Raw genomic sequence first — 248,420 nt, 5'->3', positions numbered from 1 at the left:
AAAAAATATCATTTATGTGGAAAAACAGCTTGTTTTAATCATACACACCATCTTACAAATAAGAGATGCTGCTGAACAAGCAGATTGCATCTTCCTAGATTTCTATAAGACATTTGACACTGCACCACATGCCAGTTACTAGCCAAAGTACCATTATATGGAGTATCTCCATAAATATGAGTTTTGTTTGAGAAAAAGTTGACTAATAGAACCCAGTATGCTATACAGGATGGCAAGTGTTCCACAGAAATAATGCCTAAAAAAAAAAAAAAAAAAAAAAAACAGCAGCATTGTATCTGATTACAAGATTGGTGGTGACTAACTTGACCTCACCACATTGTGTAAGTATTTAGGGGTAATTCTAACAAACGATATAAAATGGTGGTATCATGTAAAGAAACAAAGTTAGCAAAGGCAAATGGAAGACTGATTTCTTGGAAGGTCTCTGGAAAGGTGCTGTGCATATATAAGGTGGTACCAGCAATCTTGGAATATTATTCCAGTGTTAGGAAGTCTTTGTCAGGTAGGCATGACAGCAGACAATGAAAGAATTCAAAAATTTCCAGGTAGAGCCATAACAGGTCAGTATAGCACATACGGGAATAGAAATGGGAATCCTTTGAAGAGAGATGATGTAGTTCTTATGAAACCATGTTGGATAAATGTAGACAAACTGTATTTGGAAATGACTGTATGGCCATTATTCTGCTAGCAAAATATATTTTTTGAGTGGTTAGTGAACATAGAGGTCTTTTCTAAATAATTATTTTTCTCTTGCTCACTATACAAATGAAATAGGAAAGAAAATTGTTAATATTGATACAGTGAACCCTTCATCACGGATGGAACAGTGGCTTGCAGAGTATTTATGTAGATGTAGTAAACAAAGGCAGTATACACACTTCTTTGGCAATATATACACTTCTTTTGCAGTATACAGGGTGTTACAAAAAGGTACGGCCAAAATTTCAGGAATCATTCCTCACACACAAATAAAGAAAAGAAATGCTTAATTTCCATGTTAGAGCTCATTTTAGTTTCGTCAGTATGTACGCTCAATGGAACACGTTATCATAATTTCATATGAGATACTCTACCTGTGCTGCTAGAACATGTGTCTTACAAGTATGACACATGTGGTTCATGCACGATGGAGCTCCTATACATTTCAGTCGAATTGTTCGTACGTTCTCAACAACAGATTCGGTGACCAATGGATTGGTAGAGGCAGACCAATTCCATGGCCTCCACGCTCTCCTGACCTCAACCCTCTTGACTTTCATTTATGGGGGCATTTGAAAACTCTTGTCTACGCAACCCTGGTACCAAATGTAGACTCTCTTCGTGCTCGTATTGTGGACGGCTGTGATACAATACGCCATTCTTGAGGGCTGCATCAGGGATTCCATGCGAAGGAGGGTGGATGCATGTATCCTCGCTAACAGAGGACATTTTGAACATTTCCTGTAACAAAGTGTTTGAAGTCGCGCTGGTACGTTCTGTTGCTGTGTGTTTCCATTCCATTATTAGTGTGATTTGAAGAGAAGTGATAACATGAGCTCTAACATGGAAAATAAGCGTTTCCAGACACATGTCCACATAACACATTTTCTTTCTTTGTGTGTGAGGAATGTTTCCTGAAAGTTTGGCCGTACCGTTTTGTAACACCCTGTATAGACTTCTTTTTCTTGTGTCTACTTCCTGCTTTTACACAGCCAGTGTTATTTTTAAAGGATCTGGCACAGTTAATTTAAGGGGTGGATGAATGCCCTTCCTGTTGCCACACTGTTACCCCAAGGCCAGAGTACTCAAACTGTCTACATATAGTGTTATTCATGTGAAAGTTTTTGAAATGTTTGCCAATAATGTAACTGAGGAGAGACTTGGATACCAACTCAGTATTCGCCTACTAGGATGTGGGAAACTGCCCGAAAACCACATCTCGACCTCCAGTACATTAACCCTTGTTAATCTTTTGGGCAGGGCCAGTGCACCTCCCCATCCCAGAAGCAGTACTTTAACATGCACGGTTATATGGGAGGGTTAAAAGGCCATATAAACACTAATAAGCAAAAAGATTATGTCCACTGCCGCACCCGGGTTCGATTCCCAGCGGGGTCAGGGATTTTCTCTGCCTCGTGATGACTGGGTGTTGTGTGATGTCCCTAGGTTAGTTAGGTTTAAGTAGTCCTAAGTTCTAGAGGACTGATGACCATAGATGTCAAGTCTCATAGTGCTCAGAGCCATTTTATGACCACTGCCAACTGTGAGATTGCCATCTGTCGTTTTCAATGTGATATGGTCTGCAACTGCTAAAGAATTTTTTGGATGTTTTCATGATGTCCGCATCTGCCACTCTATTTCATTTATGATTGAACAATTTCGGCCTTACGCCATTTTCAAGTATTTTATGGATGATTGTTTAGTAGTATAGCTTTGCAACAACTGCTCAAAAGTAATGTTCTCCTAAAATAGTGTAAAACCTCTCTAATTTATTTTATGAGCATAACATTGAGTTGTAGGAGCAATGACACACATGGTGTAATTTACTACTAAAATAAACCTTAAAATACTTGAAAATGGCCTAAGGCTTAAATTGTACAATTGTAGATGAAATAGAGAGGCAGTTGAAGGCATCATGGAATCATTCAAAAAAAGGCATCTGTAGTGTTGGGGGCAGGTGACGGCGTAAGAATTGGCTTTAAATGATAACACACACAGGCATTCAAAGAATTGTTCTTTCCACGTTCCATACGTGAATTGAACAGGAAGAAACCATAGTAACTGGTACAGTGGTATGTAACCTTTGCCATAGTGTAGTTGCGATGAAAGTATGTAAGTAGAGAACAGATGAATGGGGACTCATTCTAGCAATGATACAGGCCATAAATGGGGATATCCACTGATATAAGTGACTTTAACAAAGGACTGCCTGGTGCCAGGGAACCAGCATCTCAGAAATGGCAAAGCTGGTCAGCGGTGTACATGCTAGTGTCATCAGTGTCTATGGAAAGTCATTGAAGGATGGTGAACCCATGAGAAGGCAACAAAGACTTCACACCTCATCACAGAATGTGGAGGTTGGAGACTTTCCCATTCTGTAAATGAGGATAGACAGCAATCTGTGGCAGATCTGACAACAGAGTGAAATGCTGGTGCAGGCATAAGTGTTTTGGCGCACACCATTCAATACATATTGTTGGACATGGGGTTTTGTAGCAAAGGACCTCTACATTTTCCCATTTTGACCCAGTGACTTTGGCAATTACAGTTGCAGTGGATATGAGCTCACGGGGACTGAACTGTGGATCAATGGAAACGGACTTGCTCAGATGAATCATATCTCTTGTTACGTAAGGTTGAGTCACCTCCAGATAGGCCATCATCCAGTTTGAATGGCTGCTCAAAATGTGCTGTGCCACAGATGCTCGTCACTGGGGTAGTTTTCTGCTATGGGGGACATTCAATTGGGGTTCCATGGGACCTGTGGTAGTAATCAAAGGATTTGTGGCAGCTATGGACTATGTGAACATAATTGTGAATCACCTACATTCCTTCATGCCTGATGTCTTCAATGACCACAGTAGCATCTCATAAAATAAATGATTACATCATAAAGCCAAAATCTTGCTCCAGTGGTCTGAAGTGCATGATAGTGATCTCACATTAATGTCTTCAGCACCAAATTCGTCTGATCTGAACCTGATGGAATGCATCTGGGATGCCAGCTCCACAGCCACAAAGCACTAGCCCTATTTATGGACCTGTGCATAGATATATGGTGCCACATACCTCCAGAAATCTACTGACAATTTGTGGAATCGACACCATGCAGAATTGCTGCTTTCCAAAGATGGACCATCATTTTATTTATGCTATATCATATTGTGTTGGCTCATTAGCACTGTTTCTTCTAGTTCTGTGCACATGTGTAACATTCCTGTCATAAATATACAATAAGGAGACTGGAAGAGTGATACCATTAATGGAATATACATTAGATATTTTGGACAATGAATCTCAGAACAGTGAAAACAAAGAAGCGAAACAGGAATGCATAAATAGCATAGGTAGAAAAGCTCTTGATACATAAATATATGTTCAAGTTGACCATACATCAAAACTAACAAGACAAAGTTTCAAACCAAACTGTTAAAAAGCAAGGGCAGAGAAAATTACTTTTTGGCCATGAAGTCATACCTGCTGCGGACTGAACACACAAGTGAGATAATGAATTGCAACGTGATGGCATAAGGATGTAGCCTTCACACTTTAGATTAAAATAAGATAGAAGAAAAAATAGCTTCAGAAGGATGTGGCAAAATATTTTCATAACGTAGTGCACAACGTTTACTGACTTGGTTGCAAAACAGCAATTAAAAAGAAAAGGACTGCATAAAGCAACTTCCTCTGTAAGATAAGAAAACATTTATTTTATCTTGGGTTTCTCAATTGAACATTGTTCATGAGACTATGTGATGTCAAAAAAATCACAACTTACTGAAAGGGAATAAATTAAAGAATGAAATAAACATTGAAAATGTAGTAATTTGATTTTATTAATAACAATATTGCATAAAATATTACGTGTAGAGAGCAAGGACATCCATAAAAAGGCAGTCTGTTGATAACTGGCAAGTATATCACAGGTAAATGAAATCATGATGTGCTGTTTGTGAAGAATGAGACCTTATGAATTAACTTCACTGTGACCTAACCTGAGCCATGCAGATTCTTACATTTGAGTGTTGAAAACTGTGAGAATGGGAAGAAAGGTGTAGTTTAAAATTACTGTGTTAGCTTACAATTGATCAGATGGTTCAGATATTTAGTCACAGGTAGGCACAACAAAAATGAGTTTGGTTTTTTTAAAAAAATCTGTGACTCAGCATCTCCACCATATGGTGAGCAGCAACTTTTCCATAATATTGTTACATTCCATCGTGGATTTCCCATTGTTTGGTTTAGATATTTCTGTTACATAGATTAAGTTTCCATCATCACTGAAAGATTAGAGGCAACTGACAATGAGTGAATGTGAGTTGGAACTAAGATTGGAAATGCAAGAGGGGCATAATGCTCAACACATCCTTGGTATTTTCAATAAAGCCACACGTGCTTCCACCAGGTTGTTTTAAATGACAAACACGTCAGGGAGCTCAGCCTTCATTTGATGAGTATGAGCACAGCAAATCAGGGTTTTGAGAGTTGAGGACTAGTAAGTGCCATCAGTCTTGTGTAACTACGATCTGGGCATGCTTCAGTGACCACTGTGCAGTGCTGTGGTGGAAGATTGTGTGCCACAGGGAACAGGAATCTTGGCTTAACCATCCTCAGTATCATCGAGGTGTGTTGTGTGCTGATGAGATTCAAGGCTTTTGAGGCAAAACCTCTGGATCACCTGCTGCATCTCAGTTGTATAAGGGACAAACGGGTCTCAGTCTGAGTGAATATTTCCCTAGATGCTCATGGACCCAGACGAAGCCATTGAACTTTTGCTAACCATTTCCCAGTGGAGTGGGTGTATTGCTGATGGATATCAATGCCCAGACAAACAAAAGGGGTCATGTAGCCTGTCCTGATACAGGAATTATCCCAAATAGTTCAGTTTATAGTAATAGAACACATGCTGCTAAATAGAATTTGTTTTTGATAGTTAAAGGAAAATGAGGGCAGCTTTGAGACAGTTTTAGCTCTTTACATTCAAAAGGATTTAGAAGGTAATTAAAACTAAAAACCACTCGAATAGGCCATGAAGGCCCAACCATACTGACCGGCCACTGAGTCGTTCTCAGCCCACAGACTTAACTGGATGCAGATATGGAGGAGCATGTGGTCAACACACCACACTCCCGGCCGTATGTCAGTGTATGAGACTGGAGCCACTACTTCTCAGTCAAGTAGCTGCTCACAAGGGCTGAGTGCACCCCATTTGCCAACAGGACTCCAGACCAGATGGTCACCCATCCAAGTACTGGCCCAGCCCAACAGCACTTAAATTTGGTTATCTGATGGGAACTGGTGTTAGCACTGCAGCAAGGCTGTTCGGCTTTAGAGGGCAATGCTGGCACCATAAAATCTATAAAGTGGTTGAGAAAGAGGAAACTGTTGGTTGAAACATCTAGTTCCCAAAAAACATCCATGCAACTAAATGCCTTGGATAATATGCCATTGAAACAGAGCTGCACAACTCACTGAACTATAGCAAAAGCTGTGTCATGCAGGGATATTATAGATATTCCCAAAACGGTAGTTGGCAGTCTGGTGGAATGAGATTCCTTTATTCTTATGTTCAGCAGCACAATGTCAGTAAGACAGTGGTACCTGGACTGACATTTTATTGTCAAGATGAATACATTGACCAATGTGGGTAGAATTTGTTTTTCATAGTTAAAAGAAACAGAGGGCAGCTTTGAGAAGGCCCGCAGGCCTCAGGTGTGTGTGCTGGAGAGAACCACTGACACACCTAGTGTGTCGATGGTTGGCATGAGGGCTGCAGCAGGGAAGATGAGTAGGTGTTTTCCCTTACTGGTCATTTTGCAGCACAGTACAGCTCTACACCTCAGCATTCTCGTTGATGGCCAGTTGTATGAGTGTAGCCAATCGCACAGCCCAAGATGACGGCTGTGTTGAAATAAAAGACCCAATTTCCCACCATCAAATGACGAAGACTGCATCAGATGATCACAAAATGCCCACAGGGTGCACGGATGTGCCATGCTGGATGGTGTAGGGATGACAGCTTGCAGATCATCCACAAATTACCCTCCATAGATGGAAGGCTGGCAGCACACCAGCCTTCTCCTCATCTGAATGTCCAAGTAGGCTGCAGCGGCAGACCACAGCTGTGGGTTGCATCAGAATAGCTACATCTTGGAATCAAATTCAGTGAGCGGGCAGACCATCACTGAAACTCAATAGACCATCATTCTCTCCAAAACTGGTGACATGGTTGGAATGACAGGATGACTGAATGTGTCTGGGAGCTTCGAAAAATTGGCTATTTAAGTAGCAAAGCTGTCACCTTTGATGCAGTGGCTAAAGGTGGGTGAGTGAATTTTCCCTGGTTTATTGGATGTGTCAGTGGTCTTTGCCTCCATTGTTGGTTGTCGAACTCAGGTCTTCCTGCAACATTTGACCATTAGTGTGGTGGTCTGGTGCTTGGAGTTACAGAGTGTTACTTCATAATGCCGTGTTATGATGTATTATGGTGTTTGCTCTTTTGCTTCCCTTGCTTGGAGGTTGTATGGCAACACTTCACTAGTGCTTTGCCTTCTGCTACATTTGCAGTATGCCATGTTGACATACTGATTGACACACCGATTCCAAGCTGGCCTGGTTGGCTCTGAGCTAGCCAAGCAAAAAAAAATAAAAAAATAAAATGTAAGTGTGCACACTGAATTCATTCTGGAGTGCAACACTCATCCCTTCTTCAAAACATTTATCCCAAATATCCTCTGAAACACACTCATACATATACATACCTAACTGAGAGGTCCTACTTTTGTTTTTTTTTTAATTCTTTAACATTATTTCTAAGTTTTGGTTCACTGAATCCCTTTTATGTTTACATTATGCTACCTGTTTCAGTGCTTATATGCAATTACAAGTTTCACAGTTTTTGTCCTATTCTATACTTTCTTATTTATATTAGTTAACCACTTGACAGGTATCTGGTGTATTGGTAGGTTGGGAAGAAGGATATTTTTACATCTGAGCCAAAAGCAAAGTATGCAATTTGCTATCAGAAACACGATAAGACAGGTGGTTGTAACGCTTAAAGTTATGGCGATTTGATACTGCTGAAGGTATTGGAATATTTGTCCCATGGAAATTTTTCCTTGCTGGGGTGCAATGAATTTGTCTAGAGTGTGCATTAGGTTAGGATTTAGTGTGTTATTAAGGTACGTTTAGTTTTGTGCTGGTAGCATATCTGATAGCTTCTCTAGCCTATAACATGCAGAGTGGGTTAGTTTGAGTACAGTCATGCCAGTGGCTGTAGCTGGGAGACGAAAGTTCATCCTGATTATCTCGCAAGTTGTGTCATTTACCAAAACATCACTATTGTGTAACATAAGCTTTACCATGCCCTTAGGTTTTCCATTCCTATAGCAATTCAGGATTACAGTTTCCAATACAAAAATTGAGTAGATACAGTGTGCCCCTTCTTCTGAAAATGAGGTTGTGAGGCCAATATTTCCTTTTGGCATCCTGTTGCTTTCATTTTCGACAGAAATTGTTGCATTTTGCATATCCATGTGTCAGTCTGTACTCCTCTTGCCGGGCATCACTCCTGTAGGTCCCCTAGTAACATAATCAGTGTGAGCCTCTACATATTCAGAAATTATTAACATCTCTTGTGTCTTCACTTGTATCCCCCTACCCACTGTTCTGCACCTTACTGGGTGATGGTAAATTGTATAATGTTGGTACCTTGCATTCATTCGTACTACCAGTAATTGGACTTATATGTACAATCTTTCTGTCTCCGTATTCACTTCTGCCATTGCTATGTGGTAAAAAAATGCAAAGTTATTTTCCATCACTTCTATCACATGTTGCACTTTTGCATGAATCTGTTTTCCCACTAGGCACAATCCTGCCCCCAAAATTGTTGTGACAGCAGAATTGCAAAACTCAGTTGCCTGTTTACCGCATGGTAAACTGCTTCTCATAATAACACTATACCCATTCTTGCATCATCAAGTCTATTGCAAATGCTTGTAACAATCTAGCTACCATTATTTTGCTGTCTAGTATGCACAACGAACTCTGTATTTTTTCCCAAATCGCTCTTTACTGTTTTCACTGTATCCTAAGTGTACTGTGCCAATTCTGTGGTTAATTCATGAACTATGTTGGTACTGTTTAGAATGCTCTGCTGTAAATTCGACTGTTGCATAGTATACCACTATGCTGTGGTTTTGATGGTGCACATAATCAGTTGCACTTGCCCAATTTTATCATTCAACTTCTGTATATCCTCATAATCTGCTATTTCGAATATTGTCTTCAGTATCTTTCCTCCCGCATCCAAATCATCATCTTTTTCTTACAAACTAGCATCCATAGTACAATGTCAGTTATTTGCATCAGTTGAGCTCTCAATTTGCCATATGGTAGCCTCAATTTTTGGAGTTCACCCTGTATCTCAGTGGGCAGTTTGTAAAGTTACACAGAGAAGTGCAAAAGAACAAATGCATCTTGCAACCTGTAAACTTTTTTCTTTATATCCCATACATCAAAAGTCAACCTCCTGGTAAACAACACACCTGAATAATGGCCGATTGTGAACTGTATGCGTCATTCCTCCCTCGTAACATATAACAATATCAGGACATCATCAACCCATCCAGAACTTTCGACATTCTCTCCCTCCCTTGAAAATGGGTATACAAAACAAATCAACTATGAAATAACCTGTATTTGAAACATAGACTATAACAACCCACATAACTAATATAAATATTTAATAATAATAAGACTTGAACAAGAATAGGAAATGAAACATGTATTGAATGCCAACAGCCTTGCCGCAGTGGAAATGCCAGGTTAATACTGGGGTATGCCAAGCACTGTTGGCAAGCAAGGCGTACTTAGCCATTGTGAGGCCAGTTGAGGAGCTACTTGACTGAGTAGTCTGGTCACAAAAACTGATAACAGCAGAAAGCATGGTGTGCTGCCCATATGCCCCTCCATATCTGCATCTGGTGATGCCTCTCAGCTGAGGATGACACTGTGGTTGGTTGGTACCATAGGCCCCTCTGAGGTGTGTTCAGACAGGGTTTATTTTTTTTGGTTTATATTGCATAGCTCCAGAAATAACATAACAAAAGCCGAATATTACTCATTGTCGTGTGACCTCAATGCATGAGGTACTGTATGTATATCATGTTTATCTGTGAGTAAATGCTTCTTGATTTTCTTAGTTGTTTTTCTGTGCAGTGACTCAGAACTCTGTCAACATGGACAGAAGATGTTTTAATGAGGAACTGCACTTTAACATTAACTGATGAAGTCATGTCAGCGACTTGGTAAGGACTCTGATACTTAGTCAAGAACTACTTCATCTTCCGTTTAGGTGTATAAGGATTAGTGAGGAACATCCGATGACACACTTGATATTGAAGTAGCTTTTCTACATGCTGTCCCAACTGTTCTTGTCATTCCAAGGCTTTAGTGTTGTCTTGCTTCACTTTCTGCCACATCTCTCGGATCCCCTTCGCAAATCTTTTGACTGATTCACAGTTAGGTCCTAATTTAGGAACCGCAACATCAAAGGGGACAGCATTTTCCTGCCATACACCACTTTGAATGGTGAAAGACCAGTTTGAAAATGTACTTTAGAATTAAACGCAGAACTTACTTATTGGAGATATGTATCTATGCAATAGCTTAACAGTTTAGAAATGGTGCTATGCACTTGCTCTGTTCTGCCATTAGTCTGTGGATGGAACGAGTTTGTTTGTAACTTCTGAATCTGAAGTACGGGACATAATTGCTTCGTCAAGTCTGATGCAAAATGTGTACCCTGATCCATAATTAAGATGTCAGGCACACCAAATTTAAGTAGCTGTTAATATATCATGATGGCTACCATTGCCATAAACCTTGAAAAGTGACCTGTAATTGTCAGTATGTATTTATTTCCTGCGGATGTTCTACTGAACAGTCCCAGGATATAGAACCCAATTATCTGAAAACGTTTAGACACACCCGATAATCTTTGCAAAGGAATTTTCTGATGACTAAGATCTGGCTTCTGTGCACAGTCTTTTAGCCTCTGAACTGCTCAACATCACACTTGCTTGTCTTCCACCTGAATCTTTCTGAGACTTGTCTGCCTGGCATTCTGCATCCTCCATGACCTGACAACATATGGTCATGTGCTTGTTGTAACACAAAATCCTTAAATGCTACTGGAACCACTACGTGTGGTTTGCATTCAGTCATTCTGCAGAGTAAGCCATCATGTGTCACAAATTGTTGTTGTGATCAGATTGCCTGACAGTCTTTGTCAGATGCCTGTGCTCTCAGCCACTCCATTACACTTTTCCTTAGTGTGTTCAATACTTCAACCTTTATGTTCAACATACCCACACCTGTATGTTTCCTACTTGATTTATGAATAATGTTGTAATGAAACTCACTGACTGAGTGCCCACCTTGCTAATCTACTCGAAGGATCTTTCAGCCCTAACAGCCATTTCAACGATGTGTGATTAATCATCTTATATATCCAGCCATATAAATTGCAATGAAAATATGTGACCTGTTATGTAACCACTAGCATTTCTTTTTCTGTGGTGGAGTAAGTATGCCCCAGTTTGTTTAGCTGTCTTGTAGCATATACTACTGGAAGTTCCTTTCCAACAAAATTCTGGATCAGAATAAAACCAGTGATTGCTGGTGTTGCATGAAAGGATAAATTCCTTCTCAAAATCAGGAAAGATCAGTACTGGATCAGTCTTCAATGTTTCAAACACCATTTGACATTCTGCTGACCACTGGAATTTCACAGCCATCTTTAATAACTGATTCAACGGTTGTGTGATCAATGAATTTTTTACAACTGTACGGTAATAATTACATAAGCCCAGAAATGATTGTAGTTGCTTCATGGTCTGTGGCACTGTGAAGTTCCAGATTGCTTATGGTAGACAAGGATCGGTTTGAACACCTTTCACACTAATCACATGTCCAAGGTAGTTCACCTGCGCCTGCACAAAATGACATTTATCTGTGCTAAGTGTCAGAAGCACTGATTGTAGTCTAGTGAACACACCTTCTGACATTTCACATGTTCCTGCATATCTTTTGACAATACAATGATATCATCCACATATAGCATGATAGGCTTCAGTCCACATAGAATTCCATCTAATGACATCTGGAATTTGGTTGGTGGGTCTTTGAGTAATGGTAATGGCCCCATGGTACCATGAAAGCTGTCTTTGTTCTGTTCTCTGGGATTACCTCTAGCTGGTGATATTTGTTTCTTAGATCTGTAGTTGTAAAGTCCTGGCACTGTCCTAAGTTACCCAACATTTCCATAATGTTTGGGATTGGATATTCATCAGTCACTGTCTTAGCATTGAGATATCTGTAGTTGCAGCAAAATCTGTATTTGTTTGTACTACCCAGCTATTTCTTTGGTACGATGGCCATACAATGACCACTGCTATGCCCCATGGACTATCAGTATGCTCTTTTTTTCACTTCTGACAACAGCTGCCTTTGAACACCTCTGTTAAGTGTTGGAGACGCTTCAGTACGCAGTATGGCTTTCTGTAGACTGGCACATTGTTACCTGTAGGTATACGGTGCTGGGTAAGAGGTATTACCGGTAAAAGACCATCCACTTTAAATAAATCCATAAACCATAGTAGCAAAGTCTCCATTGTTTGCTGAACACTGCCTCGCAAGGGACCCAACTGTCTTCTGTAATGCTGATGTGTTGATGGCTTGCTTGGGACCCTGATCATCAAATGACCTATCAAGAGCCTCTTTGCCTAATACATCTAATGTAGCCATCGTTACGCTTGATGAAGTCCACAACGTAAATACTGATGAGGTAACAGCATACTAAGAAAATAAACAGCCTGAAAGAACAGTTTACATAAATTCTGCTTCAGTTATCTCACCTATAAAAGGAGAAACTGAAAGAAACTTGAAAATAAGTGTACAATACCCCAAGTCCGTGAATTTGTTTAATAAAAAGAAGCAACTTCTGGCAAGTTCCCTAACATAACATGAGATTTCTACTAGTGATACTAGGCGTTTAGTCCAGAAACTATAACACATACCCTATCACTTACAACCTGTAGTAGAGAAAAATTACTCGGATTTGCTACAAGCAGAATTAATCCAACATTCTTTCAGTCCCAGGGTGCCACGTATAGTGGTAGTCCCCAAGACAACCAGTAATGAAGACAACACTTACTGCATTTGTGTAGACAGGTGGGCAGTCAATAAGGTCATGAAATCAGTTACTTATCCCCTTCCAAGGACTGATGAGACTCTGGATCACTTTGGCAAATACCTATTTCCCCACCTTAAAAATGCATTCTGGTTACTATTAAATTTTTATAGCTATGAAAAATCAGGAAAAAGACAGTTTTACTTGTGCCCGCGACACATTACTAATATCTAAGGACGTCCTTTGGCCTCTGAAGTGCCCCTGCTACAGTTCAGCAAAATGCTGATTTACTTTCATGACATTTAAAGCTGACCACGTGTATAGTATATTTAAACGGTATAACTGTCTTTTCGAGCAGGATGAGGGAACATGCAGAGTATCTAAGAAATGTACTAACTAATGTTAGTGACGCTAATGTAAATTTGAAATTAGATGAACGTAGTTTCGTGCAATCACAAGTGCACTATCTAGGTCATATAATTTCTGCAGAAGATGTAATACCAGATCGCAATTAACGGGCACAGTGAACAATTTTCTAGTGCTGAGGAACATAAAAAATTGCAATCATTTCTCACATTAACAAATTGCTATTGTGATTTTGTGGGGAAATAGGCAGCCACCCTGAAATCTCTCACAAAATTGCTGAATAAAGGAATTTCTTTTGTCTGGACAGCGGACTGTGAGTGCTATGTTAAAACTGAAAGAAATTCTTAGTTCATCCACTTTGGCTTATGCAGAATTTACCCTACTACTTATTCTATCATGTGATGCCAACAGTGTCACTGTCAACTGTATTCCGAGTCAAATACAAGATGGGGAAAAAATGATTATGCATCACTTTAGGTGAGTGAAGCTTAGCAAAACTACAGCGCCACAGTAAAATAACTTCTGGCACTTCGTTTTGGCTCTCATTACTTTCACTGTTACCTACATGGATGACAATACCTAGTAATTGCAGATCAAGTGGCTTTACAATGACTTTTGAGTTGAAAAGATGGGCCTTAAAACTCAGTGAACATAACTACATAGTCAAACAAAAGCCTGGGAAGTTTAATTAGAATGCAGATGCTTTGAGTAGGAAAATTAAGATCCTGCAAGTAGACAACTTGCTTATTGAATAATTGAAAAAGGCACAAGATTCTGAAACAGAGTTTAAAAAATGCACTACCTTACTGGATTTTATTACAAGAGATGACATTTTATATAAGAAAACATGTCTCGGAGAATGGATTCCAAAGACTATCTGCAAGTGCATACTACTACAATGCCACGATAGCATAAGGCATGTCATAATGGGAAAAATGCCTCGCCAGTGTGCATAGCAGGCTATTACTATTAGTGGCAACAACAAAAGAAAGATGTAGCAGATTACATTCAAAATTGTCTCCTTGTGCCAAAAGCAGAAATATGAAGACCAAATATACCTCTTCAGACACCCTCTGAAGCAGCGTGGCCTTTTAAAATCTGAAATTGCAGCACTCTGTTGTCGTAGGACCATTTTCCATAATGGCCCAAAATAAGAGATATATTTTATCTGCCATTAACCATTTCTCTCGCTATATTATAAAACGGATTGAATACTTAACTTCTGAGACAGTTGCAAAAGCGTTCATCACCCATTCAGTACTAACATATGGGAGTCCAGAGGCCATTATAACAGATCTAGGCACAAACTTTGTGTCTAATCCTATGGTACAAGTCGAGGAGAACTACACCACTTCACCATTGAATAGAGACAGGTTTGAATGTGTTCGTAACTTGTTATTTAAAATATTGTCTTATTATGAGAACAGCTTGCACTCTGACTGGAATAATCTGTTACCATATGCAATTCCATTGTATGCCAGACTACATGAAACAACAGGACTCTGACCAGTTTAGGTCGTTTACGGTCACAAAATGCGTTCCACTTTCGAGTTTGAGAAGTTGCCGCCTTAAATAAGTTTCAGTCAACTGAAGCACGTAACTAGAAGATTGAAGCCTGCTGACCATATTGCATCACTCCACCACCGTGATATCTGTCGCCACAGTGACTTCCACCCAGCTTGCTATTCCGAAATCTAGTGTGACTGTACACTGCTATTTCACATGCGTGTTATATAATAAAATGCATACAGCCACTCCAACTGATTACATGATCTGGCCAGTGGACTGTACCATGGTGATCAACAAAAATTAATGATGGCTTTTCTGTTTCTACTGTCATGAACTGTAATTTTGTAATCTCAACTAGGATTGTTTTCTTTAATTAAACCATTATTTTTTATTTGTTCTAAACAACAGTCTTATTGTGCTTGTCTGTTCATTTGACGTTTTATTGTTGTCAGTTATTTTTACAAACTTTCTATTCACTTTAACTGAACTTAAATTACCTTGCTGTTGTGATATATAAATTTGGATCCAAGGAGTCAGTCTTCAAGTGTTTATTATTCGTTTATAAGAAGCATTAATGCAATGGGAAGTGTCATATTTTGTAGTTGTCATTTTATACTTTCGTTAGCTAAATCTATTTCATTTCATTGGTCATTCTGGTTTATGCTCAGAAAGACTTAATTAGTTGCTTTGTTGATTTCCAATTTTGCAACCTTCCTTTGCTCAATTAAATAGTCACAATGGTACTTAGAGGACATAATTGGTGATGCTAACAAATCTGAAATAAAGTTGACTTACAATGCTTCCATCCTCCCTGATTACAGTTAAAACAAACTTGTGTTTCGAAATTCTGTTTAGTGATTTTGAGTTGCCCTATCAGGCTGACAACAAAATGGTGCCACCCCGGAGGTTTTCTGGTCGCTGTAAGGATGTTGGACACTGCGCAACCATGTAATCTTAAAAAAACTGACTGCAGTCTGACAAGGAAGGCTTTCAATGTCATGTGGCCCCTATCCTATTGCTAAACACACTGGGTCCAATACTTCCTCTAGTAATGCTGTAAATCAATCATTCACTTCCTTTACTCATCTTAAAAACTGACCTCTAAACATGTATTAGTTAGTTTTATGTTATGTCCTCATCCTTGTTATAGGAATGTTTCAGCTGGTTGTATTCCTTGAAAACTGTATCTGAAACTAGCTTTGGCTACCTTTGTAAAGCTGCAGCCCTCACTTTTCTGTGAAGACTGTAGTCACCACACAGTGATGGAACAAATTTACTCACATTCCTAGATTTTATTTGTGAATTAAATTAAAATATTGTAACCCTAAATTTAAGTACCCCATTGAGATTGTTGAATTCACACATAATGAATTCGTTTAGGGAGAGGGGAGGAGATGTACAAAGTGCCCCCAGCCACAAACTTGAAAAAGTTTTTATTATTTGTATTCTACAAAGACCTTCCTACTGATGTGACAACAACCAACCACTTCACATCAGAATAGGCCGAATCATCATCCACAAAATGCTCGCCTACCAACCAAATCATGCTGCAGGATAACCTAACTTGTAAGATTGAGGGTTCTCGGAGCCACAACCGAAAAATCTCTCTTCTCCTACCCCCCCCCCCCCCCAATCCTGTTCTGAGGTGCCACCTAGAGCTAGAGCAGACACTAAATGGGTTATTTTCATTTTCTTTACCTTTGCATTTCCCTTGTCCTTCAAGATGGCTCTGGGGCTGCTGCAGTTATCTTCTCTTATGCCCCTGACAATCCTCACTGTGTAATCTTAAAGAGCAAATAACCCAATAACATTTCTTTTCTAAACTTAAGAACCTTATACAAGCCCATATCAATTTCCAATCCTTACTACATCCCCATGTGGGGTGTACAGAGTGTAGCAAAGTTATCCAAAAAGCATACAACAGTCTGGGGAGCAATCCAAATCACAATGTACTATAGGCAAGGTCACAACTGTAGTGTTCCATGGCTCATAAATAAAGGTCTCAAAGATTAGGCAGTCTCTTGTCAGTATGTCTTCACATGACATGCTTGCTTCAGCAGTGCCTTGCGTGGGAGCAAGCTGCGGCTGGAGAATGCAGTGGGGAATCCAAATCACTTTCAGATAATAAGGAAACATTGATAGATTCATCGATTTTAAGTTATATCTCTCACTGAAAATGAAATGGGAATGACTCGTGTCAGGCAGGTGCTGGTGCAATGAAAACGAATACATGTATAACAGTTACAGAATACCATGAAACTCATGTTGCCCTCTATGCATATAACCCTTGAAGATACTAAAAATGCACATATCCTTGCCAAGACACTAGAGCAGTCAAACCAATATAGAGTAACTCCACTAAGTAGAGTCTAAACCGAGTTTTGCCCACATCCTTGGTTTTTCTGATCTATTTGAATAATTATAAAAAGTACAAATAAGGCATGTTGAATCTTTCAGACAGGCACGAGGTGTGCCTGGACAACTAACTTGGTAAAACTTTGCCCATGAAAATCAAGGATCAAAATTCTAGTCCCAACATGACAGTTTCAAGGCTATTAATAAGTTTCAAAAGTAAACACGCTTTCAACTACAGGTACAAACAGAAGCTTATTGTGACAATTAGGTCACGAAGTCACAAACACTTGTTCAGATGCATCTTTGAATAGCCGGCCGGTGTGGCCGAAATGGTCGCAGGTTCGAATCTTGCCTTGTGCACGGATGTGTGTGATGTCCTTAGGTTAGATAGGTTTAAGTAGTTCTAAGTTCTAGGGGACTGATGAGCACAGATGTTAAGTCCCATAGTGCTCAGAGCCATTTGAACCACCTTTGAATATAGTGTAACAGGGAGAGTTTAGGCAACATCTGAAATAAAATAAATGCAGAGAACTGAAAATTTAAAATTTCTTTACTGCTCTGTAATGCTGTGCATTATATCAGCATCTATAAAAACAACATACACATATAATGCAACATACTGTATTCATTATTTTCTCAATAAGCTGCTCTATTATTCAATGCAATGTTATTGTCTTTTTGAGGGGGGAGTTACAAATAGGTTGTGTGCTAGGATGATAAATGATTCAGTCAATTGTTTCTTTGAGGATGACTATTCAATAGTACTACAGTTCATCATTTTGAGCCATTGTTGTACTTACACAAACATATATAATACTACAATATGAACTAAAAATATACACTTTGTCTATTTAAAGCTCACTAAAATATGGTTTGCTATATATACTATCACATTTATGTACTAAACTTACACATGATACTATGTATCACAGATATGGAAGACATTGTTTATGGAAGACTGTTGTGGAAGACGGCTGCACAAATTACATGAACTGCGCATAAGAAACATCTCAACTGGGTAATTAATATTTTACAAATAGTTTCTCCAAAAGTGGAATGTACAGTAATAAAATGTAATACCCATGGCATTTACATTTGAGATTAACAAACCAGATTGTTTTAAAGTTAAAACAAAATAGCAACTGGAAGCTGATACACAATAAAAGAACTAGTTAGTTTAAAAAAGAACAAATGAATCATAAGATCCATATAAATTGGCACACACTGCACACAAGACTTTGATTTGCCCGATAACTGCGTTTTTCATTATTTTGCAACCAGGAAGGTATACAAATACACAATAAATGGGCAAAGCCCACTTTTTTTAAAAGCAGAAACCTATGTTACTATGTAAAAACCCAAAATGAAATACAGACTGCTACAAATCTAAGACTAAAATAGTTTGCGTAGCACATTCAATTATTTTACAAGAAGTTACAAAAAAGTTTGCTTGTTAACCAACAAAACATGAAAATTAGCTAAGTATAAACATTATGAAGTGCCAAACTGAGATGTAATATACGTATGTATGGGTGCTACAGTACAAATCTGCAAAGTAATGAGCTTATTTATTTTCTAAAAAAATGTAACATTCAGTGGTCGCCATTATTGGTTATGAAGTTTATCCAGTTATTTGTATGAGTCCTGTTCCTGTCAGCTGTTTATGACAAAGTAGTTATTCTGTTTACTAAACTAACACTTCACAAAATTATGATTGCAAATCACTCATTTCTAATTAATATTTCTAAATCTGTCACCAGGAACAAGTTAACAAAAGATAGTAATTAAAAATTTACATACTGGCTAAATCAATATGCATCATTTACGTTAAAGTGATTACTTGAGCTATGGAAGAGTGATGGGTTCTGGACCATACTGCATATGAAACAATACCTTACTTCCCAAAACAAGAACTGAATATGAAGATTAACGATTATTACACTGCAAAGTTAACTGTGATTCCAGCCAGATTGGTGCGTGCCCACAAGTACACAAATTTAAATTTCTCCTCTGCTGTTCACAATGTTCCATTGGAAATAGCTGTGGAACTATTTTCTGTTGCAATGTGAAAATCTTCATCACCTGTATTCACCAGGATTTCTTCCCATGCAGCAGTGTACAACAACAACAACAACAACAACAACAACAACTACTACTACTACTACTACTACTACAATAATGATAATTTGGTTGGGTACATGGCATTTGACATTGCTGAATTTTATATTTCACTGGCTGTTAAATAATTATGTCACACATTAATAGTCGCACACATTTTTAACCTGATTTACTGTTTTCAATCTAACATAACAATAGCAAAAGCCTGCACCTATACTACAATAACAAAAACATTATTTACAAGACTAATTCTCCTGAAATTCAATCTGCAAGATACTGGAGTTGTATGAGACTACTAAAATATTTTTCCTGCAAATTGAATATATAGGGAAAGCACAACAATTAGTCATTAACTCCAATAAAACTTCATACTATTGATTTGTTAGCACCAATTCACAACATAATGTGCAAAAGCATATTGTATCGAAAGTAATCAACTACTGTTTCTAATTCATCAATTTCATTTAGTGTAAAAGTTCTGTTTGGTCATAAGCTTATTCAGACATTGTCTAAAACAGAATTTCATTGCAAATTAATTTTTCTGTGTGCTCCTTCATTCTCACAATATCCAGCTTTGTGTGACAAAAACTAAAATTTTACACAGTTGGTATAGCATTTTACTGTTCACAGTATGAAAAACACAGCAACATTATGTAAATTACTTACATAAGATGAAAATTTAGTGCTTTTAGTCTTCTTTTACCTTTTGGGTGAGAAATTCATCCTCCCACCACCATTCCTCTATTTCATATTTTATACAAAATAATGTCACAATATTTCAATTACCCTCTTCCAATTAGCACCCCCCCCCTCTCTCTCTCTCTCTCTCTCTCTCTCTCTCTCTCTCTCTCTCTCTAACTCTCTCTCTCTGCGATACTTCAAGTTGTTGCATTTATCTGTAATGACCAAGTCTACAGTTGGCTTTGCTGTACAACACAAATTAACTCATTTACAAAAACAAAATTGTTTACAACAGCAGCTTTTTATATAATGTCACTCTTTAACAGTGGATGTATTTTAAATTTATTTGGCACAGGTAACACCTTGGGCAAGTGATAATAATAATAATAATAATAATAATAATAATAATAACAACAACAACAACAACACATACAATTTAAGCAGAAGGCTCATAGTTATTAATAAAATATTTCCTTATTTTTACAATTTTCTCATATCATTTTTTCGTTTTTCCAGGCAACACATGATAATGGTAATGAAAAAATTAATTCTTTCAGAAAAACAGGGAAAATATTTCACAGATTACCCACACACAGATATTTTATGAAAGTATATTCATCAATACCGTGATGAGAACCTTCCCGACCAATTCCAGATTCTTTGACACCTCCAAATGGAGCTTCAGCTGTTGAAATAATGCCCTCATTTATTCCAACCATACCAACACACAGCTGTTTTGCTACTCTTCGTACCTGGGCCATGTTACTACTGTAAAAGTATCCTGCCAGTCCTGAATTTGTGTTATTAGCTATGTCCAAGGCTTCTTCCTCACTTTTGAATCTGAAATAGAGATTAGAAAAATAATTTCATGTGTCTCATATATGCCTCCAACTTAACGAACATGATGATGATGATGATGATGAGGAGGAGGAGGAGGAGGATGAGGAGGAAAATACCAACGTACTTTAATAAAATTCTGAAGTTATGGAGACATGAACAAATATTCCAGAATCTTGAGTCTCATTCACTAGCACCCTATATTTTGATGCCTATATACATTTGTTAATGCTATAGCTGAAGTTTTTAACTCCTGATGGCATATACAGAGTTGGTTATATGTAGGGACCAGAAAAATTCACACTTTACGGTAAAAGCGAAACAGACGTGAATTCAGCCTCAAAATACGAATACTCGAAATTACATAACAGGCACTTTTTCATTGCAAACTGTGTCCAGATGATCTATTTTATCAGAGAGAGTTTGAAATAGATTAATTTTCTGCATATAAATATCAAAAAGTCAACCAATTTTCAGTTACTGGTATAGTAAATCATCTGGCGAAGCCCAATTTGGAAAGATAATGTGTGTAAGAATCTGTTTGCAAAATAAAGGGTGTATGAATGCAACATAGTTGTTAATGCACTCAATGATCTGGCGCCATGCAACTGTGGACAGTTGGTCTATCTAAGATACACACCACGTAATGCAACGTAGCAGTACTCAGTCGTGGGACGTACCGTTTTACAACACAAAAACGCGCTACTTTGTTAGCTAAAACTCAAAAGATGTCTTGAACTGTGCTCACATCAAATACAGCTAGAGGTTGGACCTGAACTACGTCGTTAACAATACTCTGCTACCCTCAAAAGCAATTGTGCAGCAGCCGTCCCCGAATCCTTGTGCTGTGTGTTACTCACTGTTTTCCTTACTTATACTGAAATAAGTGAAGCGACTAATCCATGTCCTTTATGAAGACAGTAACTGTTCTCAAAAGAACAGAATGCTGTTGATGACCGTGCAGATTTTCCCTGGAATGAATTATGATTAACTGAAACCCTCAGTTAGTCATCATTCATTCCAGGGAAAAGCTGCAATTAGTGAATGGGCAAATGTTTATGTGTTACATTACATATGCAGAATTGTGGACAGTTGGGAATGTGAGTCTCACGGGAAGCATGCAAGGGATAAGTCCCTGCAGTCGCACTATTCATCTGTGTCCTCGGTGTCTCAGATGGATAGAGCGTCTGCCATGTAAACAGGAGATCCCGGTTTCGAGTCCCGGTCGGTGTACACATTTTCAGCTGTCCACATTGAGGTATATCAACAACACTTGTCGGCAGCTGAGGGTTTCAGTTAGTCATCATTTAATCCATGTCCATCGCAGATTTCAATAACCATCCTTACAATACCAGAAGACATCGGCGATCCTTGTAACAATATCACTACCGTACGTTTACATGCGACACATCTTCCAAAAAACGAGAACCGAATTTCAGAAAGAGTGTGTTGCTGTCATGTTTAGATGTTAAGATCTGAAGAGGTTTTGCTGGCCCAGTTAAATCTGGCACCTGGAAAACCGATGCAATTTATGATTTAGTCAGCACAATCGCTATTTCTCTTCAATTAGACAAGATGTAAATAGCTTCAGTCTCATATTTCTACTCATCCTTCACTGTGCAAAAAGTCACTCTGTCTATACTAGCAGTATTGCAAAATCAGTTTAGAAATCCAATTTTGGGATCCCCATGTAAACGGTGTGTGCGTCAGCTCTGCTGTAGGCTGCAGCCCTGCTTAAGGAAGGCGGCGCTTGTTTACCTGCACCGCTCCTCCACCATCTGGTGGCCACAACTCTAGTTTGGTTACGCTCGCTGCTATCTGCTATCATACCTACACCACAGTCTAACATATTATGTTAGACTGTGCCTACACTACCCGCATTCTGCACTATGGTGACTGGAAAACAAAGTGAACTTTTTCCAACTGTGCCAAAATCCTTACCCTAACGTAAGAATAGAGTTACTGTACATTCGGTTCTACTTCTATGCTTGTCAGTTCAATCTGTAGCATTGTTAAATGTGGATCGCTCAGCTATGAATGCCCATGAATGGTCAAAATTCATGTTGTTGTTGGGGTCTTCAGTCCTGAGACTGGTTTGATGCAGCTCTCCATGCTACTCTATCCTGTGCAAGCTTCTTCATCTCCCAGTACCTACTGCAACCTACATCCTTCTCAGACTGCTTAGTGTATTCATCTCTTGGTCTCCCTCTACGATTTTTACCCTCGACGCTGCCCTCCAATACTAAATTGGTGATCCCTTGATGCCTCAGAACATGTCCTACCAACCGATCCCTTCTTCTGGTCAAGTCGTGCCACAAACTTCTCTTCTCCCCAATCCTATTCAATACTTCCTCATTAGTTATGTGATCTACCCATCTAATCTTAAGCATTCTTCTGTAGCACCATATTTCAAAGGCTTTTATTCTCTTCTTGTCCAAACTATTTATCGTCCATGTTTCACTTCCATACATGGCTACACTCCATACTAATACTTTCATAAACGACTTCCTGACACTTAAATCTATACTCGATGTTAACAAATTTCTCTTCTTCACAGACTGTTTCCTTGCAATTGCCAGTCTACCTTTTATATCCTCTCTACTTCGACCATCATCAGTTATTTTGCTCCCCAAATAGCAAAACTCATTTACTAGTTTAAGTGTCTCATTTCCTAATCAAGTTTCCTCAGCATCACTTGACTTAATTCGACTACATTCCATTATCCGCGTTTTGCTTTTGTTGATGTTCATCTTATATCCTCCTTTCAAGACACTGTCCATTCCGTTCAACTGCTCTTCCAAGTCCTTTGCTGTCTCGGACAGAATTACAATGTGATCGGCGAACCTCAAAGTTTTTATTTCTTATCCATGGATTTTAATGCCTACTCCAAATTTTTCTTTTGTTTCCTTCACTGCTTGCTCAATATACAGATTAAATAACATCGGCGAGAGACTACACCCATGTCTCACTCCCTTCGCTACCGCTGCTTCCTTTCATGCCGCTCGACTCTTATACCTGCCATCTGGTTTCTGTACAAATTGTAAATAGCGTTTCGCTCCCTGTGTTTTACCCCTGCCACCTTCAGAATTTGAAAGAGAGTATTCCAGTCAATATTGTCAAAAGCTTTCTCCAAGTCTACAAATGCTAGAAACGTAGGTTTGCCTTTCCTTAATCTAGCTTCTAAAATAAGTCGTAGGGTCAGTATTGCCTCTCGTGTTCCAATATTTCTACGGAATCCAAACTGATCTCCCCGAGGTCAGCTTCTACCAATTTTTCCATTCGTCTGTAAAGAATTCGCGTTAGTATTTTGCAGCTGTGACTTATTAAACTGATATTTCAGTAATTTTCACATCTGTCAATACCTGCTTTCTTTGGGATTGGAACTATTATATTCTTCTTGAAGTCTGAGGGTATTTCACCTGTTTCATACATCTTGCTCACCAGATGGTAGAGTTTTGTCAGGACTGGCTCTACCAAAGCCGACAGTAGTTCCAATGGAATGTCGTCTACACCGGGGGCCTTGTTTCGACTCTGGTCTTTCAGTGCTCTGTCAAACTCCTTACGTAGTATCAGATCTCCCATTTCATCTTCATCTACATCCTCTTCCATTTCCATAATATTGTCCTCAAGTACATCGCCCTTGTATAGACCCTCTATATACTCCTTCCACCTTTCTGCTTTCCCTTCTTTGCTTAGAACTGGGCTTCCATCTGAGCTCTTGATGTTCATACCAGTGGTTCTCTTATCTCCAAAGGTCTCTTTAATTTTCTTGTAGGCAGTGTCTATCTTACCCCTAGTGAGATAAGCCTCTACATCCTTACATTTGTCTTCTAGCCATCCCTGCTTGGCCATTTTACACTTCCTGTCGATCTCATTTTTGAGATGTTTGTATTCCTTTTTGCCTGCTTCATTTACTGCATTTTTATATTTTCTCCTTTCATCAATTAAATTCAATATTTCTTCTGTTACCCAAGGATTTCTACTAGCCCCCGTCTTTTTACCTACTTGATCCTCTGCTGCCTTCACTACTTCATCCCTCAAAGTTACCCATTCTTCTTCTACTGTATTTCTTTCCCCCATTCCTGTCAATTGCTCCCTTATGCTCTCCCTAAAACTTTGTACAACCTCTGGTTCTTTCAGTTTATCCAGGTCCCATCTCCTTAAATTCCCACCTTTTTGCAGTTTCTTCAGTTTTAATCTACAGGTCATTTCCAACTATGCCAAAATCGTTACCCTAACGTAAAAATAGAGTTACTGTACATTCGGTTCTACTTCTACGCTTGTCAGTTCAATCTGTAGCATTGTTAAATGTGGACTGCTCAGCTATGAATGCCCATGAATGGTCAAAATTCATAGTTACAGATTTGTAATCATAAAATGGGGCAGAAAAAGCCAAGCAACGTCCTAAAATACCTTATTCAGTGATGCATTCATTTCACTGGCGGGAAAATGCTGCTACTTTTCAACAGAACAATCATTCTTGAAAGCTTAAATACTGGCAAATGTCAAAAACAAAGGACTTTTGCAACAAAAATGTATTGTAGTTTTTGCAAAAGCAAACAGTCCCGCCAAAAAGTTCCCAGTCAGCACTTTTTAAAGTCAATTTTTAAGAAGGCTTTGTTCGTCTTCAATCGTGTAGCATGACAACATTTTATATTAGTGCATCTAACCATTTACAAACAAAAATTTAAAAAAGATGAGAATTTTGCCAAAAATTGACGCCACATTTTCCGGTTTCTAGTTATATGTGACAATTCGAAAACATGTGTGCCAAGTTTGTACTCTGAAGAGTACTGTCCATAAAAGGATGGTGTCAGAAGTTTAGTCCAAGTTTGACACAAAGTTGTAACTTTGCAGAATATAAAGTGTGGGCTTACATTATAACCAGCATAGATTAATTAATAATGATTGATGGTTATAATCTATGATGAACTTGGTCTAATACACCACATAGTTTTACATCTTAGCCGAAATCTCTACTCTTGGCACATTACCTCTGCTTGTTAATAAAGTGATTATAATTCAAGACATACTGTTTTTGTAAAGTAACCTCAGGACTTATCTGATTCAGCCATCCTGATGAGAGTAGGCTATTTGACAATGATTCCAAGCAAATGTTGGGGTGGTTACTAACCATAAAAGGTGTTCATAATATCCGCCATTTTATACTTATTAACAGCAATTTGAAATAACATCATGATACAGTCACACCACCACCACCACCACCACCACCACCACCACCACCACCATTTAATTATTTTTTACTTAATGTAATTACATGTTTCACTATTCTGTGATAATGCTAAACTAATGCTGTGGAATGAAAATGTCTCCTCACAGTATGACTGTCATTACACAGCCTCTATTGGCTGGTAGAATTTTAACAGTCCTCTCTTACTTCCTGTAGGGCAATTCTCTTACAATAAGATTTGTAGTTCCACTCATACGAGGGCATGCAACAACACCTCATCAACTTCTGAGTGAAGTCTTGTTGTTGCCTCCTTTATTGTACATATGCAGGCAGCTTTAGGTGTGTGTGTGGGGGGGGGGGGGGGGGGGGGGTTGTTCGCACGCACACAGGCAGAATAAATTTCACTAGGTTATGGCACTGAATCTAGGGGACTGGGAGAAGTCATTGTCCTGCTTTGAACACAAGCTTCTCCTTCTTTTCTGGTTTTCCTACCTCTGCCTGTCAGTACTCTGGCCCAGTCTTCTCTCTTCTGGGTGCTTTCTTCCAGTCCTTTTATCCTCTTAACCCTTGGCCTTCCCTTTGGTACTGTGCCCTCTATATTCATCTCATGTATCTTCCTGAACATCATGTACTTCACTCTCCTCAAATGCCCATACTGTTTAATCTTTTTACCTCAATGTTCTCTTGTAGGGGTTTCTCATGTGTTCTATAACTAATCTTCATTATCCATCTTTACAATTTTTGTTACACCTACTCAAAACATTCACGTCGCTTTCATGCACCTTATTTTTTTTCCCCTTCCCTTCATGACACACATTTCTCCACTGTACAACAGAAATAGTATATATTATGTTTGGTGCACCACCATCTTACTCTTCAAAGGACTTCTTTGTTCCGCATCATTCATCTCACAGTTCTCAGAAGGCCTATACATACACTGAACTCTTCGCTATTTCTTAATTTTCCTGTACTATACTCCCCAGTGCTTGAAACTACCCATCATTTTCAGCTGCTTCCCAGCCAGCACCATGTTTACTATAGGTTACCCTTCTTTATTATTGTGGCCACAAGTCCACACTACTTTGAATTAAATTTTAGGCCATATTCTTGTACAACTTCTTCTCAAATATCAAATTAATTCTGTTCTCCTTCCTTGTTGTTTCCCTTATACCATTAAATAATCAAGAAAGAACATTGCTGTTATCCTGTCCCCAATCTCTCTTGCCACTTATGTCATCATATCATTCATCAGCACCATGATAAGCAATGGAGATTGTGCATTTCCTTGTCTCAGCCCATAGCTCTGTGTTAATCATCCCATTCTCTCTTCCCACTTACAACAATCCACATCCCGATGCAATTCTTTTATCCTCAGTACAGTTTGCTTCTCTATTCCTTTCATTGTTAGTGCCTCCCAAACTTTACTTGTGGGTACAGTGTCATACGATTTCCCTAAATCCAAGAAGACCATCAGCAGATCTCTCCCATACGCACAGTTGTGTTTGTGCATCTTTATCACTGTAAATATGAGACCTACTGTCGATCTTTCTGGCCTGAAGCCATACTGTTCTTGCAGTTACTTTTCTATTGTTCTCCAAATTTGTTTCTCCGAGATATTGTCAAATTTTTGCACAATGGCACACGAGGATAAAGCCCCTAAAGTCTTTAAAAATATTTTTGACTTCCCTTCTTCAAGACAGGTACAATTATACTACCTCTTCATCTCTTCTGGAGTTCTCACTTTCTTCCATACAGCTCTTACAACTCTACACGGCCACTGCAGCTCCATCTCTTTTGTTGCTCTGATCGTTTGCAAACTTAGTTAATCCAACCCTGGATTCTTCCCTCCTTTCAAATTATTTAGTAACACATCCACTTCTCCACAGTTTGCAGCTCAATCAGTGGGCTTTTGTTTTTTACTCTGCTATAATATTTTTCCGCCGCCTCTGCTGAACTTGGCTTCCATGTTCTTAATTGTCTTTCTTGGTTTTCTGCTCCTTTTCTCTCCTTCGGTTCTCTGATATTCATTACTAACATCTGATGGTCACCATCTAAGGACCCTGGTGGCATTAAATTGATGTCTGTTATGTTTGTCAGTCCATCATCTACAAAAACATAATCAACTACTCAAGTTTCAGACCAATCACTCCTTTACCATGTTACTTTATGGTTTTCTTTCTTATCTAACAACGAATTTCCAAACTTTTACCCATTCCTTTTGCAAAAAGTTCAATAATCTTTCATGTTCCTTGCTTCTCTTTCCACAGCCATTTCCTCAAAGCACGTTTTCATATCTTTCTCTCTCTACATCAACATGTACGTTTAGATCTCCCATAACAGTTGTGTTTTGTTCAGTCATCCGATTCTGTAATTCTTCTTGAAACTTCTTTTTTTCCCCCCTCTGATATGCATCTCACGTTGAGGGGGGGGGGGGGGGGGGGGCGCTTACAATATCATCACTGTTTTCCCATACAATGATAGTTTTGTTTGTATCATTCTCTCTGTTATTCAAATTACTTCCTCTTTCTGTCCATCTTTCATAACTATACCCACTCGATATTTGTCATCTTCCTCACTGCCTATCCAGTATAGATCAAATCCATTTCTCAGTTTACACATTCTGCCTCCACCTTTTTTGTATTGTCCCTAATACATCCACACTTAAGTTTTTCCATCATATCAACAAGTCCTTCCATTCTCCCTTTCTACGTTCATACAGCTAATATTCCAAATGGTAATTCATTTTCATGTCTCTCAATAGATTTTTGTTCCAAGGCTTGTTCCACTTCCACTTTCTGCTTGCTGGACCTATCGCGGTTTTGGCAGAACCCCAATTTTATGGCACATTCTTCTAACCCTTCACACAGTTACCACAGTGGTCATGGAACATATGAAGCCCCCACTGTACCTCACCCCTACATGCAGTCCCTTAGCTCATACTATTGCACACCTCCCACAAATTGGATGAAAAGTTTGAGTTAATCAACTTGATTCTACTGACTGCAAAAGAGTGATGTACATAAAGATGAGCAATTTCATCAAGATGGTTTAGAAAGTGCCCTTCTTAAGAGTTGTCTAGTTCCTTAATTTGGTGGCACATCTCCATCACTAAAGAAAATACACAAGTGGTTCATCAGCTATTCCAAAGCATTACACAGTTGGAAAGTTCAAAGGTAAGCAGCAACACCATTGTTGCAGACATCAAAAGAGCAAAGGATCAAGTGCAACAACAAACAGGTGCATGGAGACAGGGACGCCTTCTACGTATCATACAATGAAGGCTTTCACGGCCTTATGTCATAGTTGCTGGTGAGTCTTCTGTGTTGAAAGACTACGATCAGAGTAACTTTTAGGTTCCTAAGGTTTCATCCAGAGCTGTGCTGGACATTCCTGGCAATGCTGAGTCTTCTAGACTAACAACCCAGATCTCTGAGAGTACAATGAGTGTATTTTAGATTATACATGATTAGTAGAGAGAATCCCTGTCAGAGATAAAATTTAACAATCAATGCAATTCAAATCGAAACCACCAGAATACTGTGCCACAGTAAACCTTTGAAAAGTAATTCAACAAAAGGTAAAAGGCTCTCAAAAATTTACATGCAGATGAAGAGAGAGTGGTTCTTCCTGCTGACAAAAGCAACACTACTTTGTTACAACTAAAGAGGATTATAAAAGGAAAATTTTGGGTCTTTTAACTTCAGAAAAGTACAAAACACTTGAGGAAGACCCTACAGATAGCATGCTGAAGATAACACATACTCTGATCAAGTCATGTTCTATGATTCAAGAAGAGGATAGAAAGGCCTTATTAAAGACAATAAATGTAGCCCAGCATTAATGGCCTACCCATTATTCATAAATCTGATCTTCCTCAGTGAGCAACTGTTGGTGCTATTAATTCCACAATATATCAAATAGCAAGATATCTGGCAACTCGTTTACAACTATATGGTAGAACTGACTCTTGTATGAAATACTCATGTCACTGTATTGAGAAACTTTAAGAACTAACTTTGACTCCTGAAGACATTCTTTTAAGATTCAACACAGTTCCAGTTAACAAAGTTATGATTTATAAAACAGAAGTTTTCCCCGTGGATTAGACTGTCTTTTTTTAGACAATGCCTTACACCTAGTCGGTTCCAATGGGACAATGAGTTTTATAAGCAAGTTGATGGTGCCCCAATGGGTCCTCCGATCACTAATTTTTAGATGGAAAAATCTGAACAGAGAGCTCTAGAAAATGCAAATAAGAAACCATCTCAGTGGTATCAATTTGTTGATGATACATTAAAGATTTGGTCACACGATAAAGGTTTAGAAGAATTATTTTGTTATCTAAAACATATAAATTCAAATATCCCATTTACCTTGGAAATTTGAAATCAAAACATAATATCCTTCTTGCATGTTTTCGTTATGAGACAGATTGACGGAAGTTTGAGACATAAGGTCTTTTGGAAAGTCATGTATACAGACAGATATTTTCATAAGAACTCCACAACAAAAGAGAGATGTCATTACAAGTCTTGTGGATGTAGCCAAAAGAATCTGCACACCGAAACACCTGCATGCTGAATTAAAAAATTAGAAGCAGGCTTTTGAGAAAAATGTCTATTCAAGGAAAAGAAGTAAATAGGGTTTTAAGAAAGAAGCAGCCATGAAATTTAGTGATATAAGGACAGTGGCTTTACACAAACAATAGGCAAGTTTTTAGCCTCAAGACGTGACAATCAATTGTGAAGCTTTATATCTGCCAAGGATTATCTGAGCTGATCACTTGTAAACTAGACCGCACTCATTTTCACAGTATTTAACTCACTTTCCTATGTCTTACTCACCAGTTGGCAAGACTCGACGTCACCAGGAGCACCTCCTATGTTGTCCAGCACAGCTCTGGATGAAATGTCAGGAACAGTAAAGTTTCTTCGACCACAACCATACAACCCAGAGGACTCGTCAGCAAATATGACATACTATAACTTTCCCCTCGGGCTTAGTCCAGAAATCTGCAGTATCTGACATTCCATAATAAGATCAACTTCCAGAACAAGACCCTACTTACTACTTTTGAAGAATCTGTTTTTGGACAAGCATACTCTATGCATCTCACTTTGAGGGTATTTTACATGCACGAACCTCTGTCTCAGTGGGTAGTATGCCATAGTGCAAGCTGGCACAATTGTGCAGGTGCATTTTGTGGCTTTAGATTTATGACTCAAAATTGATTGAATAAAATGTACTAAAGAAGCAAACGATATTTTATTTTCACAACATTAAAGAATTTTTTGAAACATTTCAAAGGATGATGCTGCACGTGAACTTCACATTCTGCACGCCAATAAGATATGTCTTTTGTTCAAAAGCCTCTCCTCATGCATACTCTACACCACCTTATTGGTCTTGTCTTCACTGTGCTAGGAAAAAAAAGTCCAGAAAATTACTGGCTATAAGGCAAATCATTTTTTGTCCTTGCAGTCTGTGTCCAATTGACGACTCCTGCACCAGAGAGGATACAACGAACTGTACACCAAGACTAATCGTGAATTGCACTCTCCTCCTTTTCCACCAACATGTTTTTAAACTCAATTAGAGCCACATAAATTTCACCCAGGTAGCACTAAGTACCTACAGTCATATGACTTGTCTGACATAGTGGTAATGTCGATTATGGTCCAATGCGCAGAGTTCTGATTAAACTTTGGAGAACAATGTTAGGTAACTGAGTATCATCACCTCCATGCTATAACTTAAATGATTTAAGCAGTCCATATCAGGAATGTTCTCATGGGGGCATGAACACCGTTTCATATTTAATTGTTGTTCGGAGTGACATCTCATGGAAATGTAGGAGCTGTAAGCTAATACACTGACTAGTCCAATTAACTACAGCACCAGCTCGCTGCAAGCTAAAGCCATTTACCAGCCGTCTGACCACAGCTTCAGTATGGTGTCATCCACCCAACTGCAATGGGAGTTTGGTATGAGCTACAGCCAGTTGCCGGCCACACAATTCCACTGCCAGCCAACACAAACAGTATATATGTGACCTTTCCCCTCTTTTCCCAACGTACCACTGGCATGCAGCAGCCAGTGTCACCCACCATCTGCGCACAGCACCCGCTGCTGCCCGATACTGGCCCGCAGAGTGCGCCAACACCTTAAACCGGCACGCAAACTGCACTGACAGCCGAAACCGGTACAAAGCACCCTCCATGGTGCAACATCAGTATGAAGCAATTTCTGCTGCACAAAATTTGTTACAGGCACACTTGGCCACACAACACTGGTTTGGAACACCCTCTGCCATGCATCAATAATATGTATGTATGTATGTATGTATGTATGTATGAATGATTACAAGGAGTTCACCTATTCACTGCTAGATGGCCGTAGATGTATACACTGAAGCATGCTGCTTCCAGGAAGTGTCAAAAATGTTTGAGATAACAGATTTTCAGTCTGCTCCAACCACTTGTATCTGGGAATCACTATAATCTTATTGCAATACATAGGTTTTGCACAATTTTACTTTTGAAATTATATGCATAATTATGAAACATGTTTAACATTACATCATCACTTTCCCTTTAATTTCAAAAATATCTGCTTGTTCCTGTGTGCTGTTACACATTTTCCCTTACTCTGTTTTACATTTTTCATGAGATCAGGGAACGCCTTTCTGTCTTGCTGCATGGTGCTGATGACATCTATGTTATAACTAGGGCCCAGATTTTAATGACAAATGACTGGAAGCTGTTGGCACTCTACTATGTCAGGCCCTGAGTATTGTGCAACATGTGCAGAGTGAGTTGGGTCGAGCTCGTGGTCATGAGGCTGACAAAGTGAAAACCAAATTGCAAAGTGTTCTCCAACGGAATCCTGGATATTCTACACTGTGCAAAATTAGTTACACTCTTTCAGGGAATGCCGCAACATTTGAAGATACTTAAACAAAGCTGAACTCCAGTGACGTCTTGCGAAGTGGAGAGGAGCTTTTCCAGGTACAAAATTATCCTCATCGGCAACCGTAGATCTTTGACAATGGAAAACCTGAAAATGTACCTTGTGATTCAGTGCAACTTTGCAGATACTGAAGATTGACATACGGTATTAAATAATGTGAAACACTTTAAATACTACGTAGAAATAAAAAAATTGTTTTACTGTTTCGATAGATGATCTTTTCACTGTACTTTGTGCTTAGAAAATAAAACATTCAGACATTCAAAAAATAGGTGCAAATTAGCCACAAACCCTACAGAAGGATGGGGGGGGGGAGGTGATGGGTGGGAGGTGATGGGGGGGGAGGTGATGGGGGGGGAGGTGATGGGGGGGGAGGTGATGGGTTGGAGGTAAGGGGGGAGGTGAGGGGGGGGGGAGGTGTGGGGGTTAGGTGAGGGGGTGAGGTGAGGGGGGACGTCAAAGTGGACCGGAAGAAAATGTGAGAGTCAACCCTTCACACAGTTACCACAGTGGTCATGGAACATATGAAGCCCCCACTGTACCTCACCCCTACATGCAGTCCCTTAGCTCATACTATTGCACACCTCCCACAAATTGGATGAAAAGTTTGAGTTAATCAACTTGATTCTACTGACTGCAAAAGAGTGATGTACATAAAGATGAGCAATTTCATCAAGATGGTTTAGAAAGTGCCCTTCTTAAGAGTTGTCTAGTTCCTTAATTTGGTGGCACATCTCCATCACTAAAGAAAATACACAAGTGGTTCATCAGCTATTCCAAAGCATTACACAGTTGGAAAGTTCAAAGGTAAGCAGCAACACCATTGTTGCAGACATCAAAAGAGCAAAGGATCAAGTGCAACAACAAACAGGTGCATGGAGACAGGGACGCCTTCTACGTATCATACAATGAAGGCTTTCACGGCCTTATGTCATAGTTGCTGGTGAGTCTTCTGTGTTGAAAGACTACGATCAGAGTAACTTTTAGGTTCCTAAGGTTTCATCCAGAGCTGTGCTGGACATTCCTGGCAATGCTGAGTCTTCTAGACTAACAACCCAGATCTCTGAGAGTACAATGAGTGTATTTTAGATTATACATGATTAGTAGAGAGAATCCCTGTCAGAGATAAAATTTAACAATCAATGCAATTCAAATCGAAACCACCAGAATACTGTGCCACAGTAAACCTTTGAAAAGTAATTCAACAAAAGGTAAAAGGCTCTCAAAAATTTACATGCAGATGAAGAGAGAGTGGTTCTTCCTGCTGACAAAAGCAACACTACTTTGTTACAACTAAAGAGGATTATAAAAGGAAAATTTTGGGTCTTTTAACTTCAGAAAAGTACAAAACACTTGAGGAAGACCCTACAGATAGCATGCTGAAGATAACACATACTCTGATCAAGTCATGTTCTATGATTCAAGAAGAGGATAGAAAGGCCTTATTAAAGACAATAAATGTAGCCCAGCATTAATGGCCTACCCATTATTCATAAATCTGATCTTCCTCAGTGAGCAACTGTTGGTGCTATTAATTCCACAATATATCAAATAGCAAGATATCTGGCAACTCGTTTACAACTATATGGTAGAACTGACTCTTGTATGAAATACTCATGTCACTGTATTGAGAAACTTTAAGAACTAACTTTGACTCCTGAAGACATTCTTTTAAGATTCAACACAGTTCCAGTTAACAAAGTTATGATTTATAAAACAGAAGTTTTCCCCGTGGATTAGACTGTCTTTTTTTAGACAATGCCTTACACCTAGTCGGTTCCAATGGGACAATGAGTTTTATAAGCAAGTTGATGGTGCCCCAATGGGTCCTCCGATCACTAATTTTTAGATGGAAAAATCTGAACAGAGAGCTCTAGAAAATGCAAATAAGAAACCATCTCAGTGGTATCAATTTGTTGATGATACATTAAAGATTTGGTCACACGATAAAGGTTTAGAAGAATTATTTTGTTATCTAAAACATATAAATTCAAATATCCCATTTACCTTGGAAATTTGAAATCAAAACATAATATCCTTCTTGCATGTTTTCGTTATGAGACAGATTGACGGAAGTTTGAGACATAAGGTCTTTTGGAAAGTCATGTATACAGACAGATATTTTCATAAGAACTCCACAACAAAAGAGAGATGTCATTACAAGTCTTGTGGATGTAGCCAAAAGAATCTGCACACCGAAACACCTGCATGCTGAATTAAAAAATTAGAAGCAGGCTTTTGAGAAAAATGTCTATTCAAGGAAAAGAAGTAAATAGGGTTTTAAGAAAGAAGCAGCCATGAAATTTAGTGATATAAGGACAGTGGCTTTACACAAACAATAGGCAAGTTTTTAGCCTCAAGACGTGACAATCAATTGTGAAGCTTTATATCTGCCAAGGATTATCTGAGCTGATCACTTGTAAACTAGACCGCACTCATTTTCACAGTATTTAACTCACTTTCCTATGTCTTACTCACCAGTTGGCAAGACTCGACGTCACCAGGAGCACCTCCTATGTTGTCCAGCACAGCTCTGGATGAAATGTCAGGAACAGTAAAGTTTCTTCGACCACAACCATACAACCCAGAGGACTCGTCAGCAAATATGACATACTATAACTTTCCCCTCGGGCTTAGTCCAGAAATCTGCAGTATCTGACATTCCATAATAAGATCAACTTCCAGAACAAGACCCTACTTACTACTTTTGAAGAATCTGTTTTTGGACAAGCATACTCTATGCATCTCACTTTGAGGGTATTTTACATGCACGAACCTCTGTCTCAGTGGGTAGTATGCCATAGTGCAAGCTGGCACAATTGTGCAGGTGCATTTTGTGGCTTTAGATTTATGACTCAAAATTGATTGAATAAAATGTACTAAAGAAGCAAACGATATTTTATTTTCACAACATTAAAGAATTTTTTGAAACATTTCAAAGGATGATGCTGCACGTGAACTTCACATTCTGCACGCCAATAAGATATGTCTTTTGTTCAAAAGCCTCTCCTCATGCATACTCTACACCACCTTATTGGTCTTGTCTTCACTGTGCTAGGAAAAAAAAGTCCAGAAAATTACTGGCTATAAGGCAAATCATTTTTTGTCCTTGCAGTCTGTGTCCAATTGACGACTCCTGCACCAGAGAGGATACAACGAACTGTACACCAAGACTAATCGTGAATTGCACTCTCCTCCTTTTCCACCAACATGTTTTTAAACTCAATTAGAGCCACATAAATTTCACCCAGGTAGCACTAAGTACCTACAGTCATATGACTTGTCTGACATAGTGGTAATGTCGATTATGGTCCAATGCGCAGAGTTCTGATTAAACTTTGGAGAACAATGTTAGGTAACTGAGTATCATCACCTCCATGCTATAACTTAAATGATTTAAGCAGTCCATATCAGGAATGTTCTCATGGGGGCATGAACACCGTTTCATATTTAATTGTTGTTCGGAGTGACATCTCATGGAAATGTAGGAGCTGTAAGCTAATACACTGACTAGTCCAATTAACTACAGCACCAGCTCGCTGCAAGCTAAAGCCATTTACCAGCTGTCTGACCACAGCTTCAGTATGGTGTCATCCACCCAACTGCAATGGGAGTTTGGTATGAGCTACAGCCAGTTGCCGGCCACACAATTCCACTGCCAGCCAACACAAACAGTATATATGTGACCTTTCCCCTCTTTTCCCAACGTACCACTGGCATGCAGCAGCCAGTGTCACCCACCATCTGCGCACAGCACCCGCTGCTGCCCGATACTGGCCCGCAGAGTGCGCCAACACCTTAAACCGGCACGCAAACTGCACTGACAGCCGAAACCGGTACAAAGCACCCTCCATGGTGCAACATCAGTATGAAGCAATTTCTGCTGCACAAAATTTGTTACAGGCACACTTGGCCACACAACACTGGTTTGGAACACCCTCTGCCATGCATCAATAATATGTATGTATGTATGTATGTATGTATGTATGAATGATTACAAGGAGTTCACCTATTCACTGCTAGATGGCCGTAGATGTATACACTGAAGCATGCTGCTTCCAGGAAGTGTCAAAAATGTTTGAGATAACAGATTTTCAGTCTGCTCCAACCACTTGTATCTGGGAATCACTATAATCTTATTGCAATACATAGGTTTTGCACAATTTTACTTTTGAAATTATATGCATAATTATGAAACATGTTTAACATTACATCATCACTTTCCCTTTAATTTCAAAAATATCTGCTTGTTCCTGTGTGCTGTTACACATTTTCCCTTACTCTGTTTTACATTTTTCATGAGATCAGGGAACGCCTTTCTGTCTTGCTGCATGGTGCTGATGACATCTATGTTATAACTAGGGCCCAGATTTTAATGACAAATGACTGGAAGCTGTTGGCACTCTACTATGTCAGGCCCTGAGTATTGTGCAACATGTGCAGAGTGAGTTGGGTCGAGCTCGTGGTCATGAGGCTGACAAAGTGAAAACCAAATTGCAAAGTGTTCTCCAACGGAATCCTGGATATTCTACACTGTGCAAAATTAGTTACACTCTTTCAGGGAATGCCGCAACATTTGAAGATACTTAAACAAAGCTGAACTCCAGTGACGTCTTGCGAAGTGGAGAGGAGCTTTTCCAGGTACAAAATTATCCTCATCGGCAACCGTAGATCTTTGACAATGGAAAACCTGAAAATGTACCTTGTGATTCAGTGCAACTTTGCAGATACTGAAGATTGACATACGGTATTAAATAATGTGAAACACTTTAAATACTACGTAGAAATAAAAAAATTGTTTTACTGTTTCGATAGATGATCTTTTCACTGTACTTTGTGCTTAGAAAATAAAACATTCAGACATTCAAAAAATAGGTGCAAATTAGCCACAAACCCTACAGAAGGATGGGGGGGGGAGGTGATGGGTGGGAGGTGATGGGGGGGGAGGTGATGGGGGGGGAGGTGATGGGGGGGGAGGTGATGGGTTGGAGGTAAGGGGGGAGGTGAGGGGGGGGGAGGTGTGGGGGTTAGGTGAGGGGGTGAGGTGAGGGGGGACGTCAAAGTGGACCGGAAGAAAATGTGAGAGTCAAAGTGGTCATGAGGCCAATTTGGATTCTTTGAGGCAGAAAACAAATGGACACTGCAATTCCAAGAGCAGCCGTAATTCCTCCTTGTTGGATGTAATGCCATGAACAAGACATTTGTTGGCTGGAGTGATGTAAAAAGTCTTCACAGCAGTATTCCTTTTGTTATTTCCGACCTCCCGGTTGTGTAGCAGGTGATTTTGCCGTCAAAGGGGAAAATTTGGTGCCTTGTTGTGCAGCTGTGGGAGAAGGAGACAGGAATGCTACCATGATACTGGACCATTTCACAACTGCAGTACTGAATTAGATGTAGCAAGCCTGTGTGATGTGTCCTTCTTAGAGCGAGAACTGTATTAAAAATGACACACAGTAAAATGCAGGGTTTACAACTAGCCAACAACTTGTGAGTGACTTTTTCCTTCACCTCGGATCTCCAGAATGGCCCACTCATCGAGATACATGGGACACTCATCCTCATGAGCATGTATAACACAAGTAACACATTTGGCCAAGTTTTGACAGGACATGTGAGTGCGGTTACAACGTTGGCTCTAGTAACAACACATTGGGTATGGAATGTTTGGTTGTACCATAATAACTTCATAGCCTGTCTTCATCTTCGATGGAAGCACTACCTGATCAAATGTGAGAAAATGAGTGTTTGCACCAATCTTTTTCATTACCCATTGGACCACAGTGATGCCCCAATCAGAGAGAGAATGCTGGATTTCCCTCTTGGTCGGACTGCCAAGCAGCCAAGTATAAATAACACCAAGTGTAGAATTCAGCATACAATGGGCCTTGACATGAACAGAATAGCCATGGAGAACCTAAGCTGTAGACAGATGTAGGGTTTGAAAATCACAAATGGTCTCCAGAAGCAAAGTCCCATTACCAAGCAAGAGCAGGATTTCACGGGGCCTGCAATTGCATCAACACCTTTCTGAACATTAAAGGCATTAACTGTAGCAGAAGACTGACCTCCTTTGGTACATGACACCACGAGGAACCGAGGTGCAGCTGGACGAGACATTGAAGCTTTAGCTTCATTCCACTTACCTTTAGTAGGTATAGACCGAGATGAAGATGATTGGCTTATTGGGACAAAATCTCCCGTGACTGCCAGCATCTCCAATGGCGTGCTCCTTCCCCCCCACCCCCCACCCCACCCTCCCCCCCCACCCCTCCCCCTTATTCGCCTTAGACAATTGTTCACACCTCAGGTTCCACCTTCTGAGCTCCAGACAGAGGGACCAATTGGCAACTCGGAAAGTAACAGCTCAAGCAATCATCCCTCTCCCCCTAGACCTGGCATGTACCTGGGGGTACGTGCGAACCCTATTTGTCGACCCGAGGCTGGGAATTCTGAACTACCCAGACATCTGTTGTGAGTCAAATGTGTGCAAAAGCCTTCAGGAACACAAAGGGAAGAAGAAGAAGAAGAGATATCTCAAATGCCAAACTGGAGGAAGGGGGAGCAGATAGAGAATGAAGGAAGGAGGGCTGGTTCCTATGCTGGGCTACTGAATCTTCAGAACACATTCCTGGAAACACCCAAGACATGTTCCCCAAGGGAGGGGGAAAAATAATAGCAAGAGGATAGACATGCAGTACAGAAAGGGAAAAGGCACTGCAAAAGTTGGGGGAGTATGGTAGCCAAGCATGAGCTCAGAAAGAGTTTTCAGCACCATCTGGAACCTGTTGTCTTGCTAGTGTGAATCCCAGATCCTGTTGCTGAATTGAGCTATTGTTTTGCTCATAGTCACCTACAAAACACTGACAACTTACCAAATAATTTTGTATGAGTGGTTCATTTACGTCACTCTCACAGCGAACAAAAAGTGACAGTGCACTGACAAAAGCATGTTGAAGCATCTGATGCAGTGCTATCAGATGATTCTAAGGGTGCCTCTTTCATTTTCTTCACCTCCATGTTTTGCAAACATTGGGAAATAAATGATCACGGCAGTATTCAATTAATCTGGTTCTTTCATTAGTCACATCAGTACAAAACAAGGGTTACTGAACAGAAGACTTTCTACTGCATTTGCTCAGAGCTATTTTGAAGTTTAATGGGTCTGAAACTTGGTGGATAATATGTAATGAACAAGACACTTTTCCAAAACTTCCTGGCAGATTAAAAATGTGTGCCGGACTGAGACTCAAACTCGGTGGAAGTGAAGCTGTGACGACAGGGCGTGAGTCGCACTTGGGTAGCTCAGATGGTAGAGCGCTTGCCCGCAAAAGGCAAAGGTCCCGAATTTGAGTCTTGGTCCGGCACACAGTTTTAATCTGCCAATTCTCAGGTATTAATTTCGCAAGTGCCTGTCTAAGGTAAAACACACACACACACACACACACACACACACACACACACACACACACACACACACACACACACACACTCCCCCTCAACCTTTGTTAAGTTCTTGTCTACATTCTATAAGTGACTGGGAAGGAAACCCACTTTAGAGTGATAATCAATATCTTTGCTAAACACTGGTCAGTGATTTTTTACGAGTGGCTATATGTTAATTACAGATGACAGTAATATGGCTCTGTCTTTACAGAACCTGCTCTCTACAGATCTTGTATCACAATAAATTCAACTTATGTATCTTTTTTACACTTATATTAAGTAATATATACTTCAGTACATCCACAACTTATTTAAAAATGTGAATACTTACTTTATTACAGTGACCACAGGGCCAAAAATTTCTTCATTGTAGCACCTCATATCAGGAGTAATACCAGTTAAAAGCGTTGGTTCATAAAATAATGGCCCAACTGAAGAGGCACGATTACCACCCACATGAAGGTTAGCACCTTTTTGCAGTGCATCTTTCACTATTGACTCAACCTGGCAAAAAAAAAAAAAAGAAGAGGTTTATAATAACCAACCAAACAGCCAACACACACACTAATACCTGTAATGCCTGGTGGACCAAACAGCTCTTTCAGCATTTGAAACCTTTTTCCTGCTATATCACTGCTATTTTAACCTGTGCTGCCTGTCGCCTCTGACAGTCTGAGGAGCATTGTAATGCCACAAATATCATTCATATAAAGAAAGAAAAGGCCCGACAGCTGGCAGCATAGTTGCCAGCTTTCAAGTGTGAAGTCTAAAAGGCTCAGTATCAACACTATGTGGCTGAAAACAATAGTCTTTCGTTCCACTGCAGAAACTATGAGGCATCATCATAGAGACACACCAAACTGCATGTGTGATTCGTTTCGGTAGACACATGACACAACTGTATTGTGCCAACTTCAACTGTAAGGGCTCTTCTTTTGCCATCATGACTATAAACAACTATTCACAAAGAAAGAGTACACTAATGTTGTTTCACATTGTTTGACATCAGTAGCATATATACTGAGAATAATGAATAGACAAGTTGAATCTACAGTGAGAATGTAATTTTTTCCCATAATCTAACAGTCAGATAAAATAAGAAAACTTTTCATTTCCCACAAGACAAAACGAAAAGTCTGACTCAAAATTCAGTGAGTATTAAATTAATGGAACAACCTTTGGCATGAAATACAATTTTACGTACAAAATAAAAAATGAAAATATGGAGACTTGTGCAGATATCTTCCATAAGCGAATTTTGATTTCAGATTTAGACTAAGACAAGGTATGGGTACAGTTGATAATATATGCACAAAAAGTTCAAGCCTACACTATTTTGTAACATTAAATAATTAAGAACATAAATTTTGTGTTTTTTATGGCTGCTCATAAGAAAAAATAGCATTTTGACACAGATTTAATACCTTTCAGGTAAGAACCATTAAAATCCTGGAGTAATTTTCATTTCTGCATCGTGAATCTGCAGTGAAAGATGCATTATTATTGAGATGAAAAAGAGTTACTATTAACTGCAGTATTCTACTTGATACTTAATTGAATGAGGGAAGACTTACAAAATGAAAGGCTTTGAGTTATAAGCAAAGCTGCAGCTTAACACTGGTTAGTTCATCAGATATTTTTACCATCTAAGCAAAACCTGTTTTTATCAGAGAAAAACAAATATGTTTGCACATGCTGTAAACTAGAGACTTAATTTTAGTTTTGCCATATTATACATTATGTTATTTGACTCACAGAAACAAATTCTGCAGTTTAGAAAAAGCATTATGTTTAGTGTGTGTATGAACAGGTTATAACAGGAAAAGAAATGACTATAAAATTCAGGGAAAAGGAAGGATGTGTAAGCACCTTCCTCTGAAGGCACCTACAACTGCCGTACAGATCAATTTTTCCTCCAGCAGTGTAGAACAGCATGCAGAGGTTTACATATAAGGTCTACAACTTTACTTCCACCGTTTCTTCTCTAAGCTTGGGGCTTTATTGTGAAAAACTTACAAAAAAATTATGACTCATAGTATTGCCCATCGCTGGCCACTACATACTCCCATCTTTCGGATAGCATACGAATCCTGTGGCGGACGAACTGGGAGTCTTTTGTGGGGATCCACGAATCGATTCAATTTTGCACTTGTTCATATGATTGGAAGTGCTGGTCAGTGAGACTGTATGTCACTGATCGAAAAATGAGGTAGTCAGAGAGAGCAAACGTATGGACAATATGGTGGGAGGGATAGGACTTCTCATTTCAACATTTCCATGTATATTTTGACGGGTTTTGCAACATGGGGTCGAGCACTAACTTGCTGCAAAATTACCTTTACGTGTCTATCACTGTATTGTAGTCATTTAAATTTCACTGCTGGGCTTGAACGCATCAATTCCTTTCGATGATGATTTCCTGTGACTGTCTTCGTGCGTTTCAGTAGCTACGAAAACGTTCTGTCTTCCATCGCCATGCCGATCTTCGACATCAAAATCACCATTCTTAAGGCAATGAAAACATTCTCTGCACGTTCTTCCATTAATAGTTCCCTCGGGTCTTCCTCAGCATTTTAATTTAAGGGCCACAGCCACAGATTTCTTCATGTTAAAGCAGAAAATTAAAATTTCCCACAAATGGCAAGAAATGAATACGTAAATTGACGTACCTAATCGAGAATAACCTTATGAAGCAATCACAAATGGACTAATATTTTTATGGCATTATGTTTGCAGATGCCCTACCTTATTGTATTACACCTATGACCAACCACCCGAACCCCACTTGCTATTACTGCTGTCTATTGCAAAACGGCGGAAGCAAAGTTGTAGAACTAATAGAATCTGCCCATATGCATTTCCTGCATTAGTGTTCGTAGTAACTCATATATGTATTATATGAAGTGTCAAAGCACTTTGTCAAGAGAGGAAGACTAAAAAGGAAACTGCCACTCAGGTGTGTGGAGGAGACGCAAGGCACATGACAAAAGGGTCAGTATAAATTTGTGAAACGCCATGTTGTTGCTTATTATGATATAGAGGGGTAGAGAGATTGGGGATTTGCCTGCTTGCTCTTCGGTATGCTGACCTAGGAATGAGGGAACTGCATGACCACAATCCGTCGACCTAGCTTCCCTTACACATCTATACCCTCCATCAGCCACTCCCCTTCAGCCTGTCACAGCCCCAGAATAAAATTTAGCCCTTAATATGGTTCTGTTGTACTTAGATGAGACACACACATTTTATATTTGTTCTTAACCCATTTCGCTAAACTATAAGCATTAATTTTATACCATCAAAACATTTTAAGTAATCTACAATTTTCCACCCCCCGCAACGCATAAACTATTACTCCGAAAGAAAAAATGAATAGAACAATTTTTGTAGGAAATTTAACGTAGTAGAAGCTGCAGTCTTCTATTTACTCAAGAAATTTAACGTAGTAGAAGCTGCAGTCTTCTATTTACTCAAGAAAAATCTAAAAAGTGATCTTTAAGTGAACCCCCACACCATCCACACACTCACATACCACTGGAAAGGATTTGTAGTGTGTTGTTCATGGCCGTTCCCCCTTCCGCTCTACAAAAATTTGTGACAACATAACTTTTTCCCCTATCTGACCTTTTTTGGTGTTCTTTGACTGGGCTACAAAGCTGGAAAAGGTAGTGGTGTTAGCATCTACAGGAAATCTACTTGCACAGAGACAAGAGGACAAGTGGGGTGGGGATAAAGGAAGGAGCTTTGAAGAACCGACAGGCAGCATGCAAGTTGTCTGACCAAGTGAGATGCTGCAGTGATTAGCACACTGGATTTGCATTCGAGAGGATAACGGATCAAACCCATTGCCAGCCAAACCTGATTTCGGTTTCCACGATTTCCCTAAACCGTTTTAGGCAAATGCTGGGATGGTGCCTTTGAGAAGGCACAGCTGATTTCCTTCCACTTCCTTCCCTCAGACAATGGTACTGATTACCTTGCAGTTTGGTCCTTCCCCCAAATCACACCAACCAACCAAATTATCTGGGTGATACACGAAATCAAATTGTCAGTAAAATGCAACATTTTTGGATGCTGCGATTGAAATATATGGATTTCACATGGGTAATGAAACCACACATGCTTATTAGAGTGTTTTAAGGGCTCACAATGCTGTTCCACCTTATCTGGTTGAATGGATTTTAATTCAAATTAATACTTTTGTTAATAAATATTTCCTGGGGTAATGTTACACAAACAAACACTAAACTACGAAACTACTAAACTAAATAGCAACTTGTGAGAAATGCTATATTCTACAAAATAAAAGTTGTTTCACCACTTAAGTCATTACCATTCTTTTGAACACTTTTCTGCAAACAGTGTTTCAGAGTTTTAACATATTGAAAGAACGGCAATATAGAATCATCAAAAGCTGCTTTAGCACTTATTTACTCACCGACAACCAGTTCCAGTCAAGCGACCATCTTCAAGTCTCAGAGTAATGTTGACATGTTAAAGAAAGCTTTCTTGGTGTCCAACATATAATTTTTTCAGTTGCAGTATTGTCACATACACATGCATCCATTACCTTACACAATGATCAGCTGGAATATTATGGCTATCAACTTACTACCGATATAAACACATGAAGGTGATGGTAGTGTCACCCGGAGAGAAATGACTGTTGTTCAGATGCACACTCGGTGCATGTAGTATCAGTGAGCATGCTGTCCGTGTGTAGAACGGGGAAGACGTGAGCTATATCTGAGTTTGACCAAAGGCAGATAGTGATGGCCCGGAGGCTTTGCATGAGCATTTCGGAAACTGCATGACTTGTTGGGTGTTCGAGGAGTGCTGTGGTGATAATCTTCAACATGTGGCGAAACCACATCCAGATGCTGTAGGGTTGGGCTGCCACCTGTCATTACAGACATCAGATGTCATAGGCTGGGCAGACTGGTAAAACACGAGAGGCAGCAAAATGTGGTGGAACTAACACCAGACTTCAATGCTGGGCAGAGTACAAGTGTGTGTGAACAGACTGTGCACCGAACACTCCTAACGACAGGTCTCCGCAGCAGACAGCCCATGCATGTGCCGATGTTAACACATCGACAATGGCAACTATGACTGAAATGGACACTGGACTATCAGCACTGGACGTCGGCGCAGTGGCAGTGTGTTGCATGGTCTGATGAAACCCATTACTTTCTTCATGATGTCAATGGGAGGGAGTGAATCTGTCTTCTTCCAGGGGAACAGCTCCTTGACACCTGTACTGTGGGATGGAGACAAGCAAGTGGAGGCTACATTATGCTCTGGGGAACATTCACATGGGCATCAGTGCAGCTTGTGAAAGTCACCATGATGATCATGTTTCCTGAAGGCACTGGCATTTTTCAACAAGATAATGTGCAATGTCAGAGAGCCACGAGTGCGATGGAGTGGTTCAGGGAACACAGTGGCAAGTTCCAATTTATGTGCTGGTCCCTCCAGCTCACCAGATCTGAACCCGATTGAACATATCTGGGATGTGCTGATGTCGATGTGGTGCTAACTCTCTCCTGTAACAAACCAAGGCCTCACTGCTTCCATGCCACGACACATCACCGTTGTTATCTGTGCCAAAGGTGTACACACTGGCTATTAGGTAGGTGATGTTCTGGCTGATCAGTGTATATTTCTCATTGGTCACACAGTGCAAAACCTAACAGTCCATTGCAGTATTCAGCATAATGTCTGGCTGAGGTCTTATTATATGATTAACTTGAGTGTTTGTTTGTTCAGAGGCCTTATTGAATAGATCACAAACATTATTCAGATGAGAGATTTATTCCACTATTCTGATCAAAAATTCAGAAATTGATTGCAAAGTTGAAATTCAATTTAAACATGAAATTACAGGAAAAGTATGCGTACCTTTTCTAGTTGAGGCTGGTTGATTAGTGGACCAAGATTGTTTTCTGGTTTGGTGGTGTCACCCAGACGAAGTTGCTGTACCATCTCTTGCTTCAGCATTGACACAAATTGATCAAATACGTTTTCTTGCACTAAGAAACGATTTGCACTGACACACGTCTGAAAATACCATCAATTAACATGTTGGGTAATTTGTTGTTTAGTACAATGGAAATTTCAGATATGGAAAAATAAAAATTTAACAAAAACGCAAAAATGTTTAGCCAATTCGATTACACAGCTTTATATCACACAACAAGGCCACATCTATTACTACATAATAATGTCAAAACAGAATAAATAGTGTTAACCACAGATAATCCAAAAAGGAAGAGTTACAATTTATTCTTTTGAAGTGTATCAAAACTCTTAATTGCCCCAGATAACAAAATGGTCAGGTGAGTATATATATATATATAAAGAGACTAAAAACTGTAACAAAAGTAATATATTGTAGATGGTAAATACACCGAAGAGCCAAAGAAACTGGTACACCTTCTTAATATCGTGTAGGGCCCCCGTGAGCATGCAGAAGTGGTGCAAAACAACGGGCCATGGACTCGACTTATGTCTGAAGTAGTGATGGAGGGAACTGACACAAAGAATCCTGCAGGGCTGTCCATAAATTCGTAGGAGTACAAGAGGGTGGAGATCTCTTCTGAACAGTATGTTGCAAGGCAACCCAGATCTGCTCAATAATGTTCATGTTTGGTAAGTTTGGTCGTCAGCAGAAGTGTTTAAAGTCAGAAGTGTGTTCCTGGACCCACTCTATATCAATTCTGGATGTTTGGGGGTTTCACATCATCCTGCTGGAATTGCCCACAACCGTCAGAATGCACAATGGACATGTGTGGACGCATGTGATCAGACAGGATGCTTACGTACATGTCATCTGTCAGAGTCATATCTAGACATAGCAGGGGTCCCGTATCACTCCAACTTCACACGCCCTCCACCATTACAGAGCTTCCACCAGCTAGAACAGTCCCCTGCTGACATGCAGAGTCCATGGATTCATGAGGTTGTGTCCATTCCCGTATACATACAATTTGAAATGAAACTCATCCAACCAGGCAATATGTTTCCAGTAGCCAACAGTTCAATGTCGGTGTTGACGGGTTCATGCAAGGCGTAAAGCTTTGTGTTGTGCAATCATCAAGCATACACGAGTGGGCCTTCAGCTCCAAAAGCCCATATTGATGATATTTCGTTGAATGGTTCGCACCCTGACAGTTGTTGATGGCCCAGCATTGAAATCTGCACCAATTTGCGGAAGGGTTGCACTTCCACCATGTTGAAGCATTCTCTTCAGTCGCCGTTGGACCCGTTCTTGCAGGACCTTTTCCCGGCTGCAGCAATGTCAGAGATTTGATGTTTTGCCGGATTCCTGATACTCAGGGTACACTCGTGAAATGGTCGTATGGGAAAATCCCCACTTCATTACTACCTCAGAGATGCAGTGGCCCATCGCTCGTGTGCCAACTACAATACCACATTCCTAATCACTTAGCTCTTGATAACCTGATATTGTAGCAGCAGTAACCCATTTAACAACTCAACTGCGGCAGACACTTGTTGTCTTATGTAGGCGATGACTGCTGCAGCGTCGTATTCTGCCTGTTTACGTATCTCTGTATTTGAACACTCGTGCCTATGCCAGTTTTTTTGGTGCTTCAGTGTAGTTTCAAACTAGCTTTTCATGTGACAATGTGACGTAAGTTGTAATCACTCTTGACATTAAAATACACCTGACTTATTTAAACACAGACAAATAGTGGAAATCCAGGTTGGAATATCAACAATATTATGGGAAGGATAGACTGCCCCTTACTCTAAAGATGACATGCTGAGTTGCAGACAGACACAATGAAAAGACAAACACATTCAGCTTTTGGCCAAATAACCCAGTAGAGACAGGTCTGAAAGAGACGTAGGGTAGCAAACGGTGGCATTAATTTTATTTTCAGGTATGTTTTACAGATTACCCTTCTCGTGGGGGAAAAAAAATTAAGTTTTAGACCTTCTCCCACTTTTGCATTATCCACCATCTTGAAAAATCCACTATGAAATGTCACTTTTTTCAGTTGTCCCTCAGTAACTTGCATCCAGCGCATTTCAGGTAAAAAAATTTATCAATTTAAAAGAGCGTTAATTTCCTGCAAGTTTCATGTATAATAGGGTCATTCCACATCAATTCAACCAATTTGAGAAAATGTTCCAGCTGATAGTCTCAGATTTGGCTGAAATTTTGCACACCAATGCTACCAAGCGTGGAACACTCATGTACAAAATTTCAATTCCCCTGCCAATTAGTTCCAGAATTATGGCTTGTGAAAGAAGGTGGTGTGACACAGAAATTGCAACCCACATCCGGCAGTCTACCTTCAGACCCAACTTCAGGTCTTAATAACTTAGGAACTATTCCACACAGTCCAGTGAAATTTTTGCAACCCAGTGACACCCATTTAGAGGACACACTCTATGAATCAAAACACCAACAACATATTTCTGAGGGAAAATAAAAAATTCTAAAGTGCGATTTAAAAAATGTAATACGTTAAAAGAAGATGTATATTGTAGGTGCCCTCTATGCCAAATGTAATTCACTCAAAAAGGGTATACATTTTTTTGTGGTAAGCTTAATGTGGCCTGAACGCACACAAAACTCATCTTGCCCATATCAGTCACATGAACAGAATTACATGCTCACGAAAATACAAAAATTTGAAAAATTACCTGAAAAACATGGATTTTCTAAAGAGACAAGTGATATCCAAGCCAAATTTCAAACACTGCATAAGTAGACCATAATATTATATGTGGCTAAATTTCAACTTGCTATTGCATGGCATTTGTGCACAATAAAGGTTGACAGAGATGTATTTGGTTAGGTTTCTTTTAACACGATTTAGGAAGTAATAGTGATGATGCAGACAGCTTGTTTCAGATAAAGCTGCAGTAATTGTTGGGAACCATTACGCAACAGAAAGTTAAACAATGGTAGTTTTCAGGGACAGAATCAGTCATTGTTAGGCAGGAACAACAAAGGAAACAATCAACAATTACAGGTTACCCCTGTTTTTAATTCTAGTTCAGACTGGTCAGTACTGTTGTGGAAAGTCAGTATGGAGGCAGAAGAGTGGTGCTTTTGTTCAAACAAGTTGCAGTATTGGTAGAGCACAAGTATCTGAATGTCATAAAACAACATATGGAACAAAATGTGGCATTTGCTTTGTACTGTACGATCTGGATGAATCAGACCAAGATTTGTTGCTATGGAGATTCGGGATACATCCTGTGGGCACAAGTAGTACAGGTACAGGAAACATTAGTGTTTGTTATCATCATATGAAAGTTTTTCTGGATAAGTATTCTTTCCTAGAAAGAAATTGTTTTCATCCATTTTGGATTCATAAGAAGACTGAAGTGTATCCTCAGAGAAATTGATATAAAATCAGTATTGGAAGTGAATCAGTGCATGGGACTTAACATGAAACCAGGACAAAAATTATGTTACAGGTATGTTACACTGCTAAAACATGAAGAATATTCTGATAATTTACATGACAGTGACGAAGAGTATCAGCCACCTACAACCACAGCGGATGAGCAATTAAAAACTTCAGTGACTGCTCTTGGTTTGTCTCCCATGAAGACACACAAAGTTCCGGAAAGAGACAGGCCCAGTTATGGTAGAAGAAAACTACAAGAAGCTCAAATAGAATTAAAACACAAATGGTGGAAGAGGAAGAACTATCTGCCCCAAAGGAACAGAAATCATGCCAGAAGTGCTCCGATTCAGACAAAATTGTGTATGATTTGAAAGAAAAATGTGCCGTATCCACACGCCAGAAAAAAGTAGCTATTCTTACCCTTGCACCTTCCAGCTGGTCTATTGACTACACTGCAAAGGAACTCAATGTTTCTACATATATGGTAAAGCAAGCTAGGAAAATAAAAGCAACCCAAGGAGTGCTTCCACAACTGCAGCAGGCTCAGGGTAAGCAACTGAGTTCAGAAATAAAGGTGCTAGTGTCGGAGTTTTATGAAAATAATGACTAAAGCCAAATAATGCCTGGGAAAAAAAGACTATGTAACGATGAAAAAAAAAACTGTTGCTATACAACATATCAGCACAACATGTAGAATTCAAGGAAAAGTATTCCAATACCAAAGTAGGTTTATCATCTTTTTTCAATCTTCAGCCAAAATGAGTTGTGCCTGTAAGTGCAAGGGGCACACACAATGTTTGTGTATGTGAGACCCATCAAAATGCTAAACTGATGTTTGCTGCTATAAAGGATTCTGGTCTGGATTACAAAGGTGCAATGAAGCTGCTAGTGTGTGACATCAGTTCCTACCACTGCATGATACACAAGTGTGAAAAATGTCCTGATAAAGCAAATCTTGCAGAACACATGAATAACAAACTGTATGGTGAACTCCTTATGAATGACGATGAACTTGTTTGTTATAAACAATGGACACACATGGATCACACAAGCCTTGAAACAAAGCAAATTACAGTGGAAGATTCTGTTGATGTGTGTTGTCAAAATATGGACAAACTGACCACACACAGCTTCACAGCAACAGCACAATCGGCTTTTCTCCAGTTTTGTAAGGATAATTTGAAACAAGATGAAATTATAGTAATACTAGACTTTTCTGAAAATTATGCATTTATAGTTCCAGATGCCATCCAAGGATATCATTGGGACAACAGTCAAGCAACTCTCCAGCCATTTGCGATTTACTATAGAGGTGAATCAGGTGATGTGTCTGTCATGAACCTGTGCATTTTTAGTGACACTTTAATTCATGATGCCATTGCAGTTCATGCCCACATTCGCACGGTCATGGCATATGTGAAAAACAAGCTGCCTCACATACATTTTGCAAAATACTTCAGTGATGGGGCAGCTACTCAGTACAAAAACTGTAAAAATATCAAAAATTTATAAACGCATTACCACGATTTTCAGATTCACGCAGAATGGAATTTTTTCGCAACAAGTCATGGTAAAAATGTATGTGATGGTACTTGTGCTACCATTAAGCACATGGCATCACGAGCTAGTCTGCAGCACCCTACAGAAGGCCACATTCTAACACCTCTTCAATTATTTACCTGGATACAGAAAAATATCTCTGGAATACAATCATTCTAGGTTTCGAAAGATGAGGTGATTCAGTCTAAGAGTTGCTAAAAAGCAGACTAAAACACGTTAAAACTATTCAGGCACAAGGAGCCATCATAACTTCTCTCCAGCGGACTCTGACAATGTGCAGATGAGCAGACTGTCCAATTATAACTATAGGTTCATGCACAACATGTGTCTTCACAGTGAGTGTGACTCAGGATTCAGAAGCAAAAGCAGCAACATACAACCAGGTTGCTATGTTATTGCTGTTTATGATGACAAATGGTACTTAGGATGTGTTGCAGAGTGCTGTGAAGCAGAAGGTGATGTATTTGTGAACTTCATGGCACCAGCAGGACCAGCAAGATCATTTCATTGGCCACATTTGGCAGACAGGTGTTGGATTCCTTTTGGACATATTCTTATGACAGTTCCAGTTCCTACCACAGTGTCAGGAAGACAGTACAATTTGCCACTCAATGTACAGAGTACAGTAGCTAAAGTGTGGGAGAACTTCTATTCGAAGCACAATCAACTGGTTTTTAGCAGTTAAGGAGCAGTAAACATTAATGATAGGTTGTGGTTAATCTGTCTATATGTTGTTGCTTAGTGATTAAACAATTGTGGGAGAGGATAAGAAGAGGCAGAACAGTTTACGATATGTTTTTACAAAATTGTGTTGTGGAACAATGGCTAAATCACCAAATACATCTGTCAACTTCCATTGTACACAAATGTCTTGCAAATAAAATGCTGAAATTTTGAGATATATATCATTATGGTCTACAGAGTGTGAAATTTGGCTTGGATATCACTTGTTCCTTTTGTGCTACCACACTTCAAAAATCCATGTTTTTCAGGTAATTTTTCAAATTTTTGTATTTTTGTGTGCATGTAACTCAGTTTTTGTGACTGATATGGGCATGATGAGTTCTGTGTGTGTTTAGGCCACATTAAGCTTACCACAAAAATTTATACCCTTTTTGAGTGAATTATATTTGGCATAGAGGGCACCTACAATATGTACCTTTTAACATATTACATTTTTTAAATCACATTTTGGAATTTTTTATTTTCCCTCAGAAATATGTTGTTGGTGTTTTGACTCATGGAGTGTGTTCTCTAAATGGATCTTACTGGGTTGTAAAAATTTCACTGGACTGTGTGGAATAGTTCCTAAGTTATTAAGACCTGAATTTGCGTCTGAAGATAGATTGCCAAATGCGGGTTGCAATTTCCGGATCACGCCACCTTCTTTCACAAGTCATAATTCTGGAACTAATTGGCAGGGGAAACTAATACTTTGTACACGAGTGTTCCACACATGATAGAATTAGTGTACTGAATTTCAGTCAAATCTGAGACTATGAGCTGGAGCCCCTGGTTGAACTGACATGACCCTATAACATGTCATGTCGGAACAGCTATTGATATATGAGATTGTGAAAATCTGTAAAAATGTCAAGAAATCGAAAAATGTTAAAAATGTCAGTGGGTTCACCTTAATAACTTTTCATTAGTCCAGAATTCACAATTACCAGTCTAGCAGAGGATTTAATTTCCTTCAAGATTCAGACAAAATATTTTTAATTACTCCCTATACATGCCGAGAAATGTCGCATTGACAATTATAGTGAAAGTGGACTCTAAACTGAAAATACCATCCTAGGTCAAAACTAGTACTCCTGGATGTAATGTCATCTTTAAGCCATTACGTATAATATCTACATGAAGTTCACAGATTCACATAGTTTCTACGGAACACATTCACTAAGGGACAGAAAAAAGATGTGGAGGATTGTAAGGGTCACTTTGCAAATTTCTAGTTTTCAGACATCAAGAAAGCCATTCATTCTAGAAGCTTGTAGTGTCATCAGTTGGTTGTGTTGAAAGGATTGGTACAAAGTACCCTCTAGGTATCTGACTGGGAAATAATGTCTGTTGATAATTCACAGTTTCTCTCTTGCCTGGGAATCTGTTAAATGTGCCTTCGTTGAAATGATGTATTCTCCCAACTATCCTGCTTCTATTGCTTTATTTTATATAAATGAGTATTAGCAGACACATTATTTAAGCAGATTATTGGTGGAGAGATGTCTCCTCCATTTATTTCTGATAGTCTCAGTTGTCTCTCGAGACCACCACTGTACACAGACTTGTGTTCATATTATCCAGAAGAGAAAGGTATCACACTATGTGCTGCGTGGATAGTAACATTCACTGTTTCTTGCACTATCTTGTCCTTTTCTCAGGCTATCGTGACTTAGGCTTCAGAGGAGTATGTATCTCAGAAGGAGCTGCTCTACTAGTTGACCTCTACTATTTATATTCTCACTGCCCCACAGATAATTGTGGCCATTGAAATCACACAGCAGGATAAAATGGGAGGGGTAACTCATGTAATCGTTCTTTCAGTTCCTGACATAATATACCTCTGCTTGGGGAGAGGTACAAGTTGCAAATCATCATCAAGGCAGACAGTTGGGTTGTAATGGCTACAGCCTGAAGTTTGGTGTCCAGTAGTACCTTATCAGTGAAAGTGTAAAATTGTACCAATGTGAATTGGAAGGTCTTTTGAGCTTGCACAACATTAGTTACATTGTTACAACTGCTCGACTTCAACTGGGTAGCAATAACAGCTGCTACAATTCCATCATTACAGTCATTAAAAGTGTCTGGCAGTTAGGTTAATTCATTGTTTCTTCCCCAGTTTCCTGTATGAATGGTATAATAGCTCACTCTACTTGGAGGAGGAGCGAGAGACATAGAAGGGGGGGGGGGGAAGAGAGAGGTAGGTGTGTGTGTGTGTGTGTGTGTGTGTGTGTGTGTGTGAAAGAGAGAGAGAGAGAGAGAGAGAGAGAGAGAGAGAGAGATATGCAGGGTCACAGAGGGACGGGGGGGGCGGCGAGACGTGCAGAGTCACAGAGGGGCGGGGGGGGGGGGGGGGGGCGAGACGTGCAGAGTCACAGAGGGGCCGCAGGGGGGGTGGCGCGATACGTACAGAGTCACAGAGGGGGGGGGGGAGACGTGCAGTCAGAGAGGGGGGGAGATGTAGAGAGAGGGGGGGAGATGTAGAGAGAGAGGGGGGAGACGTGGAGAGAGAGGGGGGAGACGTGGAGAGAGAGAGAGAGGGGGGAGGGGGGGAGACGTGGAGAGAGAGAGAGAGGGGGGAGGGGGGGAGACGTGGAGAGAGAGGGGGGAGGGGGGGAGACGTGGAGAGAGAGGGGGGAGGGGGGGAGACGTGGAGAGAGAGGGGGGAGGGGGGGAGACGTGGAGAGAGAGAGGGGGGAGGGTGAGAGACGTGGAGAGGGAGGGGGAGACGTGGAGAGAGAGAGAGAGAGAGAGGGGGGGGAGACGTGGAGAGAGAGAGAGAGGGGGGAGAGACGTGGAGAGAGAGAGAGGGGAGAGACGTGGAGAGGGAGAGGGGGGAGACGTGGAGAGGGAGAGGGGGGAGACGTGGAGAGAGGTGGGAGACGTGGAGAGAGGTGGGAGACGTGGAGAGAGGTGGGAGACGTGGAGAGAGGGGGGAGACGTGGAGAGAGGGGGGAGACGTGGAGAGAGGGGGGAGACGTGGAGAGAGGGGGGAGACGTGGAGAGAGGGGGGAGACGTGGAGAGAGAGGGGGGAGACGTGGAGAGAGAGGGGGGAGACGTGGAGAGAGGGGGGAGACGTGGAGAGAGAGGGGGGAGACGTGGAGAGAGGGGAAGACATGGAGAGAGAGAGAGAGGGGAAGACATGGAGAGAGAGAGAGAGAGAGGGGAAGACATGGAGAGAGAGAGGGGGGACATGGAGAGAGAGGGTGGACATGGAGAGAGAGGGGGGGACATGGAGAGAGAGGGGGGGACATGGAGAGAGAGAGGGGGGACATGGAGAGAGAGGGGGGGACATGGAGAGAGAGGGGGGGACATGGAGAGAGAGGGGGGGGACATGGAGAGAGAGAGAGAGAGAGAGAGAGAGGGGGGGGGGGACATGGAGAGAGGGGGGTGAGACATGGAGGATGATCCACCTCTCCAGCAATGCCAGGAAGGGGTAGGAGGGCATCTGCTTGCATCTACTGATGTAGTATATGAGGCATATAATGGAGATGGTAACTTTTCCCTCAAATAGTTTACTGATTTAGGACTTTGTTAATGATTTTGAACAGATTACGTGCTAGCTGTAACCTTTGCTAAATTTGTGGTTACAACAGCTGGATAAATCCTTTTCTTTTTTTTCTCCACTCTGAAGTACGACAGACAATCTGTTGTCTTTATGCCATTATCTCCTTTTAATTCTTAAAAAATCAGACAGAATTGGTGACAGAGGTGGGTGATGGGCCAGGCATTTAGTGCACAGTTAAGGGCAATTATCATGTGGTGTTCTGCCATAGTTTTGAAACATGGGTTCTGAAGTACAGCAAGATTATAACTGATAAAAACTGAAACAACTTACACATCTCACGGGTGGTGGGACGGAGGGCTTAATGTCAAATCTATGTACCATAACTTCTATCTTCCCTGTAAGGTGTGTTGTTCTCATGCCAATACGAAAGCATCCATGTTAAGTCTGCTTTCCTTTGGCCTCCACTGCAAAATGAATGCCACAATAATTCACAGTTTGCATTGAGTTCTTCATGCGACTGGAGCACTCTATCTGCGAGAGAGAGGTGCCATATGTCATATTAAGGCTTTCGTGTGGAGTAATAGTGCCCAAGCAGTTCTATAGTGAAACTACATTTTACTCCTAGATGACAGTGGTTAACATGTTCAACACTTAATGTGTCTACAGTTGCATTCTGTAGCTCCACATTTGAAACACTGTTCAAGTTACAAACTCAGAAAGTGCTCAGTGTGTTTTATGGAAGCAACATATTAAGTAGCACATTGTTGGTTTGTCATGTCACACATTCAGAGTTCTGTGTGTCCATTTGACTGTGAGGCTAATCGGTTGTTAATAATAATAGTTATAGTAGTAGTAGTAGTAGTAGTAGTAGTAGTAGTAGTAGCAGCAGCAGCAGTAGAAATAAAATGCTGCTGTGCCCTAGTATCTGGATAAACAACAATACCCATTATCTCTCTCTCTCTCTCTCTCTCTCTCTCTCTCTCTCTCTCTCTCTCTCTCTCTCTCTCTCCGTCTCCGTCTCCATCTCTGTCTCTGTCTTTCCTCCTCCCCCTCCCCCCCCATGATATGACATTTTGATTGGTGTCACTCCCAGTATCTCCTGGTGAAGTGAATGTTGGCAACGGCACTCACAGGGTGTATACGAGGGCAAGGGAAAACATATTCCTGCATTTCCAGGTTGAAAATAAACTTTTTCCATGTTAAGTGACATTATACTTTCCGATGGAACTCTAAAACTTGTCAATCCTTTGAATGGTTAACTTTTTACATGTCATCGGCGTAGAACTTCCCACCGCACTTTAGAAAAGAAAATCCAACAAAAAAGTGATCTTGGAAAGTTCTTGGATGATGTGCCGTAATGTGTACGCTACGTATTTTAATAATTACGAAAGTGTAAATTAGAATTCCACCAAAGACGGCACATTAGTTTCCAAAGCATTGAAATAGAGATTGTGATGTCCCTTTGTAGGCTAATCATAGCTCGTGTCACGTGATTTCGCCAGTCGATATTCAAAGCATAGGACACATGATGTAGTGAGCCAATATCAACATCACTGTAAGTGGCGCTAACACACAAATAGGGAAAGTTGATGGTTTAGATTAATATACATACTGTAACTAAAAGAAAAGATAAGCTTTCCACTGATAATATTGATCTCGAAAATTAGTAAGCTACAAGAAAAGCTCAGCATTGATATATATATATATATATATATATATATATATATATATATGGAAACATCACACAAAGGTGCCAGTAAAATTTAAAATATGACACAAATTACTGATATTCTGGGCTCGAAATTCTTCTAAGTGGCCGGTCCTCAAAATGAGCTGTAAACGAGTGTCAAACAGCCCTGTAAGTAAAGAAATTCATAGCACATTGTCACATGTAAAGCCTAGCTTACACGACGACATTGGGTTGCGCCACTCGTTGCATGGAATCAGTTGCATGCAAATGGTTTCATATTTGATTGTAGACAAGGCAAAACCAGTGTATACTTCAGTTTTGTCGTTTTGTGGGTCCCAGAGTCATGTCTGAAATGAAAGTTTTGGCAGCTGCACGTCGCACGAGATGTGATGGAGTTAAAGTTTGTTGCATGGAATCGGTGCATAAGAAGAAAATAAGAAATGTGTTTCAATTCATGATTGGATGAAGAAAAGACGTACACTCGGTTGCTCAGCAACCTTGCTGAAATAATTTATAACGGAAGATCCCAGAAGTTCTTTTAATTATCTTAGAATGTCACCAGAACTGTTAACGTTTCTTCTAAGTAGAGTTAATTATGCAATAAGGGATAAAGGTACTGTAATGCATGAATCACTGTGCCAGAACTGAAATTATATATATCATATTGCGTGCATTACAATCGAGAACACTCTGCATGCTACAAGATACGGTTTTAGTTGGTGATGACCCTATTTCATTAACACCAATAATTATTAACATCAACAGTAATAATTAGTCACTTCAGCAACAATAATTATTCAAAGCACGCCACATTAAGAAGAGAATGGTTTGCAAACTACTCTCTTGAAGACAGATCTGTACAGTGTAAAAAAAAAAAAAAAAAAAAAAAAAAAAAAAAAAAAAAATGTGGAGCACTGCAGTGACGTTTTAAATAGATGAATATTGAATAAAGAATGCAGCTTCTGGAATTTGTGTAGCCTTCCCTCCTGCTAACAATATTCCTTAACAAAAACTTGGCCAACTCAAACGATGGTATTTTAGTCTTGTAGACGAGAGCACTGCCACAGCCAGAATTACACTTGCTTCTATTTTTCTTAATTCAGGGGTATATGTACTCCTAATTCAATAAGTTTTACCCTGCAGCTCAGATATTGTCAAACCATCTATGTTATGACTGCACATGACAGTCTCCACGGCAGCAATATGTTGCTTATTTTTGTAATTGGCATCACTTAAATCCCACAAACACCTATGCAAAGCACAGATATCCAAAAAGCGAACATTACTCTCCGTTCCCCACTTCATATTTCAGTTTGTCTACACTCTAAGAACATACATAACCTCAAAACTTGTGCAACTAGTGTCGCCAAAGTCAGAAGAGACTGAAAGTGTTTAGTCTCACCAGCGAGTTGCACAAACGTGCGGCGTGCGTGCACAGTAGACGGTAGCGTAGTTGCCTGCAACCTAGAGTCATCATGTAAACTAGGCTTACCGTAATTCACCTTCTGCAAAAGGGAATTTACTTTGAAAGTAACACTTTTAAAAACACCGTTCGCAATATTTACCCCGAGACCTGTTAGAAATAGGTATGTTTCAGCACTTGCCAGAGTGTGCCAGAAAAGAGGCATTACTGCGCTTGCACAGCTACGATGACATAGGAAACCCCCATGTTCGTACATATAATGCATTAAGATATCTTACACTATGTCATAACAGAAACAGGGCATCAGGGGATGCTACAAGAGCATCAAAAGTTAGTAAACCATACTAAAATGTATAATTCGGCTTGAAGTGCACATTTGTATACTGTATTTACTCGAATCTAAGCCAAACTTTAGTCCTGTTTTTGTAATCCAAAAACCCGCGTGCGGCTTAGAATCGAGTACAAAGTAAGCGGAAGTTCTGAAAAATCTGGTAGGTACCGCCACAACTAACTTCTGCCGTCGAATTATGTAGCGCTACACAGGCATGCTTTGCAGGCACAAGGATAAATACTGGCGACAAAAGCTCTGCATCAGTAAAAAAAAAAAAGTGGAAGATGAGCTTTTTTTCACCGCCCCGAGTTTTGACCACTGCATTTTCGTACATTATCCAACGAAGTAAATACAAATTCCGTATTGTTCATCTTCGAATGTAGCAGCATTTCAACGTACTACAAAAATCCGACTGGCAAGATTGTGTGGGATGTTTGTCAATATGGCTAAATCTACGTTCTGAATTTTTTCCTACCTGTGACAAAAAATCGTTGCTAATAAGAACTTTTATGAATTGTGAATCACATGCAGTATTCTTTTCACCATAAGAATAATACCACACGAATATAAACATTTTGCCATGTATTCTTTCGTGTTTGCTGCCATCTCATTTAAATCCTATCTGCCTAATAAACTACGAAACTAGAGTAGGACAACAGCAAACGCGAAATAATATACATATCATGCCATGTTTATATTCGTATTGTTCTTATGCCTAATAGTGATACAGTCAGAAATGAAGCACGACAATTGACAAGATTTTTAAATCTAAGATGACTAATTTCTGTGCAGAATGTAATGTACTACAGAGGCGTCTGCAAAGATTTTCAACCAGAGAAAATTTTTCGCTAAACTCTCGTTCAGAACATCTTCTATCATACGCAGTCTATTATTTGGTTCTTATTGATCATTATCAAAGAAAGCAGCAGTGTAAGTAACAGCAAATACCAAGCAGTCTCTTGCCATTGTTTTGCTAATGAGACGTTTCCTTTTTTTGTCTTTTTTTATTGTAAGTGGCGGTAGCGCGCACAAAAGCAAGCCATGCCACGAGCGGCGACAGGTCGTAATCACTCACTATCAGAACGCGACAAACAATGCATCACACAGTACAGTAATGCATTTTCAGCTTAGAGTGACGTAAACATCTATAACAAAGAGAATGGCACTTACCAGATCAAAGAAAAATAAACAATCAATTCAAACCAGACGAAGCGCATGAGAAAGGAATGGTACCCGTATAAATACGGACGGAGCACCTGACGCATAGCAGTGGCTACATGGTAAAGCTTAACTGCTAAGCTCGAGACTCGAACCAAACTACTGTAGCTGTATAGTCATTCATTCAACCTAAATTGTGTCTCATATTACAGTGGACCAACTTTGTTTCGATTTGGATGTGCGGCCTAAAACTTTTATCTCCCTTGGAATTTCGAGTCTCAAATTTCAGGTGCGGCTTAGACTCGGGAAATTTCTTTTTTTTTTTTCCCTTGATTTCGAGTCTCATTTTTCAGGTGCGGTTTAGATTTGAGTAAATACGGTATCCAGATTCACAAAGTAGTAGGACCCAACCACATATTACACTATCCTATGTGGTTATCAGGATGTGTATTTTTTTCAGAGTACCAGTACTGTACCATCTCATGTTTGGTTCTTTATTATGGCAAAATGCCATACATGCCAGAAGATGAAAATGTGCACTGGAAATTTAACGAACTAGCCTATACTGTGGAATAAAATTCTTTGTTTCAAATAAATTGACTGCCTCAGCAGAAAACATCAATAAAAGGCAAATTTCTCAAGCAAAGCGACAAAAATAACTTCATTGTTCTTGCTTGACTGCCAAAAACATGGAAATGAAATAAAATCAGAAAACTGAAACTGGTAATATATTTTAGCCTCCCGTAACTCTGTGAATGTAATTTAATTCACTTGATAGCTCCCGGCCACATAAATCCATTTTGTTTTCATTTGATGTGGGGAGCTGTGCCCTAAGAGGAAACAGATAAATCACTAAATGTACACAGGTCATGTGGAGAGTACCCACCTCCCCAGTACAACTCACACTGCTCCATGTATGGGCGACTCTGGCAGCTTGGGCGTGGCAGAAAAAGTATTTCTGGTTAGCATCAACCTTCAAGTAGCCTGAGAAGCTCTTGTGCGACAGAACTGGGCATGCACATGAGCCCTATGGCAAGCTCATCGGAAGCAGTCTGTTGTTACAAAGTATTGCATAGTCTTTGTCCTAAGGCCTTCGATACATTTTGCTGTTGGCAGACACTTGTGTGTGCGCTGTGTTTTGTTGTTAACGGCGCATTTCCTTAGTAACTTAAGTTTCATTTTGGTATTTTTCTCTCATTTATGTTTTACTGTTGCAGTGGTGGGTTATAGTAATATTCTCTGCTAGATAATATTCTCTTACTAGTCAAAATTACAAAAATTTAACTGAAAATTAAAACCATGAAAAATTTCGAAAAATTCCTGGGTTTTTCCTGGATGAAAAAATTCCCGGTTGTCCTGGAGCGAATACACCCTCCACTCATAAAAAGAAGTCATACCATTATGATGAATTTGCCTGGCTGGAAACTAAATTCAAGACCTTTATACCAGATATTTGTTTGCAAAACCTTCAGTGTGTTGAATGGTACTCACTGACCCACACACAATGACAACTGTGGCCGCTCTTCAACTCTGATAACTGTAGGTCCACCAAACATGAACCCAGACACTATTGAGATGCCTTGGGAGCTCATCATTTAGCATCATCCTGCAGGACTGGTATAAATTAGGAATGCTCAAGACCTAGTAAGCATTGTCTCCTTCTCTTCCCAGTCTCCTCCTCCAGTACAATGTAATGAACCCCGTCATAAGCTTTCACAAGCTACAGCCTCTATGCACAAATACAATTACCAACTGGAAAGTCAATGTGCACTCCACGTGCATATCGGGGGGTGTCATCCAAGATATGGAAAGGGTCCTTCTGGATGTCATGAAGGGTACAGGGTGCAGCCAACTGCAGGTGGTGGCTCATGTCGGCACTAATGACGTGTGTCGCTATGGATCGGAAGAGATTCTCTCTGGTTTCCGGCAGCTATCCGAGTTGGTGAAGACTGCCAGCCTTGCTAGTGAGATGAAGGCAGAGCTCACCATCTACAGCATCGTTGACAGGACCGTTTAGGGACCTTTGGTACAGAGCCGAGTGGAGGGTCTGAATCAGAGGCTCAGACGGTTCTGCAACCGTGTAGGTTGCAGATTCCTCTACATCTACATCTATACTCTGCAAGCCACCTGACGGTGTGTGGCGGAGGGCACCTTGAGTACCGCTATCAGTTCTCCCTTCTATTCCAGTCTCGTATTGTTCATGGAAAGAAGGATTGTCGGTACGCCTCTGTGTGGGCTCTAATCTCTCTGATTTTATCCTCAGGGTCTCTTCGCAAGATATACGTAGGAGGGAGCAGTATACTGCTTGACCCCTCGGTGAAGGTATGTCCTCGACTTGCGCTATAGCATGGTGGTGTTTCGGGTTCGGCTAAATAAGTCCGTTGTGCACTACACACAGGAGGCGGTTACACGAGTAGCAGGGGCTGTGTGGCGTCGACTTGGCGGTCTTTTAGGTTAGACAGTCTCGGGAAAGATCAAAAAGGCCTCGAGTCTCAAAGGGTGCAGGGCAAAGAAACGACAAGAATTGCCCAAGCAACAGTCGGTATTGTAGTTGTAAATTGTCATAGCTGTGTTGAAAAAGTACCAGAGCTTCAAGAGCTGATAGAAAGCACTGAAGCTGAAACTGTTATAGGTACAGAAAGCTGGCAAAAGCCGGAAATAAATTCTGTCGAAATTTTTACAGAGGCACAAACAGTGTTCAGAAAGGATAGATTAAATAAAGTAGGTGGTGGTGTGTTTGTGTCTGTTGGTAGTAGTTTATGTTGTAGTGAAGTTGAAATAGATAGTTCCTGCGAATTACTATGGGCAGAGGTTATACTCAAAAGCCGTACTAAAATAATAATAATTGGCTCCTCCTACCAACCCCTCAACTCAGATGATATAATAGCTGAATGCTTCAAAGAAAACTTGAATCTCATTAAAAATAAGTACCCCACTCATACATTTATAATTGGCGGAGACTTCAACCTACCCTCGATTCGTTGATGAAAATACATGTTCAAAGCCGGTGGTAGACAGAGAACATCTTCCAAAATTGTACTAGATGTTTTCTCTGAGAATTACTTTGAACAATTAGTTCATGACCCCACACGAATTGTAAATGGTTGCAAAAACACACTTGATCTCTTAGCCACAAATAATCCTGATCTAATAGAGAGCATCATGACGGATACAGGGATTAGTGAACACAAGGTCATTGTAGTGAGGCTCAAAACCATATCAACCAAAACCACTAAAAATAAACTCAAAATATATATATCTAAAACAGCAGATAAAAATTCTGCTTGATACCTTCGTAAGAGTGAGTCTCCATTCCTTCAAAGCTAATATGTAAGTGTAGATAAGATATGGCTCAAATTCAAAGATCAGTATTGACAGCAATGGATAGATTCACACCGCATAAGTTAACAGAGATGGGACTGATCCACCATGGTACACAAAACACGTCAGAACACTGTTGCAGAAGCAACGAAAAAGCACGCCAAATTCATGTGAACGCAAAATCCCCAAGACTGGCTAAGTTTCACGGAAGCTTGAAATTTAGTGTGGACATCAATGTGAGATGCTTTTAATAGCTTACAAACTGAAACATTGTCTCAAAATATGGTAGAAAACGCAAAGAGATTCTGGTTGTATGTAAAGTACACCAGTGGCAAAAAACAGTCAATACCGTCACTGCATGATAGCAATGGAAATGTTACCGATGATGGTGCCACTAAAGTGGAGTTACTAAATACAGTTTTCCGTAATTCCTTCGCGAAAGAAGATGAAGTAAATATTCCAGGATTCAAAACTGGAACAGCTGATAGCATGAGAGACATAAAAGTAGATATCTTAGGTGTTGCGAAACAACTCAAATCACTTAAGAAAGGCAAGTGTTCCGGTCCAGATGGTATACAAATCAGGTTCCTTTCAGAGTATGCAGACACAATAGCGCCTTTCTTAGCGATCACACACAACTGCTCACTTGACAGAAAGTCTGTTCCTAAAGACTGGAAACTAGCACAGGTCACACCAATACTCAAGAAAGGAAATAGGAGTAACCCATTGAATTATAGACCCCTATCACTGACCTCAATTTGCAGTAGGACTGTGGAGCATATACTTTACTCAAACATTATGAACTGCCTTGAAGAAAATGACGTATTGATACATAACCAACGGGGAGTCAGAAATATCATTTCAGATCGATTCTGTATTCCTAGATTTCCAGAAGGCTTTTGATACTGTTCCTCACAAGTGACTATTAAATCAAATTGCGTGCATACGGAGTATCGTCTCAGTTGTGAGACTGGATTCATGATTTCCTGTCAGAGAGGTCACAGTTCATAGTGATAGACGGTAAATTATTGAGTAGAACAGAAGTGATATCTGGCGTACTGCAAGGCAGTGTCATAGGCCCTCTGTTCCTGATTTACATACATGATCTAGGTAATAATCTGAGCAGCCCCCTTAGATAGTTTGCACATGACACTGTATTTTACTGTCTAGTAAAATCATCAGATGATCAATTCCAATTACAGAATGATCTACAGAGAATTTCTGTATAGTGCGAAAAGTGGTAAATGGCACTAAACAAAGAAAAGTGCGAGGTCATCCACATGGGTACTAAAAGAAATCCAATAAATTTTGGGTATACGATAAATCACACGAATCTACGAAATTTCAATCACCAACTTTCTCTTCCGAATGCGAAAACATTTTGTTGACAGCCACCTACGTAGGGAGAAGTGATCATCATAATAAAATAAGAGAAATCAGAGCTCTAACAGAAAGATTTAGGTGTTCTTTTTTCCCCACGCACCATTTGAGAGTGTAATGGTTGAGAAGTAGTATGAAAATGGTTCGATGAACCCTCTGCCAGGCCCTAAAGTGTGAACTGGAGAGTAATGATGTAGATGTAGATGGAAAGGGCAATAGTTAGCTTTGTCACTGATGACACTTATTTCCACATTACCCTTCTCAGTGATCACACAGTGGCAGAAGGACTTGAGTGGCAGTGGCCCTGGTAAAATGTCTTTCCACTGGCTGTGCTACATGTATCAAGTTAGGCTGGAGGCTGAACTTCTGTATTGCAACACTAAATGAGTTCCACAGAAATTTAGAGCTAATGGAACAGTTTACAATATTCAGGAATACTCATAACATCCCTTCTTGCTTATTTTCATAATTTTCCAAATGATTGTGGGTTGCTCAAGACTACAGCTTGTGCTGTAGTTCTCTGAGCACCAATATCTTTTACGACTATTTTAATAGTGCCTTGTTTTTCAGATTGTTCCTACTCATTGACTCCCAGGTAATTGTTAATGTAATCATATAGTTAATGGATAGTCATTATCCTCGATATTACCAATTTTTGCTTTCTCCGATAGTGCTTGACTTTTACTCAGGCAGTTCAAAGCGTTAAAAGGATATCTGCAGATGGGATGTGATGGAACTTTCATAACAGTACTCACCTACTCGTCCCTGATACCAAAATGGCATTCCACACTCCATCATGGGACTGGCTGTCTGTCAGGATTAACACATGAACTCTGTATAGACTACAACAACCCAATGGGAGATGTTCCTGACATGTTCTACAATTCTCCAGCTGCTACTTTGGTGTTTGTATACAACAAAAGGGCACTTCAGTTCTTTTTTAAAAACTGACAGTAATGTTTGTCTACAGTTATCACACCAACACCAATCAGTGTTTTCTCCTTTCTCGCATTGAGACCTCTATACTGAATCTTTAAGCACATTTGACAAAACAAAGGGCACAGTGACACTGAGGTAGGTCCTCGCAACAACCATCTGTTAGCCACTTATGGCCAATGCGGAGCCGGCAAAGGACAACTGATTCCCTGCAAGAGGCCCTGGAAGACTTCCACACATTCATAGTCTCCTTAATGAGACTTAGTTCGTTGTGCGTGCTGCTATGCCATTCCGTCTCCCAAAGCTGGAAAACCCTGTGGTGTAAGGCAGAATGCAGGTAAGCTTCAGAGATGCCTATCTCCAGAAGTGGTTTCTGCATAGCCTGTTTGGCCAGTCTGTCAGCAAGTTCATTGCTGGGGATTCCGACGTGTTCTGAGGTCCACACAAACACCACAGAACAGTGGGACTGTTCTAGGGCATAAATGGGCTCCTGAATGGAAGCTACCAGAGGGTGGTGAGGGTAGCACTCATCGATAGCTTTTAGGCTGCTCAATGAGTCAGTTCACAGGAGAAATGACTCGCCAGGGCATGAGCGGATGTACTCAAAAGCGCGAGATATGGCCGCCACCTCTGTAGTGAAAACACTGCAGCCAATTGGCAAGGAGTGCTGCTCAATATGTCATCCATAAACATATGCAAAGCCTATGTGACCATCAGCCATTGAGCCGTTGGTATGAACCACTTCAGAGACCTGGAACACGACAAGAATCGAGAGGAAGTGACAGCGGAGAGCGGCGGGGTTAACAGAGTCCTTAGAGCCATGCAAAAGGTCCAGATGAAGCTGTGACCGAGGTGTACACCATGGAGGTGTACGTGAACGGACTATGGATGTGTGCAGTGTAACTGGCAAGCAGTTGCGCATGTCTGATCTGCAGTGGAGGGACACCAGCCTCCACCAGTACGCTGGATATCGGACTCGTCCTAAAAGCACCTGTTGCTAATCTAACCCCACAGTGGTGCACAGGGTAGAGTAAATGGAATGATGGAGATGCAGCCATAGTCAATTCAGGATTGGACAAGGGCTCTGTAGAGCTGCAGCAGTGTACAGCGATCTGTACCCCAATTGGTGTTGCTCAGGCAATGGAGGGCTCTGAGTGCTGCCAGCACTTCTGATTTAGCTAATGAAGATGAGGAAGCCAAGTCAATCGAGCGTCAAAAACCAGTCCTAGGAATTGATATGTCTCCACTGCAGTGAGTGTATCATCATTAAAGTAATGTGAGGGTTCCGTATGAACAGTACCACACTGACGGAAGTGCAAGACACATGACTTTGCGGCAGAAAACTGGGAGCCGTGGGGGTAGAGCCCATGACTGAGCCTTGTGGATGGCTCCCTGGAGGCACCGCTCAGCAACAATAGTACTGGAGCAGCAGTAAGAAATGCATAAGTCGTCTGCATACAGAGAAGGTGAGACGGAGGGCCCGACAGCTGCTGCTAGACTGTTAATGGCCACTAAAAATAGAGAGGCACTCAATGCAGAGCCCTGCGGGACTCCATTCTCCTGGATATAGATGGAACTATGGGAGTCACCAACTAGGACATGGAAAGTACAGAGCGACAGGAAGTTTTGGATAAAAATCGGGAGTTGTCCCCGGAGACCCCACTCATACAACATGGCAAGAATATGACGTCTCCAAGTCATGTCGTGTGCTTTACACAAGTCAAATAAGACAGCAATCAGGTGTTGCCATCTGGAAAAGGCAGTTCAGATGGCAGACTCGATGGACACAAGATTATCAGTGGTAGAGCGACCCTGGCGGAAGCCGGCCTGACATGGAGTCAGCAAACCACATGACTCCAGGACCCAACCCAACTGCCGACATAGCATATGTTCCAGCAGCTTACACAGAACATTGGTGAGAGTGATGGGCCAATAGCTATCCACATAAAGCGGGTTTTTACCGGGTTTAAGCACCGGAACGATAGTGCTCTCCCGACATTGCGACTGAAAGACACCATCACACCAAATCCAGTTGAAGATGACGCTTGTAGTCAGATGAGAGATGTTTAATCATCTGACAGTGGATGCAATCAGGCCCAGGAGCTGTGTGGGGGCAATGTCCAAGGGCACTGAGGAACTCCCACTCTGTAAATGGGGCGTTATCGTATTCACTGCAGTGTGTAATGAATGAGAGGATGTTCCCTCCCAGTCGTCGTTTGGATGTGCAAAAGTCTGGGGTGGGGGGTAATTCTCTCTGATGCAGAGACTCGACCAAAGTGATCAACAATCACGTTTGCGTCACTACATAACTCGCCATTTATGGTAACACCAGGGACAGCTGTTGTGGCCTGGTACCCGAAAAGGACATCTGATCTTTGCCCAGACTTGGGAAGTTGACATGTGACACCCAATGGTTGAGACGTATCTCTCCCAACACTACTTCTTCCCTTGTCTAATAAGGTAGCGAACACGGGCACGGAGCCGTTTAAAGGCTATGAGGTGCTCCATGGAAGGGTGACGCTTACGCCGCTGTAGAGCTCACCGACGCTCCTTAATTGCTTCAGCGACTTCCGGCAACCACCAATGGACTGCCTTACGTCTCAGGCACCCTAAAGAGCAAGGGATCGCGTATTCTGCCACTGAAACAATTGTGCTAGTCACCTGCTCAACCATCACATCGATGTTACCATGTGGGGGAAATTCAGCGAAGACAGCAGAGGTGAAAGTTCCCAAGTCTGCCTTGTTCAAAGCCCATCTGGGCAGGCATCTGTGTGACTGATGCTGGGGCAGTGACAGGAAGATGAGGAACTGGTCACTACCACACAGATCATCATGTGCTCTCCAATAGATAGATGGGAGACTTCCTGGGCTGAAAATTGATAAATCAATGGCTGAGTAACTAACATGAGCCACACTGAAATTTGTGGTGGCCCCAGTATTTAAGAAGCAGATGTCGAATTGCGACAGCAAAGTTTTGATATCTGCCTCGGCCAGTAAGTGTGGTACCTCCCCACAAGGGGTTATGGGCATTAAAATCTCCCAGAAGAAGGAAACGTTTAGGGAGTTGATCAGTCAGTGCAGCCAATACGTTCAGGAGTACCGCACCATCTGGAGGGAGATATACGTTGCAGACAGTTATTTCCTGCATCGTCCATACCCTGACAGCCACAGCTTCAAGAGGAGTTTGAAGGGGCACACATTCACTATATACCGAGTTCAGGACATAAACACAAACTCTACCTGACACTCGATTATAGTCTCTATGGTTCCTGTAATATCCCTTATAGCCACTGAGGTCAGGGGTCCGTATTGCTGGGGAACAGGTTTCCTGGAAGGCAATGTAGATAGCAAATGTAAAGCTTAACAGTTGCCGTAGCTCAGCCAGGCGGTAGAAAAAACCGCCACAATTCCACTGGAGGACGACATCGTGATACCAGGAAGGCATGGAACATTCAATGAGGCAGTTTATGCCTCAGTCACCTGCTGCCACCAATTTATTACCTGAGCAGTCTATATCCATTGTGTCTGAAGGTCTGACAAAATCTAGGCCCTCAGCGGACGCCAAAATCTCCACCTCATCCTCAGCCGCAGAGCTTGTAGGTAGCGGTGGTGCGGGTGCAACTGCAATTTCCTTGGTCTTAAGGGTTTTCTTTTTGGATTTCTCTTGCTGCTCCTTGGGTTTCCCTGGCTGGGATTACTTCACTGGCTCAGTCTCCGGCACTGAGGATGAGCATGAAGCCCTCGACCAGCTACTTTTGGCTCTTCAGCCACTGGCAGGTGTCGTCTTTCCCACCAGAAGAAACCTGGGAAGGGAGTGACCCAAGGGACCCCTTCCTAGTGAGAGAAGCTGAAGAAGACTTAAGCTTCTCCGGCTTAAAGTGGGGGCGAATGTCCCCGATGGTTGGGGGGGGAGGGTGTTGCTGCTGAAGTAGGTGGTGCAGGAGCAACAGGGAGGGAAACGCCACCCACCATCAAGGGGACTGGTGTAGTCTTCCAGCTCTGAGAGGTGACCTGGGTTGGCGGAGCTGATTGTGCCAGAACTGTTGTAGCGGCGGCGCAAGACTATGTCAGACGCACAGTCTATCCAGGGTCTTGTACTCCATAATTTTTCCTTTCTTTCTGGAGAATCCTGCTGTCAGGCGAGCAAGGTGAATGGTGCTCTCCCCAGTTGACAAAGATGGGAGGTGGGGCACATGGAGTACTGGGATGTAATGGGCGTCTGCAATCTCGGCATGTGGTGCTGGAAGTACAGCGGGAAGACAGCACTTAAAGCACCGCATCGAGGGAGGGATATAGGGCTTTACATCACATCACACTAGTAGACCATCCCCATGACCTTCTCGGGCAATGTACAGGTATCACCCTCAAAGGCCAAGATGAAAGCACTGGTGGCAACCTGATTATCCTTCGGACCCCGGTGGACACGCCAGACGAAATGTACACCTCGCCGCTCTAAATTGGCGTGCATCTCATCGTTGGACTGTGAAATAAGGTCTCTGTGAAATATGATGCCCTGGACCATGTTTAAGCTCTTATGGGGCGTGATGGTTGCAGAAACATCCCCCAGCTTGACACAAGCGAGTAACTCCCGTGACTGGGCAGAGGATGCTCTTTTGATCAAGACTGATGCAGATCTCATTTTGGACAAGCCCTCCACCTCCCTGAACTTGTCCTCTAAATGCTCAACAAAACATTGAGATTTCATACTCATGACAGATTTCCCATCAGCTCTCGAACATATAAGGTACTGGGGTGGATAAGATCCACTGCCACCCTTAGCCTGACGTTCTTCCCACGGTGTGGCCAGGGTGGGAAAATATTTGGGGTCATTCTTCTGTGTGTTTAATTGAGCTACTGATCGCTTAGAGACTGCTGGTGTTTCACCACCAGCCAGAGATGATGGACTATGTTTCATTGTGTGTCATCCACCATGATGCCACCCACTCCGACCAGGGGACCTCTCCACAGGGGCCACCAAGCTGCAGCAAAGGCCACCTGGCAGGATGGCCATTGCCAGGAGTCCCGATGCCCCAGGGGGACGGCCATCTACCCCTTGGCATACGCGGGGAGTTAATGGCACAGGCATCAGCAGAGCGATCCCTGTTTGGTCAACCAACAGGGTACATGGTGGTCCCATCACAACAGACTGGCGACCGTGCTGGATATCAGGTGCAAAGAAGTCCATGGTCATCATCAATGCAGAAATTGACACTGCACAGTGCATGGTGGGAAACGCACCCAGGAAGGCGTCTTCGCCCAAGAGATGGAGAATGAGCAGGACTGCAAAGTGACGATGAGATAGTGGGCTAAGGACCTCAATGCATGATGGAAACGATGTACCTTGTAAGGCACCCTTCCCCAATTAGCTGACTCTTCCCGAAAATTTTGAAGAATGGGGATCAAACCCTACAAGGGACCATCACATAAAGGCCGAAACGTGTGAAACTCCTTTTAGTCATCTCGTACGACAGGCAGGAATACCTCAGGCCTATTCAAAACCCTGGACCCACAGGGGGTTGGGAGGGGGTGAGAGAGAGAGAGAGAGAGAGAGAGAGAGAGAGAGAGAGAGAGAGAGAGAGAGAGAGAGAGAGTAGATGAACTAATAGAAGATTGGAATAAATATATACACAAGCAACACCAGGTTTAAGCTAGTAAACAATGTAACACAGGAATTTGCTTAATTTCTTTCCAGAAACTCAGAGAATAGAAAGCGTGAGCCAAGAAGTTATTCTTCAGTTTGAACTTTAAACTGTGATGATTAATGCTAAATGGATACAACAGGATATTGCATGTCTCTCTGCACAAGAGTGTCAAGGAGATGCGATCCAAACGCAAATTGGATTGCAGCCTAGTATTAACTGAGGGAAAGCTGTTAATTCTTGGGAATAAGCTCATAATGTTAACAACAAACAACACTAAAGAAAATACAGGGTGTACATAAAGTCCGGGAACACGTGCAATTATTTATTGCACAAGAACTAAAAATTGTACAGATGTCATACATATTGCATTTTGAAGAGAAATGCTGAAAGTTTCTTTCTCTTTTTTTAAATTTTTTTTACAAGCATTTGATGTGTGAACCACGAGTGACCTGGCACACGTGAATACGGTAATCGAATTGTTGCCATACCCACCCCAGCATGGCATTGTCGACTGTGGCAATCGCTTCCCATATTCTCTCCCGGAGCCCTGCTACATCACGTGGTAGAGGCGGTACATACTCCACATCTTTAATGTATCCCGATAGAAAAAAGTCAAACGAAGTGAGATCTGGTGATCGGGGAGGCCATTTCATGAAATAGCTGTCCTCTTCTGTAACACAGCTGTTCCATCGATGTGACAGCTCCATGTACAGGTATCCACGAACTTCATGATGAAAATGGGGTGGAGCCCCATCCTGCTGAAAGATGAACGGAAAGTCCGATTGCATTTGAGGCATCAACCATTGCTGCAATGTGTCCAAGTAGTAATACCTAGTGACAGTGCTCTTGGCAAAGAAGAATGGCCCGTACAGTTTTCGACATGAGAAGGCACAAAAAACATTTCCCTTTGGGGAATCGCATTTAAATTCAGTGCATTCGTGCAGATGCTTTGTATCCTAGATTCGACAATTATGACTGTTCACTTTCCCATTAGTGCAAAAAGTGGCTTTGTCACTAAATGCCGGCCAGGGTGGCTGAGCGATTCTATGCGTTACAGTCTGGAACCGCGCGACTGCTAGGGTCGCAGGTTTGAATCCTGCCTTGGGCATGGATGTGTGTGATGTCCTTAGGTTAGTTAGGTTTAAGCAGTTCTAAGTTCTAGGGGACTGATGACCTCAGCAGTTCAGTTCCATAGTGCTCAGAGCCATTTGAACCATTTGTCACTAAAAATTAAGTGATCAACAATGCCATCCCCATCCTCATTCAATTGTTGCAACTGTGAACAAATCTCAAAATGCTTGTCTTTGTCGTCATCACTGAGCTTCAGCACTAGCTCCAATTTGAATGGTTTCACAGACAGCTTCTGTCGCACGACTTTCCACACTGTCATTGGAGCCATTTTGAGTTCACTGGATGCACAATGCACCGATTTCTTTGGACTCCTTACGAATGTATGTCATACATGCTCCACATTCACTTCACTCACACTGGGACGTCCAATTCTCTTTGTTGGGCACAAGCAACCCGTCGTAACAAATTTGTTGTGCCAGTGGTAAATGGCCTTCTTTGTTGGTGGCTTCTTACCGTACTTGGTTCTAACCATCCACTGAACAGCTGTAGCACACTTGTTTTTGTCAAACTCCAACACACAGAAAGCTCGCTCTGCACCTGAACTCACCAACTTTGTGATTACCAAACTACCCTGTGGCGGTATACGTTAAAAAAAAAAAAAAAAAAACTTTTAAGGTTTCTCTTCAAACTGACATATGTACGATATCTATACAATGTTTGGTTCTTGTGCAATAAATAACTGAAAGTGTTCCCAGACTTTATGAACACCCTTTATATACTGAGAGGCCAATGTCAGAATTCCCAGGTTACTGAACAGTGATCGACAAGTGGACCGAACAGTGATCGACAAGTGGTTCATGAACTTACACTATATGTTGCTCGAACTGCCCCTTCAGAGTCATTTTAAAAATACCCTTTGTGAATGTGAAGAGTTATCCCAGAAAAATAATACTGTGTGTAACCATCAAATGAAAATACGCATAGTAGACTAATTTTCATGTTAGTCTATCACTTATTGTAGATATTGTACAAATGGTAAATATAGCAGCATTCAGGTTTTGAACAAGATCCTGAACATAGGCTTTCCTTGACAGCTAACCATCTATCTGAACACCTAGGAATTTGAATTGTTCTGACTCACTAATCATATGTCCACTCTGTGCAATCAGAGGTGAGTTTTAGTTGAATTATGTGCTAGAAACTGCAAAAACTGAGTCTTACTGTGATTTATAATCAATATATTTTCTACTAGACATGAAACTGAACTGCACTATTTGATGTATTGCCTATATTGCACTCAATATCCTTCCCTACCAAGTTCGTGTCATCAGCAAACAAATATTTTAGTGGACATTAATACGGGGTGTGTGTACCCTTCACTTTTATGGCAGCTTGAATTCTGCTGGGGGCACTTTCAATAAGGTTCTGAATGTCTGTGGTTGATTGACAGTCCATTCCTCTTGAAGAGCTGAGACCACTGACAGCAATGACATTGGATGCTGGAGTATAGTGTTTCATTGGGTTTATATCAGGACTCTGGAGGACAGACCAATACATTTCACTTAGTTTCCAAACTATTCCTCCATTGTATTCAATACACAATACTGTAAAAGGTGGTCAGTAAGGAGACCACACAACAGAAAAAAAACGCCACCCTCATTCCATACCACCACATCCTCCATACTTCATTGTTGGCTCTACAAATAACGACAGTAATGCTCTCCAGGCATTTGCCAAACCCAAATCCTTCCACCATTCTTCCACAGGGTGTAGCACGAGTCACCCCTCAACATCACTCATTTCTAGTCATTCACAGTGCAGCGGTGTACTGTTTACACCACCTCATTGTGGTAGCTGTACTACTGATACATTTTGGAACTCACAAGTTATTCCTTCCACTGACTTCATGCTAGTTTTTACAACCACTCTCTACAATGCTCAATGGTCCATATCCATCAGTACATGAGGTCTGCCTGGTCTTAATTTAGTTATGGTTGCTCCTTCGTGTTTCCACTTTACAAGCATATGACCAACAGTCGACTTTGGCAGCTTTAGAAGGGTTAAAATGCCCCTGATGGATTTGGTACACAAAACACATCCAACAACTAGTACATATTCAAAGTTGGTGAGCTCTCCTGACTGACACATTCTGCTATTACTGCTTCTCTGCTGACAACACAATACTCCCCAATTCCTTTTATACAGGCAGGCCTGCTTCAAATAACATCTAGCAATCAATTCAACATTACGTCATAGGCATGTCTGGAACTTTTTAATCAGATAGTGTGGGTGGTGAAAAATATCAGAGAACACTGTTAGGTAACTGAATATCATCACTTTCATGTAACAAACGAATTAAGCAGCACATACAAGGTATGTTCTCAGGCGCACGTGGAAGCACGATATACTGGATATGTCTTAATTTGTAGCATTTGAGGTATCGGAGGCTGACTGAGTGCTGAGCAGATTATGTTTGAAGACCAGAAAAAAAGTAAAATGAAAACAAGAATGGCCTGATGTAAATGTGTTGGCCATCACAGCAATCCCCTTGTAAAGCTAGTATCACAAAGGTTGCACTAAATGCACCAATTCATTGTACAGACTCATTGTCACAGTTTTTTGTCATGGGCTATGTGGCAGAATTTTCCATTTTGCCACACAAAGAATCATGTCTGCATCTAGATTTAATTGAAGGAAAGCAGGAAGTTGTAAGCTTAGTCCTATGCTGTGCTGCTGAAAAAAAATGTACTTAATGTAAACTCAGCAAAGATGCATCCCTTGCTGCTGTGCTTCCACAGAGTCCTCTCATTCACTAATACATGGCAATGACCTCATTTTCACAGTGTCAGTGGACTTTCATTCATCATTGTTCAGTCAATTTGCACAAAATGTTTATAAATTATATCCAGTGTATCCATTAAGGCAAACCGTATCAAAATTCCTACATAGTTTCTGATATTTGCCTGAACATACCAGTAGAACAGAGGCAGTTGACACAAAAGGCACATACATTTTGTTCAATGTGGCCTTCCTGAATTTAATTGGTCGTATCTTTTAATTCTTCAGCTGCTCCCAGTGTAATTCGAAGTCAAAATAGTTCACAAGTGAACTGTCAGATGTTGGTTTCCAATGGGCACAATATTTTGGCAAACAACCACATTGTCATATACAGGCGCGGTGATGAACTGTCTGACGGGGGTCTGGCACAATGCTTTTCTCTCCTCCCACTCTCCCTCTCCCTCTTATCTGCCACGCCACCGGCCGTCCGGCCCAGCATCCCTACCCCCACTGCTCACCACTGTCCCCCCCCCCCCATCCCCCACCACCACCAGTCAACTCATCGTGTGCACCTAATGATGGAAACATGGTCACTTGCTGAAATATTGTGCCTGTTGGACACCAACATCTGGCAGTTCACCTGTGAACTATTTTGAAATGCTCAAGTCTCTTTAAAAAGGCACCAACCTGGCATTTGCATTACATGATTTAGGGAAACCATAGATGCATTCTTTATATTGCAAACACATTCTTACCCGCATTCTCTTTCTAAATTGGGGTTTGCCAGAGGTTTTATGATACCAGTAACCAAAAATTAGTTCCTTTTTCGATATTTATATGCAGAAATAGCTATTTCAAACAATTTCTCAAAAAATAGTTCATCTGGGTACAACCTGCTATGAAATATCATTTACTGCTTAAGTTCGCATTTACCCATTTTGATGCTGAATTCAAAGGAAGGAAGGAAGATTAGCGTATAACATCTTATCAGCATTGAGGTCATTAGATATGGAGCATGAGCACATGGAAATCAGCTGTGTCATTTCAAAGGGACCATTCTGCTATTTGCCTGGAGAGATTTAGGGAAACCACACAAAACCTAAATCCGGATGATCAGATGAGGATTTGAACTCTTGGCTCCCAAATGAGAGTTCAGCATGCTAACCACTGCATGACCTCACTTAATGCCGAATCTGCATCTATATTCACTTTTATCACAAATAAAATTTTTCAGGTCCCTAATTATAAGCAAAATGATCAGGTTTATGATGCACTGTGTTGGTAAATGAGTAGCACTGTTATGTGATGCCAACAGATAGGCAGGCCAACACAGTGTCAAGCACGGGAAGGCCACAGCTATAGGTCATCTGCAGTGAGTCTATAGGGTGAAGCACTCCCTCCATGCCCACATAAGAGAAAAATAGCTAGAGATTGGTAGTGATATGAAGCGGGGGTTGGAGGAGAGGGGGGGGGGGGGGGGGCGTGAGGAGCGGCTTGAGGATTAAACACTAAGATGATTGGAGCATGAAGAAGACTGGAAGTTCCCAGGGAGTGCCAGTGCAGGGAGAAATCCAAGATTTTTCTGGCAGATATTTAATCTTCTGAGTGGACAAGATGCAGGACAATATCCAACTTCAGTTCTATCTTCATGTTCGCCACAGTGGCACACGTTCAGTAAGTGTGTAGTCCACTGTGAAGCAGACACTGCATTACACTGGGTTGGAAGTTCTCATTTTAGAAATTTTATGTCAGCAGCAGGAATTCAATGGTCTAGTAGTAATTTTGTGGTAGGTTCCTTGGCACCAAAATGAACATGATTGAGATGCTGGCATCAAGTAGCTTAGCAGCACATCTTGAATGTTAGTATTCACAGAGTTACAGAACAAAAGAAAGTTCTTGCCCTCCCTAGTTCACAGTTATGCAGGAGCTAGGTAATAGCAGTAAGTTCAATAGTGAAGATACTACATACATTCACTAGAGATCTTTCTCAACAGTATAATTTCCTGCAAGAGTTGGAAAAGCTATGTACTGGGTGTCTCCCCTACATGTAACATTTTCTCTGACCTTTGTGATTTACTTTTTATTCTATGCAGATATAGTCAACCCAAAAAATTGTTGTTCATTGCATATTTAACATAATGTCCAATACCAACAAAAATATTTGTGTCTCACTACAAACAATAAGTTTTTAAAGTGAGCTTTTATCTGCCCATTTGATAAAGCAACTCCAGGACAGTCTAGTGTGATACACATTAACGGGGACAACAAAACACGATTCATAATTAGCACTTCAGCAGTGACTGAGCAGCACTCTTATGTGATGCCAACAGACAGGCCAACACATGAGACAGAAGTCCAGTACTGGTGATTCTTTACATTTTCTTTCCCATGTTAATACATATAATTAAACCACACTTCACTAATTTAGGACTGCTGTGTAAATGAATATACCACATTTAAGATTAAAACATCTGTATTTACACACATACTCTGCAAGCCACCATAGGGAATCCCAAACATTTGAGCAGTACTCAATGACGAGTCGCGCTGTGTCCTATATGCGGTGTACAAATGAACCACACTTTCCTAAAATTCTCTCAATAAACCAAAGTCAATCATTTGTCTCTCCTACTACCGAACTTACATGCTCATTCCATTTCATATCGCTTTGTAATGTTATGCCTAGACATTTAACTCATATTACCACTAATACTGTATTTAAAAATTACATTTTTTTTCAGTGCATTTGCACTTTCTTAAAGTTTTCTACATTTAGAGCAAACTGCCATTCATCATACCAAAGACAAATTCTGCCTAAGTCTGTTAAGTCCCATAGTGCTCAGAGCCATATGAACCTAAGTCATCCTGTATCCTCTACAGCCACTGAATGATGACACCTTCCCCTCACACTTAGGTGGTGTCTGCAAATAGTTGCAGATTGCAGCTCACCCTATGCATAAGATCATTTATGAATACAGAAAACAAATGCAGTTCTATCATACTTCCCTACTTTGCTGGGGGCACTCCTGACGACGCCCTTGTTTCTGGTGAACACCCAGAACCATGTACTGGGTTGTTGAAGCCACTTGTGTATCTGGGAACCTATTCTGTATGCTTGGACTTTAGTTTACAGGAGGGGGAGCAGAGGGGAGGCACCGAGTCAAATACTTTCTGGAGAAATCCCTTGATCTGTGGTTTGCAGGATATCTTGTGAGAAAAGGGCAAGCTGACTTATGCATGAGCAACGTTTTCTAAATCCATGCTGATTTGGAGACAAGCTTACCTGTCTCAATGTAATTTATTTCAATCAAACTTAGAAAACGCTAAACAATTCTGCAACTAACCAATATTATAGACAATGATTTGTAATTTTGTGGGTCCATTCTTTTACCCTTCTTACATAAAGGAGTCACTTGCACTTTTTCCAGTCACCTGGGACTGGAGATTTGCAGTAAAAGCAAGTTAAGTAAGGAACCAATGGCAAGGACTACGCTATGTAAAACAGAATTGGGATTCCATCCAAACCTGGAGTCCACTTCGTTTTCCACTCTTTCAGTTGCTTCTTAATGCCAGGGGGGCCTACTTCTATGTCATCCTTAAGGAGCGTGTGCAACAGTCAGATGGTATTTGTCTGTCTGATCCTCCTATATGAATACTGTGGATGTATTGTAATAAGAAATTAATTGATGTATTCCACTGAGACTGAGTATCACATGAAACATATGATCAGCACTATTAATTTGTGTTAAATCCATCCATATAATGCTATAATGAAATGGCAAATATGTACCAAACACCAGAGAAAATGTACCTGCTGACTCTTGAAGGGTCACCTGGTATCATGAACAATTTTCGCAGAAACTGAACATAACACTCATTATTTCCATAACTCGAGATGACATTAGAGGACTTTATGCATTTGCTCTCCATACTGCTAGGTATTTCATTTCATTTATTTAGCCCTCTACTGCACCACATTGATAAGATTCTAAACCTGGTTGCAATTTTTGTCTTACACTCTTTTCAGTCGGGATCACTGTTGCGGTGTTTCAGTGTGCACTTACAATGCGCTCTTAATGCAAAAAGTTAATTAAAATCTGAATAGTATTATTATTTGCATTACAGATTCCCCTATTGCCCATTTCTGCAATCCATTCTGTGATATACTGTGTATAATATATACTACTATACGACTACAAGATGATGATAAAAGCTGTTACCAAAAGTCTTGAAAAACTCCTCACCAATTTACTTCCATTTCTAACACGATACTCAAACAAACATTCAGACAGATATAAGCTACATATTCTTTTTAAAAAAAAGATGTGCAGACTTTTTTGTTACAATCAACTCCAAGAAAGAAAATGCTGTGCTGTTGAAATGCATGGTTTAGTTGTCTTTCTCGCAGTCAGTTTTAATTATGATATGAGAGCATTAAACTATTACACAAACAGTTTCTCCCATATATATTCTCTCTCATTCTATATAATTTTAAACAAAACTTGTATACACAACACTGTGCTGTTTTCTTTTCTCCCTCACAGTTGGTTTTAACAGAAAACAGGAAAGTTTTATTTTTTGGCTTATCGGCTTATGACTACAATACATCTTCAGAATCTGAATCACCTGAAACTTTGTGATCCTACTACCCAATTTCAGATTAAAACTGTGCAAGATATTGTCGTTGAAGCTACTATTTTCACAGATTTAGCGGCTGGAGAGGTTTCTCTAACACCAAATACATCAATGATCCAAACTGATTTACCAACTTATTTTAAGTAACTTCAGTTCTCAATCAAGGTTTTGTTTGCAACAACAATAAACAAGGCTTAACTTCAGAGAGCAGAGAAGAGAATATCGGCAGGGTGAGAGGGAGGGGGGACGATAGAGGGAGGGGGGAGGAAGAGGAGGAGGAGGACAGAAGAAGGGGGGAGAAGGGGGACATGGACAGAGGGAGGGGGGAGGAGGAGGAGATTGACAGAGAAGGATGTGGAGGAGGAGATGGGCAGAGAAGGATGTGGAGGAGGAGATGGACAGAAGAGGATGTGGAGGAGGAGATGGACAGAGGAGGATGTGGAGGAGGAGATGGACAGAGGAGGATGTGGAGGAGGAGACGGGCAGAAAGAGGGGGAGGAGGAGATTAGGACATGTATCAAATTTCAGTACATATTTAGCAATTACAAAGCATTGCCTGGTTCGTAAATGTATTGTAGAAACTAGCACGATTTAAAAAGATACACTACGATAACAAGGATAAACTATTAGCCACTATAATTTGTTTTGGGAATGATTTTCCGAGTGACAAGGCTAGATGGTTGACACTGGTTGAATTGCAACACAACGAAGACAATATGCTACAAATGTCAAACTGGGTATACGGAGTGCCTCGATATGCAAATAACTAGCATTTCAGCACATTTGCATAAAATAGATAGGAGTAACAGCATCTACATTATGTATTTAAGGAAAGATTATGCAGCAGGTTTCTCATTCAGAAATCTCATTTGAATGTTGCTGGTGGATCTTGTTAAGCCTCATGCAAAAAGAAGAAACTTCTACCAACACGTTTGAATTCAACAGCAACAGGATCGTAACCAATCAATAATGTGTTTATCATTCCATGATATTACTGCTCTTGACAGTTGAGATCCTGTGACTGTCACTTGAATATGGAATTGATGGGTTCGGGTGGGCCAGATACAATGCCATGAAGAATCCATATGTGGGGGGTACCGAGGAGAACGAACATTGCCAGACTGCATTTGTCATCATTATATGGGCACAGCATCTAGTGTGATGGTATAGGGCCTGCAAACGAATACACAACGAAACACCTCTGGTTGGGATAGCCAGTAATTTGGACATCAGCTTCCTTTTAACAAGATAACGCTGTGGCATAGAGTCGAAGAAGCTTGGAATGAAATATCTGTCTCAGTTATCCAGGCTCAGTTCAATTCTATGCCCTGCCAGGTTAGACCCATTGTTGCCAATACAGGTTAGCTTAACCCACATTCTACTCTAGCTCCTGTGGAATACATTCAGTATCTTTAAGATCAGTTGAATACAGATTCTCCATGATAAACATTTCAATTCTCGACCCCCCATAACCCCCCCCCCCCCTCTCTCTCTCTCTCTCTCTCTCTCTCTCTCTTTCCCCCTCCCATTTACTACTCACATTTAGATGGAATATATAACAATTTCCCCCCACTGTCATACATAAACAGTTTCAAAAGTTCTGTAACCTAACACTTTCTTTTTATTTTCTGTCTATCCAACTCATGAAATTTTACAATACTGAACAAATAAGACAAACATATCCAACTACTCCCAATGTTTATCAGTCATGCACTAACACTATTAGACAGAAGTATCAACAGAAGCTTAACACACAGCATTTCAATCAAACTTTTACCTGGCCACAGTTCCTGAATTTTGATGCCATTGCACCACCAACAGCTTTCTGAATGTCAGCACTGTCAAAGACAATGAATGGTGCATTTCCACCCAGTTCAAGTCCAATTCTTTTCACTCCTTGTGCACACTGTTTGTAGAGCAACTTTCCCACATTGGTGGATCCTTTAAATAAAAATAATTGGAACAACTAATGAAAAAAATCACTTAAAACGTTACTCAAGTACCCTAGTTTGGCTTGATAAATGCTTCCATCTAGATGTGCACACTCCTTAAACAAAATTTCATTACAAACTGACAAAATCTTGACACTGTACAGAATAAATATATTGGTAACAAAAATGATACATAATATATAATCTTATTCAAGACATATTGAGGTAGTTAAATGACAACTTGTGACATTCTACAGTTGAGGAAATACTGTATTAATATGAAAACAGTTTTAACAGGATATTATAAAACAGTTTTGATATTACAATACAAATATTATTTAAAATCTCATTATTTAAGAGAAACATGAAATACTCTATGTATTAAATTTGCCAAGATATAGGAGTAGCTTTGGTTTAGCAACAGTCACATTTCTTCATAGGTCTGAAACGTCAGTCGTCAAGATCAATCAAACTTTCCTGCTGCAAAGCCTTAGCAGCTGAAGCTTATAAATTTCTCCAAACTTTCTATTTTATTTTCCACTAATTACTTACTGAAACAATGAACTTGACTACACTGGGGTACCTGCCTTCCGTAGCAGCTGTGGTTAATGGTTACTACAACAGAGTGTCTATCAAATAGCCTCCAGGTAGCTGATTCAAACCCTTGTGATACAAGAAGTAGGTTATACACTGGCAGTAAACTTTGCCAACACATGGCACCCTCCCCCCATACTCCAGGTTGTCCGCAGTTCATGGTCGTGCGGTGGCGTTCTCGCTTCCCGCGCCCGGGTTCCCGAGTTCGATTCCTGGCAGGGTCAGGGATTTTTTCTGCCTCATGATGACTGGGTGTTGTGTGATGTCCTTAGGTTAGTTAGGTTTAAGTAATTCTAAGTTCTAGGGGACTGATGACCATAGATGTTAAGTCCCATAATGCTCAGAGCCATTTGAACCATACCCCACTGACCCCCAAACATAGACGACAAGATTTTTACAGGTAGGGGGGGGGGGGGGGGGGGGAGGGGGGCAACAGTACATGCATGTACAAATGGAAACATTCTTGCTAAGCAACTGAACAAACCCTCAAGGCTCTCTCTGTGTGCGTGCGTGTATGTGTGAAAACACATTCCTCACATAAAATTAAGTGCAATTTATTTTCCACACTAGAGGAGACACAAATTGGCTATAAACCAATGGGGCAACATAGAAATGAACTGTCACAACAATAGTGATATAGTGATAATGACAAACTGCCTGTTGGCTTCTGTTTCAGGTTCTTCAGCTAACATTTCTTTGATGATTTTCTTGATGTTTTGCCAGCACGAGTGGCTGGCACTGTCAAAGCTTCGTCCTCCATTGCTGGTTGTAGACTGGAGCCCAGCTCGCAGCCACAGATTATATGTACCTGGAGCGCCCACATCCAAGTGCTTTTCCATAGTCGTTTCAATGCAGTTCTCCTCTTGCTATCTTTAACAGTCATTTGCTGCAGCACACGAATCCAGGATCTGTTCATCTTGTGGCTTTCTCATTTCTTGTTGAAGCTATTCTCACATTTGCATATTTCTATAGCTTCTCTGAACAGGCAGCAAAGGAGATCTAACAGTGTCTCACATCGGCAAAATGGAAAAGGGACCCACTTGCAGTGTCCAGCATTCCTAATTGTTGAGGAGAAAGTCATGGTGGAAGGACAGTGGTAGTTCAGCTGCTTCTGCATACAGACTCAACTGGGCCAGTGTAAAAGGCTCCAGTGGCCAAATGGATGCCACGATGGTGGATAATATTGAGACAGTGTAAGAGGGACAGATGTGTAGATGCATGAACAAAACACCCACATTCTAATTTCAAATGATCAAGGGACCAGTACAAACAGAGGAGGGTGGTTAGATCTGCTCCCCAGAAACTACCACTGAGGACACGGACACTGAGGGACTGCATACAACGGGCTGCCACGTGAGACACACGAGAAGACCAAGAAAGTTTCCTTTTGAACAAGAACCCCAAGAATTTTGTAGTTTCAATGAATGGAAGAGCAACAGGCCCAAGGTGTAACGATGGTGGAAGAAGCCAGAAATTCGTGCAAATGGTTTTGTCAGTGGAGAAGTGAAAGCCACTGTCGATGCGCCACGGGTAAAGACTATCGAGACATCGTTGAAGATGCCACTCAATGAGACAGGTCTGTGGAGAACTGCAGTAGATGGCAAAATTGTGAATGAAAAGAGAGCCGGAGATGCCCGGTGGGAGACAGGCCACTGTAGGGTTAATGGTGATAGCAAAGAGGACGACACTCAGGACGGAACCCTGAGGCACACTATTTCCCTGGATAAAGGTGTCCGACAAGGCAGAACCCACACATACCTTGAAAACTCTGTCTTTTAAAAATTCCTGAAGGAAACTGGGTAGGCGCCCACGGAAGCCCCACGTGTAGATAGTACAGAGGATACCAGTCCCCCAGCAAGTGTCATAGGCTTTCTCCAAATTGAAAAACAAGGCCACAGTCTGAGATTTCCACAGAAAACCATTCACGACATGGGTCAAGATCATCAGCTGCAGAATGGCATTCTCAATCCACACTATGCAGTGGTTAGTAAACTGTGATAATCGAGCCACCGTACCACCTGGGCACGAATTGTACGTTCCATCATCTTGCAAACACAGCTGGTGAGAGAAATGAGGTGGTAGCTAGAAGGAAGGTGTTTGTCCTTCCTGGGCTTAGGTGTGGGTATGACAGTGGCTTCATGCCAGCATTTGGGACACACGCCCTCTGCCCAGATGCGGTCAATGTACGAATCAGAAAGTGCTTGCCCACAAGAGAAAGATGCTGCAACATTTGAATGTGAACAGTCTCTGGACCTGGGACAGAGGAAAGGGACGAAGTGACAGCATGAGCCAGCTCCCTCATAGTAAAGGCAGCATTGTAGCACTCACGATTCTGAGAAGAGAAGGGTATTGCCCTTTCTGATGGAATAGGACAGGGTGATAGTGGGAGAAGCTCGAAATCTCTGCAAAATGGTGGCCCAAGGTGTTGGATATAGCAATAGGGTCCGTGATGACATCATCTGTTAATGTCAGGCCGGAAATTGGGGAATGGAACTCGGTTCCAGAGAGCTGTCACTGGTTGGCCCACATGACTGAAGAGGGAGTGGAACTTCACTCCTGGAAATTGAAATAAGAACACCGTGAATTCATTGTCCCAGGAAGGGGAAACTTTATTGACACATTCCTGGGGTCAGATACATCACATGATCACACTGACAGAACCACAGGCACATAGACACAGGCAACAGAGCATGCACAATGTCGGCACTAGTACAGTGTATATCCACCTTTCGCAGCAATGCAGGCTGCTATTCTCCCATGGAGACGATCGTAGAGATGCTGGATGTAGTCCTGTGGAACGGCTTGCCATGCCATTTCCACCTGGCGCCTCAGTTGGACCAGCGTTCGTGCTGGACATGCAGACCGCGTGAGACGACGCTTCATCCAGTCCCAAACATGCTCAATGGGGGACAGATCCGGAGATCTTGCTGGCCAGGGTAGTCGACTTACACCTTCTAGAGCACGTTGGGTGGCACGGGATACATGCGGACGTGCATTGTCCTGTTGGAAGAGCATGTTCCCTTGCCGGTCTAGGAATGGTAGAACGATGGGTTTGATGACGGTTTGGATGTACCGTGCACTATTCAGTGTCCCCTCGACAATCACCAGAGGTGTACGGCCAGTGTAGGAGATCGCGCCCCACACCATGATGCCGGGTGTTGGCCCTGTGTGCCTCGGTCGTATGCAGTCCTGATTGTGGCGCTCACCTGCACGGTGCCAAACACGCATACGACCATCATTGGCACCAAGGCAGAAGCGACTCTCATCGCTGAAGACGACACCTCTCCATTCGTCCCTCCATTCACGCCTGTCGCGACACCACTGGAGGCGGGCTGCACGATGTTGGGGCGTGAGCGGAAGACGGCCTAACGGTGTGCGGGACCGTAGCCCAGCTTCATGGAGACGGTTGCGAATGGTCCTCGCCGATACCCCAGGAGCAACAGTGTCCCTAATTTGCTGGGAAGTGGCGGTGCGGTCCCCTACGGCACTGCGTAGGATCCTACGGTCTTGGCATGCATCCGTGCGTCGCTGTGGTCCGGTCCCAGGTTGACGGGCACGTGCACCTTCCGCCGACCACTGGCGACAACATCGATGTACTGTGGAGACCTCATGCCCCACGTGTTGAGCAATTCGGCGGTATGTCCACCCGGCCTCCCGCATGCCCACTATACGCCCTCGCTCAAAGTCCGTCAACTGCACATACGGTTCACGTCCACACTGTCGCGGCATGCTACCAGTGTTAAAGACTGCGATGGAGCTCCGTATGCCATGGCAAACTGGCTGACACTGACGGCGGCGGTGCACAAATACTGCGCAGCTAGCGCCATTCAATGGCCAACACCGCGGTTCCTGGTGTGTCCGCTGTGCCGCGCGTGTGATCATTGCTTGTACAGCCCTCTCGCAGTGTCCGGAGCAAGTATGGTGGGTCTGACACACCAGTGTCAATGTGTTCTTTTTTCCATTTCCAGAAGTGTATTAAAAGAATTAGTGAATGAAATCCAGCTAGCTTTTTTGCTATCTCGAAGAACGCGACAACACTGTTCACGCAACTGTTCATATTGAATGCAGTTTGCCATCGTAAGATGATGGTTAAAAACACTGAGAGCACGTCTCCGCACGGGAATTGCATCGCAGCATGCAGCAAGGGACCAGGACACAGCATCGTAAAGAGGAAGTGCGACGAATGGAATGTACGGCGGTGGTAAGGATAATGTTTGTAAGACATATTCTACCTGGCCATCACAACTGGGGAAATATTGTTCATCGAAGGTCACCAGGGAGGAGTAAAGCCTCCAGTCAGCCTTAGTAAGCTGCCATTTGGGTGTGCACATAGGTGGGGTAGGAGTCAGCAAACAAATAGTGCAAAGGAAATAGTCACTCGAGTACATGTAAGAGAGAATGGAGCACTCAAGACAATGGGCAATCTGGACAGTGCAGAAGGATAGGTCCTAATGGGAACAGGTGTGTGTGGAATCTGAAAGGAGGGTGGGGTGCTCCAATATTAAGGCACATGAGGTTAAGTTGATGGAGAAGGTCAGCCAAGAGGGCACCCCTCTGACAAGTTCTGGGAGAACCCCACAGGGGATGGCGCGCTTTAAAGTCACAGAGCAGCAGAAAGGGGTGAGGTAGCTGCCCAATAAGGTTGAGGAAGTTGCCCTGGTGACATCAAATGATGGAGAGAGGTAAACAGTACAAAGGGAAATGGTCAAGTGAGGAAGGAAAAGGTGAACTGAAACAGCTTGAAGACAGGTAGTCAGAGAGACGGGTTGACTAGGAACGTCATCCTGTACGAGCAGCACTACTCCCCCGTGAGACTGAATGCCGTATTTTTGGGGAGGGGTGCACACCGGTGACACGGAGGTCGGATGGGCGAGGGTATCACGTGGCGACACCATCTAAGAGGATCTTCAAGTTGGTGAAGGAGAAGACCATTTGCCTTTGACTTCTTGGAGCCTTTCCGGTTGGCAGAGAGAGACTCAGATGTTGGCTGGCTGGAGGGACATAGGAAGTGTTCACAGGAGTATTCCTTCTGTCCTTTCCAGCCTGTCGGTTGTGTAGCTGGTGGCTTCACCCCACGAGGCGAAAGTATAGTGCCATATTGCACAGCTGGAGGAGGAGATGGGGACGCTACTATGACGCTGGGCGATTCCACAACTGCGATGCTAAATTTGAGGTCTTATGACTGCATGGCCACGTCCTCCGTGGAACGAGATGCAGCAAGAACAGTACTGTAGGTGCAAGATGATAGAACACAGGGTTTCCAACTAGCCAACAACTTGCGAGCGACCGGGTGATGCACTTTTTCCTTCCCAGATCCCCTGAATAGCCTACTCATCAAGATACATGGGACAATCGCAGGAGGAGGAGGCATGGTCACCATTGCAGTTGATACAGCAGTGAGGAGGAGGTGGACAATTGCCCTCATGAGCATCCCGCCCACAGCTTACACATTTGGCTGGGTGTTGACAACACTCTAAAGTGTCACTGTAACGATGACAGTTTGTAGCAGTGCATAGGGTTTGGAATATACGGTCTGACTGTGATAAATTCATAACCTGCTTTGATGGAAGAACCACTCTATCAAAAGTGAGAAAGAGAGTGCATGTGGGCACTAAGGAGGCATCCACTTTTTTTTTTATCACCTGATGGACTGCAATGACACCCTGATCAGAGAGGTATGTTTGGATTTCTGCCTCAGTCAGACCATTGCGCAGTCTAGTGTAAATAACACCTCGGGAAGAGTTCAGCATTTGATGGGCCTCAACACGAACTGGATAGCTGTGGAGGAGCGAAGCTGCAAGCAGTGGTGTTTGAGAATCAGAAGTAGTCTCCAAAAGTGAAGTGTCATTGTGTACACCAGAGCAGGATTTCTCAGGGCCAGCAACTGCATGAACACCTCTCTGGATAATAAACAGATTTACCATAGTGACAGACTGTCTTCAATGCATGAAACCATGAGGAGTCACGGTGCAACTGGGAGGGTCATTCAATCGTTAGCCTCGTTCCATTTATGTTTTGTAGCCGTTGACTGTGAAGGTGATCGACTCATTGCGAGAAAATCCCCCATTACTGCCAGCGTCTCCGATAGCGCGCTCCTTCCAAGTGTGGGCTCCCTTCAGTAGGGGTGCACCTGCCTTAGGTGATCGTTCACACCTCCTGAACACTTGACAAAGGGGCTAATTGGCAATTTGGGAAAGTAGCAGCTCAGGCAATCACCACTCCCTGGGCCTGGCCTGTACCAGGGGGTATGAGCTAACCCTACCTGTTGGCCCGGGGCTGGGAACTATGCATTACCTAGTCACCTGTGGGCCAGCCTTCTGGAGCACGAAGGGAGGAAGAAGAAATAAGAGGAACATCAAACGCCAAAATGGAGGAAAGACAGGAGAAGGCGAACAAATAAAGAAAAAAGTAATGACAAACAGTGGAGAGTATTCCGATACTGACTACTGAAAATGCAGACTCTATTTCCAAAAACAGCCTTGACATGTTCCCCAAGGGAGGGGAAGAAGAACAGCAAGAGGATAGACATGCAGCATGGAAGAGAAAAGATACTGCAAAGGCTGGGGCCCTGTGGTAGCCAAGCACAAACCCTCCACAGAGCAGTGAGCCCCCTGGGTGGGGGGAGGGGGGGGGGGGATCAGTGCTGTACAACAGAAATAAGAAGACAATGTTGTTGCAAAACACTGCTTTAACAGTGCTTAAGCGGGACAACTCTTATAATAAAAGATGAGAGCATTGTAACTTGCATGTAGAACAACTTACCTGCAGTAAAAAAATAAATTTACAAACTTTGCATCACACCATATGGAAGGTTTCTGTTAGTTCTGACCATGAACATGGTCTGAAAGCTCAGCAATGTTCTCATTCCTGATGTATGCATTTCACCTGCCTATGTCTTGACTGTACAGATGATTACAATGATGGGTTTGTGGGGCACTCAACAATGTGGTTATCAGCACCTTTACAAATTCCCAATCTTTTCACAGTCCAGTCTTGCCATTTTCCCGGATGATGATGATGAAGACAACATGAACAACCAGACCGCATGCGTAGAAAATTCCTGACCCGGCTGTAAATTGAACCCAGGACCATGTGATCCAGAGGCGGCAATGCTAACCATTAGACCATAAGCTGCGCTCTCAATTATATAGTTCTTATTTACTGTACTCCTTCCATTATTTGTATTCCATCTACAACTTTTCAATTGTCACATTTTACTTGTCAACAAATCAGAATATTTGATCAAGTTGACAACAGTACATCAAATGAATATAGCTGGACAATTTAGCACGACAACAGAAAATAGGTGGGTGGTAACAAAGTAGTTGTGACTTGAAAACATCATGAGAAATGTTTGATAACTGAGAGAAGGAAGAGCTGTTATAGTGGCTTAAGTGTTTCTTGAGTGGACCCAAATGTTTTGTGGTGAAGCAACAAGATTACCACAATACAGTAAGATACCCAGCCACCCATTGTCTGCTGCCCCAACTTGAGTTTTATTCCTATTTTCGTAATTTACATCATATTTTCGTAATTTACATAATGGACCATAAGGTAATTAATAGTGTTTAATCCAGTTCTTGACAGTTTCACTGTCTTTTAAGATACCCAAATATTAACAAAGATTTAAGATAGATCTGTCGTCAACCCGAAGGCTAATTTGAACACCACAGTGCTTTATTAGGCATTGTCCTATTGGAGATTGTATGCGATGAAGTGAGTTACCCAGCCAGTTACAGGAGGCCTACAGCTTAATGTAGACTTTGAGCCATGACACAACTCAGTGTTTTTCACATTAATATTACCACAAGTGAAAGAAGTGGCAAGTGACAGGACTGACCGAGAATTGGAAACAAATCCTTTGGATCCATAGTCTGGCATTTCAAAACTCGAGCCACATACCAAGAGAATTATTGAGATGTGACTGCTAGAACAGACATATATCTTAAGTTGTGCTCTATCTACAATTGAATAGGATTCACTGGGTAATGATACTGTTGATTCCAGTCCCTCCACCGATGAGATACTAAATAAATACAAACTGATCTGAATGTCAACAAACTCATGGCGTTCGCCAACGGTTGAGTCAGCTAACTATTGGATGAATGCAGAGCTCTTGACTATTATAGTTTGTGGAATCAAATTATCTTTGTTGCACGTTATTTGTTATTACTTAACTACATAATTACTTTACCAGCTGACTGCCCAATGTAGCATCCAAATTTCAATATTATTCATGAGGTTTTTGGTGATATTAACTCAATACCCAACAGGAACATTCCTGTGGGTCCTGTATAATCAGGAAACTGCTTTAAAAGAACTCTGGAAAGGTACTATCAATTACAGAAATTTTGGTCAATTAGGAATTAAACAATACGAGAAAAAAATTACTGAATCAATGTGCAGACTAAGTGGTATCATTTCTCTGTGGTAGATCTTGAGATAATAAACCAACTTGCATAATTATTATGTTGCTCATATCACTATTTTTTCGAACTGCCGAAACAATTTCCAGCTTTTTCTCTTTTGTATGGTTTTAAATAATATATTAATTACGTTTCTTTATATATCCTCATCTATCTGCATCTACATGATGACTCTGCAATTCATAATTAAGTGCCTGGCAGAGGGTTCATTCAACCACTTTCAACCACATTTCTCTACTGTTCCGCTCTCAAATGGCATGCAGAAGAAACGAGCACTCGTTCCCACAGTTCTTGTGCTACACATGTGCTCTGCACACCTTTCCTGTATCATCCGGACCATCTGACCTACATGATAAGCTGATAAATAAAGACACTCATTTACAACCAAGGTTTTCAACTAAGGAGGGTTTGGGCCGAATCTTAAGCATTTACAAAGCACAAGGCCAGTATGTGGTAAGATCAATTCACGTCATGGCAACTGAAGACCTTATATCAAACCATGCAGACACACCTAATTCACATCAGCAGTGTCCTGGTTCCTGTTATGGTGTCACACAGACTGAGTATCATTAATCATGTTCCAGCTGCACACTTCCCTCTCCAACTTGCTAGTGGAGTTGCGCCAGGGTACAGTTCTAAGGCTCAATGGATAGGTTTCACAACTGGCTCAGGGGTAGGCATGCAATTTAAATGCTTGGACATTGAGCAGAGGCCCCAATGAAGAACATTGTCTACCAGCTACAAACTGTTGTAGTCAAAGTCAAATCTTAATGGCTGAAACTTTTTTCCTCAGAAATTGGCATTTTACTCAGCAAACAATTGCAGTGGTCTTGTGTGTGTAATGCTTTATAGGATAGACAATCTGGTTGAAGCTGTACAATCTAGTAATATTATGAATAATATCCTGTGCCCATAAGTACAACAATAAAAACTGGAGGAGTAAACTGATACCAGAAGGATCAAATCAGTGATGGCACAGGGATGCTTTACAGAACAGAATGAGACAATTCTTCTTGACTGTATTCTTCCTACACTTAATGTTAACCTTGTTTTGGAAATGAAATGGATGATGTGAGAAAACTGACCAGATACCATATCAAGAACTTGATATGACCTTTGGAATGTAATCCTACATGCCTGGGAGGAGGCGATACCAAATGAGAGCTTTACCGTCGATCATATAGGTTTCCTTCCTTGCAGAATGCTGTAATCACTGAAATCAAAGTATTTTGGATGTGAATAAGTGATGGTGACATCATTTGCTCTGTTGTTTTCAATTTAGTAAGAACTATAATCTTTCCACTGTTAATTCTGTATTCTCTATAGGTACTACATAGTAGCATTATAACTGTGAAAGGAGTCAAAAGACACTTTTCAACTTTTATTTCTGCAACAACAAATCCAGTTTTTAAACATTTTACCACCAAACTATCTGACTTTTCCTTATTTCTTCCGCTTTTGACAATGATGTACTGCAACTTGCTATGATTTCATGGGGACAATGGCAAGGGTCAAATGAAGACGGGCATAATTCCTTGTAGAAGAATTACCATTTCCATAATTAGATTGTGCTCTATTTTTCTTCAGGCGACAATAAATGCTTCGAATGATGACATATGCACTGTTCTAAAGCTTTGGATTCGAGGCATTATACGTAACTTTTCAGCGCTATTTTGGGTGTTGCTGCTGTTATTTACCTGCTCAGTTTATTTGCCTGTAACAGGCATTTTCAATGTCATGTTAGTGTGATCTTATTAATGAAGAAACTTTGCAAATTTTCAAAAACTCTGAAAAAGAATCAGAAAGTGACGTACTAGATTCAGATGCCACTTTGCTGCCAGAGACAACCGATGAATATAGTGAAACAGAACAAGAGTTACAATATGTAAGTGTCTCAGTTCTCTTGACAGTTGTCTTAGGAGTCAGCTGATCCAACAGTGGGGATGGGAGCTAAGGACATAACAGAACAGAAGGCTAACAGACAATCGCCTAAAAAAGGGCTGCTCTGAACATCCTGAAGGAGAGAAGGGCCCATTGCATATGCCTGCCACTGAGTGGATGACACAGTCATCAGTGCCTTCAGACCTCTTTCTGATGAGCTGATGTAGCATACCATACAAAAACCTGCAGAATCAAATACTCAGTATGAAATAAGACACCATTGGGACAGTGTCGCAGGAGGAACTGGAGACAATAATTGTTGTCATGCATGCCAGAGGTTATTAAAGATAATGCGAACAGGCACATGCCATAAATTTATAAGATTCTTCCACTTCAATGAGAAGGCATTCTGAGCTTAATGTATCTGTGCTAAAAAGTTTGGTCTTATTTCTGAAATACGGAACAAGTTAATGGAGAACTTGCCTTTGCTGTTGCCACCCCGACAAAAATATTACAACTGATGGGCAGTTAGTTAGAAGCAATGCAAGGTGCAGGTTTACCTAAATTATTGCAAAAAACCCAACAATATGGACTCAACTTTTGGATAGTTGCAGACATGATTTCAAAGTATATTTAAAATGCCTTCCCACACCTCGGTGAGCACAAAGTCCCACCAGACAACACCACTGGGAGATTATGTCATTCTCTGCTTCATGGATACATTTCTAAATGAAGGAAGGAACCAGACAATTTGTTCATATCCCTTGAGCTCGTGAAAAAATTGAAAAAATTTTAACAGAGGAAAACATTATTACTGGTACTAACGAACAAGTTTTACTGATAACGTCCAAGTTGTATGAAAAAGATTATTTCTGACATCCATACCATCTTGGAAAGCATAAATATGCCAGAATGGGCCTTTATAGTGTACCAAGGGATGAAGAATAAGAATGTAATTATTCTCACCACATTACATCCTGAAGTAGCAGCAAGTGAAGCAGCAGAGAAGAAAAAACAAAACAACTTATCTTCTGTAACACCACAAAGTATGGTGTGGACGACATAGATCCAATTATTTGTAAATACTCAACTAGAGTTGCTTACAGGACATGGCTGGTGCATGTTTTTTACACTATCCTAGAAGCAGCAGCAATGACTGCATGGATCAAAAGCATTCATTCTTTAATTTGTAAATGAATGCAAAAGTGGACAACAGAGAGCAGCACAACAGCAAGAAAGTCAATTAAACAAAGCAGCAGCTTTAGGGACCAGACAAATAAAAAGGCAAAATAAGGGTCAAATTGGTATGTACATAGGTAACCAGACCAATGATATAAGTAAGGAATCTAAAAGCACTATCTGCAGGAAATATTTATGAAAATCTGCTCAAAGGGTGATTTCATTGCTTAGGAAAAAATGACACACACGAATAAACGTTAGAAAACGTAAAAATACTTCACATTACTGTATAGACAAGCAATTACTTTGTATTCAAAACATTAAGCAAAATGTGTCATAATGTAAAGCATTCATTGGAAAGTGTACATGGCATATAAATAAATGGAAGAAATGTCTTGCTTGAACCACAAAATACATTTTTAATGCAAATTAAATTAAGAGTCTTGAATATCACAATTTCCCCTGTTCTAGTATTGAGTATCAATAAAAGTTCATCTTGCTGGTTGAGGGAGTGGGAAAGTGGTGGTGGGCAGCTGATTCCAACCACACACGCAATAGTTTTTGCACAGCCTTTTGAGGAAGCAGCTGCACCACTATTACACACGATGATGGTTTTACCAGTATCAAGTTATTTCTTATTACTGTCCCACCTGACTCGGCATCACCACAATGTTTACATGTATGTAATACTGGAAATTAGATGACACAGGTCTCCTCCTGTATTTTTTCACTCAATTTTTTTAACTAATCAAAGGGGATTTTGGTATAAGATAGTATTTCAAAGAACATTATACTACAACCACTAAAATTCTGCATCATAAGGCACTGTGCTACTCAGACCTATCTTCTTTTTCATAATTGGTTTATTTGTTGATATCAGTTGGTTATGCTAAACTGGGAGAGAAGTTAGGAAGATTTTTATTATGACTGCTAAGAAGTACTGCAAGTACACAAATTACTGTTCTTACAAAGAAATCCCACATACTGTCCTCAATGAAATTTGCATTATTTGTAATACTTGAGTATGTACTTGAATAGCACCATTTTTAATTCAAAGTGACCAAAGAATTTGTAAATGCATTGAACGATCCAGCTTCTGAAAATTTAAAGAAAATAGATTTTTTTATTAGTGAAATCCCCTCTCAAATGACATTCGAGTTCACACTTAAGGGAAAACCTATGAAAGGTATTAAGTATTTTACTTTATTTTTAAATTATTATTTTGCCATCATGCAATGATTCAAATCAAACCATTCTGCTCAGATGTGAGCATTGCACTCGTTGCATGTGCTTATCACATTTCCCGATTAGTCGGGAGGTAAACCATTCGTCAAACAAATGTTTTAACATCAGAGTATACTATTTCTACACACTGTCGATAATATGTCCTCGTCTTCCTCTCTGTACACAATGTATTGCCAAAACTCATTTTCAGTGTCAGGAAAATTTAATCCTAAGAGCAACTGGGAATTGTATTGGATTTTCCAGGCACCTCATCTTGCACTTAAGCACCTAAATTACCAAGTTACACACCACATATAACACAAGAAAATTGTACACAGTAGTGCCTGTCCGATACAACTTTACCAGGGGCAAATACTAGATCTAACCACATTACCTGTCAAGGATTAAGCAGTGGGAGAAATGTGCCCTGCTGCAAGCTGAAGACAGGGACCAGATATACTATTTTCGCATACAGATTGACACTAATATGAGCAGAGCATTTTATATTCACATGCGTTGCAGAATCTTTACTATATGCTTTTATTAAGTAGAATGGTGACATCTTCAAAGAAATTGCCACAAGTGATACAATCTCAAAGAAGAAAAAAGTTACTGCTTTCTTGAGTTCTAGAAAGGAGGAGAACAGAAATGTCTCGCTATTTCTTCACAGAACACTAATGATACAAACTGTTCTACCTATGGTTGGTGGTTGTTGGAATTAGTCTTTCCAAACCTCCATGAAAGATCTATCATTGTACTTGACAATCCCCTGTACCACACAGTTTAAGGGAATAAAGACAACACTCTCATTTGCACTAAATATGATAATAGTAACCTATACAAAGTTGTATAATAGAAGTACCTGTAGACAATTTTGCAAATGCAACAGTCAATGTCAAATTATTGACAAGAATCATTGGCACTGTGATGATTTAATGGAAAGGTAGTTGAAGTCAAAACACAGATTGCAGTAGTGGCAAAGAAAGTGACCAGGACACTGGTGTTATCTTATCCAGATAATTAGGATGACACTGTAGCACTATAACAGTTTACTTCTAAAAGCAATAAATGTACAATTTAAAGACTTAATTTTACAACAGAATTAATGACTGCATACAGAAATCACAAAGTAGCATTATTGTTACACAATGTTTGTAGGTTCTCCTTTGAAGTATATGAATACTTTCTTACAATAAACATGATTACACACAGTACCAGGTGTTCTGAAGCTATACACAGACAGATAATTGTATTGCAGGATAAAAAGTGTATATGTTACTCACTATAAATCTATAAAATACTGAGATTAAAGTTAGCAAATAAACATAACACAATTCCTTGAAAGTCGGGTAAAATGATTTAGTAATTAAGTATAGCATTGACAATATTAGACTTTTGTACCTGTAAACGATATTCCAGCTACTTTTGGACTTTCACATATTAATTTTCCAACAGCTGGTGCATTGTCACGACTGCATGTAACAACATTGAAAAGCCCTTTTGGGAAGCCTGCATCCTCCGTCAGCTTAGCTAATGCAAGGGCTGTCAGTGGCGTATCTTCTGCAGGTTTAACTACACAGGTGCAGCCAGCAGCAAGTGCAGCTCCAGCTTTTCTGGTTATCATTGCAATTGGAAAATTCCACTGCAAAAATTAATATAACATGATTTTACTATAAAAATATACTCACGGAATATTATCCTAGAGTGCAAAATAGAAAATACTAAATAAATAAATCAGAATTCCAAATCACGATATGTATTGGTAGATACTGTTGCAAGTCTAATGCACAATTCTTAGAAATATACTGGAATTACAATCCTCTGACTATTACACACAAGGCACTGCTACAATAAATAACACCAAGTAGCTATATAAAATCTTCCTAAAATCATTAACTTAACTCTTCACTAACAGAAGTTGTTCGGTAGATCTGAATTACCGAACACCAGTATTTATGTATTCAAATAAGACTAATGACTAGCCTTTTGTCATAACTTGATATTACGAGGGCCAATAACATATAAAACAGGTTTTTTTTCCGAAGTTAAATTAAGCTTCAAAAAAATTCACACACATGAACTTATTTTTGCTATATAGTCTCCTGAATGGGAAAAACACTTTTCCCAGCAGATGGGCAGTTTCTTGACACTGTTTTCATAAAATGAATGTGGCTATGACAGCAGCCATTTGCACACGAACACTTTGACAGTACCATCATCGTCACATTTGTGTTGTCCAGCTGCTTCCTTTAGTGGTCCAAACAAATGAAAATCAAAGGTGTTACGTCAGAACTGTAGGGATGAGGTTCTAATATGGTCCAGAACAGTCCCTGAATATTTTATTGAGTTTGGGCAGCTGTGTAGGGTCGAGCATTATCATGAAGCATGAGCACATCACAGATTGGACACGGACTCCTCCTCTGATGTTACGCAGGTTTTGTTTAGTTCAAAAGTTGGCAATAGTATGCAGCATCCACAGTACGACATTCATGGAGAAATCTATGAGAACTCCTTTACAAGCAAAAAAGATCATGCTGGTTCTTGCGCAATGACAGGAAGCTGCATTCTCAACCGTTCCTCATCCTCGTAAAAACTGACTGAGCCATGCGTACACTTGGGAGTCTTTCTCAGGTTGTTATCCCTGAACCTTCACACATGCCTTTTCGAACTTTTGGATGGTTTTACACCTTCAGTTATCAGAAACTTTATTATAACGCATTGTGCAGCAGATAACAGTATCTCCTCCTCTGACATTCCAATTCTGACTACAGAAACAATGTAACAACATTCTGGCTGTGGGGAACAATCACTGGAAACAAAAGCAACAATGGTTGGGTGATTGGTTGGTTGTGGGGTTTAAAGGGACCCGACGGCTATGGTCATCAGCCCCTTTTTCCAAAAACTAAAAACACCCACAGAGAATAAAAAATGAACAACAGAAAAGACAGCAGATGATACAAAACAAGAAAGACTCAGACAGAAATCAGACAAAACAAATGAAAGTCACACAGAGTGCGACAGTGGTTGGCCGACCATAGAGATAAAAAAAGGAAAGACAACCACCTAGAAACACACTAAAACTCACTCTAAAATTGTAGGCCAAAGGTCAGACTCAAAACAAAAAAACATAACAAACAGTCAGATTAAGTTATAAAAGCCCCCTGCCCGAATAAAATGCAAAACTAAGCCTGCCATAGCAGAGTCATCAGTTAAAAGTGTAGGGAGCGTATCAGGCAGTGCAAACGTCTGCCTAAGCACACTTAAAAGTGGAGAGGCCAACAAAATGTGGACCACCGTCAAAGCCGACCCGCATCGACAGAGAGGCGAGTCCATACGCCGGAGTAAATTGCTGTGTGTCAAGCGGGTGTGGCCAATGCGGAGCCAGCAAAGGACTACTGAGTCCCTGCGAGTGGCTCGCAGGGATGACCGCCACACATCCGTTGTCTCCTTGATATGACGGAGTTTGCTTGGTGTGGTCAGATTGCGCCTTTCAGCGTCCCACAGCGTGAAAACTTTGTGGCGTAAGACTGCTCGCAAATCAGTCTCTGGGAGGCCAACATCCAGAGTTGGTGTACTGGTGGCCTGTTTGGCCAGGCAGTCAACATGTTCATTGTCCGGGATACTGACAGGACCAAGGGTCCACATAAAGACAACAGAGTGGCTGCAACGGGCAAAAGTATGAAGGGACTCCTGGACAGCCATTACCAGATGAGAGCGAGTGAAGCACTGGTCGATAGCGCGTAAACTGCTCTGGGAGTCGCTACAGATAACGAAGGGCTCACCTGAGCAGGAGTGGATATACTCTAGGGCACGAAAGATGGCGAGCAGCTCAGCAGTAAAAACGCTGCAGCCAGCCGGCAATGAAAGTTGTTTGTAATGGTCACCTAGAGTTAGAGCATAACCATCGAACTGTCAGTGTAAAAAATGCCAGAGCCCTGATACATGGCGAGGATGGAATAAAAGCAGCGGCAGAAGGCCTCCGGAGGGACTGAGTCCTTCGGGCCTTGTGCCAATTCGAGCCGAAGGCAAGTGCGGGGCACACACCACGGGGGTGTATGTAGAGGGGCCCGGAAAGGGGGTGGAAGAGGGAAAACCCCAAACCCGGAGAGAAGCTGTCGGATGCGGACCGCAATCGTACAACCCGACTGGGGCTGACATTCTGGGAAACGGACGACCGACTGCGGGAACAGGAGACGATAATTAGGATGCCTGGAAAAGCTACAAACATGCGTAGCATAAGTGGCCAGTAAACGTTGGCGCCGTAACCGCAGTGGAGGGGCACCTGCCTCCACAAGGACGCTGTCCACAGGGCTGGTCCAGAGAGCGCCAGTCGCAAGTCAGATCCTGCTGTGAAGATTGGTTCTAGCACATGCAACGCAGATGGGGATGCTGAACCATAAGCCAGGCTCCCATAATACAGACAGGACTGGATTAACGCCTGGTAGAGTCTTAAGAGAGTAGAGCGATCAGCGCCCCAACTGGTGTGGCTCAAGCATCGCAGAGCATTAAGATGCCGCCAACACATCTGTTTAAGCTGCCGAATATGTGGGAGCCGAGTCTACCAGGCATAAAAAACCACACCCAAAATACAATGGGTCTCCACTAGAGCAAGAAGTTCGACAGCAAGACAAAACCGCGGCTCAGGGTGAGATGTTCGTCACCGGCAGAAATGCATAATGCAGGTCTTGGTAGCCGAAAACTGGAAGCCATGCGCTACAGCCCAAGACTGCATCTTGTGGATCGCACCCTGCAGCTGACGTTCAGCAGCTGCAATGCCAATGGAGCTACGGTAGAGGCAGAAGTCAGCATATAAGGAAGTTGAGACAGACGTTCCCACCGCTGCAGCGAGCCCGTTTATTGCAATTAAAAACAGGCAGACACTGAGGACAGATCCCTGTGGTACCCCCTGACTCCAGACTCACCAGATTGTTGGCAGCAGAGCGGCCTTTACAGAGCCCACCCTGAGACAGAGCCAGGAGGCCCCGAGACTCGAGTACCCAACTCAATCGCCGGCTCACCAGCCATTCAAGCAACTTGCAAAGAATGCTGGTGAGGCTAATGGGGCAGTAGCTGTCCACCTCCAAAGGGTTCTTGCCAGGTCTCAAAACGGGGATAACAATGCTTTCCTGCCATTATGACGGAAACACCCTCGAACCACAGACGGTTGTAAAGGTCGAGGAGGCGTCGCTGGCAGTCCACTGAAAGGTGTTTCAGCATCTGATGATGGATGCGACCTGGCCCAGGCGCTGTATCAGGGCAAGCAGCTAGGGCACTATAACATTCCCACTCACTGAATGGAACATTGTAGGATTCAGGATGGTGAGTGCGGAATGAAAGGCTCTGACGTTCCATCCACTCTTTAATGGAGTGGAAGGCCAGTGGGTAATTCACAGATGCGGAAGAGAGAGCAAAATGATCTGCTAAGTGGTCGGTAGTTATGTCGGAGTCAGTACAAATTGCCCATTCAGTGAAAGCTCAGGGAAACCGACGGGCCCGCGCATCCAGCTGTTTGAAGGCGATGAGGTTTTCTATGGAGGGATGCTGCTTGTGACGCTGGGCCCGCCTGCGATCTTTAATCGCCTCAGTGATCTCAAGCGACCACCAAGGCACAGACCTCCGCCGAGGGGACCCAGAAGAACGGGGAATGGCAGCTAGGGCTGCAGATCGAAAGGTTGATGGCGGAGTACGTGCCGTGTGCCACACTGAAATGTGTGAAGGCACCATCATTTAAAATGGAAAGGTTGAGCTGTGTCAAGACATTCTCAATGGTGGCGCCTTGACCTGTTGCCACTGACCCACCCCACAGAGGGTTATGGGCATTGAAGTCGCCCAGTAACAGGAAAGGCGGTAGCAATTGGGCTATCAGAGCAGCCAGGACATGCTGCGGGACATCACCATCCAGTGGCAGACAAAGACTGCAGACAGCATCCACACCCGAACAGCGACAGCCTCTAAAGGTGTTTGTAGAGGGACAGACTCGGTGTGAAAATAGTGAAGGACATAGATGCAGACGCCACCAGATACCCTTTCATAAGCTTCCCGGTTCTTATAATAACCCTGACAGCCATGGAGGGTCGGGGTTTGCATCGCTGGAAACCAAGTTTCCTGAAGAGCAATGCAGAAGAAAGGGTGAAGGCTGATAAGTTGTTGGAGCTCAGCTAGATGGTGGAAGAAAGGCGTGAAGGGACTGGGGAGGCAGATTATGCCGCTGGGTCACCTGCTGCCTTTGATGGAGCACCTGTGCAAGTGCTATCCATTGTGTCTGAGGGACCGGCAAGATCGAGGTCCTCAGCAGATGCAAGAATCTCCATCTCTCCCTCAGACGCAGAGCTTGTAGGTAGCGGCGGAGTAGGTGCCACCGCCGGTGCCTTGGTCTTATGGGTCTTCAATGTAGTTTTCTCTCGCTGTTCCTTTGGTTGCTGTTACTGGGAGGGCTTATTGGATTCAGTCTACGGGAATGAAGACGATCGCGAAGCTCAACAACCAGTGACCTGTGGCTTCTTCAGCCACTGGTGGGTGTCTGCTGTGCCGCTGGTAGGAACCTCGGAAGGGAGTGACCCAAGGGATCCCTTCCTAGCGAGAGAAGCTGCAGAAGACTTGCGCTTCTCTGGCTTAGAAGTGGGGACTGGAGTCCCCAGTGGTTGAGGGGGTGCTACTCCTGAGGTAGGTGGTGTTGGAGCAACAGCGAGAGAAGTGGCCCCCAACGTCAAGGGGGCAGGTGAGGTCCTTTGACTCTGAGAGCTGACTGTATGTGGTGCAGCTGATGGAGCTGCAACAGGAGTGACAGTGGAGGCATAAGATGGCATTTGTGCACGGGATGAAGCCGTTCAAATTTCCGCTTAGCCCCAGTGTAGATCAGTCTATCCAGGGTCTTGTATTCCATTATTTTCCGTTCCTTGTGTAGGATCTTACAGTCCGGCGTGCATGGGGAATGGTGCTCTCCACAGTTGACACAGATGGGAGGTGGGGCACATGGAGTATCTGGATGGGATGGTCGACCACAATCGCGACATATGAGGCTGGAAGCACAGCGGAAAGGCATATGGCGGAACTTCCAACACTTGAAGCACCGCATCGGGGAAGGGATATATGGCTTGACATCACAATGGTAGACCCATCACCTTGACCTTCTCAGGTAATCTGTCACCCTCAAAGGCCAAGATGAAGGCACCAGTGGCAACTTGATGACCCCTCGGACCCCGGAGGACGCGCCGGACGAAATGGGCACCGCGTTGCTCTACGTTGGCGCGAAGCTCATCATCAGACAGTAAAAGAAGATCTCTGTGGACCATATTTAAGCTTTTACGTGGGGTGATAGTAACAGAAACATCCCCCAGCTTCATACAAGCGAGCAAGGCTCGTGATTGGACAGAGGATGCTGTTTTGATTACGACTGACCCTGACCGTGTTTTGGACAAGCCCTCCACCTCCCCGAACTTGTCCTCTAAATGTTCTAGAAGGAACTGAGGATTCACAGACACAAAGGAGTCCCCATCAGCTCTGGTACAGACAAGAAACCGCGGCGAATACCTTTCGCTGTCATTCATAGCCTGTCGTCCCTCCCATGGTGTGGCCAGGGAGGGGAACGATTTGGGGTCATACACATTAGCCTTAAAGTGAGATTTTGAACGCTTAGAGACTGCTGGTGTCTGGCCACCAACAAGAGACGATGTGCCACGCTTCATTGTGTGTCATCCACCCTGATGCCACCTACTCCGACCAAGAGCCCTCCCCATGGGCACCACCCAGCCACAGCAAAGGCCACATGGCAGGATGGCCATTGCCGGGAGTCCCGAAGCCCCAGGGAGATGTGCATCTACTCCTTGGCACATGTGGGGAGTTAACAGCACAGATATCAGTAGAGAGATCCCTGTGTTGTCAGGGGCCTACAACCAACAGGGTAAATGGCATCCCCACCACAACAGACTGGCTACCGTGCTGGATATTAGGTGCCAAAAAGCCCATGGTCATCGTCTCCGCAAAAAGCAACACTATACAGTGCATAGTGAAAATTGCACCAAGGAACACATCTTCGCCCAAGAGATGGAGAACGAGCGGGACAGCAATGCGAAGATGAGAAAGCTGGCTAGAGGTCTTAATGCATGATGGACAAAATGCACCACGTAAGGCGCCCTTCCCCAATTGGCTCGCTCTGCGGAAGAATTTGGAAAGATGGAGGTCAAACCCAACAGGGGACCATCACATAAAGACCGAAACGTTTGAGATTCCTTTTAGTGGCGTCTTACGACAGGCAGGAATACCGCGGGCCTATTCTTACCCCCGGACCCGCAGGGGGGAAGCAACAATAAGCAGAGATCACACCACTGTTACAAAGACACGAGGAAAAAAAAATCAAGTTTTTATTTGATACACCGTCATAACTTACATCAAACTACAGTACATATGACTATATTGCAAAAGCATTGGAGATATCTGTCATACTAAAGACACAAAGACCGTAGGAATAAAGAAACAATTTTTTGAGTTTAGTTTGGAATATGTTATTCTGGATAGAAAAGACTAAGAATACAATACTTTTACTGGCAGAAAAAAAATGTTTCGAAAGCTTGAATCTTCCGAGTTATTATTTAATAATGGTGATAATGTGAGATACTGGAAAACAATGACAGTGACACACTAATCTAGTCTGTGCTGTAAGTCTACAGTAACTGAGCTGTGTACATATGAAATACATTTTTATAGCTGCCTATTAACTACATTTATTCTACTCTGCATAAAGAAACACTTTTGCTATTGAAATAGAGGTATCAGATGCTCTTACACGTGGAGCTGATAAATTCATACTGGCATTAAGAAAGTATTATATTGTAGTGTCACAATAAAATAATAATGTAAGAAAATATCAACACTTATGTAACACTCACGATTTTTGTTTGTGACAAGCCCCTATCTTACCCAATACATTCTAGGCTCCCTGTTTTAGTTCTCTATTAGTCATCTCCAGTCCTTTTCCACATTAATAGATAAAAAGCTAGAGCATAAGAGCAATACTTTTGTATATGATCTGGATAAATAACTAATTAGCATTAAGAATGTTATGAAAAGGATAGACTGTTACGTGCCATACAGGCAGAAAGAAATGACTGCTAAGCTTTCAGCTGAAAGGCATTTTTCTAAAGTAAACACACACACACACACACACACACACACACACACACACACACAAACAAACAAACAAAAATCATCGCAACAGCATGAGCTGTGCTTGCACAAATGTGTGCGCATGCTTGCGTTACGTTTTGCCTACTTTAGAAGAAAGCCTTTTGACTGAAAGCTCATATGTTATCAGTCTTTTTGTTGTGCCTGTCTGCAACACCTCATCGGCTCCAAAAGGCTGTGTGCGCGGGCCCGCCGTTTTATCCGCCAACGCAAGCAGGAGTGCTGGGAATGGTATGTTTCCACTGTATGATGAGTTGCACTCTATTATTTTTGTAACATTGTCTTCGTTCCAGCCTCGATTTTCCATTGTCTGATTTTAACTGATTAGAATTTTATGAGTATCACATTAGTGCTATGTTTACTATTCCATTATGTCTCAATTTTTTAGCCCAATTCTGATTTGCCTAACTTTATTTATATGTCAAAGCTCTTCTGGTTTCCTCTAGTTTATACAGTTTTACTAGCTGACAATTTCTTTCCTAGTAAACTATTTTTATTTTAGAAACATCAGTAAATTTTATGTAATGTTTAAAAATATGATACTTACAGGTGTTATTAATCCAACAACTCCTATTGGTTGTTTTACCACCATTATTTCCTTGGTGCCAACTGGACTTTCTATGATTTCACCCTGTGGAGGTAATTTGAAAGCAAAACATAATGAGCATTTTTAAAAATAAATTGTTTTCTAATAAATACAAAAACTTAAATCCGATTTTAAAGGGTCCTGAAATATGTTTCTGTTTCTCACAACACAATGAATATAATGGTGACAACAGCTAATGAGTTCACATGTGATATAATGACAAAGATTGTAACCATGAATTAATAAAAATGTGAAGAAATTATATTTAACACAAACAGTAAAAGATGTTTTTGATCATAGTCCATACTGGATGCACACAACCACAGATTATACGAAAGAAATTAAATTGCATGTATCCATTCAGTACAAAAACTATCAAGTTTTTAAGACATTGAATCAACTCTTTGCTGTTGCAATAGCTCTTTGCCAAATCAAAAGACTGAAAATTTGTTGCTATACTATAGTCTTTAACTTCATCTGAATCAACTGCAATGATTGTTCAGCGTATCTGAGCGCATGCTGAAAAGTAATACCCCCAAATACATGTGAAAACTTAAAGATTTTGAGATAAAACAAATTTTATTAAAATCCTTCCTCTTTATTCCTCAGGTCTAAATATTTATTTCTCAACTTAGTCACCCTGATGAAAAGCACATTTCTTCCAACAGTTTGTGAATTTGTCAGTGTAGAATGTTCGACTTTGTCGATGAATCTGCAACCTCACTTCTGCTTGCACCGTTTCATCACTATCACACTGAAGTCCTCAGAAGGCGTTCCTCAAGTTCTGGAAACAGATGCAAATCAGATGGAGCCATGCTGGGACTCTATGTAGGATAAACAATGACACAGAACCCAAGGACTCAGATTATTGTAGATGTCGCAGATGTGGTCTGGTACTGTCATGTAGAGGGTGCTCCGTGTGAGGAGAAACTCTTTGAATTTAAGACTCACTCACAGCAAACTGTTCCTCACATGCTGACACAGTCACATTACACACGATCACATTACATGCTACAATTCAGAGCCGTCTAGTGACACAGGGATGCAAATGTGTAAACATGAAGAATAAAGATGTAGAATATTAATAGTGTTTGTTTTATTTAAAAAGCTTTACGAGAAGACCAATATTACCAACATGATCACACAGATCAGCTTACAAACTGTAGTTAACATTACTGGGCACACCCAATGTTTTGGGATCACCAGAATTATATTTAATTTTGCTGTACCTTTCCATGTGCTTGAAAGTACATTATTAATGAATTTTGTTAAAAGGTGACAAGTAATGATGGGTAAATGCATTTAACAGAAAGCGTCCACTTTTCATAACTGCCACAACAACATGAATAATGTGATTCACAACTTACAGATGAGAAAGTGAAATGGGAGCAGTAGGAGGAAGGGAGAACAGGTGTGGCCTTACAGAGGATCATCTTTTAATATAACCGATAAAACACACACACACACACACACACACACACACACACACACACACACACACACACACACAGTACAGTTTGTTTTCATATATAGAAAGGAGTCAAGAAGCAGGTAGGCATGTCACACAGATGATGATGATGATATTATTCTCATTATTATTAATAATATCTCCCCAGCACTTTAGGGATGAAGCCCAATAATTCACAAAATTTCAAAACTGGTGTGACACTGATGTCAGTGTTGGTGAGTATAGTGGACATGTCAGTATATAATGGCCATTGCCAAGACAAGCTGAACAGAAAATAGTATGCTACAAACTTCACAGGAGCACCTTCTTCGATGTGGCAAGCATTAATTCCACCATGTATGTGTGGCAGATTTGAATGACTGCAGTTTGTTGTTCGCCACCTCCAACCATTCAGTTTCCTGCTGGTGCACGATTCTTCTGTCAGATAATGAGATGATGGCATGCAATGGGATGGTACATCAACATAGACCACCATCCTGACATGCTTCTTTGGTTGCTGTCAGTTGTGCCATTTGCCTGCATGCCTAGGTGTTCAGGTACCCAGCAAAAGACAACCACCTTGACATAGTGCTGGAGTGCTGTCACCAATGAGCTGAATTAACTGGTCTACTGAGTACATTTGGTTGACCACTTATAGCACACTGAGTGAGTCACAACAGATAAGAAACCATGTAATGCAATGATTGAACTCACCCCAGGACCTTCATAAGGCCATACAACTCTGCATCGTAATTTGGAAACTGTTCCAGAAGGCACAATTGGAAAACAGTTGACCAATCAAGGGTATTCCCTTGCTGTGGTATGTATATACTTAAAACTCAAGATAAAAATATCGATTTCGCCAAACATAATGTGGAGTACAAGTATTCTTGTACTTTGTCAGGCTAAAGATCACTTTGGACCTCTGAAGACTCCAAGTTCACAATTTGTTCCATCCCTGGCTGTGTATTTGGAGGGCTGGCATATTCAGATCCACAAGATGGTTGGTAGCACATATGCTGATGGCTTGGTCACGGGGAAACGGCGGGGGGGGGGGGGGGGGGGGGGGGGTTGATTCCTGAACAGCTGCTCCAAGTTTGGGGTGGAATTCTGCACTAAATGCCAATCACTGAGAAACTGCTCAGATTTCCAGGCCCTGTTGAGCCACAAGGAGGTGTTATCAAATGCGGATGGTGGTTCACCAGTTTCTGCATAGGCTCTGAAATGGGTTGGTGAGTTGATCTGAAAGGCTCCAGTCGATACTGTAAGGCCCTCATGGCAGACATCTTGAAGACGAAAATAAGGGCTGATCTATAAACCACACTGTCATAATCTCACCCTAACCTGACAAATACCCTACAAAACTGTAGGAGATAGCACCTGTCAGCTCTCCATACATTTTCACATTGGTATTTTAAAATATTCAATGATTTGAAGCTCTTTATTCACAGGCTATTCAGGAGAGGTAGCCAGATTAATTTTGAATCATAGTAGACTCAAAAAGTGTACATTACCCTTAAAAATTAAAACAGTGGCCCCAATTGTGAGCTCTGTGGGTGAAAACTGCGATGACCACAGAGTTTACACAAGTAGTCTTCTGAAGTGAGAACTGAAAACCAGTTTTACCGGCACAAGTTTCCAGCATCCTTATGGTCATCTGAAGTTGCCTGTGAGATTGGAGGAAGAATAAGAGATCTGCAAAGAAAGGACTTTTAACTGGGCTTCTGACTGTAGAGGAGCACCGTCCCTGCCCACTTTCCATAACTGAATTAATATTATTTCCTTCCAAGTCACAGGGTACGGTCCATCAAACCAGCTCTGACAGAAACATGATAGGAGCTTTTTTTGTGGTTTTAGGGTGCACAACTACAATGGTCATTAGCACCCAGACTAAATTATGAATGCACTGCAAGGCACAATGTTAAAACAGAAACTAAGAAGGACAACACTATAAAAGGCACATTAACAGGCAAGGGATTAAAAGGAAACAGCATAATCAAATGTCCTTGGACACGGTTGTCAAGTGGATAAAACGAAGAACGCGAGCAACCGCTCCTGGGTCGTCCGCTAAAATTTCATCCAGAGTACATGGCAGGCCAAGATCAATGCGCAGTGTATTAAAATTTGGACAGGGCCTTAAAATGTGGCGTACTGTCAGCACTTGCCCACATGGGCAGAACGACGCCAGCGCAACCGTCAGCATATGGCGGGGGCTGAACCAGCAGTGTCCAATCCATAACTGGGCCAAAACAACCTCCTCCCGCCGAGAAGGGTGTGAAAAGGTCGTCCAAGCCGTGGGGAGAGGCTTCAAGGCCCGAAGCTTGTTTTCAATGAGTGTAGACCAATCAGCATGCCACAGTGGTAAAATGGGCTGACAAATGACCCTGCTAAAATCAGATGAAGGCACACAACAAGAAGCTGTCCGAGGCTGGAGGACCACAGCCTTGGCTGCGGCATCTGCAGCTTCGTTCCCAGGGATGCCGATATGGCCAGGAACCCATATAAAGGTAGCCGGAGAACTGTCGTCCGCCAGCTGCTGAAGAGAGAGTCGGATCCGGTGCACGAAAGGGTGAACCAGATACGGATCACTAAGGCTCTGGATGGCGCTCAGGGAATCAGAGCAGATGACATAAGCAGAAAGTCGGTGGCGGGGGATGTAAAGAATAGCCTGACAGAGGGCAAATAGTTCAGCTGTGAAGACTGAACAATGGCCATGGAGCCGGTATTTGAAACTGTGTGCCCCGACAATAAAAGAACACCCGACACCGTCATTGGTCTTAGAGCCATATGTATAAATGAAGATCGTATTAATGAACTTCGAACGAAGTTCGACACACTGCGAGTGGTATACAGAAGCTGGGGCAACCTCTGTTGGGAGCGAGCTGAGGTCAAGATGAATGCGAACCTGAGCCTGGAGCCCAGGTGGCGTTTGGCTTTCACCCACTCTATAGGTTGCAGGGAGTAACAAATCAAGGTGCTGAAGGAGGCGACGAAAGCGAACTCCAGGGGATGATAGGAGCTTGTCTTTAGCTCCAGGCCACGGATGACGAGCACAGAATAATGAATCTGATTTGGTCCTGCATAAGATTCTCTGGCTAGTTACAATTCCCACATGGAGAGTGAAAGATTGTAGAACATCTCATTACATGTGAGGAAGCAGAAGTGCCTCATCTCCACAGTCCCATTGAAAATCTGAAACTCAGAATTATGTCCAGACAATGCAGTAACATTAAAAGTGTCCAGTTAAAACCTGAGCCATGTCTTTAGGAACATACACCACGACTATTTCTCAACCAGGCTGTAAGGAGAGGTGCACTGCCATTGTCTGAAATCTGCCTTATTGATTCCCAAACTCGTGCAGTGATGTCACTCAGAATCCTCAATACGGGGAACCCATGAGGTGCCACGAGGAACATAAGGAAAGACAATTAAAAGGGGCACTGAGGCATCATGAAGTCAAAATAGTAGAACAGTAAACATTGTGGCAAGGTATGTTCACAGAGAATAGAGGGTAAGGATACAGTAAAAAGTAAATATCAGTACAGAAAAGGGAAATAGGAAGTGAAAACAAATTATATTAGAATTAAAAATATAAATAATGTTTAATATATACTTAATCCAAAATTGACTCTGGAAATAGAAGGAAAGGGAAGGATGATGGACTGACAAAAGTTGATTCCAGGAAGGTGCTTATATGAAAGGCTGTTTTGGGGTGCAAATTTCCAGCAGCCAGATGCATGGAGACTGATGCCAGAGAGGAAGATAAAAATGGCCTTTGTGGCGTTCTCTCTTCGGCCATGTTGAAGAGAATCAGTTTACTTATTATTTAAAAATGAATACAAACAGTCAGAACCGCAATAAACTTTTGTGTAAGGTTACCGGTTTTTGTCTGTTCTAGACCATATTCAGACCCACACCATGATGATAGATGGTGGCTGTGAATGGAGCAAGCACTACATCTCCACGAACGCTGACAGAATGCTCAGCGACTGGATACTGGATGTTGCTAATGTGGACAGTTGGTCTGTGTTTATTCACATCTTCTACTAGTTCAGTTGTGGTCATCCTTACATAGAATGCTGTGCCATGAACACTTCAGACATCAGTTATATGTAGTCTCGCATGTAGTAGATCTAGAGTCTTTTGCCCTTGGGTCCATGCGACCTCTCCCTCTTTTTTTCTATTCCCAAAACTATCTACTGACTTCCAAACTTTTTCTTCTTTTTCACTCGTGAAGAAGAAACCCATGGTTCCACAAGCTGGAAGTGCTATTTATTTCCTTAATCATTCGTTCACTCACTCACTCACTCACTCACTCACTCATTCTACTATTTGTATTGGGTGTTGTACCTCATACTAACTCCATTGGTGAGATTTAGGGTCTCTTGAGGTGCAGAGGCTGCGGCAGTTGCAAACCAGTGCATATCAAGGAAATTTTCTGGCAAAATTTCTTCAGTTCTTTTGTGATGATCCGCAAATCATAACCATTTATCTCACACACTTTACAAAAGAGATTCTCAGACTAAGGTACTACATCTAATGCAGAATATTTAGCACAAATAGAAGTAATGTAATGCAAGTTCTTAACTTTATAGAGCAGAAAATATATGGAACTTTTGATAGTTTAAAAGTATAATATGCGTACACTGTTTGCAAGCCAGGCCACTGTTTTCACTAAGAGTACTATTTCCACTAGCATGTTGTCTGACAATAAACGGGCCCCTCACATGCATAATATTTATTGTGCAACAATATTGTGTCAATATATTTCATGGGACTGTAGGGTCCAAAAAATGGCACATTATTATTATGCCATTTTTATGATCAGAACGTGTCAGTTTGCACTCTGCCTCCATAGTAAACATATTGGTGCTTGATAATGTAGAACTCGTGTATCGCAATTGCAGCCACGTCGTGCTGCATAGAGAATGGTAAGAGGAAGCGGTGATGGATGAAAAAGTGGGTTGAAAGACATTATATACACGGCCATAACTAATATTCTTAGAGAACATGCAGTAGAGCCAGATAACTACTGGAGTAATTTAAGGATGAACGAAGAATCATTCATTTAAGGAACTGGTGAACTTCATTACACCTTGTTACACAGAAAAGATATTGTTCATATACTCGTCAGATTTCACTTTCCACAATGCTATAAGCAATCTATAAACCTGAAAAGATAAAGATAAATTATTGTAAATGATTGATAGGTAGTGCTTTTATCTAATTCTGCAATAAAAATTTGAAGCTCCTGAAATGAACAAATAAGCAGTTGCAGTGTTATTTACCTACACATAAACACTTTCATCAAATATTTCTATGGCTAATTACTGAGTAAGTATTAAATACGCAATGAAACTACTAGACCCATTGCATTTCAACAGATGATTTCTTTCACCTGTCTTTCCCATGTGTTCATATTCATATGGAGTCACTGCATCAGTTGTTTATACATTCACAAATCGTAAGTCTTGGCAGGAATGTGTATTGAGCAATATTACCCTTACAAAGTGTTATGCAGTATATCAACAGAACATCAATATTTTTAAAGCTCTGCAGTCTTCTTGCACAAACATCAAGATCACTCTCAGATGGTCAATACTACTGCAAAATACTCAGTATGGCACAATAAATATACAGCGTGTGAGGAATCCTTAAGAAGGAGTATCTTCGAAGTGTGTCATAGGAACTTATTTGTAGTAAATAGAATATTAATACTGTCACAGGTGAAAAATCTCCACCAATACAGCACAGTGAAGAGCAATTTCGAATATGTCACACCTAACAAACCACACACTATTGTGGAGTACGTAAATCTCACAAGCCAAAGGTGAAAAAGTGTACACTTTAGTGCAAATGGCCATGGTATACTTGTACATAAACAGTCAAGTGGTAAGTGTTAGCATCAACATGCAAAAGGTTTAGTATAAGAATTTCATTGAGGTTTCTAATTTTAAGCAGGTCACTAAGCCAAGGTACGTATAAAAACATTTCTGAACAATTTCAATGAATGATTAGGCAAATAGACTGTCTCTGTGAGGCAAATACCCTTGAGGTATTACAAGAACATTTCTTTGTGCATAAAATTACACACCAGCAATAACTACCCGATTATGGGTAGGTAAAAATACAAGGCCTTATGTACCTTCCCTGGGCTTCAACTGACAGCTGCTGCTGATATGCTTAAGGAGGTTAATTAAAATTTTAGGCAGGTACCCCTAGACTTAGCACTCCAGTGTACTACTACAATGATTTGTGGTGCAAGCGACTGGAATTTCCTATACCCACTCTGACAATGCACCTACCTATGTATCAAAATCCTTACATCTACTTCTTGTAGAACATGGCATCCATGCAGTATATTTATATACCAATCTATCGTCTCTTCCAAATAACTGAAAATTAATTAAAAATATATGGTTGTCAAAATGTTTAAGAAGTATACCAAAATGTAACAAGGCAGCCATTTTATGTTTCAGAACATGACATCAAAGAATAAAAGTGATTTAACTGTGTTGTATGAGAGCTTAAAATGAAGTAGACTTTGTGGCAAAAAGTGTGTACACATCCAATGCTGTTTGTTCCTAGGGCATCAGTCATTTAACTAACGACAAGTAAAAAATTCAATTTGCCTCCCTTACATTTCAAATTTACATGCTAAGAATGCACTCTGGCAAATAGTTCCTGTGCTCAAAACACACACACACACACACACACACACACACACACACACACACACACAAATCAAGAGCATGACGACACAGAACAAATCCTTGTGCCGAGATAAGTGTTGTGTTGCCCTGGTACACTGGCCTACCTGAAAGGTATTTTTAATCAGTTTAGCAAATGCTTTTGGGCAAACTAGCTGGATCTCTCACAAATGCAACATACATGAGTTAAAATACAAACAAAGATATAACAATGTTCCCATTATTCATGGGCAGATTGTGCACACAACTTTCTTCCCTTAGGGCAGCTGATTATTATAACAGAAAAGGAACCCATCCTCAGAATTAAAACAAAAAGAATTGTCAAATGAAACATGGGCAGTTTCCCATCATTCGTAAACCCTCCCACAGACAAACAGTACAGTTAATACTGGACTGTTACAATCCAACACACTTTGTAGCTCTACAACCTCCAGGCACCACTAATGACAACCCTGTATCTCCGAATCCAAGATGAGTTCTTTCCCAAGATTTCATGTTCACAAGTAGGAGGTCATCTTGCATTTATGGAATGATGCGGAGTTGTTTTTTCTTTACCGAATGGAACCTCAAGCTCCAATTAAGCTGTAACTCTACACTCTGCCATGCCTACCACTTAGACCTTGAACATATGTATGCTCATTAAGCATTGTTGCACAATGGCAAAAAGTGTCTGTTGCAGCAAAATTTTTTTATCAGTTGTTTGACTTTGGAGATCCCACTTATAAACTGTGTAGTAAAGTGTGTAATGGATGCTGGTGTGAAACAGCATGCTTCAACGTCAAATTTTTCAACAGGATGCAGGTGTTACTATGACACAAGTTTCAAAATAATAATTGTTCAGCATTCAGAAGCAACAAACGATTGTGTGGCCTTGTGGAAGCATGGAATCAAAGAAGGCAATGTTCAGAGGTGGTGAGAGGACAAAAGATGTCTGAAAAATATAAAGTTGATTAGGAAAACTTTCAGTGGCCCCATAGAGTGGGCGTTTCAAAAATACTGAAATGGAGAAACTTAACGAAGGAATGGCAGTACCCCACAATATCATACGGGATAAAGCACATGAACTGGCACAAGAACAGTGTCCTATTTAAAGCCAGCCCTGGGTGGTGTACAAAGCTGATTTGACGCAATGGGCTTGTGCTGCAACATTGAAAATCCCCCGTGTCTTTCAGCAACATATGTGGAGAAGCTTGTCAAGTATCAGTGACACATTATAATACTGACAAAGGAATGTGACTAACTCTTAGGGCAAGTGAGAAACACTGATGAAACTACTCTTTACCTTGACGTGCCATCCAGTACAACATTTGAAGAGAAAGGCATTAAAAGAGTACTGGTTCACATTACAGGCAACGAGAAATCATGAATCGCTGTGCTGTTGTGCATGCTTGGCGATGGAACAAAGATGCGAGCCTGTATCATTCTCAGTCATAGAACTATGCCACAGCAAAATCTGTTGCCTGCTGTCTTTCTTTTGTTGCTATGGAAAAGGATGGATGACAACAGAGTTGGTTACAGACTGGCTTCCTATAGTCTGGAGCAGGAGGCCAGGTGCTCTTTTGAAGAACTGGGGGATATTTATCTTTGATGCTTTCAAGGGGCATCTGACACCAGCAGTGAAGGCAGAAATCCTGAAGATAAACACACATCTTGTTGCCATTCCAGGAGCCATGACTTTGCAACTACAAGTATTAGATGTGGAAGTGAATAAGCCATCTGAAGCAGCTGTAAATCAATTGATTACTTCAAGGTGGCCAAGCCCTGATTCCTATTGGGAAGCTGATGAAGCATTTAGTATCTCTAATTGCTGAATGAATCCAGACAGCTTGTACATGCATACCCAGTGCATCAGTTGTGAATGGCTTTAAGAAGTGCTGTGTAATAAATGCATCAGATGGGAGTTGAAATGATTTACTAGGGAAGAAATACTAGATCATCATGACAGTGGCAGTGACAAGTATAATTCATATGCAAATGTAGACAGAATACAATTCTGTAATTCTGAGTGATAACATTCACTAAAAGTTGCACCGAACAAAAGGTGAAACAGCTTGTACTACAGTCTCATAAGAAGAAACATGTTCAATAGGTTTACTATATGGGCTACTGGAGTAGTACTTAATTGCAAGAAGGAATGTTCACAGTACGTAAGTTTTGAAAGTCAAAATACAATGGCAATAATTAGTCGTTTAAATAACTCACCTAATAGTTGTTCTTTGTAGGTTAATAGTCTTTTCACCTTGTGTCCATGTGACCTCTTCCTCTTTTTTCCATTCTCGAAACTATTTACCCTTTCCTGACTTCCAAATTTTTTCTTCTTTTTCTTGCTCATACTTGGAGGTGAAAGATTTTGATATGTATATGCGAGATAAAACTTCTCAATTGTGTTATTATAAGTATGGTATCAATGTATTAAATTGATTATCTTTGTACTGCCTTTTTTTAATTATGCCTACCATACCATATCTTCACGTACACTGGTGTACAAAACTTAAGAACAGAAGTAATTTTTGGAAGATATGTTACTGCCAAGTAACACAGCTCAATGGAACTTTTACTAATATACGAAGAACTGCTACACTATAGTAAAGAAGGTACCTGAATGAAATATGCAATGAGATGAACAGAAATGATGCTTTTATTCGAAGACACTAACTACACTGAAGTCACGATTCACGATGGTACCCTGCACATTAAAGACGACGTGACATGGTTCTTAATAGGGTGTGTGATCAACACGGATGGCAATGTACACTCTATAATGTGCTCCCACACTTGCCATAGCGTTGGTAAGGTGGTGTTGCTTGGTTGGTTGGTTGGTTGGTTGGAAAGAGATGAAACTGCGAGGTCATCGATCCATTGTTCCCTGTAGAACAATTACCCAAGGGAAAGAAGAAAACAAAGAAGACATATGGCGCAATAACAAGACAAAGGAAGAATCTGAAAAATGGCAGAAGGAAACCAAACACTACAATGGACAAAACAGGACAATAAAACCACAGAGAGGTGCAAGAAACAGGGAGAGGAGATTAAAAACAAGTAAGCAGGTTACCATGGCTGACTGACCATGAGAATAAAAAAGAAGAAGCCAGCCACTCTGCAACACATTAAAACCTCCAACCTAAAAGCACTTGGACATGCGCTAGAACTTAGATCAAATGATAAAACCCATCCTCACAAAAAACGTAAAACTAAAGCTGCTGTAGAGGTACTGTCGCCTAACACCGAAGGTAGGGTGTTGGGAAAGTTAAAAGCCCACTGCAGAGTGGCTAAAAGTGGGCAGTACAGCAAGAGGTGGACAATTGTTATTTGGAAGCCACAGCGACACCGAGGAGGTATCCATGTGTGACACACATATGGCCAACGCGGAGTCGACAAAGGACAACTGTTTCCCTGCAAGAAGCCCACAAGGAAGACTTGCGCACATTCACAGTCTCCTTAATGACACACAATTTGTTGAGCACACTGTTATGCCACTCTGTCTCCCAAAGCAGGAAAAGCTTACTGCGTAAGACAGAACACATGTCAGTTTCAGAGATGCCAATCTCCAGGAGCGGTTTCTGCATAGCTTCTTTGGCCAGCCTGTCAGAAAGTTCATTGCCTGGGATTCAGATGTGTCATGGGGTCCACACAAACACTAATGAACGACTGGAACGTTAAAAAAAAAAAAAAAAAAAAAAAAAAGAGGTTCAAATGGCTCTGAGCACTATGGGACTTCACTACTGTGGTCATCAGTCCCCTAGAACTTAGAACTACTTAAACCTAACTAACCTAAGGACATCACACAACACCCAGCCATCACGCGGCAGAGAAAATCCCTGACCCCGCCGGGAATTGAATCCGGGAACCCGGGCGTGGGAAGCGAGAACGCTACCGCACGACCACGAGATGCGGGCCTGGACCGTTCCAGGGCAGAGATGGACCCCTTGATGTTCGCTACCAAAGGATGGCGAGGGTGGCACTGGTCAATAGCTTCTAAGCTGCTCAGGGAGTCAGAACGGAGAAGAAACAACTCACCAGAACAGGTACAGTTGTACTGAAGTGCACAAGATATGGCCACAAGCTCTGCAGTAACTAGACTGCACCCAGCAGGCAAGGAATGCTATTCAACATGGCCTCTGTGGATGCAGGTGGAGTCACCATTACCATCAGCCATTGAGCCGTTGGTGTAAACAGCTTCAGATGCCTGGAATATGCCAAGAATCGAGAGAAAGTGACAGCGGAGAGTGGCAGGGTTAACTGAGTCCTTAGGGCCATGCAAAAGGTCCAGACGAAGCTTCAGCCAAGGTGTACACCATGGAGGTGTACGTGAATGGACCTCAAGTAGAGGTGGTAAAGGGAAGGACTACAGTTCAGAGAGAAGGGATCGCACACAAACTGCAATCGCGAGCCCTGACCTGGGCCACTGATGTGAGAGATGAACTGCTGCGGTGGGAAAAGGAGACTAACTTACATGCTCAGAAGAACTATCAATGTGTGCAACATAACTGGCGAGCAGTTGTGCACGACCGCAATGCAGGGACTGTGGCCTCCACCAGGACACTGGTCACCGGACTCATTCTAAAGGCTCCCATTGCTAGGCAAATGCAACAGTGGTCCACTGGGTCATTGAAACACAATGCTGAGGGCACCGTCGAACTGTAAACCAGATGCCCATAGTCAAGGGAGGGAGGAGGAGATTATTGTTTAACATCCCGTCGACAATGAGGTCATTAGAGATGGAGCACAAGCTCGGATTAGGGAAGGATGGGGAAGGAAATCGGCCGTGCTCTTTCTAAGGAACCATCCCGGCATTTGCCAGAAGCGACTTAGGGAAATCACGGAAACCTAAATCAGGATGGCCGGGCGCGGGTTTGAACCGTCGTCCTCTCGAATGCGAGTCCAGTGTGCTAACCACTGTGCCACCTCGCTCGGTCCCATAGTTAAGGCGGGATTGAACAAGGGCACTGTAGAGCTGCAGCAGCGTAGAGTGATCTGCACCTCAGTTGGTGTTGTTCAGGCAGCAGAGAGCATTGAGATGTCGCCAGCACTCCCACATAAGCTGATGAATGTGGTGTAGCCAAATCAATCGGGTGTCGAAAACTAGTCCTAAGAATCAATATGAGTCCACTAAAGTGAGTGGATCATCATTAAGATAAAGTTCAGGTTCTGGATGAATGGTATGTCACATTTCACATGACGTCATGGCTGAAACGTGGGAGCCATGGGCTAGAGCACATGTCTGCGCCTTGTAAATGGCCCCTGTAGGCACTGCTCAGCGACACCAGTACTGGAGGAGCATTTAAAGAAATGCAGATGTCATACCCATACAGAGAAGTGGAGACAGAAGGCCCTACAGCTGCTTCTAGGCCATTGATGGCCACTCAAAATAGAGACACTCAATATGGAACCCTGTAGAACACCATTCTCCTGAATATAGGGGGAACTATGTGAGGCACCAACTTTGACACAGAAAGTACGGAGTGACAGGAAGTTTTGGATAAAAATCGGGAGCAGGGCCCGGAGACCCCACTCATACAAAGAGGCAAGAATATGATGTCGCCAGGTCATGCTGTATGCTTTACGTAAATAAAAAAAAAAGATGGCAACCAGATGCTGGCATATGGAAAAGGCTGTTGGGATGAGAGACTTGAGGGACACACGATTATCCGTGGTGGAGCAACTCTGGCAGAAGCCGCCCTGGCATGCAGCCAGTATGCCACGTGACTCCAGAACCCGAGCCAACCCAACCGCCGACACACCATATGTTCCAGCAGCTTACAGACGAAGTTGGTGAGGCTGATGGGCCAATAGCTATCCACATCAAGTGGATTTTTACCAGGTTTTAGCACCAGAATGATGGTGCTCTCCCGCCATTGCGATGGGAAGATGCCATCGCACCAGATCTGGCTGAAGATGAGGAGATGTCACTTGTAGTCAGATGAGAGATGATTAATCATCTACATGTCAATCTGATCTGGCCCAGGAGCTGTGTCGGGGCAATATGCAAGGACACTGAGGAGCTCCCACTCTGTAAATGGGGCATTTATAGGGTTCCCTGTGGCGTGTAGTGAGCAAGAGAACTATCCTTTACATCCGTTGTTTGAGGATGCAAAAGGCTGGGAGGTAGTTCTCTGACGCAGAGGCTCGAGCAAAGTGCCCGGCAAAGTGCCCGGCAAAGTGCCCGGCAAAGTGCCCGGCAAAGTGCCCGGCAAAGTGCCCGGCAAAGTGCCCGGCAATGTAATTTAATCTGGATATTGAGAAAGCAGTAAAGGAAACAAAAGAAAAATTTGGAGTAGGAATTAAAATCCATGGAGAAGAAATAAAAACTTTGAGGTTTGCCAATGACATTGTAATTCTGCCAGAGATATCGAAGGACCTGGAAGAGCAGCTGAATGGAATGGACAGTGTCTTGAAAGGTGAAGATAAGATGAATATCAATAAAAGAAAACCAAGGATAATGGAATGTAGTCGAATTAAGCCGGGTGATGCTGAGGGTATTAGATTAGGAAATGAGATGCTTAAAGTAGTAAATGAGTTTTGCTATTTGGGGAGCAAAATAACTGATAATGGTCAAAGTAGAGAGGATATAAAATGTAGACTGGCAATCGCAAGGAAACAGTTTGTGAAGAAGAGAAATTTGTTAACATCGATTATAGATTTAAGTGTCAGGAAGTCGTTTCTGAAAGTATTAGTATGGAGTGTAGCCATGTATGGAAGTGAAATGAAATGTCGTGTGACAAGGGCCTCCCGTCGGGTAGACCGTTCGCCTGCTGCAAGTCTTTCGATTTGACACCACTTCGGCGACTTGCGCGTCGATGGGGATGAAATGATGATGATTAGGACAACACAACACTCAGTCCCTGACCGGAGAAAAGTTCCGACCCAGCCGGGAATCGAACCCGGGCCCTTTGGATTGACAACCTGTCACGCTGACCACTCAAGCTACCGGGGGCGGACATGTATGGAGGTGAAACATGGACGATAAATAGTTTGGACAAGAAGAGAATAAAAGCTTTCGAAATGTGGTGCTACAGAAGAATGATGAAGATTAGATGGGTAGAGATCACATAACTAATGAGCAGGTATTTAATAGGATTTGGGGAGAAGAGAAGTTTGTTGCACAACTTGACTAGAAGAAGGGATCACCAATTTAGTATTGTAGGGCAGCTTGGAGGGTGAAAATCGTATAGGGAGACAAAGAGATGAAGATACTAAACAGATTCAGAAGGATGTAGGTTGCAGTAGGTACTGGAAGATGAAAAAGCTTGCACAGGTTAGAGTAGCATTTAGAGCTGCATCAAACCAGTCTCTGGACTGAAGACCATAACAACAACAAAGCATCTCTTTATTTTACAAGTGCACCAGGAATTCAGGTAGCTAGGGCTTTCTTTTAGTAGTCCCTGTTTAATTCTCAAGCTAACATCAACTCAATGCACCTGTTAACTTAAAATTTTCTACTATGAAAGCAAGTAGTAGTAGTAGTAGTTGTTGTTGTTGTTTTGATGATGATGTTGGAGTGGGGTGAATTACTACAACAACATCAACATACAGAGGGGCTGAAAATCTAAAACCGTTACTTACTTACAAAATCATAGGAAAAGAAAACTTTTAAAAAAATGTTATAGTGTACATTACAATGAAGCAAGTACCATTGTAAAAAGATATCTTCATTCGTCTGTGCAAGTGGTCTTTGGGCACTTTTAGTAATTGATTATATCAGTTCCAACATGGCCAAAATTTTGCCCCAAGCTTCTGGAAGTAGCATCATCATGATGCTTTTATTTGTAATATGACTGCTTTTAATCCACACTTCTAAGATGTTCTGCAAATTTTCAACGCATGTAAATTGAGACACTTCACTGTCTTCAGCTGTTTTATAATGCTGTACATGGACCATAGTACAGAATTTGTAGCAGTATTCTTCCTTTGGGAAGACTAGTTTCTTTTCCATCTAGGTCTATAAATACAGGGTGGTCCATTGATCGTGACTGGGAAAAACTACATAGGACAAAACTTGTCTAACTTGAAACAGTAAACCAGATGGTGCTATGGTTGGCCCGCTACATGGTGCTGCCATAGGTCAAATGGATATAAAGTGCGTTTTTTAAAATAGGAACCCCCATTTTTGATTACATATTCATGTAGTACACAAAGAAATAGGAATGTTTTAGTTGGACCACTTTTTTCGCTTTGTGACAGATGGCACTGTAATAGTCACAAATATATGGCTCACAATTTTAGACCAACAGTTGGCAACAGGTAGGTTTTTTAAATTAAAATACAGAATGTAGGTACGTTTGAACATTTTACTTCAGTTGTTCCAATGTGATACATGTACCTTCGTGAACTTATCATTTCTGAAAACACATGCTGTTACAGCATGATTACCTGTAAATACCACATTAGTGCAATAAACGCTCAAAATGATGTCCGTCAACCTCAATGCATTTGGCAGTATATGTAACAACATTTCTCTCAACAACGAGTAGTTCGCCTTCTGTAATGTTCGCACATGCACTGACACTGCGCTGACGCAGAAGGAAATCCGGGGATGTCAGATCTGGTGAACGTGCGGACCATGGTATGGTTCTTCAATGACCAATCCACCTGTCGTGAAATATGCTATTCAAAACTACTTCAACCGCACGTAAGTTATGTGCCAGACATCCATCATGTTGGAACTACATCGCCATTGTGTCATGCAGTGAAACATCTTGTAGTAACATCGGTATAACATCAGCATACATTGCACCATTTAGATTGCCATCGATAAAACGGGAAGGGGGGGGGGGGGGGCAACTATCCTTCCTCTCATAATGCCGCACCATACATTAAGCTGCCAAGGTCGCTGATGTTCCACTTGTCGCAGCCATCTTATCGTCCCGTAATTTCTCTTGTGCCCAGTGGCAGAAATGTACACGACGTTCAAAGTCGTCACCTTGCAACTCTTCTACATCTACATCTACATCTACATCTACCTCTACATCCATACTCCGCAAGCCACCTGACGGTGTGTGGCGGAGGGTACCCTGAGTACCTCTATCAGTTCTCCCTTCTATTCCAGTCTCGTATTGTACGTGGAAAGAAGGATTGTCGGTATGCTTCTGTGTGGGCTCTAATCTCTCTGATTTTATCCTCATGGTCTCTTCGCGAGATATACGTAGGAGGGAGCAATATACTGCTTGACTCTTCGGTGAAGGTATGTTCTCGAAACTTTAACAAAAGCCCGTACCGAGCTACTGAGCATCTCTCCTGCAAAGTCTTCCACTGGAGTTTATCTATCATCTCCGTAACGCTTTCGCAATTACTAAATGATCCTGTAATGAAGCGCGCTGCTCTCCGTTGGATCTTCTCTATCTCTTCTATCAAACCCTACCTGGTGCGGATCCCACACTGCTGAGCAGTATTCAAGCATTGGGCGAACAAGCATACTGTAACCTACTTCCTTTGTTGTCGGATTGCATTTCCTTAGGATTCTTCCAATGAATCTCAGTCTGGCATCTGCTTTACCGACGATCAACTTTATATGATCATTCCATTTTAAATCACTCCTAATGCGTACTCCCAGATAATTTATGGAATTAATTGCTTCCAGTTGCTGACCTGCTATTTTGTAGCTAAATGATAAGGGACCTATCTTTCTACGTATTCGCATCACATTCCACTTGTCTACATTGAGATTCAATTGCCATTTCGTGCACCATGCGTCGATTCGCTGCAGATCCTCCTGCATTTCAGTACAATTTTCCATTGTTGCAACCTCTCGATACACCAAGGCATCATCTGCAAAAAGCCTCAGTGAACATCCGATGTCATCCACCAGGTCATTTATGTATATTGTGAATAGCAACGGTCCTATGACACTCCCCTGCGGCACACCTGAAATCACTCTTACTTCAGAAGACTTCTCTCCATTGAGAATGACATGCTGCGTTCTGTTATCTAGGAACTCCTCAATCCAATCACACAATTGATCTGATAGTCTGTATGCACTTACTTTGTTCATTAAACGACTGTGGGGAACTGTGTCAAACGCCTTGCGGAAGTCAAGAAACACGGCATCTACCTGTACCCGTGTCTAAGGCACTCCGATTCTCGTGGACGAATAGCGCGAGCTGGGTTTCACACGACCGTCTTTCTCGAAACCCATGCCGATTCCTACAGAGTAGATTTCTAGTCTCCAGAAAAGACATTATACCCGAACATAATACGTGTTCCAAAATTCTACAACTGATCGACGTTAGAGATATAGGTCTATAGTTCTGCACATCTGTTCGACGTCCCTTCTTGAAAACGGGGATGACCTGTGCCCTTTTCCAATCCTTTGGAATGCTTCGCTCTTCTAGAGACCTACGGTACACCGCTGCAAGAAGGGGGGCAAGTTCCTTCGCGTACTCTGTGTAAAATCGAACTGGTATCCCATCAGGACCAGCGGCCTTTCCTCTTTTGAGCGATTTTAATTGTTTCTCTATCCCTCTGTTGTCTACTTTGATATCTACCATTTTGTCAACTGTGCGACAATCTAGAGAAGGAAGCACAGTGCAGTCTTCCTCTGTGAAACAGCTTTGGAAGAAGACATTTAGTATTTCGGTCTTTAGTCTGTCATCCTCTGTTTCAGTACCATTTTGGTCACAGAGTGTCTGGACATTTTGTTTTGATCCACCTACCGCTTTGACATAGGACCAAAATTTCTTAGGATTTTCTGCCAAGTCAGTACATAGAACTTTACTTTCGAATTCATTGAAAGCCTCTCGCATAGCCCTCCTCACACTACATTTCACTTCGCGTAATTTTTGTTTGTCTGCAAGGCTTTGGCTATGTTTATGTTTGCTGTGAAGTTCCCTTTGCTTCCGCAGCAGTTTTCTAACTCGGTTGTTGTACCACGGTGGCTCTTTCCCATCTCTTACGATCTTGCTTGGCACATACTCATCTAACGCATATTGTACCATGGTTTTGAACTTTGTCCACTGATCCTCAACACTATCTGTACTTGAGACAAAACTTTTGTGTTGAGCCGTCAGGTACTCTGTAATCTGCTTTTTGTCACTTTTGCTAAACAGAAAAATCTTCCTAACTTTTTTAATATTTCTATTTACGGCTGAAATCATCGATGCAGTAACCGCTTTATGATCGCTGATTCCCTGTTCTGCATTAACTGATTCAAATAGTTCGGGTCTGTCACCAGAAGGTCTAATATGTTATTGCCACGAGTCGGTTTTCTGTTTAACTGTTCAAAGTAGTTTTCAGATAAAGCACTTAAAAATATTTCACTGGGTTCTTTGTCCCTGCCACCCGTTAGGAACGTTTGAGTCTCCCAGTCTATATCCGGCAAATTAAAATCTCCACCCAGAACTATAACATGGTGGGGAAATCTACTCGAAATATTTTCCAAATTATTCTTCAGGTGCTGAGCCACAACAGCTGCTGAGCCCGGGGGCCTATAGAGACATCCAATTACCATGTCTGAGCCTGCTTTAACCGTGACCTTCACCCAAATCATTTCACAATTCGAATCTCCGTCAATTTCCTTCGATACTATTGCACTTCTTATCGCTATAAACACGCCTCCCCCTTCACTGTCCAGCCTATCTCTGCGGTATACATTCCAATCAGAGTTTAGGATTTCATTACTGTTTACATCTGGTTTCAGCCAACTTTCTGTTCCTAGTACTATATGGGCGTTGTGACCGTTTATTAATGAGAGCAGTTCTGGGACCTTTCTATAGACGCTCCTGCAGTTTACTATTAGCACATTAATATTGTTATTCCTTGTTGCATTTTGCCTACTCCTGCCTTGCCGTGTCTCAGGAGGCGTCTTGTCGGGCCTAGGGAGGGAATTCTCTAACTTAAAAAAAACCCATGTGCACTCCACACGTACTCCGCTACCCTCGTAGCCGCTTCCGGCGAGTAGTGCACACCTGACCTATTCAGGGGGACCCTACATTTCACCACCCGATAGCGGAGGTCGAGAAATTTTCACCCCAGCTCTCCGCAGAATCGTCTGAGCGAGCGAGGCTTTCCGCCTTCACCAACTCCGCCAACCGCCTGTACGAACTGAGGATGACCTCTGAACCCAGACGGCAGGAGTCATTGGTGCCGACATGAGCAACAATTTGCAGTCGGGTGCACCCAGTGCTCTCTATCGCCGCCGGTAGGGCCTCCTCCACATCTCGGATGAGACCCCCCGGCAAGCAGAGAGAGTGAACACTGGCCTTCTTCTCCGACCTTTCCACTATTTCCCTAAGGGGCTCCATCACCCACCTAACGTTGGAGCTCCCAATAACTAATAAACCCCTCCCCCCCGTGTGCCTGCTCGGACCTTGCTGAAGGAGCGGCCACATGTCCACTCTCAGACAGAGCGGGCGATGCCACACGGCCAGCCTCCACATTGACCCTCCGCCTCGTGCGCCGCGAACGCCGCTGAACCCGCCACTCCCCTTGGGGAGAGGGTGGCCCAACCGCGCCCAGTACCCGCGAAGATGTCTCGACAGCAGGGACAGTGGGTGAAGCATGTAACACCTGGGGTGTACCTTGCGACGCACCAGACTCCCCACTGCCGCTACACTCTGAGGCAGCAGCCTGAAGACGGCTGACCTCGGCCATCAACACGCTCAGCTGTTCGCGAAGAGTGGCCAGCTCCTCCTGCGTCCGTACACTTGGTGCATATTAATATGATACGGGTGCAATCGATGTTGATGTAGCACTCTTAACACCGATGTTTTTGAGATTCCTGATTCTCGTGCAATTTGTCTGCTACCGATGTGCGGATTAGCCGCGACAGCAGCAAAACAACTACTTGGTCATCATCATTGGTTCAGGTTACGGTTGATGTTTCACATGTGGCTGAACATTTCCTGTTTCCTTAAATAACGTAACTATCCGGCGAATGGTCAGGACACTTGAATGTCGTCATCGAGGATACTGAGCAGCATACAAAAGCACACGCCCGTTGCGCATTTTGATCACAATAGCAATACATCAACACGATATCGACCTTTTCCGCAATTGCTAAACAGTCCATTTTAACACGGGTAATGTATCACGAAGCAAATACCGTCCACACTGGCAGAATTTTACGTGATACCACGTACTTATACGTTTGTGACTATTACAGCGCCATCTATCACAAAGCGAAAAAAAGTGGCCAACTAATACATTAATATTTCTTTATGTACTACATGAATGTGTGTTAAAAAAATGGGGGTTCCTATTTTTAAAAAATTCAGTTGATATCCGTTTGACCTATGGCAGTGTCTTCTAGCAGGCCACCCATAGCGCCTCCTGGTTTCCCCCTTCAATCTAGATGAGTTTTGTTGTTTGTAGTTTTTTCGTTTGATGCCTATTTCATGAAATGTTTGGCCTGGTCACTATGAATGGACCACCCTGTATACTCAACAGGCTTTTTTTGTGCATTTCCATCAGAACATCAATGCACCATGTTGTGCATTACCCCTTTAATGAAACGCGAGTGACCAATTCCAACCAAACTAATTATAGCCCCAAATAACAACTCAACTACATAGTTTATATACACTGTAGTGCCAACCAAAGAAACTGGTATAGGCATGTATTCAAATACGGAGATATGTAAACAGGCAAAATAGATTGCTCCAGTTGGCAATGCCTATATAAGACAAGTGTCCAGCTCAGTTGTTAGATAGGTTACGGCTGCTACAACTCCAGGTTTTCAAGCTTTAAGCGAGTTTGAATGTGGTGTTACAGTCGGCACACGAGCGATGGACCACATCATCTAGGAGGCCAGCGATGAAGTGGGTATTTTCCCGCATGACCATTTCACGATTGTACCGTGAATATCAGGAATCCGATAAAACATCAAATCTCTGACATCTCTGCCGGAAAAAGATTCTGCAAGAACGAGATCAACAACAACTGAAGAGAATCATTCAACATAATAGAAGTGCAACCCTTCTGCAAATTGTTGCAGATTTCAATGCAGGGTCATCAACAAGTATCAGCGTGAAAACCATTCAACAAAAAAAATCATCAACATGGGGTTTCAGAGCTAAAGACCCACTCGTGCACCCTTGATGACTGCACGACACAAAGCTTTACACCTCACCTGGGCCCGTCAACACCAACATTGGACTGTTGATGACTGGAAACATGTTGCCTCGCCCGACAAGTCTGATTTCAAATTTTATCAGTTGGATGGACGTGTACAGATATGGAGACAACCTCATGAATCCATAGACCCTGCATGTCGGCAGGGGAGTGTTCAAGCTGGTGGAGGCTCTGTAATGGTGTGGGACTTGTGCAGTTGGAGTGTTATGGGACCCCTGATACATCTACATACAGCTGTGAAGGTGACACATACATAAGCAGCCATTCATGTCAATTGTGCATTCTGATAGACTTGGGCAATTCCAGCAGTACAATGCAACACCCCACATGTCCAGAATTGATACAGAGTAGCTCCGTGAATACTCTTCCATGTTTAAACACTTCCACTGGCCACCAAACTCCATAGACATTAACATTATTGAGCATATCTGGGACGCCTTGCAACGTGCTATTCAGGAGAGATCTCAATCCCCTTGTACTCTTACGGATTTATGGACAGCCCTGCAGGATTCATGGAATCAATTCCCTCCAGCACTACTTCAGACATTAGTCAATGTCCATGTCATGTCGTGTTGCAGCACTTCTGCCTGCTCGCTAGGGGTCATACACAATATTAGGCATGTGTACCAGTTTCTTTGCCTCTTCAGCATAGTTGGAATTATAGTACTTGTTTGGGTTGCATTTACATATGTGCTACACCTGAAATTAAAAATATAAGGGAAATCAGCAAACTAAATACTATCCTTGATAAAGAAAAAAAATACTACTTTCATGAATATATGAACGAGCTATGCTTTATTTCTTGCTGACCATATAACAAAAACAGTTCTATCCGTCTTTGCCTTTTTTTTTTTTAATTAGCATTTATGGTGTTGAATACAAAGTTCAGAACAAAGCTAAGTAATTAATTTGATTCTAAATATCATTGAAACCTGGTTTAATTCTTTAATTTTTTATTATAAATAAATTTAGTTAATACGTGGTTTAAGGATAGCTCTGCATAGCGACTAACACAATAGCCACACTCATAGCAAATAGTTCTTACACACACACACACACACACACACACACACACACACACACACACACACACACACACAGAGAGAGAGAGAGAGAGAGAGAGAGAGAGAGAGAGAGAGAGAGAGAGAGAGAGAGAGAGAGAGAGAGAGAGAGAGTTCATCTTTATGAGATTCTTGATAATTTGGATATTCTTCTCAATACTTTTGAGTCAGGGAAATTCCCACCCCTCGTTGATACACTGTGCCAGTATCACATTACATATATAGATGTAACTGTATGGAGGTGTTACTGGTAAATTAATTATGATTTGCCCATGATACAATGTGATCCTGGAGTCAAAAGATGGAATGTTTGTCCTATGTTATGCTATATACAGATCTTTTGTTCATGTTCGATACAGAACATACTGTTATTCATATGTAGCTTCTCATGTGGATTGATAATGTGATTTGTATACGACATCTCAAGCAATATGGTACATAATATGTACTCGATAATGAAACTGTAGTCGAAACTGGCCAACAGCACACCATATAAATAATATACAGCAGACAATGTCTGCTTTTATGAAATATTTGGAGGCTGTGGACCTGCATATAAACAAGATTATCAAGGTATTTATTAATTACTTCATTCAGTGGTTGATCTATTTTACCCATCCGCATTGCCATGCACATTATCACACTACTACTGACATTCTGAGAGCAACGCCGGATCTGGACCGAATCCGCTCAATGGATTAACAATATGTGCCGATGTGCTGGCCAGCCTGGATGTGCTTTTTTAGCGATTTCTGGCGTCTATCTAGGTGAATACCAGGCTGGTATTCACATCCCACGTCAGTTACTTGATTTGATGACACACAGAAAATGTTCACACTCTTTCACATGGGGTAACACTAGATACAGATAGTTGGGGCACATGAATTCCATCCGCAGGGTAGGGTGGGGGGGTGGGGGGGAGTGGGGGTGAGGTTGGTCTGCAAATGGGGAGGAGGTAGGGGGGAGGGGGGAGGGGGAGAGATGAGGAGATGTGGCAACAGGAAAGGCATCTGCCCACCATCTACTATTAACATTGCCAAATATGAAAACTTGGCAACCCAACCCCATGAAGATATCTGACAAAGGACAGGAAAATAAATGGTTGAGAAATTTCACCCATTACCTTTTCCGCGATGGTACACATCATGTCATATATGTCAGGACTCACTGTTGGTTTGTACATTTTTAGAATGTCATCTGGGTATACCTCCTGGCAATTTTCCATGCTGCACTGCTTTCTAGATTTCACAAAAATTGCAAGATCTATAGCAAAGTTATTTCACCTATAACACTTTCCACTGTTCTTATTAAGAACTGATTAAATTTATTCCTTGAAATAAAGGAACAGAACATCCACCCGTGCTCCCTTATTCCAACTTATTACAGACAAAATATGCTCCAGAATCTCAGAACATAACACTGGCATGGGCCTATAATGTCTAGCAATTATTGTTAAGGGAAGATGAATCGTGCTGTATCCCAGCATCACTGTACAGGTGCACAGCAGATTCAAGTGTAACAACAGGTCTAAATTACAACTCACAGTTCATCATTTCCAACTGCTGTCCACGAATGTTAGCACAACAAAACTTTCAAAAGGCTTTTCCTACCAGGTTGCATAACAAATTTTCTGAAACCTTCAGCGCTCTTCCTTATTCAAATTTGAGTCCATTTAGCTCTTTTCCGTCAGTGAGTTCCTAAATTCTTTAACACTATAACATATGTCTTTTCCTCTTCATTTGATGGAAATTAATTTTCACCAGTGTACTGTATATTGTGATTAGTTCATACAGCACTCTTCCAGTAAATATAAAATAAAATGTTACTTACATTGAAGCATGCCCAATACAATTTCTCATTTGTGACTAAACTGTGTAACTGCTAATAATTTAGATTCAGCTGCCTCATTTTTAAATGTTAATATGCAGTCACTAAAAATTGAGCCCTAGCCTTGTTTAACAAAAGAAATGGAAGAAATAAAGTGAAGACAGGCATTTCCATGCTCTTCCTAAAACGGTCAGTGCAAGTGAATGGCAGGATGGCTGGTAACCATCTCTGTCACCTTTCTCATTTCTGCTCATCATCAGTTTTTTATATCACCTTAAAGTTGTTGCAGGTAATACTGGACTGAATCTTCACTGGGCCAAATTTCCACACAGACAAAGATCTCTTCTAGTGAGTAAAATGGGTTCTGGGTCAAAATATGAAACAGGCTGTGTTTAAGTTGTTTATAGGAGAGGCTGTGACACTTCTAAATAGGGTGTGGATCTATATTAGATATAATGGCAACAAACAGACCTGACCTTTCTGAAGATGTCCACATTGACATTGGTATCAGTGATCACGTGCCAGTTATAGCAACAATTATCAAAGTAAGAAGGGCAACCACAACAAATGCAAAGACTTATTTGTTGGGTAAATTAGATATATCAATGAGGGAAGAATTTTAAACTTTTACCTAAGGACAGGAACATGTAGAGCAGGTCTCAACAACTCGCTGATTTTGAGTGCAAGCACTCGCTCCTGCTCAGGCTGTTGCTCACGAGCAGATCAGTCACTCCATGGTGAGAAGTGAGGGAAATGCATGCGCACCACATGGTTGCGAAAACATGGGAGAAGCATCAACCATGAAATACGGGAGGGTCAGCTCTGACAGCAGTGCTATCTCGATACCAGCAATGGTAAGTTAGTACTGTGTAACAACCACAAAGTCTTCACATTTCAATCCACATTGGGAGGAATTATATCTTTTTACACTCAAATATTGATTCACAAAAGGTTTTGTTTATTATTATCTACATTTTATGGACTTCATTGGACCAATCTAGCAAACTTTATAGAAGGAATTTTTCAGTTTCCTGTCAGCCCAGTACTACTTCAATCTCTCGGATCTCATCCTTCTTTCTTCATTTACTGTATCATAGGACACTTAATAATTTCATGAACTTCATTTTACAAAGGCACTTCATATCTTACTGTGTCAAAGAATATGGAAATAGAAATTGTGATGTATCCGTGAGGTCTTAAAACTTAAAAGGAAGCTGTCTGAAGAAGAGGAAGAAAAATCAACTGAGCATGCTATTCAATTTAACTGCAAAATCGCTCTACTTTTATCAAAGTCCTTGTGCCCTTTAATGAAGGGTGATTTAATGAAAGTGTACTTCACAGTTGCAATCGAACACGCAGAGCAGTTCTGAGTGTTGCCATTATCAAACATGACAATTGTGCATCCAACTCGTGGCAGATGACATTCACAACCACCTCGGAAAAATCTTTGTGGAGCGTTTGTTGCACATTCTATACAATTCTATGATAGTGTAGACACCATAGGCACACAGATGGATGTGATATTGTTAGCAGTATTGAATAAAATCTCACAAAGGTAGGTTTATTGTGGAATTTATTAGTTTGTGTGTCTACAGACAGAGTGCGAGTCAAGTTGGGAAATAAATCAGGATCCATGGTGCAACTGAATGAGAAAATGATAATGCTTTCAGTACCCAATTTGCACTGGTTTACGGCTTGAAGTAACTGATCTCCGAAGTGACAGGGAATATAATGACAGTTTAGATTTCTTCAAACATTTCCCTCTGTTGCTCACAGGCCTACACTCAACAGTGCATGTTTGGTATGAGTTTGTGATGTAGAGGAACTATGGCTTAAGTTTAAAAGAGCAGTAGACCACACACTGGATAGGTATGTATCCAGTAAAACGCTTTATGATGGGAGGGACACTTCATAATAACAATCACAAAGCAGAGGGCTATACACAGAGAGATGTCGAATGAAACTCATTTGGCTATCAAGAGAGCAATGCGTGAAGCTTCCAGTGACTACCATAGCAGAATACTGTTTAAATATCTTTCACAAAATCTAAACAAATTCTGGTCAATGCACTTAGTGGCAACAAAGTTAGAGTCCTGTGACTCACAGATGAGACAGGAACTGAAACTGGGGGTAGCAAAGCAAAATCAGAAATGCGGAACTGCCATTTTCAAATGTTTCTTTACTAACAAAAATCCAATTTAATTCCTGTATGATTGAAAAGATGAGTGAAACATTAGTGTGAGCAGCAGAGAGAGACAGCTGAAATCATTAAAACTGAACAAAGCTCCAGGGCCCGATGGAATCCCTGTCAAATTCTACACTGAATTCGCAGCTGAGTTAGCCCATCTTAACTATAACCTACCATAGGTTCCTCAAACAAAAAGCTGTGCCCAGCAGTTTGAAGAGTGCACAGATCACACCTATCTACAAGAAGGGCATTTGTTGTAGAACCTTAGAACACATTCAGAGCTAAAATGTAATGAGGTATCTTGACTAGAATGACCTCCTAAAATGCCAACCAGCATGGGTTCTGAAATCACAGATCATGTTAAACCAAACTCACACTTTTCTCAGACATAATGAAAGCTATGGACCAAGGCTATCAAGTAGATGCAGTATTCCTCGACTCCCAACAAGCATCTGACTCAATACAACATCAACACTTATTATCAAAAGTATGGTCATATGGAGGTATCAAGCAAAATTTGTGACTGGATCAAGAATTTTTTGGTAGGGAGGATGTAATAAGTTATTTTGGGTAGAGATTTATGGACATGTAAAGTAATTTCGGGAGTGCCCCAGGGTAGTGCGTTGGGAGTCTTGCCGTTCATGTTATATGTTAATGAGCTTGCAGACCATGTTAACATGTAACCTCAGGCTTTTCATAGATGATGCAGTTATCTATAATGAAGTACTGAGTGAAAGATGCTTTGCAAATTCCTGTCAGATCTTGATAAGATTTCAAAGTGGGCAAAGATTGGTAACTTGCTGTAATTGAAATATAAAACTGTGCAATTCACACAAAATTAAAAAAAAGTAGTATCCTGTGACTGTAACATCAATGAGTCACAGCTGGAACAAGTCAACTTTTAAAACAACCTGGGTGTAACAATCTGTAGGAATATGAACAAGAACAATCACATAGTTTTATCCATATGCAAAGCAGGTGGCAGATCACGATTCACTGGTAGAATACTAGGCAATGCAACCTGTTTACAAAGGAGACTGCATACAAAACACTTGGGCGACCCATCCTAGAATATTGCTGTAGTATGTAGGACCCATATCGAACAGGAGTAACAAGAGATACTGAATGGATACAAAGAAGGGCAGCATGAATAGTCAATGGTTTCTTCGCCTCATGGGAGGGTGCCACGAAGATGCTGAAAGAATTGAACTGGCAGATGCTTGAAGATAGACACAAACCATTGCATTAAAACACACTTAGAAAGTTTCTAGTACCAACTTTAAGCTATAAATCTAGAATACACTACAAATGTTTATGTATCGCTCCCATAGGGACTGTGAAGACAATCAGACTAATTGCAGCATGTACAGAGGCATAAGCAATCATTCTTCCCATAATCAATACATGAGTGGAATAGCAGAAAGCCCTAATAATTGGTAAATGGGATATATCCTCTGCAATACTTCCCAGTGATTTGTAGAGTACATTCATAGATTGGGAGGCAATGGCTAGCTTCAGACCAGCATCTATTGCACTTTTTCTCGTAGCATGCAGTTCTGTGGCTATTTAGATGATATTTTAATTTTATTTTATTACTATGGTACTGCAGGTCACCGTTTTGAATTTGCTTTGGTGGTACTAGTAAACAAAATCACTCTTTCTATTTACATTTATTTGTAATGATAAGCATATTTAATCTCTGAAACAAAATATATGACATGACACTAGAGGGCCTGGCACAATAAATAATTCTGACAGCTTTTTTCCTGGAGTGTTGGTGATGTTTTTATGTTTGCTTACGTTGTTGCAACCTGTTTTTCTGTTGCATGGTTTAAGCTTTATGAGAATAATGAAAAAATGCATCTTAACACATACACATCTTTACAGTGTTCACTAATCATGTTAATGACAAATATGTTTTTAGACTGCTCACATACCTAATACAGTCCACATGCATTTTCAATCTCAAATTGCCCTGGATTAGGAGTCCCAAGAATCCTTTTTTAACATTTCCTATACATAATTCAAGATTAAACTTTTAAAAAATCCATTATTATAGTCTCTGTAGCTTTCATGAAATACCGGTCTACTTCAATAGTCATATTTCTTTCATACAATAGATGTATTGCCTTCATACAATACTTACTCAATTTTGGAAAAACTGTATTTTATGCCATTTCTCTTCACTGTTAATATGAAGTGTGCTGTACTGTTATTTCTAAATCTGACAGAATAAATGTCAATAGCTTTCATCTGAAAGGAACACAGTTGAGAAATGAGCACTAGCGTACATCCATTATTGTCTGATGCTTCAGGATGCCAGTGCTTTTTGTACAGTCGCTACCAACATTACCGATCCCACAATAGCAATAACTATGCGTACTGTGACACAACTGTAGGTAAGATAGTGAAAGTCATGTTAAGGTGTTAGGCATCTAGTCTCAAAAATATGTGATGAAGCAATTTTTTCTCAGTTTCTCCTGGTGAACTTCAATCAACCAGAACAAATCAGACAGAGGAACTTAAGTGAAGAGAGAGAGAGACCACATCAAAACTTACTGGAATATAAGTCGTTCACACACTTCATGGTCACAGCCTGACTGGGAATTTCATTCTGTAACTGGCCAACATTTGTGTGACTGAGTCTAATACTATATCTCTATGTTCTGTGATAAACTTCTTGGGGAAACCTTTTGATGATGCAACTTTATCTGTGCTAGGGAAAGATTTAAATTTTGCACCAACTTGCAAGCATTTGCCATTGCTTAATTTTAATAGTCCTGTTAAACAGGCTGTTTTCAAACTACCTCTTGATGTTTCAGAGGATTTTAGGAGGGAGGCATATTGTGTGTTGACTGGGGCATGTAGACCCAAAAGCAATACAACAGCAGGTGACAGTGTTGCTTTACATTACTTTGAGTTGATCTGGATCCTGTGGACAAAGGTAATGCTACCATCATTTTGGACAAGCACAATTACATTTATAAGATGCAGTGTTTACTGTCTGATTCAGTGTATCACAGGATTGGTGCTGACCCCATGTAAAGTACTGAGAGGAAGACTAGCACCGTCTTAAAGAAAAGTTCCTTATCACAGGAGACTATCAAGAGTCTATCTTATTGTGCTGTTCCAACTAGGTGTACACAGCCTCCCAGATGTTCACATGGAAGGGGTTCCTCCTCAGCTGACTGTAGCATTTGTGCTCCAACGTACTGTGTACCAGAACACCTTGCTACTCTGTTGAGCCCTGCAGTGTGTCAGTGTGAGCACCACATTAAGAACTTTGAATATTTCATATGTTGATTAGAGGGAATGGGTTTGAATGATATTCTGATTTGATGTAGTCTTCCTCTTCATTTTTGTTCCTTTGTCTGATTTGTTATGGTTAATGAGGTTAGGTTTGATGCTGAATTAATAAACCTATTTTGACATGTGTTGACTTCCACTCACTTTTTATTCAATGACCAATATTATGAGCAGACAGATGGAGTTGCGATGGGAAGCCTGTTGTCACCTACTGTTGCCAACTTGTTTATGGAAGACTTTGAGGAACGTGCCTTGGAGTTGGTGGCTTTCAACCCTGCGAGTTTTTTCAGATATGTATATGATAAGTTTTGTTGTTTGACTCATGGCACTGAGAATTTGAGCAACTTTTTAGAACATCTGAATTCAATCCACACGAATACTTTTTTCATAATGCAGGTGGAAAAGGATGGCTGTCTTCTCTTCCTTGATATGTTGGTCATGAGGAATGTTTATGGTATGTTGGGACATGCCATTTGTAGGAAGCCTAATCACACTGACTTACCTGCAGGCTAATAGTTGTCACCAACCAGTTCAACAGGAAGGTCATATTTTGCTGAAATACGATGTAAAGTGTGTTTTCCGACCACCTGCTAAGATCAGGTTTCTTTTAGGTTCCATAAAGGATGATCTTGGTTTGTATAAGGTGGGTTTCTACTGCATTCCCTGCAGTTGTGGCATGTCATATATTGGTCAGACTATCATGGCGTTGGAGGACCAGTGCACTGACCATAAGCAGCACACACAAGCTTACAACAGCTAAGCAAAGACGCCATTGCAGAACATTGTCTTGGCACCAATCATCTTATGGACTATAACACCATGGAGATTACGGCATGTGCTTCCAGTTATTGGGATGAGTTAGTAAGGAAGCGGTTGAAATTAAATTAGCACATAACCTTATAAATAGAGATGGTCATCTTTGTTTAAATTTTGCATGGAATCTTGCTCTCGCCCCCTTGTAAATGTCATCTTTGGTTTTAGATGGTGCTAGTTTTTACATCACTTCTACGTGTTATCTTTCTGTAGTTTCTCTGAAAACCAAGTTTTTAAATTCCCTTATACAGCACTTACTTGCTGCAGTTATGATTGAAAATGGCAAGGTGTGTTCTTGTCGAAATATTGGCAGCTGTCGATGTCACCCACCTGCATCCCTGTCAGTATTTGAATTTGTTAATGTTAGCTATGAAGAATGTGGTACGACAGTCATTTGTTGTCATTTGGAGAGAGAAGTTTGATCACAGGTCGCACTTGAAGGATGTGCGCACAGCGAGCAGAGATGCCAGCTCAGCTAGACAGCAGGAAGGAAGACAGCGGTGAGGGAGTGGTCAGCAGCAGATTGCTCCATATGGATCTTTCAGTTTCAAATGGCTGGCAGTCACGTGACATCATGTGGGTTTACCCCGTTCCAGCACACTGCTTTAATACAATGCTTTATCCACTTCGTGTTTGCATGTAATCAACACAAATTAGTACAACGACGTACAATACGGCAAATGAAAGGAGTTGAGACTAGTCAGTTGACACACTGATATGATTTATATAAATTTTATATCAAAATATATTAATTAAACAAAGCTGCAGTATATGAAATTTACTGAATAATTTATAACATTTGAACCAATGCAGGTATAGTGCAGAGTGGGTGGTCATTTCAAAAGTTTCATTGAAATGCAATTACTGACATACTTGTCTAATTTGCAGCATTAATATTTCACTGGTAAAACACAAATTTTATTAATTTGTTGCTAATAATTAATTAAAATAAATAATACGAGACAGTACACAAACAGCAAGGCACTGTATGATAGCAGGTGTCATTATACACATTTCAACATCATTAGTTTGTCATATTTGTAATTATTATGACATGTTGTCTTCGTTTATTAATAAATTTTTGCATAATTTTGCCCATATCTGTTCAACCTTTGTATATATATGTAAATTATGATCAGCGTGTCTGAAAGAGCACTTCAGATCCAGATGGAAAGTCGTACCTTATAAAGAACTGTAATGTTATTTAGTGGCACAAATTAACAAAAACTATTTTCACACTCCGCAAAGATAATAGCAAAACATTAAAACATTAATCCGGGGCAAACCATTGCAGCTACAAATTTGTGTAATATATGTTTTCTGATGAGAATTTGAGTGCACATATAATGTGTGCAAACAGAATTAAGATTGCTCTTCTATGTAACAAGTTATGCAGAGAAGTGGTGATCAGTGAAAAGCAGTTGTGTGACATAGCTTGGGGAGTTTCGGGTCGAAGGTATTTAAGCGGAGCGGAAACAAAGGTTCAGGACAGAGTTCTGTGTGCCTCTGCTGATGCGGGACCTGTGTTGCTCAATGTGACACTTTGGCGATAATTTTGGAGTGCCTGAAATTAGTCAAATCCCTCGTGTGTGAACAAAGGGAAGAAAAATCTGCACTTAGGATATTTTTGGTGTGGAACACAGTAGGGACTTGTGTTTTTCAAGCGCTATGTCTTTTAGTGATTGTTTTTGTACACAAATGGGACTTTTGCTGCAAAATTGTATATGTGTGACTGTTTCTATTCAAGTGCTGTGTCACTTAGCTGCTGAAGCGCTACTATGTGTGACTGTTTATTTTTGAGCATTCCAAACAACCTTTTTAGGATCCCAATGGGACTTAGTTTCTGGTACAATCAGGTTGGAATTTAATTGTTTTCACCACATTTAAGTGAGTGACTCAAACAGTGCCTCTGAACTTTAACTGTGTTGAAACCAGTCAGGACTTTAAATATTTTGTGGCATCCGACACTTAGGAATTCGCCCTAGTGTCAAGTGAAATCTAAATCATCAGGATTAGGCTAAGTTTTAGCGAACTGATCGATTTGCTGATTATCAATCAATGTTCTTCAGTATTCAACAACTTTTATTAAAATTTACAGCATGTTCAGTATTGCTATTGAGGGGCTTCAGCAATAATTAAAATGGCACATAACTGTTTGGAAGTTACCACCAGTGAACTTAACACATGTATTCGATCTGTCATTTGACTTTGGCCTCCTAAACTGTACCCTGGTTAACATTTGTACTTGTCAGTCAACACACTGAGAGTATGTTATTTATGCATTTTAGTAAGTGTTAAGCACACGTGTCTGGCAGTAGAAAGAGTAAGAAATTATCCCCGAGTTAGATGACAATAGCCAGCAAGCAGAAGCATTTGCAGCCCCATTCCAGTCCACAAACTGTTGCAACAAGGACTCTGCCAAGAGCTTAGCTATATTTTCAAGTCTCGTTTGCTCGCCTATCGATTCCCACTCAATGATTCCATTACACAGTGACCTGTTACCTTTACTTCTTTTAGGCAGTCATTACTTTTGTGTGTCACTTCTTTCGTACGACTGCTCGATATTTAACACATTTAGTGCCAACACTGCATAAGGCAGGTGGAGCTCACGTCTTCCACTCTCCATAACATCCTCAGCAAGTAATCAGAGAAATGTTTGACAAATATTAAGTACCTTTGCAATTTGTCTTCTTCAGTGTCAGATACTCATTGATCATGGCCATAAAAGTTTTACGTGCCAGCTAAAAGCATGCTGTGTCTCGATTGGGCAATTCTGACACTGCCCCAAGGAATGAGGACACCTGTGGCTGCCCACAATTGCATCCTCGAGCAGGAGCAGATGGTGTAGGCTGCAGCAGGACAGTAAATAAAGAAGTGTGGTTGAAGCGTTCACCCCGAATGTGCCTATACAAATGTTGGTTACAAAATGTTACTGCAAATTTTGTCTCTCACAAAAGTCTCAGGGGATGATTTCCACACTTGGTGCATTAGTACACAGTTCCACACCCATGCATTAGCTATAGTTTTTGAATTAATATTCATGAGTACAGTTTATGGTAGGGAACAAAAATTAGGTGGTTATTATAACAAAATCAGTTCTCCACAACACAGTTCAATCACTCTTTATTGGTGTTGTCCTTTTCTTTCACACAATGAAATTAGCACTGGTGAGGCGGTTTACAGTTTTACTTTATTATTAAAGTGACTCCTAGCCCCCAATAGCAGTAATATGTGCTACTATATACGAAAATTACTGTAGCAATTCACATAATTCGTACCCACACAAATAATCGAATACTTCCAGTTCACCAATTATATGCTTGCACACTTGCACTAATATATATTACTCTTTGTTGAAATAAAATGGTGAGAAAAAAAAATTTTAAGACAACCCCATGGGCCACCGTGGGGCTCGATCGCCACCCACCCTCCAAAATGACTGACCAACGACTGACCCCTGGTCAAGATGGCCACTCACTCATATAGGCTCGGATGTCCACCCGCCTGGTTATTTAAGTACCAATCTCACCAGTTAAGGTTACAAATTTTGATACATACCTCCCTCGACAGAAATAAGTACACCATCAGAACCGCACTAAAAGGGTATCTTATTTACTATGTTACATTAATTTCTGGGATTATTCTATCGCCTGTAAATCAAGTTTTAGTTTTTGCAAAATTTCACCACTTAGTGCAAATTTATTTGTTGACATCTGTGCTGAAAAGTTTTAACACAGAACTGCATATAGCACTGTTTTTAGACGTAATCTATAGCGATCTACACACTGCGTTACTCAAAATCTTCATATCTATATTAATTAATTATTTATTTATTATAGATATGAAGATTTTGAGCAGTGCAGTGTGTAGATCGCTATAGATTACGTCTAAAAACGCAGTGCTTGGCGGTAAGTGCCCTCATCGCCTTTGGGGCGCAGCCCACTTCCCCTACTGTAGGAGGAGGGCGGGGTGTCCACCTTTTCTTCTTGTGGGGTCACCTCTTCGTGTGTGGTGGCTCCTTTCCGCTGCTTCCATGTCTTCAGATAGTCGCAGCTGTGCGAATTTGCGGCGTGCGAGGCGCCGCAATTTACGCACGTTACCGCGGTACTTCTTGGTTTGTTGCAGTTTCATGAGTCGTGCGGTTCTCCACACTTAACACACGCAACCACACCGTCGCATTCCCTGGCTGTGTGTCCCTAGTTTTGACATTTATTGCACTGTAATTGTGCCACAGTCTTCTTCTTCTTCTTCTTCTTCTTCTTCTTCTTGCCGCAACCATTGCTCCCGTCTACATTTAGCAGGAGTTCAACAGCAGCAGCAATCTTGCCTCTTCCTCTATACCTACATCACGGCATGGCATTGGGCTAGTGGCATTGGCATGCGCGAACGACGGTAATGAAGTGAGCCACAGTGAGTCAAGCAGTGGAGTGGCTGACCCCTGGCCAAGGTGGTTGCTCACTTATATAGGCTCAGTTGTCCACCCGCCTGGTTATTTAAGTACCAATCTCACCAGTTAAGGTTACAAATTTTGATACATACATCCCTCGACAGAAATAAGTACACCATCGGAACCGCACTAAAAGGTTCATCTTATTTACTGTGTTACATTAATTTCTAGGATTATTCTATCGCCCGTAAATCAAGTTTTTAGTTTTTGCAAAATTTTACCACTTAGCGCAAATTTATTTGTTGACATCTGTGCCGCAAATTTTTAACACAGAACTGTATATAGCACCATTTTTAGACGCAATCTATAGCGATCTATACACTACACTGCTCAAAATCTTCATATCTTTAATAATTAATTAATTAATTAATTAAGGGTGATAAATGTTAATAATAATTTGCAAACAATGAAAACTATTGCTAGTATAACTTAACTAGTTTAGAATACGGATGATGCCACCCAAAATATTATATAGTGCCGTTCTTTACCTCATGAATTTTCTATAGAATTTTATAAACAATTTTCCCTCAAACTTTGTTTATTGCTCTTTACGGGCTTAATTATTTATGAATCTTAACATATGACCTCGGCACTCGATCCGCTATTATGAAACATTTTTAACGAGTGCTCACTCATCCCTGTAAGTTGTTATTTACTATTTTTATTAATCTTTCGGTATTCGTGATATTAACCAATTTTGAGGTTACTATAACTTTTGCGTCTCGTGACTTGAAATAAAGATCAATCTTTCAGAAGGTGCATATTGCTGACCACAATCCACTGCTGCATTGCTCTTCATCATAAGTTACATAGTTTTCGTGTAAAATTGCAAAAAACCAAACAATGCCCCAGCTACAGGCCACATGGCCGCCCGGCAGAGACCATCCCACAAACCATTGCAAATCTTGCGCGGGCACGCCACGCGCTTCTGCGAATCGCACACCATGTTGTGTGCTCGCTCTCCACAAAGCAATCCTTGCATACTAGAAATATTCATCTAGTATCGGGGGGTTTGTACCAGTCACAATACCCCCACTTGCTAGTGCATGCACACAGTAAATGCAGTAAGGGAAAAAAAAGGTGACCAACCAGTCCTAGAATGTTAACAGTTTACTTGGCAATCTAGTCGGCAGTGGCATCACCCTAAACTAAGTAAAATTCCCTATGTATTTTGTGCCCCACAAAAAGAAATTTGCAACATATCTGCAAATAACCCCAATCCAAAATATATTATTTCTTTAACTATGATTCCAAATTCATGTCTTCAATGTGTGTGCATGTGTGTAGTACAACAGGCCTGGCAAAGCAAAACAAACACAACCAAATCTAACAAAATCACAATAATTTCGATATTATGCACACCACACTGTTTCTAATCAATCTATTCACTTTGGAACACACATCATTTATCAATTTGTTTCACAAGCACTATCACTTCTCACTACCTAAAATGTCTTCCAGGGATGCCCCCAGACTAGATGTAGGGTCACAGCTCTCTACTGTCGCGCTATTTCCTGTCCTCCGACTAGCCAGTTCATGGAGCACTACCAGGGAACACACAAAATTCCCAATGAAAATCTCATATACACAGAAGTTTCCCCGTTTACCATAGAGTGGTCCAGCCTCGACCCATTTTCATGCAATCCAGAGCTGACACAGCTAAGACAGAATTTCAGGGCAAACAATCACTAAGAAACAGGCTAGATCAACAGCTGGGTAGTTGTGCCCAACAATCTGTTCCCTACTAGATTAGAAATGCCCACATGTCCCTGAGGCAGTACTGCTTGGCGACAAAGCCTCCATAATCAAAATGATACTGATAATGTGGCAGCAATCAAACAGACTTTAAATTATATCTGGCTGTTGTCATGGCTTGACAGCAGAAACTAAAAAAACCTTTACTTTATAATTACAGACCATGAATTAAATTCCAGGGTTTGGCAAAGTTTCCTAATAAAAGACTTAATCTACTTTTAAAAAAATCTCTATTAAAAATCACCTATACACTTTGTTAAAATATCCTCCATTCATATCATCTAGCCCAGACTGAGATTACAAGCAGCAAAATGAACTAATTTTAATTTTACAATCGCCACACTGTGTTGCTTGCCCTAATATTCAGTCCACCAACTTTACCCCCACGCACCAAAGGAAGATTGGTGTGTGTATATACAGAACCCAGTGTAAAATATGTTCAAGTTAACAATTACGACCCCAAATTTCTCAAACAACATAAAACCTTGTGCTCGACTCCCCCATGCACTAAATATTAAGCAGATTATATATATAAGCCCAACAGTTATTCAGACACAACAGTACATAATTTTTACTTCTCCAGAAATTCTTATTAGGGTCATGAGGCTTCACCATGAGTATATATTCAAAATTTACCACTCTCCCAGGTCTCTCTGAGAACACACCTTCATCCTCTACCAGTGAGTCATACAGTTCTCCCCTCTCACTTTCACCAATACCCTCTGTCTCATAGACCTTCCTTTTCATCTCCTCCTCAATCCCTACTTCATCCAACATGCACTGGACCATGTGCAAGCTTGCCACTATATCATCACCTGTTGCATTTACAAGTTTTGTCTCCTTCATACATCATCCAACATTCAATTCCAATATCTGTCCCCCCACAGTTAATGTTTGCCCCATATTTATTTAAAAAATCTGTACCCAGAACTATATTTATACTTAAATTTTGAATCACCAGGAATGGGTGACTAAACAACTCTCCACCAATGTTTACATCTGACACAGCCTCCTTCCTCACTGGCTTGCTGTGATTACCAGTAGCATTTTTTTTTTTTTTTTTTTTTTTTTAAATTCTAACCCTTCTGACCGGGAATCCTACCATTTTGTCATTCCTGATATAATTGTAGACACCCTCTGTTATCCCACTGAGTGTACTACCTGTGCCCACCACGGCTTCTTCACTGACTTTACCTATCTGAACTTTAACTATTGGTTGAACCTTCTTAAAATTTTTATGCTTCAGCTCTACTTCTGCTCAAAGATCCTCCTCCACTTCATTACCACAGTACTTTTCCGTAGTGCATACCTGCCTCCCCCCCACCAATTGAATGATTCTATTTCATTATCCCCTTCAAATATTATTTCAAAAGCATCTTTGTGTTGTTTATTTTCTAAGACCAACCATCCTAATTTTCTGGCAAAACTAAACTTCTCCTTCTCCCATACCTTTGGTCCCAACTTCTGTATATTCTTAGAAAAATCCACCCAATCACTTGCATCAGAATCACATTCACTCTTCCCCATCCAACCAGTATTCCATTCAGCCTCTCCCATACACCCATACTGCTCATCCCTCATACACTACTTAATTATTCACCTTTTCAACTTCATCTCCCTCGTCACACACTAATTTTCCACAATCTGTAACCCTGCAGTTATCCTCCACAGCACATCCTACCTTTTCATTTATCAAATCCCCCCTTAAACCATCAAATTCCTTATCCCTACCAAATATTTTCTTGAGTACATCATAATATGCCTCATCCTCAACATTTAACTGCTTTAAAATGTTCACATAATTGAATTTCCCTACTGTCCAATTTTCTGGAGTGTATTTTTGCAACCATTTGGCCTTGCTACCCAATCATTTAAGTTCAATTCAGATTCCCCCTTAGTTCTCCACTGTTCATCATTCTTAATTTGCTGTTTAACCCCATGCATGTAAACACTAGCACAATTTGTTTCATCATGTTTCATGGATTCAGATAAATCTTTCCCCACCAAAACATCACTTGCATTACCATCCTGCACATTACAAACACTTCCACCAGACATCTCAGAACTAGCCCCTCCTGGCTGCTCACAGCTAACCTCACAAGTTTCACGATACACTCTCATGCATATTCATCTATCACTACATCAACAATATGCACTATGGCCCCAAAATCATTACCATCATCTACAAAACCATTAGTTTCAGGCACCTTGGCCCTCTCAGAATTAACATTATCATCCACTGTATCCGCTTCCATTACACACAACTCAACAAATTTCTTACTATTACTTTCACACACACTTTGGTCATCACAACAGCCATCTATACCTTCAGACAGTGCCTTAGTCCCTGACCTGTTGGTAATGCTGGCCAAACCAATACTATCTTTCTCAGCATTCACATCCCTAAACTCTTTACAAAAAAACATTCTCAGCATTGATTTCTTCCATTTGGGCTTTTAAACCCCTACCATTCTTCCTCTTAAACGTTCTCCTTTTGCCATGCTCCATGCACCAGCTCCCCAATACATTTTCACCATTTAAAATGGCCTCCACACAACAAATTCTTTCCTCTCTCTTACTTCTATAATTATTGTCATACCCCTTTTAGAATAACCACCCCTAGTCTGATTGTAATTATTATCGGTCCATCTCTTGGCCCCAATTTTTTGCAACTTCTTTTGTCCCAAAGTGGACCCCATGTGAGAAAACTCTTAGTTTAAAGGATGCTGTCCCTGTAGTGTGCTGCTGTTCTGTCACCCTCTTCCAGGTCCATTTCCCAACATTGGCCTTGGTTCATTTGCCATATCACTGCCCCTAAAATCCCTTTGACTGTGGCTCTCTTCATTACATCTTCCCCCATTTCCTCTCCAATGCTCATTTATATTTCTGTCCCAATGATGGCTCTGATGATTATCTTCCCAATTCATGTTTCTTCTCTCCCCCAGACCCCTATGGTTATTCCCTGGATTGTTTCCCTCTGAGCCAGGCCTATAGCACATAGCCTGCTCCATCCTCTCAACAAAGTCGAATAACTTTGCCACAGAATAAGTGGGGCAATGTATGAGTTCCCATTGTAACTCCTCAGGTAGCCTCCTCCTTAAAGTAGATATTTCTGTTACCACACCTAAAGGCTGATCCACATGTACTAATTTATTCAACTCTTCCTGGCAAAATTCCCTCATAGTTTGTCTGCCTCCCCTGTACACAGGTCAATTCAAAAACTCATTTTGCAACCTACACTGCTTATTTTTACTCCAGTATTTGTCTAGAAACATTCGTTTGAATATTTCAAATGAATTTAACATACCCTTAAATTTGTTAGCCCATGTCTCAGCTGAACCACACAGCATTGTCTTTACAAATTTTACTTTTGCCTCATCTGGCATCCCAGGCAGAAAACAGTCCTTGGAACTGGCCAAAAAATCCACAGCATGATATCTGTTTTCACCTGAAAATGTCTTTTCACTAGGTGCCTGCATTACTGGACACCCAGCATGACCCGAAAAGTTATACAGTTCTATCTGGGTAATTTTGTCATTTACCTTTGAGGTGACAGTTGCCATTTCCTTTATGAGATCATCAGCTGTGCTGTCTAATTTATTTATCAGCACAGCTTTTGTCTTATCATTGCTAGCCACTATTTTCGCATTCACTTCAGCCAAAGAATGCCTTGTTGCCTCTTCTCTGTCATCACACATCTGCCTTCCCGAATCAATTTCGGCCCTCACCTCAGTCTCAACTGCTTCAACCTTGGAATGCCAGCTCTCTCATTTTTTTTTCTAATCTATTATCTAATTCAGTCACGATTTCTTGTTTCATTGACCCCAACTGACTATTTATTTCGCCCACATTAGTCTTCAGAGAACTTAATTCGGAATTTACTGAACTTAATTTAGTTCCAAAATTAGTGTCTAGACCATGTAATTTATTATCGATATCAGTTTTAATTGAACCTATTTGGCTACTCATATTTTGGAGAAGAGCAGTTAATTCTTTAGACATTACAGGGATACTGATTTCCTCCGCTCTCTGAGGACTTTGCGGTTCACCACCACTCCCTGACGACCCGCAATAATTAAGCGATTTTTTAATTTCGTGCTCAATTGTCCTGGCTAGCACAAGAATTGGAGGAAAAAAAAAAAAAAAAAAAAAAAAAAAAAAAAAAAAAAAAAAAAAAAAGGAATTGCGCCCGCTGTGATCGCTTATCTTTCTGGAGAGGCTACATCGGTCCCAGCATTGCTGAAGAGTCTGCATTGCGGAGCATAGTCATGGCCGCACGTTGCAAGTCCGCTAGACAGTCCATCACCCGGTCGAGAATCTGCCGCACCTGCACTCTGCTGGCGCTGGCTCCAGGTCCGCTGGTACTCAGCTCGATCTGCGCTGCATGGCATTTCAAACGGCAACAGTAGGCGCTCACACGATTAACCGAAACACACGTTTCGAGGAATGTTCATGCTTCACTTAGTTCCCCTAGCCTTCAGGCCTAGTTGCCTAGCACACTAGTATCCTGGACGAGCCCCCAATTACGAAGGGGTGGTAAATAAAGAAGTGTTGTTGAAGCATTCACCAGAATGTGCATATACAAATGTTGGTTACAAAATGTTATTGCAAATTTTGGCTCTCACGAAAGTCTCAGAGAATGATTTCCACACTTGGTGCATTAGTACACTGTTTACTGGCACTGTCCTTTTCTATCACACAATGAAATTAGCTCTAGTGAGATGGTTTACAATTTTACTTTAACAATAATTTGACTCCGAGCCCCCAACAGCAGTAATGTGGGCTTCTATAAACGGAAATTACTCTATCAATTCAAACAGAACCACAAGTTCCACTATCCTCTTTGTACTAACAGTTTTCACGCGAATTCACAGATCACCACATGTTCACGTACGACGATGTATACCTCTTACTTTGCACTCACACAAATAATCGTAGCACTTCCATTTCACTAATTATATGCTTGCACACTTGCACTATTAAACAATACTCCTTGTCAAAATAAATCGCCACGAAAAAGAATTCTCAAACAACCACACAGGCCACCCTCAAGTGGGGCTCGCTCGACACCCACCCTCCAAAACCACTGACGAGCGACTGACCCCCGGCCGCTGTCGCTATATTGACAGGCCTGCCTCGGCCCGAGGTGTAGAAGTTTAAATGTGACTAAGCTGCTGTTGCTATTCTTCTTCTTCTTCTTCTTCTTCTTCTTCCTGCCACAACCGTTGCTCCCGACTACGTTTAGCAGGAGTTCAACAGCAGCAGCAATCTTGCCTCTTCCTCCATTCCTACATCACGGCATGGCATTGGGCTAGTGGCATTGGCATGCGCGAACGACGGTAATGAAGTGAGCCACAGTGAGTCAAGCAGTGGAGTGGCTGACCCCTGGCCAAGGTGGTTGCTCACTTATATAGGCTCAGTTGTCCACCCGCCTGGTTATTTAAGTACCAATCTCACCAGTTAAGGTTACAAATTTTGATACATACATCCCTCGACAGAAATAAGTACACCATCGGAACCGCACTAAAAGGTTCATCTTATTTACTGTGTTACATTAATTTCTAGGATTATTCTATCGCCCGTAAATCAAGTTTTTAGTTTTTGCAAAATTTTACCACTTAGCGCAAATTTATTTGTTGACATCTGTAGCGCAAATTTTTAACACAGAACTGTATATAGCACCATTTTTAGACGTAATCTATAGCGATCTACACACTGCACTGCTCAAAATCTTCATATCTATAATACTTAATTAATTATGTGCAATAAATGTTAATAATAATTTGCAAACAATGAAAACTATTGCTAGTATAACTTAACTAGTTTAGAATACGGATGATGCCACCCAAAATATTATATAGTGCCGTTCTTTACCTCATGAATTTTCTATAGAATTTTATAAACAATTTTCCCTCAAACTTTGTTTATTGCTCTTTACGGGCTTAATTATTTATGAATCTTAACATATGACCTCGGCACTCGATCCGCTATTATGAAACATTTTTAACGAGTGCTCGCTCATCCCTGTAAGTTGTTATTTACTATTTTTATTAATCTTTCAGTATTCGTGATATTAACCAATTTTGAGGTTACTATAACTTTTGCGTCTCGTGACTTAATCCACTGCTGCATTGCTCTTCATGGTAAGTTACATAGTTTTCGTGTAATGCGCAAGAAACCAAACAATGCCCCAAGCTACAGGCCACGTGGCCGCCCGGCAGAGACCATCCCACCAACCATTGCAAATCCTGCGCGGGCACGCCACGTGCTTCCGCGAATTGTGCACCATGTAGTGTGCTCGCCCCTCACAAAGCAATCCTTGCATACTAGAAATATTCGTCTAGTAACGGGGGTTTCCACCGTCACAAGGCTACCCACCAGACAGTAGTTTTGCATGCATTCAGTGCACAAATAATCTGGTCAGCCATCCCTGCCTAAAGCGCACACCCGCATGCGTGCGACTGTGGAGACTACAACCCAGCAGTGAGACTACTCACATCTCAACCCTTTTAATTTCTTACTCTAGACTGTCATTTTTTTCCTTTGTTATGATGATAAGAAACAAACTGTCAGACAAGCAGCCGTCTCTACTATTTGAACACATTCTACTACACTGAGATGAAGGGTCCAGTGCTGTTTGAAGCAGTTGAGGGACTGTACTGAAACTGAATGCAAGAATTTTTTTCCTTAACATTAATGGTGTATTTTGATTTAAACCCATTTTGTATACGTAACCCGTCGAACAAATTCTGAATATGCAATGCATATCACATCAAGACACTTAATAAGCTGACTGCTTTGGTTTTTTCCTTTTTTTAAAATTTGCAGCTGTATCTTGTTGACATAACAAAAATGTGATGCAGAATTGAAAAGTAAAGATTACAATTGGAAATTATCACAGACTTACATGTATGCGTCTTGCTTCTTCAGAAAACCATTCAATAAATGAATTACCATACAACACTTCATTTAGAGCTTCTTTCAATGGCTTTCCTGACTCTGCTGTAATAATCTTGGCTAGTTCTTCTTTATTGTTATCAACAACTTGGTACCATTTTCGAAGGAGGGAAGACCTTTCCTAAAGACAGAAAACACTTTTTATAACACCAGATTATTATTATTATTATTATTATTATTATTATTATTTCTTTCTTATCTCAGACGTTATGTCTGGTCAAAAGTGGAAAGTGACGCGGACCTTGATCAAGCATGACTTCCTTTTAACTGTACGGTATATGTTATATTGCATTTAGGAACTTTCGGGTAATTGAACCTTTATCAATAATTACGGATTTCTGTAGTTTTATATATAAGTTTGGGTGTAGCTGTATTGCATTGACGTACTGGTGGATATTGTGTGGTATGACTCCTGTAGTTGATAGTATAATTGGTATAATGCCAACTTTATCCTGATGCTACATATCCTTGACTTCCTCAGCCAGTTGGATGTATTTTTCAATTTTTTCTCCTGTTTTCTTTTGTATATTTGTTGTATTGGGTATGGATATTTCGATTAGTTGTGTTAATTTCTTCTTTTTATTGGTGAGTATGATGTCAGGTTTGTTATGTGGCATTGTTTTATCTGTTATAATGGTTCTGTTCCAGTATAATTTGTATTCATCATTCTCCAGTACATTTTGTGGTGCATACTTGTATGTGGGAACGTGTTGTTTTATAAGTTTATGTTGTAAGGCAAGCTGCTGACGTATTATTTTTGCTACATTGTCATGTCTTCTGGGGTATTCTGCATTTGCTAGTATTGTACATCTGCTTGTGATGTGATCTACTGTTTCTATTTGTTGTTTGCAAAGTCTGCATTTATCTGTTGTGGTATTTCGATCTTTAATAATATGGTTGCTGTAATATATGGTGTTTATTGTTTGATCCTGTATTGCAATCATGAATCCTTCCGTCTCACCGTATATATTGTCTTTTCTTAGCCATGTGTTGGATGTGTCTTGATCGATGTGTGGCTGTGTTAGATGATACAGGTGCTTGCCATGTAGTGTTTTCTTTTTCCAATTTACTTTCCTCGTATCTGTTGATGTTATGTGTTCTAATGGGTTGTAGAAGTGGTTATGAAATTGTAGTGGAGTAGCCGATGTATTTATATGAGTGATTGCTTTGTGTATTTTGCTAGTTTCTGCTCGTTCTAGAAAGAATTTTCTTAAATTGTCTACCTGTCCATAATGTAGGTTTTGTATGTCAATAAATCCCCTTCCTCCTTCCTTTCTGCTTAATGTGAATGTTTCTGTTGCTGAATGTATGTGATGTATTCTATATTTGTGGCATTGTGATCGTGTAAGTGTATTGAGTGCTCCTAGATCTGTGTTACTCCATTTCACTACTCCAAATGAGTAGGTCAATATTGGTATAGCATAAGTACTTATAGCTTTTGTTTTGTTTCTTGCTGTCAATTCTGTTTTCAGTATTTTTGTTAGTCTTTGTCTATATTTTTCTTTTAGTTCTTCTTTAATATTTGTATTATCTATTCCTATTTTTTGTCTGTATCCTAGATATTTATAGGCATCTGTTTTTTCCATCATTTCTATGCAGTCGCTGTGGTTATCCAATATGTAATCTTTTTGTTTAGCGTGTTTTCCCTTGACTATGCTATTTTTCTTACATTTGTCTGTTCCAAAAGCCATATTTATATCATTGCAGAATACTTCTGTTATCTTTAGTAATTGGTTGAGTTGTTGATTTGTTGCTGCCAGTAGTTTTAGATCATCCATGTATAACAAATGTGTGATTTTGTGTGGGTATGTTCCAGTAATATTGTATCCATAATTTGTATTATTTAGCATGTTGGAGAGTGGGTTCACAGCAAGGCAGAACCAGAAAGGACTTAATGAGTCTCCTTGGTATATTCCACGCTTAATCTGTATTGGCTGTGATGTGATATTATTTGAATTTGTTTGGATATTCAGTGTGGTTTTCCAATTTTTCATTACTATGTTTAGGAACTGTATCAATTTAGGATCTACTTTGTACACTATCAAAAGCTTTTCGGTAATCAATGTATGCATAGTGTAGCGGCCTTTGTTTAGTTTTAGCTTAATATGTCACCTTTGCATATATTATCAGTTGCTCTTTACATCCTCGTGCTCCTTTGCAACAGCCTTTTTGTTCTTCATTTATAATTTTGTTCTGTGTTGTATGTGTCAATTTCTGTGTAATGACTGAAGTTAATATTTTGTATATTGTTGGTAGGCATGTTATGGGGCGGTATTTAGCTGGGTTTGCTGTGTCTGCTTGATCTTTAGGTTTCATATAAGTTACTCCATGTGTAAGTGTATCAGGGAATGTGTATGGGTCTTCAATGTAACTGTTAAATAATTTAGTTAGATGTGAATGTGTTGAGGTGAACTTCTTTAGCCAGAAATTTGCTATTTGTGGTAACATCTTGTATGTGTCTGTTTCTGCTTCTATCCACCGTGCATGCCTGTTATGTTGTACCGGGTTTGACCATATGTTGCTCCAGAAGTGTTCCATGTCTGTTATGTTTGGTGGATTGTCTATTTTAATGTGTGTGTGATCTATTGTCTGGTAGAATTTCTTTTGGTTTGTGTTAAATGTTTGGTTTTGTTTCCTTCTATTTTCACTTTATTGTATCTTCTAAGTTGTTTGGCCAATGCTTGTAATTTCTGCTTCTTTTCATCTAATTGCTCTATCGCTTCTTGTTGTGAGATTTTACCTAACATTTTTCATTTTTTTTCTGACATTTGATGTCTTCTAAATTGTGTTATCTCTCCAATGTCTTTTCTCAGTTTTTCTATTCTGATCTGTGTCTTTGTATTCTATATATGTCAGCTGAAATTTTTCTTCTATATCTAACATCTGTGTCACTTCGTGTTCTATTTGTACTTAGTCTGGTGGCAGTCTTAAGATTTTGTTTTCCTCTGATTGTTTAATTGATGCGTGTTGTTCTTTGTGTGTTTGCTCTGGGATGTGCGAGTCCATCACTGTATTTTCTTCTTCTTCTTCTTCTCCTTCTCCCCTTCTTCTTCTTCTTCTTCTTCTTCTTCTTATTGCACATTATTTTGTTCCGGTATTTGTTGTTTGATGTTTTTTAATTCTGACTGGGGTACCCTGATATTTTTGATTATTAAACGGATCTGATCAGATAGTCTTTGTTCTGTCAAAAATTTCAATTCTGGGTATCTGGTAATAAATGTTGTGTATACTTCTGATCTGTATCCAGTTGTGTTGGTTCCTAGGTTTGTTGCTTGGTAATAACAGAACATGAGGTGTCGGTTAACTTCATCTGACCATCTCATCCTCTGTCTTTGTTTTCCTTCTAGGGTGGTTGCAGGAAGCATATCCTGCAAAACACCTCTATTTGGATTTAAATCATTTTCCAGTCGGCTAGCAGTGTCGTTACCATTGTGGGCGGGCATAGGGTTCAAGCGTCGTCCCCGACCATGACGGCGCTTGTCCGAGGCTTCTTTAGTTGTGTCCTGAACCAACTAATCACACTAAAAGGGGGGGGGGGGGGGTTTAGCCCTATTAGTGGTTTGTTCTTTTCATCGCCTTTTACGACTGGCAGAACATACCGGAGGCCTATTCTTTTGCCGGGCCTCCACGGGGATTATTATTATTATTTATTATTATTATTATTATTATTATTAAAAAGAGGGAAACCATTTTAAACAAAATGACTATTGATGAAAGACTCAGTTTGTCATCCAGGAATCAGGGTTGAAATTCAGTATTATATCCATATTAATTCAGAAATCTGACAGCTTTTCATCAGCAGTATACACCATGGAAGTCTACATTCACAGACACATACTGAATACTGGCTAGCATGATGACTGATCCTGATTAAAACTGCGTTTAAGTAAACTATAAAGTTTGGAATATGTCTCTCTAAGTAACACAATTTTCTACAAACTAAAATCCAGCTACATATAATAAGGAACTAGTATCTAATGACAGATTGCACCACTTACAAATAGTGAAATTTTTTTAAGGCAAGTGTAGGTGAAGGGCAGGGGGCAAAATTTTAGTCATCCAATAGCAGATAGAGATTATATTTTTTGAACGAGCACATAAAAACAGAATCCAGTTCTGTGACCAATTTTTGGTTACTTGCGTAGTTCAGCTACAAAAACCTGAAAGACATCATAAAATAGCTCTTTCTCTCTCATAAAACCTGAGTGAATGTTCTGTGTTCACTTCTTATCAACTAAAGCGTTTAAAGAGGTTCAGTGTCCAAAATACTCTTGTTTTTATTTCACTCAGATGTGGTAAAACAGTTTATTTAACATAATACTCAATCCTCCTTTTGCGTCCTTGGACGTCCCCTTGGGCATTTTCCAGCAGACAGAGAATGGAGGACTCAGTATGGTAAAGAGCCATTAGCTCACAGGATGTGGCCAAAGCACTGTAGCCTCTTGTGCACTAATATTTGGCAAATGCGTGATTTTCCAAACAGCTGCTACAGGTCTCCTTCCTTCATTCCCATTTACCTTTCATTGCACTGTAGACAGGTCCATAGATCTTTTGAAGCACCTTCCTCTCAAAGGCACAGATAATTTCTTCAGTAATTGCTGATGACACCCAGGTTTCACAACCATATAAAAGTGCTTGCCATCCTAGTGTCATGTACAGCTGGATCTTATTCTTGTGGGAGTTCAGCTATGGCACAAATAAATTGCTCATGCTAAAGAACATGTGATTACCATTTGTTTTTTGTTGATGCTCTTCTTTGGTTGCTTCACTTTTCTTAGTCAGTATCGAACTTTAAAATAAATGTTACTTGAGGAAGCTGTCATCTTCTTTAGGTATATTCAATGCTCTGTATTCTAACAATGAAAAATCTAATTATGTACCGTTTACGTCATTCCCTTCTCAGCAGTATAGCACTACTTGCTGTCATCCAACAACTGGCTATCAGTGTTCCTCAGTTGTAAAGACCTGGAGACTTTCAAAGCAGACCGAAATTTTCTGGCAAATAATTCAGCATGAACACATCAAAAACATGTTTGATCTGATGTAACAACATCTGGAAATTTCTACTCACACCAGCTTTACAAAACACTGGTTTTGTGGTAGTAACTTTGTTATATCATTCTCGAAATTTGAACACGAAGTTATCACCATTTCTCACATGTGCCAACATTTTTGTGGTTTCCTAGTTCTTTCCTCACTGTGTTGAATTCTTTAACTTTTACAACATTTTCTAAAACATCCTATACAATTAAATACAATTGTATAAGCTTTGCCAAAAAATTGACATACAAAGGGACACTACCTAACTGAAAAAAACTAGTTGTTACCTTTGCTGACACATTCTGCCATGTTCTAAATGCTTCGTAGGCTGAGTTAATTGCTTTTTCTGCATCACCAGTACTCATGTCAGGAACCTTCGCCACAATCGACTGATTGTACGGATTTACTACATCAAATGTAGTTCCAGATTTTGCTTCTGTCCACACGCCATTTACAAAAGCTTTCTCTTGTACTAAAGACAAATATCTGGCTGCCATGAATTGTTTGAAGATAAAAACCTGTAAAAATTAAAAATGTATATCAATTTACTTTTATTCATTCCACATTTTACTGTGTTTATGAACACATTTAATATTTTCAGACAGTATCCTCCAGAATTTTTGTACATGCATGGAATCAGAGTTAAGTAACTATTGTTAAATTTCTCCACCATAGCCGGTCCCAAGCCCGGTTCAGAAAGGAGGAGGGGTAGGAGTAACACCTCATTTAAAAAAAAGCATTGGTTCACCTGGCACGGGTGATAGTACCTTGCGAGGGCCCCTTGCCAGGGATACAGTAAAGACCTCCACGGCAGCAAAAGTGGAGGAGATGGACTTCAGTACGGCGGAGCTGGCGGATGAGGCACCTTCTCTCTTTGGGTACAAAAATAGAGTACAAGTAGCAACTGAATCCCAGAGGGGTGGCTACAGACAGCGTCTGACTCATGGTGAGCAGCTGACTTTAGGCTGGGCATCCTACTGTCTATGCCAAAAGCAACGGGGAACTACCACATTACATTCCCAATCAAAACCTGGTTTGTCTCTCCATGTGGAAGATTCCGGAGTTAAAACTTTCCCTCATTCGGATCTCTGGGAGGGGAACACATTGAGAGTAGACATATTTGAAAGGAAGAAAGGGGCAGCGAAGGGAGGAAAGATAAGGATTGGAACATGGAATGTGAGAACACTACTGCAAGCAGGAAACCTAGAGAATGCAAAACAGGAGATGAAAAGGAACAGATTAGATGCCCTCGGTTTGTGTGAAATGAGATGGGGAGAGAATGGAGGGATAGAAAGTGGAGATTATAAGCTCTTTTACTCAGGAGAAATCAAGAGTGGCGAAAACAGAGTAGGAATATTGATAGGGCAAAAGTTGAAAAATACAAGATAATGAAGGTACAATATATTGATGGAAGACTGATGATGATACAACTGAAGGGTAGTTCAAAAGATTTGGTATTAATAGTATATATGCCAACCAGCCAGCATATAGATGAGGAAGTGGAAGAATATTATGAGAAAATACAAGAACTCATCGAGAAAGAAAATAGAAATGCCTGCATTATCATCATGGGGGACTGAAATGCAGTGGTGGGTGAAGGAAGAGATGAAGATGCAGTAGAAAAATTTGGATTAGGAGTAAAAAATGAGAGAGGTGAATGACTGACTAGTTTCTGTAAAGAAAATTCATTAGCAGTGGGTAACAGATTATTTGAACACCACAAAAAAAGAGACGTTACACATGGATATCAAATTTGAATAGGGAAAGATATCAGTTGGAGTACATCCTGATACAAAAGAGTTTTAGGAACTGTTAGAAGACTGCTAAAGCATTTCCAGGAGCGGATATAAACTCAGACCACAACCTAGTAATGGGAGAAATACAAGTGAAATTGAAATAAGTCTGGAGAGGCAATGCAAAGGAAAGACTAAACATAGAAAAACTCAAAGATGTAGGAAAGGCATCAGATTTGGTGGACAGATTTATGGAAAAATGGCAAATACGTAGTGTCGATGAAAGTGTTAATGACAGATGGATAAAAATGAGGGAAGGACTCGGACTCTGCCAAAGAAGTAATAGTAATTAGAGTATACCAAAGCACCAGGAAAGAATGGATAACAGAAAACATATTGTAAAAGATGAAAGAGAAGAGGAAGTGGAAAAGTGTAGAAACTGAAGAAAGCAAAAAGAGGTACAGGAAACTCAATAATGAATTAAGAAGAGAAACTGAAGAAGCAAGAGAAAAATGGCTGAAACAGAAATGCGACGAAAGAGAGAAAATGGTGAAAGAGGGAAAGTATGAAATGATATATAGACTGGCTAGTGACATAATTTTTGAATGTAAAAGAAAGAGGAGTAACATGGAAATAGAAAAAGCGGATGGTACTCTAGCAGAAAAACCACAGGAGGTTTTGAACAGACGGCAAGAATATATTGAATGTCTGTGTAAGTGGGAAGAAATGCAAAGCGAAATTAAGGTTGAAGAGGAGCAATATGCACCAGAATATGCCAAGGTATTTACCATCTTGGAAGCAGAAGTAGAATTAGAAGAGGCACTGAAGGAGATGAAGAATAGGAAGACGTGGAATTGATGATTTGCCAGCAGAACTGTTGAAGAGTCTGTAACGAGATATATGACAAAGGGAAATGGCCTGAGGGCTTCCTTGCAACAGTTATGATATCAATAGAGAAAAAGAGAAACACTAAAAAATGTGAAGAGCACTGGACCATCAGTCTAATTTCTCATGCAGCTAAAGTCTTGCAGAGTGAGTTGAATAGAAGGTTATATGGCAAGCTGGACAGAGGGATTGCAGAGGAGCAGTTCAGATTTAGTAGAGGAAAAGGAACAAGAGATGCTATTGGCCTGTTAAGAACTATAGGGGGAAAAATATATCGAAAAAGGTAGAGAAATCTTTGCTGTTTTTTACAGACTTAGAAAAGGCTTTTGACACAGTTCAGCTGAACAAGCTGATGGATATTTTGAATAGGAAAGGAGTAGATTGGACAGAGAGACGACTGATACAGAATCTATATTTACATCAGAAAGTAAGAATAAGGACTGGCACTGAAATGTCAGAAGGAAACAGCATTGGATGAGGTGTTAGACAAAGTTGTTGCCTTTCCCCGCTGTTGTTTAACGTATACCTTGAAGAGATTATTGCGAAAAACTTCGTATAAGATTTGCTGATGACATGGTATTAGTGGCAGAATGTGAGCGGACAGTGAATAACATGCTGAAAGATCTAAATGAAGCTTGCGAGGAATATGGAATGCACATAAACACAGCAAAAACAAAGAGTATTGTCATCAGTACAAGACGCAGACTGTCCAATGTTAAAATAGGACAATCTACCATTAGAGAATTAAGTGAATTTAAATATCTTGGAAGCACAATAACCGAAGACTTGAGATGTCACCAGGAGGTGAAAACTCTAATTGCCATAGTGACGGGGACTCTTATGTGGCAAATTAGATAAAGACTAAGGAAATGGATGGCTTCACAAATGTTTTGTCTGGAGTGTGGCACTATATGGGGTAGGAACATGGACGCTCAGACGAGAGGATGAAAAAAGGTTAGAAGCCTCTGAGATGTGGATGTGGAGGAGAAGGAGAGAATACGCTGGCTTGAAAGAGTGAGTAATGAAATAGTATTGGAAAGGGTTGGTGAGAGAAGACGTCTCCTGAAGGTTGTAAGAGAAAGGAAAAAGAACAGTTTGGGACATTCATTGAGAAGGGAGTGCTTGCTAGCAGATGCTTTGGAAGGCTTGGTTTGTGGGAGAAGACAGAGGAAGAAGGAGATACAAGATGACAGACGACATAAAAGGAAGAGGAAATTATGCAGACCTCAAATGGATAGCACAAGACCAGAGAGCCTGGAGAACTACCACGTGAAAACCTGCCTTTTGGCAGAACACTGATGATGATGATGATGATGATGATGATGATGATGATGATGATGATAAATTTCAAAAGCAATCAAGCAAATATTCACAGACGAAGCAAAAACAAAGGAAAAAAAATAATATATGGCTCTAGAGAGAGACTAGGTCATTCCAGCAATAAGAGCATTTACACACTCAGTCAAACTTACTGAATCTGGCCAGATATAAAATATAACGATCAGATGATACATCATCTGGACCCACACATTTGAATGGGAACCAAAATTTCACAGCAGTCATGATACAGTCTAAAATGAACCTCACAAACATTATCTACAGCTGAGGATAACGAATGATAATTTTTACACATCAGGAGCTGAAATCAATATTCTTGTGTTCTCACTACTGGCAGGTGTAAGTGTTTGGAGTGCTTACACTAGTCTCAGAGAACACATTGGCAACAGCAAGGGGTCAGCCAGGTTGGTTTACATCTCATCATCAATGGGCCAGACAATGATACCTGGAAAGACATGGGTTTGCAGCTCTTGACTTGTTTTCAGAAAGGAGAGGAGTTTTTATGATAAACGTTTTTTTGAGATGATATTGGGATCCATAACTATATACCCGAGAACAATAAGATTGGTTGGTTGGTTTAAAAGAGAGGGGAAGGGACCAAACTACGAGGTCATTGGTCCCTTGTTCCTCATAAAATAATGCCACAAGTGTGAGAATAAAACAAACGAGACGTATAACACAAAACGGAAAGAAAGGAAAAGCCACAAGAACGTAGGGAAGGCAACAAACACTAAAAGGAACAAAAGAGGACAAGAAAACAACAAAGAGATGATAGAAACAGAAGAGAGTAAAACAAGAAAGCAAATTACAGCGGCTGGCCGACCACGAGAATAAAAAGGAGAAGCCAGCCACTCTGCAACATATTAAAACTTCCACCCTAAAAGCAATACGGTGGAGGACACAGAGGGACAAAGGATATGCACTAAAACCTACATAGAAGTGTAAAACAAACTCTCACGGATAAAACTTAAAATTGAAGCTGCTGCTGAGGCACTGTCGCCCAACACCGAAGATAGGGAGCTAGGAAATTTAAAAGTCCACTGAAGAGCAGTTAAAAGTGGGTGACTGTCATTTGGGAGCCACAGCGACAAACTGAGTCCTCGCGATGGAGTAGGTAACCATGCCCTAGCCACGTATGGCCAATGCGGAGCTGGCAGAGGGAAACCTTCCACACATTCGACATCTCCTTAATAACATGCAGCTTGTTGGGTGTACTGTCATGCCATTCCGTCTCCTAAAGCCTGAAAACCCTGTGGTGTAAGACAGAATGCAGGTCAGCTTTGGAGATGCCCATCTCCAGAAGCAGTTTCTGTTTTGCCTGTTTGGCCAGCCTGTCGGCAAGTTCATTGCCTGGGATTCCGATGTGTCCTGAGGTCCACACACACCACTGAACAAATGGGCAATCCCAGAGCATAGATGGACTACTAGAGGATGGCGAGGGTGGCACTGGTCAATAACTTGTAGGCTGCTCAGGGAGTCAGTACACAGAAGAAATGACGTGCCAGGGCATGAGCGGATGTGATCAAGAGCACGAGATATGGCCGCCAGCTCTACAGTGAAAACACTGCAGCCATCTGGCAAGGAGTGCTGTTCAATATGTCCTCCATGAACACGTGCAAAGCCTATGCGACCATCAGCCACCGAGCCATCGGTGTAATCCACGTCAGAAACCCAGAACATGCCAAGAATCAAGAGGAAGTGACAGCGGTGGGGTTAACGGAGTCCTTAGGGCCATGCAAAAGGACCAGACAAAGCTGCAGCCGAGGCGTACACCATGGAGGCATATGTGAAGGGACCGCAGGTAGAGGTGATAAAGGGAAGGACTCCAGTTTGGAAAGAAGGGATCGCATGCGAACCGCAAACCTTAGCCCTGATCTGGGCCGCCGATGCAGGAGATGGACTGCAGCAGGTGGGAAAAGGAGATGGTAATTCGGATGCTCAGGAGGACTATGGATGTGTGCAGTGTAACTGGCAAGCAGTTGTGCATGTCTGAACTGCAATGGAGGGACCCCAGCCTCCACCAGTACACTGGTTTCCTCACTCATCCTAAAAGTTCCTGTCGCTAGTCGAACCTTGTAGTGGTGCTCAGGGTCGAGTAAATGCAATGCTGAAGGCAGTGCTGAACCATAAACCACACTCCCACAGTCAATTCGGGGTTGGACAAGGGCTCTGTACAGCTGCAGCAGCGTAGAGGGATCTGTACCCCACCTGGTGTTGCTCAGGCAACGGAGGGCATTGAGGTGCAGCCAGCCCTTCCGCTTAAGTTGACTAAGGTGACGAAGCCACGTGAATCGAGCATCAATAACAGTCCTAACAATCAATATGTCTCCACTACAGTGAGTGGATCGTCATGATGGTAAAGTTCTGGTTCCGAACGAATGGTACAACACGGACAGAAGTGCACAACACGTAACTTTGCGGCTGAAAACTGGAAGCTGTGGGCCAGAGCCCTTGACTGCACCTTGAGGATGGCTCCCTGTATGCGCCACTCAGCAACACCAGCACTAGAATAGCAGTACGAAATGCAGAAGTCGTCTGAATACAGGGAAGGTGAGACAGAGGGCCCGACAGCTGCTGCCAGACTGTTAATGGCCACTAAAAATAGAGAGGGGGAGGGGGGAGTGGGGAGGGGGGAGTGGGGAGTGGGGAGGGGGGAGTGGGTGACTGGGGTTAGCGGAGCTGATGGTGCCAGAACTGTTGTAGCTGTGGTTAAGACAATGTCATATGTACAGGATGCAGGCATTCAAATTTTCTCTTAGCCTCAGTGTAGGTCAGTCAGTCCAGGGTCTTATACTCCATGATTTTCCTTTCTTTCTGGAGAAACCTGCAGTCTGGTGAGCAAGGAGAATGGTGCTCCCCTCCCTAGTTGACACAGATGGGAGGCGGGGCACATGGAGTATTGGGATGTGATGGGCATCCGCAATCTCGACTGCAAAAGAAGGTTCCTATGAAATATGATACCCTGGACCATATTTAAGCTCTTATGGGGTGTGATGGTTACAGAAACCTGCCCCGGCTTGTCACAAGCAAGTAACATCCGTGACTGAGCAGAGGTGTGGCCAGAGAGGGGAACAATTTGGGGTTGTACTGAATTGAACTTGTGAAAACTTGAAGACTGCAGGTGTGTCACCACCAGCAAGAGATGATCTACGTTTCATCGCGTGTCTCCGCCCTGATGCCACCCACTCCGACCAGGGGCCCTCCCTACGGGCGCCACCCAGCCCCAGCAAAGGCCACCTGGCAGGATGCCCATTGTCCTGAGTCCCGATGCCCCAGGGGGATGGGCACCTACCCCTCGACATATGTGAGGAGTTAATGGTGCAGGCATTAGCAGAGCCATCCCTGTGTTGTCAGAGGGCTACAATCAACAGTGTACCTGGCATCCCCACCACAACGGACTAGCTACCAGGTTTTGTATCAGCTGCAAACAAGTCCATGGTCATTGTCAGTGCAGAAAGCAACACCGCGTAGTCCGTGTTGGAAAACGCAACCAGGAAGGTGTCCTCACCCAAAAGATGGAGAATGAGCAGGACTGCAATGCGATGACAAGAACGTGGGCTAAAGCTCTCAATGCATGATGGACACAATGCACCACATAAGTCGATGTTACCCAATGGCTCGCTCTTTGGGAAAATTTGGAAGAATGGAGGTCAAACCCTACATGGGACCATGAAAAGCTGGAATGTATGGAACTCCTTTTAGTTGCCTCTTACGACAGGCAGGAATATCTCAGGCCTATTCTAACCCCTGGACCCACAAGGGGGGGGGGGGGGGGGGGGGGGGGGAGACAGAGGAGGTTCTGCAGTCTCAGCGTAAATGCTCTCCACAGGGCTGGTGTAAAAAGCTCCAGACGCTAAAGACAAACCATTGTGGTGGAAAGAGTCAAGACGCTGAAGAATAGACGGCTGTGCAGAGGAGTAAACTATGCTTCCGTAGTCCAATTTCGGGTGCAGTAAGGCACAATACAGACGGAGGATGACCACTCTGTCCGCTCCCCAGGAGGTACTACTTGGAACATGGAGGGTGTCGAGTGAACGCAGACAGCATGCTGAAAGATATGAAATGTGGGAAGACCAGCAGAGTTTTCCATCAAACATAAGTCCCAAGAATTTGGCAACATCCACGAACAGATGGTCGACAGGTCCTAGATGTAGGGAAGGCAGATGAAACTCCGTACAATGCCAAATATTTACACATACAGTTGTACTGGGAGAAAATCTGAAGCTGGTTTCAATTCTCCATGGAGACATCCTTGAAGACATTGTTCAAGAATGCTGGTCCATAGAGAGCTGTAGTAGATTGTAAAATCGTTGACAAAGAAGGAGCGCAAGACATCGGGAAGGAGACAATCCGTAATTGGATTTATGCGATGGCAAACAGTACAACACGTAGCACGGAGCCCTGAGGCATCTCGTTTCCTTGGAAGAAAGAAAATGAGAGAGTAGTGTTCACCCACACCTGCCATAATTTCACAAATGCAAAGGGGTAGCCGGCCTTGACAGCCCCAAGAGAACAGTGTGTGGAGGATGCCTGTGCTCCAACAGGTACTGTATGCCCTCTCCAGATCAAAAAATATAGCTACTGTTTGGCATTTCCGGAAGACATTTTTCACAACATAAGCGGAGAGAGCAACAAGATGGTCAACTGCAGAACGATGCTTTCGGAAACCACATTGGGCAGGTGTTAACAGGTTTCAGGACTCCAACCACCAGCCTAAATATCAATTTACCATATACAACAAAATCTTACAGACACTACTTGTGAGGTAGATTGAGCAATAGCTAGAGGGGAGATGTTTGTCCTTTCCAGGTTTTGGAAAAGGAATGATGGTAGCTTCCTGCCATCTTCTGGGAAAGGTACTGTCGGTACAAATTTGATTATGAAGGCAAAGGAGGTAATGCAGTCTACAGTATGATAAATGCAGCAACATTTGGACAATGATGCCATCTGGTCCTGGGGCAGAAGAGCAAGAGAAAAAGAGTGCATGTAGGAGTTCCCACATAAAAAAATGCTATTATAGCTTTTGCGATTTTGAGGGGAGAAAGCAAGAAGTCGTACTTCCGCTATTCGTTTCTTTGGGAGAAAGGCTGGTGGATAGTTTGAAGAGCTCAAAATCTCAGCAAAGTGTTGACCCAATGAGTTAGAAATTTCAACCGGGTCCACTAACATATCTTGTGCGACAGTTAGCCCAGAGATCAGGGAGGAACTAGACGTGCCAGATAACTGTCAAATTCGATTCCAAACTACAGATGAGGGAGTGAAAATGTTAAAGAAGCTGGTAAAGAAGTCCTAACTTGCCTTCTTGCTATGGCGGATGATGCAACGGCGTCGCATTTATAGCGGATACAGTTGGTCAACGTAGGATGGTGGTGGAAAACGCAAAGAGCATGTCTCGTTCCACAAAGGAACTGGGGGAGGGGGGGTGGGGGGGGGGCACTGGGACAAAAGGGAGGTACGAGGTATTTAACGTTCTGCAGCTGTAAGAATAACTTTTGCAATATGAGTGACCTGATCATCGATGCTAGGAAATGGACAGTCATCAAATGTTGCTAGAAATGAGGAAAGTGTCCGATTGGCTTGGGAAAACTTCCAGCGTCTTGGGTGCATAGACGGCAGTTGTGGCTGTAATCGAAGGATACATGGAAAATGGTCACTCGAGTGTGTATCAGCAAGAGTGAACAATTCAAAGTCCCGAGCTAGCTGAACAGTACCAACCAAATGGTCCAAATAAGAGAAGGTTGACGTGGAGGCAGACAAAAATGTAGTTTCCCTCGTGTTGTGGCAAACACTTGGTGGAAGACGTCAATCAATAGGGAGCCTCTTTGACAAGGACATGGAGATCCCCAAAGCAGGTGGTGGGCATTGAAGTCCCCAACCAGCAAATAGGGAGGTGGGACTGTCCAAGGAGATGAAGGAGATCGGCTCTTGCCTTTGGTGTGGACGATGGAATGTATCTAGTGCAAAGATAGAAGGTGTATCCAGAAAGGGAAAGACTTACAGCGACAGCTTGGAAGGAACTGTTTAAGGGGATTGGGTGATAATGGATAGTATCATGGAAAAGAATCACAATTCCCCTCTGTGCCAGAGTACCATCAACATAGGGGAGATCAAACCAGACTAACTGGAAATGAGGGAAGACAAAGAGACCATGGGGGGCCAACTTTGTCTCCTGAAGACAATCGAAGAGTAGGATCCTAAGAGGATAGACAATTCATCCCGTTTGGAGAGAATTCCGCGAATATTTCAATGGATAATTGACATAGGGCGGACAGAAAAGGAATAAAATCTCACCAGAGTTGCCCTCAACTCAACGACCACTGAAAGACGGCAACCGATGGCGTGAAATGGCATTCAACCAAAGGCAGGAGATCCTGATTCATAAGTTGTTCGGGGGGCAGCTACTGCCGCCAGTGATTGGCTGGTTGATCGGCCGCCAGCAGTGCGTCTCGACAACACAGAAGATGCTGGGTGGCAGTGTAGAAGACACACGCCCTGGCAGAGAAGGAGAGGAACTTTGTTTCTTATGAGCCTTCTTGGAAGCAGGACATTTAGATGAGGGAGGAGTCATTGGTTGTGAGGTCTTGGTACGTAAAAAATCTTAGCGAGAAGGCTCTTTGTTTGAAGTCTGGGTGTCTGATTTTGGGGCCCATGATTTAACAAGAGCCAATGAAGGTTGAGCCTTAGAGTGAGCGGGTGATAGTGAGGATGTTGAAAGGGCAATCATTGGGCTGGCTGATCTGACTATTATAGAGTTGAAGGTGAGATCACATGTCTGTGTGGCTACCTCCTTAGTAGGTCGAGGAGAGGCAACGACAGTGTTATATTTACCCACTGGGAGCACAGTGGGCTTTTTACTGGCAAATAACTTATGAGCAGCAAAGGTAGACACCTTTTCCTTCACTCGGATCTCCTGTATAATTTGTTTCTCTTTAAAAGTAGGGCAGTCTCTAGAGGAAGCAGTTTGGTCATCCATGAAGTTGATGCAACGAGGGGATGGAGGTGGACAATCACCTTCATGGACATCCCTGCCACATGTAGTGCATTTAACCGTATTGGAACATGACTGGCTGGTGTGATTAAACTGCTGACACCAATAGCAACACGTGGGGTTGGGGATGTAAGGGCAAACTGAAATTATCTCATATTCCGTTTTAATGTTTGATGAAAATTGAACTCTGTCAAACATCAAGAAGAGAGTGCAGGTTGGCACCAATTCCTTGAAAACATTTTTCATGACTATGTATGGCCATTATGCTCTGTTAAGAAAGGTCATTTTGAATGTCCTTGTTGGTAAGTCAGTTGAGTGATCTTGTATAAACCACCCCGCACGATGAATTTAAAGTTCAGTACACTTCCACCCAGACAGGGAAGATGTGTAACAGTGTAGTTTAAAGCAATTTATGTGCCTGGAGGGCACTGTCTGATTCTACTAACAAGGTGCCATTTCATAACCAGGAACAAGACTTTACAGGACCTGAAATTGCGTTGATACCTTTCTGAATAATGAAACGGTTGACTTTGTCAGACCAAGAAACAACTAGGAACTTTGGCACTGATGGAAGAATTTTCCGTGGCTGAGACTCGTGTAGCTCTCTCTTGTGGGCTGAAGTTGAAGAAGTAGAAGAAACCATTGCGAAAGTATCTCCCATGATTACCGGCATCTCTGATGGCCTGCTCCTTCCTAGAGGGATCCCTCTCTGAGGGCATCCCTGCCATATGTGATTGTCCACACCTCAGGTCACACATCCAAAGAAACGAATGGAGGGTCAATTGGCACGTTCAGAAGGTACCAGCTCAGGTAATCACCCCTCCCTGGGCCTGACCTTTACCACGGGGTACGTACGTGTTCTACTTGTCTACCCGGGGTGGGAAATTACTCGTTACCCCATCACTGGCAGTACATGGGAATGCATGGGTTGGCCTTCAGATACCAACAGGGAGGAAAGAAAGAAAAAGGGAGGGACAAAGAAAAGGAAAGAAGAGAAGAATTCTCAAATGCCGCAATGGAGAAGAAGATAAAGAGAAGACTCAAGGAAAAGAGAAGGACAAAGTGAGGATAGAGACTTTCCAGTATAGAGAAAAAGGAAGAGAAACCACATCTTACAGTCACAAGTTTGTCTCCAAATGTAGGCACAAAACATACTCCCAAAGAGAGGTGGAATGGGAAGGGAAGGGGGGGGGGGGAGCGGGGAGGGAAGGATTGGGGACAGGGAGGGATGTGGAAAGGGAAAGTATGCAGTCGGGAAAGGAAAAAGAGCTGCACTAGCTCGGGATACCATGCTCGCCACCCACATATCCACAAAAGAGTTGTGGACCCCCCTGGGGGAAGAAGCTCTGTTGTGAACACACTACATGATCCCGGCAGTAAACGGTGTTCGAAGCCAGTAGGAAATGTGACAGCGAATCCCACCTTATCAAATGTCTTAGAACCATCAGTGTGAAAGATGGAGGCACCCTGGAAATCTGCAATAATGGCACAGACAAGGCACTGGAAAACCATAGGGAGCGACAGAGACCTTAGGATCCTGCAATAGATCAGTCCTAATCCGAGGTCTAGGCATCATCCAACAGGGGCAGGGAGGGGGGGGGGGGGGGGGGTTATGGGAGGAAAGACACAGGTGTAGTCCAGTGAATGGAGATGGAGATGGAGATCCCGACAGAGGTGAGAAACTTGCCAACCGCTAATCCCACCCGTGGGTGGGTGTTAGAAGGGAGGCATCCCTCACTGGCAAAGAGCACAGGTTACACAGAATGGTCAGGGAATTCGCTCATGGCAAATGTGTAATGAACAAGGAGTTGGCTCTGTTGGATGTGTAGAGGGGAAATCCCCGCTTCTGTGACGAGACTATCAATAGGACTCGTGCTAAAGGCACCAACAGGTAGATGCACCTCACAATGATGGACATGGTCAAGGAGTTTCGAAGTGGAAGGAGCTGCAGAGCTATCAACCTGACTACCATAATATTGTCTAGACAAGACCAGAGCGTGGTAAAGATGGAGGAGAATGGAATGCTCTGCACCCCAATATTTGTGGGACAGGAGGCAGAGAGCATTATGCTTCCACATGCATGGAGTCTTGAGGTAGTTTATGTGGTGCACCCATGTTAGTTTGTTATCAAAAATAAGACCCAAGAAACGAGGCTGTGCTACAACATCAAGGAGCTGGTTGCCTAAATAAAGTTCTGGATCGGGGTGTACTGAGGGTCGACAACAAAAATGCGTAACCCACATTTTGGAGGGAGAAAACGAAGTCACGGGCGGCGGCCCACGCAGAGGACCGTTGGATGGCGCCTTGTAGCTGGCGCTCAGCAGAGGCTACTAAGTGGGAGCTGCACCAGATGCAAAATACATCGATGTATAATGCCGGGGTAATCAGAGGCCCAACAGAGGTCACTAGCCCACTGATGGCAATGAGGAAGTGTGTGACACCACAGAACCCTGTGGGATACCATTCTGCTGAATCTGAGACACTGAATAAGTGCCAACTAGAACCCGAAAGATCTGGTGAGATAAAAACTCACGGATAAAAATCTGAAGGGGATCACAGAAGCCCCAGTCATGGAGGGTAACTAAAATGTGATGGTGCAAAGCCATGTCATACACCTTATGTAGGTCGAAGAAGACCATGACAAGGTGCCGGCGGTGAGTAAAAGCCTGTCGGATGGCCGATTCCGGTCAGAGTAAATGGTCAGTTCGAGATTGCCCTGCCCAGAAGCAACATTGATACAGGGACAAAAGGCCCCAAGATTCGACTACCTAACATAATCTGAAGCTGACCATCCTTTAGAGCACTTTACAAAGTATATTGGTCAGGCTAAATTGGCAGTAGCTGCCTAGAGACATTGGATTTTTCCCAGGCTTAAGGACACGGATAACTGTACTGTCTTGCCATCATTACAGAGAAGCACCCACAAGCCAAATGTCGTTGAAGACCCCGAGGAGCTGCTGCTGCTTCTGGGGAATGTCCAACCTAGCGCTCTCAGCATTCCTTTTTACTCCGCTTAACAATGTAACAAGCCTTAGCACAGAGACGCTCGAAAGTGAGGAGGTTAGTCTGACTGCTGTCGCTTAAATCGCTGCTCCACCTGTCTACACTCCTGTACAGCGACTGCGACAGCCTCGGTCCACCACGGTACCAGTCGATGACCAGGGGGACCTGTGGATAGGGGGAGAGCATTGCCAGCAGCATGAAGGATAGTGGCAGAAATGCTTTGCACAACTACATCAATGGAATTCAAGAGGGACATGTCAAAGTTCACAGTGGACATACAGAAAGGCCAATTGGCCCTGCGGAATGCCCAACTTGGGAGACCTGTCTGCCTGGCGGCAGCAGGGGAATGATAGAATCACCAGAAAGTGGTCACTGGCACAAAGGTCAGCATGGGATGACCAACGTAGGAAAACCAAAGGGGGCAGGGGAGGAGATCGTGAGATCAATAGCAGAGAAGATGCCATGAGTGGCACTGAAGTGGGTAGGGGAACCACAATTGAGGAGAGACAAATCGATGTCCATTATAAGTTGGTCAATTATGGTACCCTTAGCCATTGAAGTGACACTCCCCCCACAGTTGATCGTGGGCGTTTAAGTCCCCAAGGAGGAGAAATGGGGGAGGGAGTTGCTGGATTAAGGTAGACAGTTAGAAATAAGGAAATGGTCTACCTGGAGGGAGGTAGACATTGCAAATGGTGAGTGCCAGAGTCATTTGCACTCTGGCCAATATTGCTTTCAAGTTGGTACAGAGGAGGATCCAGTCACTAATGACATCAGAGCGAACCAAAGTGCAGACCCACCAGATGCTACCCTGGGGCCAGCACGGTTCTGACAGAATGCCCGATAACCACAAAATATTGGAGAGTGGACATCACAGAAATGCATTTATTGGAGAACAAGACAGAATGCAGAATAGGAGAGGACAAGATGTTTCATTTCTGGTAGTTGACAATAGTATCCGTTGCAATTCCACTGGATGATCGTGTCACGAGAGTCCAAGATAGACACGAAGCCGAGGAGGAGGTCACGTCACTCTGGCAGCAGTCGTCACCAACAAGAATGGGGGTGACATCCATAAATAAGATGGCAGACTCAGGTTGTGAGGGGGGGAGATGGCACCTCTGGGGGCACTGGGGCAACTTGTCGTGTGATTTCTGTTTCTTCTTCTTCTCCTCTTTCTGAAGGAGGAGGACAGGGCACAGGGGGAGTACAGGCTTCCTTAAGATCTGGAACTGAAAGAGAGCGGGCAACCTTGGGGGCACACAGATGGTTCACCTCTTGGCCGAGTGGTGGCAAGAGTCTTCTGGCCTGAGAGATGCTACGGAGAGGGGTCACTGAAGAGAGTCCGATCACTGGCAGATGCTTAACAAGTGGGGCACTTCTTCGGCCATGGAGGGGGAGCGGCTCCCTGATGGAAGGTCGTGGGAACTGCAGGGGAGGGGGAGGGGGAGGGGGAGGGGGAGGGGGAGGGGGAGGGGGAGGGGGAGGGGGAGGGGACTGGGCTAAGGACGAGGGAGGAGGAGGAGGAAATGAAGAAACAGAGGCAAAAGTTGAAGATAGTGGAGTCTCTCATTCTTTTGGCGAGCCTCAGCATAAAACAGGTGATCCGAGGACTTTTATTCTCGGATCTCCTTTTCTCTCTTGTAAGCCGTGCAATCTGGCGAGCGAGAGGAGTGGCGATCAGCACAACTGACACACAGGTGGGGGAACACAGGGCTTCCCCCATGGAGTGGGTGGCCACAGTCACCACACAAAGGGTCCTCCATACAGCTGGAAGACATACACCCAAAACACAAGCACCAAAAGCAATGCATACGTGGAGGGACGTACGGCTTTACGTAAAATCTGTAGCACATAACCTTGACCTCCTCTGGGAGGGTAACCCCTCGGAAGCCAGAATGAAGGCGCCAGTATCGGTGCTTTTGTCTTTGCGACCCTTCTGCACACGTCTAACAAAATGAATGCCATGCCGCTCCAGATTAGCTAGGAGTTCATCAGTTTGCAGGATGAGGTCCCTATGAAATATCGCTCCCTGGACAATATTCAGAGACTGGTGAGGAGTAATAGGTACTGGGACATTGTCAAGAAAATCACAGGCACCAAGAGCTGCGGATTGAGTGGCAAAAGAAGCTTTGATCAACAGGGAGCCTGACTACATCTTACTACGAGACTCCACTCCACCAAACTTGTCCTTGGTATTTTCCACGAAAAACAATGACTTCGTGGTGGTGAATGTGTCCCCAACCATCCTAGTACAGACGAGGCAATGGGGAAAGGGCTTCCTCCCGAGATGGCGAGCCTGGCCCTTCTTCGATGGTGTAGCCATGGAAGGAAAGATTGCTAGGTCAGTCAGATTTTTGCTACTTGGTACGCTTGACGTGCCAAGAATCCACACTGATACCATCCACTCTGACCAGGGGCTCTCCCCATGGGCACCACCCAGCCACAGAAAGGGCCATCTGGCACAGCAGCCGTTGCCAGGAGATGTGGTGCTCGAAGGAGATAAGCAACTACTCCTTGGCATACATGGGGAGGGAACAGCTCGGGTATCATTAATGTGATCCCTGTGTTGTCAGGGGGCTCAGCCATATGGGTACCAAACATCCCCACCACATGGACTGGCTACATGTACTGGTGACATCACAGGATGGAAGGGAGGCTACAATGGGGAAGGGAGAGGGGATGAGAGAGGAGAAGCGAGGGGGAGAGGAAGCCACAATGTAGATGCTAGGGAGGGAGTTCTTCCCCAAATGGCTCACACTAAAAACAGGAAATTTTGAAGGGGAGGTCAAACCTCAAATGGGGACCTAAATGCCAGAAACGACGGAAGAACATGCAGGAGGAACAAAATTGCAACCAAAACAGGAAACTGGGTGGACAGCTAGGTCGATGTAAATCGGAACACCAAGGAAGGGCAAGGAGGGGGCAAAGAGGAAGGAGCGAGGATAGGGAGGGAGCGCAGGGTGAAGGAAATGCAGCTAGGGAAGAAAGAATTGGCGCTATAGCTCGTGGCCCCATGTGCACCATATACGAACTCGCGAAGGAATCTTGAGCCCCCTGGGGAGAATTGTGGAGTGATGTCGCAGTTGTTAACAGTATGTAGCCCGGGCACATGAAGCCTAGCACGCTGAGGGGAAGAGAAGGTAGCAGCATTGCAAGCAAGCCCAACCAGGCTGACATGGGCAAACAACACGGTTGTAGGCAGCAGGAACAGCGAATGCCACTTCCTTTGTGTTTTGTATAACATGATTGGGTGGCCTGCAAGGGGTTGGCCTCTTGCCATAGATATAATGAAAAAGGTCACATAGCAGCTGTCTATTGACAACTGCCCCCCTTTCCCCCAAGGTGTCATTGCTGGATTTAATAGAATTTGAAAGTCACCATTTTCTGCAGGCCACAACAAACATTTCAATGAAGTGTTTGTAATGGATAAGCCATGAATCCTACAAGTTGGCACAGGGGCCACTGTGTCTCTACTCTACTCAACAGATGTACGCCTAGCTAGGAACCCCACCAATTGCACGCATCAGGTGTCAATTGGTAAGCTATAACAAACTGCAGATTCCTACTCACTACCAGTTCACGGCCAACACAGTTTACAAGTCAGTTTCAATCCCATTACATACCTGATGGTTAACAATGCAAGTACTGAAGAACTGTTTGGGTTAGATGCCTTTACTACTTTTTAATGTTCTAATTGTGGATACACTGCATCTGGTATCAGACCAACACCTTATCATGAATTGGATTCCTTGAGTTCTGATTATGCACATCTGTTGGCCCCGGGATTAGGTTGTGCAAACAATTTCATGGCACACGTCATGCTCAAACCCTCTGCCTGCCCAAACTTTTTTTTTGAAGTAGCCAGTGCCAGGTGCTTTATGCAACCAGGTTCAGATGGAGCTCAACAGCTTAATGTCATTGGAAGAGATTTGGCAAATTTCCTCAAGTGAATGGAATATGCCCTCAGTGATCGTGAAGAAGCTGCCTGACTAGCTTCAACTTTGTGGCACCTTCAAGGTCACTATTAATGCACACCTTGCCCAGGGGAGTTGCTCACAAAGTTGGCTGCATGGTCAATTCTTCTCGAAAATCAACTTGTCCAAAGTCTACATTCTGATTCTGTTGGATTGACTGGTTGGATTAAAAGAGGGGGGAAGGGACCAAACTACGAGGTCATCAGTTCCTCGTTTCGAATAAAACAAACGAGAGTGACAACACAAAATGGAATGAAAGGAAAAATCACAAGAACGAAGAATGGCAACAAACGTGTAAATGGACAAAATAGGGACAAGAAAACAACAGAAATAAAAAAAAAACAGGAAGAAAAGAGTGAAACAACAGTGCAGATGACCATGGCTGGCTGACCATGAATAAAAAGGAAAAGCCAGCCACTCTGCAACACGTTAAAACCCCCAAAAGCACTAGGGTGGAGGACACAGAGGCACAAAGGACATGTGCAAAAACTTAGGCTAGAACAAATGATAAAACCACTCCCCCACCCCTCACGAATAAAACGTAAAACTAAATCAGCCAATGAGGTGTTGTCAGATAAAATTAGCAGCAAAATTCAGTCGCTGGGCAGTCGAAGTGGTACAGTGCACCAGAAGATGGGCCACTGTCAACCAGGGGCCACACCAACACTGAGGCGGGTCTTCACGGTGCAGGAGGTAACCATGGGTCACCCAAGCATGTCCGATGCGGAGCCGGCAGAGGACAACTGATTCCCAGTGAGAGACCCGCATGGAAAACTTGCTCATCTTTGTAGTCTCCTTAATGACACACAGTTTCTTGTGTGTACTGCTATGCCATTCCCACTCCCAAAGCTGAAAAACCCTGCGGCATAAGTCAAAATGCAGGTCAGGTTCAGAGACGCCCATCTCCAGAAGCAGTTTCTGCGTCGCCTGTTTGGCCAGCCTGTCTGCAAGTTCGTTGGCAGGGATTCTGTCGGGGTCCACACAAACACTAAGGAATAGCGGGATTGTTCCAGGGCATAGATGGACTCCTGAATGGATGCTACTAGAGGGTGGCGAGGGTAGTACTGGTCGATATCTTGTAGGCTGCTCAATGAGTCAGTACACTCGCCAGGGCAAGAGCAGGTGTACTCAACAGTACGACATATGGCCGCCAGGTCTGCAGTGAAAACACTGCAGCCAACTGGCAAGGAGTGCTACTCAACATGTCCTGCATGAACACGTGCGAAGCCTACATGACCATCAGCCACTGAGCCGTCGGTGTAAACCACTTCAGAGGCCCGGAAGACGTTAAGAATTGAGAGGAAGTGACAGCGGAGAGCATCAGGGTTAATGAGTCCTTAGGGCCATGCAAAAAGTCCAGACGAAGCAGCAGCCAAAGTGTCCACCATGGAGGCATATGTGAACAGAGTGCAAGTAGAGGTGGTAAAGGGAAGGACTCCAGTTCGGAGAGAAAGGACTGCACATGAACCGCAATCGTCAGCCACAATCTGGGCCGCCAATGCAGGAGATGGACTGCTGGAGGCGGGAAAAGGAGACGGTAATTCGGATGCTCAGGGGAACTATGAATGTGTGCTACATAACTGGCGAGGAGTTGCGCACGTCTGATCTGCAGTGGAGGGACACCAGCCTCCACCAGTACGCTGGTCACTGGACTCCTGCTGAAAGCTCCTGTAGCTAATCGAACGCCACAGTGGTTCACAGGCCGGCAGAGTAAATTCAATGCTGAAGGCACTGCCGAACCATAAACCACACTCTCATAGTCGATTCGGGATTGGCCAAGGGCTCTGCAGAGCTGCAGCACCATACAGCGATCTGTACCCCAATTGGTGTTGCCCAAGCAACTGAGGGCGTTGAGGTGCTGCCAGCACTTCCACTTAAGCTGATGAAGATGAGGGACCCAAGTCAATCAAGTGTCTAAAACCAGTCCTAGGATTTGATACGTCTCCACTACAGTGAATGGACTGTCATTAGGATAAAATGTGGGTTCTGGATGAACCGTACCATGCCGACAGAAGTGCATGACAGACGACTTTGCGGCTGGAAACTGGAATCCATGGGCTAGAGCCCATGACTGCACCTTGTGGATGGCTCAATAGTACTGGAGCAGCAGTACGAAATGCAGAAGTCGTCTGCATACAGAGAAGGTCAGACGGAGGGCCCGACAGCTGCTGCTAGACTGTTAATGGCCACTAAAAATAGAGAGGCACTCAATGCAGAGCCCTGCGCGACTCCATTCTCCTGGATACAGATGGAACTATGGGAGTCACAAACTTGGACACGGAAAGTACAGAGTGACAGGAAATTTTGGACAAAAATCGGGAGTGGTCCCCAGAGTCCCCACTCATACAAGGTGGCAAGGATATGACGTCACCAAGTCGTGTCGTATACTTTACATAAACCAAAAAAGACAGTAATCAGGTGTTGCCGTCTGGAAAAGGCTATTCGTATGGCAGACTCAGACACAAGATTATCAGTGGTAGAGCAACCAGATTTGGAGCCAGTAGGCCACTTGACTCCAGGACCCAACCTAACTGCCGACATACCATATGTTCCAGCAGCTTACAAAGAACGTTGGTGAGGCTCATGGGCCGATAGCTATCTACATCAAGCAGGTTTTTACTGGGTTTGAGCACCGGAATGGTGGTGCTCTCCTGCCGCTGCGACTGAAAGACACCTTCGCATCAGATCCGGTTGAAGATGACGAGAAGATGTCGCTTGTATTCAGATGAGAGATGTTTAATCATCTGGCTGTGGATGCAATCAGGCCCAGGAACTGTGTCGGGGCAATGTGCAAGGGCATTGAGGGGCTCCCATACTGTAAATGGGGCGTTATAGGATTCACTGTGGCAGGTAGTAAATGAGAGGGTGTTCCCTTCCAGTCGCTGTTTGAGTGTGCAAAAGGCAGGGGTGTAATTCTCTGATGCAGAGGCTCGAGCAAAGTGTTCGGCAATCGCATTTCCGTTGTACATAACTCGCCATTTATGGTAACACCGGGGACAGCTTTTGGGCCCTGGTAACCGAAAAGACATTTGATCTTTGCCCAGACTTGGGAAGGTAACATGTGACACCCAATGGTTGAGACATATCTCTCCGAACACTCCTCCTTCCGTTGTTTGATAAGGTAGCGAACACAGGCACAGAGCCGATTAAAGGCTATGAGGTGCTCCAGGGAAGGGTGCCACTTATGCCACTGTAGAGCGCACAAACACTCCTTAATTGCTTCAGCGACTTCCAGCGAACACCAAGAAACTGCCTTACGCCTCAGGCACCTAAAGAGCGAGAGATCACATTTCCTGTCGCAGAAACAATTGTGCTAGTCACCTGCTCAACCGTCACATCTATGTTACCATGTGGGGAGATTAAATGGCGACAGCAGAGGTGAAAGTTTCCCAGTCTGTCTTGTTCAAAACCCATATGGGCAGGCATCCGTGGGCCTGATGCCGGTGTAGTAACAGGAAGATGGGGAAATGGTCACTATCACACATGTCGTCATGTGTTCTAGAGTGGATACGTGGGAGAAGGCCAGGACTGCAAACTGAGAGATCAATGGTTGAATACGTGCCATGTACCACACCAAAATTTGTGGGGTACCTGTATTTAAGAGGCAGAGGTCAAGATGTGACAGTAAATCTTTGGCATCTATCCCTCAGTCAGTATGCCCAATGCGACCTCACTAGGGGTTATGGGCATTAAAATCTCCCAGAAGTAGGAAAGGTTTAGGGGGTTGACCAATCAGTGCAGCCAATGCATTCGTCTGGATGAAGATATACGTTGCAGACAGTTATTTACTGCGTTGTCCTTGTCCTGATAGCCACAGCTTCAAGAGGGGTTTGAAGGGGCACAGGTTCACTGCATACTGAGTTGAGAATATAGGCGCAAACTCTACCTCACACTCGATTATAGCTGCTACAGTTCCTGTACTATCCCTTGTAATCGCAGAGGGCAGGGTTCCACATTGCCGGGAAGCAGGTTTCCTGGAGGGCAATGCAGAAAGCATGTGTAAAGCATAACAGTTGCTGTAGGTAGACCAGGCGGTGGAAAAACTGCCGCAACTCTGCTGGAGCTGACGTGATTGAGGCTGGGAAGGCACAGAATACAGAATATACATCTACATCTACATATCCATACTCCGCAAGCCACCTGACTGTGTGTGGCGGAGGGTACCCTGATTACCTCTATCTATAAAAGACCCTGGGCTGAATGACCTACACTGAGACTAAGAGGAAATTTGAGTATGTATATCCTGTGACTATGACCATCTCTTCTGACACCGCTACGAGAACAGTTGAAGCCCCATCCGTTAGGCGAATTCTGATCAGCTCTCCGAACTGGAAGTCTACACCTGCTCCCTTGATGGTGGGGGCACTTCTCTCCCTGTTGTTCCCACACCACCTACCATCAGGGACACGAGTCTTCACTTCAAAGCCAGAGAAGCTTAAGTCTTCTTCGGCACCTCTCACTAGGAAGGGTTCCCTTGGGTCACTCCCTTCCCAGCTTTCTGCTAGTGGGAAAGATGACGCCAACCAGTGTCTGAAGTGCCTAAAAGTAGCTGGTCATAGGGCTTCACGATCATCCTCACTCCTGCAGACTGAATAAGTCAATCCCTCCCAGCCAGAGAAACCCAAGGAGCAGTGAGAGAAATCCTAGAAGGAGACCCTCAAGCCCAAGGTACTTGCGGTGGCACCCACACCACCGCTACCTACCAGCTCTGCTTCTGAGGATGAGGAGGAGATTCTGACATCTGCTGAGGACCTAGATGTCCCCAGACCCTCAGACACCATGGAGACAGACTGCTCAGGAAACACCAGTGACAGCAGGTGACAGAGGCATAAACTGCCTCATAGAGGTCTTTTATTCGATGATTTTTCTTTCGCACTGTAAAATGCTGCAGTCTGGTGAGCAAGGGGAATGATGCTCTCCGCAGTTGACACAGATGGGAGGGATGCGATCGATGACCATAATATCGACATGTGATGCTCGAAGTACAGCAGGAAGACATATGGCCCAACTTTCGGCACTTAAAGCACCACATAAGGGTGAGGGATATATGGTTTTACATCACAGAGGTAGACCATCAACTTGACCTTCTCTGGCAATGTACCATCCTCGAAGGCCAAGATGAAGGCACCGGTAGCAACCTGATTATCCCTCGGTCCCCGATAAATGCGCCGGACAAAATTAATGCCTAGTCACTCTAAATTGGCGTGCATTTTGTTGTCAGACTGCAAAAGTCCCTGTGGAATAATACCCTAGACCATATTAAAGCTCTTGTGGGGCGTGATGGTAATGGAAACACCCCCAGCTTGTCTCAAGGGAGTAATGCCCGTGACTGGGCAGAGGACGCAGTTTTTATGAAGACTGACCCTGACTGCATTTTGGACAAGCCCTGCACCTCCCCAAACTTGTCCTAAAAAAACTGAAGCTTCATCGTCATGAAAGATTCCCCATCAGCTCTCGAACATACAAGGTACTGGGGTGAATAAGGTTCGCTGCCATCCTTAGCCAGCTGTTCCTCCCATGGTGTGGGAGGGTAACGATTGGGGTCGTCGTCCTGTGCGTTGAATTGAGCTCATGAACGCTTAGAGACTGCTGGTGAGTGATCACCAGCAAGTGATCATGTGTTACGCTTCATCGCGCGTCATCCGCCTTGATGCCACCCACTCCGACCAGGGACCCTCCCCACGGGCACCAGTCAGCCGCAGCAAAGGCCACCTGGCAGAATGGCCATTGCCGAGAGTCCTGATGCCCCAGGGTGACAGGCATCTACTCCTTGGCATACGTGGGGAGTCAATGGCGCAGGCATCAGCAGATCGATCCCTGTGTTGTCAGGGGGCTACAATCAACAGTGCACAAGGCGGCCCCACCACAATGGACTGGCTACTGTGCTGGATATTAGGTGTGAAGAAGTCCATGGTCATCGTCGGTGCAGAAAGCGACACTGTGTAGTACATGGTGGAAAACACACCCAGAAATGTATCCTCACCCAAGAGATGGAGACTGAGTGGGACTGCAACGCAATGACAAGAAAGCGGGCTACAGACGTCAAGGCACGATGGATACAATGCACCATGAAAAGTGCCCTTGCCCTATTGGCTCACTCTTCGGAATAATTTTGAAGAATGGAGGTCAAACCCTACAGGGGACCACCATGTAAAGGACGAAACATGTGAGACTCCTTTTAGTCACCTCTTTCGACAGGCAGGAATACCTCTGGCTTATTCTTAAACCCCCCCTGGACCCGCAGGGGAGGGGATTCTGTTGGACAAGGCACCAAAACAGTTGCTTGTGGTTAATGCGCCTTTTTTTTGCCTGTGTCAATGGCTAATGTTTCGGGTCACTAGAGTGCCAGGCATCTTTCAAAGCATTTTAGAACAGGTTACAATGGCTGTCCCTCATTGCATTAACTATCTTGATGATATCATCGTGACAGTTGCTACCATGGAGGATTACCTATGTAACTTCTGTTTTTTATTTCATGTTCTATAGACCACAGGCCTCAAAATGAAATCTCATAAAGTCTCACTTTTTACAGCCTCGCATTGTCTGCATCATGAAATTTCATCGTAAGGCGTGCGTTTGATGGAACAACATGTCACTATTGTTATGGCTTTACCCCATCTGTCTAATCTACAAGACCTAGAGGCATTCCTCAGTAAAGTGGAATACTATCACAATTTTATTCCTATAGTGGCTACTAATGCCCAGCCCTTGCAGCTATTGTTCTGAAACGTGCTCCTTCTGTTTGGTCTGCACCTTCGTGAGAGTGCTTTTGTGCAACTTATGGATAGTCTTTGCTCTGTGCCATGTCTTGCCACATTTCAATCCAGCAAATATTTGGTCCCGGCCACAGATGCATCCTAGTATGCGTGAGGGTGGTCCTGACCCCATCGCCATTTGGATGGCTCCTAACAGCCTACTGCCTTTGCAACATTATTTTCATGTGGAAAAAAGTTCTTGCTAGTGTCTATGCCTTCAAAAAAATTCATGTGTTCTTGTATGGCATAAAATTTCATTTAATTACTGACCATAAGCCCTTGGTTTTCCTGTTTAGCCTGTCTGCATCTTTACCAGATAAAGCAGGTCATCGTCTACAGCAGGGGTTCCCAACAAAATTTTCTCAAGGAGCCCCCCCCCCCCCCCCAATCAAGCATGATTGGTACTTTGTCATATCACAGTATGAAGTACCTAAAAAACCTAAATTAAGAATATTTTCATACATTTTCTATTTTTGGTACTTAGAAAAAGCATTTACATACTCATTATTGAAAAAAATATTGAACTTAAAACTTTTTCAATTTAGCCATCATTGTTATTGTTAAATTTTTGATTAATGCTTAAAATCTGTGTTACACTATACATCCAGATTTATAGACAAACTCCTTAAACAAATAATTCTAGTTTTGCGCTAGAGTTTGCCAGTGTCAGTTGGTTCCAGGAAGACGCTAGACGCAGAAGTTAGAATTTGCTAAAGCTCTGCTTATGCAGGAAGTGGCCAAAACAAAAAAATATGTCATCATACAAAATATATTTAATACATTTCTTATTCTAATAGCATCTTGCGGACCCCTCCGGCATAGCTCGCGGACCCCTGGGGGTCCGCAGACCACCTGTTAGGAACCACTGGTCTACTGCATTGGGCTCTGTTCTTTTCCTGATACAATTATGAGATCCATTTTCATTCCAAGTAGCAATATGCAAAAACACATTTTGTCCCTGTTCCCCATGGGCTCTGACCCCTCGTTTGACCAACATGAACTGCTTTCTTTTCAACTACTATATAAGGAGAGGAGGCATACAACGGATGCCCTCCTGTCAGTAGTTCCCATATTGCCTCAGCTGTGGTGGCAGATCTGGGATTCACCTGAATGTACGCATAATACTACAGACACGTGTGACCCAACCGTCTGCCAAGTCAGGCACCGGACCCATTTCGGAAAGTTTACGTATTGCATCATCACCTCTCCCTCTTGGATCGCATTATTCTCCTGTCAATGGAAGTGTTTAAAACCCGTGTTGTGGTTCCAGCGGCTCGGAAGTGGGAGGTCCTCTGCTTATTATAGCAGGATCACTGGGGGTTCTCTCTTTCAAAACAGTTGGTGCGCTGCCATGTGTGTCAGCTGGCCACCGATCAGGAGGTGGAACACCTTGCTGCGGCCTTCCGCAAATTTCTGAGTCAGCAGGCAGTGCTTCACACTTTTTTTCACCACGGCCAGCCACTAAACAGCTTTAAGAGTCCACAGCGATTTCACTGATCTTTTTCATACACTTCCCGGGTGTTGGCAACTGATGCCATTTCTCATTTTCCTTATGACATTCATTATTATACTTCTACAGCAGATGTGAATATCAACAACCTGTGAAAGACATTCTTCATCGAGGGCTTGCCTTGCACCACGGTTTCGGACAATGGTCATCAGCCCATGGCGCAATAATTCAAGTGCTTTTGTACAGACAATGGCATTTGCCACATCACACAACCTCTCTTCCACGCACAGTTTAACAGTGAGGCAGAATGCCTTGTCTGAACGTTTAAGATGCAGATACATATGTGCATAGATTTCCCACCTGAGGAGGATCTTGCAATTTAAAAAAAAGCTCTTACAGAACGACACCAACTGCGGTCAAGAGTTTTGGTGAGCTCCTACATGGTCATAAGCCACAGACACTGCTCAACCTCTGGCTTCCAGGCAGATGCTCCCATCGGCTCTTGTTTTGTGTATGTTTGTGTCTGGCACCCCAGTCTGCGCCAGGGTGTTTGGGTGGCATCCTCACTGGATTCCAGCCCTCATCCACAGCCGTTGCCACGTTTTCGCATTTCACATCTAAGATTGACTCATAGCAGACTACCAGAACCAGTTGTGCCCCTTTATTCACCGGTGCTAGCCACTCTAGAGGAGGATGAGCGGGGGAGGGGGCGGAAGGGGGGAGGGGGACGGAGGAGTGGGGAGGTGGGGTGGAAAATGGCCTAATCATATCCGCATACCCTGGCAATTGGGGTTTTGTCAGCACCGATGGTGGGTTTGCTTCCTGTATCAGGTGTTAATGCCTCCCACTGTGCTGAGCAGGTGCTGCCATCAGCAGGTACACATGCTGTGACTCCATCTCTCTAATCCGTCACCATCACTGCCCATTGCAGGTCCCTCACCGTGGACTGTGACATCCCAATGGCGCCCACCCCGTGTTGTCAGTCCTATCCACTGGTCACTCCGGAGTCTAGGGGTGTGCCTTACTCCAACTCACTTTCATCTGTACGTGCCAGTTTGGTTGGATTGAGAACTTCACATGCCTTTGTCTGCTGCCCCTGTTTCCCAACAATGAGCACAAAATGGTGATGGCTAAAATGACAATGCCCAGTACGCAACCTAAATAAATGATCTTGGGCTGAGAGGGGGTCTGCCAAGCCGCTGGGAGAGGTTTAATTCCCCACAGCTTGTTCCTATAAAGGGAAGACCACTGATGATGCTGAAGTCACTCCACTTGCTGACAGATGGCAACATGGAGATCACCGGAAGGAATGGAAGAACTAGTGGGCCGAGGTAAAAGGACGGCAACCTCGTTAGCAGGGTCAGTTGGCCTCTGTCTCTGGCATTATGCACACTTAACGTATGCAAATATTTTATACTATGACTCCTGTCATAATTTTATGCTGGTGAGAGCCTCTACCTGGGGGCACTTACCAGTGAGCATTCATTCTGAAGTACGCTAAATGTAATATAGCTGCTATCTAATGCCATGGCTTGGGCTAATTCTAGTTTTTGTCAATTTTAGATATGACAACAGCCACTTGGCTTCAGTTATTCTAATGCACTAATCACGTGATTTAACAAGGCCCACTCCTTATGAAGAAGATATTTCTAAAAATACCAAAACCTCTTTTTGCAGCTGGTTGGCTGATTTTTTTCAACCTCCTCAGCATCAGCAGCCTCATTTCCCCTCAGACCGATGTGGTCACGAACCCACATAAGCATCACAGTGGCTCCCTTGTTGTTGTTGTTGTTGTTGTTGTTGTAGTCTTCAGTGCTGAGACTGGTTTGATGCAGCTCTCCATGCTACTCTATCCTGTGCAAGCTTCTTCATCTCCCAGTACCTACAGCAACCTACATCCTTCTCAGTCTGCTTAGTGTATTCATCTCTTGGTCTCCCTCTACGTTTTTTACCCTCCAATACTAAATTGGTGATCCCTTGATGCCCCAGAACATGTCCTACCAACCGATCCCTTCTTCTGGTCAAGTTGTGCCACAAACTTCTCTTCTCCCCAATCCTATTCAATACTTTCTCATTAGTTATGTGATCCACCCATCTAATCTTCAGCATTCTACTGTAGCACCACATTTCAAAAGCCTATATTCTCTGCTTGTCCAAACTATTTATCGTCCATGTTTCACTTCCATACATGGCTACACTCCATACAAATACTTTCAGAAATGACTTCCTGACACTTAAATCTATACTCGATGTTAACAAATTTCTCTTCTTCCGAAACGCTTTCCTTGCCATTGCCAGTCTACATTTTATATCCTCTCTACTTCGACCATCATCAGTTATTTTACTCCCCAAATAGCAAAACTCCTTTACTACTTCAAGTGTCTCATTTCCTAATCTAATTCCCTCAGCATCACCAGACTTAATTCAACTACATTCCATTATCCTTGTTTTGCTTTTGTTGATGTTCATCTTATATCCTCCTTTCAAGACACTGTCCATTCCATTCAGCTGCTCTTCCAAGTGCTTTGCTGTCTCTGACAGAATTACAATGTCATTGGCAAACCTCAAAGTTTTTATTTCTTCTCCATGAATTTTAATTCCTACTCTGAATTTTTCTTTTGTTTCCTTTACTGCTTTCTCAATATCCAGACTGAATAACATCGGATATAGGCTACAACCCTGTCTCACTCCCTTCCCAACCACTGCTTCCCTTTCATGCCCCTCGACTCTTATAACTGCCATCTGGTTTCTGTACAAATTGTAAATAGCCTTTCCCTCCTGTATTTTACCCCTGCCACCTTCAGAATTTGAAAGAGAGTATTCCAGTCAACATTGTCAAAAGCATTCTCTAAGTCTACAAATGCTGGAAACATAGGTTTGCCCTTCCTTAATCTAGCTTCTAAGATAAGTCGTAGGGTCAGTATTGCCTCACGTGTTCCAACATTTCTACAGAATCCAAACTGATCTTCTCCGAGGTCGGCTTCTACCAGTTTTTCCATTCGTCTGTAAAGAATTCACGTTAGCAATTTGCAGCTGTGATTTATTAAACTGATAGTTCGGTAATTCACACATCTGTCAACACCTGCTTCCTTTGGGATTGCAATTATTATATTCTTCTTGAAGTCTGAGGGTATTTCGCCTGTCTCATACATCTTGCTCACCAGATGGTAGAGTTTTGTCAGGAATGGCTCTCCCAAGGCCATCAGTAGCTCCAATGGAATGTTGTCTACTCCGGGGCCTTGTTTCGACTCAGGTCTTTCAGTGCTCTGTCAAACTCTTCACGCAGTATCGTATCTCCCATTTCGTCTTCATCTACATCCTCGTCTATTTCCATAATATTGTCCTAAAGTACATCACCCTTGTATAGACCCTCTATAGACTCCTTTCACCTTTCTGCTATCCCTTCTTTGCTTAGAACAGGGTTTCCATCTGAGCTCTTGATATTCATGCAAGTGGTTCTCTTTTCTCCAAAGGTCTCTTTAATTTTCCTGTAGGCAGTATCTACCTTACCCCTAGTGAGATAAGCCTCTACATCCTTACATTTGTCCTCTAGCCATCCCTGCTTAGCCATTTTGCCCTTCCTCTTGACCTCATTTTTGAGACGTCTGTATTCCTTTTTGCCTGCTTCATTTACTGCATTTTTATATTTTCTCCTTTCATCAATTAAATTCAATATTTCTTCTGTTACCCAAGAATTTCTACTAGCCCTCGTCTTTTTACCTACTTGATCCTCTGCTGCCTTCACTACTTCATCCCTCAAAGCTACCCATTCTTCTTGTACTGTATTTCTTTCCTCCATACCTGTCAATTGTTCCCTTATGCTCTCCCTGAAACTATGTACAACCTCTGGTTCTTTTAGTTTATCCAGGTCCCATCTCCTTAAATTCTCACCTTTTTGCAGTTTCTTCAGTTTTAATCTACAGGTCATAACCAATAGATTGTGGTCAGAGTCCACATCTGCCCCTGGAAATGTCTTACAATTTAAAACCTGGTTCCTAAATCTCTGTCTTACCATTATATAATCTATCTGAAACCTCTCAGTATCCCCAGGCTTCTTCCATGTACACAGCCTTCTTTTATGACTCTTGAACCAAGTGTTAGCTATGATTAACTTATGCTCTGTGCAAAATTCTACCAGGCGGATTCCTCTTTCATTTCTTAGCCCCAATCCATAGTCATGTACTACGTCTCCTTCTCTCCCTTTTCCTACTATCGAATTCCAGTCACCCATGACTATTAAATTTTTGTCACCCTTCTCTATCTGAATCATTTATTTTATTCGATCATATATTTCTTCAATTTCTTCGTCATCTGCAGAGCTAGTTGTCATATAAACTTGTACTACTGTAGTAGGCATGGGCTTTGTGTCTATCTTGGCCACAATAACGCGTTCACTATGCTGTTTCTAGTAGCTTACCCGCATTCCTATTTTCCTATTCATTATTAAACCTACTCCTGCATTACCCCTATTTGATTTTGTGTTTATAATCCTGTAGTCACCTGACCAGAAGTCTTGTTCCTCCTGCCACCGAACTTCACTAATTCCCACTATATATAACTTTAACCTATCCATTTCCCTTTTTAAATTTTCTAACCTACCTGCCCGATTAAGGGATCTGACATTCCACACTCCGATCCGTAGAACGCCAGTTTTTTTTCCCCTCCTGATAACGACATCCTCTTGATTAGTCCCCGCCCGGAGATCCGAATGGGTAACTATTTTACTTCCGGAATATTTTACCCAAGAGGACGTCATCATCATTTAATCATACAGTAAATCTGCATGCCTTCAGGAAATATTACGGCCGTAGTTTCCCCTTGCTTCCAGCCGTTCGCAGTACCAGCACAGCAAGACAGTTTTGGTTATTGCTACAAGGCCAGATCAGTCAATCATCCAGACTGTTGCCCCTGCAACTACTGAAAAGGCTGCTGCCCCTCTGCAGGAACCACACATTTGTCTGGCCTCTCAACAGATACCCCTCCTTTGTGGTTGCATCTACGGTAAAGCTATCTTTATCGCTGAGGCACGCAAGCCTCCCCACCAACGGCAAGGTCCATGGTTCATGAGGGGAGGGTGGCTCCCTCAAAAGTGAGCAAATGGAAGCTTTTTTGGACCTGTTCCACCAAAGGATGGACTGTGTACAACACACAGAGTGTGTTAAGGGCACTGAGAGAATCACTGCATATGACAATTGAAAAGCCTGTGTAGCCGGATGTACTGTGTGGCCTGGTATAGGGTGAAGAGCTCTGCTGTAAATACAGAGCAGTGTTACAGAAGCTGATGCCGAAAATCGTCAGTGCCAATGACGAAGGCACACCTGACACCATGGTCAGTTCAAGAGACCTCCGTCTACACAAAGGTACTATCACTAAGTTCTGTGCAAAGGTCGAGAACTTGCAACAATAATCGAATCCGGAGTAGTTTCCCCAGGAAGCCAATGAAAGTCTAGGGTGAACATGGGCTGCCACATGAAGCCAACGTGCTGAAGGGTTCACACCCATTGTGGAAGTGGCAGGTAGGGTGAAGTTAAGCTGCTGGAGCAGTAGCCGAAAGTGAACTCCAGGAGGTAACCGAGAATAAGGATGCACCCCATACTGGTAGTCAAAGAAATCTATTTTGAAAACTATTTATTTTATCAAAGGCACTCCAAACTCTTTACTATTGTTTATTTCTGTCCATTCATTTGTCTTCAACTGCCCTAAATATAAAAACCTCATTAACTGGTTCAATGACTTTACTTATTGTTTGTAATACTTTTCCAAAATGTTGATTATACATAAATTTTGTGGTAATTATAATTGATATTCAAGCCTATTTTAGAAGTTGCTATACTAAGTTCTTCCATTCGTTGTGAAATCTGTTGACACTAGAGGCAAACAACACACTGTTATCAGCAAAAGCAAGGCAGTTCAGATGTTTTCCCTTAAATCTCATTTTCAGTAAGGTAATGGGAATTTCCACTATGGTGCTTGGAATCATTTTGATGATATGGAATGTCCTTGTCTCAATCTTCTTTCTATCCTAAATTTTCTACTATCTTCATGAAGTCTAATGCCAACTGTAGTATTGGCACATACATTGCTCAGTAAATGAATACAGGTTAAGCCAATTTGTTGTTTCTCAAAGGCTTAATGAACCCATATATTGCAGAAAAAGTTATAATTCATACTTACTGCTCCAGTATACAATTTTCTTAATAACTGAAGTGGCTGTAGGAAAACTTTTGTCAAGGATGGTCAAGCAATTATGCTAATTCAACAACAAACAGCCTCGTATCGCCGATGTGACAACACTGGCCAAGTACAACACTATGCAAGCATAGGTAAACTCTTGATGATATTATGTAAAGTTGCATCAAGTGAGCCATTGTGGAGGAGACAGCAAAGTCCACCAACCAATATTGGACAGGTGACACCCATCACTTCAATCTCAGGCCTGGTGGAACATTTACTGTCACAGTACCCTTTAAGAGTCCACCACTGTTACCTCCAACTTACAGTAGTTGCAATGACTACATGGCTCCAATCCAGTGTGGCCTAACTCCACTAACTTTCCATGATAAATGTATTAACTGTGTATTATATGAAGTCCTGCTGGTGTCCGATTGCTTGCATGCTCCAACTGCCGATACCTAATTCCGCTATGGCAGTGTCATGCTAATCTGGTGCTGCCACTGTAAAAAAACCTACTGAACCCATTCATTTGCTGGGTAATGGAGTGGTTGCTCAAACACCACTGCCTCACCAGTTACTGTCATCCGTAGAGACACCTGGGGCCTTGTTGGGCTAAAATCTAGATGGTTCCATTAAAATCTGGCCCTGTAAGTCAGCTGTCAATAGCACTATTCCTTTGACATTTGGATCAATGATTGGCCTACACTTGGGCAAACCAAGGGACACATGACAACAGGAAGTGTGGTAGTTTCTTCAGCAGAAATTGAGCAGCAGGTTTCACCAACCCACTGTAAGGGGCAACTTTGACACATCATACCAGCAAGTGGGTTACTCATTTTACTTCTTCCAAGTTTTATGTGCATTCTTATTCCTTTTCCTTTTCTTATGCTAGTACGCTAAAAGCAAGAATGCCATCTGGCACTGTAGGCAGGAAGATGGTGACCATGATGGATCTGACGGATGGAGGTGGTAATGCAGTGTCATGAAAGCAGTAGGATATTCAATACAGAAATGAAATATTGAGAGTAAGGGTGCATGATGAAGCTGCAGAGGGCTGACATATATAAGCTGTGGACAGACAGGGCATTGAAGCCTAGAATGCTACCGCTAATCTTAAAGCGAAAAAGATGGGAGAGGGGGGGGGGGAGATGCAATAAGGGTTTCAAACTAACTTTCAGTCATTAAACAGAAGTGGGAGCTTGATGGACACATCATGGCATATAATTAAAATAACTGCCTGTGTGGAAATTGTGACAGAAATCATATCAACAAAGTAATTAGGGAAAATGTAAATCCCTACTGGACACTGTGTCACAAGTGTGTGTGTGTGTGTGTGTGTGTGTGTGTGTGTGTGTGTGTGTGTGTAGCAGAGACCAGCTCCATTACAGATTGGGTGGACTGGTAGGGAGTTCGGTAAATTTTCTCAGTTTAGCTTGGTTTCGCTTCCAGATGTGAAATAACTTTCAGGTTTAGAGGAAAGTGCTTCTCTCGATTGGCATAATTCTTGAGTTTCATTTCCTCGTAGCACACCATGCTAAAGTTTATCCAGAGCAGCATGTAGTGGCACTAACTAGGCTGTAATTCCACCTGGATACTACAAACAGGAATACCAAATATCAGCATGCCAAAAATCATACAGCTGGGAAAGCTAATTACAATCAACTCTTGTGGTGCCATACTGCAAGATATAAGGAAGATAATCTGGATGAATGCCTTGGTTTTGGTTTGCTTTATGGTGCAAAAAGCAACTAGGGTCATATGTTCCTAAGTCAAAACTATAGAACACGAAGATAGAGAGGAGTTAAACAACTATACATCAGTCCCAACTGACAATAGAAGACAGCTAAAAACAGGCACGTGGAAAAAGGGCCAAAAAAGACACCATACAGAAACAGAGGTCCAAGACTAAAAACTAAATGACCTTCGCTATATTGCTTTGGCGGATAAAAAGTAAAACACAGTCGACAGCAATCATGTCATTTGCTAAAATGGCCGATAAATCAGACGACAAACCCAAATGGGAATGTAAATGGTTAAAAAATGGGCATTCAGTCAGGCAGTGGCAGACAGTAAAAACTTGGGTGCATTGTGTAAATAGAGGTGTGGCAGCGCCACTTAGCAAATGACAGTGGCTAAAAAGGCAGTGCCAAATATGCAGCCTAGTTAAAATGAGCTCCTGCTCGCAGTAGGTACAAGAGGTGGTCATCCAATCTGCTGGGAGAGGCTTATTAAGCCAGAGCTTATTCCCATGAAGGGAGGACCATTGATGATGGTTGGTTGGTTTGTGGGACTGAAGGGACCAGACTATTAGGGCCATCACTCCCTTTTTCCACGAACTTTGAACACCAGGAAGAATAAAAACAAACAATGGAGATGACAAGAAACAACACAGGACAAGAAAGACACAGACAGAGAGCAGACAAGAGGAATTAAAATCACGCTGAGTGTAACAGTAGTTGGCCGACCATAAAAACAAAAAAGGAAAAGTCAACTGCCAAAAAATGCACTAAAAATCCCAGTCTAAAATCATAGGCCAAAGACCAGACTCAACACAAAAAATGGACAAACACTTAGATAAAAAAAAACCTGCATGAATAAAACTCGAAACTAAATCTGCCATTGCAATATCATCTGATAAAAGTGCAGGAAGCGTATCAGGCAGCACAAATGTCTGCCTGAGTGGAGTTAAAAGCGGGCAGTCCAACAAGATGTGGACCACTGTTAAAGCTGACCCGCAGCGACAATAAATAGTGGTGCAATAAATAGCTGTGGGTCATCCAAGTGTGGCCAATGCGCAGCCAGCAGAGGACAACAGAGTCCTTGCGAGAGACCCGCAAGGAGGAGCGCCACACGCTGGTAGTCTTCTTGATGGCCCGAAGTTTGTTGGGTGAAGGAAGGGTGCGCCATTCTTCACCCCAGGTGCGAAGTACCTTCTGCCACAAAACTGACCGAGGTCACTCTCCGAAAAGACAATCTCCAAGGCTGGTGCACCAACAACTATTGTGGACAGCGTGTGAACACTTTCATTTCCCAGGATGCTGACATGACCCGGGGTCCACACAAAGACCACAGAGTGGTCGCAATGGGCAAGAGTATGAAGGGACTCCCCGATAGCCATCACCAGGCAAGAGCAAGGGAAACACTGGTCGATACCTCGTAAACCGCTCAGGGAGTCACTACAGTTAACTGAGGACTCACCTGAGCAGGAGCGGATATAGTCTAGGGTGCGGGAGATGGCAACCAGCTCGTCAGTGAAAACACTGCAGCCAGCCGGCAATGAGTGTTGTTTATAATGATCCCTTCGACCAAGAGCATAAGCAACATGACCAGCAACCATCAGACCGTCAGTATAGACAACGTCAGAGCCTTGAAACAAGGCAAGGATTGAAAGAATGCGGCAGCAGAGGGCCTCAGGAGGGACTGAGTCCTTCAGGCCTGTGCTAAATCGAGCCAAACGCATGGGCATGGCACACACCATAGGGTATATGAATAGGGGTCCAGAAAAGAGGTGGAAGAGGGAAAACCTTAAGCCCAGAGAGAAGAACTCCAACGCAAACTGTGATCGTACACCCTGACTGGGGCCACCGTTCCGGAAGATGGACGACCGACTAAGGGAACAGGAGACGATAATTGGGATGCTCGTGCAAGTTACAAACGTGTGTAGCATAAGCAGCCAGAATTGTTGGCACCAGAACCGCAATGGAGAGACCTGCCTCCACAAGTATGCTGTTGATAGGGCTTGTCCGGAAAGCTTCAGTCACGAGTTGGGTCCCACAGTGAAGGTTGCCGAATATGAGGGAGCCAAGTCAACCGGGTATCAAGAACCAATCCCAAAAACAGATGCATCTCCACCACAGCAAAACGTTCGCCGTCAAGATAAAGCCATGGCTTAGAGTGAACAGTACGTCGGGGAACTGCAGCTAAAGTATAGGCAGAAGTCGTCAGCATGCAAGGAAGCTGAGACAGATGTTCCCATCTCCACAGCAAGCCCATTAATTGCAATTAAAAAGAAGCAGACACTTAAGACAGGTCCTTGTGGTACTCCATTCTCCTGAAGTCAGGAGGAACTATGGGAGGCCGCAACTTGCACGCGGAAAGAATGAAGCGACAGAAAATTTTGTACGAAAATCGGGAGCGGACCCAAAAGACCCCAACCACAAAGTGTAGAGAGGATGTGATGTCGCCATGTCATATTGTATGCATTCCACATGTCAAAAAAGACTGCGACCAGATGCAAATGGCAGGGAAGGTCGTACAGATGGGAGACTCCAGGCTCACCAGATTATTAGCGGCAGAGCAGCCCTTACAGAACCCACCCTGAGATGGAGCCAGAAGGCTCCAAGACTCAAGTAGCCAACTCAACCTCCGGTTCACCATGCGTTCAAAAAACTTGCAAAGAACATCAGTGAGGCTAATGGGGCGGTAGCTGTCCACCTACAGTGGGTTCTTGCCAGGTTTCAACATGGGGATTACAATACTTTCCCACCATTGAGGTGGGAACTCACCCTCATCCCAGATACGGTTGAAAAGGTCTAAGAGGTGTTACTGGCAGTCCACCGAGAGGTGTTTGAGCATCTGACAGAGGATGCGATCTGGCCCAGGAGCCTTATCAGGACAAGTGGAATTCCCACTCACTGAACAGAACATTGTAGGAGTCCGGGTGGTGCGTGTCAAATGAAAGGCTCCGAAGTTCCAACCGCTCTTTCAGGAAGTGAAAGGCCAGTGGGTAATCCGCAATAGCGGACCTACGAGAAAAATTCTCCACTAAGCAATTTGCAATTGTGTCGGAGTCAGTACAGACTGCTCCATTCAGTGAAAGCGCAGGTACACTGACGTGGGTCCGATACCCAAAGAGTCACCTAATATTGGCCCAGACCTGCGATGGAGAGGTACGGGGGCTAATGGTGGAGACATACCTTTCCCAGCACTCTTGCTCGCATTGGCGAATGAGGCGGCGGAGCCGTTTAGAGGCAATGATGTGTTCCAATGAGGTATGCCACTTGTGACAGTGGAGGGCCCGCCTGCGATCTTTAATCGCCTCAGCGATCTCAGGCGAGAACCAAGGCACAGTCCTCTGCAAAGGGGACCCAGAAGAACAGGGAATGGCAGATTCTGAGGCAGTAACGATGCTGGTAGTGAACGAGTGGACCACCGCATCAATGGCGTCATTGGAAAGAGGCTCAATAAAGGCACTGGAGGTGAACAAGTCGCACTCATCCTTATTCATAGCCCATCTACAGGGGCGCCCAAAAGAGTGATGCTGTGGCAGTGACAGAAAGATCGGAAACTGGTCAATACCGCACAAGTCGTCACGCACACTCCATTGGACAGATGGTAATAGGCTAGGGCTGCAGATCGAAAGGTTGATGGCTGAGTATGTGCCATGCACCACGCTGAAACATGTGAAGGTTCCATTATTTAAAAGAGAAAGGTCGAGCTGTGCCAATATTTGCTCAACGATGCTGCCTTGCCCTGTTGCCATTGATCCACCCCACAGAGGGTTACGGAGGGTTATGGGCATTGAAGTTGCCCAGTAACAGAAAAGGTGGCGGCAATTGAGCTATCAGCACAGCCAGGATGTGCTGCGGGACATCACCATCCGATGGAAGATAGAGACTGCAGACAGTAACAGTGTGAGGCGTCCACACCCAAACAGAGACAGCCTCTAAAGGTGTTTGTAGAGGAACAGACTCACTGTAAAGAGAGTGAAGGAAGTAGATGCAGATGCCACCAGATACCCTCTCGTAAGCTGCCCGGTTCTTATAACAATCCCGATATGCACAGAGGGTGGGGGTTTGCATTGCCAGAAAACCCAGTTTCCTGAAGAGCACTGCAGATGAAAATGGTGAAGGCTGAGAAGTTGTCAGAGCTCAGCAAGATGGAAAAAACCACTGTAGTTCCACAGGAAGAGGAAAGTGTTCATGGCCGAGAAAGGTGTAAAGGGACCGAGGAGGCAGATTACGCCACTGGGTCACCTGCTGCCACCGACTGAGTACCAATGGGAGTGACATCCATCATGTCTGAGGGACCGGCGAGATCTAGGTCCTCATCAGACAGCAGAACATCCATCCGATCCTCAGATGCAGAGCTTGTATGTAGCAGTGGAGTGGGTTCCACTGCAATTTCCTTGGTCTTAGGGGTCTCCGATTTTGATTTCTCACGCTGTTCCTTTGGTTGCCCCTGCTGGGAGGGCTTCTTTCATTCAGTCTCTGGGACTGAAGAGGACCGGAAAGCCCTATGACCAGCTACCTGAGGCTTCTTCAGCCCTAGGCAGGTGCCTGGTTTGCCACTGGTAGGAACTTGGGAAGGGAGTGACCCGACAGATCCCTTCCAGCGAGAGAAGTCTAAGAAGACTTACACTTCTCCAGCTTAGAAGTGGGGACTGGTGTCCCCGATGGTTGGGGAGGTGCCGCTCCCGAGGTAGGTGGTGCAGAAGCAACAGGGAGGGAAGTGCCGCCGCCCCCCCCCCCCCCCCCCCCCACCATCAAGAGGGAAGGGGGGTCCTTCGGCTCTGAGAGCTGACTGTATGTGGTGCAACGGATGGAGCTGCAACACGAGTGACAGTGGTGGCATAAGATGACATCATGTGCATGGGATGAAGCCATTCAAATTTCTGTTTAACCTCAGTGTAGGTCAGTCGGTCCAGGGTCTTATATTCCATTATACTCCTTCTGCAGAATCTTACAGTCTGGCGAGCAAGGGGGATGGTGCTCTCCGCAGTTGACACAGATGGGAGGCGGGGCACATGGAGTATCAGGTTGGGATGGATGACCACAATCATGCACAGCGGGAAGACACATGACCGAACTTCCAACACTTGAATCACCGCATCGGGGGAGGGATGTATGGTTTGACTTCACAGTGGTAGACCATCACCTTCACTTCTTGGGTTATGTGTCACCCTTGAAGGTCAAGATGAAGGTACTGGTGGCAACCCGATTATCCCTTGGACCCCAGTGGGCGCGCTGGACAAAATGGACACTTTGTCACTAAGTTGGCGTGCAGCTCGTTATCGGACTGTAAAAGAAGATCCTTGTGAAAGATAATGCCCTGAACCATACTTAAACTTTTATGAGGCGTGATAGTAACAGAAACATCCCCCAGTTTCTTACAAGCGAGTAACGGCCACAACTGGGCAGAGGATACTGTTTTTATCAAGACTTACCCGGAACACATTTTTGACAAGCCCTCCACTTCCCCAAACTTGTCCTCTAAATGCTCTACAAAGAAGTGAGGCTTCATGGACACAAAGTATTCCCCATTAGCTCTTGTACAGACTAGATACCAGGGCAAATACATGTCACTGTCATTCACAGCCTTTCGTTCATCCCATGGTGTGGCCAGGGAGGGGAACAATTTGGGGTCAGACATGTTTCCATTAAAAAGAGCCCTCTAACGCTTAGAGACTGCTGGTGGTTGGCCACCAGCAAGAGAAGATGTGCCACACTTCATTGCGTGTCATCCACCAAGATGCCACCTACTCCGACCAAGGGCCCTCCCCACTGGCAGGATGGCCATTTTCGGGAGTCCCGATGCCCCAGAGAGATAGGCATCTACTCCTTGGCATACGTGGGGAGTTAATGGTGCAGGCATCAGTAGAGCGATCCCTGTGTTGTCAGGGGGCTACAACCAACTGGGTACATGACGGACACACAACAGACTGGCTAATGTGCTGGATACAAGGTGGCATTTGGTCCATGGTCGTCGTCAGCGCAGAAAGCGACACTGCAGAGTACATGGTGGAAATCGCACCCAGGACTGTATCCTCGCCCAAGGCATGGAGAGCGAGCAGGACTGCAACGCAATGATGAATAATCTGGCTAAAGGTCTCAATGCATGATGGACACAATGCACCAAGTAAGGCGCCCTTCCCCACTTGGCTCACTCTTCGGAATAATTTTGAAATATGGTGGTCAAACCCAATAGGGGACCATCACATATGGGCTGAAACGTTTGAGACACTTTTTAGTTGCCTCTTACGACAGACGGGAATGCCGCGGGCCTATTCTTACCCCCAAACCCGCAGGGGGAGGACCATTGGCAATGCCAAAGGGACACCACCTCCTGACACACGGCAACACAGATCTCATCGGAGGGAATATAGGTACTCGTGGGCTGAGGTACAAGCACTGCAGCCTTGGCAGCAGCCTCGTTTTTTGGCAGACTGATCAGACCAGGAACCCACAGAAACATCACACTGGCTCCACCAATAGTGAGCATGTTACAATTTTCCTGGAGTCACTGCACTAAGGGATGGGCGATGTACAGCGCAAATAGACTTTGAAGAGCACCGAGTGAGTGAGCAGAGAACACAATTGAAAAGGTTGTGTTGCTGGATGTACTCCATGGCCTGATACATGGGCGAAGAGCTTGGCTGTAAATACTAAGCAGTGTGCCGGAAGCCAATATCGAAAGACATGGGTGCCAATGACGAAGGCACACCCGACACCATAGTCAGTCCGAGAGCCATCAGCATACAAAGGTACTATCACGAAGTTCCACATGAAGGTCGTGAAACTGAAGGCGACAGTCCGAGGCTAGAGTAGAGTTCTTAGGACGCAAATGAAGGCCAAAGTTAACATGGGCCACTTCATGAACGCTAGGTGGTGAGGGGTTCACACCCACTGGGAAAGTTGCAGGTAGTGTGAAGTTAAGCCGCAGTAATAAGTGCCGAAAGCGGACTCCAGGAGGTAACAGAGAAGAGGGACGCATCCCAGACTGGCGATGAAGGGAATCATCGAAGAGGGAGACACAGGATAGGTGGCCACGCATGGCAGACTAACGGCATGCATACCTGCTGAGGAGAAAGGCACAACAGTAGGACAGTGGTAGTTCAGAAGCTTCAGCATACAGACTCTCAACCGGGCTAGTGTAAAAGGCGCCTGTGGCCAAATGGATGCCCATGATGGTGGATAGTGTTGAGACGGCGTAAGAGGGATGGCGGTGCAGACACAAAAACAAAGCACCCATAGTCGAAGTTCGAATGGACAAGGGACGTATACAAACAAAGGAGGATGGTTCGATCAGCACCCCAGGAAGTAACATTGAGAGCACGTAGGACATGGAAGAACCGCGTACAGCAGGGTGCCAGGTAAGACACATGGGAAGACCAAGAGAGTTTCCTATCGAGCATGCACCCCAGGAATTACGTAGTTTCAACAAACTGAAGGTCAACAGGCCCAAGATGTAAAAATGGTGGGAGAAACCACTTGCGTCAACAGAAATTCATACAAAAGGTTTTGTAAGTGGAAACGCGAAAGCCATTGTCAATGCTCCAGGAGTAAAGACGATCAAGACATCGCTGAAGACACCACTCAGTGAGACAGGTCCGTGGAGAACTGCAATAGATAACAAAATCATCAACAAACAGGGAGCCAGAGATGCCTGGCAGGAGACAGGCCATGATGGGGTTAATGGTGACAGCAAAGAAGACAACACTCAGGATAGAGCCCTGAGGCACTCCATTTTCCTGGATAAAGGTGTCTGACAAGGCAGAATCCAACACGCACCTTGAAAACTATCTCCTAAAAATGCCTGAAGGAAAAAGGGCAGGTGGCCACGGAAGCCCCACATGTAAAGAGTACGCAGGATGCCAGTTCTCCAGCAGGTGTATTAGGCTTCTCCAAATCGAAAAACATGGCCACAGTCTGGGATTTCAGCAGAAAACCCTTCATGACACAGGTTGACAAAGTAACAACATGGTCAACTGCAGAATTCCTCATTCTAAATCCACACTGTGCACTCGTCAGTAAATTGTGAGACTCTAGCCACAATACCAGCCTGGCATGAATCATATGTTCCATCACCTTGCAAATGTAACTGGCAAGAGAGATGGGGTGGTAGCTAGAAGGTAGGTTTTCGTCCTTACCGGGCTTAGGTATGGGTATGACAGTGGTTTCATACCAGCGTCCGGGAAATTTGCCCTCTGCCCAGATGCGGTTCTGTGAATTAAGCAGAAAGTGCTTGCCTGGAAGAGAAAGGAACTTCAACATTTGAATGTGGATGGGATCTGGCCCTGGGGCGTAGGATCAGGATAAACTGAGAGCATGATCTAGCTTCCTCATAGTAAAGGCGGCATTGTAGCATTCACGATTCTGAGAAGAGAAGGGTATCGCCCAAGTCGCCTCCGCACATTTCCACTAGAGGAAGACAGGGTGATAGTGGCAATAGCTCGACACTCCCGCAAAACGGTGGCCCTTGGTATTGGAGATGGCAACAGGGTCCACGATAATACCGTCTGCTACTGTCAGGACAGAAAATGGGGAATGGATCTCTGTCCCAGAGAGCCATCGGAGGTTGGCCCACATGACAGAGGAAGGGGTGGAACTGCTTAAAGAACTACCGAATGAAATCCAGCTAGCTCTTTTGCTATCCTGAAGAATACAACACTTTGCACGCATCTGTTCATAATGCAAGCAGTTTGCCATCGTAAGAGGATGGTTAAAAACAATGAGAGCATGTCTCCGCATGGGAACTGCGTCGTGGCATGCCTCAGTCCACTAAGGAACCAGGACACAGTGTGGTAAAGAGGAAGTGTAATGAATTGAGCATTCGGCTGCGTTAAGGATAACGTTTGTACGATATTTCACCTGGTCATCACAACTATGGGAAATCTTGTTAGTCGAAGGTTGCACGGGAGGAATAAAGCCATCAGTCAGCCTCAGTAAGTTGCCATTTGGCTGTGCACGCAGGTGGGCTAGGTGTCAGCAAACAGCTAGCACATGGGAAATGGTCCACAAAAGGGGATGACGTGCATTAAAGTTATCGAGTAGCAAAAATGGGGGAGGTAGCTGACCAATAAGCTGAAGGAAGTCTGCCCTTGTGACATCGAATGACAGACGGACATAAATGGTACAGAAGGGAAACATCAGGAGGGGATGGAAAAAGGCAAACTGCAACAGCTTGAAAATGGGTAGTCAGGAGACAGGTTGACTATGAATGTCATCCCATATGAGCAGCATGACACCCCTATGCGATAGAATAACGACCTAGGGGGAAGGTCAAAATGAATCGATAAGTAATGTGAAAGCTCAAAGTGGTCCTGAGGGCGCAATTTTGTTTCCTGAAGGCAGAGTACACAGGGATGCTGCGATGCTAAAAGCAGCCATAAATCCCCTTTATGGGACCGAAGGCCGTGGACGTACCATTGGAGGACAGTTAAGCTGAGGAAGAGACGTACCGGCGTGAACTCGGCAGCTGCCAAGTGACAGGGTGTAGAGTCACCACTACAGGGCACAGAAGTAGGAGGATCCTGCTCCATGGGGTCCACAGAAGCATCGGCTTGCTTGTTCAGTCTGTCCTTGGAGTCCAAAGCTGAAAAACGGTTGGTAGTGCGCACCAGTGATATGGAGGCCGGCCAGAGTAATGTACCACGTGGCGAGACCATCATAGAGGATCTTTGAGTTGGTGATGGAGAAGGCAGTTTGCCTTTGGTGGACTTCTTCGAGCCTTTCCGGTTAGAGGAAGACTCTGGTGTCATTTGGCTGGACAGTTGGAGGAAGTCGACATGGGAGTACTATTTCTGTCCTACTGGTTGTGTAGCTGGTGCTTTTGACTCTTGAGGAGGCAGTTTGCCTGTGCCTTGCACAGCTGGACAGATGGGGGGAGGATGGCAATGCTACCTTGACACTGGGCGATTCCACAACCTCGGAGCTGAATTTGAGGTCGCATGTTAGTGTGGCCACATCCTGCATGGAGTGAAGGGTAACAACAACAGAACTATAGGTGCCAGGTGAGGGAACAGAGGGTTTCCAACTAGCCATTAACTTGCAAGGGACCGGGTAAGGCACTCTTTCCTTTACCCAGATCTCTTGGACAGCCCGCTCATGAAGATGCATGAGACAATCCCTAGAGGAGGCGGCATGGCCGCCATTGCAGTTGGTACAGCAGGGGGAAGGAGGCAGACAATCGCCCTCGTGTGCATCACTAACACAAGTTACACATTTGGCTGGGTGTCAACAAGACATTCTAGTGTGGTTGAAATGATGACACTGGTAGCAGCGCATCGGGTTCGAAATGTACGGCCAGACTGTGATAATTTCAGAGCCTTATTTGATCTTTAACGGCATCAGCACTCTATCAAAGGAGAGGAAAAGAGTGCGGGTGGGCACTGAGGAGGAATCTACCTTTCTCATTACACGATGGATGGCAATGACACCCTGATCACAGAGGTAAGATTGGATTTTGGCATCGGTTAGACCGACCAGCAGCACGGTGTAATTTACACCACGGGAAGAATTCAAAGTTCTATGGGCCTCGACATGAACAGGGTAGCTGTGGAGAAGCGAGGCAGCAAGCAGTTGCTGCGCTTGAGAATCGGAAGTAGTCTCCAAAAGCAAAGTGCCATTCTGTAAACGAGAACAGGATTTCACAGAGCCGGCAACTGCATCAACACCTTTCTGAATAATAAACGAATTTACTGTGGCGAAGGACTGACCATCTTCAATACATGAAACCACGAGGAATCGCAGTGCAGCAGGAAGGGTCTTTGAATCATTAGCCTCATTACATTTACGTTTCCTAGATGTTGATTGTAAGATGATTGACTGGTGAAAAAAATCCCCCGCAATTGCCAGCATCTGCAATGGTGCACTCCTAACTGGGGGCTCCCTTCACAAGGGGGGCGCACCTGCCTTAGGTGATTGTTCACACATCCTGAACACCTGACAGAGAGAGCAATAGCCAATTTGGGAAGGTTGCAGCTCAGGCAATCACCCCTCCCTGGGCCTGGCCTGTACCAGAGGGTATGTGCGAACCCTACCTATTGAGCTGGGGCTGGGAATTACACGTTACCCAGTCACCCAGTCACCTGTTACACATCATATGCGGGGGCCAACCTTCAGGAGCGCAAAGGAGGAAGAAGAAAAAGAGGAACCTCAAATTCCGAAGCGGAGGACAAGTGGAGAAAAGAAACAAAGAAAGGAAAAGGGTGTGAAAAAACAAAGGTGAGACTGTTCATACGTCAGCGACAGACAACATTCCCAATAACAACCCTGACATGTTCCCAAGGGAGGGGAAAAAGAATAGCAAGAGAATAGACATGCAGCATAGAAGGGAAAAAATGCTGCAAAGGCTGGGGCCCAATGGTAGCCAAGCACAAACCTTTGAGTTTGAAGGAGCTTTTGAGCATTTGAAGGAATTTTTGGCTATTGGTTGTGTCCTCTCCTATCCAGACAAAAACAACTGTTTTTGTCCTGTTGTGCCAGCAATTGTGCTCTAGGCCGCAACCTGATTTTTTAAGTGGGCAGAACATCTTATACCTCAAGGCAATTTAACAACGATGGGAGGAAAAAAATACACCACCAAGAAATAAGATATGTCATGTTTAACCACTGGTATCCCATATTTCTGCTGCTAGTGACAATAGTAAGTGTTTTAAAAAATGAGTGATCGTATCAAATTAAATCCATCCATCCAACATACACAGTGGATATTCTGCCTTAGTGAATTTGATTATAAAGTTGTGCACTAGCTCAGGAAAACACAATCAGCAATGGGTCGAGTTGCAAGGTGCACAATGCAATAACTGAACCTTCAGTTCTGAAACACTGCACAAAGAGAACCACTGCTCAGAATGATGTCAAATTTTAACAGCATGTTATTGACATGGGATGAAACATTGTGGACCGAAAACTTGAACGGAAATTTGATTGACTGATGGCACTATAATCATCTTAATGTAAATGGGGATGGGTACAAATGACAGATTAATCTCAATGCAATGGCTATGGCTTGAGCTGCACATTACACCATGTACACGATTGAATGAGTTCGGCAGTCAGCAGTTACGACACTGTTAGTTAGGCAACCCCATCCACCATGGGAACGTTATATCACATTGGAGTGGAGAAATTGGTTTTTAATTGTCCTGAGGACAAAAACCACACAAAAAGGAAAACAATATCGGTTTTTAATTGTCACGAGACTGGCACAAGACATGTTCAGTATGCTGTTCACTGTTTCCTGCCACAAGTAAAAATTGAGAAACAGCACGTTCAGAATTTGTTATGCAATGTGTGCCTTCAATTCAGCTACATACTAAATGGAGCACTGAACAAAACAATTTTCAGATAATCCCACAGTCAGAAGTCACACAGATGAAGATCAGTTGATCTGAGCACGCAGGCTGTAGGGAAATGATGGCTGACAATTCTAGCCTTTCCGAAATGCCTCTGCAGCAACCACTTCACTGGCTGTGCAATGTGCTGAGGAGCATCATCTTGCATATAAATGATCCTACCCCAAACATCCATGCTGCTGAAGGGTTGGAATGACAGCATGCAGAAGACCCTCATAGCATTTACCAGTGATGATACAGGTAACAGAACCCGCAGAACTCATCTTCTTGGGAAGGGGGGGAGGGGGACGGACAGATCTATTATAAATGATGCATTCAACCCCCATCACACAGTCACCTTCGCAGAATGATGGGGTACCAGTTGATATGTGTGAGGATCTTCCGTAGCTCTCATTCTGTAATTATGCATTTTGACACGTCCTTTGAGATGGAAATGGTCTTTGTTTGTTCACAGAATGTTCCATATCCATTCATTGTCCACTTATATGCCGGCTAGAAATTCCCAGGTGAATTTCTGTCTTCCTTGCAGGTCAGCATGAAGCAGCTCCTGAACAACGGTGATTTTGTATGAATAGCAATGCAGGATGTTTCTTAGCTTTTATGCATCAAGCTTGCAGGCATGTCCAATGTTAGGGCAATTCCCCGTTCATTGCTTGTTTGTACATCACCACTTAACCCCTCCTGCATTGCTGTGGCCACACCTTCGATAGATGTCTCACGAACTGCTTTCCTCCCTCTGTCACACTGCACTTCAACAGAAACTGTATTTTTCGAATTTTGTAATCATTTTCTCCATCCCCTTAGCAGACATTGGACCAATGCCTTTTTTAATTCCCTTGAGTGTCGAGAACTTCCGAAGGGCTACTGGCACACAGTCGCAGTCCTAAAAGAGCTTTACCAGCGGCATTCAATACTTCATGGAGACAGTAACATTGGGTATCTCAAACTCAAACTGAGGAACAGCCTTGTACCCCACGTCTGTTAGTGTGCACATTCTGATGTTTACAGCACCATCTATTGGTCAATTACACCCCCCCCCCCCATTCAAATTTGACATCATTCTGTGCAGTGGTTATCTCTCTACAACATTTTGAAACAAACTATGATTATGGGTATGCTGAAGAATGTGTGTACTTCTCCGCTGAGGAATGACATGTGGAGCACAGCACTGACCCAAACATCAACAATTTGCTACCCTAGCACAGTTCTGTGCTGACTGGAATTCTGTATATACTGACACATCACAGCCACACTATTGTCTCCACTACCAAAATTTCACACTGATCAATGTGTAAAGCTGACAAATTCATTGTGCCAATGGGCAAAACAAAGAAATTCATGAAAAGTGACAGTGTCAAGTTATCAAAAACGACAGCACAATGTGGAACTTTAGCTTCCAATTAGAACCACCACTACGCATGTGGGAAGTCCGGTTATTTAGAAGGACACCAGTAGCACTACTCCACAACCAACGCCTAACAAAGAAGGGTGGAGATTGGGAGGAAAGAAATAGTGAAAAGAATGAAGCCGCAGGACAAGTAAATTTTTCCTGGATCTATATGTAACCATAATCTATGCATAAATGTCATGGGTTAAGCCACCATAATTTACAGACATGGTTGTGATAGCTCACTTCCTTTCAGAATCTCGCCTATCAAAAAATTGTTTTTTTCCTATCGCTCTACATTCCTCTTATGGACCTGATTATGTGTCCTCTATTGCCAGTTAGTTGCCATGCAGTACCATCTGATGAGAAGAAAGGAAAAAAAGTATTACAGAGATTATATCAGATCTGGATTTCTCCTATTTTTCTTCTTGTGTCTAGAAAGTAAGCTAATTAATGTAAATAAGCGAAATCTTTCCCAAGGCCTAACATCAATATACCTGTTGGAATGATTGCAATAATTCTCCACCACACTGATTTTTTCTGAAGAATGGAGGAAAGAAGTGACTGTCCAGTAGCTTCTTGTATCAGGGATGACCCAATAAGTACGCAAATGTAAAAGCAGAGCTTCACATCAGCATTGTGCCAACACTGGCAGTTAACACAGGACTGTGGTAGCATCAACAAAACAAAATAACTAAGCAATGCTAGCTACCCAGTGAAATGACTACAGCCTGGTTCACCAAAAAACCCATCAGACCTGTGAAAGCCACTGCTTTGACTCCAGTGCTATTATGCCACTGCCACCAATGTAAGAGTAGAATGTATAACTATTTGACTCTAAACCAGCACAGACTTAACTCCACCAACTTTTTCGGAGTGAATGTATCAATTGTCTTCAAGTGAAGTCATCCTGATTCTTGGTTGCTTGTGAGCTCTGTCCACCAGCATCTACCTCCTTTACATTACTGTTGCACTCTGGTAATGCCACTGGAGAACAGCCTACGGCAACCATTTGGCTGCTGGATATAGCTGAGAGACTGTCAGGACATCACACCTGAATCAGCTATACAGGTTGGTCCATAGTGACCGGGCCAAATATCTCACGAAATAAGCATCAAATGAAAAAACTACAAGGAACGAAACTTGTTTAGCTTGAAGAGGGAAATCAGATGGCGCTATGGTTGGCCCACTAGATGGCGCTGCCATAGGTCAAACTGATATCAACAGCGTTTTTTTTTTTAAATAGGAGCCCCCATTTTGTTATTACATATTTGTGTAGTATGTAAAGAAATATGAATGTATTAGTTGGACCACTTTTTTCACTTTGTGATAGATGGCACTGTAATAGTAACAAACGTATAAGTACGTAGTATCACGTAACATTCCGCCAGTGCGGACTGTGTTTGATTCGTGATACATTACAGGTGTGAAAATGGACCATTTACCAATTGCAGAAAAGGTAGATATCATGTTGATGTACGGCTATTCTGATCAAAATGACCAACTGGTGTGTGCTTTGTATACTGCTCAGTATCCTGGACGACACCATCCAAGTGTCTGGACTGTTTGCCGGATAGTTACATTATTTAAGGAAACAGGAAGTGAAACTTCCTGGCAGATTAAAACTGTGTGCCGGACCGAGACTCGAACTCGGGACCTTTGCCTTTCGCGGGCAAGTGCTCTACCAACTGAGCTACCCAAGCACGACTCACGACCTGTCCTCACAGCTTTACTTCTGCAAGTACCTCGCTCCTACCTTCCAAACTTTACATAAGCTCTCCTGCGAACCTTGCAGAACTAACACTCCTGAAAGAAAGGATATTGCGGAGACACGGCTTAGCCACAGCCTGGGGGATGTTTCTAGAATGAAAGCTGTGAGGACGGGTCATGAGTCGTGCTTGGGTAGCTCAGTTGTTAGAGCACTTGCCCGCGAAAGGCAAAGGTCCCAAGTTCGAGTCTCGATCCGACACACAGTTTTAATCTGCCAGCAAGTTTCATATCAGCGCACACTCCGCTGTAGAGTGAAAATTTCATTCTAGAAACAGGAAGTGTTCAGCCACATGCGAAACGTCAACCACGACCTGCAACAAATGATGATGACCAAGTAGGTGTTTTAGCTGCTGTCGCGGCCAGTCCCCAAGTAAGTAGCAGACAAATTGCGCAAGAATCGGGAATCTCAAAAACGTCGGTGTTGAGAATGCTACATCAACATCGACTGCACCCGTACCATATTTCTATGCACCAGGAATTGCATAGTGACAACTTTGAACATTGTGTACAGTTCTGCCACTGGGCACAATAGAAATTACGGAACGATGACAGATTACTTGCACGCCCTCTATTTAGCGATGAAGCGTCATTCACCAACAGTGGTAACGTAAACCGGCATAATATGCACTATTCGGCAACAGAAAATCTACGATGGCTGCGACAAGTGGAACATCAGCGACTTTGGTGGGTTAATGTATGGTGCGGCATTATGGGAAGAAGGATAATTGGCCCCCATTTTATCGATGGCAATCTAAATGGTGCAATGTTTGCCGATTCCCTATGTAATCTTCTACCGATGTTACTACAAAATGTTTCACTGCATGACAGCATGGCGGTGTACTTCCAACATGATTGATGTCTGGCACATAGCTCGTGTGTGGTTGAAGCGGTATTGAATAGCATATTTGATGACAGGTGGATTGGTCGTCTAAGCACAATACCATGGCCTGCACGTACACCGGATTTCTTTCTGTGAGGAAAGTTGAAGGATATTTGCTATTGTGATACACCGACAGCACCTGACAACATGCGTCAGTGCATTGTCAGTGCATGTGCAAACAATACGTAAGGCAATCTGTCTAACAAGCCTTCATCATGCTTCGACATTCCACATGATGTATCGTTACATCACTCTGGTCTCATGTCAGCCTATGCCTCCCACCTGTTGGTGTTGATGCCAAAACTTTCCATATCTCAATTACAGGAGTCCTTGAACTTCAATACAGGATGTCCTACGAGTATTTTTTTGGCTGTATAAATCTCTTCAAGCATCACCTCATGTGGTAATCTCTCAGGATCCATACGATAGATGTGTCCCAGTCAGTGGAGTCGTCTCTGCTTCAAGATAGCTGAAATGCTGTTGCAGCTAGTTTTAGATAGTAGTTCTTTGTTGGTCATTCGCCTTCCACATTACTCCGAGGATGGATCTCGGGCACCGAATTAAGGGGATGTTCTTGTTAAGTGCAGCTGGGGGTACGCAAGTTGGTGGATGTGCTCTGTGTTACATACACACTATGCAAGTTGCAATACACTGTCACACAAGCTGAGACACCAAAATTCAATTCTCAATACTTATTTAGTTGTACGATGTTCGTTTCTAAACAGAAGCTCAAAATGTGGATCAACATCTTCTTTATGTCTAACAATTATGGTAATGATAGGACCATAAGAACGTCTCACCATGAGAAGATGCCACCTGAAGAGTGGTAGTTCACAAGTCTCCATACATAGCCTGGATATTAGGCTTGTTCAGTAAGCACCGATCGCCTGCCTAATGTCCTAATTAGACAAGATGCAACATTTTTTGATATGTTTACCTTACAGATCTATGCACAATACAACTGTACTCAAGTCGGGGTAAAACAAATGCCTAATAAAACTGTGGGAGTAGACACACTATGGATCTGCAGGGTCATCTTCAGGACGTTAAGCACTTTCTGGAATGTGACTTTCAAGCACTTCAGATACATTGCCCCAGTAAAATTATCATTAAAATATAAACCCATAAAATGTAACAGAGTTGTTAAAATTAAAATAGGTAAAATTCCTGTAGAGCTCAAGTACATTAAAAGGGTAATGTGAATGTCAACATCTTACTTGCTGGATGAGGTTAAATGTGCTATGGAGCTGCGATTGGACACGGAACAGAAAATAGAGAAATTGTTCTTGAATAGGGAGCATTGGACTGCACTTTTTACTGGGGACATAATGCAGTTGATGGTGGTAGCAAGTAGTTTGCTGCTGAGTACACTTTCAGGGAGAGCTTCATTCTCTTAAAGATCTGATTATGTGTCTCTGATCTATTATGTAAATAATTCTGTAACTGTAGAAGGATAGAGTGCTACTCACTGTAAAGATGACAAGCACAACAAAAAGACACACTAAGCATACAGCCACAGCCTTCATCAGAAAAGAAACACACACACACACACACACACACACACACACACACAAACTGCTATCTTTGGTTGCTCAGGCCCAAGTGTGGGGAAGATATTGAGAACACTTTGTGTGTATCAAGTTCTGCAAGAAGGAAGAAGGACAAATAGCGAGATGAATTCTTAATTAAGTCTGTGAGAACTTTCATGTGCATGTATTTGTGAGGGACTACATAGACACAGCACACTATTATTACATATGGTCGATAAACTGACAACTACAGCTTGTTATATAAGCAGAGAGGTTTTGCCTGTACTTTGATTTGCAGCTTCTCTGTGTGAGTCCTCTAACCATTCAAATTCCACTGAAGTGTGGATACAAGTTTTCAGAGAAGTTTCTCCTTCCCTCCTTCCTTTATCACAATGTTAACAGAGAAAACCTGTGATGTTTAAACTGTTTTGTAAATATCAGCTTTACTTCCATACCTTCATCTTTATAAGAAACTGTTTGATTTTTTCTAATGAAATGGCTTTTGATCTATTTTCTTCGGGTTTCGTTTAACTCTGGCGACAACCTTCCCCTGCTCTACTTAATTTCTACTGTAAATTTCCCAACTAGGGTATACAAATGTTGTAAGACTGCCATTGATAATATATTTATAGACAATTCTAGGCAACTAAGCCACATTACGAAACCAGTAGTAAATGGGCTATCTGATCATGACATGCAACACGTAACATTAAATTTTGAAAATTGTCAGGGTAAAACATCTATCAGAACTGAGTACAGAAGACCAATAAAACAGCCAAAACTGAGAAATTTAGGAGACTGCTCAAAGAAATTAATTGGATGGATGTTTACAGCCTTCAAGAAACAAATGAAAAATACAAAACATTCATTAATAAATTTAGCACCTTATTTGAAAATTGTTTTCCCCTGAAAGTAACTCAAATTAAGCAGAAGTCTAATAAGAAACCATGGATCACATAATGGATAAAGATATCATGCGAAACAAAAAGGAAACTATCCCATAAGTAAGGACACCTTTGATACTAGCATTATAGCTGATTACAAAAAATACTGCAAAATACTGAAGAAGGTTATTCAGAAATCTAAACACCTGCATTATGAGAAGAAGATAAATACATCCAGCAATAAAATAAAAACAATATGGGACATAGTTAAGTCAGAGACAGGTAGGACCAGAAATGAGGAGGAACAAATAGCACTAAAAATAAATGTAACCCTGGTAACAAACACATGTTGTGTTGCAAGCCATTTAAACAAATATTTTGTCTCTGTTACTGATAGCATGGGGTTGTCAGGTTCAGTAAATAACGCAATGGATTTATCCAAGACTAGTGCACACAAGCAATCTCAGTAAAATGGAATTGACACTTACTTCACGCAAAGAAATAGAATCCATCATAAAGTCCTTGAAATCAAAGCATTCTCGTGGTTATGATAACATATCATCAAAGTTAAAAACAAAGAGTGTTCATGTGAGCTTAGTCCTATTTTAAGTCATTTGTGTAATCAATCACTTGTCACAGGAACAGACTGGCTTAAATATGCTGAAGTTATACCTCTACACAAGAAAGGGGACAAAGAAATGCCGTCAAATTACTGACCAATCTCCTTTTGCCAGCTTTTTCAAAAATCTTTCAAAAGGTTATGTTCAAGTGTCTACTTAAGCACCTTAGTGAAAATAACACTGTCAAAGTCACAGTTTGAGTTCCTTAATGGTCATGATATTGAGAAAGCTATTTACACTTACAGCAAAAATGTCCTTAATTCATTGGACAACAAATTAGAGGCAACTGGAATATTCTGTGACCTGTCAACAGCTTTTGACTGTGTGAATCACAGCATTCTTTTAAGTGAATTAAAATATTATGGCACCACTGGTAGAGCTGCAAAGTGGTTTCAGTCCTATCTTACTAATAGAAAACAAAGGGTGTCATTACGTAACACTTCAGCAGTAGTTAATCAGACATCATCCGACTGGGAAGAAATTACATTGTTCCCCAAGGTTCCATATTAGGTCCACTACTGTTTCTTGTGTATATTAATGATCTGTCATCTGTTACATTACCAGATGCCAAGTTTGTCTTATTTGCAGATGATACAAACATTGCAATAAATAGTAAATCAAATATAAATTTAGAAAGGGCAGCTAATCAATTTTTTACTGACATTAATAAGTGGTTCATAGCCAATTCACTATCATTAAACTTTGAAAAGACCCACTATATGCTGTTCAGAACTTCCAAGAGATTTTCTTCTGGTGTGTCTATTAAATATGATGACATGAAAATAGGAGAAGTTGAGAGTGTAAAATTCTTGGGATTACAACTTGATAATAAATTCAGTTGGGAGCAACATACTAATGAAATGCTAAAGCGCCCAAACAAGTCTGTGTTTGCAATGCAAAAGATGTCAGACATAGGGGATATAAATATTTTAAAAAAATGGCATATTTTGCTTATTTTCACTCCATTATGTCATATGGTATCTTATTTTGGGGTAACTCCACAAACAGAGAAAAAATTTTTAGTGTACAGAAGCATACAATAAGAGTAATGAGTAGTGTAAATCCAAGAACATCATGTCGAAACCTAGTCAAAGAATTGGGCATATTAACCACAGCTTCTCAGTATATTTATTCCTTAATGAAGTTTGTTGTAAATAATAGATCTCTTTTTCCAACTAACTGCTTAGTACACAGTACCAATACTAGGAATAAGAACAATATACATAAAGATTTAAAATCATTTACTCTTGCCCAGAAAGGAGTCCAGTATTCAGCAACACATATTTTCAATAAGTTACCAGCAACTATTAAGAGTTTAGTTTCAGACATAATTTAAAAGAATTTTTGGTGGCCAACTCCTATTCCATCCACTAGTTTCTCAAAAAGTGCAGTAGACCATTTTAATGAAAATTTATTATACTTTAATTTTTGACAATACATGGTTGTAACAACCAAGTAACTACCTACTGTGTGGATGATGGATGGATGGAAAGCAGACTTAAGACTTAAATCTGTAAATAGTGGAAGTTTAATTTTAAATCTTGTACATAATCTGACTGTTCTTAACTGAGGATAACTGAAATGAATAATTTACTTTCATTTTTGACAATACTTGGTTGTAATAGCCAAGAAACTAGCAAATGTCTGAATGATGGATTTAATGAAAGCAGATGTGAGTATTAAACCTGTAAATATTAGAAGTTTAATTTTAATTCATGTACATAATTTCACTGTTCATTGACTGAGGATCATCAAAATTAATGAAACTCAAGTTTTTCTAATTACATTTTTGTAATGTGTTTAACAAATGCAGTCTTACATATGGATTTGAATGGGCTGGTGGTGGGACCACCATTACGTGGTTTGAAGCACTTGTCCTTGGGGCTAGTTTAACAAGTTATTGGCAATTGATGTACTACACCATGTGGCTACATAGCCGTAAAGGTTTTGTTTCAGCAGTAAATATCCACTTTGTTACTTCAATTTCATAAATTTCCTCCTCTTCATTGAACTTTGAGCACTCGTGGCTCTAGACATGAGCAGTTAATACACCTTAGTGGAGACAAGCATGTCTTCTTCTTCTTTTTTTATGGGCAGCTGGAACAAATTTCCAGCCACATCCATACTCAGTAGGTAATGGCGTGTGATGGAGTATACTTCTGGAATCACTATCTTTTCTCCTTTCCCTGGTCCAGTCATAAAGGGTGAACGAGAAGAACAATTGTCGATAAACCTGTGTATGTTATTAACTTTCTCCAATTTTCACATCTAGGTCATTTTGTGAGATGTGGTAGGAAGTAATATGTTACCCAACTTTTCTTTGACAGTACGTTGAAGGTAGTTGTGAACAGGATGTGCCTAATTTAGTAGTAACTGGTGGCAGCTGAACCATAGACGTGCAAATCTAGTCTCTGCCAGGGCACATATGAAAGTTGCCAATCAGATCACACAATTGTGCACCAATTGTGTAGCTGTCATGCTAATTGGACCCATACTCCCATAATAAAGTCAGGGCTTTATAAAGATGCAATACGGTGGAGAAATCCACATGCTGGTAGGCATGACTCAAGCAGCTGAGACTGAAGTTTTAACTGGCACTCATCTTTTAACTGGGAAATATGTGGTACCCACAGCAACTAGGCACCAAATAATTTCTTGAAAAAATGAGATGATGTTACTGAACTGAACTGTCCTTTATGAAGATGCAGTCCAGATGTGGATTGAAAGTTCCATGTCGGTAAAAATGAACGTATTTTGCCAGTGGAAAACTGATAGCCATAGGTGAAGAACTATGGCAGATACACAGGTCATCAGTACATAGGACCAGTGCGAGAACAGCCCCCACAGCTTCTTCGAGGAAACTTATCACTATCAGAAAAAGGTTCATACACTTGGCACAGATCCCCACGGACTCATAAGTCTCCTGTGTGCAAATAGTATTGCAAGATTGGCTGACTAACATGAAACAAAAGAATAATGAAAAGATCCTGGATTAAAAATCAACATGGGGTCTCTGAAAGCCAACTCAGATTGTGGTAAGGATATGGTAATACTACAAGGAATTATGAACTTTCTTAGGCAAAGAAGACAGGAATGATGTATTGGTGACAGCAAAAGCTGTCTTTATAGTGTACTCCAGACAAATGGTTTGTTGTAAAACAGCCTTCCAGAAACCCGCACTAAGATTTGGGCACATACATTTGAGAAGTGCCTTAAACTGTTGGTTGGTTGGTTGGTTTGTGGGGATTAAAGGGACCAGACTGCGACGGTCATTGGTCCCTTTTTCCAAAAAACTAAAATCACCCACAGAGAATAAAAAACAAAAAACAGAAAAGACGGCCGACGATACAGGACAAGAAAGACTCAGACAGAGATCAGACAAAACAAATTAAAATCGCACAGAGTGTGACGGTGGTTGGCCGACCATAGAGGAAAAAAAGGAAAAGCCAGCCACCGAGAAACATATTAAAAACTCAGTCTAAAATTGTAGGCCAAAGGCCAGAATCAACACAAAAAAACAGGAACACTCAGATTAAATGATAAAAAACCCCTGCCCAAATAAAACCCAAAACTAAGTCCACCATGGTAGAATCATCTATTAAAAGGGCAGGGAGTGTGCCAGGCAGCGCAAACGTCTTCCTGAGCACACTTAAAAGTGGACAGTTCAACAAAATGTGGAGCACCATAAAAGCCGACCTGCATCGACAGAAGCGGGGCCACATGCGGCAGTATAAAGGTGTGTGTCAAGCAGCTGTGGCCAATGCGGAACCAGCAAAGGACGACTGAGTCTCTGCGAGTGGCTCGCACGGATGACGGCACGGAGTTTGTTAGGGGTGATCAGACCGTGCCATTCAGCGTCCCATAGCGTGAAAACGTTATGGCGTAAGACTGCTCGCAAATCAGTCTCCGGGAGGCCAATGTCCAGGGTTGGTTTATTGGTGGCCTGTTTGGCCAGGCGGTCCAACATGTTCATTGCCCGGGACACCAACATGACCGGGGTGTCCACACAAAGACCACAGAGCGGCCGCAACGGGCAAGAGTATGCAGGGTCTCCTGGATAGCCGTCACCAGACGAGAGCGAGAGGATAGCTCGTAAACCAGCTCAGGGAGTCGCTACAGATAACAAAGGACTCACCTGAGCAGGAGTGGATATATTCTAGGGCACGAAAGATGGCGACCAGCTCAGCACTGAAGACACTGCAGCCAGCCGGCAAGGATCGCTGTTCGTAGTGGTCCCCTAGAGTTCGAGCATAACCGACCTGACCAGCAACCATCAAACCATCAGTGTATACAACGCCAGAGTCCTGATACGTGGCTAGGATGGAATAAAAGCAGCGGCGGAAGGCCTCCTGAAGGACTGAGTCCTTCAGGCCCTGTGCCAATTCGAGCCGAAGGCAAGAGCGAGGAACACACCACGAGGGTGTATGCAAAGGGGCCTGGAAAAGAAGTGGAACAGGGAAAACCCCAAGCCCGGAGAGAAGCTCTTTGACGCGGACCACAATCGTACAACCCGACCGGGGCCGACGTTCTGGCAGATGGACGACCGATTGCGGGAATAGAAGACGATAATTTGGATGCCCAGGCAAGCTACAAACATAGGCAACATAAGCGGCCAGTAAATGTTGGCACCGTAAACGCAGTGGAGGGACACCTGCCTCCACAAGTATGCCTGCCTCGACAATGGACTGGCTCCCGTGCTGGATGTTAGGTAACATGTGGTCCATGGTCGCCGTCAGTGCAGAAAGAGGCACTGCACAGTGCAAGGTGGAAAGTGCACACAGGAACGTATCCATGCCAAAGAGATGGAGAGCGGGCAGGACTGCAATGCAACGACGAATAAGCTGGCAAAAGGTCTGATCGCAAGATAGACACAATGCACCAAGTAAGGCGCCCTTCCCCAATCGGCTCACTCTTCGGAAGAATTTTGAGATATGGAGGTCAAACCTGATGGGGGACCATCACATAAGGCCAAAACTTTTGAGACTCCTTTTAGTCGCCTCTTATGACAGACGGGAATACCGGGGCCTATTCTTACCCCCGAACCCACAGGGGGGCCTTAAACTGTTGTGGGCGGGAACTGCACGATATTCAGTTCCAATACTTGCTCAATAATGGCGCATTTGAACAACTTTGGTTGCAACTGAACAACTTTAGTTTTTTCCATTTTTTAAAAGCATTAAATTACATCTTGTTATGTTAAAGGCCAGCTCCGCTCTTTATTACCATATTTTAACTCTTTCTGATAACTTCTTTAAGGGATTGTTCTCACACACTTTGACATTAGGGTGTGATTCATTGTCTTGGAACTTCCTGGTATTCTATTTCGCATGTTCACTTCTGATCATAGAACTAGGTACATTTAAGTTACTGCGTAGATTTCTGTATAGGTTGGCTAAATAGGAAAGCACCGAGAGCTTCAGTTGAAAAAGCTTTCCCTGATGCACACTCAAAGTATTCCATAGTCTTAAGACTATGTTTTTGTACCTAATATCCAATGATGCAAGAACAAATGATAAAAATCTACATTATGGAAAAAAGTTATAGCTTTCCAAGAGATACTTCAATAACGATAGTCTATGAATCTCAAGCAGAAACAGTGTAAATGCTTATAACAGGCACTACACACCTTGCTGCAATGCACCCAAGCTTCACACCACCACTAATATACTTTACTCTTATGTATGTATAAAGACTATCCACTAAATCAATCTTGAGCATCATTGCAGACAAAAAAATTACTGTTGATGAAATGCTGACAAGGCAGGAAACAAATCTGACACACCCTAGAATACATCCAGGTGTAACTGCTCTGTGCAGCTTGATGATAAGTCACAGTTAACAATGTTCTGTACAGAAGCGCTCGTACAAAGTCTCTCAGTCATCTCAGTGGACACAAGCTGTCCGAGATGAAACTATTGCATTTTCTTTGAAAGCTGAATTCTGGTATATTTTTTAATGTTAGTTGCAGGTAAGGTATAGAAACCTTTACAGATGGTTAAAAGGTATTCCATATTTTAAGAGGTGGTAGTATGGGCCAAAGCAAAACAACAATGTCCAGTAAACATGTGCTCCAAAATGATTGCCTTAAGAGCTATGAGCACTCTTTCACCTTTGCTACTGTGGAACATCTCTTCTGCTGCTAGCTCTTCACAGCTATGAACAACCTACAGAACGCGGTAAACAAATGAGCACAAATTCCTGTGTTACTATTGATACACCATGTTAGTGTTGTTATTGTAAACTGTATTTACAGTTTTGGGAACGTGTCGCACATACATTAGTTCCAATGGAAATAGTTTGTATGTTCATTAGATTGTGAACCCTACGACTTATCTTACAAGGTAGATTAAGGAAAGGCAAACGTACTTTTCCAGCATTTGTAGACTTAGAGAAAACTTTTTACAATGTTAACTGAAATACCCTCTTTCAAATACTGCAGGTGACAGGGGTAAAATACAGTGAGCAAAAGGCTATTTACAATTTGTACAGAAACCAGATGGCAGTTATAAGAACCAAGGGGCACAAAAGGGAATCAGTGGTTGCGAAGGGAGTGAGACAGAGTTGTAGCCTATCCCCAATGTCATTCAATCTGTATATTGAGCAAGTAGTGAAGGAAACAAAAGAAGAACTCTGAGTAGGAATTAAAATCCATACAGAAGAAATAAAAACTGAGGTTTGCCGATGCCACTGTAATTCTGACAGAGACAACAAAAGACCTGGAAGAGTGGTTTAACGGAATGGACAGTGTCTTGAAGGCAGAATATAAGATGAACATCAACAAAAACAAAACAAGGATAATGGAATGTAGTCGCATTAAAGCAGATGATGCTGAGGGAATTAGATTAGGAAATGACACACTTCAAGTTGTAAATGAGGTTTGCTATCTGGGGAGCAAAATAACTGATGATGGTCAAAGTAGTGAGGGTATACAACAGACTGGCAATGGCAAGGAAAGCGTTTCTGAAGAAGAGAAATTTGTTAACATCAAGTATAGATTTAAGTGTCAGGAAGTCGCTTCTGAAAGTATTTGTATGGAGTGTAGCCATGTATGGAAGTGAAACATGGACGATAAATAGTTTAGAAAAGAAGAGAATAGAAGCTTTCGAAATGTGGTGCTACAAAAGAACGCTGAAGACTACATTCCACAGGTAAATCACATAACTAAAGAGGTCGTATGGAAAAGAATGGGAGAGAAGAGGAATTTGTGGCACAACTAGACTAGAAGAAGGGATCAGTTGGTAGGACACATTCTGAGGCATCAAGGGATCACCAATTTAGTATTGGAGGGAAGCATGGAGGGTAAAAATTGTAGATGGAGGTCAAGGGATGAATACACTAAGCAGATTCAGATGGATGTGGTAAAGATTCAATTTTCACAAGAAAGATACAGTTCACAAACAAGGCTGCTTTACACAAGATGCATTTGTGAATTTTCATTACCAACAAGTGTGGGTTGATGTAAATCCACAGGCAGTTGAAGAAGCAAGACGTCAGCACCAATATCAAATTACTGTATGGGCAAGAATAACTGACAAAAAACACACACACACACACACACACACACACACACACACACACACACACACACACACACAAAACCACGCAAAACGACGAAAAAAAAAAAAATGACATCACCAAACTCCCCATATACCACTAAACACAGTATCATCTGGAATCGGACACTTCCCTTGACCTATATAGCTCAACAGCAGCTCCCGATCCCATAAATTAGGACCTAACACTTCCCTTGACCTATATAGCTCAAAAACATCTCCCGATACCAATACCAGCATTCACAGCCACACATTTGAATCGAACACTTCCCTTGACCTGTTATCCTTACATCTCCACATACAGCCGTCCCTGGTCCGAGACTCTGGAACTTTAAGTAGGCCTCATTTCTTCACGACATACTGAACACTTCATGACTTCATCCAAAAATCTGAATAGTTGAAGACATTTTATTAGAGACAACGCACTGTCCCCCATCGTAGCGGACAACCAAAACTGTTGACCCTGTCAGTCATATCCATACCTACCAAAGACATAAAAAAAACAATTTACCAAAATTCACACACGATGCCACACTCGCAAAATACTCAAAATCACCACCTAACAAACCACCAGAGAGCACCACCGATCGCATTAAAACGACACCTACAAACACGCCACTCTCACAAACTAAAGTCCGCGCCGTCGTGACGTCACACACCACAACAGCCTTACGTCACAGGTCAAAGCCAACAGGTGGGATCGGACGCTTCAGTCAACCCCAAAGAACTTGCCTGTCCTGCTACAGGAGGTACCATTTCAACAATGGCTGGAGATGTGGTTCATGCATGATGGAGTGACAGCCCATTTTCTCCAAAAAGTCCGAGAACATCCCACACAGACATTTAATGAGCAATGGATTGTTCCGTGAGATCCAGTATGTTGGCCAGCCCATTAACTTTTTGTTGTGGGGACACTAAATCTTTCCTGTGTGCAAGCCCGATGGGTCAATGGAAGCATCAGATTCCACTTATCTGCTTTTACCCATGACGTAATGGTGGTGTTGTGTATGATGTCATTACAGCGGTTGGTTGATGTCTTGTTGATGTATTTGAATGTGCCCTCCGGTGGTGGAAGTGGATGCCCTGAGTTTGATGTGTAGTACTGTGATCATTTGAGTTTTGGTTATTGTCGTGATAATGTGGTTCTGAGTTTAGGTCGTTGGCGCAGTAAAGTGGATTGTGGAAGTGTTTTCAGCAAGTTATTAAGTGCTTTTTTTATGTACTTTGTGTTTTTGTTAGGTCTGAGGTGCACATTTGTGGCAACATCATGAGGTGGACAAGAGTTCCAGTGACTCGGACCAGGAAATGTCTATGTGGCATTGTCGGCAGTATGAGTGTGTGTGTGTGTGTGTGTGTGTGTGTGTGTGTGTGTGTGTGTGTGTTTTGGACAACCTAGGTGATTTTGCCTTTTGTTGGTTAGTAATTTTTGTTTTGGTTTTAATCTACAGTTAACACAATGTTGTCTGTGTTTTATATTTATGGTACGTCAGTTTAATCGAGGTAGTGAATATTATTTATAGCTCTCGTTGAGCTATATGGGTCAAGGGAAATGTCCAATTCCACATTTCTGGGTTATAGGTGTTCGATTCCTGTGGTTTTGTTGGTGTAGTGGAAGGTTCTCATTTAAATTTTTGTTAATATCATTTGTTTTTGGATGGTGCGGTGTTTTTTTTTTTTTTTTTTTTTTTTTATTTAGTTTGTCCCAGCCCTAAGTCCCCTATTCTCCCCAGTTGTCCTGTTACTTTCATTTTATTTTTGGAGTGAGCCATTATTGCGTCGTTTTTATTCTTGTTTGTGTTTGTTGGCATGTGTCTGTAGTGACATCATTGTTGTTATTTTGTACACACTGGAAATAGCCGTTCCTGACATATCTACATCTACATTTATACTGCGCAAGCCACCCAACAGTGTGTGGCAGAGGGCACTTTACATGCCACTGTCATTACCTCCCTTTCCTGTTCCAGTTGCGTATGGTTCGCGGGAAGAATGACAGTCTGAAAGCCTCCGTGCGTGCTCTAATCTCTCTAATTTTACATTCGTGATCTCCACTGGAGGTATAAGTAGGGGGAAGCAATATATTCGATACCTCATCCAGAAACCCACCCTCTCGAAACCTGGACAGCAAGCTACACCGCGATGCAGAGCGCCTCTTTTGCAGAGTCTGCCACTTGAGTTTGTTAAAGATCTCCGTAACGCTATCACGGTTACCAAATAACCCTGGGACGAAACGCGCCGCTCTTCTTTGGATCTTCTCTATCTCCTCTGTCAACCCAACCTGGTACGGATCCCACACTGATGAAAAATACTCAAGTATAGGTTAAACGAGTGTTTTGTAAGCCACCTCCTTTGTTGATGGACTACATTTTCTAAGGACTCTACCAAAGAATCTCAACCTGGTACCCACCTTACCAACAACGAATTTTATATGATCATTCCACTTCAAATCGTTCCGCACGCATACTCCCAGATATTTTACAGAAGTAACTGCTACCAGTGTTTGTTTCGCTATCATATAATCATACAATAAAGGATCCTTCTTTCCATGTATTCGCAACACATCACATTTGTCTATGTTAAGGGTCAGTTGCCACTCCCTGCACCAAGTGCCTGTCCGCTGCAGATCTTCCTGCATTTCGCTACAATTTTCTAATGCTGCAATTCTCTGTATACTACAGCATCATCCGCGAAAAGCCGCATGGAACTTCTGACACTATCTACTAGGTCATTTATATATATTGTGAAAAGCAATGGTCCCATAACACTCCCCTGTGGCACGTGAGAGGTTACTTTAATGTCTGTAGATGTCTCTCCATTGATAACAACATGCTGTGTTCCGACTGCTAAAAACTCTTCAATCCAGCCACACAGCTGGTCTGATATTCCGTAGGCTCTTACTTTGTTTATCAGGTGGCAGTGCGGAACTGTATCGAACGCGTTCCGGAAGTCAAGAAAAATAGCATCTACCTGGGAGCCTGTATCTAATATTTTCTGGGTCTCACGAACAAATAAAGCGAGTTGGGTCTCACACGATTGCTGTTTCTGGAATCCATGTTGATTCCTACAGAGTAGATTCTGGGTTTCCAAAAACGACACGATACTTGAGCAAAAAACATGTTCTAAAATTCTACAACAAAGCGATATCAGAGATATAGGTCTATAGTTTTGCGCATCTGCTCGACGACCCTTCTTGAAGACTGGGACTACCTGTGCTCTTTTCCAATCATTTGGAACCTTCCGTTCCTCTAGAGACTTGCGGTACACGGCTGTTAGAAGGGGGGGGGGCAAATTCTTTCGCGTACTCTGTGTAGAATCGAACTGGTATCCCGTCAGGTCCAGTGGACTTTCCTCTGTTGAGTGATTCCAGTTGCTTTTCTATTCCTTGGACACTTATTTCGATGTCAGCCATTTTTTCGTTTGTGTGAGGATTTAGAGAAGGAACTGCAGTGTGGTCTTCTCCTGTGAAACAGCTTTGGAAAAAGGTGCTTAGTATTTCAGCTTTACGCGTGTAATCCTCTGTTTCAATGCCATCATCATGCCAGAGTGTCTGGATATGCTGTTTCGAGCCACTTACTGATTTAACGTAAGACCAGAACTTCCTAGGATTTTCTGTCAAGTCGGTACATAGAATTTTACTTTCGAATTCACTGAACGCTTCATGCATAGCCCTCCTTACGCTAACTTTGACATCGTTTAGCTTCTGTTTGTCTGAGAGGTTTTGGCTGTATTTAAATTTGCAGTGAAGCTCTCTTTGCTTTCGCAGTAGTTTCCTAACTTTGTTGTTGTACCACGGTGGGTTTTTCCTGTCCCTCACAGTTTTACTCGGCACGTACCTGTCTAAAACGCATTTTACGATTGCCTTGAATTTAATCCATAAACACTCAACATTGTCAGTGTCGGAACAGAAATTTTCGTTTTGATCTGTTAGGTAGTCTGAAATCTGTCTTCTATTTCTCTTGCTAAACAGATAAACCTTCCTCCATTTTTTTTATATTCCTATTAACTTACATATTCAGGGATGCTGCAACGGCCTTATGATCACTGATTCCCTGTTCTGCGCTTACAGAGTCGAAAAGTTCGGGTATGTTTGTTATCAGTATATCCAAAATGTTATCTCCACGAGTCGGTTCTCTGTTTAATTGCTCGAGGTAATTTTCGGATAGTGCACTCAGTATACTGTCACTCGATGCTCTGTCCCTACCACCCCTCCTAAACATCCGAGTGTCCCAATCTATATCTGGTAAATTGAAATCTCCACCTAAGACTATAATATGCTGAGAAAATTGATGTGCAATGTATTCCAAATTTTCTCTCAGTTGTTCTGCCACTAATGCTGCTGAGTCGGGAGGTCGGTAAAAGGAGCCAACTATTAACCTAGCTCGGTTGTTGAGTGTAACCTCCACCCATAATAATTCAGAGGAACTATCCACTTCTACTTCACTACAGGATAAACTACTACTAACAGCGACGAACACTCCAACACTGGTTGCATGCAATCCATCCTTTTTAAACACTGTCTGTACCTTTGTAAAATTTCCGGCACAATTTACCTCTGGCTTCAGCCAGCTATCTGTACCTATAACGACTTCAGCTTCGGTGCTTTCTATCAGCGCTTGAAATTCCGGTACTTTACCAATGCAGCTTCGACAGTTTACAATTACAATACCGATTGCTGCTTGATCCCCACATGTCCTGACGTTGCTCCACACCCGTTGAGGCTGTTGCCCTTTCTGTACTTGCCCAAGGCCCTCTAACCTAAAAAACCGCCCAGCCCACACCACACAACCCCTGCTACCCGTGTAGCTGCTTGTTGCGTGTAGTGGACTCCTGACCTATCCAGCGGAACCCGAAACTCCACCACCCTATGGCGCAAGTCGAGGAATCTGCAGCCCACATGGTCGCAGAACCGTCTCAGCCTCTGATTCAGACCCTCCACTCGGCTCTGTACCAAAGGTCTGCAGTCAGTCCTGTTGACGATGCTGCAGATGGTGAGCTCTGCTTTCATCCCGCTAGCGAGACTGGCAGTCTTCACCAAATCAGATAGCCGCCGGAAGCCAGAGAGGATTTCCTCTGATCCATAGACACACACATCATTGGTGCCGACGTGAGCGACCACCTGCAGATGGGTGCACCCTGTACCCTTCATGGCATCCGGAAGGATCCTTTCCACATCTGGAATGACTCCCCCCGGTATACACACGGAGTGCACATTGGTTTTCTTCCCCTCTCTTGCTGCCATATCCCTAAGGGGCCCCATTACGCGCCTGACGTTGAAGCTCCCAACTACCAGTAACTCTCAAAATACTATAATACGCCCGAAATTTATGAATTAAACATAGCAAGTACCAAAAGCACGCAAAGAAATTAAGAATTAAACAATGTAACAAATGAGTGAGCTAGGAGTATACGACTTGCTGCTGCTGCTGCAGCTGCTTATCCAACGGCGGCAGGGAGCACATGGATGCAATCTGACACTTCTGTAATGCCAGCCCAATTAATGATATACAAGCACTGCAGGGACGCGTCATCACTGCCTAGCAGCAAATCCATGGCCAACTTTGAGTTTTTTTGAGAATGTAAAATTCCCTAAAAGGTAGGACAGAAGTATGCCCTACTAGGGATGGACACCACACTGAATACACCTTCAGCAATGGCTCACAAGAGCAGGTCGTAATAGCAAGTAGATAACACTTGAAGCTTTGCTGTTTCCCAGTAACATTATCATTTGTTTACTGCATTCTGCAGGTGCTCCCTAATAGCGGAGAGCTTGTGGTAGAAGAGGTGTTCAAAAGTAGTGGAAATTGGTAACGGCTCACAGCTCTTGATGTATGCATTTCAGAGCCCATGTTTACTGGACATTTTTTTCCACGTTTCAGTTCATAATACCACCTCCAAAAGCATGCATATCTATAAACCACTGTTTGATACATTTTTGTTCCACAGACAAGCAGAAACTTTTATATAAATTAATCCTGTTCACTCTGGTCCCTATCAGCTGCCTTTGTACGTGTAATTGTAGTTACATACCGGGGAGATGATCTACAAAACACAAATCCAAACTAAATCAGTGCGTCCTCTGTTACCCTGAGTAAATAAAAAACCCACAGAACTGTAGGAGAATAGTAACCTGTTCCAGGTTATTTTGAAGGGATCGTATGAAACAAATAGAGCCTTGATGGCTCTTCTTTTTCCAACAGATCAAATATGACAGTCCCTTAAAAATTTAAAAAGTACTTAACATATAACACAAATGCTTTAAAAATCCTTCATAAATTTCTGAAGGTGAAAATCTGGTATCTTTATACTCTACAATAATTTTCTAGACTAAGTAAGAACAAGGAGCTGTAGAATAAAGGAAAGTCGGTCAAGATACCTAGTGAAGCTTCCAATAAACGACGATTATCGAAAAAGCCACTGTGCTGCAGATCTTTAACAGTTTGAGTTACCACAAAAAAGATCATAAATAAACCAAAACTAAGGGCAGCCCATCTAAAAACAGAAAAAAAATTCCCTAACAACGTCACTTCAACTAAATACATAAAGGAAGCAGGTAGGCATAATAGAGGACGGTGTAAATGTCATAATTCCATTCTGTGTTTCACAAGAAAATCACATTTCGCAGTATCCTGACGGTCTCTTAATGACCTCGTAGTCGATGGGACGTTAAATACCGATCTCCTCCTTCGCAGAATCATGATAGCCAGTCCAAAAACACAGTATGTCAAACCTAACCCAACTATCGCCTGTAATGGATTTAGCTATGAAAAGGAGTATGAACTCTTCTAGAGCCAAGATGTCAGTGAATGTTAAGTTACACAATTCTTGAAACTGATTAATCGTAAAATGGACTGAACTCACACATTCACCCTTTTCATCAAATCACAAATGAGCAAGACTATTTAGAAAATTCATAATATAACATCGCTAATGCTGAAAAAGACTACAGAGTTCCTTCGACGAAGGAATACTCTTTTGTCAACAAGAACGAAATCACTTATACAATATTTTCTACTGCTACGTACAGACAACACCGGTGTTTTTAGAATTCTCCAACTACATTCAAACAGACAAACATTTCACAACATCCACACTATAGCAGTGACCTTTCTTGGGGTCTTACCCTTTTCGTGGTCAAGTGACACAACATATTTACGATTATAAACTGATTAAACAAGTCATAAATTAAAACGATTAAATCCCGCTATTAAAGCGGAGGCTCAACAAAGCATTTAAATCCAAAGATATGCAACAATAGTGTGACATGTAGTACATTAAACTCTGGAACATAATGATCGATTATAACTTCAGTTTGCTCGTGAAGAGAAAAACTTCTGATTTCGCGGTTTATTTATCGTCATCCATTCCTCTTCTCATCTTCGCTATGCTCACTGCCCGAGTGGTGTCACTAGTATTTGGCAAAAATGCTGTTAGCTGTATTACGCCTTTTGTTGAAAATCGTGCTTTTCTTAATTTTCATTAATTTAATTACTCATTTACTACTAATACTCGTTGGTACACACTTTAACCTGCAAATACTATCTGCAGACGAAGAAAACATTTTGGACTGGTGGTATAATTAGCTTTTTGTTGTAACCGCATTGTTATGACAGGTCGCGTTTATTTCCGAATTTTGGTGTGCGCTCTGTGAAATAGTTGCGAGAGGAACGTTATATGAAAATATATAGACGATTCATCTACAGTGCTTTGCAAAATGGGCACTGTTCGAGGAGCATGTGATGCACCTTACAAGAACAATGGTTGTTTCGAATGGTTACAGATGTGTACTGAATGTGTACGGCCCTAATGACCTCGATGTCGACGGGACGTCAGACCCAATGTTCCTTCCAATCGAATGCGTCTTTACTTTAGAGAGATATTTTTCGTTTTTGTTATTATTGCCTAGAAGACTGTGAAAAGCACCAAGAAACCATGCACCTACTGGCCGGAAAAATAGTTTCGAAACGATCTGGGACTGAACCCAGGCGACCGTCGCCTCCCCAAATCTGTCGCACAGTCCAAAGGCACGGCTATCTACTGCCACAGCAATAGGTTGGTGGTGATGGTAGACGTAAGTGAAACAGAAAAACTTACGTTTTCAGTGATTTCCCTAAATCACTCCAGGTAAATGCCAGGCTGAGTCCCTTGAAAAAGCACAGCTAATTTCCTTCCCCATCCTTGACATAGTCCTCTCTGTGCTCCGTTTCTAATGATCTCAATGTCGACAGGACTTTGAAACCTAATATTCCTCCTTTCCTCCCTTTTAACCAGTATGCAAGCGACATGTCACGATTAGTGTATAATGTTGTATTTAAAACTTGCTACTGGTCGCAGCTTTCGCGTTTAATGTGCTACACATTCAACAGAATACAATTTCAGTGGACCAGCCACAAAGATTTTAAAGAGTCACGACTTGTTATTGTTGTTACCAAGTTGTAGAGGCATTCTAAATTTGCTTTATCGCGAAACGTGACAACTAAGGAACAGACTATCCGAAAATAACAAAATATACATTTCCAGTTTAATTCATTGCAAAAGGCTCCCAGCACAATAATATAAACTAGGAGCAGAGTCCGTCAGTAGACCGTTATAAGGAAACCAGCTCTCATAAAGCAGACAGTCAGTATAAGCAGCGCAATACCCAAACACATCAGTGAGCAATCGAGGAAAGGCGATGCATTCCTCTGTGCAATCGCAGTGCCTGTGGCATCATCGTATCAGTACTTGAAGACCAGCAATAGCTCTGTATCAGGGTAAATGCGGTGCTTCACACCACCGCGACCGAAGGTAAACAAAATTTCGTTCTTACATGGCAACCTACTGCAGCTAAAATTCACTGAATGTTCTTCAATTTGCCTTAGACGTTTCTTCTTGCATTAGATGTACCGATAATATGAAACTGTTAAATGATAACTCAAAATGACATAAGACATGAACACATTTCTGTGGCAACTTCACCCCCCCCCCCCCCCCCGTTTTATTTATTTATTTATTTTTTTTTTTTTTTTTTTTTTTTTTTTTTTTTGAGTCGTCAGTCTTCTGGCTGGTTTGATGCGGCCCTCCACGAATTCCTCTTTTCACAAGAGCACTTGCGACCTACTTGCTCACTTATTTGCTGGATGTATTCCAGTCTCCGTCTTCCTCCACAGCTATTTCCTTCCATCAATAGGTCCCTGTAGTACTACGGCAGTTAGTCCCTGATGTCTTAACAGCTGTCCTGTCATGCTATCCCTTCTTGTTGTCAATGTCTTCCACGTATTCCTTTCCTCGCTGGCTGCTTACCTTTCAGTCTACCTAGTTTTCAACATTCTTCTGCAGCATCGCATCTCAAATGCTTCCATTACCTTCTGTTCCTGTCTCCCACAGACCATGTTTCACTATCATACTATGCTGTGCTCCAAACGTACATTCTCAGAAATTTCTTCCTCATATTAAGGCTTATGTTTGATACTAGTAGATTCCTCTTGCCCAGGTATGTCCTTTTTGCCAGTGCCAGTCTGATTTTTATGTCCTCCTTGCTCCGTCCATCGTGCGATATTTGACGCCTTGGTACCAGAACATCTTACCAGCATCTACTTCGTGATTAACAGTTTTGATGTTAAGTTTCTCTTTGTTCTCATTTCCAGTACTTCTCATTATCTTCGCCTTTATTCGATTTACTGCCTGTGGAATTTCGGGAGCAGTTCTCAAGCGAATGGCAGGAAGTGGTTCCTTCATCTTTGGAATCAAATCAAAGTCACAAGGATTGAAGTCCGGGGAGTATGGTGGATGGTACAGTACTTCCCAGTCCCATCGACTGAGCAGAGTAGCCACAGCTTGCGCTCTATGCGCCCGCGCATTGTCGTGTAAAATAATGGGTGGGTTGCGCAGAATGTGTCGCCGTTTCTTCGGCAAAGCTAGTCGCAGGTGATGCTCCAAAAACGAACAGTAATACTGCGCATTAACGGTCTGCCTTGGAGGAACGTAATGCGTTAGGATATCACCATCACAGTCGTACACGAGAATCACCATAACGTTAGACCGCTCCAGTCGCACCATCAACTGAACAGGCTCTGCTAACGGTATACTACGCCTTCCGCATCGGTGGCAACGGGTTTTGCACAACGCTGGTGATTACTTTGAAGGACAGTAACAGGTGCAAACATGTAACTCTTTTGTATCAGTTCTGAATAAGTAGTTGGCACTATTTCAGTTCCAAGCCCTTTTATCAATCCATATTCTCTACTCATTAGACTGTTCATTCCATTCGACAGACCATGTAATTCTTCTTTACTTCCACTGAGGGTAGCAATGCCATCAGCGAATCTTATCATTGATATCCTTTCATCTTGAATTTTAATTCCGCTCTTGAACGTTTCTTTTAATTTCATCATTGCTTATTCGATGTATAGATTGTATACATAATTGTGCACATATATAATTGTATACATATAATTGTATACATATATAATTGTACATAATGTATATTACTCGCATTTCTCTATAGATTACCCCTGTCTTTCTCAGAATTTCGAGCATCTAGCATCATTTTACATTGTCGAACACTTTTTGTAGATCGACAGATCCTCTGAATGTGTCTTGATTTTTCTTCAATCTTGATTCCATTATCAACTGGAACGTCAGAACTGCCTCTCCGGTGGTCTAAAGCCAAACTGATCGTCGTCTAACAGATCTTCAGTTTTCTTTTCGTTTCTTCTGTATATTATTATTGTCAGAATCTTGGAGGCATGAGCTGTGGTAATTCTCGCACTTGACGGCTCATTTAATCTTCCAAATTCTAAGCACAAACGAGAACAGTCGTTTTGTTGCCACTTCCCTCAATTATTTTAGAAATTCGTGTGGAATGTTAAGTATCCCTTCTGCCTTACTTGATCTTAAGTCTTTCAAACCTCTTTTAAATTCTGATTCTAATACTAGATCACCTATCTCTTCTATATCGTCTCCTGTTTCTTCTTCTACCACATCATCAGACAAGTCTTCCCTTCGTAGAGGCCTTCAGTGTACTCTTCCCACCTATCCGCTCTCTCATCTGCATTTAACAGTGGAATTCCCGTTGCACTCTTAATATTACCACCCTTGCTTTTAATTTCACCGAAGGTTGTTCTGACTTTTCTATATGCTGAGTCTGTCCTTCTGACAATTACTGCTTTTTCGATTTTTTTGTCTTTTTCATGCCTTAGCTCTCCTGCTCTTCCTATTTATTACATTCCTAATAGGCTTGTGTTTCTGTATTTTTGAATTTCCCTCGATATTGTTATACATCCTTTATTCATAGATCAGCTGAAGCATTTCTTCTGTTACCCATGGTTTCCCCACAGTTATCGTCCTTGTACCTACGTTTTTCTTTCCAACTTCTGTGGTTGCCCTTTTCAGAGATGTCCGTTCCTGTTCAACTGAACTGCCTGCTGAGCTGTTCATCATTGCAGCATCTGTAGCCTCAAAGAACTTCAAGCTTATATCTTCATTCCTTAATGTTTCAGTATTCCACATCTTTGCACATTGATACTTTCTCTCAAACTTCACCAACTCCTCATCACTACTAAATTGTGATCTGAGTCTATATCTGCTCCAGAGTACGCTTTCCAGTCCAGTATCTGATTTCGGAATCTCTGCCTGACCGTAATGTAATCTAACTGAAATCATCCTGTATCTTGTTGCCTTTTCCAAGTACTTCCTCTTGTGTGGTTGTTGAATTATAGTATTCGCTATTACTAACTGAAGTTTATTGCAGAATTCAATTAGTCTTCTTCCTTTCTCATTCCTACTACCAAAAACACATTATCCTGCAACCATTTTTGCTACTCCTTACCCTAGAAGTGCATTCCTGTAGCCCATCACACACTTCACTTGTAAAAATATAGTTATCTTCATTTCAGATGGTGGAAATGCAATGTAGACTCACACTAGAATGAACAGTGCGAGGTATCAACATCTTGCTTTGGAGTATTTCGCATCATGACTGGTCTGTATAGGTATACACTTTTAGTTCTAATTTCTCCTCTAAATTACTCCTTTGTTAACGGATCTGCCTTTCAGATACAGATAAATTTTCACTCACGGGATGGAATATCGTGAGAAACATGTCCATGTTAAAAATTTAGATTTGTAACTGTTTCATAGAATCGGTGTTGGTGGCTCTAGCTACATGTTTCCATATTTATCTATTTAATGGGATAGAGGACTCCATGCACTGTATTTACACAGTTCTTTGGTTAAGGCTGTGAACGTAAGTGAACACTGAATTATGCAGTCCCAACACATCTCACTCAGCGGATTCTGCACAAGGAGCTTCTCACTCACTGTATTTTCACTAACAACGATGGGTACGAATTTTCCCTCAACGATTCGACCCACATTCAGCATACGTAAACTTCATGACTGAGACTTCAAATTCGCAAAAGGATAAGTGGTAATTTTGAGCCTCTGTCGAGAAAATCGCATTTGAAGAGTGATGGTGTAGCTCTTACCAAGACCACCTACAATTAATCAGACCCCAAGGCAGATATCGATACTTGACAATATGATGACAATCGTGGGGGAAAACAAACCAGCGTGCTTGTGTGTGTAACATTGCATACGTGGCATTCAAGAGATTATTTGCTAAAGCAATTATTACTACCTATTATTTATGCTATATGCTGTGAATGTTGTCACAAGTGTTGTGCTAGTGTTTATTTTCTAGATTTTCTAGTAAGTTCGTCATAATTTAAAGCGCAAACTGTTCGTAGGTGTTGTGTACCAGGATGTAAATTCAATTATGGCAAAACATACGATCAAAGAAATAGGATTGAGGAACAAATGGATTAAACAAATTCATAAAGATAATTTAGAAGTGAACGATGAAACTGTGGTATGCATTAAGCATTTTGAACTTAAGTTTGTGGTTAGGGAACACATTTTTCCTGCGGAAAATAGTTAACCCATGCATGTGCCACAAAAAATACCAAAACTATCAAATGATGCAATTCCAACTATTTTTGTTAATCAACCTTCTTATCACACAGTACCAGTTCCTAGGGAAAGGAAGAACCCTGAAGAACGTGTTCAACAGCTACTGGAACGTGACGGATATAGTTTCAGTAATTGGTACGAAAATGACAATATACCTGTTTTTCAGCATTTTAAAAGCGAAGTTCATAAAATGAATGTTTACCCATTAACACTTTTAGTAAAGGATGACTACGTGTTTTTCATTAAATTAAAGGATGAGTCAGTCAGTGATGTGCCATTAGTTTCAGTGTGCTTCAAGATATAAAGTTCCTTGGAAGTAAAAGTGTTTCACAAAAATGTGTGTTTGCCTAAAGAAACCTTGAAATTGATATTACAGTTGGGGGAGCAAGAGGACTTGAGATTTGACAAATGGACGAAATTCTACTCTGGTGAGTCACATAAATGGTTTCACAGATAGCTGTATTGGTACCATTGACAAGGTTATAATTTTAGTCAATGTTCTCAAACAAGCACTGAAAGATGGTAGTGATTTTGATGATGATATAGCCCCTAAAATAGAATGTTTTGGAGCAATTATAACTTGCAATAACAAAGAAAAATAGATGTTCTCCTGAGTTTGTGTCGTGGGTAGCAACAGTTTAATTTTCATTTCCTGGTGCCTACCATCACTTGAGAAAAACAAATGATTTAACATTACCTCACCCTGCCTATTTAAGGCAGTTTCTATGGTCAATGGGTCTAAATAAACCTTCTATTGGTCCATCACAGAGTGCTTTTTTGAGGGAAAAATAAATTTCTTCAGAAAAATGACAACGTAATTTCAGTGATGCTAGATGAAGTTTATGTTAACTCAAAATTTTCTTATAAGGCAGGAAAAATACTTGGTGCTACAGAGAATACTTCAGATAATAGAAGAGCAGATGCAATGCAGGCTTCCATGGCATCATCTTTACATTCTGATTATAAAGAAGTAATAATAGCTCTCTTTCCTGTAAAAATGTTAACTCTGATACACTACTGAAAATGACAATTGATGTATTAAAGATAATGCTCGAGCTTGGATATGTTGTAATGTGTCTGGTAACAGATAACTATAGCACTGATAGGAAAATGTATCAGATTATGCATGATGGCATTTTATGGCCATGTATTACAAATCCAATTGCTCCATCCAAATCTCTCTTTCTTCTGTTTGACAGTGTGCACTTGCAGTGTGTATCAGAAATTGCTGGTTGAATGGAAACAATGAATCTTTCATAATGCCAAATATTGAGGAAATACTTGCTTTCATTAATGCCTTTCTGCACAGTGATGAAGGGAATGCTGCATGCGAATATGTCAGTGAAGCAAAATTTTCAGATTTGAGGAACCTGTTTCATTCTGAGAAAAATAAACGGTTGAAACTTCCCCCAAAACTAGTGAGAAAGACAGTATATACAACTTCTATTGACAGACAGAATGTTTCCATTGCTCTCAGCGGTTTTGATTGTAAAAATGTGTCAGCACTAGAATTTTTGAAAAGTCTGAGGATTAAGATTTCTGATGGCACTGTCGAGTTTTTAAAATTAATCATTAAATGGTTGACAGTTTCTAATGTGCAGCATCCCACAAACGGCAAATACACGTCACTGGACCCACTGACTTCAAATTTATGTTTCTTGAAAATTAGAAAACATATCTAGATATCTGGCATGCACTGCATACAGATGGAAAACTAACCAATGAAACGTATACTGCTTTCTCTCACACACGTGTAACAACAGTTCAGTTATGCAGATATATTTTTAACACATGCAACTGGTCCTACATTCTTACAGCAAAATTACATGCTGATGCTTTAGAAGCAATATTTGGAGCTTATAGTGGGCTAAGTGGCTGCACATATAATGTTTCACTCGAGCAAACCTTGGAATCTGAGAGAAAACTCAAAGAAATAAGTCTACTAAAGCTCAGATCTACTAAACATGGTGAATTTACTTTAAATGATTTTGCAGCAAAAGTAAATTACAGCATAAAACACCAAACACATGAAAATTTAGATGAATTAGAACCAGCTCTAGAGGAACTAGCAAACGTTCCCATGATGGATGAAGATTTGAAAGTCTTGGTTTGTATTGCTAGCTACACTAGCAAAACAGTACTTGAAAAGCTGAGAAAAGGTGTAAAATGATCAGATTGTGAAGAAGTGTTACAGTTAGAGAAGAAATTTTGTTGCAGTGTGAAACCAAAGAACCCCTTTCCTATTTCAACCAACTGAATAGTGGGGTATTAAAATGTCCTTCTTCCAGTATGATTTCCTTGTCATGTAGTATATATAAACTTTTTCAAGCGAATCAGAATTTCTCAAACTTGAAAATCAAAGAGATGCAGTACTTGCCTTAGAAACTGAATTGTGTGAAAATGCCATTATAACCTCAACGATGTGTGCAAATGTGGCATTCCTTTAAACCCAGTAATCAAGAAAATTATTGAAGTGCTTTCCAATATTTTTATTAACAATTATACAAAACTCTTGAATACAAAGTGTGTTTCAAAGGGAATTGCTCGAACACTAGTAAAACACAAAAGAGGAACTTATGAAGTCATTGCAGCAAAAATAACAAAATGCAAAGAGGCCAAGCTGAGCAGCAAATAAATCCAACAGGCACTCAAAATCAAACCCCTTCTACCATATTACATAATGACAGTGATTAGAATTAAGTGCATGTTGTTTAATACAATTTTGAGCTTTAGCTGCGCCCTTCACTTATTATTGCTATGTAGCTTCTATTTTGCAAATTATCATTAGTGTCCAAATATGCAACTTGCATATGTTGTGTAGTAGTTTGTTTGGATTTTATTTTGAGTTGCTTCTCCAAATTTTACTTCATCATAGTACTTATTGCATAATTTGTGACTTTAATACAACTTTTTATTTGAGTTTGAATATAGAAAAATACATAACAATACGACATTTCGTACACAATTTAGAACCTACTTTCCATTTATGATGTTTGTAATAACTAAATCTCTGAAATATTTGGCCTAAGACTGCCACCATCTTTATTTTTGTGTTGTCGTCTGATTTATTGTAGGTGGTCTTGCTCTTACACACTCTGTATACGCTTCTCGCCCTGGGACAGTAGAGGCTCAGTTGCAAGTGTTCTGCTCATGCAAGAGAAATCGAGGTTCTGAGTTCACATACAGGGAGATTCTTTCAGAATACACTCATGTCAGCTAGTAAATTACATATCCTATTGTATTTGACATTTATAAATTCACACATTATCTTCCCTGAAACCTCTGTTTAAGGAAATCCTTTGTGCAGAAATATCATCTGTCAATGGAACATGTTTATACTATGATTCACAGTATTTATGTTCCACTGTCTCGGTGGCAATAAGGATCTGATCAGACCAACTGTACGTAAACAGATTTTCAAAGGAAGAACACAACTTCATCTAGTGTTTGAAAAGTATATTTTGGTTAACAGTCCAATATTTCTCATAGTGATAATGTGAGTCATCAGATGAAAGTGCTGAGAGGATTGTTCACATTTTTACATTTATATTCCCTCAAAAAGTCGTATGAACCTGTTGAATGGACAGTTCAAATATTTAGATAATATATAACCTTGGTTATTGGACTCATGGCTTACGTATTTCAGAATAGCAAATGCACGGAATTTAAATTTTACACTTGCAAAAATGAGTGCACATTAAAAGATAAACCTACTGGGAGATGGCCTTGATCCTAGGACCTCGTTTTACATATGAGAGTATTTACGTCTGAGCCACCAATCACCACATGTAACCTGAACTTATCATGTGTTACGAACATCATCGACAATATCACAATACGATTTTCTAGAGACTGGTCCAAAATAGTATTTATGTTTCTTCCTGTTTCAAGTCTAGGCCACGAATTATCTAACAGGTGAGAGAACTTCCATTCCCTCTCCTGTAATAAAAAGGGATATAGCTTAACATTACCGATTTTCTAACTTCTGTAAGAACATATTATTCATCAAAGACATAAACGTAATTTTTTTCACACAGTTTAATTGCCACTACAGAGAACGAAGTCGAAATTTCCAATCTTTGGCAGGTAACTTTACTTTTCACAATTCACTCAACATCTTTCTTTCCCTCTTCACAATATCAAACTAATGCCTGCTTCTTGGAATAGATATCCGAGTTCAATATAAGACAGTAGTAGCAGTATGAACCTGTTGAATGGACAGTTCAAATATTTAGATAATATATTACCTTGGTTATTGGACTCATGGCTTACATATTTCAGAATAGCAAATGCACGGAATTTAAATTTTACACTTGCGAAAATGAGTGCACATTAAAAGATAAACCTACTGGGAGATGGCCTTGATCCTAGGACCTCGTTTTACACATGAGAGTATTTACGTCTGCGCCACCAATCACCACATGTAACCTGAACTTATCATGTGTTACGAACATCATCGACAATATCACAATACGATTTTCTAGAGACTGGTCCAAAATAGTATTTATGTTTCTTCCTGTTTCAAGTCTAGGCCACGAACTATCTAACAGGTGAGAGAACTTCCATTCCCTATCCTGTAATAAAAAGGGATATAGCTTAACATTACCGATTTTCTAACTTCTGTAAGAACATATTATTCATCAAAGACATAAACGTAATTTTTTCACACAGTTTAATTGCCACTACAGAGAACGAAGTCGAAATTTCCAATCTTTGGCAGGTAGCTTTACTTTTCACAATTCACTCAACATCTTTCTTTCCCTCTTCACAATATCAAACTAATGCCTGCTTCTTGGAATAGATATCCGAGTTCAATATAAGACAGTAGTAGCAGAGCAAAGCTGAAACTGGGATCATCTGATTTGTTGCCTTATTTATTCAAGGTGACAGCAGTAGATGTGGCAACATCATACTGATGATATCACCAGATGACATCATGTAGTTTCCCTCCTCCCTTCCCCAACCTCCTCCCAGCCCCCTCCCTACCCTCTCTCTACCACTTCCCTTCCCCACCTAGGAATTTGTGGAAAAAGTTCAGCCTGTACTGAGATGTTGGTGTGGAAAAATCTCTTTAGTTCATTGTTTTTTGGGATTTGCAGGTGTTATTTTGTTGGAAGAATTTTCCATTACTGCCAGAAATTGGTGGGAAACACTCAGGAAGGTGGAAATATTACTCTATGGGATCAAACAACAACTAAATGCTCTAATTACACTGCTACTGATCATCACTCTAGATCAGTTAAAAAGTCATAAACATATACATGTAGAGCTACAGAGATCCAATACATACTCCAAAAAAAGAACGGCTCAAAGCTTCATCTACAGATCAACTTAAGATTCATGAAATACTCCAGAAAACAGCGAATCAGCGCCATCAAAAACCTTGTCTGAACTTCACCTACAGATCATAAACAAGCATTGTAGGTACCCAAATGGAGTTTGAAGATCTCACATATTTCTCTGCCTTGTGATGACTGGGTGTTGTATGATGTCCTTAGGTTAGTTAAGTTTAAGTAGTTCTAGGTTGTACGGGACTGATGACCACAGATGTTAAGTCTCATAGTGCTCAGAGCCATTTGAAAGATCACACATAACACGTGCACCTTCTGTGAGCATCAAATGCACTTTGTCCAACACTGTTCTAATTTGTTAATCGCTTCTGAATAATAGGAATTGTCCAAGTCTGCAAAATAGCTATTAGTTGCTGCTATCACCTCCCTGTTTGAATAAAATCTTTGGCCCACCAGCCATTTCTGCATATTGGGGAACAAACAGTAGTCCGAGGGAGCCAAGTCTGGAGAATAGGGGGGGGGGGGGGGGAGATGTGAAACGAGTTGGAATCGTATTTCCAATAATAACAACTGCTAAGGTGTATGCTGGTGCATTGTCGTGAAGTAAAAGGACTTTTTTTGCGGTCCAATCGCTGGCGTTTCTCTTGCACCTCGGTTTTCAAACGATCCAATATCGATGAATAATATGCACTTGTAATAGTTTTACCCTTTTCCAGATAGTAGATGAGGATTACCCCTTCCAAATTTTAAATACAGTCGCCAGACCCTTTCCAGCCGAAAGAATGGTCTTCGCCTTTTTGGTGGTAACCCGTTATTTAGATTGCCGTTTGGTCTCAAGAGTATCGTAATGTATCCATGCTTCATCCACAGTGGCGAAACGACACTTAAAGTCATGCAGATTCTTCCTGAACAGCTGCAAACCATCCTTGCAACACTTCACGCGATTCCATTTTTGGTCAAGCGTGAGCAATCGCGGAACCCATTTAGCGGATAGCTTTCTCATGTCCAAATGTTTATGAAAAATATTGTTGTGTTGGCAGAAGAGCCAACACCGTGTTACTCGTGGAGGCCGAAATGCACGCGTTTTAGCTCGCGCAGGCTGGCGTGAGGAGGGAAGGACTGTACTGACGTGAGGTCTGGAACATGCCAAGGAATTAGAATTTAGAAAGCGGACGTAATTAGTTTGATACTTAATTTTAATCCATTAATGATGGAACATGATTCACAATATTATCTGTTCAGAATACATTCGAAGGAACTGAATATGGCGCCTTGCTAGGTCGTAGCAAATGAGGTAGCTGAAGGCTATGCTAAACTGTCGTCTCTGCAAATGAGAGAGTAAGTAGACAGTGAACCATCGCTAACAAAGTCGGTTGTACAAGTGGGGAGAGTACTACGGACTCTCTCTAGACTTGACCTGCCGTGTGGTGGCGCTCAGTCTGCAATCACTGATAGTGGCGACACGCGGGTCCGACGCGTACTAACGGACCGCGGCCGATTTAAAGGCTACCACCTAGCAAGTGTGTTGTCTGGCGGTGACACCACAAGTATTATGTACCCATTCATTCGAGATGCCCACAGCACTAGCAATGTCACGTATCTTAACTCTTCTGCCATCCATCACCATATAATGAATTTTATCCATGATTTCTGGAATCGGTGGCGCAGTGGTTAGCAGACTGGACTCGCATTCGGAAGGACGACAGTTCAATCCCGCGTCCGGCCATCCTGATTTAGGTTTTCTGTGATTTCCCTAAATCGCTCCAGGAAAATGCTGGGACGGTTCCTTTGAAAGGGCGCGGCGGACTTCCTTCCCCATCCTTCCCTAATCTGATGAGACCTATGACCTCGCTGTTTGGTCTTTTCCCCCAAACAACCCAACCCAACCCAATTTCTGGAATCGTAACCTCCACAGGGCGTCCATAACGTTCAGCATCATTTGTGCCCATATGGCCACTCCAAAAATTTTGAAACCACTTATAAACTGTTATAATCGAAGGTGCAGAGTCACCATAATGTTTATCAAGCTTCTCTTTAGAATCCTGACGCGTTTTGCCTTTCATAAAGTAATGTTTAATCAGCACACAAAATTCTTTTTCGTCCATTTTTTGACGATCACTCGACTTCCTTGATTCACACGAATGCCAAACACTAAGAAATAGACCAATATGGCTGAAACATGGTGTGCGTTCTTTCCAAAGATGCTAGTAACTAAACATGACCTCGATATGCGTCGGTGGTGCCATCTCTCAGACTTTGCACAGACTTTTCAAACGTCCCTCGTATGTCATCCTGGTTCTGAAATGTATATTTCCAAAACTGTAATTTTTAATGTATCATCAACGACATACAGCGAAGTAGAATTTCCCAATCATTATTATATAGTTATTCACACAACTGTGTCAGGTATTTGATAAATGTTTAAGTGTAAATATAATTTGTCCTAAATAATGAAATCACATCGACACATATTAATCCTTTGAGCAGTTTGGCTGCATGATATGTTAACCCGATTGTGCAATAATTTTCCCACCTGTCTGCCCTTGCTATCTTAAGAATTCTGTGGTTGATATTTTTCCGAAAGTCTGATGGTATGCTGCCAGTCTCATAGATTATTCGCATCAACATGTATAATTGTTTGGTCTCCTTTCCCCCGTAATGATTTTAGAAATTCGTTAGGAATGTTATCTATTCCTTCAGCTTTATTTGTATCTCAAGTCTTCCCTAGATCGTTGAAATTATTTCCATAATGCTGGAGCCCCTTATCGTCTCCTGTTTCTTTTTCTATCATGTCATCAGACAAATCCACCCCTCATAGAGGTCTTTACTGTGCTCTTTCCTCCTATTCGCTCTTTCCTATGCATTTAGTAGTGGGGTTCCCATTGCACCCTTAATGTTACCACCCTTGCTTTTTAATTCTGTTGAAGGATTTTTTGACTTTTGTATAAGCTGAGTTAGTCCTTCCAACAATCATTTCTTTTTCGATTTCTTCGCGTTTTTTTTCCGGCATCCATATCGACTTGGCTACTCTGCACTTCCTATTTATTTTCTTTCTAAAATATTTATATAGACATATTACCGTTTTCGTTAACATTTTTATACTTTCGCGATCTGTTCGTCGATCAATTGAGGTACAGCTGCTAATTTTCTCAATAGAGCCACTTTGCGGGATGTATGTGTGACGGAGTAATATGTTTTCTCACAGCAATTAGAGGAGGCAGTAAAGAGATCACCTTTCAGCCTCCCTTTTGTCAGAGTATTGCTTATCCTCCATATTCGCATGAATCCTCGAGTCTTCAATAGAAAACGATATATACCCCCCAACAAAGTCACAGACGCCTGCTGTTTCTTTCGAAATCCCATCACGTTGCGACAGCACTGTTCCATTAGTCAGAAGGCTGTCTAGCCATTACACCTCACTGACCATGTAGAGAGCTATCACAACGAGAAAAAATAACACACTAATGTTCAGAGAGAAATTCACCACGATGTGTGGATGTCTGCATCTAGATATTTTTTGCGATTGGTAATGCTTCTAGTGATTTGTAGTCAGTGACATAGTAGAACAGTAGCATGTGTCTTCGGCTATTTTATATTCAACTTTTAAGTACATTGAACTCCAATGGCCGCCAAATTCAGAATCCTCTGGAAATCACTATAGCTTACCAGTGTTGCAGCCCTGCTATAGACAGAAGCCTACATTTAAATACGTATTCTGCAAACCACTGCACAGTGTGGGCTATTTCGTATCACATGCGCAGTGATTGAGTGAAAATGAATCTTTGTATGCCTCTATATATACCTTTATCTGCTCATAATTGCAACGCCAGATATAGGTTTTTTGATGGCCAAGGAAGCCTCACTGCTGCATCTTTAGTATACAAATACTGTGCAAAGAAAATCTCATCCATTTGCAATTCATCGATATTGAATGATTGTCTACAAAGATTCCCCTGTATGTGTCCTTGTCTCCTTTATCATATTCCAGTAATCCCTCTGGTAGATATACAATGACATAATGCTATCAAAGCCTTCGTTGACAGCACAGTGTTTCATGAGAAATATCACCAGTTTTTCAATTGGAAAATACCTACAAAATATAATTCTAAGAGTGTCACAGTGTATGGTACCCACTGAATCGTTTACATTGCTGCAACAGCCTCACACCTCTATGCACAATTCAGAACTACTACAAGTAGAGAAAGATTTGGGTTTAATAATAACATTGCTTATTTATTTCCCCTCCCTTTGGGAGTGGATCGACCATCATAGCGTATTCTGTCTAGAAAGAGTATATTCGCATGGTTGTATGCATATGCACAGTGCAGTTATTTATTTAGAAGCAAACCCATTACCTACATGCTTATCTGACTATTGTACATCGGGAGCTAATTAACAAACAAGTGCATGTCAGACCAAATCAGTGTCGATGGTTCCTCCAGCGACAGCAGTCATCTCAGTGCCTCTTACACCCTGGTCTGAATCAAATGGTTCAAATGGCTCTGAGCACTATGGGACTTAACATCTATGGTCATCAGTCCCCTAGAACTTAGAACTACTTAAACCTAACTAACCTAAGGACATCACACAACACCCAGTAATCACAAGGCTCAATCTGAATCGTACTGCCACAGTCTCTAGATGAGATGCCGACGTGAATTGCGGCCACTTTCCTTCTACACTGTCACTTCTTAGTTGAGGAATACACTCCATTAAAAATCCATGCAAATAAATTTGAGTCTGGCATATGTTTCTGCTTTGGTTCACTGACCTGTCAGGTCTTAGTGTTTGGGTTGATTCCCCTATGATTCCAGCGAAAGAATCTGACCCCAACAAACGCATTTTTCTTTAGCTCATTCCGGATGCTTACTGCTAGACGTTTGACTGCAGTTAACAATTCCAATGGCCGTGTATGGAATTTATAATCCTAATAATGTGCAATAGATTTAGTTATGTTCAGTTCAACTACCAGCACCCATGTAAGTGTTCCTGCCTGCTTGCAGACAACTGCATCACCTGTGAACATCCTACATATAAACAAATACGCCCCTAGCCACTGTACATTGCGTTGTGGAGAATATTTCGTACCAGTATTATAGATTACCCTTCCAGTTCAATCTGACGCATTGATCAAATAAAAAAAGATTGTCGTGATGCTTCCATACATATCCTAATCCAACCTTCTGATTCTGGGAGAAATAGGTAGTCTTTCCCAAAAACATTTCTGTTACATATTCGAATTGAGTATAATAACCTATACAATGCTAGCAGCATCCACTTGATGCTTTTGATTAGCAGATCAGCCATGTGACATGAACTGATGTGAGCTCACATGATTGGTGGACAGCGGCTATGTAGTGTTGAACTGTTGAATAGATGTTATTGTTCACCAGTGCACATCATTTAACCACAAAAGGGTCTAGGCATGTTAATGTAGGAACAGCAGCTGACAGTGACCTCAAAGTTATAGTGAAAGTTGAGAATGTGTGGTGAGGTATGAGGGTGAAGCTCATTCAAATAAAGCAGGAGAAGCCTGCGGCAAACTGACTATATATCGATGGGCAATTGACTGCTAAGTATGACACATTCTGTCTCAGTATTCCCATCTCCGACATCAGCAGTGTTAGTGCATCATTACTCATTGTGTTGATGTTGCTACGTTAAAATTAACAGCTCGAAATCCGTCACAGGGAATATTTCTAAAGCATCAAATTGTCATACATATTAAGTGGTCTGCAGGAAGTGGTATGTGCTGCAGTGGAGTGAGAGTAGATCTGTGGCACTGTCTTGCTTAAGATAGTGGGAGCATTGAAATGGAGACGTTCTATTTGTAATTTCGGTCACTGAATCTTTCTAAGATCAATAGAAGTTCAGTGTAAGATGGTATACCTACTCCAACAGGTTTTGGAAGTAATAAATGTGAAATTCAAACCACACAAAGCGTACAAAAACAGTTATTTGCGAAATACTGTCACCTAGTCTCCAAATGTATGTCAGTGCTATTTAAGTACAGTAATGCTGTGTGTGGTACTCCCTCACACCATTAACAAATGTTCCATTAAAACTACAGTCTTTTGTGCCACAAACGTACATATAGAACTACTTCTGGTTTCAAAATGTAGTTTGCTTACGAAGAAGAAATACCCAGTAATCCAGCAGTGCAACGCAATAACATGCATCAACTTAATCTCGAAACATTTGTCAGAGCTATTTAAGTACAATGATGCTGTGTATGGTGCTTGCTTCATTTACAAAATGGTTCAAATGGCTCTAAGCACTACGGGACTTAACATCTGAGGTCATCAGTCCCCTAGAGCTTGCGACTACTTAAACTTAACTAACCTACGGACATAACACACATCCATGCCCGAGGCAGGATTCGAACCTGCGATAGTAGCGGCGGCGCTGTTCCAAACTGAAGTGCCTAGAACCGCTCGGCCACTCCAGCCGGCACTCCATTTAGAGATGTTCAATTAAAACTACAGTCGTCCACACAATAAACACTCCTGGAAATGGAGAAAAGAACACATTGACACCGGTGTGTCAGACCCACCATACTTGATCCGGACACTGCGAGAGGGCTGTACAAGCAATGATCACACGCACGGCACAGCGGACACACAAGGAACCGCGGTGTTGGCCGTCGAATGGCGCTAGCTGCGTAGCATTTGTGCACCGCCGCCGTCAGTGTCAGCCAGTTTGCCGTGGCATACGGAGCTCCATCGCAGTCTTTAACACTGGTAGCATGCCGCGACAGCGTGGACGTGAACCGTATGTGCAGTTGACGGACTTTGAGCGAGGGCGTATAGTGGGCATGCGGGAGGCCGGGTGGACGTACCGCCGAATTGCTCAACACGTGGGGCGTGAGGTCTCCACAGTACATCGATGTTGTCGCCAGTGGTCGGCGGAAGGTGCACGTGCCCGTCGACCTGGGACCGGACCGCAGCGACGCACGGATGCACGCCAAGACCGTAGGATCCTACGCAGTGCCGTAGGGGACCGCACCGCCACTTCCCAGCAAATTAGGGACACTGTTTCTCCTGGGGTATCGGCGAGGACCATTCGCAACCGTCTCCATGAAGCTGGGCTACGGTCCCGCACACCGTTAGGCCGTCTTCCGCTCACGCCCCAACATCGTGCAGCCCGCCTCCAGTGGTGTCGCGACAGGCGTGAATGGAGGGACGAATGGAGACGTGTCGTCTTCAGCGATGAGAGTCGCTTCTGCCTTGGTGCCAATGATGGTCGTATGCGTGTTTGGCGTCGTGCAGGTGAGCGCCACAATCAGGACTGCATAGGACCGAGGCACACAGGGCCAACACCCGGCATCATGGTGTGGGGAGCGATCTCCTACACTGGCCGTACACCTCTGGTGATCGTCGAGGGGACACTGAATAGTGCACAGTACATCCAAACCGTCATCTAACCCATCGTTCTACAATTCCTAGACCGCCAAGGGAACTTGCTGTTCCAACAGGACAATGCACGTCCGCATGTATCCAGTGCCACCCAACGTGCTCTAGAAGGTGTAAGTCAACTACCCTGGCCAGCAAGATCTCCGGATATGTCCCCTATTGAGCATGTTTGGGACTGGATGAAGCGTCGTCTCACGCGGTCTGCACGTCCAGCACGAACGCTGGTCCAACTGATGCGCCAGGTGGAAATGGCATGGCAAGCCGTTCCACAGGACTACATCCAGCATCTCTACGATCGTCTCCATGGGAGAATAGCAGCCTGCATTGCTGCGAAAGGTGGATATACACTGTACTAGTGCCGACATTGTGCATGCTCTGTTGCCTGTGTCTATGTGCCTGTGGTTCTGTCAGTGTGATCATGTGATGTATCTGACCCGAGGAATGTGTCAATAAAGTTTCCCCTTCCTGGGACAATGAATTCACGGTGTTCTTATTTCAATTTCCAGGAGTGTACATCACACGCTTCTCACTGGCATTTAGACAATCTCCATAGTTACATATTAGAGCTTAAAAACAAGTTCTTTTAAGAGGAAGAAAATGTAAACGTTTCTCTCAAACGTTATGAAGTCGCACGTATCCATTCCTATAAGAAAATCTAGCGTTTTATCCGAATCTATAACATAGTAGTCATCAATAGAAGGCCATTGTAATAGTACAGGATGATGGTACATTTCAACATCAACCAGTTCTGCTTTAGATGGAACTTTTATAGGCCCCCTATATCCATACCAGTTTCTCCTAATATACACTCTGCTCCTTACTATGGAAAATGGTTCAGTGTCTCTAGAGTGCATAGACTTCTCCTACTAAGGTACTGATCCATGACATCATCCTTCCATACAACATATAGTGATTGTATTAAGAAACCAAGCACCTTAATCTACCCATTCCGACTTCATATGCTGTGTAATGCTTTATACTAATGTAATATGATGCATGGCTGTAGGCAGCACTCAGATTTTCTTTTACTCCCTGCGATACACCCCAGTACATAATCTAGTCATTATTAGCATAGTTGGGTGTGTACGACGCAAATCACATGTTAACAGATCGTATTGAATTGTGCAGCACAATTCTTAACAATAGTACTCTACTTGGGGGACGAAATAATGTGGTTTTTTTATCGCATGCAAGACTGCATATGTTCAGAGAATGGTGGTATTGATGTCAGTTTCATGCTTCGATACCAAAAACGCAAGAAAGAGTTTTACTCCTACTTCCTCCTGGAAGCAAGTTTTATACGGGTGAGCAATGTCAGAAGCTCTCAAAGTCACATGGTGTTCCAATGCTACTTTCAGAAGATTTGATGGAGATCCGGTATTATCTTTAAACTTGGAAGTAATTTTGCAACTCTGTTCTGACAAATATTATCCACAAAATCCTTAACCCTCACAAGAAGCACAAACAAACACTTGGAAAACCACATAGCATATTCAACCTAGGGGTTATTCAATTCATCTGAATATTTCAGTCACCCATCACAGTGGAAACATGTGTTTCATCTGCATCAACAGTATAAAAGAAATAAGCTTCTTTAGTTTGTCAGGACGTTGCTTAATAGCTTAAGATCATGCTTTGAAAGATGCCAGCCTCGCATCTTATGTTCTATATTTAGGATGTGCTAATCTAATCTCCTGCACATCACATGTTGAACTACATAACGATGTTGATTCAAGAGATGGCTGTGGGATTATCTCCATCCTGCACAGGTTACAAGTATCATACAAAAGAAACATTTGAATCCACCAATAAACCTCCCCAATAGATATCCACTGTATTACAGAGCGACCTGTTTTCAAAGCTCTCTACTCTAAACATGCAATATGCTCACACTTCTGCTCACATAATCGTGATGTCACTTCTAGCCACGTATTCTACAGTTGCTTGTAAATGTAATAGAACTGTAAACAATTTACATAATTTACATCTACCTACGCTAAAAAGGATGTGGTTTTTAAGCTCTGATTTGTAACTACGGAGATGGACTGTTCGAGTTTGATCCTGTCTAAATGCTAGCAATATGGAGTTACAATTCAAAAATCAGTATTGGATGTATATGGCGTGGAGACCATAGTTTTAATGGAACATTTGTTAGTGGAGCAAGTACCACACATTTCATCGTTACACTTAAATAGCTATGACAGACATTAGGAGATTAAGTTAGAGCCATTTCATTCTATATCTACATCTACATCCATACTCCTCAAACCACCTGACGGTGTGTGGCGAAGGGTACCTTGAGTACCCCTATTGGTTCTCCCTTGTATTCCAGTCTAGTGTTGTTCGTGGAAAGAAAGATTGTCAGTATGCCTCTGTGTGGGCTCTAATCTCTCTGATTTTATCCTCATGGCCTCTTTGCGAGATATACCTAGGAGGGAGCAATATACTGTTTGACTCCTCAGTGAAGGTATGTTTTCGAAACTTGAACAAAAGCCCGTACCGAGCTACTGAGCGTCTCTCTTGCAGAGTCTTCCACTGGAATTTATCTGTCATCTCTGTAACGCTTTCGCGATTACTAATTCATCCTGTAACGAAGCGCGCTGCTCTCCGTTGGATCTTCTCTATCTCTTCTATCAACTCTATCTAATATGGATCCCCCACTGGTGAGCAGTATTCTGTAACCTACTTCCTTTGTTTTCGACTGCATTTCCTTAGGATTCTTCGAATGAATCTCAGTCTGGTATCTACTTTACCGACGATTAATTTTATATTGTCATTCCATTTTAAATCACTCCTAATGTGTACTCCCAGATAATTTATGGAATTAACTGCTTCCAGTTCCTGACCTGCTATATTGTAGCTAGTTGATAGCGGACATTTCTCTCTGTGTATTCACAGCACATTACACTTGTCTACATTGAGATTCAATTGCCATTTCCTGCACCATGCGTCAATTCGTCGCCGATCCTCCTGCATTTCAGTACAATTTTCCATTGTTACATCCTCTCAATATACCACAGCATCATCCGAAAAATGCCTCAGTGAACTGTGTAAAATCGAATTGGTATCCCATCAGGTGCAGCGGCCTTTCCTCTTTTGAGAGATTTTAATTGTTTTTCTATCCCTCTGTCATCTATTTCGATATCTACCATTTTGTCATCTGCGCGACAATCTAGAGAAGGAACTTCAGTACAGTCTTCCTCTGTGAAACTGCTCTGGAAAAAGACATTTAGTATTTCGACCTTTAGTCTGTCACCCTCTGTTTCAGTAACATTTTGGTTACAGAGTGTCGGTACATTTTGTTTTGATCAACCTATCGCTTTGACATAAGACCAAAATTACTTAGGAATTTCTGCCAAGTTAGTACATAGAACTTTACTTTTGAATTCGGTGAACGCCTCTCGCATAGCCCTCCTCACTCTACATTATGCTTCATGTAATTTTTGTTTGTCTGCAAGGCTTTGGCTATGTTTATGTTTGCCATGAAGTTCCCTTTGATTCCTTAGCAGTTTTCTAACTTGGTTGTTGTACCAAGGTGGTTCTTTTCCATCTCCTACGATCTTGTTTGGCACATACTCATCTAATGCATGTTGTAGAATGGTTCTGAACTTTGTCCATTGATCCTCAACACTATCTGTACTTGAGATAAGACTTCTGTGTTGAGCTGTCAAGTACTCTGAAATCTGCTCTTTGTCACTTTTGCATACAGAAAAATCTTCCTACCTTTTTTAATATTTCTATTTGCGGCTGAAATCGTCGATGCTGTAACCACTTTATGATCGTTGATTCCCTGTTCTGCATTAACTGTTTCACATAGTACGGGTCTGTTTGTCACCAGAAGGTCTAATATGTTATCGCCATGAGTCGGTTCTCCATTTAACTGCTCAAGGTAGTTTACAGATAATGCACTTAAAAAATTTCACTGGATTCTTTGTCCCTGCCACCCATTATAAACATTTGAGTCTCCCAGTCTATATCTGGTAAATTAAAATCTCCACCCAAAACTATAATATGGTCGGGAAATCTACTCGAAATATTTTCCAAATTTTCCTTCAGGTGTTCTGCCACAATAGTTGCTGAGCCAGGGGGCCTATAGAGACATCCAACTACAATGTTTGAACCTGCTTTAACCGTGACCTTAGTAGTGGGACTAAGAGAGTGTCAGCGCACTCTGCATTGTTGCCAAATTTATTCAAGATGGCGGCGATGACATCATCCAAGATGGCGGCATGTAGACTTGGCAGCAGTGCATGACATCATCCAAGATGGCGGCTGATGGCGGGAAAACAGGCCAATTGTGCTATGTACACTAACCTAACCTCCAGAAAAAATGGCGGGAATTTTGAATTTTGGTAGATCAATTGGGATACGTCCACTATATCGACATTCAAATTCCAACAGGATAATGCATGCAAAACCGTACTTGTCTTTATTATTATTATCATTTATTAACATTCATTATCATTCATTATTATTTATATCATGCACATGTGTAAGCAGTCCAACTGTGTTAGTTCATATACCTGCCACTGGAGAGCGCCGCCGTGACGTCATTCAAGATGGTTGATTTTGGCGGGAAGAAAGCCAATTGTTCTACCTCCACTGAACTACCGTTACCACTCTCCTGCACATTCAGTTTTTGCTGAGCTGTCGTTGTCAAACCATCACCATGTGTTCGATCATAGAGATGAATGTGAGTGATAGACCAGCTTTAAATAACTACATTTCATGCAGACATTCGAGGGAGGACTGTAGCCACAGTTCACTATGAGGTGTGGAAGCGTATGATAATGGAGGAGTGTCAGAGGAATAAGTACAAGAATTCTGTTCAGCAGATTTCGACAATGCAGATGGATTGAGCCAGGATGCATCCCGTAACCAGCATATGCTCATGTGCATGCCCAAACTGCAGAGGTGTTTACTATCAAGCATTCACTCTTCCAAAACGCAAGAGACGTTCAGTTGACACCAATTCACTTCGGCGTTAGCATATTCGTATACTACGTATATACCATTGAAGACCATCCTGCAGAATGTGCTCAATCGATGATTTATTGGTGTTTGACCGCGATGAGTTTAACAGCAGTGTAGTTTGCAAGCGTACAGCCGTTTTCTGCCCCCATACCCTCCTACATGCTGAATGGAAATGTGCACTAATCCTGGAACATATGAATAAGAACAAGAACACAGTCCTCCAAATAAATTCCCTCCAACGAGATGCTTTAAAAATGCATTACCCATCTCATGGAAACATCTGCTACTGTTGGAACTGTCTACCTTTTCTAAAGCCAACATATAAGCTCCCAGCCCACAAGAGACGACTGCCTCCGATCCAGCAGAGCGACGAACTGATGTAGTTCACGTGTTCCCCACTAGAGTACACTTCTATAGGTCACGTGTTCACCTCATTCAGCCAATAGGAAGCCAAAATCATGATGACGTAGTTGGCTTCTATATAAGGAGCACTCAGCAGCTCCTCGATCTCTGTTCCAGTCACTCAAGAAGAAGCGTCAGTCACCACCACAGCAGAATAGGGGGAGGAGCAAGCAGCATCAGAAAAGTAAGTCTCGAAATTATTATTGTTATTATTATTGCTATTATTATTATTAGTTTTTTAAAATTATTATTATTTCTCTACCAACATCACATCATTTCTTATGAATATTCGTCTTTGTGCTCCAGCAGGTCCACCCATGACGCCAGCATCAGCAGATCCCAGCATGTCCCGGTCCACACACGTGAAGACCTCGGACTTGTCCACGCAGGATCCTGTAGCTCAGCTTCTCAGCATGCTGGAGCAGGATAGCCAGGTGTTAACTCCTTCGTATGCACCATCCACTGATCATAATCTCACAAGGGATGTCCCACCATCAGTGCAAGACCAGCAGGCTACCCACGCTGGTGTGGATGTCGTCGATGAGAAGATACCGCCCGCCAGTGCACCTCAACCTTTACTATTCGCCTCAAGCTATGTGTTAACAGTTAGTGCTTCAAAACGTCTTCATGTAGGACTTGAAGTTTCACAATAAGGTAGCCTGTCAACTATGTTAGTGCTGGAAAATGTGCTCAAAAATATTAAAGTGAAATTTTCTGACTATGAGTGCCATGAACTGTGTCGTGTAAAATCACAGATCAAGAAACATATGACTACCGAATATTATCCATCCCACTCCTACCAGGACATGTACTGTGGCACTATAACTGTGAGTATTCTGTCAATGTATGATGATGCTCCACTAAAAATTAAAAGTGCTGATGGTTATAGTATTTTCATGCATTACCCCACTGTTGATAACTTGTTCAATTTAGACATGGCTCTAACTATTACGATAGAGAGACTAAATAGATGGTGCCCATATGTTCAGGCAGTATACACCGACATCATTAACTGGCTTCACACATGTAGCATCCACACAGATGACATACAACATTGTTTTAGTATCTTTATAACACCAGTACCCTAGTCTTGTGCTGTTCCTCCAATAAGTGTTGAAAATGTCGAACTCAAATTTACTGACGGAATACCGGACTATTGTAATTGACCCATAACATTACGAAATATATGTGCTGAATTACAAGCATAGAAGAAGCAGCTATTTTCCAAATACTGTACTTCTGCTGCACCACTTAAAAAAGAATATACTGATTTTTTCTCATGCTGATCATATTTGTAAATATTTTAATAAATAAATATATTATTTTATAATATTAAATTTGTGATTGTGTTTTTTATTTGTCAAGACAAAATGTCACATACGTTAATCTACACTCCTGGAAATGGAAAAAAGAACACATTCGGTGTGTCAGACCCACCATACTTGATCCGGACACTGCGAGAGGGCTGTACAAGCAATGATCACACGCACGGCACAGAGGACACACCAGGAACCGCGGTGTTGGCCGTCGAACGGCGCTAGCTGCGCAGCATTTGTGCACCGCCGCCGTCAGTGTCAGCCAGTTTGCCGTGGCATACGGAGCTCCATCGCAGTCTTTAACACTGGTAGCATGCCGCGACAGCGTGGACGTGAACCGTATGTGCAGTTGACGGACTTTGAGCGAGGGCGTATAGTGGGCATGCGGGAGGCCGGGTGGACGTACCGCCGAATTGCTCAACACGTGGGGCGTGAGGTCTCCACAGTACATCGATGTTGTCGCCAGTGGTCGGCGGAAGGTGCACGTGCCCGTCGACCTGGGACCGGAACGCAGCGACGCACGG

At 42.1% G+C, this 248,420-nt stretch overlaps 1 protein-coding gene across 2 annotated transcripts; it reads right to left on the bottom strand.

The window, feature by feature from the left end:
* Positions 1-17,681: 17,681 nt before the first annotated feature.
* LOC126298809 (succinate-semialdehyde dehydrogenase, mitochondrial) lies at positions 17,682-222,791 on the bottom strand. 2 transcript variants are annotated; one of them, XM_049990273.1, is made up of 9 exons: positions 222,674-222,791; positions 154,841-155,071; positions 149,464-149,634; positions 104,900-104,983; positions 96,574-96,814; positions 81,715-81,878; positions 46,290-46,448; positions 40,720-40,892; positions 17,682-20,788 (listed from the first exon to the last, which is right to left on the bottom strand). In XM_049990273.1, exons 1-9 carry the CDS (start codon positions 222,698-222,700, stop codon positions 20,524-20,526), a joined length of 1,515 nt encoding a protein of 504 aa, XP_049846230.1. In that variant the 5' UTR covers positions 222,701-222,791; the 3' UTR covers positions 17,682-20,523. The 2 variants fall into 2 exon arrangements, with proteins under 2 accessions (XP_049846230.1, XP_049846231.1); XM_049990274.1 differs by lacking the exon at positions 222,674-222,791 and adding an exon at positions 222,576-222,662.
* Between the last annotated feature and the right edge of the window lie 25,629 nt (positions 222,792-248,420).

Source organism: Schistocerca gregaria, chromosome X, assembly GCF_023897955.1.
Source record: "Schistocerca gregaria isolate iqSchGreg1 chromosome X, iqSchGreg1.2, whole genome shotgun sequence".
Classification (NCBI taxonomy): domain Eukaryota; kingdom Metazoa; phylum Arthropoda; class Insecta; order Orthoptera; family Acrididae; genus Schistocerca; species Schistocerca gregaria.
Note: the sequence above shows the minus strand (reverse complement) of the source record. Positions and strands in the feature narration are given on the sequence as shown.

Bases quoted from the DNA above. Each gene is read 5' to 3' on its own strand.
- LOC126298809 (XM_049990273.1), bottom strand. From the start codon at position 222,700: ATGTTGTGTCACTTGACCACGAAAAGG. The intron at 155,072-222,673 runs GTAAGACCCCAA...TAATTTTTACAG, and splicing joins GTCACTTGACCACGAAAAGG to GTTTTTATCTTCAAACAATT. The intron at 40,893-46,289 runs GTACGCATACTT...TTTTTTTGCCAG, and splicing joins ACCAGCCTCAACTAGAAAAG to GTTGAGTCAATAGTGAAAGA.